Genomic DNA, 229,358 nt, shown 5'->3' with positions numbered 1-229,358 from the left:
GTGTAAAGTCAGAGTCATTTCACTGAAATCACAGGGAATGACTGTTTTTACATTAGTATAACAGAAATTTGGTCCTACACCTTAACTTCTGGGTTCGTAGAGTATTTCTGTGACCACTTAACGAAGCTGCAGAACCCGTACTTACTTTTCACTGACTTGTTAGATGGGAGCATCCGTGCTAATAGCTTCCAAGGACAAGAAGACTGCATTTAACTATAAATGTATTACTTTGGACTCTTAAATGATTACGCACAATTTCGGAGAGACACTGTTAAGCAGTTAAAATACTCCTGTGTGGTTGATCTTAAAACGTACTCTGAAAGATTTCTACTATTGATCCGAAGTAACATGAGGCTAGACTTTCCACTGTCTTATAGCCTGTGTAATTAATTACACATTGCAAAGCGAGTGCAGAATTCTACCACATGGGACCAGTAGCATTTAGGACTCACCTCATGAACCCATAGTTGCTTGCACAAGTCAGGCTGTCTATGTTTTAAGCTTATGTCTTTCTGCCCTGGCTTTGCAAAAACGGTGACAAAATCTGAGTCTGATTCTTCACCACCTTGCAGTTAACATAATCACCTACGCCTCAGAAGAGTATGTTCATAATTCTTCCATTGTGGTTTACTGGTGCTGCATCCATTACCCTCAGGACTGTCCTCTTCGCTGGTATAAGCTGACGTTGCTCCATTGAAGCCAATGGATGTACTTTGGTTTATGTCAGTTACAAATCTGGCCTTTGATTTGCTTAGTTGTAACTGGCTGCACCAGACAAAAGGCAAAGGAGACTCAGGCCCTGCATTTTCAAGCCTGCACGTATCTTTTACAATAGAACTAGATGCTAGTGCGTTGAGCAAGGAGCAGGCACCTAGTAGAGGTTGGTTTCTGCTGCAGAGGCAATAGATGGGAGGAAGAACTCATTATTTGCTTTGCAAAATAGAAAGAGGGCGAATGTACACAGAAATTACACTATATATTGAAGCTTGAGAGCAATATAAATAATGGAGAGCAAATACCATGGGACTGTTTCTCTCTGGCATCAGTCCAGTTTTATTGCAGTGCAACTCCCTTGCTTGCAGCAGAATTACACAGTTGTAAAACTGGAGTAATGCAGTACAGACTGATACCATACAAATGCAATAACCCAATTGATGAGGTAGCTGCACGCCTGAAAAAAAATTGTTTAAACAAAATAATTATCTGAAGATGCTAATATTTGAATGTGCCGTTGGGGAGTTTTCCAGTGAGCATTGCTAAGGAACTCATAAAGGTGAAGTGTATATCCTGAAATCTCAATCCATTTCTACTATATAGTGCAATCTTAGTTGGTTTTGTATTTATTTATATTGTTCAGATCCAAGGGATCCCTTGTAAAATATATTTGGTGCAATCATGACTCTTTTTTTTCTTTCCTGTTGAAAGTATATAAATATAAATATATATAAAAAGGAAACTGTTAAGATACTAAATGAGGAAACCTTGAATGACATTTAAGATCAGGATAAGGTCTGCCATTAAACACTGACTGTCACCTGTCTCTGCTAAAACGTACCATTTTTAAAGGATATTTGTTGTCCTTTTAAGTGGTCCTTTTTTTACCAAGATAATTTAAAGATTTATGAGGACTGTATGTAAATCTTTCTATCTTTCAGGAAGGCATGACCAAGGAAAGTGCTAACTGAATAAGTCACACAAAGAATGTAAATTTTGTACAGTACTAGACTGTGTAAATGAAGCTTGCTTGTAGGGGGGGAAACTTTAAATAAAACTTTATGTACTAATTCAACTGTCTGCCATATTCCTACTTATAAAGTGTATGTATAAATAATATCTACATTAAATTCTTTGGAACTTTTTTTATCATGTAGATGCGTAAACTTTTATTTTGTGGCTGTACGTTAACAGCCTCCTTGTTCCCCAAGTGTCATTACTCAGTGCTTGTAAATGCAGCGCCACAGTAAATCGTAGTGAGTCAGAGCCTTCCCTGGGCACAGGTGCCTGACCTGTGCTCCCAGCAGGGAAAGCCCCACCTGAGTGCCCACAGGCAGGGACCAACCTCATGAAGCCTAGGGATGCCATCGGATGCCTGTGAAATGCCTCTGCCTTGTGCTGCTCTGCCCGTTCCTCTGCTCTATGGTAAGGTAAGCGACAAGGACACCGCTCTGTTAAATGCAGTCGTGTTTGGGGGAATTTGCTGCTAGTTGTGGCAATTTCTTCCCTCTTCAAAAAGGGTGATACTGACCCTTCTAACTAGGGGTATCTCCGTTCTCGGGGCGGGGCATATGCTGGCACGGGTGAGCAGTAGAGGAGTTGGGACAAGAGGTATTGCCAGGCTGAGAAGACAAAGTAAAGGCAGGGCTTTTACCAGTAAGCAGAATCGTTATCAATACCAGTTCCTGTACTACATGAATTATTTTTTCATGCCTACCAACCTTTGTCATGGATCAGAACCTTCCTATGCAAACCAAGCGGGTGCACTGAGCAAACAAAAAGGCAGTCCCTGACCTCTGCGCTTATAGCAAGCATGAGCTGTACTGGGGGGTGGCTGAGGGTGCAATGAAAGAGTCTGGTCTAACAAGAGGGGATCAGTCCTATTCAAATCTTTTATGAGGAAGGGAAAGGCGAGACAGCAGCAACTGCGGTAAGATGGCACAATGAATAGGACTGTTTCATTAATGAGTTTTATTTCAGAAGAGGAAGGGAGATTTATGCGTATTTTTTTTGAAGTAATGTGGGAGAAGATGGAAGGGGAGAAGCTGGAAGCAGTAGGCAGAGATACGATTTAGAAAGGAAGGGAATAAAGTGAAAAAGAAGAGGTAAAAATGAAAGGAAAAAACAGAAAATGAGAGTCTGTGAGAGGAGAAAGTGGAAAGTTCTTGTGGATCCAGAGCACAGAGAAAGGGTGGGCTGGAGTAATGAGGAAGGCAAAGAAGGTTTCTGAGAAGCACATGTCAGAGCAAGCCTGGAAAGAAATGACAGGAGAGGTGATCCAAAGAGCAGAAGAGAAACACAAGAAAATGCAATAAAAGAGGACATGAAATAAACATGAAACTAAATAAGCACTTGGTGATGGTACCGCTTCTGTTTTCTTCAGCTAATCATTTACAGTGGTCTAGCTGTCAAGCAGAAGGATCAAATCAGCGGAGTACTTAGGTGTTGCAGTGTTCAAGCTTCCAATGCACGGACTTCAGCACAACAAAAGTCATGAGAGAGGTGCCTAACAGCACCTCTCTGCAGCACCTGGGCTGCAGCAAGGACCCAACCACAGCCAGCACCTGCAGCAAGGGAGGAGAGGTACTGCTGGTGGCAAGAACAGGAAGAGCAGATGTGTCACAAGGGCTGGAGGGAAGCGTCCTTTCCATTTCCAATTGTCTTGGATGGGTCGTCTTTGGGAATTGGACACCTGGAGTGTTCCTCCATTCTTCTCTGCTGTCCTTCCTGTCAAATAGTTTATCTTCTTTACCTCCTCAGCATGACAAACTTGCCCAAGTACTTCAGTGGAGCTGGGCCTGCGAAACAGCAGACCAGTGAATGGAGCTACTTCCCTGTCCCTGAGCTGTGGTCCCATCTGCTGCCCAAGGAGTGCGACAAGGCTGGGTCGCTGCTGACTTGCAACCCATGTGCGTGCCCTTAAGGAGAGCAAAGATGGTGGTTTAGAAATACACTGTATTCAAAGGTACTGTGCACCCACCTCCCAAAAGCCGGCATTGCTTTCCTTCACGTGCTTGTCCCCCTTCCTGCTTTTAATCTAATGATGTACTGTGCTAGCTGCATCTATGAGCCAACTTCCGAGAAAAATCCGTGCCAAACCTCATTATATATACCACTTTATATTTTATTATAATCACTCACCAATGTCGTACTCTAGTTCTCTTGCTTTTAAGGGACAGACCGTGTTTCAGCTTTCAATTTAAAAGGACCTTTCCGGGTACAGACAAAGGAGACAGAAATCCCAAACAGTGCTAAAGAGGGCAAGACAGTAATTGCTAACATAACACGCTCCTGAGCAGTTTTAAGGTACACGTTCTCGTTTCTGTTGTTGGTGCAGCAGCAGAAAAGGGTCACTGTTTCAGCCTCTCAGGTCCAGACCCAGGAAGCGGCGATGGCAGCGCTGGAGGTCAGAGTGGTTAGCGGGAAGGGAAAGTATGCTAATGAATTCTGGAGGTCTTGTAATGCCATAAAAGATTCAGTTAATCTGCAGCATAGATGTTGATCAGCAAAACTGAACCTAACTCTCTGGACCTTGTCGGATGTATTCTGTGCGTGTCAGTGTTCCACACCAATTACAGATTTTAGAAGATGCTCTCATGCAAAACTATGTGCCCTAATATATAAGCCAGCTCAGATGTAACTAAAATTAAAATCTGACTGTGGCAAATCTCTGTGATCCTGATATATGAAAATCCAAATAAATGATTTGTTCCCAGAAATGAAAAATAACTTCAGCAGGAAATTTCAAAATTACTTATGCAGGATTAATCCAGTTCAATGAATGCATCTTGCGTTGATTAATAAAGCGTTCCTGAATTGCAAAGTAAAACGAGAGAGACTTCTGGTGCTGATATATTGGTGTATTTCTGAAGCTAGAGAGAAATGCGCGCTTGCAAGAGATGTGGTCAACCAGTGTAAACAGAGATTGAACACAAATAGTGATTTTCTAATTGTCTGTTTTCTCCCTGCAGCAGAAAACTACCTTAGTGTCATTGATCCTCTCTTGAAGAACACAGGTACTGTGTTACCTGCCACAATATCGAATGAGAACAGGGCATCTAACAAGATTGTACAGCGACTCCAATTAGCATCCAGACGACATCTGCAGTCTTATCTGGCAAAGAAAAGCAAAACTTGAGCTACTTTCTGCTGATTTTCTTGCCACACAGAGTAGTAATGTTGGTCAAGTAGCATTAGCTTTTGCGATCTGCTTCCCTTGAATTTAATTGGGCTTAGAGGTGAACACATGCAGGGAACTTATTTAGATAGTGAAAACAAGGGAAGGAGATTTAAACAAATGTAGCAGTTTCCCAAATTTTTCTTCAGCATCCACACACACAAAAAAAAAACAATTGAATTTATTTAAAGAGGTCTCATCACTTCATCTGAAAACCTGTTCTTCAGTTTGGGGAACTACCTTCAATCATTGCAGTGTTTTCAAAAGGAGCATTTACTAATGGTTGAGGTGTTTTGCAAAATACCTTTAAAATCCTTATGGTTTTATCTTTAAGAAATGGTTCCTCATATCACCCTTAAACATCTTCCAGAAAACAACACTGGAAGGATCATGTTTGTGAAGCATGCTTTGTATCTCGGCATCTTGTGTGGTATTCAGTTCCTGATTTTTGCAAACTCATTTCCATTTTTGTTTGCCTTTGTGCAAAACAATTCTGTTTTCAAAAACAGATTTAGCTGATCAACAATATTTTGTATGAATGGAGTGAGTGAACTTTAAACATACCTCACTGTGAACAGTGAACACCCAAACTGATGATCCATTGCATAAACAGTAACCAAAAAATTGCTGCTTTCTGTCCATTTAGGGATTTTGAGAAAGGTGTATAAATATACAGGCACACATTTGCACCTGAAAAATGTCAAGTTCATAGGCCACAGCAAGGACTGCTGTGCCGTTGTTTTTGCTAAAACCGTAAACTCGGTAACAGCACTGAAACTTGGATGTTTTCCTTTAAAAACCAGCTCTTTAACTGCAAAGATGCCATTAGTCACAGCAGGGAGCATAACCAGAAGGAGGATGTCTGTAACTATAGCAAGAGAGCACATTAAACTGTAGGTCAAAATCACGACTGACTGATTACCTTCAGGGTGAAAGTAAATCTCCAGACTTGCTGGAGTGATAGGGAACAGGACTGGCTGGGGCTTGTCGAGGTCACCTCCTGCCTCCCCCACGCCACGGCGGGGTCGGCGATGCCCAGTGCGCTCCCAGCAGACGTTTGCTGACTCGCCTAACCTTCCTAGCGATGTGTGACGGGATGTAGTCATCGTCATCATTAGAAAATGCTTCCTAATGTCTAGCTTAAATGTCTCATTAGTTTAAAGAGATGATTCCAGGAAGAACCTAAAAGAGAAAACAAATATTTTCCAAACAATTGAAATCCACAATTAAATCATCTAAAACTTTCACAAGTGACACCACCTTCAAAGCTGCTTTTCCTTCTGCTCTCAGTGGATGAGAACTGTTTATTCCACTCTCTTTGCAGCAGTTTTTTTTTTTGCAAACCTGAAGACTAACAGTCATTACTTTTCTCCAGCCCTGTGACTCAGTCTCTCCTTCCTGACTGTGGATTTTCCATCTATCAGCAGTCTGATTTCTCCCTGTTTAGCTGATCTCCAGCGGGCTCACATCTTCAGCTGCGCATTGACCAATGCAGAGACGACCAGAAGGTTTCTGTCTTAACTCGCAGTAACGCAGTCCAGGGTTGCAATGGACTGGAGCTTTGCAATGAGATCTTCACTTCCCTAGTAAGCCTCCCTGTGACTTGCTCGAATCAGAGCTGATCAGACTGATATTTGGGCAATATTCAAGACAAAACATCCTCTTCTTAACAGCACTTCCACTGAAGATGAGGATGAAAGCCATAATCTGGCTGTGCAGGATTCAGGTTCAGAGTCCGATCTGATAAGCTTTAGTGAGTGGTGTTTACATACAGGAAGGCATAAAGATTAATTAACCTCCTGGGGGAAAGTATGAAACTTTTATCAGTGGCTGGGCACTCATTTAAAAATACTGTTGTCTTTTAAACTCTTTTGCTTCTTTTAGCGGAATAAAATGAAGACATTTGAGAAGAATTGTGTCTAGCACACCACTACCTCTTGTGAATTATTCTCCAAGCATTTGCTTTTGCCGTGATATATTCCACTGATTTCAAGAGCTACGGAGCACTGCCAGTGCCTGAAATGAAAAGAGACAACATTTCTCCAGCAGTGGTCTATTCTGACTAACACAAGGGTGTCATGCTCTTGATTCCCTCCTCTTGTCTTTAGATGGTGGCTCAAGGCAGAACAATTTTTGTAGCTATATGGATTCATGCTTCTGATCACAAAAACACCAGCTCTCCTGTTTGTCCTGTGAAAAATGTAATGGGACATCAACTTCAGTTGAGCCCAGCATGGTTACTTGTTCTGAGGGCATTTACCATCTCTGTGTCCATCCCAGCTTCATCTCATGAAATGTGAAATACTATTGTTTGAAGGAAAGAGTGCCTGGTGTAATCAGAGCCTCCACCACAGTCCCTGACAAAACCTGCATTGCTCTCCCTTCCCTTTGAGGAAAGGCAGCCTGCCCCTGCCTTCTCCAGAGGGATGTGCCGCTGGGCATTGTGGGGTGGGCTAGACCCACTTCAAATCAACCCAAGTCCAGCTCTGCCCTGCCTTCTCACAGTCAGCTGTAGGCTTCGATACGAGCTGGGTCAGACCTATTTGAGTTGCTGAGTTACTGTACTAGAGAAAAATCGGAGTTGTGTCTAACTGAAATGCTGAATCACACTTTACTCTTACTAGTATCTCATTCCGACTGAGGTTTTTTTGCCTGTTCTTCCCTCTCTGTTCCTCCCTTTTTTTCACACAGGTGAACATCTCGACCTGGAAGTAGCAAGACCATATACGTCTGGCTAATTGCATGTCTCATGTTGGCAAATGTCGTGCACTGGCCCTGTCATTCAGAGTTTAATCAGAAAACTTTTTGTTGCAATCCTTATCCATACTGGATATGGTTACTGAACCTTTGCCTTCGGGGTTGTGATTCCTCTTAGAATGGGAAAAATAAATAAAAGGTCATAGCCTTGGCCTGCAAAGTCAATTGTGCATTAGACTCCATGTCTAGTCCAGCCTGAAGCAGTGGTGAATGAAGCCTCAGATGAGCCTACACCCCGGTCACTATAAATCTCACATTTCTACGCTAGCCCATTGGGCAGGCCACAGGCTATGTGGCTTCGCTCTCTCCTCTCTCCCCCATTCCCTGGGAATGCGTGAGGTCTCATCCAAACCCTCCCCGGGATGCCCCCCTCGGCACAAGGTGTTCCCCGGACTAGGCCCAGTCCTTGCCTTCCCGAGCGCCCATTGCTTAGGGCCGGGCAGTGGCACTGGCATCGGCCACGCAGCCGGGACGGTCGCTGTGCCCTCACCCTGGTCCTGTTTCAGATGAAGTGATGGAACTATGCTGTTTCAGGGAATCAACTGTGCAAACATTTTAGGACCCAGCTGCAGAACAGCATCCTCGTACCTCACCAGAGGACACTTATTTATAGCTATGGAGAGGACTCACAAAATCATTTTGTAGACATAGAACACCACCTAATAGATGAGAAAAAGAGTCTTCATTCAGTTCTCATTGGTTCCAATTAGAGGATGAACTGTCCCCTGTTTTCCAAAGCATGGTAAATTTTGAATGGATTTCTCATGGAGGGTGGGCTACCATAGGCAAGTCTCATTTTGACAAGTACTAATTATGGACAACGCAGCAGCAGACTGTAATCTCTGTCATGAGAGCTATCAACAGGGATGCAGCGAAGGCTTTAACAGTGGGTGGCAGTACTCTGGGTCAAATTAATCACCGCCATAATGACAATGAAATCAGTAGAGCTTTGGGATGTTAAGTTTGATAAAAGAAGGCATTCTGTTCTCTGGCTATTTACATTGCAGCCCGTCCTCAGCCCCAGCTAATCCTTTGTCACGGTGTTCAGGGCTGGCTTTTTTGGGCACAGGGGAGAGAGAACAAAGAGCAGCCCCCCTTGCAGAAGCAATGTTTTCACATCTAGATCTGAGTTGCTGCAAGTGAATCACCTAAGTGTGAAGCAGACAGCCCCAGATTTGCACAGGCTGCTGTTTTGAGGCACATGAAAGGACTCAAAAATGTAACTGGAATTTTTGGGGGATGCAACCTCGGAAGTCATGATGTGCATGAAGTCAGCTCCGTTTGGCTTTGGCTTTTGTCAAAGAGCTTTAAGAAGGTCCGTTCTGCCTCCTTTGCCTCCTTTTGCCAAGGCCACAGGGCTCGAGCTCTGAACGAGTATCCTGATAGAGCATGACTTAGGCAAATGCCAGACAAAGAGACACTCAGCGAGTGCAGATGCAGCTAAAAAAAAAGAAACATTTATAGGAATAATCAGGTGAGCAGATTCTGCATGTAATGATGCTACACTAAACTGTGTCAAATTTTAGCCCAAAACAGCCTTGCCCTACGGCTATGGGCTTGCTCACCGAGAGTGCTTCATACTGCTTTCTTCTGCCTTTGACAAACGTTTCATGCTCCACTGCTAATGGCTGTTTCTATAATTCTGAGCCTTGGAACGTTTCTCAGCACCTGTGCATTCTCCCTCTGGGCCCCCAGAAAGGATTTGTGCAGGGGCTGGACAGGAGCCGCCTCCCTCCCTAACAGCTCTTCAGGCTGGGGGAAGCAGAGCCTGAGGCATCATCCAGCACATCCCAACAGGTTGATGTGAACACAGACACAGCTAGTGTACTGGTGTGGCTCAAATACAAAACCCATTTTGCCACGCAGGCCTACCCCATTCACTCCCCTACCCTACTCGGGGTTATCTTCTCATGTCCTCTGCATCTTCTGACAAGATATCAAATATTGCTTTGATGAGGAGGTTGTAGCCCAGCTTTTTGTCTGGGGCTACAAGGGAGAATTTCCATTCTGCATCCACACTCCCATACAATAGGAAGAATTAAATGTAAACCAATGTCTTTCCATTCAATGTCTTGTCATTCCACTTGCTATTTAGTATCAGACTGGTCACAAAAATATATAACTACCCTAAAATCCAGATAAACTGCCAACCATCTGCTTTGAATCCATTTTGTAACTATGCAGAATAATCTATTCTTTTATTAGAGCGGTTAAAGGAGATTTAGAGGGAGGAAAGAGCATGGTGACTTCCAAGGAAAGAGTGAGTGATTCAGTGCAAAAAGGGTAAATTTCATCTGCACATTCTTAACTGCGAGGACATTCTGCACATCTCAGGAGTGCACTAAGTGGTGCAGTAAACCAGTAAATTAGAAGAATGTAAATTCTTTAGGAGGAATTGCACGCAAGGGAAAAATGCTTCCTCATGCTCATATTTGTTTTCATGAAAATAATGCACACTCTTCCTAAAATCATACTGGTACAGAGCTGAGTAAGACATCAAAACCAGTAATAGATATTACACTGGACTAAGAAATGGCAATGACACAATTATCTTCCGTGTTTCTGATGATCACTGTGATAAAACAAGGAGCTGGCGTATTTAGAGCCTGGCACCGAGTAGGGAGCCTTGTAGCTTCCTTTCCCTCTCACTCTGTCTGTCTTATTTATCTCTCATTAAACTAAATTGTATTCTTATTGGCTGACTGACCTCTGATATTGTTATTAATTGATTTATATAGTGCCTTTTGCAAGCCTCAAGGCACTTCAGAGAATTGCAAATATATATGGGGATCACTTCACCAACCATCTAAGCTCAGCCACCTTTGGGCTGGAAACCAGTGGCCATTGCAGTAGCACTGCAAATATTTTGGGTCTAGAAAAGAAGGCAGGCTCATGGAGCCAGCATTTCTAGCAGTCTTACTGCCCAGGAGCTGCCTCGAAATCAGACTGGGAAGGTCAGAAATCTTTCAGAAAAATGACCAGTTGTGGCAAACGATGAGCCAACAGAGACTGTTCAAAAACAGGCGTGAGGCAGAGTACTTTGATGATGAATTCAGCATCTGAGGAAGTCATGGTAAGACCTGTATTCTTCCCTGACGACCATGGAACTTGCCCCATGTTTAGCCGAGGACCCAAAGTACCGCAGACAGTCAGTGATGGCTGCTGGCACCGTCTACGCGTTTCCTTGATGTCTATGCCGTTACGAGCCATGAAGGGAAAAAGGTTGCAACAGGCTAACATGCACATAGTCGGTGGCCACTGAGAAAGGAAGGAATCGCACACACTGAAAAATGGCAGAAATCTTCTCCGCAAGAAGGGCACCTGGTCCCCCCTTCCTTACCCTCAGTGGTCACTCCCAGCACCACGGCAGGACTGCATCTGTGGTCCCTGTGAGCATCGATGCTGACTTCTCAAATGTGAGGAGACTGCAGTTTTTCAGTATAAGAGCTTGAGCATTCACAATAAACATTTTTAATACTTTCCCATCAATTATAGATGAGAGGGTTTTGTGTTTTTTCAGAATATTATAGTTTTGTCTTAATTTGAAACATCTGAATGCCTCTAATTAAAAAAAAAAAAAAAGAAGAAGCCTTTCCAAAGGTGCAAACATAGCAGAGACTATCAGAAATATCTTTTGTTATGTTAGGTCATTAAAACTACTTAGACCTGAGTGAAATGCATCGTATAGATCTGAAGGTTTCGAACCCTTCCCCATTAAAACGAACCCTGAATATGAAAAAGTGCACCCCTTTCCAAAGCGGAATTAATTTCACTGGCTCCATTAACAAGCAGGTCTGCTCTCGTCTTATCTTTCAAGAATTCTATGCCTGATTGCATTTATGTTCTCATTTAGCATCTCAAAATGGGCACTTTCTTTCAAGAAGGGTTAGTGCATGACTCACCCGCTTAGTTAATCTGACTAATTAGCATACTGTTGCCCATTAACAGCATTAGAACAACAACTGTAGCTCTCAGTACCTTGCTGTCTGGAAAACAGACCTCTTCTAGTTTGCAAGGACATTGGTTCCTCCCCGTCTTTTGGTAAGTGTGGGGGTATTTATCGCACCAGCACAGGATTTGCAGATAGCTCTGGAAGGGGCGATATAATTCTTAATATCCTGCAAAAACCCTCAGCCCATAATCTTTCCTGGTGACTTATTGGAAATTATTCTAAAATTAAGTCCTTAGCTCTGCGAGAAACCTCTCAGGCATCCGAGCTGCTCTCATGCACCTCTTCCAACTTCATTGAAAGAAACTGATGGTGGAAATTAAAGAAGTTTTTCTTACATATGATAAGTCACAATAAGTGTATCAATATTAAAATCTTTTGTACTTTGACCAGTCACAGCGGTCTTGGACTTATTTCCCAGAGCTATTCTAGGTGTATCAAGCCATGCTAGACAGAGGTAAGATTTGTGGATCCTTAGAAGAGTAATTTTCCGGGAAGCACGCTTTGCAAACCAGGAACATTTTTATTCATGGAGGTGATGCTGGGAACAGCAGGTTAAAAGACTGAACTAGGGAGGCCAAGCCAGCGACTGCCAGAGCTCCTTACAACTGCAGAGCGCCCAAGGCGCTCAAGGAGATTTACACACCTAATTTCAGCCTGCCCCAAATAGGCTGAAAAGCTGTAGGACCCAGATAGCTGTGAATTTCTATTATTTATCTCAAAGGGCTGTTCACGAGAAGCCTAATTATGGTCACTTAAATGCCAACACAGTTAATCATTTCACTGCTGCTCACCGTACCAGAAATACCTACAATCTAACGGGCTTCCTCCGTGTCACCAGCATGCAGGTGAAACCCGTCGCTGCCACACACCTTCACACCACACTCCCAAGGATTAAACCTGCACCTATGGAGGCCAGCACTGCCTGCACAGCCCTTGGACGGTCCTCAAAGCACGACGGGAAGTGCTTCATATCCGGTGCTGTTGGCACTGGTGTTTGGCTGAGTTATTCAAGTGATTCTGGCTTCCTTCACAAGAAGGACATGGACCTGTTGGAGCGGGTCCAGAGGAGGGCCACAATGATGATCCGAGGGCTGGGGCACCTCTCCCACAAAGACAGCCTGAGAGCTGGAGCTGTTCAGCCTGGAGAAGAGAAGGTTCCAGGGACACTTTCTAGCAGCCTTTCAATATCTAAAGGTGGCCTACAGGAAAGCTGGAGAGGGACTTTTTACAAGGACGTGTAGTGATAGGACAAGGGGCAATGGCTTTAAACTGAAAGAGGGGAGATTTTGATTAGATGTAAGAAAGAAATTCTTGACTCTGAGTGTGGTGAGGCACTGGGACAGATTGTCCAGAGGAGTTGTGGGTGCCCCATCTTTGGAAGTGTTCAAGGCCAGGTTGGATGAGGTTTTGAGCAACCTGATCTAGTGGCAGGTGTCCCTGTCTGTGGCAGAGGGGTTGAAACTAGATGATATTTAACATCTGTTTATGTTTTCACTGAAAATGAAACATTATGTTTTCAACATAATATCACAAGCTTTAGAAATCTGAAATATTTAGTGGACCTGCAGATTTTACCTGATGGGAATGTCACTGTTTGATGGCAACAAACCTGTTCGCTAGGGAGGCTCACATTGGACAATGCTGGAGCTCACGCTGAGTGAAGTTTCTGTATGCTTTGAGTAAAAGCTGAACAGCAGATCCCCTGACAAAAAATCCCTTGCAGAGAAGAACTCTGGTCCCCGCAGGAGGTGAGGCTGCTCGTACACCCCTCCTGCTGCGCAGTCACACCGCCGCCGCTCATAACGGCTGTCTCTGCTGCAGCTGAGGCTGAAAAGTGAGAGCTCCCAGCACAGATGGAACACCACCAACACGTCTCAGGAATCTGAGTCTTGGTTTCAAAGTGCCCCTGATGGTACCGACAATGATTTTGTCCAACTCACATTAGCAGCTAAACTAGTTTCAGGACCAGTGGAGGGCAATATTGCTTTGGCTTCCTAGAACAAAGGAAGCTGGGCACCCGTAAAGGCGCTGAGCTGGTGTGTACAAGGCAAAGCCCTTACTCTGGGCACAGGATTAGTCTGTTTTGCTCCACAAAAAACAGTCCCCTAAGGCGTACGGCCGCTGGAGCACCAACACCCGCTTGTGAAACACCTCACTCCTTGGACATCAGCTTGCTGTAGAAATCGATGCTTTTGTACAGGCACCACAACCCCAGAGCAGTGCACAGGGAAAGACAGAGGTGGAAGCAGCTCCAGGGTGAAACAGAGTCTCTGTATACACCAGCTGCATCATGCCCCATACAGCCACACCACAAAACAGCACTTCTACATCTTCTTTACCACATACTCCCAGTCTTTACCGTAAATGTTTTTACTGCAAAGGAACCATAGAAAGGACTCTTCCTCTTATGACTCTTGTTATTTTCCTCATTATGAGCTTGACTCAGCATTTAAAGATTTCCCAGTTCCGCATTTAGTAAAAGTTCAAGTCAAACTAAATATATAAAGGGGGTCAAAAAAGAGGTACTTAGGCCATTTTTTGTGGAAATACAGGCTAGTTAATGCAGGCCCTGAAGGATCTCTGGACTTGAGCAAACTGTTCAGCAGGTGAAGTCACCAAGCCTGAAAAAGTAGCAGGTGATTTAAAACCTTTTCCCTTTTTTTAAATATTTCCTTAGACTCCCTTCATAATATCAAATCCTTTATTTTAACATTAAGAAGCAATGTTCCTATTTTGCATTGCCTCTCCTAGCACTTCTGACCCAATCTTGCAGTGATATCATCTATTTTGCTATAATTTCTCTATCCTGTTTGAGAATTTGATTCATTAAGCGTTTCTCTGGAAGAGCTTTGAATTTGTGCTCAGTGAAGAGCTGTTGGTGTTCCTCCTTTTTCACCTTTTGGTGTCTGTGGCAAGCGATGGCTGTTAATGGCTACCCGTGGAGCAGGTGGCTTCTGTGTGACCACTGCCGGGGTGGTGATTAGGCTTGTCATAATAATAGAATGATAGAATCATAGAATGGTTTGAGTTGGAAGGGACCTCAAAGTTCATCTAGTTCCAACCCCCCTGCCATGGGCAGGGACACCTTCCACTACATCGGGTTGCTCAAAGCCTCATTCAACCTGGCCTTGAACACTTCCAGGGATGAGGTATCCACAACTTCTCTGGACAACCTGTTCCAGCACCTCACCACCCTCAGAGTGAAGAAGTTTTTCCTCATATCTAATCTAAATCTACTCTCTTCCAGTTTAAAGCCGTTGCCCCTTGTCCTATCACTACACACCCTTGTAAAAAGTCCCTCTCCAGCTTTCTTGCAGGCCTCCTTTAGGTACTGGAAGGCTACTGGAAGATCTCCCTGGAACCTGCTCTTCTTCAGGCTGAACAACCTCAACTCTCTCAGCCTGTGTTTGTGGTAGAGGTGCTCCAGTCTTTGGATCATCATTGTGGCCCTCCTCTGGACCAGCTCCAACAGGTCCATGTCCTTCTGATGTTGGGGACCCCAGAGCTGATCACAGTACTTCAGGTGGAGTCTCATGAGAGCAGAGTAGAGCAGGAGAATCACCTTCGTTGACCTGCTGGCCACACTTCTTTGGATGCATCCCAGGATAGGGTTGGCTTTCTGGGCTGCCAGTGTACATTGCCAGCACATTTTGAGCTTCTCATCCACCAACACTCCCAATTCCTTCTCTTCAGGGCTGGTCTCAATGCATTCTCTGCCCAGCCTGTATTTGTTCTTGGGATTACCCCAACCCATGTGCAGGACCTTGCACATGGCCTTGTTGAACATCATGAGTTCATGAACTTCACTGGACTGCCACAACTTCTCTAATATGATGGATAGCTGTTGCTCACCAGCCTGGGCTGCGGCACCAAGGACGCTGTTGCATCTTCCACAGCCAGGAGGAAATGGCCTGCCTCTTGTAGGCAGGGTTGGTACCTTGAGTTGATTAGTTAATTAGTTTCATTACATTCAACTCAGTCCAGCTGGGTAATAATGATTGGTTGCCATAATTCCCCCTTTTTGTTTTACCATTTTTTGTTTTCATGAAGGCTTTATGGTGAGCAGAGATCCAGTCCATTCATCCAACTCCAGCACGCTTCCCTCCCACAAATACCACATCAGGGCTTGCAGCTTTACCTTCTTCTCCGAAGGACTCTCACTCAGGCTCCCAGCTCCGGCTACAGCTCTTTTGGCTCAGGCGAGGGAGTTGGGGCTTCCCAGGGTCTCATGGATGTATCACGTCAGGGTCACCAGTTGTTGCTCACCAGCCTGGGCTGCACCACCAAGAACACTGTTGCATCTTCCACAGCCAGGAGGCAATAGCCTGCCTCTTGTAGGCAGGGTCGGTACCTTGAGTTGATTAGTTAATTAGTTTCATTACATTCAACTCAGTCCAGCTGGGTAATAATGATTGGTTGCCATAGATAGCAGCTTAGCAACTTCATCTGCCAGTTCCCTCAGGACCCACAGATGCATTTCATTAGGTCCCATGGACTTGTGCACCTTCAGGTTTCTTAGATGATCTCTAACCTGATCTTCTCCTACAGTGGGCGGTTCTTCATTCTCCCACTACCTGTCTTTGCCTTCTGCGACTTGGGTGGTGCAGCTAGAGCACTTGTCAGTGAAGACTGAGGCAAAAATTTGTTGAGTATCTCAGTCTTCTCCATATCCTGGGTAATCAATTCTCCTGTTTCCTTCTGGAGAGGGCTCACATTTTCCCTAGTCCTCCTTTTATCACCGGTGTACCTATAGAAGCTTTTCTTGTTGCCCTTGATGGCCCTGGCCAGATTGAATTCTGTAAGGGCTTTAGTTTTCCTATCCTGATCCCTGGTTGCTCGGAAAATTCCTCTGTATTCCTCCCAAGCTACCTGTCCTTGCTTCCACCCTCTGCAGGCCTTCTTTTTGTGTCTGAGTTGGTCCAGGAGTTCCTTGTTCATCCATGCAGGCCTCCTGGTGTTTTTGCCTTACTTCCTCTTTGTTGAGATGCACTGCTTCCGAGATTGGAGGAGGTGATCCTTGAATATTAGCCAGCTGTGTTGTCCCTACAACAGTTATTGAGGTGGCTGAAGTCCCTCATGAGGACCAGGGCTTGTGAATGTGAGTTTGCTTCCAGAAAGATGGAAGAAGAGCAACGGGGCTGAAGGCTGGACAGATGTCGTGGGTTAGGCTGAACCCCCACACACAGCCGGTCGCTCCCCCTCCCCCACCCCCAGGAATGAGGGAGAGAATTAAAGGAGAAACGGGAAACCCGTGGGTTGAGATAAGAACAATTTAACACAGATGATTTAATACACAGTGTAGATGCTCACCACCCCCTCGTATGCGAAGCCCGTCTCGTCCCGAAGCTGCAATCCCGGACGAACACGAGGCCCCGAAATAGAGAGGGGCAGAAAGAGAGAGAGAGAGAGTACTCCGAGAGTGGGAGTACTGGGAGAGAGAGAAAAAGAAAGAAAAACAATAGAGCAAAAGCGCAGCAAGCGCAAAAGAGCAAAAGCGGCGAAAGAGCCAAAGCGCAAAAGCCCTTCTGTCCGGCTGACCCTCACTTTTATACTGGGCATGACGCTGCATGATATGGAATACTAATTGGCCAGTTTGGCCCTCAATCTTAAGTTCCACCACAAATCACAAGGGGAATCGTGTCCGCCTTGTCCTGGCTATGCTCCCCCCTTATCCCGCCGTGCTTCTGCACTCTGGCACGCTGAAAAGTCCTTGGAGTCTCAAACATCAACTTGCTATCAGCATTCTTCTCAGAGTGAGCCTCTGAGTAAAACCAAAACACGGAGCTCTTCTAGCTGCTAAAAAGAAGAGCTAACTCTTGTCCCAGCTAAAACCAGGACAACAGATAAAGCTGACAGGGATGTTGTCCAAACTAGGAGCAAATCTGGGGTGCCTGAGAGCTGAGAGGAAATTAAAGCCCGATGGGGGCTGTAGGGTAGAGATGGGTTTTGTGGGGGCCAACGGTGAGGTTTTTCCCCTTCTCTCCCCACTCACCTCCTGCTGCCACCTCCCTGTCCTGTCACGCTCCCACCATGTCCAGGAATACCGCAGTCCCCACGGAAGTCCCCACAGCAGATGTTGGCACAGCCTCTGCACACACCACCAGCAAGCACTGACGAGTCCTGCATGACTGGTGAGAGATGACATCTTTGGTTAGACTCACTGATTTGGCTGTAAAAACACAGACAAGCTTTCTAGCTTTTTCTGTCTGCAGAGAAGTTTGTGCCTGAACACTTGGCTATTTTTCCAGCTATATCAGTTGCTCCAAGAAAGAAAAAAGTCTGTAATTTCTTCCTGCAGTCTGTGTCTGTCATATCTATAGACCATCACAGCTACAACACAATGAGGAATTTAGCACATGCCATTTAGTGTGGGCTGCAGATCTGTGCCTGCTGGAATGCTGTTCAAGAGCCAGAAGTGTGCACCTCGGACCATTTTTTAATTGAGACCTGTATGTGTTCAACCTTGCCTTTGCAGAGACCCAAATTTATTTACACAGCACAGAAGATGGTAGAAAGATTGGAACTGAAGCCTGGAGAGCCTTAACATGCTATTGGGGTTCCTTTTTGCATGAAAGAAGCACCTATATTATTTATAAGTAATTATTAATGATAGGATAGCAGCAAAGATAAGTGACTCAGTGGAGGCTAAGTAATTTCTCAAAAGCCATGGATTGACAGAAAATATCTCCACTTCATCTTTAACATGTGACTGCAAAGAACAGGTTGGCAATGCAAAAATCATTCCTCTTATTGATCCATTATACATCCATCTTTCTGAGAGAGTTTTGATGTTAGAATTATTATCGAAAGCTTCAGTGAAGACCTGAAATCTTTAATCACCAAACAGGTCCTTCAAAAACCTAAAATCAATTCAGGCTTTGAACTTTTTGTCTTGTGATTCCACCAGGAGCCCAGTGGAACCACAAAGGTTCAGCTGCTTTTTTTATCCCTCGCTGTAATACTTCTGTCCCAAAGAGTCCCATACTATTGCATTACATGTACCATGTTTCTGGCTCCAGAAGACAGGAGGGAACTCTGCTAAAAAGCCTCTACTTGTAATGAAAAGAGGTGCTCAGTGATCCTAGACTTCAAGAAAGAAGTTTACTGTACTCACAAAGACCTCTGCATACCCGCCACTCTGATCAAAATGAGGGAATGCAAAGGGACTGTACAGTTATATGACTGTTGGCACATCATGTGGCACAAGAATGTGTTGGGTTTACTGTACTGATACCAGATGATGCCTCTTGTAAAACCATGCCTGTCCATCTGCTTAAATTCACCTACTTGCCCACAGCCCTGCTGAAGTCAGGCTAAGCACCCAGGCAGGAGTTCGCAGGGTCAGTCTAACTCGTCAGTGGAAAGCTCAGAAAGAAGACATTCTTCTCTGCTATTACATTTAGTGTTACATTACCAAAAATATTGAATTAGAACGTTATGTAGATAGAATTATTAATTGTTGCATGGGTCTTTAGCTCATTATATCAGTGCATCCAATTTTCTTCAATTCACAATCGAGTTGGCTTATAACACATGATCACAAGGAAGGACTTTATACATCCTTAAACTCTCTTCTGAGATGTATGTATTCCCCAGACAAAGGTGACTTTACTGAAAGAACTGCTAAAATTGTAGCTGTTGAGAAAGTCACAGAATGAAAGTTTATTGGGAATGGTATCTCCCTGTTCTGCAAAGCTGGCACAGATTTCTCAACAAGGTGAGCAACATACAAGCATATTTCTACTCCTGCCTTGGGCAAAGTAAAAGGAAAGAAAAGGACAGTACTGGATTGGAGCCAAGGTGTTGATATACCCCCTTCTTCCAGAGGATAGAGATTATGCTCCTGACAAGGGTCCGTCACCCCACCATGAGCTTGGTTTATCTACCTTGCCCTCCCCAGCCTGGCTTTCTGGGCTCTGGGGTAAGCAGCACATGGAGCAGGACAGTGCTGTTTTCCTGGGCTCAGTGATCTGATATTTTAGCCAGATGCCTACGCTGCCTATGCCAAGGGCCAGTTCCTGCTCTACTTCACCAAGGACAGGAAAAGTACAACACTGATGTTCTGAAATACTATTATCACATCCAGTGGCTAAAGACTGTTTTGAGTTTTACTATGCTGATATTTAATCCAACACATACATAGAGTCATTATAAACAGGGAAGGACTGGGAAAGATCATCTATCCACTCACCAGCTATTCCTAATCTTTCCAGAGCAATGTTCACGAACCAGATCCTAACCCTAACAATGAAGATGCCAGCATCTGCCTAGGTAACCCACAACAGTGCCTCATTTTTGTTGCTCTCAGACATTTCCTAATATCTAAACTAAATCTCTCCTGATGCAATGTAGACTCCTTACCGCTCATTGACAGGTCATTGTTGTCCTCTTCGACATTATTCCTGCCCTATTTTCCATTTATGTTTTTGAAAATGGTTAATCTGTCTGCTTTAGTTTCTCTCTTCTTTAGATCAAATAAGCCCAGTTCCTTTAATCTTGCCATAGAATTTAGAAGAGATAATGGTCAGATCCACCTTACTTCATGTGTATCTTTCTTTAAGTGCTCAAAGTGTTCAAAACTGGACGTTGTTCTCCAGCTAAACATTGCTCCTGCACTGAGCAGAGGAAGAAAACTTCACGTGCACGGCAGACAAAGTGCCTTTTTTTTTTATACAGCCCAGTACAATGTTTACCTTTCTGCCATATCATTAACTCATATTCACTATAACTTCCAGATTTTCTCCATGACTTTTATGTTGCTTCAGCTATTCCCAGTTTTGTGGGTTTTGGAGTACAGATTTTCCTTGCTGAATGTAGGGTTTTTCCTTATGAACTTGCACAGTAGTTTGTTCTCATCACCTTCTCCAAGACACCAAGTAGAGTCTGGATCCTAATTCTGCCTTTCAAAGTGTTTGCAGCTCTCTCAGCTTGGTGTCTTCTGCAAATTTAACAAATACGCTCTTTATTTCATCAGCAATGTTGTTACTGAAATTTACTCTGAATGAATATTCCACACTCAGTATTACTAGGTCCATGACAGACCCCTGGGACATTCCTCCTCAAAACATGCTCCGGTGTGACAGCGATCTACTAATTACTCCCTTTAGTTTTCAAAATGGTTTTGGACTGACTTATCCAGACTGTATTTCCCTTACTTGCTCGTGGAGATTGCACATGTAGCCATGACAAAAGTCTCCCCAAAGTCACCATTTACAGACTCTATTCCTTCTTCTTTAATCCACAAGGCATGTTATCCTGTCATAGAAGGAAATCAGGCTGGTTTAATACAATTTGTACTTGACAAATCCAATTTGCCCTTGCAGCTCATTTGATTATTTGTTCCGTAAGTCTCCAGCTCTTCCTTTCCCTGCTTTCTCACGATAAGCCTTAGGTTTATCATTTTCCAGGCTTATCCCATGTAACTTATCTGCCACGCATTTCATTACCTGTTTTGGTCTCTAGCTTCTTCTGAAGGTGAGATTTGGTCAACCTGACTGGTCATCAAGCAGCACTCTTCTAAGCTGACACACTCCAATGTGCTTTGTAATGGCTCCAGAAGAGCTCTGGAGCACTCCCTCGGTGCTAACTATCCTTATTTCAGAGAAAATATCAATGATCACACTTGTGGATAAACTACCACCACAGTTGCCTCAGTCTTTGCAACCACAGCACAACCGTTGACTTGTCAGCTCTGCTTTAGTTAGCCACAGCCTGCAGTAATTTTGTTTCTCAACCTTAACAACCACGAACTCCAAATTTCAAACAAAGTCGTCTTTGAGGCAGGTCACTTCTCAGATTTTGATTTAGTTTAAGAAAAGCCATGCCCCCAGTATAGCACAAACAATCATAGCCTGTAAAGGACATGAGTCAAGTTTCACAGCTTGCCTCAATTTTCTAACAGCTCAGAAGCCCTCGTGCTCCCCATCTTGGCTTCTCTCACCTCTTTGGTTCTCCCATTACACCAGGTCCTACCTACGCCTCATGAAGTACAATGTGGGAGAGATAAGCAAGGTGGAAACCACAGGAAGGGTGTAGGATATGATGGATGAAGCAGCTGTGAAAACAGGATAAGAAGAGTTGCACAAAGTAGCATACGGGGAAAATGGGACTTGTGCGTATGTGACTGGGCAGTGCACCATCATCTTCCTCAGCTATACTCTTTTAAAAAGTCCTAGTAGTGAGTTCAAAATGTCAGGTGTACAAATAATGAGAGAAGGTTCACAAAAATAATATTGAGCAGAATGGTGTTGGATTGTTCTGTGGCAATATTAAAAGTTCCCAGACAAATTGCAGATGGACATATTTTAGAAATGCAAAATTAATTATTTGTTCTCTGTTGGAAGAAGAAGCAAGTTTGACATGCAAGTGTACAACTTGTGTGTCCTGTTGCAGGAGTCTGTTTCACTTAAGACACATGAGCTTTTCTCAACTTTTTTTTTACCATATCTCCAAATGATATTCAATTGCTTGATCAATATTTCAAATGATGTGCCCAACTGCTCTTTCACCTTTGTATGTACTTGGATGGAAATTTGATTTGGTTTAACTGTAAATCAAAGAAAATGTTCTTGATTTAAAACAGAGCTTTTACTTAAGGGAGGCACATCTTCAAGAGGATTAGCTTGAGTTAGAACTGAGCATTGATCATTTCATACCTTTGTGGCACAAACGCATCCTCTGTTACATCTCTTTTCAATGGGTACTAAACATTCATGTTCCCATAGCTTCCTTCTCTTCCACCTCTCCCCCAAGATTTTTTTACTGTTTTTTAGAAGGGAAGATATCATTATTGTTGCTTAATGTCTATCCAGAAGTTGTAGAGGCCAAAAGACTATTTTATTCCTGCTTGTTCTACAGTTACTGTTCTAACATCTCATCAGAAGGTGTGAGCAACTGCCACGCACCAGAAGAAGACTTCAGGCTGCAGCTCTAAAGCAGGTTGTCACTTCTCCCACAGCCAGGAAGAAATGGCCCACCTTTTGTAGGAAGGGCCTTAACTTCAAGGTAATTGATTAGAAATTCCTAGCAGCCACAATTCCTAGCAGCTGGATCAGCTGAATCCACAAGTGACTTAATTACATTTCACCTTCACAAAGTGTTTTATTTCAAAGAACAGCATAAGAATGTTAATCCCCAAAGTAAGGCTAACTGGCTTGTGAATCAATGATGTCACTAAAAAATAAAACATGGGATAAACCATTAAATTTTCTCAGGTATCTTCTACCCTAAAAGCACATTTCAGGCACTCTTACTCCGGATTCCCAAGGAGAGGTAACCAAACTGATGGCATGGACAAGGTGCTTCGTGTCAATGGGTGCCGGAGGTGATGAGATGATAGAAGGAACAAACCATCATGTTTCATAGACGCACAGTTTCATTTATGTAAAAAACCAAGTTTGTCCCACAGATAATCCCCCCAGATCACTCAGGAAAGGGCCATGGCAGTCTGCCAGCGCTGATGGCCAGGGCTCAGCTGTGCTCCTGTCTCTGGTGCCCAGCCCATTCGTGCAAGCCTCCCTAGCTCATGTTGAACATCTTAACCTCTATCCAAATTATCTTGGAAAAACAATCAAAATGAAAATGTTTTCTGTGGATGCATGTGGACAAAATTATCTCCTTTCACCAGGGCAAGATGGAAGCTCCAGCAACAACTCATCTACAGCTGCATAAGTGACAGCAAGCAGAAAAGATGTCGTGATCACAGTGACCCTCTCAGCACTTACTGGAGCACCATATGGGCTCAGCAGTCTGTGACTGGATCCAGGCCCCAAAGTCTTTGATCCTGATAGACATTCCAAATGCAAGGAAACCCCCTACACTACACTTGTGTTCCTCACTTGAGGCAATATGTGGCTATCCAACATACAGAAAGCTACAGTACAATTTTTTAAACTCTCAGCATATTTAAATTACTTTTAAAAATTTGTAACCTTAAGTTAGATCATAAATTAAAAAAAAAAAACCTAAGGCAATACCTTAACATTTTGAATTTATTATTAAACATTTTACAATTTTGAAAAGCTTGAATATTGCGATTTACAGAATAGTTTTCTCTGTTTTCAAAGGTAGCCTTAAATAAAAGCTACATAAGAACTGAATAATAACTTAAAAATCACTAATGTCTCCCTGACAAATACTTATGACTCAAAGCTGTTTCAGTGGAAATATTATTATATTAGAAATAAATAGATTGCATTTGTTCGTACTAACAAGGCATTGTCTCAGAAACACTAGTTGTCCAAATGGTGTAGGCAATGACAACAGGAAAAAGATAACTTCCAACAGTCAGACTAAGTCACAGGAAGCTAGAAAGGAAGGGAGGCAATAGTAGAAATAAAAAGTAGATAAAGAGATGAGGAATGAAATACATCCCATAAAAATCCTGTGTTTCAAGGGCTGAAGTCCTCACATCTACAATCTCTGCCTTCAGACCAGTGAGGAACGATTGAGGGATATAACTGGGGGCTTGCAAGCAGAGTTAATTTCTGTCTTTCTAGCAGATTATAATTTCATTTCTACAGAACTCTCAGGTTCTTAAACTTTTTCTGTGTTGATAAAATAGATTTCTGTTTAGCTGAATCATGCAGTACAATCCAAATATGTCTTCTTCCCAGGGCTGCTTTCTGCAGCCAGTGCTTTTACGGGACTTAGATGAGATTTTGGTGATTCATAGTACTTAAACTACTCAAGAGCACTTTTTCAATTGGAAAATTCACTTGAAGTAAATGCATCATCAGCATGATTGTCCATGCATGAAAGAACTACAAGCAAAACAATGAGCACCATTTTTTAAAACCTACACTTAAGCCAAGAAAAACTGTTATCATGAACCATTAAAAGACCTTATTTTTCAGTTTCCACGAATCTCTCATGGAAAACATGGGTTATCCTTGTCTCTGCATCTCTTGTTCTGAGAATTCCAAATTGCAAATTAAAAAAATATAATGTGCACATTGTTTTAGAGCCGTTAACATGATACATAGCAACATAAATTATATAATCTACAACAGATTAAGCTACTACTGATTTAGCTTTATTCTTGTAGCAGTCTTTTCTAGAAAGAAGCCTATAAGATCTAGGCATTGAACGTTCTTACTGTTCTCTTTTGTGCTTTCAGATGCTAAATATAAATAACCTGCTATTTAAATCTTTGAAGAATTAATGGAAGATGCTCTGATACCCACCAAGCACCGTGCGGATTTGAAGATCAGGATAGATGAGGCTTTGGGCAACCTGGTATAGTGGAGGGAGGGTGGAACTAGATGGTTTTTAAGGTTCCTTCCAACCCTAACCATTCTATGATTCTATGTCTGCATTTTTGACATTTATCCAAAGGAAAAAAATTTGTCTGTGGGTATTGTGTATTCATGTGCCTATATGACATTTTCACAGATGATTTGATAGCGGTACTTCCAAAATATTCCTACTCCTCATAGAATCAACGCAATCTTTCACTCTTACTCCATTGTGGCAGTGTTTATTTATTTATTCACTTAAATAGATTTATATGATGCATGAAAAAGGTCTATCCACACAACTCTGCGTGCTTTTGATATGTAGGAGAATGTAGTCAGACTGATGAAAACAAGTATAAAACCAGCAACCTCCATTAAATCAGAAAATAGTCTCTGAAAAATAAATTTAAAAATATTCCCTGCTCCGGACAAGTCATTCAGATAACCTGCACTAGCCAAGACCACGAGGTCAATTTGAGAAGGTGACTTCAAATCAACAGAGCCTTTATAAAAGGGGCCCGTCAGCCCCCAGCTCTGAGTGTACCCAGCCCAGTACCAGCCTTATGGCCCATGACCGGCGGGGACTGGAGATGCGTTCAGCAGATCTGAAGGCCAGAGGAACCAGGCGATTTCGCAGTGGAATGGTACAGTCCAAACGTGAGGGTCCCTCACCATGGCCTCCCTGTCAGCATCACTTGCTTCTGATGAAAAAGGAGAGGATGCGTGCTAATGTTGCCCGTTGGTAGGGTTGGAAAGGTAGGTTCCAGTCCTGCCCTGGAAAGTTGACCCTTCTGAGGAGTTGCCAGCTGCTGTACAGTTTGCTAATCAAGAATCATAGAAAATCATTCCAATAAACTGTGCCTGCAGGCCCCTGAGATGATGAATTCAGTCCTTCACCTCTACATCTGCTCTAATTTTCTACTCCCTCTCCCTCTGATTTGGAGATCAATCAGCCCCTCCGTCTACACTGCTCCTGACATTACAGATGCTAAGAAAAATCAGAATAAGCACATATAGATTTTTTAGATTTCATAGATTTCTAGGTTGGAAAAGACCTTATAGATCATCGAGTCCAACCATCCCTAATCCCCATTAAACCATATCCTCAAGTAGATCATCCACCCTATTCTTAAACACATCCAGGGATGGGGACTCAACCACCTCCCTGGGCAGCCTATTCCAGTGGCTGACAACCCAATATACTTAGTGTCCTCCTCCTAGTTCTTATGTTTTGATGATAATGCATCTTTCCACCTTTTCTTCCTATTCCAAGGTTCTTTTTGTGATATCAAGATGCTTCCCCATTTTATTATTTTTCTAAATAATATAGATTCCTGTGGCAAAGTCCCCTGCAGACCTGTTTTCCATAGGAAAAGAACAGAGCAGGCAATTAGGTGGCTGCTGTTTCCAGATGCCTAAGTAAGGGCACTTTCAGATTTTGCTTCTCATGGATAATGTTACCTGCAAGTCAGATATACAACACTTGGCTGAAAAAGTGGGAAGTAAACAGTAGGATACGCAGGGATGCTCTTTACCAGGATACCTTTTGTATTGGGTTTGCGTAGCAAGGCTTTGGTAGCGGGGGTCTACAGGGGTGGCTTCTGTGAGAAGCTGCTAGAAGCTTCCCCCTATGTCCAACAGAGCCAATGCCAGCCAGCTCCAAGACAGACCCACCACTGGCCAAGGCCACACCCATCAGCGATGGTAGTAGTGCCTCTGGGATAATGTAGTTAAAAAAGGGGAAGAAAACCTGCTGTACAACATTCTATTTTGTAAAGTTTTGCAGCAGTGCTTCTGCTAGGAATATAGTGCCTGATCTTTCCCTTCCCTAGTTTTGAGCTGGAGAGAGGAGTGAGAATATGTGAGAGATACAACTCTGCAGGCACCAAGGTCAGTGAAGAAGGAGGGGCAGGAGGTGCTCCAGGTGCTGGAGCAGAGATTCTCCTGCAGCCCCTGGTGCAGACCATGGTGGGGCAGGCTGTGCCCCTGCAGCCCATGGAGGTCCATGGTGGAGCAGAGATCTACCTGCAGTCCGCGAAGGACCCCATGCTGGACAACTTCCTAGTTGTCTTTGCAACTAAAATATTTCTCTCTGCTTCCACTGCCTCTCACTCTGATTACAAAAATCCTCCTGTCTTTCACTCACTCATCTTACTTCTCTTCAGTCAGCTGAAATGACCTGTCACTGTGACCACCGCGCTGCCTCTTTCAAAAGGAGTCCTTACTTCTGGGGAGCCCTGCTCCCCTGAGCTCTCCTCTCCCCAGCATCCCTCCGCTGCTGCGTGCTCTTCCGCACGTGGGGTGGGCGTACACACAGCAGGGTGGTGTCTCCCGTACACCACGGCCACACATCTCTGGTTCTCAGCCCGTCGACTAGCTAAATCTCGAGAAGTGTTTGTTTACTTTTTTCTTGTTGAGCTGAGCACATTCTCGGCACGAAGGAAATAATATCAATGCGCGCTGCATGCCTTTTGCAGAGCCAGCCTGAATTCCCTGTGTTTAACTGTTTTGTCTACTCAGGTTCATTTGCCTTTGAAATAAATTCTATTTTGTAAAGTTTTGCAGCAGTGCTTCTGCTAGGAATATAGTGCCCGATCTTTCCCTTCCCTAGTTTTGAGCCAATATGATTTATTTAACCATCTAATAAAACCAGTATAATAGAGTAAAGAATCAGGACTATGATACTGCCACACATGTTCTGTTAAGACCTTCATCCCTTTTTTATCAATTTATCATGGTAACACAGTTTTATCAATACTAGTTAAACAATTATCTTTCATTTTTCTCTTATAGTAGTTTCCTTATTTGGATAATAATTTTCCAGATGAATATAATCCTGGAAATACACAAAAAACCCTGCATCAAAAAAATCATTTTAGCACTTTCCTCTGAAAAGACGTTTTCTCCCACCAAACTAACACTACTCAAGTGGTTGTTAAGGTCTGGTTGTTCCAAATGAATCTTATAGCGAAATATTTCAAGTTCTGTTGCAGCGTCACAAAATGCTTATTCTGTGATTCATAACAAGACTTAATTTTTATTAAATTTAGAGAAGAGACTGCAGGCCATAGGAAGGACAACCTGACCAACTTCTTGGAAATCTAGAAAAACTAGAAGCTGCTAAATCGCATCCTGCAGACGGGTAAAGCATATAGCTAAAAAAAGGCTAAGAGTGAAATTGTGAAATTGTAGACAAGCAGCCCAAAGTCAACACCCAAAAAGACTGGGATAAATATTTTTTTAGTAAACACGCAGAGGTGAAAACCTAGTCTTGATGCGTCATATCAAATCTAATCTCCTTTTCTCCCAGAGTAACTGTCCCCTTGGACAGGAGCCACTTTAGACTATGCTCTCATCATTTTTTTGGTTTTATGTGCATTCTGATGGCTTTTGAATGGCAAAAAATGCAAATATAATATAAATAAGAGGTACATGTAGTTCTTGGACACCTGAAACACTTCTGAGCGGTGCGGAAACTCCCAAGCGTGCAGCTGGAGGTGTTCACCAGGGCTGCAGGAGCTCACTCCCCATGGTCAATGACCGCCTGCCCAAAGACATCTCATCGGTCCCCTCCGCATGGACAACTATTGGCAACTTAGCACATAGAATATTTCAAACGTTTCTATCTGATAAAAACACATTAGAGTAATCTTTATGAAATATCTGGAGGGTAAATGCATCTGTTAAAGAATTAGCTTCTACTATCTTATTTTCTAAAGCTGTATGTAGGCAACGAAATTAACTACTAAACTTCTGAGGGTCCAGCAGTTTCCATTCAGCATTCATGCAGCTAGATAACTTTTTTAAGTTCCTATGTATTAATTCAGCAACATAACACTGAATAACAATTTTGAAAACCTTGACTGGGTAATTAAGCAGTGACCCAAAGAAAACACATTGTTGAGTAACAGGGAAGCCAAAGTGTCACTGGGAAGAGTGTACGTATTTAACGGGTGTGTATTTAAAGCCCATGCTTCTGAGGCTGTTCAGTAAGCAAGGCTGACAGTGAGTGATTGGCAGCAGTAGATCACTCAGATACTAGAACTGGTCAAGAGCTTGGCTTTCCAGAAATTTCAGTTGTCACTTACAGCATACTGGTATTTCAGTAATAGAGATGAGGCAGGCCCAAGCTAAGGGAAAAAATAACATTTGTGACCCTGCCATAAATGTTGTGAATTTTTCTGAGCAAACTTCAGGTATAATCAGGATTTTTTATTAACTATACAGATGGCAGTCAGTATGGTCTCTTAAAACTCCTATTCTTTCTGCTGTAACTTAATCAGAAAAAAAGCATACATTGCAAAAGCAGCTGCAGAAGAAAGACTACCTTTTCCAATAGACAAAGTCTAATATTTTTGATTTAAAAAGGTGCTCTTAAAGTTGCTGAGTAACAACTTTATTAACAAATTAATAAATATTCATAGCTAACAACTTCTGTGGGTCCAAGAGCAATAATGTTGAGGCAGGGCCGAGGGTGAAACTCACTTAGCCTCCTTGTTGGTCTCAATTCTAAGTTTTTGAAGGGGTCAGGACCCCTGATGTAAGGCTTGGATTACTTCAGTTTGTTCTGCTAATATTTGTCTTCCTTATCGGTAGGTCAGAAATGTGATTTTGAATCCGGAGGTATCAAGGGATACTCTAACTGAAGATAATAAGCTAACCCAGTAAGTAATGCTGACTTCTATTATTAAGGAAAATAAAATTAAAAGCCCCTACAACTCCAAACCAGGTCATGAGCAGTATTAAACAGTGAGCACCTCATCACAATCACTTTTCAACAGAGTTTTAATCAGTAACCTCACATTTGAGTACTTCTGAATCGGAGTGGTGCCTGTTCTCTGATGAAACCTTAAAAATTATATTCCAGTTTAACAGTGAATCCTGTCTTTTAAATAACTGAAATACTTTACGGTTGGCCCAGAAATTTCATTTAAGGATTAGTGAACCCTGTTTTGCCTATCATGAGTAATCTACCTCACTTTCGTCCACCCAGAAGTGGTTTTATCTTAACACTAATGGAAGCAAAGAGTTTCACTTTGGCCACTTAACAGAATCTATTCAGTGAGTAATCTCGACACGAGCAGTGACTTAGTACTGAGGATTTTAAATCCAAATTAAACCTTGCTCTTTCCTCTCATTACCATTTTTAGCTTATACCTTCAGATCAGGAAAACGTGCATTAATATGCTGCTAATATTTGTAATTGCATTAGTATTCTAATATTCAAAAAAAAAAAAACCTTCAAATGGAAATACATTGAACCTCTTTGCAACATTTTGTAAGCTTTGTTTCATTAAGGAGGCTGTGGCGCCTGTAACAGTACCATCGCGTTTCAGAAACAGAGCTGTACTCGAACACTGCTGTTTTTTCATCCTTGGTTTTTAGTTACGTTTGTCTCTTTAACTGATTTTTTTTTTTTAATAATGGTTGCTTGCAAGAATGTCCAAAGCAGGCTCAGACTATACTAGATGTTTTGCATGAAATATGCTGCAGAAGAATCTCTCTGGTTCCTTCCTGCATTCAGAGCAATTTACAGAACTTTCTGTAACTACAGTGAAGAGTTAGGCTGTTTGGCTACATGAAAAACCAGCTGCTGTAAGAATTCATTGACTCATCAGGAGAGACTGGGTTAATACACCACACTAAAGCAAACTAAGTGAATCCCAAAACTTGTGTCAGCATTTTGAGGATTAAAAAAAAATGGCGTTATCTTCTTTGCCCAAAGTCTTCCAGTACTCTGAGAGTAAACTGAGCAGTTATTCCTGAACTGCATATTTCAGATAAGAAGCAAAAAATGTAAGTATCATACCTAAAAAAGTAACCCTAGCCATTTATAAGTATTCAATGAGAATGAATGCGATGTTGTAATAACCCAAAAATCTATAAAATTAAATTCTATTAATTATAGTTATTTTTCGGTATGAAAACGAAAAGCTGTCCCACCAAAATGCTGTTAAAAGCTATGTCGTTATTATTACTATTTATCACATTACTGGAAAGAACGTGAATCAAAGAAATGGAAGTAAGCAGTCAATAAAGCTAAATGAGAGACAGAGGCATCCTTTTCCAAGGATATCTCAATGAACATCATGGAAACTTTGTTTTGTGCTTTGCAGTGATTGTCTTGTAGCCACACAGTCATTTTTTTCAAGACATTAGCTTAATTAAACTAACTTTACTTATGATTAGCTCTATAAATACAGTAATATCATATAGTTTACAAAGATCCGGAACATTTTTATAAAGCATGAAACACGTATTTTAAAGAAAAATTAAATTTTATTCATTGAATGGTAGCTTTTCAAGAAGCTAACTTTTAAATGGTTTCAGTCGGTGGTAAGAGATGGAAAGACTGTCCTCTTGTGGACAGGACTATGAGGAAAGCGATACTGTAACTCACTGGCAGCAGCAGTAACCCTGGGCATTTGGAGAGTCCTAAAGAAATGAGCTAAAATCCCGCCTTGCACATTGCTCATAAATCAACACTCTAATCTACAAAATACTATGGAGAGCCTTGTAATTTAAATTGGTTGGCCTGACAGACAACGGAGGGGTAAAGATTGAGCTAATGTAGCATCATTGCTCACATCACCAGTCCAGGCTACCACCTAAATCTAACTGCTGTAGGCAGCTGCTGTGTTGCCGTCATTTGAAGAAAGTTATTTTGTCACGACAGCTTCAGAGTGGAGAACAGGAGAAGGCTCCGCAACAAAGACAGTCTTGTGATATATCTACAGGCCAACGTGCTGCCCACATGCATACGTCTGCCAAATCCATGCTACATCCACACCCATCCACAGGGTGGGGCACCAGCCTCGTCCTCACTCCTGCAGCTGCACTGATGGAGGGACCAGAGCAGGATTGATGCACAGCTGGCTGGAGACATCAGTCCCTTGCTGCAAATGTTAGATTAACCATCAGTGTTACATATTTCTCATACACATTGTCATTTCTATCCATGAGAACTAACAGAAGATGTTAGCACCCTGTCATCGTTTAGTTTTGGGATAATCAATGTTAGCTTCCAATTTCTGCATGAGGAAGCAGAAGTTCACAGGGCTGCTGAGATAGCAGGGGATGTTTCTCATAGGAAGTGTTCTGCTTTATGAACTCCGGTCCTTCCCTATTGCAGGCGATTACAGCCTCCCTAAGAAATTCATCTTGTTCAGCCTTCATTAAGATTTTCTGCCGATTACCTCAATTGCAAGAATTTTCTGAAATATCACTAGAATCCTTGCAATTTTTAGCTTGGCCATATTCGTGGTTGGTGTATATCTGTTCACTCTATTATCCTTTTCTTTAAGCAGCTTTTTTCACCTCCTTGTAATTTAATCCCTGATAGACAGTGATCATATTCCCTCACAGGCTTTGTTAAGTAAGCAAGCCACAGGCTTGCATCTTTATTGTACAGGAAGGGCTCCCCAAATGCCCTCATAAGATGATTGTGTCAGCTGAAAGTGTCCTGTAGGATTTTAACTTTTCCCACCAACCATCATTCAAGAATGTATTCAGTCTTATCAATACACAGCATTTCTCTGTCCCCAGTGGAGACACTTTGTCTGATGCCTTCTTTGGCAAAATTGGGTTTTTTACAGCCACATCTCAGAGATCCCTGCTAAAAAGGCCAGCTAACTCAGTAGCTGTTTTTATCAGCCATTTCTTAGGGATTATTTCCCAACTTGTAGCAGAAATTCTCATTCTTCCAACAATGAAGGAAACTGCGCTGATGAGAAACAAGTTGCTGCCACCTTTTGAAGACCTCCTACCACAAAGCCCTAAAGGTTTGTGGCTAACCAGCCAGCTTGATACTGGCAAGTTGAGGTGCAGGTTGGTGTGTGGGGTGATGAGGAAATAAGCCTGAAAGAAAACCTGGCCTTTGATAAGGGAATGTTTGAAATTGTGCTAGGTAGAACTCGCCAAATCATAAACTCTCCTCCACAGAAAATGAATTTCTTACATTTACTGCTCTGTGATACATGAATTGATCAAGGAGTTGCTTGAAGGGTTGAAGATGAAAATGTCAAAAGCCGTGGGGAGTCATCACAGACCTAGACTGACACAAATACTTGTGAATGTCCATTAACACTTTAAAAGTGTATCCCATTCCTAAATCTCTGACACCAGACGAGTTCAGTGCACACATCCACAAACAGCCAACGGCTTCGTAACTTGGACAATATGGGATTCTGGCAAAAACATCCAGACATACATGTAGTTGGTTTTTTTTTTTTTTTGTGTATACTACAGGTCACTTTGACTGTCAGATGACAGCAAATCAAAAGTGAAAAAGAGGAAATTCTTAAAACCTGTTTCCTCTGTCTCTTGTCTTTAAAGCCAGAACATAACGAGAAACCAGACTCTTTATTTCTGTCCTTCAGAGGGGAAGTGTTACGGGGGTGGGGGGTTGCGAAAGTTTCCCCTTTAGTCCCCGGTGATGAAACTTCATGAAAAAAAAAACATTATCTTTGCATAATTCCATAATCCTAATTCAGGGCAGCGGCTGAAGCGCGGCAGGCAGTAGCCCTCACAGGGTCGGTACGAGCCCTAACGCGGCCCCGCCGCACGTCTCAGCGCCCGGACCGACCGTCACCCCACCGCGGCCGGTGGCCACATCCAATCCGAGGGAAAAAAAAAAAAAACAGGCGGATAAATGCTTTATTCTTCAAAACCGGCGTAAAAACCCGACTCGGGTCCCACGCAGCCCCGCGCCGCCCAGCACGCCCCAGCAGCACCCGGGGCACCGTGCGGCCCGCCCCACCTGTGCGGGGCGGGGCCGGCCCCCCCGGCGGCGGCCGCTCCGGGCCCAGCCACCGGGCCCCCCGGCACGGCGGGCGGGGGCGGCGCCCGCTCCCTTGCAGCGGGGCGGCCCGCGGTGCTGCGGCCCCCGCTCCGCCCCTCCCCTCCCCGCCCCGGCCTTGCCTGGCCCGGCCCGGCCCGGCCCGGCCGGCACTCGGCGCCCGCCATGGCGGGGCCGGGGCAGGGCGGTGCGGGGAAGCCGCCGCTGCTGGTGAAAATCGTGATGGCCGGGGAGTCCTGCGTGGGGAAGACCTCCATCCTGCGGAGGTACACGGAGCCCAGCGCGCCGTCCGCCGCGGCTCCCGCCTCCTACTTGGCCACGATCGGTGAGTGACCGCGGGTCGGGGCCGGCCCCCCGGGCAGCCGGCCCCGCCGGCGCTCTCCCGCCGCCCCCGGCTGGCACCTGCCCGTGTGCCCCGGACGCACCCGCCGGCCTGTCGCCCCTCAGCGCCCCGTGCCCCCGGTGCCCACCATCCCGCCGCACGGCCCTCGCAGCCCTCCTCGAAGCGGGGCCCCGCCGGCGGGTGCCGAGCGGCTGCGAGGGCACGGCCGCGCTCGCCGCACAACCCGAGGGACCGGCGTGTGTCCCGGCGGACCGGGCGCCCGCTTCGCTCCCGCTCCTCGCCCTTTTCTCCGCGGGCGCTGCTGTCAGGCACAGCCCGCCGGGCACTGCCTGCCTTGGAGCTGCCAAGTCTTCCTGCCTACAAACAGCAGGAACTCCAGATCTCTTGAGCTGTAGGTAGCCACGTGCGTGGTTATTGAAGCAGAGCCATCGCTGCGATGGCAGCAGTTCGTCCTGCCAGACACCGAGGAGGCAGTTTTGCCCCGCACCGCCGTGCTGCCTTCCCCGCCGCTCTGCGGGTGCGGGGCGGTGGGGAGCTCCCCGCCGCCGCCGTGCGCCAGCCCCGCGGTGCCACCGGGAACGGCGGGCTGACTGTCCGCCTGCGGAAAACCGGGACGTCGTCGCGAAGGCGTGTGATGTGGGTGCGGTGGTTGGTTTTGGCTGTGGAGGTTTTCCCGATTTCTGATTGGGGAATTTTCGTCTTTAAAACTTTGAGTGTAAGAATTTTTCCTTTTTCATTTTCTGTGCTCTTTGAAGGGAAAGTTAGAGTATGCACAAGAAATTGGGTGTTCTGCCTTTGGAATATGCATGGCTCTTTCATGCATTTTTCAGTGTGGGAGGAGTTGGCTTAACTGAATAAATAACATGTAGTAACTGTGGCAGCAGTTGGTCCAGGGAATGCTTAATGTACGTGAGATGACTTGACCTTCCCACATGAGGACGGCTGAACTTAAACCACTTTTTATTTTTGTTCCCATTCTGGCAAAGCAGCATCTGAAAACGATATGAACAAAGAGGGAAGAACACAACTAGCAGTAAAGTTGTGAACTTAATCCGTCTAACAGGCAACTTGTTACCAGGCTTAGCAAGGAGTCCCAAAGAACGATGGTGAAAATAAACATCAGCGTTGTTGGTGCATTTTATATCAGAGCATAGATTCCTGACCGTGAGGTTATTATTTTGAGACACAATTTCTTTTACTCTTAATTCAGTCCACTGCGGAGTCAAAAACTCTGGTGTGGTGATGATACTAAGAATGTATTTTCCAGGTTGTGGGTTGAAACAGTTTAAGGAGTAGTTAAGGTAAAAGAGTTTTGTGGCAGTTTATGGACTGAGATGAACTGTATTAGTTTTATTACTGTTTCTGAAACCTGTTCTTGAGAGATTTAAAAACATCTTAAACAAATGTTTACATTTCAGGTAAATGTAAATGAGTCATCCAAATGTGGTATTTGTTACCTGAATGTGATTTTAAATGTTATTTCTGAAATACCGTGTTCCATTTAATTCCATCTTAGGAGGTGTTTTACAGCTTAGACTTAAAATGAATGAGGTGGTGAATGGTGGCTTCAGAAAGAGTAATGCTGGGAGTGGAAGTTTCTTTTTCATGAAGACAGCTACAACCAAGAGCATGGCCTATAGGTCGTGGCCCATTAACAGTGTAGAGAAAGAAGACAGAATGCAATGTTTTTTCTGCTTGTGATGTTTTCTCCCTCTTTGTTGACACCATCAAAACAAATAACTGTTTTCATCTGGATGCCTGTTTCATACAAGCTCAGACAAATGAGCCCTAACTGTCATGCAGCCTATTGAATGCTCATTTGGTGTTAATTGATTTTTTACCCTTCCTGTGCAGCTGGTGTGGTGATTCAAGTAGAAGGAAGATAATCCAGGCTGTGCAGTCTCTCAGCCATCCAAGTTCCCTGACAAAATCATGTGCCACCACCTTAGTGGCAAAAGGTCATAGGCACAGAAGCTAAAAAGTTGTTAAAAGTCTCATTTCTGTGTCATCATGAGTCACAGGTTTGCGTTACTAGGAAAAATCCTAGTGTTATTGCAGGGGTGAAAAAAAAAAAAACCCAAACATTTTGTATTAGGCTCCAGTAGCAGTGAATTTTTCTAAAATTATGTATTTTATGAAAAAAAAAAAAAGCCAACATTCACAGTAAATTTTCATTGAAAGCTTTTTATGCAGCACTTAAACACTCAAGGCTGGGTGCCCTTCCTCCTCTTCAATTAACGCAGTTTGAGTAAATTATAAGCAGTTATAGTTTTCTAATTAAACTTATACGCATCATAAGGCAGATGCATTGTATTATGAATAGACTATGAAGAGTAAATGTTTTTGTTTAAACAATGGCATTGCATATAAAGCCATAGAGGAAGTTGATGGACAAAAAAAAACCCTGTGTATACAAGTGAACAGGACTGATCTCACAGGCTGTGAGGTTATTTTGCTGTGTTACGGTGACTGTGGTCCCACAGCACACGTTTTCTGTGAGAAACATTTCCGTAGAGGTGTGAATCCTCCCAAATCTGTCATAGTTGAATGTGGTGCAACTCCCATTTTAGGATTAAAAAAAAAGAGATCATTTTATTACGGCTTTTTCCTCAAAAGGAAACTTTTACTTTTTAATGTGTATGTTTTAAAAAAGAGAAAGATTTATTGGGTGAAGTTGCAAATTCAAGTGATTTATGCATGTGTTTCTAATGTGCAATGAATAAGACAACCAGCTCTGAAGTGTTTGTAAATTCCCTTATACTTGCTTTCGAAGGAAATAAACTAGTTAATCAAGAAAATTAGCTATATTGAAGGTAGATAAGTCCTGTGTTAACAACACTAGTAGTAATCCTCATCTTAATTGTTTGGTTTTTTTTAAACAAGGCTAGATTTTTTTATCACTCTTACTTTCCTAACAAACCCTCTTATCCCATGGGTCTTTTTTCTTAGCAAAGCAGTAATTATCAGTACTTGTGACCACTGAGCTACCACTCCGCTTCAGATATTCCTTGACATGTACAGGGAAAGAATCTGATTCGAGTAATGAACCAACAGCTAGTAAGGGTTAAGTATGGGAAGGAATAACACAGTGGAAACTCAATCCACATCTCACTGGGCGCTTGCCTGGCTTGGGCACAGAAGTTGATACCAACTGCTTGCCTGTTTCCAGAGTTGAAGACGGTGTATGACAGTAAGTGGGCTAGGGAGAACCTGTGCCTGGGCATGAACCACCCTCTGTCCGTGCTACCACTCTTGCATCGCGCTAAGCTGCTTGAACTCGCGTTTTCTCTGGATAGACATATTTATTTGAGCCTTTTATGTCAGGAACTTGCCCGCTGTATTGGGGTGAAAAGTGGATTGTAATTTTCTAGGCCTCTTTGAAAAGGACTTTTGCAGATGGCCAAAGACTATTTTATACTTATATACTTTATATATTGAGGGAAAAGAGGGGCAGTTCGCAGCTGAATTCCTCTGTGGCTGACTGTTTTGATGCTTTTTAGCCCTAATTATCTTTAAGGTGCCTCAGTCCTAATGTGGACATACTTATTATTTGGAATATAAAGAAAAGAAGTTAATCCCATGGCTATAAAACCTGGGAAAAACAACTAGAATTTGAACTAGTACCCAGCATACCCCTTCGTGGTTTTATCTGACAGCTTAAAAGAAGCAAGTACAAGCTGTTGCATTCAAACAACATTTATCTCAAGAGCAGTAATCAATGCTTGCTTTGTTATGTTGATCATGTTGTATAATACATGGGCCTAAAAGCATCTGAAATCTGTGAGCTGTCTTTGGCATTGTATTTCTCATTTTTCTTTCCTGTCTTTTGAATTTGCTAAGTTCGCTGGAAATTTCATATAAAGACATGAACAGTTCATGCATGCAGAACATATTGACTTCTGTTTTCCACTAACATTCATTGACCTTTTAGGTCAATAAATTTTGAAGTTGACTTAAGAAGTCAATAAGCCTTATTTTAATTTAGATTAAGTTTTAGTCTGATTCAGCACTCTGCTTCCCTTTTTATAAATAAAAAAAAAAAAGCTTATAGGAATTTATTATTAAAATGTATGTCAACTAAGAACTGTTTCCTGTAGGTCTGGGAATCCCTGGCTGGATTTTAACTTCTTTGCTGTATTCCCAGCGCACCATTTGAAAGTGACATTCCAGCCTCTCAGTCCCTGCTAACTGCTCTAACATCAATTGTAGAAAGTGATACAGATAATTAAACAAAACCATGTGAATTTCAGGAGCAAATGTTTTCCATCATGGAATTTCACCTTACATGAGCAAATTTGACTTAAATTACATTTCCATCTGACATTATTAATTCCATCAAGGAAGCTTTGTGTAATATTAATTAAAGATACCAATTATATTATTTCATCTTTCCTTTCCATTGGAGCTTCAATAAAAATTCATCAAGTGAAGGACATGATTATCATAATAATTTTTAAAATCCACCTAAACTCTTTCACGACATACACAGGAAAATGTTAATAGCATTGGAATCATGCATGGGAGAGTGTGCTTGTCAAAGTTTTGTGCACAATACATCTGTCAGTGAAAAGGAAGGGACCATTTTCCTTACTGCTTTGTTGGTTTACTGCCATGGATGCTTTCCTTTGATAAAGTAATTTGACAGGCAGGATCTTACAGAGATCAGCGCAATGGTATTAACTTGGAATTTTTGTGCTTTTTCAATCTGTTTAGTTCTTTCAAATGACATTACTAGTGGTGAAAAGCCTGTCTGAAGTCATGTAAAGTAGCCATATTGTGACCTTACGGAATTTTGACCATGCAATATGGCCAGCTATCGCAATGTCACCTTAACTTCACTTAATATAATGGGCAAAAATAGCCTTATTGTTTTTCAGTGGGGAAAAAAAAAAAACAAACCACAACACCCCAAAAAAAAACCCAACAAACGAGCAGAGAAATAATCAAACAGTATTTCAAATTTCAGGAATAAGTAATTGAAAAAAAAAAAATGGTTGACTGTGAGGAAATGTGTCACTCTTAAGATAGGAGCTATAGCTGGCAGATTCTAATACTAAGATTGGAGCTTCCACAGCCTGTAAATCCACATATCACCTACCACATTTGGAGTACTAATTTGATAGTATAATACAGGAAAACATTATAAATTATAAGGAAAGTATCCATGAGGAAAGATCTATTGTGTATGTAGAGACAACATTCTGCACTGATTTCAAGTTCTAATGCTTGATTTTAGCATTAGCACTCTGGATCTGGGATACACAGTGATTAAGGCTGTAGAGACAGTCCTCTTCATTTGGAATGAAATCCAGTGTATGTTTGTCTTTGCATCTAACTGGTACAGCTAATTCCTGTTCCTGTGCATGTAGCCCTATTCATGCACCTGTAACGCCTTTGTAAGTGTTTCTGCCTTGGCATTCATAGCTGTTGTGATAAAACTGGAAACAACTGAAATCACCCGGATATTTGCCAAGTACTATTGTGCATAGACCATGAAACTGCTGTCATGTCACTTGCCTACTCATGGAAATACCTACATGTAATTTCAGAGTATCTGCACCTTTGCTTTGACCTGCCCCTCCATCGCTTTGTATTGGCATTGCTTTGTGTTGTATTTCTGTAATGTATTGGCACGTAGTTCTTTTCACCATTGATTATTTTCCTTTTACAGCTTCCATTTTGAATGTGCATGGTTGGCTAGTTATTCTTTGTTTGATACAGTTCCTTTTCACTTCCTGTTCAAAATTGCATGATAACTAGAGCTAAAAAATAATTTTCAAAGAGAATCCACGTCATTATGAGAGATGTTACAGGTTTTCTTCTTTCTTCTAGGCATTGATTTTAAAGTAAAACCAGTAATGTTTAACGACACAAGAGTGAAACTTCAAATATGGTAAGTTTTAATTTATATCCCAAATGAGAGCCAACTAAATTACATTACAGCATGAAAAACCTCATCTGCTTCTAATTGTGTGTCTTCCTAGAGTGCAATTGTTCCTACTAGGTCATTTTAAAATTTGAATTTGGCCTAGGGGGACATATTTTTTGCAGCAACCAATGTAAGTTAGAAAGAAGGTTGTCACTAGGTTGCTTTAACAATAAAACCTGTAGCATGGAAACAGTGCAGATCTACAATCCATATTAAGTGTATTTAATTGTACAGGAACATTAAGGGAAGTGACAAAGCAAGAAAATTTTACATTTCATTACCGATCAAACGCATGTTCAAAATGGTCACTGAGAGAAGGCTAGTAAGGTGAATCTTTGGGAACCTACACTCTATTTTTTGGTTTTTTAAGTTTTTCTAAAGGCTATATAGGGCTACTGACAGCCATCTCTCCAGGCATCCAATACTGAAGGTTATCTATATTTGCCAGTATTTAACTTCTCAAGGAGTAACTTTGTACATGACTTACCTGAAAAGTATTGGATCTGCAGTTATTCCATCACAGGTTTTAATACAAAAGTCTTGTAGGCTTGTTTACAGCTTTCTTAAGGCATGATTATGTATATAATATTATGAATATCTGCATCTCTGTATTTTATGGCTTTTTCCCAAAACCTACCTTCCATCTTAACCAGCTTACTGTCTGTGTCACAGTTTACAAAGGGCTTATCAGAATATGGGATGTCATCTGACTCCTGCAGTGCTTGTACTCCGGATTTTTTTTATAATCTGAGTCGTACTGATCTTAATGATTATGTATATAAAGAAGCGATGGTGGGCTTGAAGTTACACTCGGACTTCAACCGCTGGTTTAGCTTCCCTAGTAGAGTTGTATTATTCAGAATAAATTTCCAGTGTATTTTTTTCACTGCTGTACCTAGCACCCAGATGTTATTTCATACTTAACCATTTCTTGTTCCTTTCATGTTAGAGTACACCATTCAAAATTTGGACAGCACTGCTTAAAATAAAGTGGTTTTTCTTGGGATTTCTGCAGTTTGATCACCTTTTTTTTTTTGTTTGTGTGTGTGTGATTTCTTACATTTCTTTCAGGGACACTGCTGGCCAGGAACGATTCCATACACTTAGTACTAGCTATTTTCGTGGTGCACAAGGCTTTGTTCTTGTATATGACATCACAAATCTGGATAGTTTTCAAAGTATAACAAACTGGATGAAAGACATACATGAGGTAAATATATCTAATGGTGGTTGATCTCTTAATGTAGTTAATGAGTTACTGCAGTTAATGTTTTAAATGACTGCATGAGATTTATTCTTGTTTCTTGAGCTCTATGTTTCTAACCAGAATTTCTTACATTTAACTCAGTACACAGTATGAACTTAGTAGGATTACTGTTACCTGAAACTGGAATACAGTGTAGCTTGTCCAGGACAAGCCTGTGGTGATGCAGGAGTGTTTTCTGAAGTACTTTTAAAACAGCTCCCAGTCTGGTTTTGTGCATGCTGAGTTCTGGTGCTTTTGTCGCTAGTGTGGCTATGCACGAGCCAATCTCCATGAGCTCATCCCAGGATTTTAATTGACCTCCGTGTCAAAATTCAATATCACAGCCGATGATTTCCCTTTCCTGATTTCATTACTTTGGTGTAGTTACTTCATCCCAGGAATCAAAAGAAACGAATTTAAATATCCTCTTTGTCGTTGCTGGATATTCCCTTTGAAAGGGTGCTTTCAGGAAGGAGGAACTGGGAGAGAAAAAGGAGATTCCCTTTTTGGTGGCAGTGAGCTGTTTGGTTAGCTCAGCTGCTTGTGGTACTGCAGTGAGAAACACATGCTTTCATGTGACATAGGAAGTGATTCAACAGCGCATCGCTGCCAGATGGGGAATGTGTCCCACCTCCCTTCCTGCTCCTGAACTTTGGCCCCCACTGTGCTGCTTCTGGAGCTTGTCAGAGAACTCTGAGGTTCACTCCGACTTTCTAATGTAGTAGAAAACTAACACAGCAAAACCAGTTGGATAGTGTTCTGCTCCATCAGTGAGTTTAAGGGGTTCACAGAAAGGTCTGACAGTTATTGGAGTTGGTGCAAGGTAGACAGGTTGGAGTGGGAAGGCCAGGAGAAGAATGAGTGGGAACAATGTGAGGGAGGAACCAAGGAGGGAGTAGCGGGCAAGCCCTTAGACATCAGGTCATTCAGCCGCCTGTAAGCCGGTACCCTGAGTCTTTATTGCTAGGTCTCTCTTGGTGTGCTTTCTGTTAGGTAGAGGCAGGTCAGTTTTAGAATGGAATAGTTCAGCTGGAAGGGACCTACAACGATCATCTACTCCAGCTGCCTGATCATTTCAGGGCTGACCAAAAGTTAAAGCTTGTTATTAAGGGCATTGTCCAAATGCCTCTCAAACACTGACAGGCTTGGAGCACTGACCACCTCTCTAGGAAGCCTGTTCCAGTGTTTGACCACACTCTCGGTAAGGAGATGTTTCCTAATGTCCAGTCTGAACCTCCCCTGGCACAGCTTTGAATGGAACTAGATGATCTTCAAGGTCCCTTCTAAACCAAACCATTCTATGATTCCCATGTGTCCTTTCACTGGGTACCAAGGAGAAGACATCAGCACCTCTTTCTCCATTTCCCCACCTCAAGAAGCTGTAGGGAGCAATGAGATTGCCCCAAGCAGTAGCATGGATGTTTGTAGTTAGCATGCTTACATAAGTTAGTACATGTGTGTAAGAATCCAAGCAAGATACTGCTCTTTGTTGTTTAAAATCAAGTAAACATTCAGGCAGTTCTTGCAGTACTCTGTGAATTGCTATGAATATGACATGATGGATGAGAGAGTTCATCTTGGGAAAGTGGACTCGAAATAAAACCATCAAAGGCATCCTTTTCTCTCTTCGCAGCTTCAGTATACGGATGAATTCATGAACTGCACATGTTCATATATCCAATAATATATACATAGGATATCTTATACTCCTGGTGAAACATTACGTTTACATTACTTCGGAATTAAAAACATTGCTGTGGTGACCTAGGATGTCTTTATCCTTGACCTTAAATCTTAGAAGTCTTAGTGGCAATAGAGCCTGACTTCAGTAACGTGTTACAAAGGAGATTTGATGATAACGATGTTTTCACTGGCTTGTTTGCATACTTTTCAAAGTAGCACTCGTGTTTTATTGCTTCGTTAGGGAAAGTGTGTACCCTTCTCCTGTTAGGCAAACCAGCAAGAGCCGCAGCTAGATTTGCCACCGGTGGTACATTTTCATGATGAGCTAAGATTTAACTCGGCACACAGTATGACAGTAGGTTTACTGTTGCCTAAAGCAGAAAATGTAGATTTAGATTATCCATATATATCCATTTATATATATATATATATATCTATATATGCACATATCTGTCTATCTGCGTGTATAACTTTATACATGAAATACGGATCTGTCTTCAAACTTCCTTCAAAGGGGTAATTTTGTCCTATCATCCTTAATTAGATCAAAAGGATGGTTGATCAGTGGGCTGCAATGCACAGCCATAAACACAAAGTATCTAGACTATATGGCTAGGGTGGAGGGAAGGGTGGGACTAGCTCTTGTAGCCACCGTGCAGGCTTAGATCTGCTTAAGTCTATCACAGAATCACACCTGCACAAGCCTACTTTAAAGCTTTCATGTAAACATACTCAAGCTATCAATATTTAGATTGTTTAATCTTAACCCCTGAAGGTGCATTGTTAGTTTGTAATTTCAAAAATGGAAAAATACTCAATTTAAAACAATTTCTGGGAATGTAAATCGCATGATTGATTGTACCAATCTCAAAACTAGCAATTAGTGAGTGTAGTAATAGAGCTAGATAATAATGAAAAATTTAATTTAGCCCTAGTGGGATATCAATTTCTGAAGTGTCTTGGTGAAAATATATGGGGCTATTCATTGCAAAAGAAGTGTTTTTAAGCAATAACTGTTAAAACACAGGGCATTTCATGAAAATTAATTACTTACTGGAGGTTTGTTACACTCCCTGCCTTTGCTTTGGTCTGTGAATGCAAACCAGTATTGAATTCCCCACAAATGCCCAGTGTCAAAGTGGCTGTTGCTACAGCACCCTTTAAAATATCCAAGCATAGAAAAATTAAACAAAATTTTAAAAGGGAAATTGATACAGGTTTCATTAAACACCAGACTAATATGTAATGTTAAGCTTACACCTGAACCAATCAAACAGGATTTTTTGAGACAATTCAGTTATTACATTACGCTCTCATTTTTTAAATCTTTGTACACAGAGATTTTAAACAAAGTTTTAAAAAAGTCTGTTCAGCCATTTTTACAACAGTTGAAAATAACAGTCTAAGCAATTTAGCGTTCCTAAAAACTCCATTGATTTTATAAAAACGGGCCAGTGGGTGCTATTACAATCAGATTACCAGTAATGTTCTCATTGTATTTTGATTATTTTAAGTGTGGAATACAGCAACTTTCCTCTTAAAAATGAATTATTTTTGGAGACACAAATATGCTGCCCTATCTATATTGCTGTAAAATTTTTATTCAGAACTAGAGGAAACTAAGTAACATGACTGAATACAAAAAGCTTATGAGAAAAATACACTCACAGATTAATATCTTAGGACATTATTGGCAAATCCAATACAGATATATTGGATTTGTAATGCACTCATTAAGAGCATGATAATTGCAGGAAAATTACTTTAGAACGTGAAACCATTCCTTATTTGTAGGATTGCGGATCATATCCATTTTATTAAGGTATTCCTATTGTCTGCTGACGTGGCTTTTAGCTATTGTACACAGCTGCTCTGAAAGGCTGATTCTGTTCGGCCTTTAAAAATTAAATACAAGTAACCATGTACCAAATCTATTTGCAGAAAACACTTCTTTCCAGGATGATTTGAACAAGATTCTAACTAACATACTGGCAAAAAGTTCCTCACAATAGGGTGGACAAATGCTCAAATAGGTGCCTGGAGAGGATCTGGAGATACTTAAAGCCTTTGAAGTTGGCCCGTCTTTGAGCAGGGGATTAGACCAGATGACTTGCAGAAGTCCTTGCCAACCTAAATCACTCCATGATTCATGCATGGCATGTGGGTCTCCAGAAACTTTTGATGTAGATGGTGGATCTTAGTTTTCTTTTAAATACATCGGACTGATTTTCATTGTGCTGTTCTCCTGGTGTAGCCATGAAGATGGCGTTACGAGTTTTTAACAATTATCTCCATGCTGGAAATTCTCTGCTAGCACAGAATTTTCAGCATGGGGAAGATAAATTCATTTTCTCATGCAGTAGCAAGTTTAGTGACATAATTTAGCATTCTTGGAATACATTAGCTTTCTATTTGGACTACCTGAAGAAGTGACCTGTCAACCAGGATATGAAATGTGTGAGTGTGCGGGGTTACTGCAGTTTTTGCATAGTGCCTTTTTCCAGTTCTGTTTGTTTGATGCGTGTGAGAGTTGGGGTACTGGACTGTCTTTCAGTGTTTCTGCATCATACTTAGAATCATAGAATCATAGAATGGTTTGACTTGGAAGGGACCTTAAACAGCATCTAGTTTCAACTCTCCTGCCATGGGCAGGGACACCTTCAACTAGACCAGATTGCTCAAAGCCCCATCCAGCCTGGCCTTGAACACTTCCAGGGATGGGGCAAATACTTAATATACTGAACTGTAAGTATATTAAGTACACTTAATATACTTAAATAAAAGCAGCAGAGCAAACTGCTTTACAAATGTAAATTAATTTGACTTCAAACTCTTCTGAGTTTTTGTTCCTCAAATGGGAAAGCTTGATGTCAAAAGGATCGTGTTGTTCCAGTTCGTAGATGGATTTGCTGTTATGACTCTGATTAGAACTGAAAGTTCTTGTTCTTGTCACTTTGCTAAATTGGTTTATCTCTAATCCCAGATTGGTTTCAAGATGAATTGATTTATATCTAGTTGTGTCTAAGTTTGCTAATAGATGAATTTTATCATTTGTTTATTTCCACTGAGGTCCTGGAAACTAGGCATTTGTAACTGAGGTCATAAGGTGGCACTTAGAAATATATGTGGAAAGAGACGTGTATGGGTATCATGATATGAACACTGCCCACGTGATGCCATCAAAGAGACTCTGGGGACAATGTATTCCTAAAAAATTGCTCTTCATTAATACAAAGGGTAAGTTTCTAGTGTCTTTGTCTAATGAGTAGGAAGAAGAAACTTCCCAGCTGCCTTCATCGTGCTACATAAACATGTGTACCCTCTTCAGATCTAAACAATTATATTAATTCTACATTTCTTCCTCAAATACAAACTAATTAACTGTTACTATAGTGTACTTGTCAGGTATAGGTTCTTGAGTTCACTGTTTGGACGTACAAACAATCCTCTGTTCCCATTTCCAGCTGTAAACAATGAGGATCAAAATCATGCAGCCTGCACAGCTACGCCCTAGAAAAAATGGTGGAGGGACACAGTGGTGATTCTTTAAGATCTATCACTGGATAGATAGCTTTATACAACACAGAGTCTGGATGAGCTGGTAATCATGGTCAGTTTGCTGCAGGGGAGGTTAAGATTGAGGCCAGCTGTTCATGGTGGGGTCTGTGCTCACCATTTAAAAAGTGAAAGGATGGTTTATTCCAATAACCTGTAAGTAGAAAAGTTGTGGATGCCCGATCCCTGGAAGTGTTCAAGGCCAGGTTGGATGAGGCTTTGAGCAACCTGGCCTAGTGGAATGTGTCCCTGCCCATGGCAGGGAGGTTGGAACTAGATGATCTTTGAGGTCTCTCCCAACCCAAACCATTCTATGATTCTATGAAATGTGACGTAGTTCTCTTTCAATAAAGGTGTCTGCTGGTTTTGATACTCACATGAATTCACAGCACTTCTGTGAAATGATTTCCCTGCAAAATGAGAACAACTGCAGAAAAAAAGACCTAACATTTGGGGGAAAAAAAAATAAAAACCCCAAACCAAGTGACATACAAAAGGCATGAGCAAGATATTTTCCGTTTTGCAGTTTTGATTTCTGTTAATAGTCATATAGTCAAGCAGCGAGTTGAGTATTTACCTGGTTCGGCGCACAGGCTGGGTGAAAGTTGAGGAGTAGAGTAATTAGTGAAGGGCGTGGGTGGATGGCTCCTATCAGAGAGGATGCTAAAACACGCCAGGGTGCTGTGGTGCAAGAGTCCAGTGTCCTGAGTCTGGTCCGTGGCACTGCTCTTTGAGGGTTTGACGCTGCTCCCTCCTGTGGCCACCGACCGCAGCAGCCTGGCTCCCACCACCGTGGGATCCAGCTGCTGGGGAATCCAGCCCGGTAAAGACCCTTTTACCAAAACCTGATGACTCCAAGCTCTGCCAAATGCTTCAATAAACTTGGTCAGTCACAATAAATCTCTCAACTTCAGCTGTCTGAGATAAATATAGTGCTAATATTTCCTGTCTGGATGTTTTTTTTAAAAAAAGGTTTTCTCCAAGTTCAGGTTATTTTTGTTTTAAGTTTCAGTAAAATGTGAACTTTGAAATGTTAAAACTGGAAAAAAAACTGAAGAGAGTGAATCAAAAATCTGGATGTATTTTTTTTTGCCTTGATGAAATTTTTAGTAGTATTTTTCCATGACACGGGAAAAAAATATTTCCTGACTCTATTAGCTTAGTCAGTGCTGACTTGCATAATAGCATCTTAACAACTGTAAAATAACCATCCCCTTTTTAGCTATAGATTTTGCATTTGCACTATAAATAGAAGAGGATGAAAATACACAGTGAGCTTTGGAAGCACTGAAGAGCCATATTTTTAGCCAATTCAGATCAGTGTACCTCTGCAGTTTTTATGCCAACTGAGCACATGGTCAAACTTCTGCCTAGTCATATTGATATAATTTTTTGAGGCTTCATCTACATAATCAGTTTTCAGAATTTAAAATGGATGTCACTTTAGTGCTTAGTCTTTAGTTTTCTAAAAGCAAGAAACTGCAAGATACCATCTTTAAAAAAGGAGTACTTTCAGTGCTTTAGTGGAGGATCCAGTCAAAGTGAAAATACATTATTACCTTATATTGACGTAGAAATAATAGTTACTTGCTGAAATAAATGCTAGTAATTGGTAATACTGATAAATACTTATTGAAAGGCCTGGTGCCTCTAACCTTTAAATTTTATTATTATTTGAAACTGTTTAGAAAGATATTCCTACTGCAAAAATTTGTGCTGTTTGTACAGAAATAAAGTTACAGGATGAATTTCATGGTTTTGTACATACCGTATGCAAGTATTTCCCTTTGACCTTTTACTTCAGAGTAAAGTCAGATGTTGCTTGTAAAACCTTCAGCTACATACCATGTTCTTCCAAATGAAAAGTTGATTATATGATGAGATTAAATTGTCTGTTTACCCTATTTTAGGGACTGGTGTATGTGATTTTATGTAGAAGAGCCATTGACCTTAACGAATAAATCTCCAATGCATTCTAAAACAGCCAACATTTTGGTCTATTAATCCAGGTTAGACTGATTCATTATTTTAGGCCTGTACTCTCGTGTTGAGCTTGCTTTATTTTAATACTGCATTATCTTCAACATCAGATGTGGGTATGAAATGAGATTAGCTGACTCTAAAATGAGAGTGGATTAAAAAAAAATGGAAGAGTGTTCCTTAATAATAAGTTGTGCCTACTGCTGTGCTCTTCAAATGAGGCAACTTAGTTGTAAAAGTGCAAATAGACTAAAAATGATGATTCTCTTATCCTTTAATGAATAGAGGTTTTTCTTTGCATTCCCCTGAAGGGAGGGATATGTGTCCAGTGCATGTGTGTGAGCTCTGGGGAAGAGAATTGTGCTTGATTTTTGTCCTACGCAGAGTTATAAAAATTAAGACTTTAATAGAGATGAGAGATTTCATCAACGTCCTTGTAGAGAGATCTGCAGCCTGAGACCAGGCTTTTTGAGTCATTGGACAAGCTGTGTGAGCATGTACTTTCACAATGTAAGTCATGGGATCAGACCACATTAGCTTTAATTGTCTCTAAATTGAGACCTTCAGCTTCTTCCGTTTAAGCACCAGAAGTGGTTTTAAATATTATGATTTTCACAACAAATGTCAGTTTTCAAATGCCACATGTTGTCGCAGAACAGTTCCCTTTCCTTGTCATTATTCCAGTCATGTATAGTTACAGTGTCTTATCTTAAAATAACACTGATGTAAAGCACCCAGTGTGTTTCACAGTCATCATATACATAACTGAATTAGTGGAACGAAGGATGGAGGCAAGGTCAAAAAGCTAGATTTTTCTTCCTTTTGAAATCAATGAGGTTTTTAAATTTTACTTTATTAAAAATCTATTGCCTTCTTCCGAGTGTCTTGGAATAATCAAACTTTTATGTTGAGTTTGAACACTTCGAATGTAATTTTACTGGCTGTCTGCAAAAGTGAAGCACAAAGAGGTGCTCTTTCAGGTGCAGCAAATTCCTTCCTTTTTACTTGTGCGCGCTGGATGTAGACCTGACTCTCATGCTAATCCATGAACCCATTACTTTAGGGAGGGCAGTGTCTGTGAATTCAGGGCATTTCCAATGAGTTTAAAGCCTCAAGATGGAGCATTCATCAGAAGATGGTGCCCATGCATCATATACTTTATACCTTATGAAAGGCATTAGAAAGTATGCCCTGCACTTGTAAGTGGCTTTTTTCTGCTCTTCGCAATCTTGCTATCTTCCTCCAAATCCCAGTAACTGGTGGAAAATATTTCCACATATGAAAAGCCAGGACAGAATTTAACTTTTGCTTTTAAGGAAGTAAAGTGTTCAAGGTTAGTGTGAGCCAAAGGTGAAGGGCTTTTGTTGTTTGCTTTTTTCTTACTTGACACTAATGCTCGTTCTCTTTTAGAAAGCAGGTGATGAAGTGGACGTAATACTGTTGGGCAACAAGTGTGATAAGGAGTCAGAACGTGTGGTTCCAAGACAGAAAGGAGAAAAGGTATCACTGATACTTTCTTTGGATTCTCCTGAGTATCTTAGTGTGTGACTGTAAGCTGTTACACTGAAAATGATAAAAAGCTCCTGTATTTCAAAAATTCTATTAGGAATTGCTCCAGAAGAACAGTTGTGGAGTTCTGGAGTGTTGAGGGTTTTTTAACATACAAGCAGAAATACATTAAGTAACTTCTAACTGATTTCTTTAGAATACTAATTTTTATTTTAAAGGTTAAAATACACTTTAAGAGTTTTAGATGTTATAATAGAAATCTTATGTTTTGAATTGAAATCAAAAACATTTTAGAGGCTTCATTTTCAGAGTACTGTTTTAATGTGGAATACTAAAATGTAATGCATAATACACTGCATAATTTTTGTGGTACCACCCATCAATGATTTTTTTGCTACACCCTGACTATAAAGAACTATTCTGGCAGCCTGTGCACAGTGATCTGCATTGTCTGTGAATAGCCCTAAATAATACTGGACAGATACATTTAGGGAACATCCAGCTCCCCTCGATCTAGCTGTGTATGTGTCATACAGCTGAGACTACAGTATAGTTTATACCTGCTGACCATGTGTAGGGGAAGAACTGGTGTTAAGTGGGGAATGCCATTTTAAAGGCAATGGCAAATTACTCTCACTAAGAACCAATGAGGAAATCCAGCAGCAATGCTATGGCAGAAGAAATTGTGATAATGACTAAATGTGGCAGGAGAGCGTGTCCTATATACCAGTAAATTTTGCAACTGCAAACTGTGTGCATCTGCTGTCTGGAACTTGGAATGAGCCCTTCTATTATGCTTTCAGGCATGGTGAGTCAGGCAGGATGTCTTGTGTTTAAAGAAAAGAACACTGATAATTTCTTGCCAGTTATATAATCCCAGATTAGGGAACTTTAAATAATAGCATCACCTTTTCAACAGCATTACAGATAGAAGCTTTTGAAAGTTCGTTGTTCATATGCAAGACGCTTTCAATGTTAATGTACTATATCTGTGTACAAGGAATAAGGTTGCTGAGAAATGCATGTATACTCTCACTCGGAGAATGCAGTGTCAGAAATCTAGAGAGTCACTGGGTGCATGTGCACAAGAGGGCAGTAGCAGGATTTTGCATATAGTATTAACCGTGACATTTTCTGACTTCTGTGTACTTAACCATGCAATCAGAATTTCTCTTAATGTAGTATTTTTTTCAGAAACAAATCATTACTTCCTCAACAATGAGTCTGCTTTCTAGATTTCTCATGTGCTTTGAGGCAAGGCGACTCTCCAGTTGTACTATTTCTTCTTTTAATGTGATTTACAAACGCTAAAGAATCTGACTGAACCAACTAGAAAAAGATTCCATTAGCAGAGCTGAAAATTGTCCTCTCCAAAGAAAGTATCCTTACTAAGAGGGAAAAATAGATTGATACTAACTCTGCCACATAATAATTCATACTTTCTAATTTCATTCTGCCCTGTGACTATGAGCTGTAGGTATTGTTCTGTTCAGAGTCCTGCAGAGAAGACCCCCAGATTCTCTGGGAATCCTGTCATCTATGTTGACAATTCTGTAACAATCTCTTATAACTGGCCATCGTATGCCACTTTATAGACTAATTTAATGCTGAGAAATTATTAATTTTTTTGTTTTCTTTTGTAATTATATAATTTTGTTCACTCAGAATTGGATAGATTAATTTTAACACTATGAAGTATTTTCTTGTATTAATAGCTTCATATTCACTTCTTAGCTTCTTGAGATCCTCCATTCCCCTCTATAATAACATTATCTTTTTCTCTGAAAAATAAATAAAAATGTTGAGGGTTATATGACTTGGTAGAATGTGGCCATTTTTCTCCTATCAAATCTTTCTAACAGAAAGAGCAAAGTAAAATATTCTTCCTTTTTTCCTTTTTCTGTCTTCATGTGCCTGACTTCAAAGCTGATTTTACAGGTACAATACAAATGAAAAAAATAAACATCCGGCACAGTTCTAGGAATATTTCAGACATATCTCACTGATTAAACACTAATAATAGCACACTTTGCTAGGAAGTAGTATATTTTGAGTTAAAAGAACAATTGGAATTAAATTTCACCTTCGAAGAGATATTAGCATTACTTCTTTTGTTATTGTAAGTAAGATATGAGGTTATTTCACTCGAGATCTCCAAATGGTTTTCAAGGATAATATAAAATAACATTTCCCAGTAGCATAATTCCCATAGATTTGTAAATGTATTTAGATATTTTATGTATGGACCTGTTCAAGATGCTCCCAAAGGAAAAAAAAAGGTAGTTCTTTGGTTGTGCCTTTCCAATTTCTGTATGAAATGGAGTAGCAAAAGCTGTGTTCATACTTCCAACAGCTTTGACACTGGGCTGTTGGTTTTTTTTTCCATCTAGCTACATTTTAGAGGACTTGCTTCCCACAGTACTTACAGTATGCGAGGTGAATTGGAATAATCATAGAATCATAGAATGGTTAGGGCTGGAAGGGACCTTCAAAGGTCATCTAGTCCAACCCCTCTGCAAAGAACAGGGATATCTCCAACTAGATCAGGTTGCTCAGGGCCTCATCCAACCTGGCCTTCAACATCTCCAGGGATGGAGCATCCACCACCTCTCTGGGCAACCTGTTCCAGTGTTCTACAACTCTCATGGTAAAAAATTTTTTCCTAATATCCAATCTGAATCTACCTCCCTCTATTTTAAAACCATTACCCCTTGTCCTATCACAACAGGCCCTCCTGAACAGCCTCTGCCCATCTTTCCTGTAGGCCCCCTTGAGGTACTGGAAGACCGCTATAAGGTCACCCCGGAGCCTCCTCTTCTCCAGGCTGAACAGCCCCAACTCTTTCAGCCTGTCCTCATAGGAAAGGTGCTCCAGCCCTCTTACCATCTTCGTGGCCCTCCTCTGGACCCTCTCCAACTGGTCCATGTCCTTCTTATGTTGGGGGCTCCAGAACTGGACGCAGTACTCCAGGTGAGGTCTCACGAGGGCAGAGTAGAGGGGAAGAATCACCTCTCTCGACCTGCTGGCCACGCTCCTCTTGATGCAGCCCAGGACGCGGTTGGCCTTCTGGGCTGCAAGAGCACATTGCCGGCTCATATTGAGCTTCTCGTCCACCAGTACTCCCAAGTCCTTCTCCTCAGGGCTGCTCTCGATCCATTCTCCGCCCAGTCTGTATTCGTGCCTGGGATTGCCACGACCCAGATGTAGGACCTTGCATTTGGCCTGGTTGAACTTCATGAGGTTGACACGGGCCCACCTCTCCAGCCTGTCGAGGTCCCTCTGGATGGCATCCCTCCCTTCCAGCGTGTCGACAGCACCACACAGCTTGGTGTCATCGGCGAACTTGCTGAGGGTGCACTCCATGCCACTGTCCACGTCACCGACAAAGATGTTGAAGAGGGCCGGGCCCAACACGGACCCCTGAGGGACACCACTCGTGACCGGTCTCCACTTGGACATCGAGCTGTTGACCACTACTCTCTGAGTGCGGCTGATCCAGCAACTAAAACTCACACAGTCTCTCCTTCTCCAGTAAAGTAGAGAGGAGAGAAAAAAAAAACCAAAGGGACTGAGGGTTGAGACAAGAACAGAGGGAGCACCCACCAACCATGGTCCTGGGCAAAACATACAGGGCTTTTCTCAAAGCAAAACAGTTTATTAATGATTACTTAGAAGGACAAAGGGAAACAAAAACCGATTACTTGAGAGGACAGAAAGAAACAAAACCAGATCTTAAAACCGACACCTTCCCCCCCCCACCTTCCTTTTCCTCCCGGCTCTACCTCCTCCCCCCAGCAGCACAGGGGGCAGGGACTGGGGGAGTGCAGGTCAGTTCATTCCGTGCTGTTACTGCTGCTTCTTTCTTAAAGGAGAAGGAGTCCTTACACCCTTTTCCGCTGCTCCAATGGATCCCCTACCCACGAGGAAAAATCCACAAACTTCTCCAGCGTGAGTCCAGCCCACTGGAAACAATCCTTCCCCACAGATTGCTCCGGTGTGGGCTTTACCACAGTCTCGGGTACTTAGGGAGCTGTAGCCACTCGCTCCGGCGTGGGTCGTCACGCAGACTCCAGATGCCTCTCTGCCTTGTCGTGCACCCCAACACGACCATCCTCAGGCTCAGGCATCTTCTCCCCACGGGCTGCGAGTGGGTCTCTGCTCCACCGAGGCCGTCCTGGTTGCAGAGGGGCCGCCTGCTATCTCACCATCAGCCGCAGGGGAAACTCGGCTCCGGCACACCTCCTCCCGCTCCATCCTCACTGACCTGCTGTCGATGCGGCTGTTTCTCTCAGATCTCAGTCCTCTCCAGGTGAACGCAGCCCAGTGGGCACCCCGGGAGTGGGGTGCCCCCGAGTTCCCCAGCTGGCTCCGCTGCCGCCATTCTCCGTGGGTGGTGCCGGCCCGACGCAGGCAGCTGCCCGGCCGGGAGCCAGGGAGCAGGGGCAGTGCCCTCCTCCCTTCTCTCCTCAATCCTGGGCAAAGCACCTTTTCCGGTTCCTTTGTCCTGACTTAAACAGGGCAATTCGCAGAGGCGCCCTATTGGCTCAATCCCGAGGGGGATGGCAATCTGATCTGGTGGCCGGAACCAAACCTAACCCGGTTCCAAAACCGGGGAGGTTGCAGGGAGCAAAACCCCTCTCCTGCCACCAGAACCACCGCCCCCTCCACATCAAACCATGACAGGCCATTGAGCCAATTCCTTATCCACCGAGTGGTCCATCCATCAAAGCCATGCCTCTCTAGTTTAGAGAGAAGAATGTCGTGCGGGACAGTGTCAAAAGCTTTGCACAAGTCCAGGTAGATGATATCCATTGGTCGACCCTTGTCCACCGATGCTGTCACCCCATCATAAAAGGCCACCAAGTTGGTCAGGCACGATCTGCCTTTGGTGAAGCCATGTTGGCTGTCACCCATCACCTCCTTGCTCTCCATGTGCCTTAGCATGGTTCCCAGGAGAATCTGCTCCATGACCTTGCCAGGCACAGAGGTGAGGCTGACCGGCCTGTAATTGCCCGGGCAATTACATATATTAATCTTCTTTGACCAATATTATGCACATACAGAGAAAACAGGGTGCATTGTAGGTGTAGTAGGCAATGTAGTAACATTGTATAGAGAGGATTGGGATTGTTCAGCCTGGAGAAGGCTCCATGGAGACTTTATAGGAGCCTTCCAGTGCTTAAAAAGGGAGCTGCAAGAAAGCTGGAGAGGGACTTTTTGCAAGGGCATGTAGTGATAGGACAAGGGGCAATGGCTTTAAACTGAAAGAGGGCAGATTTAGATTAGATACAAGGAAGAACTTCTTCACTCTGAGGGTGGTGAGACACTGGAACAGGTTGCCCAGAGGAGCTGCGGCTGCCCCATCCCTGGAAGTGTTCAAGGCCAGGCTGGATGAGGTTTTGAGCAACCTGATCTAGTGGAAGGTGTCCCTGCCTATTGCAGTGAGGTTGGAACTATATGATCTTTAAGGTCTCTTCCAACTCAAACCATTCCATGATTTATGACTCTAGGGCTGAAGTACTCAAGGTTTTTTATTTTATTTTATGTTATTTTTCTTTTGCATTGGTCTCCACAGGTGGAGCTTGCTCCCAGACCTCTGCATGCAGTGGCATGATTTGGGAAGGAGCAGGTCAGCCAGCACTGGGAAAGCATTGGATCAGAAACTACTTAGGAAAGTTGGATGCATCCACAGGCATGATGAAGTTCATCCAATTGTGCTGAAAAAGCTGGTCAGTGTGATTTGGGCCACTGTCAGTCAACTCTGAAAAATCGTGGTGGTTGTGAGAGATCCCTGTTGACCAGAAAGATGCTAGCATGACAACTGTCTTTAAAAAGGCAAGGAAGAAGGTTCAGGGAACTATAGTCAGTCAGCCTTGCTTCAATCTGTGGAAGGATCATGGAGCATGTTGTCATCAAATCCTTTTCCCAGGGCATAAAGGACACAAAGATGATCTGGAATAGTCAACAGAGAGGGTAAATTGTGCTTCGCTACCCTAGTTGCCTTCTCTGAATCCAGGAAGTAACTTTGTGGATGAGGGAATAGTGGTGGTTGTGATATATCTTGAGTTTAGTAAGGCTTTTGTCACCCTCTCCTTGTGGCATCCTCAGCTGGAAGCTGGACAAGTGGACCATTAGGTGGACTGAAAATGGGCTGGACTACCAGAGGCATGGCTCACTGCCCTGCTGCAAAGGACCGTCAGGTTACAATGAACACTAGCTTGGCTATAAGTCAACAGTGTTCTCTCATTGCTTCAAAGCATGCTGGGGTACATTAGAAAGATAATGGATGGTAGATGTGAGGAGATTAGTACCCCTCCTACGTAGTGCTAGCAAGGCCACATGGAATATTGTGTCCAGTTTTGGCTCTCCCATTTCAAGTAGGGTGTTGAGAAACTGCAGAGGTTTTTTTCATGCCTATTTTTCTACAGTTTTTGTCATATTTTTATCTGTACTTTTCTGTAGGCACTCCATTCATTTCCTCTAAATAATTGCCTAGGGGACAGTTCATTTTCCAAATAAATCAAAACATTGAGAACAGACCCACTAGAGTTTATTGCTCTTACTTAAAAGTAAAGATAGGTTCAAAAAGATTTTTTGAAAATGCAAAAATTTAAGCAGAGTGTTTTAAGAGTTACCTGAAATTTACAAACTGAGGATGAATATAGAGTGCTTTACTGAGCTGACATTTACTTTAACGGTGTTTATATAACATGTTAGAAGCTGTCAGAACACTTCCATCTTGCTATTAGTATTAGGAGGTTTTTTTCCTGAAGATTGTTCATCCCATTGCCTACATTTGTTTTTCAGCTTGCCTGGGAACACGGAATACCCTTTTTTGAAACCAGTGCTAAAGATAACGTGAACATTGAGGATGCATTCTCAGTCTTGACTAATGAAATTCTGGAAAAGGTAAGCTGCTTTTCTGGGTAGAAAGAAAATGGAAGATATTTCTTGACAGATTGGTTAAATGTAAATGCAGAAGGCTTAGAAAAGCACAGCTAGTGCTGTTTTTGCGTTATGGAGTAAATATTTTGGGAAGATGCTGTAGCTGTAGACATACAGAGGTGGAATGTGGGGGAGAAGAATTGTGGGACAAGAGAACAACAGAGAGGGGAGCAGTTCAGAGAGAAAGTGAAAATTCAAGAAAACTGCATTCGTGGCTTTCCTTCCCACACTTGTTTTCAAGGGAGAGGTTAACGGCTCTAGAGTAGTTCCACTTCTGTGGCAGGAAGATTCCTTTTTCCTATAGGTTTCTGCTGCGTGCTGGTGGAATGGGTGAACCTTTTATGTTCAGCAATCAAATATTTATCCAAAGTTTGTAGCTGTTTGTTGATGATTTACACTAGTGCTTTTGAAGTTTTTAGGACCTGAAGATTTGAGTTAACTAGTGGTAGAATCAATATTGAAGCTGTCAGAGTCGGCATCTCTAACTACCTTGAGTGTGTTGGCTTAGAGGTCCTTACTCCTCGGAGTTACAATACTTTTGCAGGACTGGATTATTGTTAATTAGCTCTGAAAATGTTTTGCATTGCATTTTATTTTTAGACAGTAGAATATTATTTTAGACATTAATGGATGTTCTTCATGCAATGCATTATCATTGCCATTCATCACCAATATTAGTTATACAAAACTAACCTTCCATTCCGAATAGCCTTGAAGTCATAATAAAGATAAATGAGCAAAATTACTGACAAAGTCACAAGTTGCAGTGTTTTGATTAAGTAGCCATAGAGGATGGTCGGAGTAAGAGCTCAGGGTTGGACTGCTTCTAAATGCTGTTGTATTACGCAGTAACACAAGCTGTAGTTGGTTATTTTGGGGGAGAACAGAAAAGAAGAAAAAAAGCTTTTGGTTCCTTTAGCATGAAAATGAAGCTCAGCAACTCAGTGGTCAAATATTGTTTAGAACAGGAGGATAATGGCAGGTCCTTGAATAGTTGACAAAAAGTCTCAAGTAAGATAACTGTTTTCTTGTAAATGAAAAAGACATGAATAGAGAGAATATATTTGTTAGTATGAAGCAGGAAAACTATAAAACAATAGCTATGATCATAACTGCTGCAAAGACAAATATGTTTGTGAAGTGAACATTTCTGCACAGTGTGTTTGGGTAAGATCTGAGAGAATTCTGTGCAGTATGCAGAAATGATGTTTGAGTATTTCTCACATTAAGATTGGCTGCACATATTTTACCTTAAGTGGAACTTTAGTATTCCTACTCATCTTCATGAAAATTCATGGGTTTTATAGGGTGGACATGCAAACAAATACAGACCACATTGAAAATGTTATACTGCAGCATGGCTTTAATTAGAACTGCTTGAGAATGCAGTTGTACACTCCATGTGCACGTATGTGTGTTTGGAAAATACATCCATGAGAATTTGTCAACTTTGTCTGTAGTAACATTTCACCTTATCTAGAAATGTTTACAGTCCCTGGTGGAGCATCACGTACCATTACTTTGGTGTATAATTTGCCATTTTTTGTGAAATGCATTTGTTGATTTAAACAAGGACTCCTTTAGCCCAATTGTTTTTTCCACTGGCCTGATAAGATCAAGTTCACAGTAGAAAAAATAACTCTACCATACAGTTCCATTATGGTTTTCAGGTTCAACACAATAATTTGTTTGTTCACAAAACTGTGAAATCTGAACGTAGTACTTGAATTTTAACTCCCTCTAACTCATGAAATTTTGGAGAAGGGAAAGTGCAGTAGGAAGTGTGACTGGTAGCTGTGAAAAACGACACGATACATGCCAGTCCGAAATAACACTTCAGTCGTATATTCGTTCTGTAGTGGTAAAATATGTACTTGGTGATTGTAAAGGAGAGACAGCTTTGCCCAGTGTTTTGGCCCAAGACACCTATGTCTGAGGTAGCGGAACATAGGGCCTTGCTTACTTCCGCAGTAGGACCACCTGTCCCAGACTGGTGAGATGCTCAGTGGAAGCATGTCATGGCCTTACTGGTCCCATAGAGGAAATTAGTGTTAAGGAACTCCCTAGAAAAGTCCATTATGGCCATGCTTTTGGTAAGTATGTTGAGGTTGTTCAGAAGATAGATAGGCAGGGCAGGCTGGCAGGCAGCAGACCATTTTCAGATGCATTGCAGTAGGCTGTATTAATCTGAGGAAATCCAGGATTCTTTATATACACTCCTTTTCAGCTTCTACTACACGCATTTCTTGATTAACTAAATCTACAGAAAACGCTCCTGTAGATGGGGAAGATCAATGTCTGAAGTTACAGAGCTCATACAGAAGTAACGAGCTGTTTGATTCTTTTGAAATTTAAAACAAATTGTATTGCCATTATTGTCATTATTTTGTGCTGCATGTTCCTATCTCTTCTTTTGTGGTTTTACTTGTAGTGGGCTTCAGGAAGGGAGAAGACTTCTGTATCCCAGTGGTTCAGATAACTAAAGCACTGCTTAACCTTTCACATATTTATAATCTCTGCCACTTTATGCTGAGTCTCAACCCTACAGCTCTAATTTACACAGGTAGTCTCATTAAAACAATCAGATGTTATTTGACAGCTTACATTGGTAACAGCTAAGGAGTCATGTCATATTTTTGACAACTCACGATTTTCAAACCAATCAGTTAATAATAACTGATTTGATTGTATTCAAACGGCTGCAGTGGAAATTAATGTTAATGACACAGCTTATTCCAGAGGTTTGCTTAGACGTGTTGACAAATAACAACAGTATTTTATTTATTCACAATTCTTATGAGTCTCGGATATGCCTAAACCTGTTCATTAATAGATGGCAGCTGTTCCTTAACAGTGCTTCTGGTTACCAGTGAACTATTTGTACTTGTGAGTCAGTCCTCACTAAACAACCAAAACCAAAAAAATACCACCCAGAATGCAGTTAGTGTTTGCACTGTTGTGTTGTTTGGTTTCATGGCTGACGATCAGTACTCTTCTGAACTAGCTTTTAAAAAAAATGTTACAAGCCTTTGTGTTTGTGCCTTTGTGGGTGTGGTGGTTGGTATTTTTCTAAACTAGGAGCAGAAGGAGGGAAACCGTATTGGAAAAAAAGAAAAAAATTGAAGTTTTTGCTCTTTTCTGGACTGCTATAAAACTAACCAAAACTTATGTTCTGCTGACTTCCCAAGAGTGATTGACTACAAAGATTATTTTAATATAATATTAAACAAACATATATCTGCTGAGCAGCAAACAGTCAAAATCCATTTAAGATCTTGTTCAGTGCTGTTGAGAGTAACTTTTAATGTTTAACAGCTGGATGTCACTTGAGATGAACATTCAGAAGCAGCAGGCCTCAATTCTGTCCTTCTTTCATCTCTTTACCTTCCTTTCCTATGGCAACAAGATTTTTGAGACTACACTGTGTCCCCCATTCCTAAAGTACCTTTGGAACTTGCTAGCTGATTTTAAACAAATTTGACAGGTCAAACGGAAAGATAATTACATTCTTGAGGAGTTCTGTGAAAATAAGGTGCTGGTTGGAGGAGAGGCAGAGTACTCTGCAGAAGGAAAGTCTGGAGCATTAGTTCATACAGTGTTAGAGATGACAACACAGAGAGATTGAAAAATGCTTCAACCAGCCACTCCAACTGGAGCTTGCATCACAGATATCAAATTTAATTCACCACAAGACCCAAATCCATAGGAAATTGGATTTCATTATTGCCAAGGCTCATGGAATTGTTAGTTTGTCCAAAAGATCCCTGTGTCTCCAGCAGTGCACATTCAGCATTTCTTTATTATCCTCAGTCATGCATGGAGCCCCAGGCTTTATTTGCCCTTTATTTATCTTGTACTGACCACAGAATATTAATTTCTTTGTGAGGTTTTTCATAATGCTTGTAATGCTATATTTTAGATCTATTTCAGATTTTTATCTTTATAATCTTAGTAGCATTAGGTAGTATATTCAGCATTGTGCACATGGGAACCAAGGTACAGAGAATAAATCAAAGAGATAAATGGTGCCAACTCAGTGCTAGTGCAATGTAGGGCATAATTTTACTATACTATCTTGTTTAATTAAAAAAAAAAATAAATCTGTTCTGGACATTGAATGAGCCAGATATTCTTCTGGAAACAGTAGCATGTAATTAGGTCGTGTAAATCAAAACTTAATCACGACGTTTGAGTATAGAGGATGAAATTCATCTTAGTATGCAACCATAGCCAGCTAAAATTTACATGACTGGTCTGGTGTGGTTGTCTGGAATCGTCTCTCTTCAACAGAAAGAAATGCATCTTTTTAGGATAAAATTGTGTTCTGGAGGTGCCTTTCTCTCTCCATTGATTATAGAGGACTCCATATCTCAGCCTATATGGTTTCATATGATTAAAGTTAAAGAGATTAAACTCCAGGAGACCAAAAGAATGTTGCACACTAGACTTACTTCTAGCATTTGCTGCTTCTGTAAGATCTTGACTTTGAAGCCAGATTGCTCTCTTAAATAGGATTTTTGAGGTACAACTATCTTAATCCTTACATAGATGATCTGTAGGGTTGAGGAACCTTAGAGTAACACCACAGCTGTCTTCTCAAGTTTGTGAAATAACTAATTGCAGTACAAGATTGTTACAGTCTACATGGTATTAACAGAAGAGGGAGATAGAGACACACACTTTGCCAGTGGGATAGATGGTTTAGACATTGTGGAATACCAGGCTTTGGGAGCAAGAACTTCATCCTCATTTCTTGAGAAAAGTGTTCTCCAGCAGTTAGATCCTGCTGTGCCTGACCCCATACCCTTTCCTTGTCCTCTCCCTGTTCCCCCACTGATGGCTTTCCCTGCTAATATATCGCTAGCTCTTGCTTGATACTGCTTGTGCCCTCTCCTGCCCATTCCTGTTGCGAGAGGACTGACTTACATTTTGAACAAGGAATTTGAATTACAGAATACAGGGGGAAATACACATCAGGAGAATGGCAGAACTAATGTTAATAACTGAGCTCTTTCTACTGGCAGTTAGGCACAGAAGTCACGTGAACTTGGTTGAATGAAGTTCTCTGCCATGCTTTGCCAGTCTTTGTCAACTATCACAGATAAATATAAATAAAATTATTGTGGTGATTAAGTATGATCATTTTGTCATTAGAGTGAATAAAAATTCCCTGAATTTAAAGAAGTTGTAAATAAATTCACTTACAGTCCCTTCTGGTTGTTTCTCTAAAGCTGTTAGTTTTCCAGCAAACACTCCAGGTCTGACTTTGACTGGGGACATTGAAACGGATAGAGTAAAATCCTGTCATTCTTTCAAGCCCATAGTGAACCTCACCTCCAAAATAACTAAAACAGTATTAAAATATCAAGAAGTAGTGCTGGAGGAAGTGAATCCACCTTGTTATGACACTGCTAATCTGAGCAGTTTTTCAACAAGGAACGGGCAGCTGATCTTAATGAAGTTTTATAAATCTACTCCATTAGAAGCCTTTCAAAGAGCTTTTATTTTTTGATGCTATTTTCCTTTATATACCAGCTTAGCTTTCTTTCCCTGATGGAAATTTTTTTTAAAAAAAAAAGCCAAAACCATTTGAGATCTCAGCCATCTCATCACAATTCCTGTGTCTAGAAGTGAGGTATCTATTGCATGCCAGTGATATAAATTCTGCTTAGAGCTGGGAAAGAATGACAGCCAGGAGGGGAGACAGCAGGAAGCTCAAAACTGGCTTGAACAGATGCCTGCCTGTTAGGTGAGACATGTCTGCTGTGCTATTTAACAGGTAAAACTAGTGTTTGATAGCAGGAAGTTTCAACATCATAGTAGAATCACTGCAGGGTAGAGCGGCATCTGTGTCTGTGGCGGTATTTTCAAACCCCCACTTTGCCCAAGATGCTGAAGTGGAAATCTGAGCTTCTAGGTACCATTTTGGTGCTTCTCGCCTTTTCACAGTTTTCTGCTGTTTGTTGGCTGGCTTGTCGGGGAGTGAGTTACAACAGGCTGCGCTGAAATGTGAGCTGGAAGTGTTAGTGTTCAGGGAGCCCTGAAGAAGGAATGCTGCCCGCCTTGTTCTCGCAAGTGGGAGAGATTTGCATACCTCCCTGCTGTAATTTCTGGAGAGGAGAGTGCCCCACCTATTCCAAGGCTGGGCTGAAGTTGAGCACTTCGTGGGATTGCTTGATCCTTTGTTCCTTAGTGCCTTATGCAGGACTCGTCGTATCTCTTCAGGTTATGAATGCGCACTTTTTAAATGTGTGTATAGCACATTTGCCTAAATGAATACCAGGCCCTTATTTGCTTGATGAAGATCCTGTAAGGAATAGTCTTTATCAAACTGAAGTGATTCTTAAAGTCTTCAGCTTTTAAATGGCTTTTAAAACAAACTGTTACCTCTTCTTTATGCGGAGAGGTAGTTCTTGTCTTTCTGTCCTGGCAAATTTGTGGATGAACTACTGTCATGTAATGGTTTTACAGATTATACAAACCATTTCAATGTCAAATACGTTTCACTGTTATTAATCACCTATAGTACTGAACATCCTTTTTAAGGATACATGAACAGCTTACTCGCCACCCAAAAGTATATCTAGTAGTAAAATATTTGCAAATAAGCATCTTCAGTGTTTAAGGAACATGCCAGTTTCTTCCCTTTAACTGAAAGCATGAGGCTAGAAATAACCTGCAACACGTTTAAATTATCTGTTTCCTCTAAAGTAAAGTAAGTGAAACCTGAATTCTAAAATTTTTCAAACAGGGATTTTTCTACAACTCTTTTACTACTTAAACTTTTTTTTTTCTTCTGAGGAAAAAGCAAAGGTGAAACAAAACCTATTTAGTTTATGTCCACGATGATGAACACTCAGTGTTATTTCTTGACCTCAACAGAGTGAATTTAAATTTCTTACTGTACCATTATCTTCTAAAGCTTTTTTTTTTTTTTTTCTCCTTCTTGGCTCTAAACCAGAATGGTAACATGTTCCTTGAGATGACAAGGTTATGGTTTTGTACTTTTGATTCTGCCTTGCTCCCTCTTTCAGAAAGGTCTGCCTACTTTACGTTTACTATCTACACTTGAAGACTATCAGATACTGTCTACACCTAGCACAAATCATCATGGCTAACGCCTGTACTCAGGCACCTTACACAACCATGTAAAAAATTAAAACAAATCAGAAGTTAGGAAGCTGCATGTTGGAATTTGTGTGAACTTTCAAGGGTAATAAAAATGTTCTGTCTGTTGGTACTTGTCACTCCCACAAAAAAAAAAGTAAAAGTGCATATGCTGTATTTCTTCATACATGATTTATATGTGAGTCATGACAACCAATTCCTAAATCAGTAAGTCACAGTCTTCCAGTACCCTAGAGTCAGAATAGCAAGTGTTAATAATTTTATTGATGACAGCTTCGGCACCCATCCTGAGGTACCTTTCCTGTCCTCTGCTCCTGCCTCTACCCATCATTTCTGATCCCTTCCCAGCTGTTTCATCTTCTCCCCCAGCAACATGTACTGTGGAAGCCTCCCTGGGTCCCTGCAGCTCCAGGGAGGAAGAGGCTCGGCTGCTCTCCTTGTGGAGATGGCCCTGGCACAGGGCAGCCAGCACGCTGGAAGAGCTGAAGCTATTGCTGCAGAAGGGAGAAGGAAATTAATTTCATGCTGCTTCTCCAGAATTTTAGGTAGCGTTAAATATTCCCTGCCAAAGAGGCATAAGGCTTATTGTAACGTGGGGGAACTTTTTATTTTCCCCTCGTTTTGATTCAGCTGAGTAATTTTCAGTGAACTTTTCTGGATGTAGTCAATGTTCAACTATCCTGTGATATTGTATGTGTACGTTCTCAAGTCTGATTTATGATTAGCATTTTACTATATGGTGCCTTTTTTCCCTCTTCCTTTTTTTTCCTGTGCTTTGAATGTCATGAATTCCAACTTAGATAGCTGTCCTCTCTGGAAGCTTCTCTTTGTTGTCAGAAATGGTTGGTTGTGGCTGTTGAGTTTGGGTTGAGAGAGGAATGTGTAGATGAATCCAGTGGTTGCATTTACTTCTCTGTGTATCACTACATGCTTGGTAAACCTGCCAAGAAGCAGATAGGAGAATGGCAAGTAGAGAAGTGAGGACATTTTTTTTCCTAGGCATGTGACAATATTCTTTATGTCTTTGTGCCTGATTTCAGGGATCAGTGTTGGTAGTTTTAAAGTACAAGATTGCAACGTGTACTCGTACTGTATTGCCCAAATGGGTTTGATTGTTTCTCTGGTCAGTGCTAACTATATAGTTGAGTTTATTGCTGAAAGAGGGTCTTGATTTTGCTGGGTTTTATTTTTTTTCTCAATCTGCTTTTGCAGTCAGTACATAAATGTTTTACAAGGGTGGAGTACTATTTTGATAATTATCTTGATAAAGACCAATTTTTTTCCCTTTGAGGGTATTTCTGGTTGTTAAACAGAGGCAAGAAAATTGAGAATTTTAGTGAATTTCACAAAACAAGTAACAATCCTTTATAACAATTAATAGCCTGTGCCTTATTTTAATGGGTACTGATGTTCTGTATTTTTCTATTGCTTTCAACTGGACTTTTGCATCCCATGCTCAATGCTTCAAAGATTAGTGTACTTAATTGGAAATTCATGAAAATCAGTGTAGTCAAAAGAAGAACCTGTACATCTAGAACAATTCATGTAAAGATTTACAGAATCAGTTTATATGGCTTGTAGTGTCTCCTCAAAAGATAGTTTCTATCATCTGTCACCTTCAGAGTTAGGAGAGATGTTTGAGGCAGCTAAAGAATGTAAATATACCAAGCTGGGACTTGCATGGGCATCAGTCTCCATCTAATTTATTAGAAAACTACAGTCTTTTAATTAAATATTCAAAGGAAAAATATATCCAGTGATCCCGTCAAATCTTTTACATATTAATATATGTGAAAATTCAAGCTTTTCAACTGTTGTGTTCTAGTTATCTTACTTCAGAGTTTGCTTTTGTTTCTTTTACAGAAATCCTGTGAAGTATATGACTTAGATGTTGTGGCTCTAAGTGTAAGTAAGAAGAGAACCTGCTGTGCATTCTGAAATAATGTTTCTTATTGCGTTTTCTCTTCAGAAAATACTAACTATTGCAAAGGAACATGAAAGATTTAAGTGAACCTGTAATCCCAAAACACAGTTCGTAGGCATCCTTTGTATTACACAAACTTTGTTGCCAAATGTTTTGATATTTTTATATTATATGTTCATATTTTTAATGTGAAGTTAAAACAATTTTCTGATTTTGGAATTATTAGATGCATCACAGGGTGACCGCATTTGCACACAAATGTTTGCAGAAATGTAATCTTAAGTGTACTTATTTTCTCTTATTAAAAAAAAAAAACCTAGACTTTTTTTTTCTGTGTTTTTTATATCAGATTTGTAATTTAATGAACATTGACATCATCAGACAGGCAGCCTTCTGATACATGAAATCATTTATACTGTCCCCCAGATAACATGTCTTCCAGTAGCTGATATTTACTGCAGTCCCGTAAGATAATTTTCTGGGAATTGTTGGCATTTTTTCTTTTATATCCATTTCAGAAACATATGTGTTAACTTAAATGCCCTTGAACAGGAAGGCTGCAAAGATAATGGCTGAGAGAAAAGAATAAGCCACATACAAGATTAGTATTTTGCTGAAATTTCCTCAGAAGGCAGAAAACATGGAACAACAGAATACATCCAGTTATAACTATCTTGCTAATATAAACTTTTATTGCTCTATAAAATAATTCACGCAGGTGTTAGCAGCATACCTGCATTTTCAAATGTTCCTTTTGTTGTAAATGGTCACAATATTAAAATGGTATGCAGTGCTTGTTTGATATTGTGAGATATTTTCTTAAAGCATAAATACATCGAGTATCTGATTCTGCTCATTCTTCCACCTCAGTGGAAGGTGTCCCTGCCTGTGGCAGGGGTGCTGGAACTAGATGATGTTTAAGGTCTCTTTAAACTCAAACCATTCTATGATTCTATGATCTTTAATTTCAGTGGAGGAGATCAGATTTTATTTAAATTTAAATGAGGGCAGAATCAGGATACCAGTTTCTTTAATTACAACTAAAGAGAACACAAATCAAACCTGCGGGACGCGCGCAAAGCAAACACAAGTTGGGAACTCTGAAGAATTGAGGTGATGATACTGTCTTTTTTTTTTTTTCCTGGGAGATGTGGTTCTTGCTGATTATTAAATTTAATTGTTTTATCACCTTTTGTCAATGAATAATACTACTCTGCAAAATTGTGTTGTGAGCTATCCCAGCACATCCAGAATAACTAACTCCACTGGTTTATTGTTCCGGAGTGTCACTACCCTCCTGAAGTATGCCTGTGTCTTTTTTGAGGACTGTTTGCAGATTGCCACAATATCAAATTATTATTAAACTTATTGAGACAGTGAGCTCAACTGGAAAATGCTTTCTGAAGAACATGGGACCTCATGTGCCTGAGGATACTGCCAGGTTACTGTGCCACCAGGCTATTTAGTATGCTTGGAGAAGGTGTGTGAAAAGATGGGCAGGGCTATGTATTGACAGCTGCTCCTGACTGCTCATCATGGCCAGTCACTTAAGGTAGCGTTTAGAGCAGAATCTGAGAACAAGGAACAAAGTATGACTCCTGCCTTAGTTACAACCACTACAGAGGAAGAAAATAGTGGTGGAAGGGATTTTGAGAGGCTGTCTAGGTCCTCATCTTAGCCTCAGATGAGCTGTATCTGCTGTACTGCAAGATGTTTAGAGACCTGCAGTGATGGAGGTTTGACGAGCAGGAAGTTTCCTCATACCTAACCTAACAGGTACACAGGAAAAGCAGGTTCTCCCTTTCCTGTTGATGTAGGTGAACACCTCTGCCTACCTTCTCTCTTCTCTTTAGGCCAGAGAACTCTTATGCTCTCTGCCTTCCCTTGTAGTTTGGGTTTTCAGAATCATTTGCCATTTTTGTCTCTCTCCTCTCGATATTTGGTTCTCGACTATCCTGGAGTGTAGACCTGAAAACTGAGCAGACTACTCCAGTTTAAATAATAACGGCTGGATAGATTAAAATGATTTTTTCATTATCTTATTTGTGATACTCCTATTATGCATTCCAGCATCAGCATAGTGCAAGATGTAGCACTGCTTGTGATCTGTAATCTCTTTTCATCCTGGTACATACTTGTGCAGTTGCTTATTCCTTTGTATGTGTAGAACCTTCTGTTTCTCCCTATTTGGTGGCATTTCAGTTTCTCCAATCTGCTGAGATCCTTCTGAATTGTCATGCTGTGCTCCAGCATAGTTGGAGCCTCTTCCTGTACATAACAGTCTCGAAATGTGAGTAAATGTACTCTGTTCAGTCGTCAAAGATGTTCATGAAACTGAAAGAGGGTAGATTCAGATTAGATATAAGGAAGAAATTCGTCACTGAGGGTGGTGAGGCACTGGAACCGGTTGCCCAGAGAAGCTGTGGATGCCCCATCCCTGGAAGTGTTCAAGGCCAGGTTGAATGAGGCTTTGAGCAACCTGATCTAGTGGAGGGTGTCCCTGCCCATGGCAGGGGGTTTGGAACTAGATCATCTTTAAGGTCCCTTCCAAGCCAAACCATTCTATGATTTTCCAGTCTGTTTCTTCATTTTTCTAGCCTAAGGTCTTAGACTTTTGTCAGTGGTCTTAGTAGTGAAATCACATCTGCCTTCTTAAATTGAAGACTGAGGTTAGAAAAAGTCATTAAGGATACTGGCATCTCAGCATCACCACTCATTAGGTGATGATTAAATAGATTTTCTCCTCCATGGAGTAACAGACCAGTTTTTTCCTTGGTCTTCTTATTATGCATCTTTCCAACATCCTTGCTGACTTTTAAATCAAATTTTGGGACCTGTCTTTCTGGTTTGTCCATACATAGTCTATACATTTATTCATAATTTAGTAATTTGACCTGCTTTCTGCTTTCTTTCAAGTCACTGGAGATCTTACGATTCAGCCAAGTTAGTCTTTATTTCACTTCCTCTCCTTCCTCTGTGTAGATCAAATTCTGCCTTCAGCAGTCGAACTCTGATGAACTTTAAGCTGTCCTGAACTTGCAGAGGTTTAGCTACTAGTTCTCTGCATTTAAGTCTCCATTTAGTTGTTTCTCCTCTTCATAACAATGAAAATAGATAAAAGAGGGTCATATTTATTCATAATTTTAATTTCTTCTCTGTATAGCTAATCAGAATTTCAAATACAGGAATTTCTTTTAGATGTTCTTCCTTCTTGCCGTGTTTTCTACTACTTGTGGCTTAGGTATGATCCAGTCACTGGCCCACCTTGGGGAGATGCAAATACTTTGGTTCCCACGCAGTGTTTGCAGGCTGCCTCGCCCCTGCTAGCTGATGCAGGGTGCTTCACCTAACACTCCAGGTAGCATGAGTGCTCTCCTCTTTGCATCTTTTGCTCTCCTAGAGCAAAACAACTGCCTTTTTCTAAGCATATGCATTGTGGACTACATTCACAGGAGTGTGTCACTGGGAAAAAAACGCCACTGTCACTAAAAATGACAAAAAAAACTCCCATCAATCTGGAGCACTCTGTGTTTGGAGGCGTTTTCCCAACTAGAAAATAGGGTGTAAGTTTAGAGCATAATCTTCGTCTAGTTCTTTCCAAAGCTGGCTGGATGATAGTATCATACAAATTCCCACAGATGGAATTTTTATAATAAATAAAGCTTAAATAAGGGATTTGACTGGAAAAAGGAGGACACCTCTTACAGTGAAACAGAAGAAAAAAGGTGAATGTTCACACAGATCTCTTTAGAATACCTTGCACAAGAAAATACTTTAAATACTGACTATGATAGCTTCACATGAAACTCAGTGTATAAGGCTCTGAGTTTTATTTGGTGTATGCATACTACAGTGTAAAGCATGTTACCAGATTCATACTAAAATCAATTTGTTGTGAACAGCTCCACTTCAAACGTTAGCATAGATATGAACCGATGATGATCTAAAATGCTTTAAAAAACATTTTATTGGCAACGGAATAAATATATACTAGAGATTTTAAAGCCTGCTGCATAAATGTGTTGTGAACATCAACATGAAAGTCAGTCTATTCAAAATACAGTTAAGAGTAATTTCAGGACTTACTCTGAGTTACCCTGCCACCGCTTATGTTTTATGGTGACAATTTGCTGTTGATAGATAAAGACTGTCTCTGAATGCTGCCTGAAAGGCACATACACAAAACCCAAGGTGTTGTGTGACTGAGGCCCTGGTCCCAAGGTGGATCTGCTCACAGCGGTTCCTCTTGAGATCTGATGGCTTCTTTCGCATTTTGCACCAGTAGGAGACTCTGGTCAGAGATCACACAAAGGGACTGAGGCATTTCTAGACATCAGAGAAATTGTTATATCTAAAGTGTTAATTATACATAAAGTGCAGTTAAAACAAGAAATCGTCTGAGATTCTTATGTGCCGGTGATTTGAGGACTGTGTATGTCATATTAGAATATATTTCAAGGAGGTTGAGCTATAGTAGAATCATAGAATGGTTAGGGTTGGAAGGGACCTCAAAGATCATCTAGTTCCAACCCCCCTGCCATGGGCAGGGAAACCCTCCACTACACCAGGTTGCTCAAAGCCTCATCCAACCTGGCCTTGAACACTTCCAGGGATGGGGCATGCACAACTTCTCTGGGCAACCTGTTCCAGTGCCTCACCACCCTCAGAGTGAAGAATTTCTTCCTAATTTCTTCCTAATATCTAATCTAAATCTACCCTGTACAGTTAGGACACATAGCAAAGTCACTCTAAGAGCTCCAGCGAGACATTTTAATACTAGTAAGCTGTATGATGTCTCTTTGCCTGGAAATAACTGAATTAATTTTAGATAGTATCTAGAAGTTACATTTTAAAAAAATGCTTCTTGTTCCAGTAGGAGTGGGTTGGGTTTCCACCGGTTGGAGAGAACGCAAACACGGTTACATGGAGACAGACTTAAAAGCCATAGGACATCTAAAACCATCTGAAGAGTGTAAAAATCAGCAGTACTATTTCTGTGTGAAAGACGCGTTTCTTCCCAGACAGCAGAAGTGCATGATGTCTGAGAGAAGCATATGCTGTGAGACGGTATCTGTCATGAAATTAATGCTAACTATGACTGGGTTTAAAAACAATTCTTGACAGACTAGTGCTTCAAGTCCTAGTGAATCCCAGTCTGACCTGATCTGCTTTGCCTTATACACTGCACCCAATAACCTCGTCAAACCTGAACAAGTTACAACCGTGCTTTTGCTTTCCGTATTTCAGCAGTAATGCTCTTAGTTATTATATTACTTTGCACTTCAGCAGCTTAATTCCTTCAAGTTGTTCAAAGCATTTGATGAACTTTGTAAAAGGGTAGCTACTTTGAAAAAAAAAAAATCTAGTGTCATGTTTTTAAAGCTAACTATTCTGGTAGGTAGGATCTAACAGCAGCACAACTTGAGTGTAGAGAATGAAGGTTTTCCATAGTGCTGGGAAATCCCAGTGCCAGACGGTGTAGCCGAAGCGTGGACCCACGTCAGGATGAGGTTCAAACAAACCCAGATCCATTTAAAGCAAGATAACTTGGGTTTTCTGTAATCCTCTGTGCCAACTGGCTTCCACGGTCTTTGTTTCATCTTGGAGAGCACGGATAAAGCCCCAGTCTCTGTTTGCAGCAGAGCAGAACAAGAGCGTGTCTGTCTCAGCCCTCCTCGTGCTGGCGGTGCTGCTGGCACCAGCCCGTACAAAGGCACGCAGCAGCGGCTGGCCCGTCACCAGGCGCGCAAGGAAGGGCCAGCGGCAGGAGAGCTCTTGGTGCAACAGCTCTTCCCCGAGCTTGGCCATCCCCAGCAGTCCCAAAGATGGATCCGGTGGAAGATGGAGCCCAGAGAGGGATGTTAGCGTTGTGAATGTTTTCAGTTGTTTTACAAATCGCTGAAAGGCACCTCTATGTTTCTAGTCAACAGTGCAGCCCTAAATGTAGCCAAGCTTACTGCAATAAAATAAACACAGTTTCGACACAAAAGCGAATAAAATAGACTTAAGCACAGTACAATGTAACCACCCAGGGGTTTAGTTTTTCTGGTTTAATTTTCTGGAGTTTCTGCAGTCTAGCAGTCCGAAGATAAAAATGCATAAAAAAATGCTGACATTGAATAAAATATCTCATGAAGATCATATAAGAGTTCATGACATAAGTCACTTTGAAAAGAGAACTAGTCATTGATTTTAAATTTCCCAGTGGCCTGAAGACCCTGGAATACACAATGTATGTAATACTTGCATGTGCAGTAACGACGATAGAAGTAATTCAAAGATTTTCCTCTAACTTCCATGCGCTACTCTTGATACTTTATATACACATCCATGTTTCACAGTTGAAAACTGAAGTAATAGATAATCAAAGTTGCCATCTAATTGGATTTTTTTAAGGTAGGCTGAATTTCACAGGCAGAGTTCCTATGCTAAATTAAATAGGGAGAAGATGCAAGGCAACCCGCTAGCTCAAAATCGTTTTTGATAAATGAAGTGACACAACGTAAACGTGCACGCAGACGGGTCCCCCGCCCCCTTTTGCAGGGATCCAGCACACGTGAACCCACCCATGCGCTCCGAGAGCCGCCGGAGCCTCCAGCTGCGCACCGACCGGGCGCCCTGCGGGCCGTCGAACCCCGCACCCTGCCCCGCCGGCTGTGCTGCTAGGCTCTCCCCGCGCTTTTCCCAGCCCCAGCGGCTTGGGAGGAGAGGGCGGACACCTGCGGGGCCCTGCGCGGCGGCGGCGGGCGGGCTGCACGTCGGGCGAGCGGTCGGAGGGTGGAGTGAGAGGGACAGGCTCGGCGGCGGCGTTCCCCGCCGGGCGGGCGGGCAGCCCGGCACTTTCCTTTTCGGCGCGGGGAGGAGCGGCAGCTGCGCAGGCGTTGCTCGCACCCTGTTGATTAGTCAGTGCTGGGATGGCGCTTCCTGGGCCAGGCGCGGCGGCGGCGGCGGGCGGCCCCAGCCGGTCCCGGGGGGCGGCGGGAGCAGCAGCAGCCGCAGCACCAGCAGCCGCCCGGCGGGCCTCCCCTTCTGCCTAGCCCAGCATGTCCCGCGGCGGCCGGCGCTGAGCGAAACGGGCTCCCTCCTTCCCTCCCTTCCTCCCTCCGTTCACCTCCCCTCCCCGCTGGCTGCAGCCCCGCCGGGTGGGAGCACCCCGCCGGCGCTGCCTGTCTGGCTCCCCTCCTTCCCCTCCCCGGGCCGGGAAGATGGACCCCGGCCCGCCGCTGGGCTGCAGCCTCAAGGACGTGAAGTGGAGCGCGGTGGCCGTCCCCCTGGACCTGCTCGTCAGCACCTACCGGCTCCCCCAGATCGCCCGGCTGGACAGCGGTGCGTGAGGCGGCGGGCGGCCGGCTCTGCCCGGCGGCCGGCGGGGAGCGGGGCCGGGCGGGCGCCGGGCTGCGGGGCGGGCGGCGGGGGCCGCTCCTGGGGCGGGCCGTCAGACCCCCGGGGGCACCCCCTTTCCTCCCGCGGCTGGAGGGAGCCGGAGAGCCCTGCGGCTCCCCCGAGCGCCTTCCGCGCGGTCCGTGCACCGGCAGCTGCCGTTACCGGGTGTCGGTGCAAGGCTGCGACTCGCACGGGAGTCCGTGCGTTGCTTTGCATCACAATTTCTGGGTAGCACCTCTCCCCCCAGCCCCCGTCAGCGTGTGCGTCTGGGGGAGCTCGGTGAAGCCCGTTTGCTGTCAGGTGCCTGCCCCGGAGAGGTCCTCGCAGTCTCAGGTTAAAGCGTAGAAGGGCAGTCTTCGGTACTGGAGACCCAGTACTGAGAAGAAGTGATGCTACGCCAAGGCCAAGTAAGAAGGGACATTAAATAGCCAAGTGGGCTAAATCCCAAATCTTACACTTCACTAAAAAAGCCACAGACCTGTAAAAAGAGGGGTAACGCGAGGAGCCTTTACAGCCTCCAGATAACTTTTTATTACTGTTTGCTTGGGTGCTCACCTGCAGTTTCCAAGTCTACAGCTTTCTGTTTACTCCAGGAAATAAACGAGTCTGACAGAATAGCTATGACAGCAGCGTTTTACCTTTCCTAGATATGTGTCTTAGAAAGTAATGTGTCAGCATGGAGAAATATGGAGAATTCTGTACAACGGCTCAGGCAGCTGCTTTATAATAAATAGTGTGTATGTGCGTTGCATGGTAGCTCCACGAAAACTGCCTAACTCTCCCATTTCTAAGGGAATGCAGAAGATAACTCACAAATCACGAGAATTTTCCAGGCTTTTAAACTCATTAGCTTATGAAGTCACCTTGTACTTACATGATGTAATAGAACGGTTCTCTTGGAAAGTTTTGTACAGATTTGAAAAGTTAAAAATGAGGTCAGGCATCATCCTCTCTTACTCCTTGGTGTGCAGGTCAAGACCAGGATTGGTTTATTACTTAACTCCAGTTTCCATAATCCAGTGATGATTCAAACTGGCACTTTTTTGACTTTGTCTCTTCATTACGTAGTAGTGTTCCTACCCCTTGTAGTGTCTCCTCAGACAGAGCTGGTGCTCAGGAGCAGGTTAAAAAAAAAAAAAAAAGCTTCTTTGCTTTTTTAACTGCAGGTGTCTGGTTTTCATACTGTCAAATGTATGTTGTCCTGTGAGAATGGCATAGCTGATGTGTTAAGGAGTTCCTCACAATAATACCTTCCATCACTAGAAGCAGCTAAGATGGCCTCTGGTCACTGCACTTAAGGCTGTCAATTGCTGGAGATTCCTGGCAGTGATTCAGGCTTTAACAGGATATATATATTGATGACTTACTAATTTCCCTCTCTGTGTGTTACGCTTCCCAATCTCCCCTCTCCTTTTGTCTTATTTCATTGGGAGGGGCCTGACGGAGCTTCATGGGTAGAGAAAGTTTATGGGTTTTTTGAGGCAAGTAATTTTTTTTTGGTCTTGTGTCAGACCTGGTGATGGGAATATCCCATAATTGTTGGGGAGACAAAGATGATGTGGATTTGGTGCAAAGGTTTTTTTGTCCCATGTGCCACACTTAAAGCGTATGCACGGGCAAGTGAATGTAAACAGATCTGAGCTCTTTTGCCCGTGCCCTGAGATGGCCAGACATGAGGCAGCTGTTGGTGCGAGTGTCCTGCAAGCCATGGTTTAGCCCCGCACTAAGCCCTGCTGGGAGGCAGGCTCAGGTACAGCGCTGTGCTGAGCGCTTTGGGCTGGAGCTGGTGGAGGTCTGGCCAGTTCAGAGTGCAGACAGAAGCTCTCGAGTCTGCTTTTACCTACTCATACAGGCATACCTTTTAACTTCTGGGACTACAGATGGCAGACGAATCAATATTTTATAAAGGACATAGACGCCACGTTCTCAGTAGTATGAAGAGAACATGTTTTCTACTTCCAAAGGAGGCTGTCTTGCAATGAGAGAAAGCAACCGTGAATCAGCGCATAGCCTCCTGAAGGAGGAAAGTTGGGAACGTGCAATGTTTGTGGAGATGGCTGGAGTGCCTACTGTCCTGGGATGGTTGCTCTGCACCTCTGTCCTTGTCTTGCAAAGCTGACAAGTGGAGCTCTGTCTGTGAATTTCTTGATGCAATACTGAAAAAAAAAAATAAAATACAAAGTCCAATCCAAACGTGTGTCCTCCCACGCTCAGAAAGTTGAAGGCTACCTCTGTTAACAAAGTAGCATCTTGTGCCAGTTTCGAGGATACAGCTCTTGTTTTCCTTCACTCCACTGCCGATCTTCATCCACATGTCAGGGTTCTGTTGCACAGAAACGGCCTCGTCTCTTCTTTAGGTGCTGAATTCCTCTCCAGCATGTGTTTCGTGCTGTTGGAAATCAAACCACCTGTAGATGTCTGTCTTTGGTCACCTTTTGATTTTGTGGTTGGCTCCTCTATCTGTAGCAACGGATTGTTTCTAGGCTGGTTGTTTCAGTCATCATGAGGTTTTGCGAAAGCCAGAATTTGTCTCCTCTGGAGGACCAAGGTGTAAAAGAGGACTGAAAAGCTGGAGATGTATTTTCTTCAGAAGATGCCAGCCTTGCTTTGTTGTTTCTGCATTTCTTAATGGAGTTCAGCATTTACCAGATAGTGTTCTTAGATGATACCCTCAGAAGATCTCTAGTTTTTCACTGTTGCTTCACCTTCAGGCCTTTTGGTTCGAAGGGGGAGAATGGTTATGATGAATGCAGTTTTATTCTTTGAGCTTGGACGTGCGGCTCCTGGAAGAATGCCCTTAAGTAGTTCAGTTTGATTTCTCGACAAGATGAAGTTATGAAATATTTATGCACGCTAAATTTGATCCTCTACTGAGAAGGGAGGGATTTTCTTGATGATTTGGGGTAAAGAAGGAATGGGGGGAAGTGGTCTGTCGTTACAACAAGATGTAGTTGGGAGTAGTTGGAAACAGTACCTACCTTGTCCATCTAGTAATGATAAATATGTCAACTTCTGTTTTTTTTCAGATGAAATTTTAAGACTGTTTAAGTTGCATTCCAGGTTATGTTTTTGGATGCTGTTAAGTCATAAGTCAAGTTTTGTTTGTTTTAACCTGTTCATGTGTTTCAATATTTTGCTGGTGAATATTGTTGCATTAATTGAGCAAATAGCCTGAAAAAAAAAAAAAAAAAAAAGAAAAAGCTGTCAGTCTTCAGAAGAGGCAAGTGATTTTTCTATGGGTTTTTTTCCCAATGTATATAATGGCCTAAATATTTCTAGAGGATAACTCAAATACAAAACCGCTAAAAGAGCACTAAACACCGTACCAAAGGAAATGAATGGACTTTATCTCACGCTGTGGAATTCACTGAGTGGGCTGTCTCAGAAGAAAAGAAGCAAGACTGGAAGAGCAAGAGAGGAGCGAGCTTTGTGCTTTGTTTTTCCTGTCCTCGTTCCCCCGCCGTCCCGGTCTGCGTTGTCGCAGCTGAATCCCACCCCGGTGACACTGAGCGGCTTGAGGGTGGGTGCAGCGGGGAAAAGATTTCGCTCTGGGAACCGGCAGCAGAAAGAGATCTTATCAGAGTGTGGTTGTTGCAACAGGGCAAAAGGTGAGCATCGCTGGTCTCTGAGAAAACAGGGATGTGCGTGAGGTTTGGCTTGGCTGTCGTCAGATCGTTGGGAGAAAAGGCTACCAGTGAAGCCGTGGCTGTATCTCGTTGCTAATGCTGAAACGATGTTGTGCGTGATTATCTCGGGGCTTTAAGTTTCTGGTAGATTATTTTTCTAAGGATAATTTTGGAAGGTAAAAAAGAAATGCTATCACGGTTAAGATCTGGAAAATATTGCTTTGCATAGTGCTGACCTTCAGGCTGAGCTTTTCTTCATAAGCTCACTGCTCCCTTCGGACTCCAAGAGCCTGTCATTATTTTTCTTAGCGGAACTACCTTTTCCCCAGTTGCTGTATTTCCACAAGTGAAGAGCAGCCCTTGCTAGTAGACAATTTTCACTCACAGATTGGCTGTGAACAGGAAGAGTTCACAGAAATTCACAGCATGTGTACAAAGACTAAAGTTTCTGGGATTAAAAGGGCATGTGGTCCTCTGATTTTATTAGTTTTTTTCACAAGGGATAGACATATTTATACATCCTCTAAAAAAAAAAAAAAATGTTATGGAAACCGATGCTCTTGGGATCAAATGTGGTGGCACTTGTCCTCAACTCAGAAATGATTCCCTACTGCACATGGTGGGGAAACCACACTGAACTTTTCTGCAAAGGAGACCATGGATTGCAGTGAGCCACTGAGACTCCAAAGGAAATTCTTCCATATGGCATTGTAAATGGGTGGTTGTTCTAAGACAAAATGATGTAATTAGTGGCTATAAAGAAAGAAAAAAAAAATCTATAAAATAGGTAACGAATGTGTTTTTTAAAAGTTAATTTCTTTTTTCCTACACCTGAGTGAACTCCTGTGACTATCAGCTCTGGGTGAGTAGTGAGTTCGTGCTGCTATTGCTCCTGGGGATAGAGAGACATTTTATTTACTGCAGGTATTCAGGTTCCTTTTTTCTTTCCCATTTCAAAACTGTTCATGGTGATGTCCGTCCACCCCAGTTGCATTCTGGAGACTATTGTTCCCTGCCGCACGTTACTGTGGGGCTTATTTCAGTTCCAAATATCTGGAAACTGAGCACCCTCGCAGCTTATCAAAGCGCGTCGTACTCAATAGAACAGCGTGGCTGTGTGCATAATGAAAATTTCATATTGCGTCACTCTACAAATGTGGGTTATCTGTGCAGCTGAACAATACTTTGAAACTACAAAGAGACTTATTCTTTTAAGGTCCGAGCGCTGCTATCTGTACTTTAATTGTCTTGAATGACCTCCTTCTTTTGAGAAGCTAGTGCAGGGTGTCTCAGTAGTCTGCTATTGAATAAATAAAAGGAATCATGGGGGTAGGGCAAAGCTTTTGAGTGGACCAAGAAAGAGGTTTTTGGAGATGCTCAGACCCTGGGCAATAGCTGTGGTCTGATTTTCCACTCCAGGTGCAGCCGTCTGTTGTGTACTGTGGTGGTAGATGACAGTTCTCATACACTGCGCAGACAGACAAGTGTCTTTTGATTCAAAGGCAAAAATCCTCAAGATATGCTGTATCCACATAACTTGATTTCTTCCTTACATCCTGAGCAGCTTTGAAACTCCAACTGCTTATACTGTGCGTTCTGACATTGAAGTATCATCTCAGAAGCATCTCCTCCTTGTGTTCTCTTCTTTTCTCCTTCACCTTATGGTCTGCTGTTTCCATCAAGACAATTGAATAAAAAAAGAGTTGACAGGTTGCCACTAACCGCAGCTCCTGGGTTTTTGTTTTGGTTGTGTGGTTTGTTTTTTTTCTTTTCCTCTGCTGGCAGAGATGTGTTCCAGAAACATTTTAGTGAAAAAGCTTTTAATTCATTTAAAATCTGCAGCTACCAAATAGTGTCTGTGAAGATTATAGTGTCCTCCTGGAGATGGAGGCCAGTAACTTGGCAACACCTATTCCCAGGAGTAGCACAGCCTTCCAATGAGGCAGATAGAGTTCAGCAGCATACCTGTTTTACACCTAAGAATCCATGATTTCTTTGAGCTGCTTTCATGTTTGGCAATGATTTAATGTACAACAGTGTGTACTGCTTGTTCTTTAACCAGTATGCTGTTTGCACTATGCTGGAGCTTTGGTAGTGTAGTAGGGCTGGTAAGATGCAAAATAGGTGCTTTGCTCTTATTTCTTACATACTTAATAAACATTCATATTCTTTTCTGCCATACAAGGCATCAAACTTACAGCTCTTTGTTTCGAGTTCTAAACTTTCAATTCTGTTAGTTGAAGCCTTTGTGTACATACCTGGACAAACTTTTCCTGGATAATTCTGTAGTTCAGGTATTGGAAGGTGAAATACCATTAGTCTTTTCTTAACTGAAATTAAAGTGCTGTAACTTTAAATCCATGAGTAAACTCCTAGAGGAAGCTTAGTGCCTTGGCTTTTTTTTTTCTTTTATTGTTTTTTTTTTTTTACCCTCGTCCATTTGAATTACATATAACTTTCAGATAAGGCACAAGATATATGTAAAATCAAAGGAATTAAGGTGTCTTAAACAGTTAGTAAAACCCTTAATCTTAAAACAAATGTGGTGTGATGAATCATATGCTGCTGTTGCAAGAGATGGTAGTAAGGAATGGTACAAGTCTAGCACAGGAAAGAAGGCTTTTGTTGTTTTATGTGTTGTCTGTAAATGCTGTTCTGGGACCAGGTGTTCCTGGCTTCGGTGATTACGTGAATTGGCACTCCCTGTAATAGCCCAGCAAAGGCAACTCCGGGGAGTATGCCAAGACGGAGTGCTGGAGGACATTGGACAGCATGGTCTGGTACTCCAGGATTCAGTGGAGGTTGTGGGAAGAGCTACAGCGTGTTCCAGTCATTCCGGCGGTGGTTTGTCAGTAGTGAAGGGCATGGGTGTTGCTGTGTTTCCTCTTGGCATTAGGAGTAACAAGTTGGTTGCGTTAGGAAAGCTGAAGTCTCTCCCCTATAGGAAAATATTCATCATCTTAATGCGGATTGCATATGACTCAAAACCAACCTTCATAAAACCCAGTCAGCCGACGTTTCAAGTCTGAAATTTTTGCTTATAATGGTGCTTCCCTTTGGAACCAGTTCTACATAGCATTTGTGGTCTGCGATTTTCATACCATTTATAGTGTAAAAAGCTTGCTGGGCTGACTTCCCTAGACCTTCACCCGTAAGGTGAAGAATTAGCCGAATCTGCTAATCTGAAGACATAAGCAGACTGAAGAGCATGCCTTTGCCGAGGATGGGGGCCGCGTCTGTGTCGCAGTCTCTGCGGTGGCGTCACCATAAAACTGCTAAAATCACAGCTTTGCCGAAGCACCGGCACACGCAGCTGAGGCGGTGCACCAGCAAGAAGAGCTGTTCTGTCCCGATAGCTCCTGTACTGCTGCCTCATGGTGCATCGCCCCGTCGGGCTTGTTGCTGCGTGCTGGGGGGCTTGAGGTGTCTTCCTGGGGCAGTAAGGAGGGTTTGGAACCCAGCCTCCTCGTCCGTAGTTTGGTTTGGTTCTCACTTTGTGCAAAGGAGTGATCGGAAACTTGGCCTTCGGAAAGAGGTCAGTGGAGCGTCTGTCGGGGTGGTGGGGAGAAGGAGGTGACCGTATTTAGCTTGTACAAGGCATTAACTCCAACAGCTACTGCAATGGCTAACCGTGAGTGGGAGAAACAAGCAAAGAGATGTTACGGAGGTTAGTGATGGGGAGCAAGAGTTGCCAAATCCTACAAACGTTTGCAGGCCAAGTCTGTTGTGCATAGGGAGATGCTTCTGAGCCCGCGAAATGCATACCAAGTGTCTGGACCAAGCTGCGCTGCAGACCCAAAGTGATCAGCAAGAGCTGCCGGACCTGTGGGTTCTGGGGTCCTGGGAGACCTGTGCTGGGGGCTGCAGCGTACACGTGCTCAGGCAAGGGCTGGTGCGCTCTCAGCAGAGGAGTGGGTACTGATTTTACCAGAAGGAATGGTAGGGAAGGTACCCCAATGCTAGTGTGGGGTCACTTGGACCTTCCTGGAGTTGCAAACCTTCAGAAAATGTAAAATTGTTTGATAATACTTTTTTTGTTTGTCTTCAGATATTGTATCTGGTCCAAGTTGTCATCGTGGAGAACTTGAACTCGTGTGTTTCCTTGGCCTGAGAGGATGGACTCCTAAAGAGAACCGAGGATAAAGATTTAAATACTGTCTTGGGGGCTGGAAGATGCTTGAAAGCTTAACTTGATTAAGTTGATACTGGAATTGCCTCATGCCAGGGCTGAGCCTTAGTGACTCAGATGTAAATATTATGTAAAACGCATCATGCTGCAATAGTATTTGTGAAGCGAGCAGGGGAAACTGTACTGGCAAAGCGGCAGCGGTGAGGAAGTCGGGGAGTTTCTCCTCCCCGAGTCAGAGCTGGGGGAGCAGGAAGAAAAGCTGAGCGAGGGACTAAAAGCCCCCTTAAAAGCTCTTCTTGCTGCCTCTGCGAACTCTGTGGCGAAACATGTCCGTGGCGCGGGTGAGGACATGGCTGGGTGGGTGGCAGGTTTCCGGAGCAGGGCTGGGGGCTGCAGGCACTGGTGGGGGAGCAGCAGCTGCCAGCACCCCGGGCACAGCACAGGGGTGTCTGTCGTTAGTAGGCAAGGTGCAGGGTGTGAGGCCACACGGGGATGGGCTTCCTGTCTGCAAGAAGGATACGGGCTAGTTGGAGGGATCTAGAAGTTAACCTCCCTGAACTGCTTATTCACTCTGTCCTGAAGAGAGAGAGCATGTGCCTCAGACCAACCCGAGAGTATGAGTGAGGAAGAGGAAGGTCCCTGTGTGTACCTTCAGCTGTCCTGTCAAAGCTGTGCTTGCTGGCCTTATCTGGGCATCCCCCACCTTGTTCTGCTGCCACGCGGAAACAGCACGCTCGCCTTGCAGCTGGGGCTGTGAGAGGCACACTACCCAAATACTCCGTTACTAAATTACTTCCAGGAACTACTTTAAAGTAATCCACAAGGGCTCCGATACCCTCTCCCTTGTGTTTGGTTTTCTGCTTGCAGCGTTTGTTGTTTTTTTTTTTCCTGTTGTTCCATCTGGCTGTTTTACTGATTTGCCCCACTAAAAGCAAGCACTGACTCTTCTTGTTACTCCTGGGTAACTGCATCATTCAGTCCATCCCCCAGCCTACTGTCGTGCACTTGTGGGCTTCAAGTAGGTGTTGCAAGTTATCTTTAATTGTTTCCAAGGTTGCTGTAAGATAAAACACACAGTACTGTATAGCAGTAGCAGAATGGAGCAGTGCAAGGAGCTTCTTCCATTTTTCCGATATCCTTTCTTCCTTTCAGATAGGATAGTCCTCACTCGCCCCTTCTGGCATTACTGGCACATTGCTGTTGTGTTCCTTTCCTACCCTCCAGCTTCTTACAGCTCCTGTGCAAACTCTGCTTCTCCATCCCTCTGTGCCCTCATCTCTTCATAGAATCACAGAATGGTTTGGGTTGGAAGGGACCTTAAAGATTATCTAGTTCCAACTCCCCTGCCACAGGCAGGGACACCTTCCCCTAGATCAGATAGCTCAAAGCCTTATCTGACCCAGCCTTGAACACCTCCAGGGATGGGGCATCCACAACTTCTTTGGGCAACCTTTTCCAATGCCTCACCATCCTCAGTGAAGAATTTCTTCCTTAGATCTAATCTAAATCTACCCTCTTTCAGTTTAAAGCCATTAACCTTTGTCTTATTGCTCCATGCCCTTGTAAAAAGTTCCTCTCCAGCTTTCTTGTAGGCCCCCTTTAGATACGGGAAGGCTGCTAGAAGGTATCCCTGGAGCTTTCTCTTCTCCAGGCTGAAAAACCTCAACTCTTTCGGCTCTCTCAGCCTGTCTTCATAGCAGAGGTGCTCCAGCCCTCTGATCATCATTGTGGCCCTCTTCTGGACCCTCTCCAACAGCTCCATGTCCTTCTTGTGTTGGAGGTCTCAGAGCTGAACGCAGTACTGCAGGTAGGGTCTCACGAGAGCAAAGTAGAGGGGCAGAATCACTTCCATACCGCCTTCTTTTCCCTCAACTTGGAGGAAATCAGTGTTTCTTGGACCACACAACAGCATGATGTTTGGCTGTGCCTGTACCAGGAGTGATAGCTGTGCATGTGCTACCAGAGGTGAGAAAGGAGCAGGAAAAGTTATTTCAGACAATTACAGAGACTTGAAAGTTTCTAGTTGCTGAGACCAGACATCGGAACTGCAACTCACTGCTATTGGGAGGATACAGGTGTCCTGGGTTTTGCTGCTGAGAGGTGGTTTATATCAGTGCAGATAACATGAGATGTCCTTCTGTGGAGTCTTACACTCTGCTGTTGGCGCACTGTTGGGTTTAACTTCAGTAAAAGGAGTTTTGCTGGCAGGACTCAAAAGTGAATTGGTAGGCTTTGCATGTAATGCTGCCTCTTGTCAGCCAGCACTGACTGCTTGCTTGACTTGCAGAAAGTGAGTGGAAATGCTGTGTGTTTGTAAGAATAATAATAATCCTTGTCCATTTGTTATATGATGTGACTAGCTGGAAGGAGAATCTTATGTGTATAGCCTTGTTGGAAGGCTGGTTTCCAAAACATTCAGTTATTCCTTCGTCTTTCTTAACAGTTTTGTTCAGGCTTCTATTTATTAAAAGGTCAAAATGCCTCTTCTCCTCTTTGAGGCGGTCCGTAACCCCACACGTTGAGTAATATCAAAGGTCTTATCTGAGTTGCATTTATGTAACTTCATTATGGTCATACTTATTTTTTCTGTCTTTGTCTCCGAATGCAAATCTGCGTTATAGCAGGAAAATACAGAAGGCATCGGTACGTATGTGACTCAGAGAGATGATAGGGTTCCGTATGAAAATACAAAACATGACTAGTTAGACGTGCATGTTATTGCAGTCAGCGAATCCAGGATTGTGGCTGTAGACAACCAGCAAAGCTGCAACACCACTGCAGCTGAGTGCAGGGCGAGCTGGGCGGAAGGATCACTTCTGTTGCGTGTTTTATGGGTTGTGTTGTCAAACGTCGTTTGGGTTCCTGTCAACATATAACAAAATATCTTAAGACCGAATGGCCTGTGGGCAAAGATAAACGTGCCCTCAAGGGGAAGGTGAGGCATGATGGGCTTTTCTTCGCACTCTGTTCTGTGTGCTTCTCACGAAAAGTAGAAGCTTTCCTCTTCACAGGAGGGTTTTTTTGTTTGGTTTGGGTTTTTTTTTTGTCGTCTTAAGATGATAAAAATATTATCAAAGAGGTGTTATTCGCTTATCCCTCATGTTTTATTAAAAACAAAGCCATTCTTTTTATACCTTACAATTTAAATGTAGATTTCTCTGAAACAATGGAAATGCATTCAGGATTAGGACTGTTCGTGATCAGAAAAGAATTAGGGGCAGCTTTCATTGCATTTCTCTTGTTAGTATTCCCATATTGCTCAGATACTCTTACTGTACCGGGATGTAACCAAACCAAACAGGTGCCCAATTACAGTTTAACATCCAAAATTTCTGTGCGTGTACGCGGTCAGCCTGTGTTTGAAGAGGCGTTACCCTCTTCTTAGTGATATTTGAATTTTTCCAGGTTGAGCAGAAGGGGTAGGATGGACATAGCTAAAATGCAAAGGCAACGGCAGCCCCGACAAGCGGGTGCTGTGTGTGCACTATCAATTAGTGCCTGCGCGGTCTCCGAGGGCACGGGGACATGGGCCAGGCCACTGGGCAAGCAGCCAGGTGGCAACCTGACTTCAGAGCAGTCGAACTTTTGCTCGCTTCCAGCTGTTTTTATTCCATCCTTAACCCAGGCTGAAAAAAAAAAAAAAAAAAATCAGAGGCAAATTTAAGTGTCCTGACGAGTTCTTTCAAAGCCAAAGAAAACTACGCTTGAGCAGCTCCTGCATTTTGGCTACTTCATTTTTAATTGGGAGCTTGTCCAAGATGCCCCAAGTTCAAACAGGGATCACTACTGTGCAACACAAAGCAGCATAGTGTCTCTTTAGGACTTGGGATATATAATGAGAGGACTGAGCATGTTTACTTGGATACTATTTTAACATATCATCCAATTATAAATAACTGGCAATGAGAGCTCCCCAGCTCTCATACTGTGCCCAGGAAAAGTCTGAATGAATAGGCTACTCTTCTGTCTGCCAGGGCAACCTAGAATCCAGTTCTGGGTCTTAAATCCATGAGGTTAGTAGGGTTAAAATTTTTTTCATCAGTGTCCTGAATCTGGGGAGCTTTAGCCAGGCTTCCCTGACCAGACTCCTAACCATCATACGTGGGGAGAGATGACTTCTGCAGCAGCTAAGGTACACAGCTGCCCTCAGTTTTATCGATTAAAGCAGCTGTTCTGGAGCTGTGCTTGGAAGTAAATAGGAAGCCAGTAAAAACATGTAGCACAATGCTAAATGCTGACCTCCTACCTCTAAGTATTAAACTTCTCCAACTAGGCACCTGATGCTAAACTGGCACTTGGAAGTGTGTCCTCCAGTGGACCTCACAATATTTATAGATGCATCCGAGCGGGAGCTTTCTAGCATGAGGAATGCTTGCCTGTAATGAAAGAAAACCTCGTCTCTCTCTTAATGAAGTATTTAAAGGAGCTGGTTCGGATGGCAGCAGGCTGCTCAGAAATCTCGTTACTGCTGTGTTGTTCTTTTGGTCAGGTAGCACTGTCATTCTCTTAATCCGTACCTGTCAGACTGCTTGAGAAAGCTGCTCTTTGGATTCCTCATTCCAAACCTGGTGCCTTGATTGCCAAGGACAATTAAATATTTTAAATCTGGTGTTTTTTTTTTCCTCTGACTTTGACTATGAGAATTCAAAACGGAAAATAAACTAAACATGAGAGCAACATAAAAATGCCTTTCTCTCCCTCTCTATGGTAACACTAAACTCGGCTGGAACCTCTCTTGCATGCAATGAGAAGTTACTTAGCTTTCTCCTTCTCAATATTTCTTACCTGTGATTGTTTTAAGTGTAGTTAAACTTGACATTCTTTGCTCTTATTCTTAGCTTCAGTATTGTGATCTTAGGTGACTTCAAAACCAGAAAGCTTTCTTCTGTAAGAATCTAGTTTTCAATTAATTGAGTGATTCTAAGATTTTTTTTTTCCTTCAAATATAAGATACCATGATAAATAGTTGACACTATTCAACATGTTGTAGGGTATTGGAGTAGTTTAAAGAATTGCTGAGACTTTCTAGACTGGTTTGTAAGTAACCATGGTGATTGACTGTTCTGTTGGTTTAATCTTACAGCTAAATCTGTCCTGAGGATATAGCAAATCTGCAGCTACATCTGATGATACTCAGCATTAATAAGAAGAGTAATTATGATAGCAGCAGAAAGTTACTGTGTTTTGGAATGCAAATGTTAAGATGTTGTTGTACAGAGTGGGTTTTTTCCCCTGTGTGGGAGTGGAGAGCAGTCTGTGTTGAAAGATGTGTTTTGGCTTGTTTGGCTTGAGTTCATAAAAAAGTAAGGTTTCTCATTCTGGGATGTTTATTCTGAAGGCTTGAAACAAACACAAACAAAGCTCAATGAAATCTGTGTTGTTACTCTTCTTCCACACACACCCCCCACACTTTTCTTACAAACACAAAGAAAACAAGATGCCAAGGTTCAGACTGTGAGATTGCTAAAGTCAGCAGCAGACCATTTACCATCAGTGGCAGTGGCACCAGAATTCCACTTAGTGTTTATTTAAAATATTTGTGCTCTTCTTCCCTGCAGTAGGTCAAACAGGTTTTTTTTTGAAGGCTCACTGAGATGCTGTCTCTGTGTGTTCGCAGCTAGAGAAAAGCTTGTCTTGGAACAAACTGGATTTTTCAGTGGATTAATCTGTCCCATAGCCTTGTAACAAGATTATGGTTTATGCTGATTTGTTGCAACAGTACTGGTATATCCAGTCATTCCAATAGCAAAATGCTAATCCTAAAGAAATAAATCTGTCTTCTTGCTGGCAGGCATAAAAGAATAGGGGATGGGAGTCTCTGCTCTCTCGTTAGGTATTAGCGGGTGATAGCTTGAGTTCAGCATCAGTTGGATTGAAGCAATTTGATTGTATCAGGCTTTTGCAGAGGGATTGGAAATTGCAGAAGTAAAGCCTTATCTCCTTTCTCTTGATTGTGAAATACTTAATGGTCACCCAGAGCAAAGTTTGATCACAGTGCTGTGAGGCTGATGGATTACATTGATGCACAAAGTACCACGAGTAGGGATGTTGGGCAGTCTGAGGATGATGCTGTCCTCACCCCTTCCTTGCTAAGCAGGTGGGGTCAGTGAAGCAAACTGGGTGCCTTGTTGCTCAGGCATGACTGCAGGTTGTTGCAGCATGGCCAACAGTAGCCAACAACAGTTGTGTTTCATCCCAGGAAAAAGATGTACAGTGGGGAGAGGCTTAATCTCGGACAAACTATTTCTTGAGTAGCTGCATCTTGCCCAGCTCGTCCTGAAGCTGCGAGAAGGTTCAGTGTCTCTCTCTCTGTCACCCAAAGCTGAGACAGGTGTAGCTGCTGGTAACGGGCCTTGCTGCAGACGAGCAGTTTTGGGCAGCTGAGTGCCTCAGTCTGGGCAGGACGGGTCGGATGATTCTCCTGGGTGTTTCCTACATGGCCTCTGCAGCGAAGCACCAAAGAGGCAGTCAGAAACTCTTGGTGAGTTTGTGAGGCACAACCTGAGCTGGCTTCGATGCCCGAGCTCTCCTGTGGCTCGAACAAAAATATTTGTTTTTTTAAATAAAAAACACAACTTTTTTTTAAAAACTCTTTTGTAATGTAGAAAGCAACTCTGAAGACCAACTAGTTGAATCTTAATTTGAGAGACAGCACGCAGGATTTTGAACTAATTTTGCCTGATGTTCCCAGCTTTGGTTGAGAATTTTTCTCTTTTCTTGCTTTTGGCAAAGGAAGGAAGAATGTAAGCTGTTTTAAAATGAGTTTGAATCCTTACGCTGTCAGGGAAGTCTTTCATCCACTGGAAGCTGTGGAGTCTATGCAGTTGATGGAAGGTCAAGTCAGTATTACTTTGGATTTCTTTGGGGAGAGGGGTGTTTGATTGCAGTTTGAATCGTGACTAAAATACTAGTTGATCCAGGTAATAGGAACCAGCATGAACAAATGTGCTGGAGGAATGGAACAATTAAATGGAAGCACGTATTTAAAAGTGTACGGGAAATTGTTTGAGAAAGAAGGGAAACTGGAAAGTGAGATTGGCTATCAACAGTCCTAGATATAACTGCGATTTTTATTCTAGTTCTTTGTGTTGCAAGCTCAAAAGGTTGTGTAGCTGGGGACAGAGCCTTCTGTGTTCATCTTTTCCACTATGTTCAGACACTGACAGTCAGATGAGACCACTGTCGGGCTTTCCTAATGAATCTGCCCACTTAAAATTAAAAATTTAGTACACTACATTTTCTAGCAGTGAGATGTTTAAATTTTAACGTGGGTTGGGTTTGTTTTGGTTGGGTTTTTTTCCCATCTCACTCCTAGAAACTACAATATTTGCTCCTAGAAATTACAATAGTTACCTTTTTAACTCTCTGCCAGTCTGTGTTTAGACTTTGCACACTCCCATGCAAGTTGTTTTGCTTTTCTTTGAACAAAGAAGTTTGTCTGATCAGCTAGATAATTTTTTTTTTAATAAACTTTTTTGTGTCTGTATGGAATGACAAAGTGAGACCGTTAACATGGAAAGGCTTTCAAAGCAGATTTTTTTTCGGTAGTAGTAATGTTTTCTACAATTACATGCTCTTTTTACTTCTTTCCCATTAGGCATTTTATGCAAGAGTAACTCTTCCAAGCATCTGTTCAGTCATAGTAACAAAAAAACCCATAAAATTTTCAATGCTTGTAAATCCAATGGTCGTTAATGTTGCTACAAGTGGGGTTCTTCATGTAACAAAATATTTCTGGGGTTTTCTTTCCTTCCTTTATTAAGGAACATTACAAAGATGTGAATTTTTTTCCATACAAATTCCTGTTGCTGCTTCAAACCAGATAATTCGAACAATGTTCTCATCCTAATGAACTTTTTCCTCCTGCATCATAGACCAGCACAAGTTTTATTTTTGCGGAAGAAATAGCACTGGCAGCTGAACAGCTTATTGAGATTTGACTCAGTAACCAAGTACGGTGCCAAAGCTTAAGCAAGGAAACCACCTTAATGTAATATTTATTAGTCTTTGACATTCATTGAGGTATGTCTCCATAGATAAATACCCAGCAGATACTCTGGGGTATGATGTAGCATGCAGAAAACAAAAGGTTTTACTTCTTGTCTTCACCCTCCTTCAGAGTTCAGATAGGAGTTATTTGTTCATGAGGAGAGGTTGCATGACCTGCTAAATAATAGGACAATTAATTTTAGTTTAGTTTATTATTTTGAATATTCAGGCTTAACAAGAACTTTGTGTTTCTTCCCCCAAAATTTAAAATCCAGACTCAGCATTATAAAAGAAGAAAGCTTTAAGTATTAGTGAAATGATCTGCGGGAGAAGAGGCACCTCTTCTGCCAGCAAGATGTTGCTGCGGTGATACGACTGAGTGCTGGAGGTGAAGGATCGTATAGTGATAGTGTTGTGGTGGGTGGGAGCTGTCTCGTGCACTGGCACCGTTTCAGTCTGCCTGAAACAGCAAAACCCCTCCAACTTTAGATGAAGTCCGTGCTTCTAAGGGAAAAAGGGAATTTACTCGCTTGTTTCTTTCCTCCCCGTGATGACAGCTGCCATCAGATGGCCATGTGTGACAGCACTGCGGGTATTTGATTAACAAATAGAATATAGTAGGTGGTTCTTCTACTGAATAGTCACATACTCGTTTCTTTTCTTTCTCTTCCACTGCATGTATTAAACCCAGAGAAGGTTATTTAGCAGTGCAGTCTTGTCCCCTAAGTGAAAGAATTTGTACTGGTCTTTGAATTCAGACTCCAATAAAAATAGATGCTAAGCTTCAAAGACATTGGAAAATTGACTGCTTGGAGTTCTCTTCCAGAAGCGTGTTGCCCATGCTAATGGTTTTGGGGTTTTTTTTGTATATGTTTTTCAAAGAACCTGTACTCTAACACAAAAACAACATACTCGATGCAGCGCTTCTTGAGCGGTAGCAATGCTTCCATGTGTCTCTGCGTCAAATGAGACCAAATTGAGGTTAACAGTGAAGAATCTTTGTGATGCAGCCTGACATATACCTTGATCTTTTTTGGCTTACTTGTTTTGTATGGAACACGGAGTTGCTCTCTGCCGTTTTTTATGGACAGTTACACCTTGGTTCTTGTTGTCTTGTATTTCAAGAGATCAGAAGCCCGGACAACCAACTGTCTGAACAAGAAGCAAGGCATTGGGAGCTGTTCGAAGATTGTGTAAAGGATGAGCCGATCAATGAAAGAAAGCACAGATTCTCAGATGAGAATGGTCCTGAGTTATGATTGACTTTAAATTACTTTTTTTTTTTTGAAGGCAAAAGGATGCTGTGGTACCCAGCCTGGTTTTAACACCTGGTGATTTCGGAAAGCCTGAAGGTACCTGTGATGCTCACAGACCCTGATTGCCAAGAAGGCTGGAGTTGGTGTGCGCGATGCCCGCAGTTGTTAGTAGGTGCTCACTGTGCACAGCTGGGTGTTCCTGACCTGTGCCCTGTCTCTTCAGGTGTGCTGTCTCATCAGTGCTAGGCCCTGGGATCCCCACTTTTAGAACAGGGACCCTTGAGCTTTTGTGCTGAGAGGAAGCCTTGGCTTCAGCTCTTACATGCTGTGATTCTTCCAATAAGACAAAGAAATTGAATTCATCTCAAGGTGTTACTTCTCTGGGAGCTACGTGACTAGCAAATGTTTGCAGAAAGATAAGTTGGTCTTTCCAAAAACCAGACAGTTTTTATTAGTTGACTGGTGTACAGTGTTGTAGATTCCTTCTTTTGGAGTGGAAAAGCAGCGCTGGCATTTGTATTTGTGCCAGCAGTGTGACCTCCCTCTGACCTGAAACATCTCTCTGCACAGAACCATGAAGTCCATAATGCTGTCGTCTTTTTTTTTTTTAACGATAGATTATAACTTCATTTCCTACTGGCTGGCGATGTGCTTTGTTTTTTGTGATGCGGTAGGATAATGTTAAGGTGTATCTTAATGCATGGCTTGTTTGATCCTCAGCCAAGTCCAGTGAAGCTGCATGCCCAGTGAAGCAGATACCGTGTAAGTAAGGCTCCTCAGTGTGATGACAGCATGATAAATAAGAGCCTCACTTCTTTCTTTTTTTCTGGCTTTTAATCATTCTGCTTTCCTTAGCTTCCAGTTGTTGCAAAATAAACCTTGGTTTCCAGTCTTCCCTTGTAACACTAACCCCATGCTGACAGTCCTTTGCAGTTGTTTCACAGCAGACGTGCTCACCTGACCAGACAGACGCTTCTTTTTGCTGTTCCACAAATTAACCCTTCATTCCTAGCAAATATTAGTGCAAGCTCAAGTGGGGATAAAGTTGAAGTGACTCAGTAGTGTGGTTTTGTAGGTACCTGGCCAAGCATCCACTGAATGATTTTTAATGTTGCTGCGATTTTCCCGTGTAATGGTATGTTATGTGATTCTGGAACATTAGATGGAATAATTAAACTCGCCACCTACTTAACTGACCAAGGCAGGCTGGATGATGCACTTAATTGTACAGCATCTGTTACCTTGCATGCAGATGGTGTTCAGGCTTCATGAAAATACGTGGCCCAAAGCCTTGATGAGTTTTGCCAGGCGTTTCACAGGCATCTTCTTCACCAGCTATTTCACAAAAGCCAACTTAAGTTTCTCATGAGCTCCTAGCTTTTTCCTGTAAGCCTTTTTGTTCCAGGAAGAGCAAATTCTGCATGCTTGAACTGATGTGCAAGGGACAGCATTAAGCTCACTTTACAGTCATCTGTGATGAATGAGATGAGAGGAATGTCTCCGTAACCATCTCCCTGGCAGGAGAAGATGGTATCTAGTTCATCTGGTGTGTGCGAATGGTATCTGTTACGTTGCTGGAACCTTGCATATGACTTCTCTTTCTCTGAATTGCTCGTTACCTACTATTTTAATGTCTCCAGACGCAAAGCTTATACTTTAAGGCAGTGATGCAGACTCTTAGCCAAGATGACAAAGTGTGTGGCATTATAAAGGGTTTATATTCCTGTAGATTGCTGCTTATTTTTAGCAGTGTAGTTTCTGTGAGTGAATGAGTCATGTTGGTCTGCATATTTTGCAGACTTGAATGTTTGTTTCTCAATACTAGAAGAACCTTAAAAGTTTTTTCTGTTTGTTTTGTGTTTTTTTTTTTTTCCCATTTGTTTCATGATTTTTCTTTAGTGGTTGGTGTTGAAAAGTCATTGCTGTCTTTGGCAAACCAGAATATGTGGAACCTGCATGAATTTTCTTTTATGGACTGTAATGGACCAAACTGTAATTGTTGATCCAGAAGGAAGCAAAGAGGAGGTGGGAGTGCTCAGACCCTTCAAAACGGGAGTGGTCTTCATTTCTACTCCTGAGACTTTACCCCAGACATTTGGAAATTGTGAAATGCTAAACTAAATAAAAGTGTGCGTCTTTGGAAAGTAAGTGGTGCCAACAACCTGCAGGGAGGTCAGTGCTTGCTTCAGAAGAAATAAGCCTCCTTCTGTGCTGCAGCATTGCCGTATATAAACTCAGACCTTGCACGTAGCCAACCACTGTTTTCTCGCCTCATTCTTAAAAACTGCAGGAGAAATCAGAAATTCATCTCTGAACTTGCAGATTGAGGTAGCCTGCTCTGAGTCTTGCTACACTTGTTAACTGTTAATTTGAGATTGGAGTATTTACAATGACAGAGCCAAGATTTGCCAAATGTGGACAACCTAGTTTTAGAACTGGATAGAATTATTAAATAAGTATCGGCATTTAATGTAGGTGGTATTACATAAGTATGGGACTCTTCATTAAGCAATTACCTTTTTTTACCTTTTTGTGTCAACATGTGAACGATTTTCCTTTCATGGTCGGCGTTCCCTTGGAAATTGCCTTTCAACAAGGGTGGGCTTTGCAATGCCTGTAGTTTTTAGGAATTGTATGGAAATTCGTCGTGTCATTAAAATATGATTATACGTCTTATTTGCAAGGAAGACGTGAACAGCTGTTGCAGTGCTGCTTCAGTGATGCATGATGAAGTAGCCCAAATACTGGTCGTGGTCAGCGTGCTTATAGGAGGACAACTTGTGTAGGAGCATACCGGCCAACTTTTCAGCTCAGAGGTGCGAGGCTTTTATTGTCAGGCAAGGATGGGTGTTGACACTTTGTTTAGGGTTTAGGCACTGTTAGCAAATCATGGGTTTCTTAGTCTCAGGCATTATTATGAATAAACTTGACTCATGTTTTGGAAAGAGGTAGGCGACTTGGGGAAGGCTGGGGAATTGCGTGTGGTAGTTCGTTACTTCTCTGACTCTTATTTGGGGAAAAAAATCAATGCAAGTATTTGCCTGTAGATTCTTTGTAGTGGTTTAATTATATTGCAGGCATGTGGGGCGGGGAGGAGAGGATGAGAAGATAGAGCTAATCCATATTTGATCATAAGAGACAAAACTGTTACTAAAGATGAGTGGCCTGTGTTCTCTGTTTTCTCATGGCGTCTGATTTTTGTGTAAGCAGCAGTGTAGGAGTATGTTGAATAGGTGAGAACCAAGTTGCGTAGTTGGTGGATGTGAGGACTGCTGAGTTCTCTCCCACATAGTTAAAATGTGATTAATGAAAGGCTTGCGTAACTTGTGTTACCAAGGCAGGGGAAAAAAGTCAGATTGGGTATGTGTGGCTGTTTTGCAAGGTGCGGTTGGCGGAGAAAAGTGTAAAGGGCTGTGTCTGGGCTGGGTTGAGTAGCTAGGGTCAGAGGTGTCTCCTGCCTGAAAGGTCCTCCTCTCCAGGAGGAGACCACCTTAACAAGAGCAAGTCTTACAGAGCGAGACAGATGAGAAGAAAATGGAAGAAAGAAGAGAGCGTGTATTGCCACGTTCTGTTGTCCTCAGTCACATTTGACTCTTCCTTGTGTTTCCTCCTGTAGCATGGAGGCCATCATTAGCCAGGTGCTTGTGCGAGTCCTTTAATCTCTTTGGTGACAAGGAGCCTCTTCCTATAAAGCAACCCCAGGAATTCGGCTCACCCACGGTTAGCAAAGATCAGGGCTTGGTAAGGACAGACTAGCCTGTTGTGAGGGAGCAGGAAAGACTGTGAAATCCCCACTGCATCCTCTCCACCTTCCCTCCTCAGTTCAAATTCCCGTGGCAAAGCATGAAATTCGTTTCCAATGTAATCGGTTGGATCAAATAATTGATGTAACAAGAATGATGGTTTCCAAGGTTCTGTTTTAAAAAAATAAAGCTACTTCCAGCTGCAGACTTAATTACATAGTCACTCTTGGGCCTGCCTTAGTAATCTCTTTTTACACTCACCTGTCCCACCCAGTTTTAGCGGAGTAACCACTTAAACAGATCATGGCATGCGAGCCGTGACTGGAAGCACATTTTCATAATGGGTGTCTTTATTTTCCTGAGAATATCTATCTTAGACTCGTCAAGGATGACCCATACTCTAATTATTTCCCCGCAGTCCTGGATGCGGAATCCTGTCTTCCTTTAGGTGCCATTCTGAAATTATACCTACGGATTGTAAAGCAGAGAAAAAGCATACCACAAATGTTTTATATTTTCTTCAAAATTTGTTTACCGCTGTCAAGGAAACTAGTAAAATACTAGTTCTTCCTTTAGGTGTCATTGGTTTTATTTTGTTGTGGGATGGAATAATTACTTGTTGCCATGGATTAGAGAACGCAGGAGTGTAACTCTCTGAACTGAAACATGAGTTTCAAATAACACTATTATTATTGTTATTATTGTTGTTACTATTATTATTATTTCCTCCAAAATTGTATGCCTCTGTTGCAGCAAGCTGAAGATAATTTTTATACATATTAGAGGTTGCCCTATGAGCATAGAACACAAGATGCTCAAGGTCAGATGATTTAGTAAAATTTAGCGGGTACGTGACTCCTCTAGCAAATATATCTGAATTTCTTTCAAGATATGGATGGGCCCAAATTGTTCTCTGGTCCCGCATGGCAGTTCTATCACTCTTCCCTAGGCTTTCCGAGGTCCATTCTCCCAGTGCACCGAAGGTGGAAGGGTGGTGCTTCCCAGGGAGTAGGAGCTGGTGTTAAGCAGCCTGTCTGCCTGGCTGGACTGCCAAGGGACATTGCCTAAGGAGCACTTGGAAACCAGTTCTTGATATGTCCTGCTTACCTGGAAGCTACTTTCTGTGCTGTGAAAAAGAAGGAAACCTGGCAATGGTACCTTCATAGGAGCAAGAATAACTGGTACTAAGGAGCTCTGCATACCTTTTGATGTTTTTTGTTTGTTTGTTTGCCCTCTACACCCTGATAACAGCAGTTTATCCACAGTTAGAAGTTAAAGCTCCAAATGTGCAAACCAGGAACTTTTTTTAAGGTTTAACAGGCTGTGGGACAGCAGACCCAGGGAAGTCCATCTCTTGGGCTCTGGGTTGGGATGGGTCTCTCCCTTATTTAGGCAAATCCAAGTTTCTGGAGGAAACAGGCAGAATCCTGGGACCAGAGAGTGTTGGGGCAGATGGTCGTAATGGTCTGTTCTGATTTAAAACCTAACAATTCTCTCACACACCAGTTGCTGCATTTTGAATCGTGTAGGAGGGTGCTTTCTGATAGAATGGGAGCATGAAATCAGGCAGGAATGGGGTGTGTAGTAACCGTTGCCTACGGTGGAAAAGATTGCATGGTGTGGGCCAAAAAAAAAGGCTCAATGGGAAGTATCTCTCCTCTGCAGATTGAACAGGGGAAATGTCTGCTGCCCCAGGCTGAGGAAAGTCTCATTCTTCCCTTGACTCTTAAGAAAATCAGAGGACAGGGAAGAGAAAGTGCAGTTTGTTGTAGCAGCTGAAGGGGATGGGTTTTGTCCAAACTTGATTCCAGGGCTAAACTGCTTGCTTTATTTTTGTCTGTAACTGCAGAGGGCTGGTGGGAGAGAAGGAAAATGAAATTTAAAGCTTCGTTATTCTTGGCACGTGTTTAGTGTCTACTAAGTGTTCCTGGAAGTTCACGTGGCTGCTTTACAGACACCTTGAGAAAGGCTTTTTTTCTGTGTGTTTCACGTAGAAGCATACTGAGCAGGACTGCGGGTATGTAAGAGCAGTCTGCCACGATATGCCTTGCTGTATGAAAACTTTGTTCATGTATCGTGCTTGGGATGTGTAGCTGGCACTTCGAGTAGTCTGTCTGGTGTGGCTCTTGCAAAGGCTGGAAAGCCAAGCAAAGCACTCTTGTCCTGATCAGGCCCTGCAGCTGGTGGAGAAGGGGAGGGTACGGGGTGGAAATGCAGAGGACTTGGTTGGTACAGAGGAAGAAAGGAGACCCGGATCTCTGGCTGTATTTGGAGTGGATTTGGCAGGCACCACAGTGCAGCAGAGGGCATTGCAAAGATGAGACGGATGGATCTGGAGAGGCTTCTGGTTGAATTTATCTCCGAGAGAGGACTTTGGTGTGTGTTAACATCTTTTTTGTTTTGTTTTCTCCTTAAGTGGCAGGATTAAGTTTACAGATACAGAAATAGCTAATTAAGCAGTAACTTGCAAAGGGATAGAATGGCAAAGCTGAAATCTCTGTATCTGCAAGTGTGATACCCAGTTACTTCATAGCGATGAACATTTGGCTTCAGGTGATTGTAGGGTAGTGTCATGCTGATCTTTCAACATATGAAAATGTACTTTTTTATCTTTATTTAAAATTAAAAGAGCTCTCAAGTATTTGCATTAAGTGAGATAGGCAGACATAAATAGAGATACGAAAAGTCTGTTCATGCAAAAAAGTTGAAAAAGGAGCCCCAGAGCCACTGCTGAGTAATCTGGATTACATCTCTGTAGTATTGTTTTCAGGCACTGAGTTGTTTTGGTTTACATTTGTTTTCTGTAAGGTAAAGTGCTTACATTGCAAAATGAATACTGTTTAGCATTGAAAATTGCCTAAGTGGGTTTTTAAATATCAAAATGTCTGAAAAAAGATAAACAGTAGTAAGAATAAAATGCTTATTATGAATTTTTCATGCAGTAAGTGTGATTTTTTTTTTTTTTTTTTTAAAAAAAAAACCTACATCTGTTTTGCAGGAGAAACTGTAGAAGGCCTTCGAGAGAGCGATTATCTTCTGATTCATTCATGTCGGCAGTGGACAACAATTACAGCTCACAGTCTGGAGGAGGGTCACTACGTCATAGGGCCGAAGATAGAAATCCCTGTACATTATGCAGGTAAAGCTATTGTTGACCTGAAACAAATTCAAAGAGAATTAATTGCCTACCACTTACACTGGTCACTTCATTTGACAGAGTGAAGCTCAGGCTCTGATGTCAGTGACTGTGATTTAACTTTTATTAATGTTACAGAGTGCAAGTGATACTGACTTACTCCCAGGGCTGCTAAACAGGTGTGTTTCATTGGGCAGCACATTGATGGAACATGTTGCTATGTACAAGAATCGGTTTCAATTTGAGTGTAATGAATTGCTAGCGTTTCTCATCTGTGAATGTGGTGAAGAAAGTGTGAAAGTTTGAAAATGCCTTGAAACGTTCGGTCAAAGATGGAATGGGCTTTACACATCATTGCCTACCCAAGCTGGAGGGGATTTTTTTTTAATATTTCCATGTTAAAAGCTAGGGACCGTTCATAATAGTACAGCAGTTTTACACTGTTTCTTGGTAGTTGTCACTGTCTGCCTTTTTGGATGGTGCAGTAGTAACTTTGTTCCAAGTAGATATGATGCAACAAATGAATATTTCTTTTATTTTTTCAAATTAGTTTTACTGTTCTAAAAAATTACGTTTAGTACTGTTTCCTACTGCCTAATATCCCTATTCACAAGCCTAAGTAGAACAATACTATACAAGTTGGATGCACTTAATGCAGTTGATACAAAAATTCAAAAAGCTGGAAAGTGTGAACTGAAAGAGCTATGGATGTGAAATAAAGACCTAGGCTTAGTGTTTTACTTGGTGTTCTGTATAGCCAGTTGTCCACTGAGTAATCTATTCAGCTCTCTTACAGTCTTGTTTAAAACATTGGTGCAGTGAGGGTGTGCTGAGTTTTACAAGAGCTGACTGAAATATTTTGTTTCAGTTGCACCAGTGATGCACTCTATTTAGTGATGAAACTTACATCAGTTGCCTTCTTACTTACTGTTTTTCCTTGAAGTTCACTTCTGGAAGGTTAATTCTTTTAAGATGTGTTTAAAAGCTTTGGCATGATGGCATATGGTGTCATAATATTCATGGCTTTAAAACTCTGAATTAGAAATTTCTTAGTATAAAGCATTTCTAGTGCTTGTGCTTAGTAACACCATTTTTATTTATTTATTTGTTTGTTTGTTTATTTTAACACCTCCTGGCTGCATAAGCTTCGGTGCTATGGCCAAATAAACACTTCACTTCCTTCAGACTGAATAGCGTGTTTTTAAAATCTTCACTGTGATTCCTGGAAGAAAAAGAACAGAAAATATAAACTGGTTATTGGCATGAAAGAAGACTGGATCTTAAGGGGTTTACTAAAGCTTCATTCTTAATTTGTAAAGAAATTAACAAAGATCTGCTGAGCATGATTTCCTGGCTCTTCATACTTCCATTCGTTCGTAGTTTAAATTTACAGATACTAGCAAAATCAAAATCTGTCCCCTAAGATATTGCAAGGGTGTCAATGTGATTTTTTTCCTCCTGGCTTGTGTTAATGCAGGAAAAGAGTGTATGTTTAGCTGGCAGAGTGCATTTTGCTGTCAAACAATCTCCAGAAAGTTCTTTGCCATAAACCCCCTGTTAATGAGATGGAAATACAGGATATTTCAGAAACTGCCATGTAGTGAGGACACTTACTGAATATGTGACGGGCTCCGATGCTGCCAAAGGAACCTCACAAAGAGGGTCAGTGCTAACTGGCAGTACCAGAGCATATCTGATGGTCTTGCCTGCAAGAAAGGAGAGATGTGTCTAAGCAGGTGAAGGTTTAGGTAGCAAAGCACTGCAATCTGGTGCTTGGGTGGTAGCATCTAAATGCATTTAGAAATGTCTTCCATGCCTGAAAGATAAATTTATGCTGCTGTGGAGTACCATGCAGAAATCTATAAGGAAGTGTGGAGCGCACTTTTAGTGACACACTGTGCAGTTCCTCATGGCGTCACTGCTTTTGGGATCCAGAACCCCGCACTGAAGAGGTGAGGTTTAACATAGCTGCCTGAGAAGATTTGCTGGGCTGGGTGCTCCCCTGACACAGTGATGCTGCTGGCTCTGTAGCTAGCTGGGGCATCTGCTCTGCAGTCAGCCCTGGGAAGGCTGAGAGGTGGGAGTGCCCCAGAATCGTTACCTTTCTGAGGAGGTTGTGCTGCAACCCAAAGGTGGTGCCGTCAGGTGATGACTGACGTGTGAGCTGGCTGGCACAGCCCTCCTTTGCACATGAGAACTTTCTGTCTTTGCAGAAAGCACAACTAGAACAGTTGGCAGAATGTTTGTATGGGGATCAGACCTTAGTTTTTGTTTTTAGAGGAGGGATTTTATGTCCTCATAGGCAAATGTTTGTAAATTCTATTGCTGTATAAATTTTGGCTTATAGGACTGATTTTTGGCGTGCTTTAAACTTCTGTCAAGTAGGACATGTATTATGAACACACAGCTGATGTTACTGCCTACTAGAGTGACCCTTAGACTTTGAACAAAACTGCTCTTTAAAGTGACTTTGCAGGTTTGCTTCTGCTTTAATGGAATAACTTCTTCAGTTATAAAGAACTGTTGAACTTCAACAGTTGAGCAGAAAGGGAAGTTGAAACTGATTTTACTCTGCTGAGATTGTAGGCTTAAATGCCACAAAGTCATCACTCGCATATATAAATACGAGTATAAAGTAAATCTTATTTTGCTACTTGCTAAATCAGGTTTTGATACACTTATTAAACCTAAATACAATAAAGCCTTATTGAAGAAGGAAAATGCTGTATTTACATTTAAGTGAAATCTCATTAACAGAACCTTAGTTCTGCAGTCGTGCCAAGGGTCCTTTCCCTCCTAAGAAGCTGCTACTCTGGTTGTTACTGTTGGGGATGGCTGACATGGTTAATTTCTGCTGTTGCTGTCAAAGAAGAGTCATATATGGCAGTTCATAGTCTAAATGTTCCTCTTGAATACTCTTTCCAGTCTGCTGGAAAGTAAAAGTTAAAGTTAATGTAGCATTGAGTTCAATTTTCATGTAATTAAAACCAAATGGCTAATGTTTTTGTGGATCCTAAATCAAGAGAGGTCTTCACGTGCATATAGCGTGGAGAGCACATCAAAACTGCTATCCTGATAGTGCCCTGTCTTGGCGTGAGAGAGCAGAACTCACAAGAGTCCAAGGCAAACCATCACAACAGATAGACATTGCTTTGGTGTACTTTGCTTTCCTCAGGTACGTAACTCCCACTTGATACTTATAGGAAGGTCTTACCAACTTTTGGACTGAATTAGTTTTACATTGTTCCTGGTACTATGATATCCTTAATGCTACATTTCTACTCTAAAAGCGAGTGTGTATCATCCATACCCTCCAGCTGATGTCAAATGTTAGTGCTTGTTTTGGCTTAGGCAGCACTGTAATCTTTACCTCAGTAAAGTCTCTCTTAATAGTCTTTGGAAAACACTGTTTTATGATCTGAATTTGGAAGATACAGGGCATGTTGGTATCTTGCAGAATTAGGCTTCACTGCGCTGCTGCTCATTGAGAGAAATGCTTCTATTCTTCTGCAGAGGTACCTGCATGGGAACGTGTCCCAGGAGTGCTGATGACCATGTCTCAAACACAGAATCATAGAATGGTTTGGGTTGGAAGGGACCTTAAAGATCATCTAGTTCCAACGCCTCTGCCATGGGCAGGGACACCTTCCCCTAGATCAGGTTGCTCAACTCTATCCAACCTGGCCTCGAACACTTCTAGGTGTAGGACATCCACAACTTCTCTGGGCAACCTGTTAAACATCTTCTGTGATAACTGAAAGGCACTGAAGACACTGTCTGTGTTGTCTGACCCTTCTTGTGTTACCTTCCAGAGCTGTATAGCTCATAACTATCAAAAGCATTTTTGAGGATTCATCAGCTTAAGCTGCCGAGGTCTTCTGCTCTGACTCTGGACGCCCAGGTTCAGTCTGATGTAAATGCCTGTGCTACGTGGCCACAATTCCTCATGTGTGCGGATTACTGATTTGAAAGCTGTTGGAGTTGGATGCGGTTGCTTAAAACTTGCTGTGCAGAAGAAGCAGCACAGAGGGCTGTGGACTGACCCATGTGTGTACCCCCACCTACACAGCATAGTCTTTTCTTCCAAAGGCCGTGCCAGTACTGGTGATTGTATGCAATGAAAGAAAAAGTACTTTGCAATGGGTCGGCAGCATCTGGGTTATTTAGTCCCAAATACACACTCCCACGTTTAATCAAGTCATAACAGGACCTTTACTGTTGGTTTTTAGGGCCTTATCTCTGTTGTTGCAACTGATGGTTCGTTTGCTCTCCTGTCTGTTTGTGGGTTTTTTCCATTCACAGAGCAAAGCTGTTCCTTTGAGATCGTGGTTTTTTTTAAAAAAAAAAAATAAATCCACACTGCTATCTTTTCCTTTTCTTCAGGCTTCTACTGAGCTTTGCCCAGGTGTCCTGGTTTCAGCTGGGATAGAGTTAATTTTCTTCCTAGTAGCTGGTGTAGTGCTGTGTTTTGGATCTAGGATGAGAACAGTGTTGATAACACGCTGATGTTTTAGTGGTTGCTGAGCTGTGCTTACTCTAAGTCAAGGACTTTTCAGCTTCTCATACTGCCCTGCCAGTGAGGAGGCTGGGGGTGCACAAGAACCTGGGAGGGGACATGGCCAGGACAGCTGAACGAAACTGGCCCAAGGGATATTCCATACTGTATTATGTCATGCTGAAGAGTAACACTGGGGGATGGAGTTGGCCAGGGGGTGGTGGCCACTGCTGAGGGTCTGGCTGGGCACTGGTCAGCGAGTGGTGAGCGATTGCACTGTGCATCACTTGTTTTGTATATTCTTTTATCATTATTATTATTATTGTTTTCCCTTTCTGTTCTGTCCTATTAAACTACCTTTATCTCAACCCACGAGTTTTACCTTTTTTCCAATTCTCTCCCCCATCCTGTTGGTGTTTAGCTGCCTGCTTAGATTAAACCACAACACTCAGAGTTGGGAGGGAATACCTCTTGCGTCACTGCTGCCGCCTCTGTGCTCATAGGAGGCAACTAAGAAAGAAAATACTTTTATGAAGACATTAGAAAGTAACACCCTATTCCAGGGTGTGCCATGCCGTAACACATCCGGGGTGTTGGAAATACTCTTCCTATGAACTCACACCTCCCCACCACAAAGTGAAGGTGTGCAATTGCTAATAAAGAGTAATCGCTGGTGCCCTGTCCGGTTGCTTACCTAAGCGTGCTGATAGCTTTCTTAATGTCTTTTAAATGAGGAAACATAAAACCTTGTCATGTGAACCTTCCCCAGGTGGGGTGCCGGGTGGGAATGAGTCAGAAGTCCCTTCTCTGGTGTTAGAACTGGTGTACAACGAACGTCCTACTGAAACCTGTTTCTACTGGTTTGATTCGTTAATCATGGAGCAGTGCCTGATAGGCCTGTTCCTCGTCGCGTCCGGCTAACACGGAGCAAGATGTTCTTTGCAGGTCTTTTCAAGAGTGAACTTGCCTTGGCAGCAGTGGAGCAGGAGAGCTTCCTGAGATTTTGCAACATGCAGCTGCAGAAGTTTCTCTCTTGTGTCCAAAAGCATGCCTGCCTCTCAGACACAGTTTTGCAGTTCTAGCAGGCTTACTGCTGCCCGCTCTGGGATAGTCAGACCTTGGATGCTGAGGGAGGAGAGCACTGAATTATGGTGTGAGTTGGGCATCTCCTAGTCGTCTTCAGATGGTGACAGCAGCTGCTGTTGCTCAGTACCCAGCCTGAACCTGAGGTATCCAAGATCTGGAAGAGCTTGGATTTTTACTTTGGTGGTGTTAAGCACTCTTAGATCTTTATAGTACGTTGAGTCTTCTGCAAGTGTGCTGTACAGTTCTCTTCATGGCCTGGGAAAGAAGAGCAAACGTTAGACTGGCCAACATCCTTTGCTTGATGCCTTTATGGTATCTGCTGCCAACTTGCATTACTTTGGGGGCAGAGAGGATGCTTCCTTGTCTTGCGTCCAGTTTAGACTCCTCACTCCCTCAAGTGCAATTTAATGCTGTCTGCTGGTCAAGGAAGGTGGTGTCAGACAAAGAGCCCTTTGTCTGGGGCATTTCATCCCTGGGAACAGCGGGTGGTGTCAGGGAGAGCTACGCCAGTTCTTCTTTGTAAGCGGAGCAGTACAGCTCTGATGGGGTAATTTTTAAGTTCAAAGAGGTGGGTGAGATCTTAGACAGGGAGGGGCACCGCTCTGGAGTAGGGAACTTATTTAGATGAGTCCTTTCCAACCAACAGGTACACCACTCCCTGATACGAAATGCATTTTGCATTTTAATTTGTGTTTTGCTTTGAACTTAACCTGGCACCCGACTATCACATAGTTCTCCTGGGGCTTTTGTGCTGTACAACTGAATATAACTTCTAGAGAACAGGGCCTGAATACACTTCTGAGACAGGCAGGCTGCCATGTATCTATGGGCTGGTAAATGATTAATGAATGTATGTTCTCAGAAGAAAACCAAGGAAAAAACCAACCCACACATTTAATCCCCTGGTACCCAAGTTTTGTTTTGGTTTTGGTTTTTTTTCTTGAGAAAGGTTGTGTGATCTGAAAAGCAGTCGAAGATTTGAAAGCTTTTCTTCACAGGTACTGCTAATAAAAGCATTGCCACCAGCATATGGTCTTCATGCTCTTAAAAGAGAAATGTGACTTCTGTAGCTCTGAATACTTGACCGTGTGAAGTTTCCTGAGAATTGTAACCCTCTGCTCCCTGTAAGCGAATAGAAGAAAGTCGATTTGGTGTTCATTTAAAAGCCTGATTGTAGAGTAGTGCCTGAATGTTGCAGAGGGAGAGGGCACTCATTTTCATGAGCAGTGGGTTCTTCTTCATCTGTAAATCTGAGATCAGTAATGTCTGAAACACTTGTAATTGCCCATATAGCATCATTCCATGCTTTTCTGTTAGGGAAATGATTATGCCTTAAAATATATTTATCTACTTGTTTTTAGTTTAATTGCTACCTCTTTTTTCCCCACCAAAGACGGAGTCTTTCTATTCTAGGCAATCACAGCTTTGTAGTCTGGAAATTGTCTTCATATTCCTGGATTTTTCAAACCTGTCACCTTGAAATAGTGGATGAACTGTTCTTCCATATATGAGCAAATACCTATATTCTTCATTATTATTTTTTTTATTTATTTTTTTTTTCAGACAGTTACCTTCAACAAGTTTAGTTGCTGTCAGACTTCCCCATGGTCCTATCTGTTTGATATTCCATTTTTCTGTGCCTATTGACATTTTGGCAAATCCGTCTCCATTGATCTATAGTGCAATATCAAATCATAGAATCAAAACACAGGCAATGCAGTTGCTGGCAAAAATTACTTATTTCTTTCGTATCTGTGGGTGCATGTGTTCTTTGTGTTCCTTCATCTCCCCCCATTAGCCAGTCTGGTGAAGTAGCAGCTTTTTACTTAAGTTTAATGAAATATTCCCCTTTTGTCTGACCACCTGTATTAGAGAATCCTTTCTACTTTGCTTTTTTTTTTTTTTGTAACTATTAAGAAATGTATACATATGTTTTCCCATTTTTTCATTTGTTTGCTTTCTTGCTTACTTGATTTTTGATTGAGCAGCTTATCCTGAACCCAAGGAGTTTGTTCTGAGTGTATGCAGTACTTGCTTTCTAGTATTGTGTGCCAGCAGCTTCCCAGAATGCAAGCTGTGGATCAAAAATACCTTTTCAGTGTGGGGAGATGGTTCAAATTTAGCTTCTAGTGAAACGGCGGTGTGCAATTCTTCATCAGATTGCACTGCTGAGAGTCTTTCAACTTCATCTCTCTGGAGTCAGCCAGACTTTTTTGCAGTGTCTAGTTTCCTTAAAGTTGTTATCCTGAGAAATTATAATTGACGGACTGTGAGACTGCTTCTGTCTTTGTATATATACAGTCTTATGTCTATGAGACATTTCTGGAGTCACCTACAGAATTTGTAGAATTTACTTGACATTCAGTTTGGTGGCTGGGTATGTCAAAGTTTGTATTCAGTCTTCTGGTAAAACTCCATTCAACTCTGGTTTAGTTCTCATCCACCTTCCAGTTTTGCTGCCTGGCCCATCTGAAATATCTGAAACTGCTGTAGAGCGTGCAGTTCTCAGAGGCTGCTGCTGCTCTTTGTAATGAGAACAGCAGGGTTAGTTCACAGGGTGGTGGTATTCCAGGTAATGGAGGAAGAGTCTGATTATGTCCCAGAAGCTCATGGAAAGAAAATACCTGCATTTTTTTTCTCTTGCTTTCCAACCTGGAATTAAGAGAGTGTGGTTTGTAGACACCAGTTTGTACTATAACATACATTTGGTTTCATGAGATTTGAATGGTGTCTTAAAGGAAACAAAAGCTTGTGATGTTAGTGATATTTATGTCAGTGCTATCTCAGTGAGGTACTAGGTGGAAAGGGGCATATGCTTTCGGATACAGCTGTCTTACTCTCTCCTACTTTGACTTCAGCACAAGTATGATCTTACCCTTTCTTAAAAATCCTAAGATTTGCCTCAGCATTGAACTTTCTGTGTTTTACTTGTGAGAGGGGAAAGGGAGTAGGAGGAGAGAGGGAAAACTCACAGCTTTTACAACTGGTGAGTTGAAGTATCACAGGTTCCTTTCAGAGCTCCACAGTTCTCAGCTGTTACTCTAAGTCTCCAAACTTGCAACTTGCTGAAATTCAGCCCTGACCTTATAAACATTCAGAGTAAGGTGTGGGTTTGCTTTGTTTTGTTTTGTTTGCTTGTTTCATTCGGATCTCTGTAGGCAGCAAAGCTGATCAGAGTTGCATCAACTAGGAAAGAACTCCAGAGGCTTGCACAGAAGGCCTGGGCAGGATGGCTTTTTGAAAGATTGCACTTGAGGGAAAGGTAGAATAGCAGCCAGGAAACTGGCTTCCAGCAGTCTGCGAGATGGGCTAAATCACACAGGATTTGCTTGGCATTGCTCGAATTACTTTGCCTTAGCTCTTGGCTGGTACGATGGAGTGCTGGGCTCATTTGCATGATGCTAGAAAGACTTAAGTGCTCAGGAGAAAGATCTTAAAAGCTGCTTGTCTCAGCCGCTAGGAAGCTGAGAGGAAAAGGCCGATCCCCACTGGGAATCTGAGGTGTATTTAGGGCTGCACTGGAGGTTCCAGTCCGATCCCATGTTTCCGACCACTTGAGGCTGCCCTAAGTAGTAGCTACAAGGAAATTGAGAATGTGGCTCCTGACTTCCCAAGAGGAAGCTGTTCTCTTTCATGAGGTATAACTTAAGGATTTAAAAGGAAGGAGATCCATGAACACTAAAGCCAGTTGGTAAGGTCCTGCCAGTGACACTGGGATAGGGATGAGTTGCCCATTCCTAGGCACTGAACAAGGCATGAATTAAGCATGAAGCTGCTTCACCCTTTCCTACCCTGGAGAAGACGTTCAGACACATAAAAAAACATACGGTTAAAAAATGTTAAGAATAATTAGAATCTTAAAAGAGGGTCTATTAGCCTGTAGTCTGTAATTGCAAGTCTGGAACTTCACACCTGTTTTCCTAAAGTAGGAATTTTACAGATTTAATGCCACCCATCTGGCCTCGAATTGACCCTTGATGGGAGAAGAGAATAAAGAGAAGGCATGGTCACTGTTTAATCAGTTAAAAAATACATACCTTCTCTTCTGTGCAAACCTTGAGGAAGAATTTATATAAAAATCTGTTTGAGCTGGGAAGTGGTATGTTTTGAGTTGATAGTTCATATGGATAATGATGCCTTTTGTTAATCTCTTACTTAACTGTGGTGCATGAAGTTGGAGTTTGTGTTTTCATATGAACAGAGTGTGTTTTCATATGAACAGAGTAGCAGGTGCAGAAGAAAGCAAGCGCATGTCACTGCTCTGAAATTTTTACAAAGAATGATGCAGTCACCAATGCAACTATCCCATGACTCTTACCTGGATTGTAGTGCATGCTAGTAGCAGATAAAGACTGTTGCAGAGAAGTACAATCCTTAATGCTTGGGGGATGTGGGTATGGCTTACTGCATACTTTTCTTTTTTAACTTTATTTGGCAGTCTCTTCTGCCTTTGGTTTCACTTTGTCTCAAATTCGTCCTCTCTTTTTCCTTTGCTGATATTCTGGCTTGTTACATGATCTAAATCTGTATGGGAATTCGGGAGGGAAGAAGTTGCCATAAGCTTCCTATGATTAGTCTAAGAAATCTCTTTTGGACTGACTGTTCATTTTGCTTCTTGGGGCTGGAGGGGGAACTGTTACAACTGAGCTAACATGGCAAACAAGCAAGGCAAAAGTTATGAATGTCTTTCCCTTCTGTAAATACAGAGCCCAGCTGGCAGGAATGTAGAGCAGTGCTTTTGATAGGTCGTGTGTGTTTGGGGAGGGAGCTGCAGAGAAATTTGTCGCATAGGATGATGTCAGCTTGTGAATTTTTGGATACCCAAACACACTTTTTTTTTTTCCCTGGAGTCAGTGTTTGCAGCTCAAAACAACTGATAGGAAGGGCGGTAGGAATTCTTCGGTCAGCATCCTCCCCATGGAAACCAGCACACTTCACGTCTGGGAACGAGAGCTGGTCACGTCAGTGCTGCCTATTAAAGCAACTGACATCACGGGTGTCTTAAGCTTCAACTGAACTACTGTACCAATTGGTGCCAATAGGAAAATAAACTCGTGCTATTTAAGCCATGTATAACTCTGTTTATATGGAGAATGTAATTTGTGTGTTTAATTTAGCCTGTGATCCAAGACAGTCATTCTGCTGTGTCAGGAAAAGGCACTTCTGTGAGCTTTGAAACTTCAAGGAGTGGAAGGAACTGGCTTTTTTCTCTGTTGTGCAGAGATTTTTCTCTTCTCAGTTGGCAGAGATTAACTTGTTTCAGTGTGTGTGTGTAGGGGGGAAGCTGTTAACACTAATAGCAAAGGTGACCATTATTAACTGGATAGGAGAAACATGGGTATTTAACTTCTCATTCTGAAGGACTTAAGCATTAGAGGGAAGCTGAAGCCTGTACTCATTTCCCCTCAAAGCTTTATGTACAGACGTGAAGCTCCATTTCTTCTGCTTATTCCCTTCACAGCAGGTGAGACTCAACTCTTTTTTTTTTTTGAACCAGAGTGTGCAGTTTGATCCCAAAGGCGGGCAGAGCAGGGGTGAAAAAGGAAATACAGTGTACATATGTGTACTGTACGGGGGCTTTCATGAGTGTCCTCAAACTAGGAACTCCTGGCTGGTGAGCCACCTGTCACAAAATTCACAACACTGACATGCTACTGTCATCTTGGATAGTTGGTAGCCTATGTAGAGTAAGATAGACGTTTTAAATCTAAATACTAAGAAGGTTATATTTTTCAGGGGAGTCACCTTCACAGTGCGCTCTTTAAATATTTGTCAGTGGTTCAACCTTTTCCGGTTCATCTCACATGTATTCTGTATTGCAGTAGATGGGAATAGCCAGCCAAGGCTGGCTGGCTGCATTTGGGTAGCTGAAATAATTCAAGCTGGCTGTCTGTTCCTTGTTGCCTTGTTTCATGGTGCTCACCTGATCCCTCTTTTAGGGTGTTTGTGTGGATCAGCTCATCATGTGAAAGGTCATGTTTTTGTCACATCTGCATGCATGCATGAAAAAGAAGAAGGATATATTATAGCAGCCCTGAGGAGAAGAACTTGGGGATGTTGGTGGATGAGAAGCTCAACATGAGCCAGCAATATGTGCTTGCAGCCCGGAAAATCAACCGTATCTTGGGCTGCATCCAAAGAATTGTGGCCAGCAGGTCGAGGGAGGTGATTCTGCCCCTCTACTCTGCTCTTGTGAGACCCCACCTGCAGTACTGCGTTCAGCTCTGGGGCTCCTAACATAAGGGGGACATGGAGCTGTTGGAGTGAGTCCAGAGGAGGGCCACAAAGATGATCCGAGGGCTGAAGCACCTCTCCCATGAAGACCGACTGAGAAAGTTGAGGTTGTTCAGCCTGGATAAAAGAAGGCTCCAGGGAGACCACCTAGGAGTCTTCCAGTACCTACAGGGGGCCTACAAGAAAGCTAGAGAGGACTTTTTACAAGGGCATGTAGTGATAGGAGATGGGGCAATGGCTTTCAAGTGAATGAGAGTAGATTTAGATTAGATCTGAGGAAGAAATTCTTGACTCTGAGGGTGGTGAGGTACTGGAACAGGTTGCCCAGAGGAGTTGTGGCTGCCCCATCCCTGGAAGTGTTCAAGGTCAGGTTGGATGAGGCTTTGAGCAATCTGGTGTAGTGGAGGGTGTCCTTGTCCATGGCAGGGGGGTTGGAACTAGATGATCTTTAAGGTCTCTTTCAACCCAAACCATTCTGTGATTGTATGTGACCAGGATGCACAATCCCATCTGAAGGTTTCTGAAGGTCTTAATCAAAATGATGGGAAGTGCATTTGTTGTCGTCCTCTGCCAGAAGAATAGGTTTGGGGGTTTTGGTTGGGGTTTTTTTTTGGTTTGTGTATTTTACCATTAATAACCTTTTGAACATAGGCAAGTGTGAGATGTGTACCTATGGAGCAGAAAGTGTGTTCAACAGGAAGTACTGATTGGGGAAAGCGCTCTCTGATAAAATGCTGCATGGGACTCTGCATTTCCAAACTCAAAAAATAAAGGCTGTGTAGGCCAAGTGGGCCTTCTGTGAAGCTTGACGAGAAAAGTGAAACCTTGGTGAGGTGAATGACAGGGTGGTTTGCATAAATCCAGTTCTTCAGTTACTGTGTCTCTGCTAATTTACTTACTAGGGTTCAAAGTGTGTGGAGGGAGTTAAGGCATTTGCTACATAAATGGCATTGACAAAAAAAAAAAAGAAGAAAAACAAAGTAGTGCTGTGTTTAAGATTCGTGGGTCTTGAGTTGAGAGGTTCGTATCTGTGTGACTTGGAAACCCAGAACCAGTTGCTGAGAAGAGCGCGTCCCTTAAAATCAATGTAGGGGAAGAGCTATAGCACATCCTGGGGTGCGGGATGATAAATACTCTGAGTAGGAATGAGATTTGCAGTGTGATAGTAAATCAGCTTTAGCCTTCTCTAGATGTTGTTGGACTCGTGGATGGGGGAAATGGTCATTACGTGTAACTGTTCACGGTACAGTTTTTTCTATGAAGTGCTTTTGGATCCTCCAGGAGGACAGTTGCTATAGAAACATGACACGTGAATTCAGACAATTAGCTAAAATCTAGCTAGCTAAAATTAATGGAGAACCTGAGTTGGCTTCAGACTGATAGTGTCTTAAAACAGTATGTAAATGGAAGAGAGACTGGCATTTATAATAACATCTAGTATGCATATGTTTCTATCTGAAAAGCTGCTTTATCCGATTCTAAAAAAGACGCTGAGAGATGTAGTTGAAATCCTAAGGGGGTTGGGTTTTGTTGGTTGGTTGATGGTTTTCCTTTTTGTCAATTCGATTCTTGCTGACTGACCACTACCCCATTGCAAGAAGCCTATGGATACCTGTGGATTACGTATGTTTGTCTAATGGTTTGGTAGTACCCATACTGTTAAAGATACACAGCATGGACCCAAAGGTCTGCAAAAACTGTTCGAGATAGATGGTTGGGAGCAGATGTGCTTGTGCTCCCTTCCCAAGTTGAGAGCACGGTGAACATACTGCTCAATGACAGTATGACAGGATGACTCGGCATCCTGATCGGTGCGGGAATGAAGGGGGGAAATGTTATGGCAGTAGTAGGGAGGGTGAGGAATGAGAGGGAGATGGTGGTGGAGGCAGGAGACAACGGCAGCCTGGGTGGTGTTGGAGGGCAGGAGCAGGAAGAGGTGGTGGGACTGAGGCTTCCCTACCGGAGGCTGGGAAATGCTAGCCTTGCAAGGATGAGGGGCTCTGCCGATCCCACTTTGGGATCAGGGCTGTCGTTTCTAACTGCTAACTTGCTCTGAGCACTGAGTGTTTTTCAATATTCTGATGCCTAGGAAAATTTCTGGTACTGTTTTAACAAAAAGTTGCTTTGCTAATCTGCGTTTCTGGTTAAAACTCCGATGACTAGAAATAGTCTGTCTAGAAGAAAGAGACATATGGCAAGCAAATGGCCCTTTTTAATGAGCCTCCCACTCAGCAGTTGGCTGCTCATCCAGTTTGTGTGTGGCACAGTCTTAGAGCAGCATCTTGTTGCCAGAAAAAAAAAAAAAAAATCCTGCAACCTTTTGGTGGGTTTTCTTGCAGGGAGAGGGGGAGCAGATCATAATGTAAGTATTGGAGAAAGATAAAGCCTCACATTGGCTTCTTCAACAATTTGTTATCAAGACTATAAAAAATGTTCCAGAATCTAGTTTAGAAAGCTGGAAACCACCCAGTTATTTACCTCTCAATGGTAGTTGGGTACCATATGTACCTTTTTACAGCATGTGGGGTTTTCTATTGATAAGTAAAATAAGTAATGTAAAGCCTGACTTTTGAAAGTCACAGTCGTCTAAAAGGCTGAAGTAAGTGATTGCAGCTGGTCTATAAAATCCTGTTAAAATTATTCCATTAAATATTTGATGGAAAATACTGTATTTGGTAGCCAGTAGTGGGTCTGGAGGATTGATAGAACCATTGTTCCTAAACTGTAGGTGCCACCAGTATGGGAGCATAAAATTTATGATGACCAGTCTCTGCTGTTAGTAACAGCTGTGTGGACTGATCTAAGAGAAATCCCTTGCCCAGGTGTAGCTGTGTACGGAATCATGCAAGTAGAAACATACTTATTTATGCCCAACTTCCTCATTCAGCCTTATGACTTCAGATGAACTTGCAGCAAGGTCGGGCTATTCTTCAACTCTTAACCTTGCCTGCTGAAGAATATTCTGTGCTATGGCAATGACTTTTAATATTGGATCTGACCTTGATGTTTGTTCTCATACTGGAGTTAGTGTTTAGCAAATGGAGAACACCTCGTTCTCAGTCACCGTGCAGCTGACCCCCTCTGAAACTTTGCCTTGTCTGATGTGCAGTAGTGCCACTTTTCCTTCTCGCTGTGATTTCTAACACTCCTCCTGGCCGCTCAGTGATTGCTTCGAAAGGGCAAAGTACTTTCCCACCCTCTGCGTGCAGCCGGGACTACCCAACCCATGGCTGGAGAGAGAGGGCTGCTTGGGCAGACTTGGGCTTTGAGCGCTGCCACCACACGGTGGTTTAGCTGGATCCTTTGTCACTGTAAGAAAGAGGCTGGTTACGTATTTCTACAAGAAAGAGAGATGTGGTTCAAAACTGCATCAGCGGGACTGCGGTCAAGAAGAGTGGGAGGTACTGGGTTCACTGGGGTGGTTGCTGCAGCAGAGTGCACCTAACCCTTCCCCTGGTACTACTCGCTCTGTCTTTAGTTGCCATGAATAAAATTCTTGTTGCTCTTTCAGAAAAGGGAGGGAAGCTATTAGCAGCAACGATTGTGCGCATCCAGCTCTCTTGATAAGATATGAACTAGTAATTGCAACTTAAAATAACTTCTCCCAGTGCATCCTGTTAGCCACGCAGTTGTTATCTGAGCAGCCTGGAATCGGAGCTGTGCCGCTAGTCTCGGACCCTGCCAGGTCTAGCGTCTGACAAACTGGTTCGAAATCTGGGGACGAGCTTTTCAGCTGGCCAACACAGTCTGGGTGGGTTTTTTTTGTAGACTGTTAATCTGCAGTCGCGCAGGCTTTCTTCCAACTGTGTGCGTCTAGCGGCGAGTCTTGTGAAGAAGTTCTCCTTCACCAGACCTTGACTGGACGCACACCAGCTGAGCGCACACGTACCAGCCTTTTCTATGTCAAATTGCTGGTGACCAGTTATATCAGTACAATATGGAAGGCAGGAGGGGGAAGGCATTTGACTCCCTGTATTTGCCAAGTCATATTATCGTCGCAAGGTGTGAGTAATAGTCTCGCTTGCGCTTGCTCGCTCTCCCTGCCCCCCCCGCCCGCTTTCTCCCCCCACACAAATGCCAGATCTCGCTTTGATTCAATTTCCAAGGTATCTGTATGCCAAAAAGCAGACTGCTTCCAGATACCTTTTCTTTGTGTGCAAGTAGTAAAAACCATTCAGTGTGAGTGGGATGAACATTTTTTTGGAAAAATGTAAATATATTTTAAGGAAGTTATGCTCTGATGGGCAAGTAACTAAAAAATCAATGCAACAAAATTGTCTAATTTTACCAGTGTGGCTGAGCTAAACAGTGTTCTTTGTCGTTGGGATGCACTTTTATAGCATGGTGAATTAAACAGGATTGATCAGAAGCTGGTAGGTCCTGCAGACTGTACAGTAAGTGGTAGACAGTTTTCGCAGTGACTGATCCTTTCCTGTCTAGGAATACACTAAGAAGGCATCTAGTTTATTTCCATCGTCTTAAATTGATCTGAAAAAGGATAGGGTAAATTTAATACAGCTCAAAAGCAGGTGTTTGAATTTTCCATATCTCTGGTTACTCAAAAAATAGCCAGTAGAATTCTCTTTTGTACGCAGTTTTCAGCAAAACTGCGGTGCTTTAGCTATTTGGAGCTAAATGAAATACTGAAGTACATTAATGTTACAAATTCTAAGAACATAGAATGAAGTTAACTAGTGGGCTTGAGGGAGATGGGGAAAGAAGTCTGGGATGCTGTACAGTTCCTGTATGACAAATTGCCACAGCTTGTATATATCTGAGTGGGTGTGCAAGGAAGCTGGCGTTTCCATTAGAAAGTTTCTGCAGAAGAAAGTTACAGCCAGCCTTTTCCATTTTGAAAAATCTCTAAAGGGAGTGGGGAGGTGGGTTGAGTCCTAGAATCAGAAACCTAAAAAGCGTTTAAGGCCTATGAAAATCAAATTTCTCTTCCTCAAGTTTTGAAAACAAAACCACTCTATGAGTGCTTCTGAGAGGATTGCTCTGCCCAAGTCAGTAGCGTGAAGTACCTTGTTCAGTAGAAGGCTACTTTTTTGGGGTAAGGACGTTCTCAGCTTTCAACGCCGGTTGTGCTCGTAAGCTGCTATGATGGATAGGAGCTGTACTGCGTATAAATAGGGACCCTCACTTTGAGGGGCCTGCGTCATAGGAACCATATGTGTGCTTTCTGTGCGTGTTTCTAATGTTTGCTGTTGTGTGTGGTGACGATGGGTATTGATTGTTTTTTTCATAGTTACTGGTCTAGTCACAGTGATCTTTAGATGCATTTATAAAAATTAAGCGGAGGAGAAAATAAGCATTACTGCCTAGGGCCTCGCCTTGTGGGACAGTAAGTCTTGGTCTTCCAAATCAAAAGTTTCAACTGTTGCATTTTGAAAGGTGGCGCTTCAGTAATACTTGATCATGTTCATAGTGTAATTGGATCAGTTTAAAACAAACTCTCTTTTTAAAGGCTGACTTAGTTGTTTGTAAAGCTCAAAACCTTGTGTGGATAGCTATTTGGAAAACTAAAATGCGGGACCTGGCTGGTTAGTGTTTGCCCTAGGCTTCAGTATCATTGACTTCAAAAGAAATCAACAATAGAAACGACTTGGGGTGGTTTTGGCAGATGATGCTTTTTGTTTCTTGCATGCCTTAGTTGGAGGGATGATCTTAGGAAGGGAGACAGAATACTTTGACTAGCATTGCTATAAATATTAGTCTTCCCCTGCAGGAATTCTTCATACTAAACAAATAAACAAACAAAACTGTTTTTTAAAAAAATGTCCTTTTATGTGAGGAACCACTAAAACAAATACAAACACCCTCTTACCTAGGTCCTCAAGCTGTTTCTCTGAAATGGATTTAAAAATAACTTTGCGTATTGCTTTCTTAGGTTTGGGGTCTTTTTGTGGTGTGCATCCACAACTTCGTGTTGTTGCATGCTAGAGCATGTCATATCATGGCCTCTTAGGCCAGATGAGTTTCACAAGTTAATTATGCTTAAACTTAACAAATGCTATGACTCAGAAACTTGTCTTGAATGATCGGTTTTTGTAGTTCCAGGGCTTCGTAAGCCTCATCAGGTAATTCTTCACCAAGTATAGTCTTCATTTGAAAAGCTCATTAGTTGTTCATCTTGGAAGTTCCTCACTGGAGGAAGAAATTCTTTTTTCCTCTGATACTGTAGGAGGAGAGTGGTTATGGCATGTGGGCAATGTCAGAACTTTTGGGTAACATTTGCAGTAAGTGAAAAAACAAACAGCATCAAGGAGGGATTTGATGAAGCTCTTCTTAACTGGCTTCTCAGGTCAGAAGAAAACTCTCTACTCTCTCTGTTATAAGTAATTTTGCAGAAGTACATAACACTTCCTGAGTTGAGCTATGGATTTATTTTATTATTTTTTTTCAAGAGAGTAATGGAAGTCCCACTAATTTCAATGGGAGCAGAGCTAGATTACTGATAAGGGCTCTTGAGAAGAGCTTACTTCTGAGTATTTGAAAATACTTGTATTCTCTGGTATTCTGCTGATCTCACCATGGTTTGAAAAGTGAGAAATATAAGGAAGCAATGTGGATGACTTTGTTATTTGAACACAATGCCCTGGATCTAGGGGCTCACTTGCATGAAAAGAGACAGAGGCTACATATGGCAAGGTTTTCAAATCTTATTCAGAAATAACTAAGATCCAAAACCAGATTGCCTTTAAACTTTGAAGCTTAGTTGAGCAGCTATAAAAGAATGTCCGTCTATATCCATATAGAAATAAATTATAGCAAAATCAGTTTAATGCTCAAGGGTGGATGGAGCTAATGTGAATATGAAGGTGCTTATATTTGTTTGGCTGATTCCATATTAAATGTAGTTCAGGTGTAACGGCAGCAACAACAACAAAAATGTGTACTTACAAACTCAGAGAATGTGAGTACAGTTAATAATTTTAAATGCACTGAATTAGTTACTCCCAGGCACTCCACAGCAATGGATTTATGGGTGTTGTGGTTTGGATCACCAAATCTAGGTTCCTTACTCTTAGCTGCTATGGCTCAGAAACATTGTAAGAGTGAAGAACAGTATAAATGGTTTCGTCTGAAAAGACCAGGTGCAAGACCATATACAGAGGACTTGTATTATTTAATAAGAGCGCCTCTTCTTGAGGGGCTTGGGCTGCAGACTGTTTGAACCATACCCAATCAAATATTTGGAAACAGATGCACTCGACTGTTGTTTCTCCTCTGTTCCCTTCAGGTAGATACAATGGTACATATTAAATCTAGCTGATAAAGATTAATTCTGTGCAATAACTTTTTAGTTAAAAAAAAAAACACCAAAACACACAAAACAGCAAAAAGAAACCATACCCCAACTGTTGCTTTCTGTAAGTAGTCAAATCTACTTGTTTTCATGGCCATGTAAATTTGTAGAGTTTTTCATTGGGAATGGAACATATACAGTGCAGAAGTCAATAACACAGTAAACATAAAATCCCAGGGTACGGTTTCCTTGCATGTCTTTCAGTCTGGTGGTAGATGTTTTGGTGGAGTTTTTTGGTTTATCTTTTCAATTTCTTTTACAAATTTTTCTACATGGGAGTTATCACTTAGAATTTGTGGAGACCTAATAACTACAATGTTTGACTATTCCAGAACATCTGACTAATAGAGATGACAAAATTTTGTCTGCAAACAGTTACAGATGCAAAAGTTCAAACCAGCATGGAAATCAAACTTTGGGTGTTGACACCAGTATTCTTTTAAATAGCATAAACAACCAGACAGATTATTCTTAGCAATGATTTACAAACTCACCAGGGATTTGATTGCATCCAGATTATAATGCAACATTTCCCTCTGAGCTGCAAAGTCAGAGTTATTTTGTCAGTAGAGGTTGTTAGGTTGCTGCTATTTTGTGTTGGGGTTTTTTTCTGAGCCTGTGTGTGGTATCACCTTCATGTTTTTGACTGCTCAACAATCTCATGTTAACTAACACAAAGTAAACATGGGAAGAACAGCTAAGAGATTGCTAAACGTCTATAGAGATTTGGTAAATTCCCCCAAAAGAAAGCAAGCAAGCATTTCTTCTGTGCTTGGCAAATGCTTTTATTGGATTTTTTTTCCCCCCTTATGCTATCAGACTGATTTATCTATTTATTTATTTATTTACTTCATTTTTTTTTCCCTGCAGATGCATTGGCTTCAGGCATTGGCGACTGACCCGAGTTATATTTGTGGAGTTGATGTCTGTATTGTATTGATTGTGCTGTTCCTAAATATAGCAAAGTCACTTTTAGACTGTTCTCTCCCTCTTGTTTTGCAATCGTTCAGACATGCATGTTCTTCTGTGAGCTGTTAGGCACCACTGTCCTGCAAGTTCAATACTTTAGGTTTTGAGTAAAAGCTTTCTGATCTTAAGAACTGTGAAAAGTAGTAGTTTAAAAAATATCTTTATGCTGTAATTAACTAGCAGAAATTTTTAGTGATGTTTTTGAGTAGCTCTTAACTGTGAGAGTAATTTTTAGGGCATTTTAAAAAACTAAACACTTCCCTCTTTCATTGTTTAATTAACAAAACCTATATGTTATTTCACAAAAGGTCATTATTACTTTTCTAAAAAGTTACTGGTATATGATCTCAAAGGCTGCTTTGTGTTAGAATAAATCTTTCTCAGGTCCAAAGTGTTTTCAATAGGTTTTCTATGCTTTGTTAAGTTCTGTAAAGCTTTCCATTAAGAGAATATCTGTTGTTGCGGTCTTGCAAGGACAAGGCAGTGGGCTATCCTGGTTGTTCTTTGCGAGATGAATTGCTTTCCTGGCTATGAATGGGCTATTGGAGGTTTTGTTCTGGATGTGCCTCAGCCATTAGGCCCAGGCAGGAGAAGAAGGAGAACTCCCCTGGCGAAGCAGGAAGGTGAATGAGATTGAAGCTCCTCAGGCTGGACACATAGCAAGACAGAGTCATAACCCATGTCTAGGTAAGCTGGTCCTCTAAAATGAGAGACTCTATATTTTCGTATACCAGGTAGTGCAGGCTGAGATGACAGAAGATGAGGAGGAAGTCCTGACTCTAAGCTGAAGTATTCATGTGGGCTCGTGCTTGTGAATTAAGGACAGTAACTAAACTAGCCTGATCTTAAACATAGACCAGCTTTGAAAGTACTTGGTATCTGGCTAGAGAGGAATATTTGTGAGAACAGTTGTAATTTGGCACTGAGTTGCAGTGTATTCCTGAACACGGATGCAAAACTAGAAGAGCATCATGTAGCTGCAATGGAAAATGTCTGTCCAACCACCAACATCTAAAAAGCAGCAGCTTTTGGTTACATGGCACCAGCGTCTGAGTCTGAGCTCCGTTCACGTGCCTCAGCTGTGCCTCTTCTCTGTAGCTGTCCTGTGGGCTGGAGCATCGGCTCTGCGGAGGTGCCCGCTGCTGGCACGTGGCCTGCGGTGGCCGATTGGGGGACTGCTGCTGCAGAGCAAAGTGGGACACCTGCTACCAACTCCTTGCATACTATTTCTGTTTGTTAAACGGAATGTAAAGCACTAGAGGAAGCAGTAAAGACAATAATTTATAATCTTAAATTCATGATGTAATCAGAACGCTTACAAGAGGGATTTTGTAACCGTCTTTCCTGTTTTATTAGTATTATCTTATATTGCAAAACTCTTCCTATTACCGGATCTGTTTGTAGGTGTGTTTATTCTTAGGGGTTGGGACTTTTCTTTCATCCACAAATTGAACTGTTAATGTCTGGTGTATTTATGTTACACCCATTTTGCCATTTTTGAGTTCTTGAAAGATTCCAGTCTGCAGTTTAACGTTCTTCACTGACCATATAGTATCAGAACTGATTTGAGTTCTATTTATGGCCACCTTGTTTCACAATAACAACCAACCTGAATAGTCCATTTCCTCTAAAAATGCTTAATTCTGCGCCCTTTTCTAGTCCTTTCTTCATCCTACTGAAGCTAACTGGTAAAACTCCTTTCATTTGGTCTGCATGTTGGCTGCTTGCACATAAACGTGGATTTGACAAAGCAGTTAGTTGTGGCCTGTTTCGCGTCTGACGTATTGACAAAGGTTTTAAGCAGGACTGAAGTCTACCGAACAGGGGCTTAAACCATACAGCTAACGGATATGAACGCAAATTTGTCAAGCGTTGCAGCCATAATATCTAAATGGTCCTTTAAAAAAAAATCAGTTGCTGATTCGCTGCCAAGATTTTCTCAGGGAGTGTTTTGTTTCTGTTTCTTTAACAGAGGTGGGAAAGGTGCTTGGGCTGCATTATTTTCCCTCATCATGGAACATAATATACCCAGAAGTACGAAAGTGTAATTCCAGCAACCTGTCTTCAAAAATATAGTGTTGAAAAACATTCTGACCTTGTTCTGCAGAACGTTATAGACACCCAGAAAAAACGGTTATGTCAAGTTCAGAAACCTCTTACTTGAAGTGAACTGCAGCTGGTCTTAAGCTGTGTTTAGTGGCTACTTCCAAATTAATACTTGCACAAGCTGGGCAGAACATGGATCTATGAAACCATTTTTTATTATGTACCTAGTTTATGCATGGCTGACATGATTGCAAGAAACGTGCTTCCACGTGTTCATATGTGCGTGTTTGCACACAGTGGCATCGGTGACCAGTCAGCAGACTACAGCTCGTTTTCTTATGTCTAATGCTTTTTAAAGAAAACTGGCTATCTGTACCACGTGTTTCATTTCAAACTCGATTTTACTTGTTAGGGGGCTTGACAATCCTTTGTTATTTGTCTTTGTAGAGCAGCTGTAATATCTTAAGCACCATTCAGGTACGTAAGTAAATAGTCCTTGCAGTGGGAAACTTTCATGCTACTAAAGGCAAGCAGCAGAGAGGGGAGGGGAAGGGGAGGTGGCAGCAGAGTATATTCATGTAGGGCTCTCTTTAGAGCTGCGTGGATCTTATTCAAATGTCTGTACAGGATTTTTTTCCTTCTTTTTTTTTAGATTTTTTTTTTTTTTAAAGCTGGCAACCTCTTCTGCAACTGAGTGATGCTTCCTGCCTCCCTTTCTTGGTAAGGAGCCTGTGTGTTCTGCCAAAAAGCAGCTGTCACTTGACACAATCTGTTCTGTGCTCCAGCGTAGGCTGACTGCTCAAAGGGGAGCTCTGTTGATTCTTACACATTAGGAGATTAGAGAGTGACTTCAACCTCCCTTGGTTATTAGGGCTTAAAGACCAGCTGCAGAATGAAATATTTGGAGCCTGTTTCACAAGCTTTCCACAGTGAAGTGGGTCAGGGTTATGTGTTGAAGGAGGGAGGAGTACGCTAGTCTGACATCTACAGATGCTTTTAAGTGTGTCGTGGTAGATTCAGAGAGGGGTGAATTGGGGTGAAAATTTTTTTTAAGAGCTTGTGAAGTGGGATTTTTGATTTTGTTTGTTTCTTTGAAGGGATTGAAAGGTAAGGTCCATGTTTTTAAAATTTGTATGTATATATGTATTTTATGTACATGTATGTATATAAAACATACATGTTTTTGTTTAATCCATATATGTATTTTATATACATATATGCTTATGTAAAACATATACATCTCTCTCTATGAAACTACGATTAGTAATTACTGCCACCTCTTTTAGTGACTCTTAGCAATTCAGAGTTGTATGACGCTGCTGTTGAAGGCCAATTTCTTGTTACGGAGAACAGAAAAATAATGGGGTAGTAATACCAAGCTTCCTTAACAGTAACAAATGAAGGAAAAAAAATATTCCCACAGAACAATTAAGCCTGTTTGGAAGGTAATGAGCACCAGAATTACATGCCAAGGCCTAGTTGCAAGGAGTTTCTAAGTTACAAGAGGCACTTGTATGTCAGCTTAATTCTCTAAAATAAGCCTTAATAAATGACAGTACAGTCAATTTTGCCATCTATTAAGTCATCTAAAAGTCTCATCTAAAATGTTTCCTCAGGACAACTTTGAGAGATCCAGTAGGGCTTACCCTATTTGTGTGTAATTATTTTCCTTAATGTTCTATTTCAGTGATTACAGACAGTCTGATATGAAAGTAACACCTTTTCGGGTATATTAATTAAATTTAACTGAAAGGCAGCATAGCTGAAGGATGTAAGAACAACTGATTACCCTTTGGCATTTTTTCTGTTCCTAAAGCTGAATTAAGAAAGATTATATTTGTTTAATCCTAAGGCATTTGTCGTGTATATGGTCTTAGATTTAGGAGAATTAGTGATAAAGACATCTTTTTTTATGCTTAACATTTATATTTTTGTGCAGAGAGGGCACAGTTTAAGCCTACTTGTTAAACTCTAGTGATTTGAGCAGGTAATGTGAAAAATCAAACTAAAGTTTCTATTTAGAGTTCTTCAGTGATCTTACGGGAAAGGTGATTGTATGGAATTTGATCCGTTTATTCTATGAGAAACCTATTATAAACAATGTGTGAATGACTCCATCTTGGAAAAAGGTGGAAAATTTGTCAAAGAATACAAATGACTCAACACAAAACAAGTTGTTTAATTACAGCCTCGTGTTTAACTGACGAACTCTGGCACTTTCTTGGTTTCTTAAAGAAGTGGTCTTCATCTCCTTCAAGTTGCGAAATTGAAGTTTGTCGCATAATTCAGAAAATTCATGAGTTCCACAGACATTGTCTGTGATCGTTTCAGCTGTTCAACTTTTGTTAGAGATCATGAGACCAAATCCTTCTCGCCTCTCTCCCACCCCCTTCCCTCTCTTCTGTCTGTAAAGACTGTTTTGTTTGTGTAGTTTCTTGGAACAAAATCCACTGACAACAGTCTGTGCAGTAAATTTATTGAGCAAATACAGTAGCTCCTTCTGTAGCTTCTTTTCCTGTATCATGCCTATGACCCTTGGAGTTTTTCCAAGATAGTGTCAGTCTTATGCATGGTAGTTGGATACATTAATTATGCTTATGTGGAACCGCGCGTCTTCGACTTCATTCATTCATTGCTACTCTTCACAAATCTTGCCAAGTTAACTAGCTGTTAGAGGTGTTTGGTTCCAAAGTAGGTGGTTTTTACCTACTTTGGTAGGGACCACTTCTTAGTTGTTCTGTGCAGATCTAGCAGGGTCATGACACTGTGCTGTGCCTTGTTTCCAACTTTTACCTAACAGTTGAAAGTTAAAAATCTGGACTACTCCAGAGACTGTCTCAGTACAGCAGACTTGTTATGTTGGTGGACAGACTTGTAGTTGGAGATGGTCATTGTAACTTCACTGGAGTGATTGGACCTTATCTGTTGTTGAAGTTGAACAGGGTTCTCCTTTTAATGTTATGTCTTTGACCCATATGAATTTATTTTTTTTTTCACTCCAGGTCCTGATACTTCTATGGCCAGTGTAAGCCTAATAACAAAAAAATACCCTGCTTCTCACAATTGCATTAAATGTAGTCGATGGACCATTAAAAGTCATTACTGCAGAGGGAACAAACTTGGAAAATCCTCCTTTTCCCTCAAAACTCTCTTGTGTACTGAACTGTGTGTACTCTTAACATATCTTCTCTAAGCCCCTGCAGGAAAATATAAGGCAATTAGTAGAAAATGAAATGCAAAGCAAAAATTAAGGGTCACACCTCACTGATTAAACATACTTAAGACAAGTACTTTCTCTTTAAGTGATATGATGATCATCAACCCATCCTTAAGCCAATTAAAAGACGCAGGTGTGGTACTTCTCACTCTCTTCTGCTGTCATAGATGTGAGCTGCTTGGTGCTAGATAGTCCTGAAAATCTTCCCCAGAGGTGTCCATTGGGTACGTTTTCACTTAGATGCTGTATGGAAGTAAGAACTGAAATGAAAATAGGGTTGAAATAGTGACAGAGATGGAGCAAACCTGGCAATACTAAATGTTGACACCTTTATCGTGATGGTGAGAATAGGAAGCATGGCAGAGTAGGAGGGCTTCTAGAACCATGTTTCAGTTACTAAATATGTTGATCGCTGTCAGTTCTCTGCTACGCTGATTCTTCCCTAGTGAGTGAGTACGATGTACGGGATTCGCACTTCTTCAAGCTATTTTATATATAAAAATTGTAGCTGTTGTGCAGGCTGAAGTGTGCTTACATCAAGCAAATGACTACACTGGTCGAACTTAGATGATGAAACTTCTGTTTATGAGGATTCTTGATTGCGTATTGACTCAGTTATGCCTAGCTGATTGAGATGACACTGTACTGAATTAAAGTGCATTAATTTGCATATTGCTTCCGGACTAATCAAGCATAGCTGTAACTACCAAGTACTTGATTTTGTCATGTCATTACTCTGAAGCACAAACTTTCTGTAGTGTGATTGTTACCTTTTACTTAAGAAGAATGGAGAAGGGTATGTTTCTAAGCTCAGTTTTTCAGGAAACTTGATTTGAATGGAGTTTTTGCTTAAAGTGGTATTTGAGGCTAATGGATTTGCTTCATGATTTTAAAAGTAGTAGATGACAAATCAGAGTCTGTGGTGGATGTTGACAGCTACCAGTAAAAGGAATTGTTGGGGGCCTGCCAAAACATTCAGTTATCTAGCTTTTTCCAGGTGTGTTTTTGTTTGTGAATTCTCTTACGTTACTAAATGCTTCCTAAGGGCTTTCCTGGAGATTCAGATGCCGTCTGTAATATTATAAATCAGTTTATAAACACGTTTAATTAAAATCTGTATCAAGGCCTACGATTTGTGGGTGATGATGACTGTCCTGCAGCGAAAAAGAAAGATGCCTGACAATATCACAAGTGGATAAACGTAAGTAGACTTGTTAAAGCATCTAAAAGAAGCTTAAACTCACTGCTTGTCCTCTGTCTGAATTGAAACTAGAAGCTCACGGCTTACGTGTATTGCATCAGTTCACCTTCTGAGACTGGAAATCCTGCACGGATGAGCCAGACTGAGGAATACGTCTCACAGTGTACACTAACAGCAAAACTAGCTTTCGATGGGTGGCCACCACCTCCTTGGATGAGATGAGACATCTTTGATCTTCTGCGATCACAGCAGAAACTCTAGCCCTCAGCAGAGGGCTGAGGCTGCCAGATGAGAGCTGAGGAGAGAGTTCAGGGTGAATGCCATATTGGAGTGAATCTTGCCTGGTCACAGCGGCGGAGACCGTACTCAGGGCTGTCCAGCTGCCCCTTCCGAAGGGCAATGCAGGGTTTGTGCCAACAAGAGGTGTGTGTGGCCCGACGCGACACCAGCCCGGCTCTGCAGGAAGGGCGCTCTCCTCTCTGGGAAGTGAAAGGATTGCTTGGGAGAAGATGACAGCCTTCGCTTTTAAACTCTGGGTGCATAAACCTGAGCTACTTTCCTGCTGAGACCATTGGAGAGCTATGTCCCCCACTTGTGTCTGTGGAAAGCAGAAGTTGGTAATGCTTTCCAATTAGATGAGCCCTTCTGTAGGAGAATCACTTTGGTCTTTTATGAACTGTGGGGTAGTCATCCTTTGCTGGTCACAAAAGGGCCAGTGCAAAATCCTGTGGTGCCTGTGTCCAAAACGGGACAATCAGTGGGGGCTGGTTATCCTGGAAATCTCAGTGTACTACAGAGCTGTTACTATGACAGTCTGTGGTTGATCAAAAACTCGAACTTGATGGCATGGGTGACTTTTTCCATTCTATGTTTCTGTGGACAATACCTCTACCTGATGTCAAAACACCAGTGGATGTTTGAGGTATCAGAGGGCCTCTGGCACTCTGAGCAGGTTCAGTCCTTTCTCTTTAAATTGATAAATGACAGCTTTTTTGCATAGCAGTCTGAGCCCTGACTTGAAATCTTAGCTAAAGATTTAAAACCCAGATACCCTGGAATGGTTTATTTCTTCTTTCTCTGTGGAAAAAGTGAGGAAGAAGGAAAAACACAGGCAGACAGGGACGGTAGCTGTAGTGTTTGTAGGTATGTTGTTTCACTGTGACAACAAGTTATATAGGGAGACATAATATTTTTGTTAGACCAGCTGGAATCTCGTAAGTTCCAGTTGGAAAAGGCAGGCAGACTTTGGGCACATGGTCCTCAGGGGGAAACAGCTATTTTCGCACTGCACGGGAGGGATGAGACGCATGGAGTCCTTGGTGGGAGGGAAAAAATGGAGGACGTGAGTGTTGAAGTAGGAGGGCAAAACACAGCTTGATGTACGGCAGAAAATGATCTCAGCCTTTGCAGGGTGAGGCTTTACGCGTTGTTTTCTGTGTGACCAGGCATTGTTGTTACTCGCCGGATAGCAGTGTGGAAAGAGCCCCGCTCAGTGCTCCGTGAGCATCACGTTGGGTTTTGGAGTGGTGCGTTCAGCTAAGACCTCTTCCGATTCTTTGTGCTTCAATGCCTGGGAAATTTGTCTTCTGTGAGAAGGAGCAAGTGAGGAGAGGAGGCTTTCTCGTTATACAAGGAGGACAAAAAGCCATGTTAGAGACCTTCTTACCGAGTAGCCAGCAGTGCTTACCTGAACACAAGTCATCTCCGCTTCGGTCCCTGGTACAGCAGGCTGGAAAGCTGGACCTCTGGTGTTGAAGAGACTGCCTATTGTTTGAGGCATGCAAGAGAGATGCTGCCTGTAGTCCCAAATCTGAGAAGCGAACTAGGAGGAAGGATGTTGTGGGATCTGAAACCTAGTGATTGTAGTGGAAAAAAGCCAGTGAAGATTTCTTAGAAATAACCGTTATTTTTTGGTTTATATGGTTAAAATAGAGATTATTTTTTTAAAATTCTAATAGTATTTTTAAAAAAACAACACACAAAACCACTAATGTATCTCTGTGCTGTAATATGTCACTGTCTAACTGAGTGTACCTTCCTAACCTCTAATCTCAGCCAGTTTTTTAGAAAATTGAAGGTGGTTGTTTACTATGTAATTTTACACTTACCTGATTGAGAATGGGTTAAAGGGGACTTTTGTTCTGCAAGTCCTTCTCAAAAGGACGCATTTACTAGATACCAATAGAAGAAGGGTTCAGAGAGTGAGCTAGGTGCATGATTTCATACTTCATGTGTTCACCATCTGTGATTAATCTGGATTAAAAAGGCCACACGTGCAAGAATTTAATTTAGGCACTTTAACGATGTTAAAGCCCCTATTGGTGTCTTCTAATAGATCTGAACTCAAAGCTATTATAAGAAATTTTTTATTCTCTAAATAACATCCTAGCACTGGTTTACTTCTGATGTAATTCAGATCCTAAACATTATAGTCACTGTAAGTGTTAAGTGGGTGGCAATAAAGGCATATATGGTATACTGAGCATGTAGTAGAAGATCAGGGTGTAAAGATGCCTTTTATGCATATAGAGTTGCTTAATATGTCTATATAGTGAAAAGTACGACAATGTAAGAAAGCAAGTGGCTGACCTTTCTAGATTTCTTTCATTAGTCTTTATTGAGAGTAGTAGGTTTAGTAGTATTTAAGCTTAGGCAGCATCCTGAAAAATCAAATGAGCCAAGAAGTTCTTAAAGATTCTGCTTGTTGATGATGGTTAAGGGGTGGAGGGGGCAAATCACTTGATTTAAAAGAATACTGGCTGGTCATCTAGAAGTGTTTCTAGAACTCGGAACGCTTTCATACGCTGTTACCAGACAAGACTGCTGTTGGAATGTATATAGTGTTTATCTTCATATACTTAGTAAAATAGCATTGCTTCCACAAATGACTTTGAAATCTTGGCTAAAGTTAGGTCGCTTTTATCCTACAGCAGAGAATAGGAGCACACCAGGCACACTGGAAAACTATGTTTGTAGTACAAAATACTGTTTAGTAAAATGTAGAAAAATACATTTGAAGGAAAGGATAAACTATGTTCATTGACAGAAAATGCAATTCATGTCCATTAATCTCATGTAAGACAGTAGCCTCTTTCATTATGAATGAGGGTGATATGGCATTTACTACAGTTTAAAAGTACTTCCCTCCCTTGTCAGATTTGAATGTTGCTATAAAATGCAGTATTTGGCGATATCCAATAGAATCTACCTTAGAAATCAGCCAGGCAGAACTATTTCTTAAATGATGTGCCTTTCTGGAATCCGGAGGACTAACACTATGTAACTGCTAATACTTGAAAGCAGCTTTCAGGCTGGTTTTAGGATGTCCTCTGCACTCAGTGTACAAAGTACAAGAGTTGGCTCACGTAAACTCCTTCATGCTACTCTAGTTTATGGCTTTTAAAAGAGAAATCCAGGGATTTTTTATTTCTTTCCGGAAAGAAGGCTCTAGCCTGGCATATAGCAACTTCCAGAAGTTGTACAGATATATGAGGCAAGGAAAATATTAATCATTACTTGAGAGGCATCATCGACATGTCGCATTTTGTAGTTCTTAATTTTATGGCTCATTTCTGCCTTTTATGGAATTACTTCACTGTTTATTTCTCTAAACTCTTACATATTCTTAAAGCTTCTCCTGACTTCTTTCCTTAGGAGGGGAAAAAAAACCTGTTTGCCTGACACCTTTCAGAAAGAGGATATTCAACAGAAACTTCTTTGTTTTCTTAGTTTCTTGGACTAACTTACTTTGAGGAATTCAACGCCCACATCAGAACTTTTAAGCAAATCGTAGGAAGTGACAAGTAAAGACATAAATTTAATTGCTTCAAGCAACAGATTGTTTCATTCGTTACCAGTTTGTGTGTCCAGTGGCATTTAGAAAAAATAGGAATCTTTTTTTATTAAAACTAAGACTTACACAGTTGTTTTGTAGTGTTCGTTCATCTCTGTTCATTAGGAACTATTGGAACTTAAGACATTCGCGCTTATATATGCATAATATTGTTCCTACCTATTTCTTCACATATTTAAAATGCTTTTTTTGACTCAACTCACTGCCCGTCTTGCACTGGTCTCGCTGCTGTTGTACATCAGCATCTCATTTGGAAAACTACTGCAGTGATATTCAATACTAACATCATCTATTCTATCAAATGTTCTAACTCAGTACAGTTTTGGAGTGAATATTATTTACAAGTATTTCTAAAACCTTGTGAGTGTATGTATGATGAAAACAATTTGGTTTATATATAAGAAACAGAAGTTGTCTAAACTCAGGAATGTTTTAGAGGGTTGTAGCTTGAGTGCTTCCTTGCTGGGTTTTTGTAGTCTATTTCTGTATTGTTACAAAGACAGAAATACCTGTGTGCAGTTGAACACTTTGCTTGTTTATGTTCATGATTGTTGCAGGTGCCTCTCTTTCCTAATTGTGATCCAGTTCTCTAAGATGTTCTACCTCACTGAAACTTTGAAGAATAGGGCAAGTGGAGAACATGTTTCTTTTCCTGTTCCATGTGACACTTGAGTTTGTTTTTTAAAATATTGTATTTGTCATCAGTAGCTCTTTTTCACTGTTCTTTGATTGTAGTGGATTTTTTTAGATTAGATTTTTTTTAAAATAGATTTTCTTTTTCCTGAAGAAATAGCAAAGATATTGTCCATGCTGAGTTGGTATGTTGGAGGGTGATAGGAGGTAACCAAAATGAAAGCATCCCCTTTCACCTATACAGAGAATTGAGATTCAAACAAGTAGTATTTATGGCCTGCATCTACCATTCTGCTATGCTTGTATTTATTTATTAAGAAAGTGGCCTTCTGATATGTCTGAAAAACAATGACACAAACTACTGATGGTTGCAGTTTGAAAACTGTTGACAGCTGAAAGGGAATCTGCTTTAGAATGAGAGCATGAAAAAAGGTTAAAAGGCAGGCGTCAGGCATGTTGCTGGCAACAGACATCAAAGACTTTATTTTCAGCTGGATATTTAGATATGGAAAACAAATTTAGTAATAGTTTACTTCTGTTTATAAATCCGACCATGAGTCAACAGTGTCACGATGTTGCCTCAAGGAAAGGGAGGAGTGAAGTGTCTGAGACGAAACTTCTAGTTTGTAGGATGGTACGATTCTGCTCTCTTGGCTGTTGGTAAGGCATCAGCTGAGCAGCGTGTTCATATTCCACACTGAACTTCAAGAAAAACAATTGAAAATCCAGGTTACAAAAGCAAAAATAGTCAAGATCTAGAAAACACAACCTCTGAAGGAAATTATTCTAGCAAGGGAGATTTAAATGAGTTATTCCAAGTGTCCCAAAAAACTTTTCTGAATGTGAGGTTGCTATGTATTGGCATGAATTGCCTAGACCGTTTGAGAAATCTCTCATGTTGGAAGGTTTTAAGAAAAGATTAGATATTTACCAGAATTGGTTTAGAGACAATAAATTCTGCACTGGAAGCGAGAGAAGAGAGGGTAAGAGGGAACCTTTGGATGTCTGCTTTTATCTTCTGTGAATTAAGAACTGAGGTTGTATAAAACTGCATTCATATCCGTTCTTTTTCATCTATGTGTTTTTAGTATTTTTATTGGCGAATTAAAAGGCTGGGAAAGAGAAGGTCAGACCTTAATAAATGCAACGAGGTTACTGGTTTAATGTAGATCAACAGGTATTTATTTCAGTTGAGAGAGATATAAAAATTATATATGTAGGAGCAAAGGAATATAAGTTACATTTACAGGATAGCAGAACACTATTTTAAGAAGCACCGTTTCTGAAAAGGGCTTGGTTATCCACTACAAGGTTTTTTCTGACTTCTGTGGTAAATGGGCCTAATGTAATCAATGGGTATAGAAAACAGAGGCGTATACAAATCTCCTTCTCTCTTTGGGACTGATGTGACTGCAGTTGGGATACAACTTATGGCTGATTTTCACAGCGAAAGAGATACTGGGAGAAAAGCAGAGTTCCTAGAAGAGGCATAAACAACATGATGGGCTGGAAAATAATATTGCTTGCAAGCTCTGGAGGTTTGGAAGGGAAGATAGTTTTATTGGTCTGTAGTCTCCAAGAGCTTTCCCTTATCGAAGTGGTGAAATCGAGCTGTGTACTGTTCAAGCTGAAAGAGCCTGCCCCAGGCCAAGTCACAGCAGAACTGGAATCGAAAGTAAACAAAATGGTAGCAATAAGCATGAGGAAAAAAGTGAATTTGAGGGTAGAACTTCCTTCCCTGGAAACATTTCCATCAAGATTGACATAGGAATTTTTTTCTCACCATTTGAAAAAGCAAAAACCCATAAGCCTTAACCCAAAAGAAATAATTCATTGCAATCCTCTGGTTTGTGCTATCGGAGAGATAAGACTTAGATGATTACATTGGCTCCTTCTGGCTTCATAATTTATTTTGCAAAATGGTGAGGGGTTAAATGAAAGATTAGCAGTTCTCATGGGAGTGGAAGGAGGGTTTTCCCATGACTGGCATTTTGTAATCTCTCTCTGAAAGTGTCTTTTTCAGACTTTATGCCTATTCTTTGTAGGTCATTAGTATTTCTATGAATTTTTATGTCAGAGGAGCATCTTTTAGCTTTTTTTTTCTTCTCATAGCAGAGAGGGGAGTGTTCAGTTACTGTCAAGGAAAATCGTCTCAACTCTTGTTGTTTGTTTTTTTTTTACTTCAATAATTGTTTCATTTGTTATTTTGCCTAACACTGCAGTTTCTGGAGTCACATAATTACTGACACAAGTTTCATTCTTAGCAAAGAAAAGCTAGAAAATACTATACAAATGTATCCTGAAAGCTGCAAAATCTGAGGAAAAGTGGAACCAAGCAGTTGGCGGTGTGGATATTTTTCATGTTAAATATATCATGAATTTATTTTGGGGTAGAGGAGGCTTGGCTTACATTTCCAGTATTTATTAACCCTTTATAGATAGAATTATGAACCTGTACATAACTTCATGTTGAGGGAAATGGCAACAGTGTGCTATGTAAAGGGAAGTAGATGATGTCGAAGAAGGAAGATTGCTGACTTCAAAATTATCTTGCTGTCAAGCTTATTTAGCCATGAAGAGCCCTTTGCAAATTTTATTGTATCTGGAATTAGTAATCAACAGCAAAAAGTCACTGGAATAGTTGAGGGCTGTAGCACATGGTATGTGAGGAAAGCTGGAGGAAGTCAGGCCGATTCAGCCTGAAGAAGAGAAACATGGGGGCAGTTTTCCACCAGTCGGAGGGGATTTGTAGGGAAGACAAGTCAAACTCTTCTGAGGTGCACAGTGAAAGGGCAATGTATGCAATGTCCAATAGGGAAAATTCCACCTGGATGCAAGGAAAAGCCTTGTCACTGTGATTGTGGTTAAAGTTTGGAAGGGATTGCCTTCCAAATGCATGGCACCATGCAGAGGTGCCATGGAGTCTCCGTCTTTGGACACCTTTGGACTTTGACGGAACAGGGTGATGGGATCCACTTTCCAGGTAAGTCTAGCTTTGAGCAGGAGTTTAGACTTCCTGACCTCCAGAGGTCCCTCTCAAATTAAATTGTATGATTCATTAAGGACATTACAGATTTGTCCCATAAGGATAGAAACTCTGTCCCTTCATTTCCTGCTTATTACTAAAAGCTGAATCTGTAGTACTGAAACCTTAATTTAAAATGGACAATTTCATTCTGACATTCTTCTCATTTCATGAGATGCTGTTGAGAGTTGGGCAGCAAGATAAGGAAAGGTCTTTATCACCTGCAGTACACTGGTGACATTTCTTTTCTTTCCCTTGGAAAGGAAGCTCTATGGGATACTACAAGGTGTAGTGGTAAGGGTTATAGCCATCTAGTTTCTCATGTTTTTCTGGTTCCCTACCTTCTGAACTATAATACGAAAATTTGGAGCTAGTGTTCAGATTCACTTTTTTCTCCCTTTCTGCTGGGAGCTGGGGATGTGTGTGGGCGGGTTTTTTTCCCTCCCCTTCCCTTTTCTTTCTTGTATCTCTCCAAAATAGTTCTTTATAAACTTTACAAATACTGCCAGGAGAAAATTTGGCATATGCATATAATGTAACTGTTCATTTATTCCTAATTGAGGAGAATAAGCCTTCAAAAATACTAAGAATATTCTCATTTTGCAGTTTGTTGTAAGGTTTATTTTGTATCTAATTTGTGACTAATTGGCTGTAGCATATGGTAACGCTGTTTTGAAATAAGACGCCTCAATTTTTTAAATTTTTGTTCATTTAAAGGAATTTTTCTGCTTAGCTGTTGGTGTTTTCTGGACACTTCTATTAATGTTTGAGCCTAGTAAGGGCAGGTCTTGAGTTCACAGCTGAGGTTCACTTAACAGATGGCCTTCCTTGGCTAACTTGCTGGTTCTCCTCCCCCTCTCTTCCCTTCTCTTGAGAGAGAAGGGCTCAGTACTCATGGCTGTTAGGTTGTGAAAGCTGGATCCTGCTGGTTTTAAGTCCTTATGCATCCAAGTTGGGAATACTCAGGCTCATCTTAGCGTTTATCCTAATGCACAGAATTTTCTTCCTTCAACCTCCTTGTTTTCTTCCTTCCAGAAAATTTCCCCCACCCCTCCAGGTTGCCTCTTGGGCTGGTCAAACATCCGTGTGGTTTTTCAAGAGGTGACCAGGTAGGAACAGAAATCAAGCTCTGCAGTTTAGGATTTTATGGGTTTTTTTGAGAATAAATGGCTGTTTTCCTGTTTTTCTTATCACCTCCCCAAAATTATCTGTGCACTCAAACTTTCTTGCCATCAGATGTAATGACCCTGATTTACTTAAACTTCACTGTTTCCTTTTCTGTATATGCAGTTTCAGATTTCCCTTAAACCAGGTCATAATATAGTTCCTTGGAAGCTCTTCTTTGCGGTCTAGTGGATTGGGACTTCAGACAGGGATGGAAGCACAGGGCTTAGTGGCTCTCCAGGATAGATGCCAAATAACTTCCTCTGAATCCTCACCTCTCTTTTCCCCCTGTTCCTTGGGGTACAATAGATATGCTGCCACTGTGCTAAATAGAGTTTGCTTTTTGTAGCAGAAGGACCATGATTGCTAAGCTTCATAATTTTGTAATTTTATGTGAATGTAGTTCCTTGCTAGATATAACCATTAATATCACCAATATTTATTTATTTGTTTTTCCCCTTTTCCATCTTCCACAATTTCTTTGTTACAGTGCTGGTAATGACACTTGCCAAAAAATACTTGTAAAAGATAAAATGCCTCTCAGTGCAGAATTTCCCATAAGAGTGAATCCTGAAGTCCTGACCCATGTCTCATCGCTCAGCATAGGTATCCTTAAAAGGTAGGTTAGTCATACGTTCTCCTCGGGGGCGAGCACATGAAGTGCCGATACTGTGCTCGGGCATGTTCTGGTTCAGAAACCTAAAGCTGACAACTACCACTTTAAAATGACAAACTACTTCAGTGAAACCTTAGCATTCTGGAGGAGTTTGCAGGATGTGCTTGCTTTAGCATGCTTGAACAACTTTCTGCTGCATCACACCTGCTTCTCACACCAACGTCCAGCTTTGCAGCACATGGCAAAAATCTGACATCCTGGACTTTCTTATTGAGCAATAAATTCCGTCCTGTTTAATGAAGTATGAACAGAGATCTCCTGCTGATCATGGTTTTCTTTGCTTGAAAGTAAGGGTGTTTTCCTGTTTATTGTACAATACTTGAAAGCATTTTTATTTTAGCGAGCCAACAATCTAACTACTTTATCTTTTACCAGCCTGAAGTGCTCTGAACTACTTAATTAACCGAACCATTTTATGAAAAGTGCTATCTCAAAACAAATTCAAATATAGCCTTACCCAGGAAAGCCATGGAAACCCATTTATTTTTCTGTTCTTCAGCTGGAAACAAATGTTCTGTTCTCATACCATGTGAAACTGGAATAGATTCAGGTCAGGCAATGGATATTCATTCCTTGAGACTCTTTGACAGTTAACTACAGTCACTTCCCTCTCCAGCCCACTCCTTTCACTTGTAACTATGAGAATGGGAATTCTTTTGTCTTTTGGGAATTGCGATTGCATTTCTCTGAGCCTTGATGGATAAAAATCTGTTAAAACTTTATCTAAGTGGAACACATTTAGCATGTGAATTGTATTCTTGGGTGTTGCGATATGAAAATATCAGCAGTCACCAAAAATGGCTTTCGGTGGGAATTTTTTTTATTCGGGGTTATCGTTTTATACTTCTTTCTGTACTACTGAATTTGTTATGGGAAATATTAATCCATGTGAGTCATGGTAGATCAGCAAGCCTTTCTTGGCTGTGATCTAAAATATCACTGATAAAGCTTAAAACCTTTTCCTTAGACAAACGCAGCTAGCCACTAGTCTGCAGTGGATGCTAATTAGTCATGTGCAAGCAGATACTTAATGCCTTCCTCTCCAACCTTCACTGAATATCTGATTGGAAATCTGTTCAGTACGTTAGCAACCGTCTCTTTCCCTGGAAAGCCAAAAAGTGCCCATAGAGTGTGTTTGCATAAACTACCAGGCGTGGAAAATACTATGTGAAAGTTTTTACCAGCCCTTAGTCGGGATGCGGCATTACACCCAAAGGAGACTAAAATCAATTATTCATTTCAAAATTGTCCTTCTCTCGCCTGTGTACGATTTGAGGGTTCAAGTGGCATTGTAAGAGTTGAGAAGGCTGTATTGTGCTGAACAAAGTGAGGGCTGTTCTCCAAAACCCTGTTCCTTGCTACACAGGGTCCATCTATACTGAAGGAAAAAGAATAAGTAACAACAGATTAGTTGTGCGAGGGACCACAAAACACATTGCCTGTATGGAGGACTTGGACATCTTCTCAACATTGAATTCATCTACTGCTGAAAAGGTGTCCCCTCCCCCTCAGTGCTGTGTGAACCAACACCTTTTTTTTTTTTTTTTTCCCCTTTATAACGTCTGTTAACAGAGGTTTAATGTACTGGAGGTGGCTGCATATTTTTCTCATTAAAATTTATGGTTTGGATAGTTACCAGGTCAGCAAACCAGCTAAACAAAAAGGAGGAGGATTTAGCAGACTCTGAGCCAGCCATTTACAAATAAATCTCTTGGGGTCTCTAATCACTAGTGAATCTAGCCATCGCTTTGATTTGAAGAGAGATTAAGGATTACAAATCCTTTATAAATCTATTTTTAACTTCAATGCCGTTATATGAAAGTGAAGGATTCAGTGCTACGTTTTCACCCTTTCTTACCTCCTGCAGCAATCTGGAATTATTTAGTTGGACAGACTGAAAAACATTAAGTGTTTCTACTCTGTCCATACCCAGTGCATGAAAAAGCTGTCAGTGGTGTGGCCAGTAATGCATTGGTACAGAAGTACAGAAATTTTGGTATCACAGAATGGGGCTATGGAAAGAGGGTTTGCCTGGTAAACTTTTAATTCATACAAATCATGGATGGATATTTTCAGCTTTCATGGCTCTTTGTCTGAGTACTTGTGCCCTGATTCCCACTGAGGAGAGAGTGGCCTCCATGGAATACTGCAAGTCCTTAACTCATCACTCCTGGCTTGCTGGTATCTGGTAGGGAAACATCCCTTGCTGTGGTTTGCCATCATCCTTCTAGGCACAGGGGTTTCAAATGATGATAGAAGTTGCCAGGATCAGTCTATGTAGGAAGAATTAATTGTTTGTATACAAGGTGATGGACCTGCCTTCTCCTGCTGTATGAGTGTTTTGCCTCTTCCAACACTGTGGATAGCCTGTTCCTGGCAGTAACTTGGCAAGACCTCTGTGAAACTCTGTCACAGAAAAGCCCTGTGGGAGCACAAGCAGCATCCTTTAATTCCCCAGCACGTTACACCTCTTCCTCTGTTCTCCTCTTTGTCACCTGCACCAGTTGCTCAAACCGTTTTGCTCTGCCAGGTAAATTTAATTCAGTCCCAAAGCAAAGTCAGGGGAGGGGGGAAGGATGACTCATTTCTCTGAAACCTTCATAATTTGGTGCTTTTTAAATATTTGAAATAAAATCCTGAAATAATATGTAAATGGTAATGAAACTTAGCTGGGCTAAAGGTGTTGAGGTTTGCCTACAAATGCCATCTGGATATCTGTCAGCGCAATGTTTGTTCTTTGTATTATTCTTTCAACCTGCTGTAAACAATTTCAATGGCCTCTGGATTTCCCCTTGATATACAAATAAGTAGTTGGTGCTGATCCTCCCTTTGATCCTCTGTATCAGTTCTGACGCCAAATGAAAACAAAACTCCCTTCTGTACAATAGCTTAACTGCATCTCCGCTCCTGAGGGACCAGTCCTGGCAAGGGAAGGAAACGCAGCCCCAACCCTCTTTCTGCCACCAGCCTTCAGGAGAGAGTGTTGTCACGTCAGAAGAGTGCGGAGGGTCAAGACGGAGACCTGATCCTCGAAACCTGTCTCCAAGGCATCAGCTCTGGTACCCCGAGCAAGGAGAAAAAGCGGGGCAGAGGATGAATTGCAGCTTGCCCCTTCCACTGCTTTGTGTAAAGCCTTTGAACCCTTGCCCTAAGGGGAGCCAGGGTGCCCCGGCAAACGGGGGGCTTCTAACAATGCACCCCTTGTGCTGGCTGGCTTCTCCGAATGCTGCAGCATCTTGGATTATCCTGTAAATGGCCTGGCAAGAAGGAAGCCCCTTCTGGTGTAAGAAAGATTTCCTACTCTTGGTGATGGATGAAGCTGAAATAAAGCAGTTTGATTTTTAGAAAACCGTCGACCCTGAAAGGATTGAGCTATTATTTTAATTACTGTAATGAGCAAACACTACTTGGAAATCATTAAACGAACGTATACACAGTTCTGGATCCTGCTGTCTGACGTGTATGGATGAAACTTTTCTTAAACTAGAGGCATGCAGGTTAATTTTTTTCTGTTAAATTGAGGGCAGCGTGGGCAAGACATTTTCTTGTTGCTTGTATTGCATTTCCGTCACCAGGAAATTTGTAGTCAAATACAGTGTGGGTGAATGTTTTGAGCGAACGTTCCTAATGATCTCTTCGCAGTGGTTTGAAATTAGAGTTGGCAGAATTAATTTTCAGCTATACCATTTTTCCTTGGGAATGCTGACCTGATCTGAAGTTTGTTGGGTTTTTTTTTTTATAGAAAGACTTCTTGGATCTACAGTGAAAATAGAAAAGAAAATGGTACCGTACAATGACTGGCAATTTAAAGCTTTAGCATGTAACATATAAGAGGCATATGCTCATGCATTCCTGCCCTGCTGGGTTTGAAGCAGTGGCTTGAAATTTGCTTCCCACATTCACAGTTCCCTGACTATTAAATAAGGGTATATAATCAGCTGCTCTACCCCAAGGATTATTTTGAGCTGTTCACTTTTTTAATGTGTATATGATTCTGACTGTGGCAGGAAGATTGATTCTGTAGCTGAGATGTGGGAGACTGGATTCAAATTGCTAGCTCAAATGAAACAGAAGAGAGGTAGAGTCAACTCAAGTTGCTCACCAAGATGTAGGGTTGCCCAACCCTGGTTAGGGGCACTGAGTGAACGTGGACACAAGCATTCCTTCTGTGGGCATCAAAGCACTGAGAAAGTTATCTCAGAATAGTATCTCAGAATAGTTCTGCTTCATAAGAGGAAGAAATAACTCTAAAACTTCAGATCTGTATGAGGGGTGGAAAAGTTTAACCAAGTTTCTGAATACAGGCCTGTTCTGTACGCTTAGTGAAATAAAGCTTTCATCAAAAATTTAAGATCCTTTGGAAGGACACTGCTGAAAAAATGGGCAAGCAAATTGCCAGCAAAAGGTAAAATACAGATGGGATATGCAGGCTTGTGTTCTTCCTTCTGAAAAATACTTTTTATTGGTGTAACAACTTTGTAAAAATAACACTTACAGCAAGCATGTTTTGGGTTAAATCCTTACTCATGTGGTTCTCCTTAATAAAGATGTTGTTCAGCTGACAGGAACTGGACTACTGTGCGTTGCCCAGATCCTCATGATGGGCAGGTTTCTAAAGCTCACTGTGCTTCATGATGTTCAGTGACAGCAGGTGGCAGGTGATGAAGATGGCAGATGAGCTGATCCAGCAGATGCATTGTTGTAATTTTGTTGTCTTTACGTTTGCACATGCAGTCCTTCTACATGGCTTTCTCGAGGAGACAGGAAAAAACTAGTGAGAGAGCACAGAGGAATTGTTTAATGAGGGCTGAGACCCTAACTAATTGTGGACGTGAAGGAAGAAAATGAAGAAAATTTAGGATATATTTTTTTGGGGAAAAAAAATCTGATTATTCTTGCATTGCCCTATTGCCTTCACCTGTAAAGAAAGAATTGTTGTATTCTAATATTTTTGGTATGTAGAGGTTGAACTCTGCAGTAGGGTTGTCAGATGACCCAACACTTGCTCTTTTTCCCCTCACTTCTTTCCATCAATGCTGCTTGAGTTTGGCCATGGAGGTGGAATCAGATTTCATAAGGGAAACTAAAATCTCGTTTTCAGACAGATGTTGGATATCAAAAGCAGAAACATGTCAGAAAGCTTGATCTGATGAGCTATACATATGTTTTAATTTTTCAGTAGAAAATGTAATTAAATTGTCTGTCCTTCCTAGATTAGCCTGTAGTGCTTTCTGCTATAATCTTGCACTAAGATCTTAAGTGTGTGGTTTTGATATTTCTGGTGTATGTAAGCTGGTAATATTGTAGCTTTTCTGTTGTGAAGGATTAGTGTCTGGCTCAATTTCTTTAGTAATTAACCTTGCTTTTTTCACTGATCGTTAGAGCAGTGTGGTATGTGGTCATAGATAAACTCATTCTCTGTTATTACTCTGGGGAGAATGCTAAAAAAACTGTCACGTCTCTCAATATTAATACTAACTCTAAAGCTTTTTTTTAATGGTGGAAGAAAAAAAAATAATTTTGAGTAGCATCGATTTCTTTACTGTACGTTTCATGAATTACAGAGAAAGTTGGGTCATACTGATTCCTGGCTATATTGCTTCCTATAGGAGAATCACAGAAGATGTTTTTAACATCTTCGTTTTCTTGCTTTTCCTTTTCTTCAGAGGGATATAATTGTGAGCAAGGGAGAAGGGGAGCAGGGAGGAATTGGCACACATGATGTTTGCCAGGGAAGAAATGAGTGAGTGAAACACAAAGGTCCATGCTAAACCTTCAGCTCCGCACGAAGATATGTGCAGGCTTCGCAGATCAGCTGTCCAACATGGCCTTAGACTTTCCCCTGGAAACTCTGGAATTGAGGCACGTAGGGTCTGCCCACACAGCACAAGGGACATGTAAGGTCACAGCGTGTCCTCGCTTGCCTGCTGAACAATAGTGGGGAGGCAACAGCAGCCCAGCATGTGGTGGCAACCAAGGTCTGTGTCCCGGGAGTCCCTGGAAGACGTCCTGTGCTGCCGAGGATGAAACCCAGCGCTGCCGTATCTGCCTTACTGCTGTCAGGCGTGCTGGTTCAAGGAAGCAGATGTGTGTGATAGCGTACGTGACACTTGTGTGCCTCCATTCTGCTTAGATATGCCACTCGTCTTCTCTACTGCGGAAGAGGAAGGATCGCTGCCTTTTTATCGTGTTGTAGGCGTTTGTCACTTCGTGGTGTTTGGCTCGTTTAATGTGAATCAGATGGAAAGTGTGCAGAGTGGTTTTCTGATTCCTGTCCAAGAAAAATCTTGGGTCAGCTGGCATACAGCTTTCTGAGAGCTGGCTCAGCTGAGTCTTCTTGGAGCTGGCATTTGAGCTGCCCGATCAGCCATGAGGAGCCTGTAGCAGGCAGGAGCACAGTGCTGGGGTTTGGTGAAGAACAACCTGTAGGTGAGATGTTAAGTAACTTTTATAGGCGTTTAGGCTTCCAGCCACTTGGGCAATTAAGACCAAAGAGCGGCTGGAGAGGCCTGCACACTATGCCCAAAGCAAGCAGAGTGATTGCAGGGAAGGACGGTGAGGAGCCTGGAGTTGCCCATTTTGACATCCCTCAGTCAGAGCCCCCAGCAGATAAGATGACACAGATTGTAAAGCAGACTGTATCTGGCTTGGCTTAGCTTAGGTTGCAGTCTTTCCAGTGATTTAACTAAACGTGTTTTATACTAATTTAGTTAATGCACAGCTTCATTGTCTGCTTATCCTGGTAGCTGTGGGGCCATGTGTCCATTCAGAGTAAGCCATGCCTGTGGCTACTTTCTGTGAACTCAGCACTTAACTGTGGCCAAGCCTACTGGTGGTAAAGACCGTCACTTTCAATGGCAGGGCTTTGGCAGGATGGACACTTGGTCCCCTCAAGGCAACTCAGCATGGTGGAAGGAGGTAGCAGACTGAAGGGATCAGAGAAATATTGGGGTGCTTCCTTGGAGCAGGTAACCCTTCTCCAAGTGATCTGCTGCAGCATGGTAATGACTGTGCCACTGTACGTCTGTGGAGGGCTTGGTATGTGCGAGGCCATGTATGATGTTGGGTAGTACTCTTGCTGGGTATGCAGTAGTGCAGTTGAAAAAGGAAGGGAAGGACTTTTTTAGGAAATTGCTGCTTCAATTCATGCCATTTGAAAGGCAGGGTTTCTGACTGCATCTTCACAGTTCTGCTCCCTATGTTCAGAAATCTCATCTGAAATAATTGTTTTGCTGAAAGGACCACTAAGCTGTAGGGAAAACTTTTTCAGTGCTCTTTGATAACACTAGCAAAGACTGAGCTTTTTGTGATTTTGGGTTTTGAGTTGCTCTTCGCTTGACGTGTCCCAGCTTTTCTGGTCTCTAAGCATCATCTGTCTCAGTATCTACAATAACCAATTCTAAGTGTCTGAAACCCTCATATCCTTTTATTCTATCCATGGCATCTTCATGACCTTAAATCTGTGTGCTAGCAGAAACTGCCCAGTATTGATTTAGTTTCATTATTCAAGGTAAAAAAAAAAAAAAGTTTTTCCAAAAACATTCATAGTATTTCTCTTAATCCCAGAGGTAGACTTAAAATCACCTGGTTTTAAAACTAAAGTTCTTTTGCAGAAATTTAAAGCACAGAATTTCTCTGGAGCATTTGCAGCTGCTAATGCTAGCTTGTGTACTTAGAAATCAGTATGTAATAACATATCTCATGATCATCTAGCAGCTGGGGAAGTCCATACGCATTCAAAGACAAATAGGCGGCCAGCCACTCTGATAATTACCACTTCACAGCCCTTTCTGTGAAAGGCTACAGAATGGAATTGGTGCAAAAATGGCTTGCAACCAGAGATGCCCCAAACCAGTATTAGCAAGAAGGTTTGACTAGAAACACATGTAGGATGAAATATTCAATAGCATTTCAGAAAGCATTAGCAAGGCATAGTACAACTCTTTAAAACATGAATTATCATTTACGTGGAGAAAACAAAATCCCTTAAGTGGTCTTCTAAAAACGCTTTTGAAATTAAACCACCCCATGTGTAGTCTGTAGCATTTATTTTCTGTCAAGCTGTTTTAGGCTAGGCTGCATCTACTAACTGGTTTCATTTGGCTCTCAGCAAGCTGGCAGGCGTCTTACAAGAGGGAAAAATTGGCTGGGTATCCTGTTTCTTTGTACCTTTTGGATTCAGCTATGATCATTTGAACTGATGGAGAGGGCTTAAGATGGTACCCACCTTATTGAACCAGGTAATGAAAATGTGCGTGATGGAATGTGTTCAAAAGAACCGAGGCAGATGCGTATCTTGCTTAGATCTGAATTTTAGATTTATCATCTTTGTTGCCTTTTAGAGTAGCAATGAAAATTAAATGAAGTGGCAGTGCTGAAGCAGCATGCTCTCACCTACCATCTCTATTCACCCACCTTTTCAGCTCCTCTCCTCTTTTCCTTTTTTTTTTTGATGACACTTCAGCACATGCTGTGAACATATGCCAAAATGTTCATTCTTACAAACTGCCTTCATTCATCTTGAGCTGTTATCGAGAGCTTTGTCTGCTTCGTAGATAAATTGCACAACGTTGAATCAATGTCCTCTTGTATTGGAAACCAGACAAACAATTCTGACAAACTCTGTTGCATTCATACAGAATGAGTGAAGAGATGGCTTACTTCATGCAGAATACGGGTTCAAAACACCACCTGCTTCTCAACTGAGGCGATGATATAAACGTGGCTGCTGATGCTAAACCAAAAAAATTAGAAATATTTGCTTGCTGCAAGTCACTTTGCATGCTCGATAGATATTCCAATCTTATGGATGACAGGTGGGGTTTTTTTGAGCATGAGCTACTATGTTTTTTTCGTTAAGGTGATTTTCAGATTATGTGTTACTTTGGCTCCACACTTGTTTTAAATTCTCTTTAACGTAGTTTTAGCTGTAGCATAAATGTACTTAATGCTGAATACTCCCCTTGACAGAAGATTTTAGCTGAATAAACCAGATCTATTGTGTAATTAAGGAGTTTCTTTGGAATTTGGCTTCCTTTCAGTTTTAAATATGTTGTGTAATTTGTTCCAGAAGTAAAGTGAACTTGTTTTTCAGAACTTGCTCATGATTACTGATGGTCAGAGCTATAATAAATTGAATTCCTTCCTAATTGAAACACTTTGTAAATACGTAAGCTAACTACAGTCTGTGCCAAGCGTTGACAATACAAACTGATAGTACCTTTCCTAAGAAAATTGTCTCTTTAATCACATAGAACAACAGCAACTTCTCCTTTCCATTGCTGATACACAAATGTTGGGAACTATTTGAGCAACAGGTTCTCCAGTAATTTGAGTGCAATACTTAAGTAGATTTAAGTTGAGGGAGAGAAGAGAAGAGAAGAGAAAAAAATACAGACTCTGCTAAAGATTGTAAACCACATGTATATTTAGCAAGCAAACGAGATACGAGCTTTGAAACAATAAGCTGCTCTGTAATGCACAGACAGTTTCAGGCTACCAAGCCCAAGCTCTGAAGTCTCTCTACACATTGATAGAAATGTCTAACTCTGAATGAAGTACGTTTATTCTGTCTCATGTAAAGCCCTGTAAGCTACTAAGAACTGTCTGAGCTGCTGACTCAGGCATTGTTCCTGGTTTTTACAACTCCTCCCATTCAGTTAATTAAAAAACCTGTTCCTGAACAGGAAACAAAAGCACTTTTTATACAGAATTGATCTATGTACATTTTCAAGATTTCTGCTCCGTGAATGCGCTTTTTCTTTAGCTTTGTTTATTGCAGCATAAGTGCAGTACTGTTGACATGACATGACTGTCCTCCTCGGGCGGAATATTTCACTACACACCGTCCTACACTCGCGCCACGGCCCGTTGAGCATGGGACGGGGTCAGAACCTGAAAGGCACAAAAGGCTGCTCAGCGAGCAAGAAAGCAATGAATGACGCTAAAGTCAGGCCGTCGAAACGGGGAGACTCACGTGGGAGTAGCAGGAGGAAAAGGATCTGTCAGCAAAAAAGCAGAAAGCGTAAAAGGGCAGTGGGTTTGCAGTTGAAAAAAGTGTCTTTGCACTGTGGCACAAACACTAAGAGCTTGAGTTTTGGTGAGTGTTGACTTCAAAGCTTTTGCAAAATAAATAAATAAAAGCTGTTACTCAGTAAGGCGAAGTTAAAGATTAAGCTGAGCAGTTGCTGCTGTTATTTTAGCAAAAGCTTCAACTTGCCAAGAACTAGAAGAATGTGTATGAAGTTTTTTGGAAAAGCTACTTGCATTCTGTCAAGTTTATTTTTTTAAGAGATGGCTACCAAATCCAAAAAGTTGTGTCTGGTGTAAATCCACGAGTCACTCATGGTTAGAATGTCTGCAGTCCATGTTATGACCAAAAATATGCTTCTGCACATCTTAACTTCCTCCCTATAATTGCATCTCTCACCAGTTTCTTAACCAACACAGTGAAGTAATACAATTCAGAGAAGGCCTGATGCAGGGTTTGGGACCTGGTAGTTTCTAAATTGTAAGTTTGCTTTCTTCAATGGAATCAAATTTTCGTACCCTGAAATGTTTAACCCTCTTTCCAAACTCAGTTGTTCCTCTGAGAGTGAAGCCTCTTTTATCTGTCAGTGTAAGATTTCTCTGTTGGGTGGGATTTCCTTTTTGAATGCTGCATAGTTTTCATCTCAACCTCAAATAAATATCGTCATTTACTTGTGTCCTCTGGTAACGAGATAAATTAAACTGCTCCGTGTAAGTCCAGTCTGTGTTTAAAATACTTTAACTTTCCATCAGGGACAAATTCCTCTTTACCTTTTTGAACAAATTTAGACACCAAAAGTGGAAGAATTCTGTTCAGCTACAGCTGCACAGATCTCAGATCCTGAAATATTGCTGCCCTTAGAAAATACTCCAGTTTCTTTCATTGACATGTCAGTTACACAAGAAACTGGAGTTCACTCTTCAGGAACCAAACTGGGGAGAGTGAAAGGGAAGAAACGTTTCTTCCCATGTGGATTTCCCATGAGGAGGCATCCTCTGAAGTGGGGGAAGGAGGGAGCTAGGTTTCTGTACTCATTTGGTACATGGAGTCACGCAGATGATGCACTACAGCAGCACCGTTGCTGGTAGGGGCATCAGCCCAAACGGGAAAAAAATTGTTAGTGTGTTTTCCTCACAGTAATGATCACAAATTTTGTTTTAATAAAAATGGGATTTTGCTCCTTCTGTATTAAAGAGGAAATCTGATGTTCTCACACATTCATGATTTCTACTGAAATGGGATGGTTGGACTCGATGATCTCTAAGGTCTTTTCCAACCTAGAAATCTGTGAATCTATGAAAAATGAGTTGGGGGAATCTATGGTGTAAAGGCAGAATTTTTTGACGCAACTATGATATAAAATCCCAGCATACTTGGCTAACCTTTAACAGGTATCCTAACATGGCCTGTTTGAACCTGCTTGAAACTAGTAATATCAATTTCAAATGTTAACTACGAGTTTATTCTGTTACTCTGATCTTAACTTTCTTCTGTGCTTTAATTAAATGTTAATGTATTATAGACACCCATGTTCTTTTGATGAGTATCTTGGGACAAGTGTATACTGATGATTTGGGAGGAGATCACCTAAGAAGTAGGTACAAAGGCAGATTAAGCCTGTGCTGCCTCTTAAATTAAAATGTTATTTAATCTCTTTCTCTAAAATGGGAAAATCTACTTAGGTAGAACAACGTAAGATGCTGTTAAGGGACTTGTCTGCTATTCAGTGCAAGGTGTGATCTTCAACTTGCATTGACGTATCTCCACTCCTTAGCACAGATTTTTAGCCCTGAATCAGTGTTAATGCATAAATGCAAGCAACATATTTGCTTAGTCAGACAAGTGATTCAAAGTGCAATAAGAGCTGTTACCATATAAGTTTTCTTCTTTGGTTCTACATCATTTGCTTTTCCAGCTGTTCATATAGATGACAGCAGGTTTTGGGAGAGGTTTCTGTTAAGGGAGGGATAAACTGGCTTTATCTTCTTACCAAACTTTCCTCTCAGGTGACAGGCAATTCCAGCAGATGTTTGCATAAGGGTCCTGTATGCTGCTGTAGTAGACCATAGCTGTGAATTTTTAGCGACTCTTCCCATTTTCATAACAGGTCTAAGTGGGCCTCCACTTTGGTACCAAGGCAACAGTGCTAGTAGTCACATAAGAAAAGCTGTTGTCGTCGGGCAGCTGCTGTTAAGCATAGTCATAGTCATCTCAACACTGTTTCATGCAAGCCCTGGGTTGATTTACTTGGGCTTTCTGTAACTTTTCTCTCTCTTGATGCCTTTTGTCCTGTGATCTGGATAAGCTCAGTTGTTCACCGGGAGAGCATGCCATCTTCATCTGCGTGTCTTTATACTCTCACTGTTCAACAGGAAAGTAGCAACAGCTTTTGTTATCAGTTGGTGTGATAGTCATCACAGTCTTCTGCATGGTCACTTCAGCGTGTGAACTAACACGCTGCCTATGGAATATTCTTGATGTTTCTTGGCAGCACATGGGAAAGGAATAAATGGTGTTAAGTTAGACCGATGATAACCCAGTAAGTAAGTTAAGTCTAGTTAACTTACAGTCCAGACACTCAAACATGTGACCCCATAAAATAGAACGTTTCGTTATGGTAATCTGGTATTTGTGATGATAATAACTTATGAAACAAAGGTTAGAGGTTAGGCTTGTTTTCCCTGTCTGTCTTTTTACATCATCTGTAGCCTAAAATTCCCTCTCATGCAATATCTGAGAGTTGAATCTGCTTTAAGCTATCATCAGTCACCATTTGAACTGATTTTTCTTTGTTATGCTGCCAACAGAATCCATTTTTTCTGTTGTTATGCTGCCTAAGAGTCATAAAAGTAAGATAAGAGAAAAGAGAATGCTAGGCTGTACCATCCCCTTCACTTTGCCAGCACAGGATTAGAGGTTTTGATTAGCAAGCATTACGTTCCTGTGTGGGAAACGTGGTTGAATTGCCTTCCTTGATCTCTCCAACGGTGTGTATTTATACGCACGGGTGATGTGTCAGTGTGCTGATGCTCCACTTCAACGTGTCTCACCAGGTTGTGATGCCTGACTCATTCTCTCTTGGTTGAATGGGTATTTGTACTACAGACATAACACAGAGACGAATAAAGGCGTTTAAGGCTTCAAAATCTTCGTAATACTTCCGAGAAGTAAAACTATTCATTCTGAAGGGCTCCTTCCCCATGAAATGTTGCACAATCTCTACTGACTGAATGTGCCTTTGTGCCTTGCCCTCTGCTTTGCAGTGCCATAAGTTTAGCTCCAGTACACTCGATGAATTCTAATTGTATTGTGTTTACTTAGATATGTCTCTAGTTCATGTTTCATCGGGGTTGTTTAATACATTCCCAAAATTTCTGCAAGATTGGGTACAGATGGGGACGCAGGAGGTCCTCTGCTTCCCCTCCTCTCCCTCCTCTCAAGAAAAAGTACTGACAGGCAGCTCTTAAAAAACAGAACCAGTATTTCAAAGTCTGTTTAATAGCTATTTCATGGTGATTATAATGTAAGAATTAATTGTCGCTTTTCTAGTTTGTGGTCCAGTCGTTATCGTTTGGAAGCCCTGTACCTATATGACTCTTTTCCTGCTGTATTCTCTACCCTTTTATAGTTCTTGTATATTTTCAGCAGACTGCAATAGAAAATAAACAAATAAATTCTTATGAATAACTCAGAAAAACTTCCCTCTCTGTCCCCTGCACCTTTCTCTCTCTCTCTCTTTTTCTCTCTTATTTTTTTTTTTCACATAGCTCATGGAAGTTATCAGCATAGCAGATAACGATGAACCTGTACCTTTAGGTTGTTGTGTTCTTTCTTTGATGAACTTACCCCATAGTGTTGCATCCATGTTAGTGTGCTGCCAGGTCTCAACCTGAGATAAAGTCAGTAGCTCCTTCAATGGGGAACCTAGTGGTGATGGAGCAGTCATTCGCTCTCCTGTCCTCTCCATGGGCAGTAGGGCTGTGAGCCTCTCTGCACTAGCTCGTTTGCAGACTACTGTCTGCTCCCATTGTTGAAAACAGCATTCTGTAATTCCATTCATACTTGCAGTTTCATTCGATAAGGAGTTTTTTCGCCCTTTGCACTGTCCCCTCTGCAGTGGGGACCCCGGAGCTCTGCTGCTCCAAAGCACCTGAGCACATGGGCATTCCCCTCTCCTCTGGAGTGCTGTGAACAAATGCTGGGTTTCAAGCAACTGGAAGATGACAAAAGTGAAGCAAAGCATTTATTTCCTGCTCGTCGTTACTTCTGCATGTCTACCAAACCTTTTCACGTTTACTTCGTGATAGATCCCCAAAAAGGGTTGCAATGTTAACTTTACACCTTGGTTCCAGTTACTCACCTTATAGTTGTATCAGAGATTGTGATGGATTCTTTTTGTTCTCCCTTTTTTCAAGTCTAGGCACCTACAACCACTGCCATGACAACACTTCTTGCAACAACAAAATGTCACATGTGGGTTCTATGCAGACACATTTTTGCTAATAATTTAAAAAAAAAAAAAAAAAAGATTTTTTTTTTAAAATTACATGTAGACTGGAATGTTAGTATTATGTCTTATGCTCACTCTTGACTGGCTGCCTTGTCTAAGGGTTAGGTAGGGACAAAATAGCTCTACCATACGATCTCATTGATGGGGTGACAAGTGAGGACATAAATTGAGACTTCCTTCCATCACCCCCACTGAGACAAATTTAATTCTGCATCAGACATTGGGAGCAGTTGTGTACCCTGCCAGCTGAAGACTCTACAGGTCCATTTAAGAACTGATCATGCTGATGTGTACTTTTCCATGCATGCAGCTGCATTCTCCCTGATATCTAACAAGCCACCTCTGTACTCTTCTTTATTATGTCTTATTTATGCTTTAGGTTTATGGTCTTCAGCTCTACTCAGTTATATCAAGGATCATCTTCTTGGGGAAGAAAACAAAGTTATTTCCTATCAGCTTGATGCACAGGAATGCTGAAAAATGTAGACAAAGATAGCCTTTTTCTAAAATGGTGATATTCTGGCAGGTAGAGAGCCTTTTCTTTTTGAGTTAGCTCTGCTGGTCTTTGAAATACTGAAATGCAGTCAGCAGTCAACAAATAATATGTAACATAAACTTCTGCAGTACTTTTGCTACCCTGCTGTGCTGTCTGCACATTCTTGAGAAGCGCTGGGCTTTGCATACAGTCTCACATAGAGAGATGTGAGACTTACTAAATAATCAAAGCTGCTGAAAGACAATACAGCTCCTGCCTCCTTGGAGAAACATTTAACAGCTAACGCAATTGAGCAGATGTGTCAGTGACCTTCCATGCTTCCTACTGATGACATGCAACTTCTTTTTTATTTTCTTCTTTTTTTTTTTACAAAATTTCTTTTTTCAGATTTTCTTTTTGGTATATGAGCATATACATACTCTCATCCTTTTATATTCTTGAAAACTTGACTGTTTGTTCCATTTGTGAACCCTTGCCATAGACGAGGACTCCCTTGATCTAGGCACAGTACAGACAAAATGAACATTTCTGTCTTGGAAAAATTCTGGACTTTTAGAAATGACTGGACTATTTGGAGGTGAGGAGTAAGTTTCTGTGAAAACCAGGAGACCTTATACTACAGAAATGACCTGTATGAGGTGGGTTAGAGTTGTGAAGGTATGTAAGCCTGTAAGAGCTGAAGCAGTGGAAGCAGGAGAAGCAACCCGAAGGCTGGGACAGGAAGACTGGTTAATGGCCCTGCTCACTGCTGTTTCAGGGCCAGCTTCTGGCAAGAAGGAAGATGATCTTCCTGCTCCTACTGGGTTTTAATCAATGCTTCCATAAACTGGAGGATAAGCCCTGGTTTAGGTCTTTCCCTGCCTTTTTATCTTTCTGGACTCATTTCCAGCAGTAGTGGATTTACTGTCTTTGCTGTAAGTACCTTCACAGGGAAATAAGAATTCATAATCTGCAGAGATAATATATACTAGAATGAAACTGTTCCAATACTGTGCCTGCCAGAGGCCAGACTGAAATATAAAGCTTGCAGTTGTCGTTCATTATTCCCTTACATTTGGCTGCAAAGAAGTAACCACACCTGCTCGGTGGACCATGGAGGTATTACAGATCTTTGATCTTTCTGAACCTGCACTGATTTACTAGAGAACCATTTCATTATTCTTTTTGTGCTAGTAAGAGAGAATGGGGATACTTCTATTATAGTATAGGTTTAGCTTTAGATTTTCTTTAATTTTTTTGTTAAATTCATAATTAACACGCAGTTAAATTGCCTTGTGATTTGTGTAAGATTGCTGTCAGATTTGTAAAGTCTCCCGATGAAATCTTGCCTCTTGCGAAGTGTAATAAAATTCCGCTTTAACTTGCAGTCAAGCCAGACTTACGTCCATTTAACTTGTATTTCAACCACGCTGTCTTTTTTATGGCAGCTTGAGTAGAAACCAGGGAGAAACATAGTAAGAAATTGTCTCCTTCCTCCCTGTTAGTTACTTCACATCTGGCTCAAATGTGTATTTCAGACCTCTCTTCAGCCCTTCTCTCTCTCCTTCCAATAAAAGAAAAGTCTGCTTTTTCAATGAGGAAATAAATTTAAAAAAAAACTGTCTATAGAAAATGTCAAGTTCTAAACCATCTTTTCCAAAGGAGAAGCTTTTTAACATCCAGCCCTGACAGCTTCCATGCACAGCATACTTCTTGATTTCGTAACGGGGAGATTAATGCTGCCCTTCTATTATATGCTTTGGGATCTGCATGTACTCCTCTGTAGCCAACCTCCTCGTGAACTGCTGCTTTTTAGCAGAGAAGGCACAGACGGCTTTGTGTTTGCACAGCTCAGCTGAAGGAAGGGGAGGATGGCACAGATAGCAACGTAGATGGTTCTGGGCATCTCTTTGTACCAAAGCAAAGCTCCAGCTGATTATTATATTTGTTTTTTGTCATAAGAACATGTGTAATTCTGCAATAGATAGCAGACCCTGATCACAGTTGCTCACAGCCTAAAGCATTTGTTCTGTGCTGAGGAATTTGGGATTATTATTTTTGTAAAAGTTCGGATTGCAATGAGTAACTGCTCTTTTCTTGCCACCAGACTATCTATTGTTAAACACGTCACAGTCAGAATAAAATAGTAGTATTATGCTTTCAATCAGAGTAACTAGAGAACATAGAGTTAAAGACCACTGTCTCATCCAAAGTGCTGAAAGTATTCATATAATGTATTATTATTCAGTATGTTATTTTCCTTCCTCGTTCATGTGAATTCATGCCTGGTTACTCTGCCCAACTCAGTTCCGACTCTGAAGTGAGAGTTCTCAAATTCTTTCTGAGCTAGCAAAATTTAACAGTTTCAAAAAGCTATGTAGCTTCCATGCAGTATCATATTCAACTATGTTCTGTAGGTAAGGGGCAAGTGTTAAATCAGAAGTAACTCTGCTGGATTTATATCTGTCTGAGGTGACGAAAACTTGTTCTGATTTTGTTGGGTTTTTTTCTTCAAAGAACTTAAAGTATTATAGATTGTAATCACAGCTTGCCTCGAATAGTAACCTCAGCTGGAAATCCTGCAAATCAGACCCCTGGATCCCAAAGTGGGCAATCAGTTAGGGTTGCAGGCAGGTGGCTGTGTCGGTAGTCAAAGAAGACAGCAACCCTCCCTGAGGAGCAATTCAGAAGTAAGCAGGAGAGAGCAACAGCCTCAGGTCAGCCCAGGGAGAACAAACTCTATGTGATGAGTTCTGTAAAATTTAAGAACATCTTGCCCTTAGTGACTCTCTGTGAAATACAGTCGTTGGCTCTGCACTCTGGAGTAGTAGTTTTTATGTGCTGTCAGGTGCTCCCTGGTGCAACTCATAGTTCCTGCTGCCGCCTGATGACCTGGCACGTCCTGACTCCACATAGAAGGAGATCTGACTTCACTCAGCTCCCCCCTATTCCTGATTTTTCCTTTGCAGGAAAGCGGGGTGCCTGCAGCAGCGAGGACCTGCAGAGCTGGGAAAGGCATCTTCCTCTTGGTTAGGCTGTAGCTAACAGGAAAATCCTGAAATGAGGACTTACATGGTCTGTGTGGCAGGTTGGGGATTAAAAAGCACAGTTGTCCTCTCTTCAGCTCTTCCTGTCTGTGGTTTGGACATCAGTTACAACACACTTTCCAGTTTCAGTCAACTGACCATCTTCCTGCTTATTGTCTGGATTCCCTGAGCCCAGAGGTGCTGGCAGGCTGACCTCTCTTGCTTCGCACTGAAAGGGACTCGGAGCAGGCAGGTTGAGGAATTCAGCTTCAGGACATTAGCACGTTTCTACTGAGCGTGTGAAGTGTTTTTCCAAATGCTTGTCCACTGTCAGGTTTCCTATGGCTACCTGTAGTGTCTGCCAGATGTAACTTTGTCCCTCCTAAAATTTCTGCTTTCAGTCCTGGAGGCAATTGCAGAGCCTGTAGGAGAAGAGGTTGCCAGAATTTTTCAAGATAGAAGATATGTCTGCAGTGAAAGTTTTAGGTACCTTAAACAGTTAAACACATTTACAGGGAAGAAAACCTCTGGAGCTACTAAGCCCAAAGATACCTCTTCCCTGTTCTGGGCACCCTTGAGCCATGAGCTCCTCATGGAGGTATGGAGGAGATTCTGAGGGGTATTGCTAATGGCGCTTGTAGTCCTCCTTGCACAGCTGTCATTGACTTCTGTTTAACACAGAATTCTGCTCGAGGCAGACCTTTGGTCTGACCTGCTGAAGCCATTCCTGTAGTGTATTACGACAATGTAGTTGACTACAGGAATGGCTTCAGCAGGTCAGACTAAAGGTCCTACTGCTTCCTACTTGGAAGTACAGGAATTGTCTTGACTGAACTTCAAATAATAGCGTGTCCTGAAGCAGACATGAAGTTAGGAAAATTCTACAGCAACTGATTTTTAAAGTGTGATGAAAGTTATTAAACAATTGCAAAATACAGTCTCGAGGTGGGAAGTACCAGCATCTTTAGCTACCCTGCTGATAATACTTCAATATGGTGTCTTTAGAAAGACAAAATGTATGGAAGGGAATAAAAGGATGTCTTCTGTCTCGTAAGCTGCTGTTCAGGCTTACAACCACAGTACTTGAGCAAACTGATTAAAAGAGTGCCTCTGTCAGCGGAGTGCTGGGGCTGGGTGGAAGAGCTGAGTGTCTCAGTCTCATACCGCTCTTGGTGTGCACATGTGTGTGCACACCTGGCTCGGTGGTGGGACAGGTCATTCTTACAGGCAGTCAGGACTTGCTGAGCTTGCATTCGTTCCCTCCTCTGCTGCTAGGTGGCCTGAAATGGTTCAGTGTGGGTGAATTCTCCGAACATGTCACAAAAGTCTGAAGTCTGATGGGATGTATAGAGGCAGCAGGGCATCATGCGCAAAAATGGTGGAGGAGTGGGAAAATTTTTCTGTAGGTGGCTGACATCCTGATGTTTTGGATGTATTTTGATGAAGTTGCGCACTGTTTGGGAACAATAACCCAGTGGCTGCGTGCATTGCTAATTTTAAAATATTATTTAGAGGAGGTGCAGGAGAACCACTGATTTTACTCAGGCTTTTTCTTGTTTTCTGGAGTTGTTTCTTACATGGAGTCTTGCTGTGCTATTCTCATGCTGAGACCACCCTTTAACTTAGTAGTAGTTAATGTTTCTAAATTTGGGAAGACCGCTGCACTGATTTTAAGTAATAAAGGTAGCAAATGGGTCTGTCTAAGCTTTTGTTACTGCTGTATTTATAAAAGAAAGCTTTTAAACTCTGTGTTCGTAGTGCACAGGAGTGACTGAAGTGCCTGGCTGTCCTGGCAGGTCTGCCTGGGGCAGCTGCCTCCATGTTAGTTCTTGCCTTTTACAAGACTTAGAAAATAGCCAAAGTTTTCATGCTGGGAGGAAGTAAAGTCGGGAAGAAACACTTCTTTCTAATGCTCCTCTGAGGGTGACCACCTTCAAAAGGGTGTTAAATGTGAATGGTTACATTGCTTATGTTAGCTAAAGTTCTCAAAGGGCTTAGTATACGATTAAGGAAAGTTAGGTGCTATTCCACTCTTAGGGAAGCCTAGAGGGAAAAGGGTTTTAGCCTAGCGTTTTTTAATAGCTGTGTGATGATGCTAAAACCAAAAGCAAACCCCTTATGTTTATTGTTTTGGGATTTTATAGTAACGGGTGTGTTTTCTTTCTGTAAAACTTTGAATATTAAGGGCCAAAAAATGCTATCCGTATGGATGCTGTTACACCGAATTAACTACACAAACACCTCCATAGTTATTTACTGTTTGTAGAGAGTGTGTGATAAAAGGATCTTTTTTAATTTCACTTCGGCTCCCACACATTCTTTTCATCCCGACCTGGCGAAACTGCTTGTCTTTCACAGCAGGTTCAGGAGACTCTCTGCAATCTTTCGTCTTCTTGTTTGGCTGCTAATAACCGGAAAAATTGACTGAGCGAAATGGTGAAGAAGTTGAGCCAGCAGTTGCCACAGTGACAGTTGTCCAATATAAATATCTTACAACTCTTCTGTTTATCATCTGTTTTCAGGGCAGTTTAAGCTGCTGGAACAAGACCGAGATATTAAGGAGCCAGTGCAGTATTTTAACAGTGTGGAGGAGGTGGCTAAAGCATTTCCTGAACGAGTTTACGTCATGGAGGAAATAACATTCAACGTTAAGGTAGTCCCTGAATAAATATTTATCCCTGTCTAAATGATTAACTGTTGCAACCTTTATATACATGGCAAGTGAGCAACGGCGCTGTGTGGGAAGTGTAATTTTTGAGACAAACGAGCCTTTAGTGTCCTGCATTCAGTGATGGTGCTTTTGGGGATCGTTTCTGCAGTCTAAAATCGACACGTCCTCTAAGGGCTCTCCTGTCCTATGGCACTTTGGGGAGCAGTCCTGACGATCCATCCAATAATTCATCTAATTAGGATGCTCCTGCCAAATTTTAAACAAATGTTGTTTGTTGCCCCCTTTGTCCTCCCCCTCCAGCAGTCTGAGTTTTATTCTCTGCTAAGCAGCAGCTGCTCAAATCTCTGTCCAGAAAGCCTTATTCTCAGAGAGCACGCAGGGTGAAATGATGGGGTTGCTTGTCTCAAAATTACTGCAGCCAAACAGCATTGTGAATAAAACAAAACGGGGGAGGGGGAGACACGCTTGTTCTCTGTGTGCGTGTCTGTTTGCATGTGCACGCCCCTTGGGCTCATCAAAGGGTCAGCAATCCCATAAGTATAAAAAAGCTTGCTGTCACCAAATACACTGCAGTGCGGTGGCATGAGGCAATTAAAACAGAACTTTTCCTTCCTTGTCCTACCTATGCGTGTGACGCTACACAAAGTAGGTCAGCTCTGCCAACGGACCGGAGTGGTCTTTGGGCTCATCTGGTTTGCTTCGGTTGATACACCACCTAGGACTGGTAGAAGAGTGTCCTAGAGCTGGGATGCGATGGCACAGATCTGCATCGTGTATCCTACAGGGGAAACTGGTGGATACTGCTGGTGCTAAAGCAATACAGAGTTTCCTGGTCCCGTGTGTAGTGAGGTGGCGTTTGTATAACAAGCTTGTAATGGCTTTTTCTCTTTCTTGCACTGCTAGAGTTGGGGGACACCAGCTAGTCTGCAATTTTTATAGGCATGAAACAAGATTGCTGAAGACTGCTGCAAGTGTGAGAGCTCATCAGTTAATTCATTTAGAGACTCAGATTCATGCCTTTCAAGACAGTAGGTTGTTTTTGTTTATGCTCTCCGTTAACCTGAACCCATAAAACAGATCCTTTCAGGAATGAAGGCTATATGAGAAAGTTGGAACATGTTTTTTTGTGTTTAGGATGTAGTTGGGCAAATCAAGGCAACAAGAAAATTTCATTTCTACCCAGGAAAATCAGTCTTATCTGTGCACTGCTAGCCTTATCCAGTGCTGTGCCGTTATTTCTTGGTTGATCAACGACCAAATCAAGAGAGTGGCACAGTGAAATATGCAGCTTTGATTTTATAGGGAGAAAAGTATTCGTCTGCGGGCTTGTGTAAATGTAAAATGTTGTATCTTGTGTTTAATGTGAGTGTTCTTAAAACTCTGTCGTGTTTAGCAAACTGAGAAATAAGCATAGCTTACTGTTAGATATCCAATCCATTTTTAAGAGGTATTATAGTGATACTGCTTAATGTAAATAACAGTAATAATAATCCAGGTTTAACCTAGTTACACAGTAACTTGGCAGTATTTCTCTTGGCAGTTTTTCCAGTTTCATAGAAGTCTATTCCAAGGTTATCATCTTCCAAAAAATAAATGAACTTAACACGATTTATTTAAGTGTTTAATAACTCTTTACATGCCAGAGAATTATGTACGCTAAAATTTTAATATAGAGGAGATCCTGTCAAACTGATTAGAGCAAAGGGAAGAATACTAAGTAGGGTTGAGATCTGTCCAAAGCAGTGCGCCTGTTTAAATTCAGAAGAGAATGTCAGAAGGTAGTTAATCTGATATAAAACCAAAAAAAAAAAAAAAATCTGATTAAGCATTTAAGATGAGGAGGAACTTTGAATTCTAGGAATTCTTTCTTGTTCCAAACACTCAAGTCTTTAATGGATAATTTTTGAAGAGAGAGCCTGTAGTGTTACAAGGTTTCACCAGACGGTTAGTATATGGTTTTGTCTGTGCTCTTAGAGGCCTGCCTGCATGTGCCAATGTGCCATTGTTACGGTTCAACTTGGTGCAAACCTTGCTCCTCTGTGTAAATCCTTTGCTGCTTCAACAGGATTTTACAGCTAGAGCTGTAATTTAGAGAACTGCCTTCTTGCTGTGACGAGCTGTGGGATCTTCTCATGTATTAGTTGTTAAAGGGAAAATTAAGCCACCTTATCCTGGGGGAGGCAGGGGGAGATGGGTCTCCTTTCCTCAACGTGAGCAGGCAATGTGTGCTTGCAGCCCAGAAAGCCAACTGTATCCTGGGCTGCATCCAAAGAAGTGTGGCCAGCAGGTAGAGGGAGGCGATTCTGCCCCTCTACTCTGCTCTCATGAGACTCCACCTGCAGTACTGCATTCAGCTCTGGGATCCTCAATACAAGAAGGACATGAAGCTACTGGAGCAAGTCCAGAGGAGGGCCACGAAGATGATCTGAGGGCTGGAGCACCTCTGCTATGAAGACAGGCTGAGAGAGTTGGGGTTGTTCAGCCTGGAGAAGAGAAGGCTCTGGGGAGATCTTCTGACAGCCTTCCAGTACTTAAAGGGGGCCTAAAGGAAAGCTGGAGAGGAACTTTTTACAAGGGCATGTAGTGATAGGACAAGGGGCGGTGACTTTAAACTGAAAGAGGGGAGATGTAGATTAGATCTGAGGAAGAACTTCTTCACTCTGAGGGTGGTGAGGCACCAGAGAAGCTGTGGCTGCCCCATCCCTGGAAGTGTTCAAGGCCAGGTTGGATGAGGCTTTGAGCAACCTGGTGTAGTGGAAGGTGTTTTGAACTGATGATCTTTAAGGTCCCTTCCAACCCAAACCATTCTCTCATTCCTTCCTTCCCCACTGTTTTGAAACTAGGCAGGCTTTCTGAGCAGTGCACTGAGACAGGGGCTTTGGCCCCTGCTGAATATTTGAAGGAGGGATGTAACACATGCCATCAAGCAGAGCTGGGAGTGGAATGTGGAGTCACTTTTCACAGAATAGCAAACAATTTTAGATTAAACCAAACTTTTTTAATGGCTAAAACTACTTCTAGTAATTTCTTTGGATGTACATACCTATCAGTACTGCGCTTGTATACCCAGACCGTTGCCTCAGGTACCCAATGGCCAGCAGCATCTACAGGCACAGCAATTTAGAGTATTCTGGGGATAAGCTAATTTCACTCAGTCAATAGGTATTTAATCTGTTCTTAATTTAAAATTCGAGGCATTCTGTCTTTTCTTCACTGACCAGATAGTTAATAACAGTTTTTGTATTAATATTCAGTGCATAATTGCAGAGGATTTTGTTTAGGTAACAGCATTACACTACAAAGCTGAGGATTTTTTTTTATTATTCTCTATGCTAGAAGGAAAAAATATTAAGAAAGTTGAGCTACCTCACTAGCTTTGGGTGAACCAACAGCAGTAGGTTTTTGCAGTCACATGCTCTGGTCCCATGCAGATGACAGTCCGTACAAATACCCAGGAAGCTGTTTGCAGAAAGATTTAAAAACAAAACCAGGAGCAGAAACCTCACATCATACTGAGGGCAATTCACAGAAAGTTCTCTTGAAAAACAATATTGTCTGATAGATTGAATGTTAGACAAGCCATGAATTCCTCCACTCTAAAAACCAGCCCAATTAGTGTTGTAGGACTATTCGAATCTTCTGGGATATCATTTTTGTCCTGATGTTATCACTTGGTCTCCCAGGAGAGGTTGTGGAGTTGTTTGCAGAGCGTTTCCAGGATGGAGAGGAGAGGTAAGTTAGGTAACCAGCCCTGTAATGATTCTTTTTTTTTTTTTTCCTATCAAAGACATTGTTTGGCTGATATGAACTTTTGATACCCGATTTGGTTATCTTTTTAATGTAATTCTCTTTTCACAGTGGTGTAACTGTGTTAGCCCATACAGTATGAACTTTGTCAGAAGTACCTAAATAGTGAAAACTGTGCACTTTTTTCTTTTTCTTTTTTTTTTTGACAAATGTTAATGCAGCACAGGGAAGCAAAATTGATCTCCTGACTTGACTGCAGTGGTGTTGGCTCTGATAAAGTTGTCTTGTGTTTCCAAAAAGCACATATTTAGAACATTGTAACCTCTGCTGGCATTTTTAAGTGCTGCAATAGTGACTTTCTTGAAATGAGTCTGTGTGCGGATTTTAACTCCAAATATACAGGCAATTCATGGTACTTCAACTTGAGAATTAATGCTTCAGTCCCCTCATCACCTTATGGCTAGATACCAGCCTTATCAATGACCGCCATTGCCTCGCAGTGACTTCGTGTGCTGGTCTTCCTGACGTCCCACGTGAAGAGCCGCTTCGTGTTAGAGCTCTGTGGTATTACCTGTCACATTTAGGGTCACTTTTTGAACACTTTGGTTTATTTGAGACATCCTTAAACAAAACTGAAGCCAGCTTTTAATGTAGTAATCAGGGCAAAGTACCTCTCAGCTGAGAGGAAACACACGTATACCAACTGAAGGGTTGTACTTGCTGGTTCTCTGTCTCGGGAGACAGATATTTATAAAATAAAAATGGAATGCTCTCTCACTGAATTTAGTCAACTTTGAAAAAGTTTCTTATTTTTTCTGCTAATAGCCCTTCTGAAGACTGTTTTATGTTAAAATAATCTTTATTAATTTTTTGAGACCTTTAAAAACTAAAATAATTTTTTCGGTCTCTTGACTTCAATAGTAAAAACTGTATGTGGTAACTAGGAATCAGAGACCTCACAGTTAAAAAGAGCTCTACCAAAAGAATACTAACTGTGATTTTTTACTGTGAATGCAATACTTGCATTACTCTCATAAGATCTAGCAGATATAACAAGCGATAATGAAGCCACAAATCATTTTTATAAGGAGTTCATAAGTGTCCAAGTGATTAAAGACTTCTACTTCAAAGTATAACAAATTAGAACTGTTGGAGTCCAAGACAGGATATTGACTCAGGTGTTATCAAAATCTATTTTTCTGAGTTAACCTTTCCTTAAGGAAAAGAAACTATATACTTGAGCTTTCCCAGAAGAACATGTTTCCTAAATAATCATTAATCACTCTCCTGATGCCTGTCTTCTGCAGTAGATGTAATTGACTTCTGAATTGTTACTGAATTGCAGGAGTCTTAAAACGTAAAACATTATAGTGACTTAACCCACTGCTGTTTTGCAATGTGTTGGATAAGATGTCTGTAAGCCAGTAACCTTTCTGGTCAGCGTCCAGGCATCAATAGTGAATGGTTAGTATGGATCAACATTAGGCAGTAGGGAGGTGGAGGGTATGTACAGCATGGAGTAGATTCTGGTTCTGTGTATCCTCTGCTTTAGGAGTTGTTCAATTTTAGTATCTACTAGTGATTTCTAGATGGCTTTGGAGTATAGTGTGACAAAGCACTGCCTCTTCCACAGAGCTGGAAGCACTGATTATTCTCACCTATTAACAGAAAGTGCAAACTGGCTGGGAAGGGCAAAAGAGAGGCAAGGGGGATGTAAAACTGCAGGAGTCACCATTATAATGCCTAAAGCATCATTGTTATAATGTGTAAAACAGAGGAACCACGAAATAAAACGTGTTTGGGGAAGGAGTTATTTTGGAACACTCCCAAGGCTAGTAGTTTAATAACTGGAGGAGACTCTGTTTATCAGGTAATGACAGTAACTGGAGGTATGATGGTTACTGCTGCATGTTGTTGCACTTGGATTGTCCAATGAAGAATTAGTGGTTTAAATGGAAGATGCGAGGAGGGGCCACACAGAAAAAAAAAAAAAAAACCCACAACATGAGGGCACAATCCCACTGTGGAGATGTTTGAGGAAAATGTATTGTCCTACCCTCCTTCCCACCATTCCTTCAGCTGGTCTCGGCTTCCTACTAACCGCCTGAAGGTTCAAAACCAAACCTGGCAGAAGTCCCAAGGGAGGCAAGAGGATTGCTCGAGTGTGGGCAAAGCAGGAAGAGGGAAGCAAGCTGAAAGCGTGGAACAGAGTGAACCCGCACTTAGGCTGGAGTCAGCCCTCCGGGTATGTTATGCAGCAGAATGAAAGCTTCTTAGGTGCTTTCTGCCTTCTGTAGCATTACCTGTTCTCCAGAATTATGAGAAGATTCTAACAGTTTGCCATCAAAATAAATTGTCATTTCTGCATCAGTCTGTGTTCTGGACTACCTTACCTCTGCCGCTCTGAGATGGCGTGCCGCTGTCTTCTCTCCACCATATACCAGTGATATGCCACGTCACACATGTGGGCTGGGACGTGCCACTAGCCAGCCCGAGCGTCTGAAATCGCGTAGGGCTCTGCTACACCCTGCCAGTGATTTCGTAGCAGGAAGCAGAGGGTGGACGGGGCATGCTCTCAGCAGGGGCATGAAGGAGTGTAGGGGTGCTTGAAGGTGCAAATCCTGTTGGGTCAGTGTCGGAAGCTCAGAGGGTAGAGGGAGTCGAGTTTGGTGTGATGTTGCCCATTCTGCCTTTTAGGAATAATTTATGATACTCACTTTCTCCCAGATCATGTTGTCTGTAAGCGTACTATTTGGCATGAGTCAAATTGACTGATTCCTGGGCTGATGGGGGGGCCCTGTGAAGTTCACCAAAGCACCTGGGATGCCATAAGCCCAGCACCAGACCGACGGGTAGAAAGTGTTTTCTAAAAAAGTCTGAGAGGCACCTGGTAGACAATAGTGGTGGTGTGGCAAAAGTGGCCAACAGCATATTGGGCTGTATAAGGGAGAGTGTAGCCAACAAGGTGAGGATGGAGATTATTCCCCATCATTCAGCACTTGTGATGCTACAGCTGGAGTATTGCATCCAGTTTTGGAAATGGCTTTTTTCCAGTAACCTACTAATACCAGGAAGATGTTGACATGTGGGAGAGAATCCAATATACCAGGATGGTTAGGGGGCTGAAGGAAATTACATATTAGGAGAAACAGAAAGAACTGGGATTGCTCAGCCTTGAGAGGGCTGAGGGGAGATCTCTCTGCTGTGCATACCTGCCTAATGGGAGGGTATAAAGACACAGACAGACTGCTCTGAGGTGCCCAGTGGGAGGACAAGAGGCAACAGGCACAAGTTGGAACGTGAGAATTCTGCTCCAATATATGAAAAAAAAAAAATAACACAAGGGTAGTTGAACAAAGAAAGAGATGGCCCAGAGAAAATGTGGATTGTCCGTCTTTGGAGAAACTAAAAATTTAACTGGACATGGTCCTGAGCAACTTGCCATAACTACACCTGCTTTGAGAAGTAGGTTGGACTAGATGGCTCTGAGGGTTCTGCCCAACCTGGAGGATTCTACAAGCCTCACCTGATGTCCTGTGCTAAAGTCCACAGCCCTATTTGTTGGTGTTTTTGTAAATTTCATGGCCATTGATAAAGTGAAATGTTTGAGTGAACAAGACGGAGGAAGTTTGCTTTTCATAGGTCATTGCTACAAGGACAAAATAAAGAACATTTAGCTATGTAATCTGAGAAACAAAAACGTAGAGATATCTGTGCATGAATTTCTAGATTATTTTAAAGTGCTATGTATGGTATGATACATATTGAGATACATATATGATATGATATATATGATATGTATGGTAAATATTTGTTACTAATGTCCTGAAACATACGTTTACCTACCATGTATGCTTCACACGTTAACTACCTTGTGGTAATGAATGAATTAACTTGACACAAGAAGAGAGGAGTTAGCTTTCTTGATTTTGAGAACTTAAATTTTAAAATATAATCAGCCTGCTGAGGTGTACGTCACCATACTGAGTATGACTTCACCATACTAAGGTCTGGTTTGTAGGAATAAAGTTGTGCAGTCTTAGACTTTTCATTTCACTTCTTCAATTTTTTTATTACAGTTTTGGACAGCAGCTGATATCTTATGTTTTTGTTCAGAAGGAAGAGTGCAGAACAGTATTTTTCTCACAGTGCCAAACTAGAACTATGGCATGATTTTTCTTTTGTTCCAGCTCAGTAAAATTCAGCCTTATTTCACCTATTATTATCCTGCGACTATTATTATTATTATTTTATCTCAAAAAAAAAAATATTTTCTGAATTTTTGAATTGAGAATAATTCTGTCTTTAAACATGCCTGTTGAGTCTAAAAATCCATTTGCTAATTAACTGGTTCAAATGGATGCCATTAATAAGCAGCTGCTTTGTGAGACCTTTGTTGTGAAGTTCGACCACCTCTGTGTTTTCACGTCTGACCCACTGTTTCCTTCTACAGTGGCTTGTTTGTTTGTGAATCACCAGGGAACTGCGAGTTGTCCAAGCAGGAGCTCCCACAGCCGTAGGTTGTGACACCTCCCTCACTCCAGCCAGTGTCCTGCAGGAAGTGAGAAAAAGCTGTAACCATACTGTCTCGAGTTAAAATTTCTGACAGTGTAGCTTGCATTGTCCAAAGAAGTCATGTGTGGAGACTCGTTGATGCTAGAAACCGATGTTCTTACAGAACGTGCCCTCTCAGAAAGAGAAGGATGGGATTGAACGTTACCTGCACAGAGCTCTGTGTGTCCTCAGCCCTTATCAGCTCCACCGAAGACAGGGCTACATGGCTGCAGCTCCAAAGCAGCGCTCTGTGGTGGTTTTGAGGTGAAACCAGTGATGAACGTCACGCTGGTGTTATCAGCAAAAAAACCCAAGTGTTTCCTTTCGTGTCGCGGTGTTTCAAAATACTGCCTGGACAGCAATGTGAGCTGTGAATGAGTATTGCGTACCATAAATCCTAGTAGTTTCCTGGAATAGACCAATTAGTATTTGTTTAGATAATTCAGGGCTTGAACGACTTCCTCTCCGGAAGCCCTGAGACTGAAGTGCTCGAGCGGCACTCCTCGGCTCCGCTGCCTGTGCCTTTGTTCTGAAGGGCTCGCGGGAGACAACCACAGCTTTACAAACACGGGTGAGTTGCGCATCACGGCTTATGAGAGGAAGCGTTATTCGCAGCACTTCTCGGCACTTAACTGATTGGAATTACAGCCTTGATTTCGTGTGATGGCTATTCTGTGGCCATACCCGAGTTTGAAGCCTGGAATTTGAACTTCATGCAGCTCCATGAGGTCTTTAGGGGCTGCAGAGGTGAGGAAGGGATATACCATTTCAGCATATGTTTTCATTTGCAATTTTTTTAGTACGTTCAATATTTCCAAATCAAATGGTCTACTGTAACAGGCCAGTAGTGTTTATCTGATACACCTTCCTTTATGAGTAGGTATCTGCTGCTGCTGAGGAAAAGCTGGGTGGGTTCTGTTAGGTCCCTGAAAAGGGCTTTTCACATTAAACCACTCGAATACGAAGCAGAGCAATCTTGTCTATAAAGAGTCATTCCACTCTTAAGGAAATAACTTCAGGAACAAATGAGCCTTGGACATCTGGTTTGCCTTTTTTTTTTAATTTCCAGTACAATTTCCATAGTAGAAAAGCACACACATGGCTGTGCATATGTTGTTTAATCTCTTAAATTGCAATTATGATCAAAAAATGAGGAAGGAAGTCTTTGACTAGAGGAGCAAGGCAGAGGGGGAGTTAGGCATATGGGATAGACCAATATTCTTGGTCTATTCTCCTTCAGGGAATAGATGTCATCTGTCATTCCCCCTAGCCTGGTACTGATTATATCAAAGGGATATGCCTCATCCATAATGATGAGATCACCTTTTGTGCTACTCAGGGAGCTGACGATGGTGGAAGAGTCACAGAATCATAGAATGGTTTGGGTTGGAAGGGATCTTAAAGATCATCTAGTTCCAACGCCCCTGCCATGGTTACACATGGAGGGTTCCAACCCTCCGCTACACCAGGTTGCCCAAAGTCTCGTCCAACCTGGCCTTGAAGAAGGTTTACCTCCCACAAGAGCCTGGCAAATAAGTTCTAGCAAACAGCAAAAACAAGGGAGTGGGCAAAAGATGCCCAAGGGAAGTTAGACATGTTCTGTCAGAGCTGCACAACACAAGAGGCTATTTGATTTGCTGGGATACGTGGATATGTCCTTTCTTTAAAAACTGGTTATGTTTGTTCTCATGCTCCTTTTGGCAGTCTCAGGTGGCTATTTCCCCTCAGGTAAGATGCAGGAATGTGCAGAACAATTAGAAAAGGTTACTTGGCTGAGCTTCAGGTTGAAGACCTTGCACTTGACTAGCTAGCTATTCAAATGAAGTTAGTTTAGTTTCTCCCAACATGTATTCTTGTAAGTCCAATCTCAATAGATTTGATATGATTTGAAGCATTATCTTCAGTGGGGGAAAACCAAGTTTTTATTATTATTTGCAGGTGGCTTCAGGTGAATGCAACGAAGATACTGAGGTTTACAACATTACCCTTAGTACCGGGGATGAACTCACTTTAATGGGGCAAGCAGAAATCCTTTATGCAAAATCGTCTAAGGAGAAGTCACGACTCAACACTATCTTCAAAAAAATCGGGAAACTTAATTCAATTAGTAAGCTAGGCAGAGGCAAAATGCCCTGCCTCATCTGCATGAACCACAGGACCAACGAAAGCATCAGTCTCCCTTTCCAGTGTAAGGGCAAGTTTAGCACCCGCAGCCCGTTGGAGGTGCAGATGCAAGAAGGTGAGCACACGATTCGCAATATAGTAGAAAAAACCAGGCTGCCCGTTAATGTGACCGTGCCGAGTCCTACACCAAGAAACCCTTATGACCTGCATTTTATCCGTGAAGGGCACAGGTACAAGTTTGTCAACATTCAAACCAAGACTGTGGTGGTTTGTTGTGTGCTTCGCGGCAACAAAATTATTCCCATGCATTTTCCCTTGCACTTGGCGCTTCCGAAATTTACCCTACCCGACAGTCTGGTGAAGGGGGAGCTGTGGCACGAATCCCTCATCCAGCACTGGTTTAATATATGCCAGGAACAGTTTGACATAGATGAGTATTCCCGTGCCGTGCGAGATGTGAAAACTGACTGGAACGAAGACTGCAAGAGCCCCAAGAAGAGCCGCTGCACGGGGCACAGCCACGTGCCGAACTCCCTCAGCTACGCGCGGGACGAGCTGACGCAGTCCTTCCATCGGCTTTCGGTGTGCGTCTATGGAAGCAACTTGCACGGGAATAGTGAAGTGAACCTCCACGGCTGCAGGGACTTGTGTAACGAGTGGGCCCTGTTTTCTCACGATGGTCTTCAGTACCAGGAGTCCGGTGACAGTAGCAGTGATTACCTTTTTCCTGAAGTTAGCGAAGAATCGATGTTTCTGCCTACAAAACCAGAACTTCCTTACGAAGAGCTCTGGTTGGACCAAGGGTCTGGAAAGGCTGGCGAGCAGCCTCTCACTCGCTCACTAAGTGAGAAGAACAAATGTGACAACTACAGAGGGTCTTTCCGATCAAAGTGTGGTACCGCATCTCTTCCTGTGCCTGCGACTGTTGGTGCAACCACAAAGTCTTCGGATGTTTCCCTACCTCCACCTCCAGTGCCTCCCAAATCAGAAGCAGTAAGTCAGGGTTATTTATGTTGTTTTTTTTTCTTTTTTTAGCTGGTGAAGAGTTTGCTTGGTGTTTTTTTAGGGAAGACTTGGAGGGGGGGACACATGGAGGGTGAGGAAATTGTGAGACTTTGTGTGCAACTTCAACTAGTTTCCTATCAAGTCATGTCTTAAAAATCACCAGAGTATATTTAATATAACTGATCGAGTAGCTTAATCCTCATACTTTCAGGTGATATTTATTGGGTTTTTTTTCCTCACACAAACAAGAACTAAGAATTGCTGGGTCACTTCCTTCCCTTGCTTTCTACATTATCTCTCCACGCGGCCTCTGTGTTTTCTCATATTTTCTGTGGTCCAAGTGCGTGGGGCATGACCCCACTTGGAATTGCCTTGGATCACCTTAATGTGTGCATCTTCAGTTAACGGGCTCTGATAATGAGGACAGCTAGAATTTTTGTGGGTTTGAAGTGTTTGTTAATGAGAGATTGTCTTCTCTGTTACGAGTCTGTGGCAGATTTTAAAGCATATTAGGTGTCGTTGACATCAAGGCAACTTTATCAAACTAGAGACCTGAACTAATTGCTCTGTACTGCTTATTGAAAGAAAACATGTTTAAATAGGAACTCTGAAGAGTTAATAAATGAGCCTTCTAGAGGACTTAATTTTAAACAGAACATGTTTCCTGTCCTAGGGTTTCTAATGAAAACTCATGGGAGAAATCACTTCTCCAAACCTGAAATGACGTGGAGACTTCAGAGGCAAATACACAAATATGTTTTATCAACAAGAGCTTATGTGAACTGGGTGGAAAATCCAACCATTATGTGGTCTCTTGACATAGTCCTAAACATTATTTTTTAAAAGACAGGAAGGTAAAAAGGAAGCTTCCTCAGGACAGAGTATCTAGGAATCTTTAGCAAAATTTAAGTGATACATACTTACATCACATGAATCTTGACAGTTATGATTTAACAAATCAGTTTTGCAGGGGTTTTGCTGGAATTTAAATAATGAAAATATTGTTCCACTTGCAAGTCCAATGATATTTTCAAGAGCATGGCTGCACGGTAAGATGAGACTAATCTAAGACCAAACTGCAGCAAACCATGGTGAGCCCGTCCCTTTCCTATTCCCCTCCTACAGCCAGCCGTAGCCTTTCCCTCATGGGCCAGGCCACAGTCTGGCTGAAAGCGAACTTGTATTTATTTGTGCTGGGTTAGCCTGCGGTGGATCGCTGCGGGGGGACCCCTGGCCAGGCTGCGCAGCCGCTGGGGACGTGCGGCGAGGAGAGGGGAGGAGAACGCCAGCGCAGGCATGGAACCCACAACTGCAGCCCTTTGACCCTGCCGCCAAAACTTCCCCAAAAAGCAACCGCAGCAGCTTCGGCAAAGACAGGGAAGTCAAGACATTACGTCTTCTTAGCAAAGAGTGTTTACGAGTAATGTCTGAGTGCAGGAAGCCAAGAGCACTTCCTCGCCTCTGAGGTCAGGTATGCACTGACGCTTGGTCCGGACTCTTTTGGACAAGAGCCCAGCAGCGTCATATCGGGATGAGGTTCCCTGGCAGCCTATGCTGATGTAACTGGCGTGGGGCTCATCCCACCCTCCTCCTCCTCCTCCTCTTCCTCCTTCTCCTTTCCCAGCCACATGGTCCTGGCTCCTCTTTTGTGCTGGCTCTGGCACTCCTGCGCCTGGGCAGGCAGCCAGGTCTGGATCTGGAAAATGATTAGTTTCCTGCTGATTTCTGTGAGCTGAACTGCCTCAGCGCAGGGTCAAAGGAGTGCCGGAGCCAGCGCTGGGGAGCAGGAGGGAGGGCGAGGGGGTGGTGGGGGCGGAAGGCTGCCCTCCTGGCAGGGGGGTGCCAGCTCCCCGCGTCGTGCCCGAGGTGTGGGCGATGGGGTGCTGGGGGAGCTGTGGAGCACCTGCGCAGCATCCGTGTGGGCTCTCACGCTTGGGGAGACCTCGTGGCATAGCAACTCCCTTCTGAGGGCAGCAGAGTGGCCTTTGGGGTAGAGACGTGTGTTGCTTTTTAAAGACGTTTTTAATAAAAAGCGTGCGATTTTGTCAGGTGTGTCTTATGTTACCGAGGTAACATGTGAGTGCTGGCAGCAATTTTGGTATTGCTTTCTAGCCGTGTAGGAGAAATAATTTCTGCTAAAGATATTAGCTTGCATTTAGAGGTGGGCAAGGGGTGTAATCCCATTTAAAAAACCAAAAAACAAAACAAAACAAAAAAACCTACATCTCCATAGACGATAATAATTTAGACTTGGCTTTGTGGCTTCCTGGAACAGCTTTGGAATGAGTATCAGTGACCTACTGAATTCATCAGTGGGCTGGGGCCGAGGAGATGTTTGCATGGTTTCCATGTAGGGTATTTATAGAATAAGTAGATCTCAGGAGCTGCAGATGAACATGCGGTTTAGTCATCACTCTCTCTAGAATGATATTCCATTGCATTTCTGTATAAAGGTTGGCTGGCAATTGTATTTTTACATGCACTAAATTTAAAATGTGTGTGCAGGAGCTGGTTGCAGGAGAGAAAAGGACATCGCGATATTTCAGAAGCTGCTCTGGTTTTCTTCTCTCCGACAGGATGAAGCATTCTGACATAGCATGTGTATTTTCTAAATACCTTTCAGAAAATCAGAGTAGCATGAAGGCAGAAGCGGGGTGGAAGAAAGGACCTCTGAATTAAGGCCCGTAAATCAGAAATTGCTTCAGTCCCCAAACACTAATTTGCATAAAATTGGAGCCTGTTTTCCTGATTGATTTAAAGCACGTCCCTGATGGAGTGTGCCGGAAGTTCAGGCTCCCATCAGCAAGGGTTTTATCCAGGCGGCCTCGGAAGGGGTCACTGCGATGGGCACCTGCGATTCCCAGATTGAGGAGTGACACCCCAGGGCCCAGTGGGTGCTGGCGGGGCTCGGGCTGGCACCAAGGGAGAGGAGCAGAGGTCTTAAAATCCACCTCACGCTGTCAGGAAAGGGTCACCATCCCCAGGTCACAGGAAGGAGCACTGGGGCACGGGAGGGCTCAGACGGTGACGGAAACAAGTCCCGGGACGTGCAGTGCAAATGCGCTGCCTCTGTGTCTGGCAGCCACACGGCATTGAGTGCTTCTGGACAAAATAGTAGTTCCTACCAACAGCAGCAGCCATTGAGGTGATCCTCATGTTGCGCCACAACTGTTCCCTTCCTCTCCCATGTATTTTTAATTGCTGTTCACTTGGACCTAGCAAGGGCAGCTTCCTCTGAAGTTTCCCCTTGCTTTCGTCAGTCTAATCTGAAAAACCTCTCCTTTTTATTCCCCTGCTGGGTTTCCTGAGGGCTGTGTCTGGCAGCTCTAATCGCGGTCTTGTGACAGGGACCAACTGGGACTGCAAACCGGTATTATTTACGGCCTCGTTCTGATCTGCAATCTAGGTCAGCGAAGGAGCTTGGCATAGTTTGTTATACCAGCACCTTTGAATGGCAGCAGTCTTCCCAGGAAAGAATCCCTTTAACCCCTTGACCATCTGCTGTGCTCCAAGAGCTCCCCTGAATGGTCTCTCTAACTCCATGGGTGTATATTCAATAGCATGCAGCATTAACTTTGCCTAGTCTGACTTGGGAGAAAAAGAAAAAAAAAAATAAAAATGAAGTCCTTAAGCATCCTTGGGGCACAGCACTAAAATGGTTGAAGAGTTTTATGCCCAAATTCAATAACAAACATGAATAAAATTGATTCTTTTTTTTTTTCCTTGAAAGAGCAAATAAGAACCCTTAGAGCAAGATTTATTTCAGTGTTCTATGCTGTCGGGCATTTCCTGTAATTTTGACTTGTTTTGAATTAGGGAAAAAATGTACTACAATGTCCCAGACCCCAATTTTCCATTTCACAAAAGTACTATACTAAATGAGTTGTTGCATTTTGAAAGCACTGAAGTGGATTGCAAAAGGTTCTACATTTATTTTGTTTTTAAATAAATTAAATCACTTTAATTGCTAATTATGTGTTGCAGAATTGCTAAGATAACTTTTAGTTCTGCAGTGTTGTTAAATTTAAAAATAAGCTATAACTTTCAAACACAAAGAGAATTTCTCTTTTTTGGTGCATCTAAGATTGTTTCAAACAAGGACAACATAGAGGTCTCCTCCTGCCAGGGGAAGGTAGTGAGTCCTTAAAAATCTTGCCTGGCAGCCTAATTCTCAGTAACCTTGCTCACCTCTAGCCCTACTAAGTAAAGATGCTCTCCCAAATATGTACTGATGAGATTAAGGTCTTAATTCCATCATTTTTTCTATGAGGATGGATCCTGGTCCTGGTGTATTGCTCCTACCTAGGCAGACCAAACTAAATTTCAGAGCAGCAGTGTGTTTTAAGCCATGTATTTTAAGCTGCAAAGTTGGCTGACTGCAAAAAGTAGAGCTATTGGCAGGGTGCGTTACTTGAGCAGGCTCTTCTGCCCACATCTTTCAACTTGTACTTTTGTAATTGACCTTATCCTGGACTGCTTTGGCAGCTACAGAAGGAACGAAGCTCCAGGTTTGAATACCAGCATCTGGTAAATAAGAGAGACATGTACTATTCCTGGGGGAGGAAGGCTGGGAATTATCCTGGAGTTGGGTGGCTGACTGTCACTGGTGGAGTCAGTCAGGAAACATCAAAGTCTACTGAGATCCATTCATTATATAAGCTTGGTTTATTACATAGAAATAAACAACACTAATGAAGTTTAAGCCTAAGGAATTGCTCCTTACAAAATGTGTAACTTATCTGGAACAGTCTGTCTGATTTTGTATGTTACTGGAAGGTTCTTTTACATCGTTTCATTGCTGCTACTTTTAAATGAGTGGATATTGAACCACTGAAAAGCACCCTAAAAAAGATGGCTAGTAGCTGTACTGGTAGTAAGGCATTTTTATAGACTTCAGTATGACAGCCACATACTGTTGCAAATGTATATACTTAGCATAATTTTTCTCTTCCCCTCCCTTTTTAATTATTTCCTTTCATAGAATAAGGCAGAAGCAGATGTGTTTCATCTGGTTGAGAGTGCTGGTGCCCAGATTTTCTTGCTGCTTACTTACATGTTGTTCTTTTGTACAGGTAAAAGAGGAATGCAGGCTCCTGAATGCTCCCCCCGTCCCACCACGGAGTTCTAAGCCGTCCTCCACCAGTCCTTCCATCCCTCCTCGCACAGTCAAACCTGCACGACAGCAGACCCGCTCTCCTAGCCCTACTCTGTCCTACTATTCTTCAGGACTGCACAACATGTATGTATTTGAGCTGTGAGACTCCCATGCTAGCACTTTTGGGGAAATTTAAATTTAGCTGTATTCTTTTTGAAGGCACTTGCTTATAAAGGCATGGTACTATGTCATAGTTGCTGACTTTTTGTGAAATGAGCTAACCTGTCAAGTTATTTTTAAAGATTCAAGAGGAAACCAAGCTCCCGCAGAAACTATAGAATCATAGAATGGTTTGGGTTGGAAGGGACCTTAAAGATCATCCAGTTCAAAACGCCCTGCCACAGGCAGGGACACCTTCCACTACACCAGGTTGCTCAAAGCTACATTCAGCCTGGCCTTGAACACCTCCAGGGATGGGACATCCACAAAATCCTCTGGGCAACCTCTTCCAGTGACTCACCACCCTCAGAGTGAACAAGTTCTTCCTCAGATCTAATCTAAATCTTCCCTCTTTCAGTTTAAATCCATTGCCCCTTGTCCTATCACTACACGCCCTTGTAAAAAGTCCCTCTCCAGCTTTCTTGTGGGCCCCCTTTAGGTACTGGAAGACTGCTAGAAGGTCTCCCTGGAGCCTTCTGTTCTCCAGGCTGGACAACTCCAACTCTCTCAGCCTGTCTTCATAGGAGAGGTGCTCCAGCCCTCGGATCATCTTCGTGGCCCTCCTCCAGACTCACTCCAACAGCTCCATGTCCATCTTATGTTGGAGGCCCCAGAGCTGAACGTAGTACACTCCAGGTGGGGTCTCACAAGAGCAGAGTAGAGGGGCAGAATCGCCTCCCTCAATCTGCTGAGGGAATCATCTCCCTCCCTCTGCATCCATTATTCTTTGGATGCAGCTATCTATTTTTTACTAGCTAGCATAGCAAATTATGTTAAATACCTGCAGGTATTGCTATAAGTGATCTCACTGTGACATGACACAGGCTGTCAAATGGAAAATCCTGTGCAGTTCTGTATAATTCTTGAAAGGCTTGAATCTTCAAACCAGAGCATCTCAAATCTAGTTTTCAAGTGGGATTTCAGTGCTGCATGCATGCAGTGCAGCCAGCTCTGATAAGTGGGGATACAAAAGGGATGTGGTAGTACGTAAGTGTGTTGTGCCAACTATATGGGACCTCTAGGGTGGGTGTGATGGAGAACAGATTGGCCAGCAGACACTGCTGAGTACAAAGTGAGGTGAAGCGGCAGAGGGTCAGACAGCTTCCAGATCAAACCCACTTCAGCACAAGCCTAACCCACAAACTGGGAAATCCACTCAGGCTAGTCAAAAGTTGGCAGTAAATTTTGAATTATGTGGCTGCATACCTTTTCCTAGCAATGCAGTGTTCTTCCTTTGGCTTTAGAAAGTGTATACACCTTTTGAAGTCTCACCTCATTTTTGCCTTGAATATCTTGTTGCTGTTACTTTGGTATCTCTTCAATGACAAGTTACTACCTGTCTGAATGTTACAAATTGATCTGAAACACCACCGAAATCATTTCAGGCTAAGTGCAATTGGTGTAACAACTTATACTGGAGTTGCCTTTCTAAGCCATTGCAGCTTAGTGTTGTGTATCTGGCAATGATCACTCTAGATCAAGGCTGCTCATTTGTTTTTATGAAAGTCTGTTGGGTAGTTCTGTCAAGGTCTACTCCACAGGAGGCTGAGCACAAGACCTCCCAGCATTTAGGGCCTGTCAAATGCTGCTTTCTCTCTTTGTGGTGAAGAATACATCTGCCTTCCAAGAAACCAGGAAAACAGTGAGAAGTGAAGTTTCACAGGAATGCAGGTGGTATTATTTGCCTTGACTTTGACAATATTTTCTTGAAATTCATCTCCAGCTTGGATTCAGACCAGATATCTCCATTTTGGTACAATTGACCTAGCACTGCAGAGGAAACTGCTATAAAATTGACAATGTATGGAGTAATCAGGTTGCTGGTGAAGTTGCTTTTAAGTCTTGCCATTTTTCTCAATGAGCTTATTTTCTGGATCGCGAAGGGTTGCAGCCAGTGTTTTAGACACAAACAAAACCAGTATGATTTGTCCTTCTCTGCCTATAAAAATACCTGATGCCTGACTTCAGCTGTATTTGAGATTTCCCTTGCATCCTTTGGCACTGAGTCCCAGTAAGTTACTTTTGGTGGAGAACGAATAAGGAAGTCCTTTGAAAATGTTACTTTATCAGTTTTCAGTAGTTCTGTTAGTGTTTTAAATCACTAAATGTTCCCATTTCTAATGTTGAATTAGAGAACAGAAGCAGGATCAATCAGTTTAATTCGTCTGTATAGTTAGTTGTTTACAACGCCCCACTGACTGTCTTCTTTGAATTGTGCAGCCCAGTGGCTTGGTTTGTGAAAAAGGCTTTGCATTGTGTACATTACACCAGTTGGCCTTTAAGCAGCCAGAAATGACCAGTTGACAGTGTGTCCTTGTCAAGGGGGGAGTGGGGAAAACCCACCTCTGCTATTGTAAACATCCAACTGCTTTAACTGGCAAGCTTATATTAGTGACATAAAGAGGAAAAAACAAAAGTTGGAGGGCATGGAGTGGAGACTAAGGGATGGTTAGATAGAGGGAAACTGTGTGTGTTGTGGCTGAGTTTTAGAACTTATTTTCCAGTGATACAGATTAGAGCTGCTTTTACGCATCTGTGCTTTGTGTTTGAACTGGGCAAGTCCAGGTTGGCTTCCCCTCTGACTCACTGTAAACGCACAGGGAACTAATTTTGTGCCAATCCGCTCAAAACTATGCTGGTATTTTGAAAGCTGCTTCCCTCCTCAAGCAGTTTTCACTGAGCTGTGCAGAATGACTACCAAGTTTCTTTCTTGAGTAATTAGTTTTCAGGAGAGAGAGGTGAGTAATTGAAACAATTTTTTCAACTGTTGGTTTCCATATGTTGTGTTAAGGATTTTATAAATCTGCTAATTGTTTTTCCAGTGTTCTGGCTTAATTGGCCAGAATTCCAAAGATCAACCCAGTCCTTCAGACATTATTTTAGAAAGTAACATAAAAGCGGCAAACATTTGCTTTTGATAACAGACTACATGCTTTTGTTGGCATCTCTGTCTCTCGGGAACACCTGGGTATAAATCATCAGTTCCTTCAGACAGGCCGAGCTTAGTTTACCACCTGGAAGCAGGTCAGGGTAACTTTCTTTAGGTGGCTTTGAAAAGCAAAAGTGTTTCTTGTCATAGCTTTTTAAGGATATGGACAGACAAATAAGTTACTGTGGAGTAAGCTTAAAGCCTGATACTTCAACACATGCAGCTACATCTGCTTATGCTTCCAGGTGAAACTCTTCCTTTGGCAGTAAACATTAACTTGTTCAGTGTTATCGTACTGTGAACCGGTGCAGTTTTTGCACCGGTGACCAGTGGGGAAGGACCCTGTGCGCATGCAAGTGCCATAACAAATGAAACCGTGGGCTCTGAAAGGGCTTTTGGTCATCTCTTACGTCAGTCAAGCTCGGGTCTGTTGCAATGGTGACCTGCCCTTATTACGAGCTTTTGCATATCATGACGCATCTGTGGTATATAAATACAAAATACAGGATTAGAACATCTTCTAGTATGTGTGAGGCTGTTCCTTTTCCCTGGTGGTGCCCCTCAGGAATTCAACAGTGGAAAAACTGAGTATTCGGGAGATGACACAGAACTGAATTGAGACATCTACTTTTTTATGAGCTTGAAAAACCAAGATGTGAGGCTTTTGGATACATCAGCATCTTGTCAGGCTTGTAGAAGGAGTAAAAGAACTGTCATTGCATTATTCAAACATGTTGTTAATTCAAATCTGAAAAGTTCTGCCGGAGGAAAGAAGATTCTTTCCTTGTGACAGCCACCCTCTGACTCTGTCATATGATTTATGAATTTATTCAAATGCCACATTTTTTTGTACTAACGACATCATTTCTGCTTTGTTTCTTAAGCAACGTCACAGACAGTGACAGCACCAACCCAACTGAGAGCACACCTGTTTCCTGCTACCCTTGTAACATGATGAAAACTGAATCCAAAGAGCCTGAAAGCACGATGCCTTTGGGAAGCCCCTCAACTGAAGCTCTGCCTTCAAGGTTATCTTGGCCAAACCATTTTTCAGGAACTGCTGAAGGCCTGAATAGGAGTGATTTCCTGCTTGATCCAAGCAGGAGCTACAGTTATCCCAGACAGAAGACTCCAGGTACGCCAAAGAGAAACTGCCCAGCACCTTTGACTTTTGACTTTAATGGATGTGAGCTCCCGGCGGGATACTCCCCGCTGACCCCAGCAGAGTTCACGAACACCATCTCTAGCTGTCCAAAGTCGGCAAGTTACTCTCTAGACTGCACTGACGAGAAAACTCTGGGAGGCAGCAACGCAAAGCAGAGCCACTCGTGTCCTGCCTTACCTCCTCGGGCACCGAAGTCGAGTGAAGAGAAAACGGTTACGGACATGTGTCCCTTGCCACTGAAAATAGATGGTGCCGAGGAGGAGTCGAAAACCGGTTCTCCAGACCTCTTGGAAGATCAATATCTGGTGAAAAAGGGCATGCAGGACACATTCTCTGTGTCTTATCCCTTCTCGTCCCCCCTCCACCTCCAGTTAGCACCAAGATCTTGTGGGGACGGCTCTCCCTGGCAGCCACCCACGGACCTGTCTGGACTCTCGATAGAGGAAGTGTCTAAATCTCTGAGGTTTATTGGTCTGTCAGAAGATGTCATAGCGTTTTTTGTTACAGAGAAGATTGATGGCAATTTACTGGTTCAGCTCACAGAAGAAATCCTGTCGGAAGACTTTAAGCTAAGCAAATTGCAGGTTAAGAAAATACTACAGTTCATTAATGGCTGGCGGCCCAAGATGTGATGCTGACTAGTTATTAGTGAAACTGTATGAGATGTGCTCGATGCACTTCAGCTAATACATCACTTCCTGTTTTTTGCACTAAAAGCCCTTCTTGTAAATAGTAGTAGAAAAATTCTTACTATGCAGATAAACGTTTTTGAGTGGTGAATGGATTTTTTTTTTTTTTTGTATGTCAGTAATAGAGAATCTGCAGAGGTGTGCCTTGTGCATCCCTGAACGTTCAACAGCTGCTACAAACTGGACACTAAGGGAACTTTTACTCCGTAGTCTGTTAAGACTTAGTCGTATTTATTACTGAACAATTTCATGCTGAAAGACACACACCGATCCAGTTTACAGTTTTGTGTTAACTGCAAAAAAAAAAAAAGTATTTCTTACGGGATTATTTCTGTTCAAATAATATTTGGCAACATGCCATGACTTTCTTCCGTTTCTGTTAACAAAAAGCATGTTCAGATATAAAAAACCCATCATTTTGACACTACATCTGAAAATGTTAAGAATTGCTGTGAAGTGCCACTAATACACTATACTTGCAGCATATTTTTATTAACAGTATGTTCCTGACCACCTGTGACATGGATACGTTTCCCATATTACTTTGAGCAAAAAAGAGTTAAATGTTTTTAAAACAAGAGCCTTGCTTTAGCTCATTGCCCAGAGGGGAGGGAGAAGGGGGATTTTCCTACTGAGCCACTCTGCCCTGGCCAATTAAAAGTTTATGACCTGTAGATTTCAAAAGTTGCTTTTGTAGTCGGGCGGCTGGAGTAAGTAGCATGACTTCTGGTCGTGCAGCTTTCTCATGGGAAAGGCAGTTCAGTGCACGGACTCTTCTCTTGGCAGCTCCCGCCTGCCGCAGCAGCCTGCTAGCACAGCCCTCGCCATAGCCTTGCTCCAGCGAAACACAGCCCCTGGTGTTTCCTCCGCTGCTGTTAGGATCATCTGAAAACGCGCTCGAGGTGCTATGCTATTCCTGCGGTCGGATCTGTGTGGGAAGGTGATAGTACTCCTGTAGGATGCCTTTGAAATAAAGCATTAGCGAGGTGGGAGGGAACAGAAACAGCACATGGCGCGCTGGTAAGAAGGGGTCGAGTGAGGTTTTTGGGCCATGGCACAGGAAATGCTTGTGGCGGTTTAAGCTCACCTGCCTTGTTTGCGGTGGGCTAGGAGGACGTGGGTGTCAAAGAAGGAGGGACTGTAGCACCATGAGATGTGCTAATTCAGTCACCCAGCTGCAAAAAAACCTCACTGCAATAGATGTCACACGAAGTAGCAGCCAGAAAGGAGCACAGAGATGGGAAGGGGGCATTAGTCTGACCCTGGAGACCTTTCAAATTTAACCGCTCTGAAGGATAGAAATAGGATTAACTTTTGATAGTCCATTGATTTCTTGTAACTGACAGAGCTCTCAGAAATGTGTCTAAATAACCCCAGGCCCCCCTGCCTTTGTAGTACTGAATGCAAGGATTTGTGGTGGTCCTTGGGAAGCAGTCTGTGGTGTCCATCCTCAACAAGTGTGCATGCCCAGGACCCTCAGGTGGTGACAGCCAGAAATGCTGGAGCAGCTTCACTGTCACCTGCTGCTGAGCAGAGCCCTGGCCAGGGTGACACCATCACCTGCCTTTCTTACCTTTTTGAAGTACAGAAAATCTCTTTCTCCGTTGTAGGGCACGTAGTGGGAGCATCAAGGGAAAATACAGAGTAGGAAAAAAAAAATGGAAGACTGATTTTGCCTGTTTTCTCAACCATATTGACTCATTAAAAAGAATGTATTTGCAAATAGAGTTTTCTCTTGCCTGGGCGAATTTCATGTCATGTCTCCATGCCAAAGCCCAGATGCATCATTTGTCTTGCAATAATGCAAACCACCAGTTCCCGATCAGAGAGCAAAGCCCAATTGATGTGGGTGCGAGAAAGCAGTGAGCCAAAAAATATCCCAGTAGAAAAACCCCAAGAGTTCATAATCCTACTCTTAATGTATTGACTTTTAGCAACAGATCAATAGCTTTCTCCGGATGCTTTTTAATTAGCGTCCTAAGATATTTTAGCTTCAAGTAAGACTAAATCAAATTCAAGTGCTGTTCAGACATGTGTGCTTGTTGGTAGGCACCTGCAAGTTGGAGTCAATTGCATTTTAACCCTCGCTATGTCAGATGAGCGTTCAAATTTGAAAGGGCCAAATTTTGAACTTCAGGTACTTCTCTTTGTTTTACTTGGCTTGTTGATTCCATGTAAAAAAAAGTAAAATATCTTTCTCTCTCTCAGAAGGAAAAAAAAAAAGAAAAAAGAAAAGAGAGGAGATTGCAGTCTTGGTAATGCTAACACGAAATATTACTAATGCCCCCAGAATATTAACATTCCCAAGAGAAGTGTTCTTTGCCTACAGAGGGATACCTATTCTGTTATCTCTGCTTACCTGCTTGGAATGGTTTTTCTTGCAAGCAGCCTGGTGGAATTTGCATTCATGAGCGTGCTGCGTTAACAGCATGTATGCATAGACCAAAACACGACTGGCCTGTTGAAAGGCCCAGACACGTGCAGTGATTTCCAAAGCAGAGCCCGCGTGCAAAAGTACAGCTAAAACCTCTAACTGCAAACTTGCTGTTGATGTCCTTCCAGTTGTCGTCTTCTGACTTGGCACTGCCTGCTTGTTTTATGCGTAATATGTTAGCATTTGACCTCTTCTTTTGCCCTTAGCTGCTCATGACCTTAATTCTCCAAGCCTTTTTCAGCGATTTAGGTGTTCTCAACCTTTGTGTTGTGTGACTTGCATGACTGCGGTGTTGAGCCACCTGCTGTGATGCCCAAGCTGGACTGAAGCGTCTGCTCTGGTGAAATCAGGAGAGTGATGAGCAAACCAGGCAGAGTGATGGAGTGTGGTGGCTTGACCTTTTCACCACTGTGTAGGTCACCAGGCTATGGCAGCACTGATGCCCATGGGTTCTGATTTATTTGCTTTCCTCTTGAGCTTCACTGCCGTGGTGTTAGGGGGTCAGGACCATCCTTGACGCTGAGCAGGGCAGACTGATGTGGATGCATTGGTCTCATGGGAATGAAGGGATGGTGGCACCTTTGAAACGGGGCAGGAGCAGAAGAGAGCTTCAGGCCTTAGCAGAGAACGACACAGTCTCTTTAGAAGAAGACTTAAATCTGTAAAAGGTTTGAAATGCTGCACTGCTTATGGTGCTTTGAGATGGAGGGTTACTTTAATATTTCCACTGTGATTAGGAGGTGTTTGAAAGCTCTGGGGAATATTCCTGTGATACAGACTTTTTACCAGCTCATGTGAACAGGAGGGGACGGTACTCAGCGTTTGATAGGGCTTGCAAACCGTACTAGCAAATGGAGCAGCGCTGGGGCACAGACACTCTCGTGGGAGTCCCTTGCTGGTGAACTGTTGATGTGGGCTCTTGCCTGGTTTGGTGCAACCCAGTCACCTGTGCAATGGGTGATCCCAGACAGCTCCCACACACAGGTGGGAGGTTAGCAATGGGGGAAACCAGCCTGGTTTGGGAGGGTAATGGTGTTCAGCCGTGTTGATGCAAGCTGTGTTGGTTGCCCTTGAGGCCTGAGAGCAGGCTCTGGCCCCTTTGCCTACTCACAGAGATGTAGCCGTTGAGTTCAGACAACATGTGTCATGCCAAAGTGGGTCTATAATCTCTTACTTTTTGGAGGCAGTCTACTAAAATAGGCAGTCCTAACCTTGGATTTCTTTCCTCAAGTTAAATAAATGCAAGGTCTTTGGTGCTTATTTAGTTATTGTGTCTGAAGTGTTATCCTTGGAATTTTTGTTTATCTGGGGGTTTTGGTAGCAAAAAATCTTGTGTGTCCTTCTGTACAGAGCTGTCTCTTTGTCCTGCACCAGGAAACACATCCTTTCTATGCAATGGTTGCATGGCGGCACAAGGACTGATGCTGCCTTCAGCAGCAAAAGCTAGATTCTGGCATGGAGGCTTTGCTGGAGGTGGACATGGAATTCACTAGGGGACGGATGGGGAGGAAACTTGAGGGGGAAATGCTGGTTTCCTTTGAATGCTCATTGTGCGTAGGATTAAGATGTTTTGTATTGCTGCCTGGCTGGCTAACCAAAGCTGTATTGAAATCAACTCAAGTTGCATATTTGGGTTCTTATTCTTGCCGTATTATAAAAATTGCCTACAGCTAGAAACTTAGAGACAGAAAACATTTGGTCCATCCAAAATTAGAAGGAAAACTTACTTTGAAGTGTTCTTTGCAGCTAGAAGCAAGGGCTTGAAGTAACTGTGTATTACGTGTGATTTTTTTTCCAATACAACAGTTTTACTTGCCACTTTAATGGACTTTATTCCACAACAAGAGCTTCGAGAGAAACAGCGTAAATAGCGATGCTGTCTCAAACGCAACGTGTTTCAAACCTGTCTATAAATACTTGAACTGTTTTCTCCTCTGTTTTCTTCTTGAATCAACTCCTTGATTGTCTCCCTCCTAAATGAAGTGCACTGGCACCAGCTACATGCGTGCTGCCCAGAGGGGTGCCTGCCCACAACGCAGGTCAGCAAAGTCCTGCCTGCGGGCCAGGCAGAGGGTACGCCACGCTACTTAAAAGCCGAACACCAGCCGTATGCGAAAGGACAAGGGCTCAGCCCAGCTCTCCTGGCTCCTCTTTTTGATGATCTGAAATTGCAGCATTCCCACATACGAGCTAGAAGGTACGAGTGAAATCTTAATCGAGGTGAGGGATTGTCCTTTTTATTCGCGGTATTAGGGATGGCAGGGCAGTAGGGAAATACAGGCTGCTTGTTGAGACCTAGCAATAAATGACTCTTCATTTGTCATGTCTTATACTCCTGATAGTCTGGGAGTTGTTCTGACTTTACCATTTCTGTGCGTAATAACCAAATTTTCAGCGTGAAAATCTGCAGAGTGATTCTCTTGACTTGGACAATCTTCTGAATTGTAATAAAAATATCTGTTAGTTCTTAGCTGTTTAGATTCACTTTGGGTAGGTCAAAAAAGTAACACTTAGGAAAAAAAGAGAAAGTCCCAAAACTTTGGCTTAGTACATTTCCGTTATAAAACGAAGCATGTTTTTTGTGGAATTCTGTGCTGTTTTGGGCTTTTGTGTAAAAGGCTGAAGGCAGATTATTATTTAAACCAGGTGCAAATAAATATCCCTGTGATGTATATGAACAAATTTAAACCGTGTATTGTAAGTATATAAACTGTATATTAAAGACACTATTTTCATGATATTTCAAACGTGTCCGGAATTTGTTGTACTAAATAGGTTGGGTTGCATGTACAATATAAAATGGTTGGTTTTCATTCAGTAATTTCACTGACTTATCCTCTTGCTCATCTCGGTATAATTCGGAAATAAGCACTTCTCAAACAGTGAATTCAGAAAGTAAAATTGGGATAATTGAGAGGAGCAATCAGGCTTTTGCATTTAACCTCTCAAGACACATTACTTTTCCTTGCCTTGTAATTTCACTTGATCCCCTTCAGCAAGAGTATTGAGCTGCATGTTCCCCAAAGAATTTGTTGCCAGACAGCTTTCCTGTCTCCAGCAGACATTCACCTAAAATGTTATTTTCCTGAGCCCTCAGCCTATTATCTTTGTTTTAGAGAAATGTATTCAATTATAATTTGGATATGCTTTTAAGCGCAAGGCCATGCGCAAGTATTTCTGCTTTGCAAAAACTCTCTGAAGCATTTATTGAACGGGGAGAAAATTAGAGACAAAACAACATTGTGCTCCAGGTTGCCTGTCCACATTTCCTCCGATGTTGGCAGCAGGGGGGGAATCATCAGCTCCCATGAGCTGACCCTAACCATCCACGTCGTGCAGATAAGTTCCTGTTGTGCCAAATTCCCCTTGGGCTGAAGCTTCGTTCGCTGATTCTAGGCCAAAAGAACGTTTACTCCAGCACAACAGTAGTTGTGGAGGGTTTTATGGACGGACTCATTAATATATGCTCGTGGGAAATAAAGCAGGACAGAGTCTGCCACAGTGGTTGCTACTGGATTTGAGACAGATGAGGTTTACTTGCCTCCAACCCCCGCATCTGGGAGAGGGGAGAAGCATGTCTGGAGGCAGGATGTGCATCGTGTTGAGGGGGAACAGAGAGAAGCAGAATTGCTTCCACAAGTTAAGAAAAATCTCATTCAGCATAAGCAGGGCTGTCTAAGACACATCTCTGCTCCGCTCTCCAAAGAGAGGAAAGGGAAATACTAAATTTTTCTAATGCTCCAGTCAGGTGGCTCCAGGCTGGGTGAAAGGGTCTGCAGGAGAGCATTTGATGCATGAAGGGAAGGGCTATAGCCCAAGTAGTCAAAACGTGGTCATCTCCCTATCAGGAAAGTGCTGTTCTAAGGCAGCGTTTGCTATTTGCGTGTATTAGAGTAGTCATCGAGCCTGACATAAATCTCCTGTCTGACTCTGGTCACCATGGCTACCTATAAATGCAAATAAGAAATACAGGCAGAGAAGGAACCTGAAAATGCAACTCTCCTCTCTTTGGAAAGTGCAAGCTTAACTCTCGTGAATGTGCTGCTCCTCTTGGTGTGATACATTCACTAATTAGAGCTCCTCTAGATCTGTGAGGAGTGTATGTACCCTGTTCTCCCTCTTGCTGGGGCTCCTGTCTTTGAGTCGAGTTGCTATGGGATTCAGGATATTGAGAGGACCTGATGTCCTGTCTCATGACGCCCGTGACTAATCACTGAAGTCCTTAGTTGCAGTAGACTCTGCTAGCTGAGGTCATCGCTAGCTTGGGGCACTCTATACCACGCTCTGTTGCCCAGGTATAAACATGCTTTATGTCGCCAGATACTCACATCGTATGCAGCCTCTTTCTTCTGTGCGCAGGGTGACCAAAAGCTACAAACCTGGGCGAAGCTCTCCTGTTCTCCCTTTGTTCCTTGCCGTGAGCAGATGATGGGATTTGTTTGCTGTTGCAGAATGAACAGGAAATCTAGGCTACTTGAGCAGTTGCCCTAGATGATTTTACCGAAGCCCTTGTTGCTGCTGGACCATCTCCCTAGCAGCCTTACTCCCCTGGCAGCATGATTTTTGGGGGTTCCCTTGGGGCCCCTTGCTGACCACTGCCTCTGCCCCTGTGGGCAGCTATTGGAATGGCAGCTCTGGTGGTTGCACACAAACTCAAAATTAATTATATTCTGTATATAGATTTATTTTCTTTCTTCTCTTGTCCATGGTTGTCACGCTCAGTGAGGATCAATTTTTGTTGAAAGTTGACAATATTTATATTTTCATTCAGTTGCCTGGATCCAGCATTTCTCCTTTCCCAGGATAAAGCATTGCTGTTCATTTTCACTCGGCACAATGAAGAGCTGACGTGAAGGGTGGCTTTGAGAAGGAGATGTCTTCTCCCCATTCTCACCATCAGATTCCAAAGGTGGAAAGCTCAAGAAGGGTAACCAGACCACCACAACGTGAATGTAGAAATATGACCCAAATCTTTACTTATTGCTCAATGAGACCTCAAAATGCCCTTGATTCCTGGGCGGGACAAAAGGAATCTGGTGCCAAACACGCTTGGATTAAATGAAAACCATTCCTCTCAAGGAGTCTAGGGTAAGAGGAAGAAGAATAAAAGGAAAGAAAACAGGGAGGAAGGAGAAAACATATTTAAGGTGCCAAGTCTAAGGAGCTGGCAATGAAATGGAGGGACGCGTCCTCTTGCTTTGCATGGCGGTGGCTGCTGTAGTACTTGTACATGCCACACAGTGTCAGGCTGGCACACAGCCACAAAAGATGAAACCAGCTGTAGGGGTTGCAGAGGGTGATAGATGGGCTCAGGGAACTCATTAGGACTCTCAGCCAATCCCATAAAAGCTCTTCCACAAGAAGGAGCTGTTTTAATTGTGCAGTTGCTATTCCATTATACAGGAACAACAATTATTCTTAATGAATATGGGGGTCAGTGAGGCAGGTCTCCAGGGCTGAGTTTCCAGTGGATTAGTGCAAACAGAAAGCAGGAGGAAACTCTAATGGGTCGACACTGTAAGAGCTGGCAGAAGGTCTGGCAGAGCCCTGAAGAACTGCATGTCGTGGCTCATCTTATTTATTTAACGGCAGCTCCGCAGGTGGGAGAAATGTATGACACCTAGAAACTATCCTAAATGCTAGTCCTATATAGCCTTTGCTCCTAAGAATGAAGCACAGGCCATCCTGGTAACCAGCCCCTCAGTTTCCTCCTAAAGACAAGGGGTATTTTTATCCTTGAAAAAGACTGGAAAATCATAATGGATTAGATAGAATGGTTTGGGTTGGAAGGGACCTTAAAGGCCATGTAGTCCAACCCCTGTGCCATGGGCACCATGGGCAAGGACACTTTCCACTAGATTACGTTGCTCAAAGCCCCATCCAACTTGGCCATGAACACTTCCAGTGATAGGACATCCACAACTTTGCTGGGCAACCTGTTCAGTGCCTCACCACCCTCATTGTGAAAGATTTCTTCCTTATATCCAATCTACATCTAACCTCTTTCAGTTTAAATCCATTGTCCCTTGTCCTATCACTACAATCCTTGGTAAAAAGCCTCTCTCCATCTTTCTTACAAGCCCTCTTTTACACATTGAAAAGATGCAAGAAGGTCTCCCCGGAGCCTTCTCTTCTCCAGGCTGTACAACCCCAACTCTCTCAGCCTTTCTTCACAGGAGAGGTGCTCCAGCCCTCTGGCCATTTTCATGGTGGTGAAGTTTCTCCTTTTACTAACAAATCAGTGAAACTGCAGTAGAGATAGGCACGGCCCTCTGTCTACATCTGTCCCACATAGGTCTGTGGTTGCTCTCGCATTACTACTGATTTCTCAAACGTTTTTGTCTTCCACTTCCTGTAATGAAAGGCAATGGTAGTTAAACAGTTTTCTCTCACTTATCCAGTAAGCTTTCCAATAACCCTTCCTTCCTGACTTTAAAAAAAAAAAAAGGGCACATATTTTTTCTTCTTTTGATTCTTCTCTGCTACAGCTGGTTTACTGAAAAAAGAATGTGTCATTTCACAGGGTCTCTAGTGTTCATTTTTTGCTTTATAGAATTCCATCTGAACTTCTTGTGCAATGCTAAAAACTAGGACTTGGAAACTGAGCCTCCAGCGGGAGTGCGGCAGACCAAGGATAAAAAAGCCCACTAATTGAAACAGCAACAAACAGTACAAATCAAAGTTTTCCAACTTGACCTACAAACCCAACCCAGCATATCCTTTCATTTTGTTACCCTCCTCTGTTACCCTTTGGCCTCCAGAGACCCATTGGGTGCCTCCAACCGGGGAGTGATTGCAGGGGGTGGGTGCCTGCCTCTGATCCCACGCAGATCCCACACAGAGCCCTAACTGGCATGTCCAAACAAAACAGCCCATCCTTTTGCTGCCCTGCTCCTGCTTTCTGCATCCCTCTGGCTCCGAGAGCTTTAACCTCTGAGCTTCCGTTGCAGATAAACTTGGTTTTGGCTTCCACCATGCCTGCAGACCCTGAAAGAATCAGGTAGGGTGATATCCGCATATAAAAGCAGATAACTAATGTTTATAACATACCCCACTGCTGTTGAGCAGTAAGAACTGTTTTGAGGACCACAAAACTTCCAGTTGATGGAGTTTCTTTCATTCTTCCCTGGTTTTTCACATGTAAAATGAACCCATCCCCAAGGCCAATGTATGGCATGTTATTTCTGCTTCTACTGCCCTGAAAGTGGCTTGGTTATTTCCCCGCTCTGGGGATTACAGAGGCACCTTCAGCTACGGTCTAGTTGTACAGAGTTCCGTTTCCTAAACATGTATAATGTCACTGTCATTTGATAGCTAGTGATTTTGTAGCTTATCCAAATGGCTTGTGCTCGTATTTCCTTAACCCAGTGTTTCTACAAGAAAACTGAACTATCTACCTAAAGTAAAATTGTATAGCGTTCATGAAAATTGGTATTATCCTATTCTTATTGATGGCTTTAAACAGAAAAAACAGAGAAGGGCAAAGCACAAGTAAAAGGAGTTCTATTTAGGCTGCAGGTTCTTAATCTTAAACTCGGGATCTCAGGGCTGATCATGAATGTGCCTGGAGCCATGAATTTGCATATACAATATGCAGCTTTGAAATCTTTTTTAAAGTCTTACATTTGAACTGTGGCAAACCAGAGATGAGAAAGCAGTTTCTATAGGACAGAGGAGACGTCTCTCTGGCGCACTGCGCCTTTCATCTCCAAACACAAAGGGCCAACATACACAAAAAGAGCAAGTGTAAGCCGAGCCACAGCGGCTCAGCCCGAGGTTGCAGCCCGGTGTCACCGACCTTGCAGCAGCCTTGAGTGAAGATCATGGCAAGGGAATGGGAACAGGATGTACTGGGATATTTCTTGGGAGTGCGTTCCCCATCTTCAATGATTTACATCTCAGGGACTTTCAGAGGCAGAGTGGTATTTTGTATTTAAAAGTCACTGTCTTCACTAATGAGTTTTGAAGTTTCATGCTAAAATGCAAATTTTTACATGCAACTTGTGTTGGATTTTATTTAGAAGCGCTAAGCAAAAATCAGCATTTTAGGAGCAGATGCATTTGAAGACTCCAGTGACTCCACTAAAACAGTATCAGCATGTTGTGTTTGTAAACAATACGTGACTGCCTCTGCTATTTTCGTTCTTGCATGCTTTTCCAAGGTGTTAAAACTTTCTGTTGGTATTCACAGAGCTTGAGATTCATGCAATAACCTGTGGTGCACCTTGAATTAGGAGATGCTTGTTTCTGACTGGGTAAAACACAAAACCCCTCTCAATTCTCAAGGGATGCATTTTGCACCCACTCATTCAGAGGGAAATGTGCCTAAATACCGAAGAACAAAGTAAATGTTGTTTTGGACCTCAAACCTCAGCATTTCTCAAGTTCTGTGTGAAACCAACCTTACTGCATTAGTTTCTGCATTTATTTCTTAGACAAAATTCGCCTTGAAATGAAATAGGATTTTTAGAAGCCAGAGGGGATTCCAGCCAAGAAGCCAAGATAATGTTCATCAGCAAAATTTGACCCAAGGCATTATTGAGCCTCTTAGGCCTGTGTTATATATCAGAAAAATTCTTCCCAGAGAGCCATTCTCCGTAACAGCCACTGCCTATTGCTCTGCATTTTGCCATAAGCCAAGTTCATAAATGCATTTTTAATTGATGTAATGGAAGGCTTTGAATTTTTTGGGACAAAAAGGACTATAATTCCTTCAATTCTGCTGAAATATTTGAGATAATTTTTTAAATGTGTCTTCTAGAAGCCTTTGCTGTTTCTTCATTTTTAATACATACCACAAGCTATTTCAGATGGGAGCTCTTTAAAAGTCAGAGAATCAGTAAAATGTTGTTGAAAGCAGGCTAGATTTTGGTTAGCTTGGTTTTTTGCGAAGGCTGTGTTATATTGCTGAACGCAGGTGTGTGTATGCACCTGTGTGTCTGTGTATATATGCATGTAACTAACAAAAAAAGCATGAATAAAAAGTCATCTGCTACTTGTCTGCTGCTTACTCTACAGCTTAAGTGCTTCTGCAATACCAAAAACACAAGATTTTCTAGCATGTGAGAACAAGCAAGTGAACTTGCTTGACAGACAGGAAGCAAAATCTGTTTGTGAAGACAGACTGACAGTTCCAGTGTAAGGAAATGGGAAAAGGGTAATCCAGGCTCCCTTTTAAGTTTGCTTAATAATAAGGTTTTCTCCTCTTCTGAGAAAATTAAAGATTACATTCACACAGGTAAAGGGCTTTTTAATTTGATTGTTTTAACTGGGTTTCTTTATGCAATTTTCCATTTGATTTAATTCTGTTTAGTATGATAAACGCTGCTTAATCTGAATTTTTTTTTTTTTTCCATGTCTGGAAAACAGAGATGAAAGATTAGCTTCTAGTGACCTGCATCAAAATACAATTTGGCTGGAAATGAAATGAATTTGGATTTAGTTGTATCTCCTGGATGGTTTTACTGCAACAACAAATCTTCATAAAGTTAAGCTGCCTCTGCTCAGGGAGTGGAAGAGGAGTGTTCAGCTGAGCTGTGCGAAGCTCCCTGCGGTCTCTGCCCTGCTTGTGTGTGTCTGACTGGAGTCAATGCCATCAGATCCTTAAAATGTAAAGGAATTTAGGATTTTAAAGTAAGATTACTGCAGCAGCTTTTCACGGTTTAATTATTTTATATTGGAGGCTGCTGAATGATGCGTTCGGTGAGCTGATTGCTTTTCAGAGAGCATTAAAAGATTTAGTTGCTCCCTGTTTCAGACGTTTGGAAATTTTCGTGCTGGGATTGAAAGGAGCCGTGGAGCGAATCGTGTCTCTCCCCGGGCGCTGGTGGCTTGCTTCCTTGGTAGCTTGGGCTGTGTGGAAGGAATTGTGACAAAATGTAATTATTTTGGATTTAAGCTTTGTTGTAACTTGGTCTGTGTTTTGTCTCTCAGATGTATAAAGGCAACAGGCGGTGGTTGTTGCATTTTCTTAATCAGTAAGTATTAATGGCAAGGATTAATACAGTCTGTTCCCCCTGCTCTGCCTGTGCCACCAGTCCTGCTGGGCACTCGCCACCGGGGCTGAGCTGGTCCCGGGCGCGCGACTGTGGTGGGAGCCGGAGCCCCCCCGTCGGTGCAGAGTGGGCATCTCTGGGTGGATGTCTCTTCAGATCTGGGTGTTCTTACCTACCTCAGGGCATGAGCTGCAGCTCAGGGTGCCGCAGGCACTGCAACACTTGTAGAGGCAACGTATGTGCCACTGCACATGCCCTTCCTCGCCGTACCGTTGTGTGACCGTAGCTGCTGGAGTTGCCATCTGTCCTCCTCCTCAGTGGGGAAATAGCCAAATACCACCTATCGCAAGAACAAACGGTTCTGCTGACGATGTTACAAATATCACCTGAAAGGTGTTTACGGAAAGATTAATTTCTCTTGCATAGTGCGCAGGAGGAACAAGCGGTCACAAAAATCTCCTTGCATCAGAAGTACCTTTGACTGACATCCCCTCCTCATGACGCTGCTGGCTGACCCGGCACTGGGCATGGCAGCAAAGGAGGCATGCATGCTCTCTCCTTCCTTCAAAGGTAGCCCTAACACCAGAGCACCTTCTTTGACAGGATGTCACACCATAGTGCTCCACACCATACAGACATCCCACCCGTTCCTATCGCAGGGTAAGGGAGAAATTAAATCCCCGGCACTACAAAGCTGTATGACATAGTTCTAGTTCTTTTGAATTCTGATGCTAAAACTTCACTGAATCCTCTTTTTGTGTGGATCTCACTCACTAAGATATAATAAAATGGGTAAATCTAATAATTTCTCTGAATTTGATTCCACTTGCACTTTTTCTCTCCTAAGCAGCTATTTTTTTGTTGTGAAAACCATGGTCCAGTATGTATTTAATAGTTCATCTCTTTAACAGTTAATCTCATGACATTTCTCTGCATCTGGAGGAAAATACCCGGGATAATGCTGGCTAATAATATCAAACTGATGAGCAAAGAAATAGCACCCACGTTCTCAGCCAGTGATGTGGCAAAGATCAAGAAATTCTGCAAAGCTCAAACTAAAGTAAGTTATAAATTGCACTAATACTGGCTAATGGATAATGAGATTCCAGTCTAATGTTGGTAATGTGCAATGTAAGTGTTTGCTGTTTCTTAAATAGGATATCTTTGACCATTTAAGCAAGTCTTTAGCACCAAACGTTCATGGCCATGAGTATATTAAAAAAGCCATTTTGTGTATGCTACTGCGGGGTAATGAGAAAGTTCTCAACAATGGGACACGCATTAAAGGAGGCATCAATATCTTATTATTAGGTAAGAGCATGTAGAGTTAATAGTGCATTGATAAGTTATTTTATTATCCCCCCTCCTCATCATGCCAGTGTAGTTCTGTTATGCAATATTAGCAAGAAAATAAAAGCCAACCCAGTACAAAGACTCATTTTGTCTTATACAAGAATGTTTGTTAGTGTCTTAGGATCAATTTATTTTATCCTTGGGCACATTTTTACAATTATTTCTGTTTTGTCCCACACTTCCCTATTTACTTGACATCCGTTCTATGTTTCTAACTAGTGCTGGCATGATGTGCAATCGAGTCTAATCCTGCACTGCTCATTCAGGCGAGACACCCACTGATTTCACGAATGGGGTTCAGTTTATCGCTCAAGTTGATGGAACTATTCTACTTCTGTCACTTGTAGGCACGGGTGGCTGTTCAGTTGTGACTTCATTGCTAAATGCTTTGTTTTCAGTACCCATAATTAGGTTACATTAGCCTGACAATGTTAACCTGCTGCATAACAGCTCCTGGTGGAGGTGTCAGCTTCCTTAAGTACATCAAGGTCTTTATTTCTCTACAGAGCGTCAATCAAATATTTGATAACTCGCTTTAAAAATAGATTAACCTAAAGCAGTAATCCTTTTCAAATCTTTCTGTTTGAGTATGTCTTTTCTCTCCTGAAGAGGGCAACTTGCACACTTACTTATTGGCAGTACTGAAACAACACTTCATCCACACCGCAATACTATGGCATTTTAACCACATCAGTACAGGTGGGATCTGCTATCCAACAAGCCCTTGTCAAAAGCACTTGCCCAGCACCTGGATTACCTTGCTGTGCATGTGGAGCCATGAAAACGCAAAGCAGTTGTATAATGCTACTCAATGACAGGCTAAAAGATTTGCTGCGCTTTGCAATCCAAAGGATGGTCTATTAAAGCTTTAATAAAGACAAAAGTTGGTCCCTTAATAAAATGCAAAGCTAGTTTGGACATAGACATACTTCTTTGAAATTTGGAATGAGATATTAAATTAAAAAAAAATAAAAAATATTTATTCTGGGAAGATTCTAAAGAACTCTAATACAGAAAGTATAGTTTGAGCATTTCTAGCTGGTTTATTGAAACAGCAGGATTTCTGAGGGTGTCTTTAGTACCTACCTGTGTTGCAGTAATGTCTAGAAGGGTGTTAGTTATGTAATAATAGTGTAGTAATATAAACCTTTCCTTAAGAAAACAGTTATGGTTCCTTTATATATATTTCTATATGTATGTATAGAAATTTACACTCCTGACCTTAGGAAGGCTAGCTTCTCTTTCTTTTCTTTCCAGTTTGAGATTGAAATGAACAATTGCAATCCTTCTTATACACCAATACTTTTGGTGTAACCTTACATCTAGCTAAAGGAATTTAGAACCTAATCAGTGGTGCAAGATTTCCAAGTTTGTTAAGACTCGGGAGAATTCTTCAGAGGAAATATTGTAAAAAACAAACTAAAATTCCATAATGCAGAGGATTTCTTACCAGAGCCCTTCAACTTTGGGAACTTTAAGTTGAACGTTACACCTCATGCTATTTATATGGAAGCTGTGTTTTTGAATAACATATTAAATAAAAGGCTGCAAGCTTAGAAAAAAAATGTATTAATGATGCTTCAAGGTACTTAAAAGGTTAGAGTGAATGTTTTAAACTTTGGAAGTTTTGATCTTCATTACTTGAAAAGAGGAAAAACTTTGACACTTCTCGATACCCATCTCAACTACTCACAACGTACTTACAACACTGTCAGAGATGTCTTCCTGCTTTTACAGGGAAGAAGCTTAGAAAACACTGAATAAAAAATACTTATTATGAAGATCAAGTGGTAGCTTGTAAAAGCTGGCTGTCACTGCCCTTCAGCTGCCTGGCAGACTGGTTTTTGAGACCGCAGCCTGAGGCTCCCCTGCAGTTTGCAATATCAGGGTTAGCATCCCTTGACCCATCAGCAGGGACTCTTGGCTCTCGCACTCCCACCACCTTCATCCAGCTATTGAAGTCTGTCTGCATACAGCCACAAAGACGACAGCTGTCGGGTTTTGGGGACAGAGGGGGAAGAAGTGTCTCGGTGACGATTGTGGCCATGGCAGGACATCACTGCCAGAGGTCCTGAGTTTGCTCCCACCAAGTGCTGTGTCCCTGCTTGTGACTGCTGGACTAAACGGCACCATTGGGGCAGCAAAACATCAGACTGACAAACAGGTACTGGTGAGCTGCCTTTTCTCAGTCTGATTTGACAGTGATTTACTCCGTGCTCTTACTTGAGCCTCCTAATAGTCCTGATTTAACTGTCTTTCCAATAAATTGAGGAAACTGATTTCCCGTTTCCCAGGAGTATTTGGGCAATTAATTGTAAAAATACTTTGTAAGTGCAAAAACATTCATCTCATTCAAGTTCATTCCTGCCAGAGCTTGAAAGCACCAAGACTCAAGTTTACTGGAGCAATTAGCCCCTGACATCACCAGCAAATATTTAATGACTATGCCTAATGCCCAGCTCAGAGGTTTGGGCCTGCGTCTTGCAGTCTCTGGGTCTGAAGGGGGTGACCATGGTGCTCCTCCTGCCCTCATTGGCACATCTGTGGAGAGGAGCCAGGGCTGTGGCTGCTGGGACTCACAACATTTCCCTTTCCATTAAAGTTTTGTACTGCGCACTTATGTATTTACACGGGGTTGTCGTATTTGACAGAACTGTTAAGTTGTTAAACATAACTGAAGTCTGAGTTTTAATGACAAATAAGCCCTGCTGCAGCTGGGAAAAGACCTTTGGCAAGGGTAATCCTGCTAATGTGTGGCTACATCTGAGATAATCCAGACCCTCAGGAGTGCGCGGCTACCTCTTACGCAGTGACTCTTGGGAGGGATGTGCAAAAAATATTCTGACTTCACCAGTAGCTACTTGAACTTCAAATACTTTTAGCACCCCTTGTGACAAAAAATACAAAAGTGATGGGGAAGGAGAGGATGTTTACTGCACTCCTGTTTAATAAACTAAGGGAAGTCAAGCACTCACAGATACTGTACAAGCACAAATTCACATATATGCTGAATAAAATGGTGATAAGAAAGGTCAGGATTTCTCTACTGTTTATTAGGCTTTTTATTTTTTTCCCAGTGCTCTAAAACCAGTCCCCGAAAGGCTTTGGCCCTACAGCTGAAAGATGGCAAAGTGCTCTGCTTTCCCCTTTAAGAGATGGTCTTTGTATTGCAAAATATTCCCTAAACCACTTCCACCATCAGCAGGGGGTTGCCAGGAAGGCAGTTGACAGCAGCTGTAACTGCTGATTAAGAAACTGATGTTCAGCCTTGCATTTCCAAAGATATCAAACTTTCCGTCTTTTGAGCTCTAAAACCCTCCTGTCGTGCAACGGGCCCCGTGCACCCAGCTGTGCACCCGACCTCCTGCGCCCCTGTCTGGGTGAGTTTGTGGTAACAAAGCCTGGAAATGGTCTTGATGCCACCTAATAAGAACTGGGAAAGTGTTTTATAGCTAAAGAATATTTGCAGAAAAACAAAATAAAATCATTTTTAGCCCAGCCACTCCTAGTCCACCAGATCATTGAGATGCTGTGGGAAACAAGTGAGAAGGCGAATATGCAAGTAAGCCCAACCACCGCCAATCTGAGAGTGATCTGACATGCCTGCAAACTGGTTTGTGCAATATGGGTATAAATCAAGGCAAGTGGAAGCCAAGCTAACTTGCTCTTAGGAAAGCAAGCGGCACCACCTAATCTAGGCGCTCAGGCATGATTTTGGCTAAATGAAAGCGTTTCTATGACTTTGCTAGCACAAAGGGCGGAGCGGCTTGCTCGTTTGAACCCCAGGGGAAAAAAGGTAAATAAATCTCGGGGGGAAAAAAGGGAAAATAAACCTCTATTCTGCCCTTCCCCACATTTCATTTCAGCAATACCTCTGAGGTTGCTGAGACCACATTCAAAATTTAGGTGTCTGTCACTATCTGTAAAGCTCAGAAATTGAAACTTCTCCCAAAGCTCAAAGTTCACTCTTGGGAGAAGGCAATTGCCAACCAGTGCTCTGCAGGTCTTTCACGGACAGGGGTGTAGCCAGTGGGGAGATTTAACATCAACCAAATGGCTGCGCAGTCACTCCCACTGTGTGACTGCATGAGGACCTGGCCAGGAAAGCCAGTGTGGGGCAGGAAAGCCAGTGTGGGGCAGAGTGCTGGCACAGGGCAGCCCCGGCTCTTCTTGGCAAGGGCGATCAGGTGCAGGATGGGGATTTCCCTCCCAAGGGAGGAGGACAAAAATGTGTATCTGGTCTTCAGCGGCTCTGTGAAACAGAGCATTGGTCTCCACCAGTTCCTCCAGCAAATCCTCCAAGGCAAGAACAACTCTTGTTTATTGCCCTCAGCAGCAGCTTATGCAGGGACGAGCTCTCCGTAGAGACAGCAGAGCTGACACCATGGGGTACCACTACTGGCCTTGTCTCCAGCAGAGGCCATGGAAGGGATTACATTTCCAAGTCTTTCTTCAGTCTTCTAGCAACGAAGTACGGTTTGTGTAATCCTTGTGCCAGCACAGCCTTCGCATCGCCCTAGCTGCCAGTTTCCCAGACCTCTCCAAGGGAGAGAGCTGCCCAAAGAGGCTCTGCAGTGCTGTGGTCAGGGCAGCTGGAACTCTCATGGTGCTTGTGAGAGGTGCGCTTTGCTAATGGAAATAGGTTTAAAAGCGACATGAGTAGGGGCGATATCCTGCTGTGAGCTGGGAAGCTATGAAAAGCAGAGCAAACGGGTGGGCAGCTGAGCAGGAGGAATTGTTCAAGCTTCATCTTCCAAAGGAGCATCTCCTTGGGTGACGTAGCCAGTAGGCTACCATGCAGTGGCCCATAGTGGATATTTTCTTTTTCCATTTCTTCCAATCACACACTAATGCTTATGCATGATCGTTATTCTTTTGGCCAAGGCAAACTTGCAGTTTTCCTGAATGCCTGCAGAGGTTGTTCCTTAACCAGATGAGATGACATATACGTTCGTTTTCTGTCCCTCTCCTTACCCTCAAGTTACCCTGGCAAATCTTTTCTGGTGACAAAGGCGTGACAGTAGCAGCCAGAACAAAACCTAAACTCTAAGCGATAACATAGGCTCCTACCACAATTACCAAGCTAAAGTTTATTAAACAACTGAATAGCTACTAAACTTAATAAACTAATAGCTTACTTACTGAACAAACTAAACTGAAGTTGCAATGTTATTTTACACAACTCATAATGCTCTGTTCTGAATGACCAATCGTCATTTACAGGAGTAAAGCTGCCTCCAAACCCAAGTGTTCACAACATGATGACAAAAATGAAAAAAAAAGCAGCATTCACAGATGAAGAGGGAGACATGTTGCTGACAAGATTTGATCTGGCTTTTTGTAGTATAGACTGCATGGATCCAGATGGTGTTTAAAAAAAACAACAACAAACAAACCCAAGGGCAAATGCACATACACAGCACTCTAGCAGAAAAATATGGCTGGTTCTAGTCACATATTAGTAAAAGCTAATCAGAAATTTTGTCATTAAGAAATTAATCAAAATGTTCTATCAAATTGTTTAGAGATAAAATTCAAATCTTATAAAGAGAACACAATCTTTTTCTCCCATGAATATTGCACTGGAAGAGCAATCATGTTTATATATTGGATGATTAAGCATTGCAACCTTGGGAAACAATGAAGTTTGATTTTGTTCTTTTAAGTTCCAGACATTCAAGTTAAACTTCTTTGATGCTATTTTGTTTTCACAGTAAGTGAAGTCAAAGGCAAAGATCAAGCATGGACTGTTTCATCTCAAGTAGAAGGAATTTGTGAGCAAATGAAAACAAAAACTGGACTGGAAACCTGTCTGCAAGTTTTATGATACCAGTTATAGTGTACATGTTGTAAGTAATGAACTTTGACTGAAGGGAAAATAAAATATTCCATGAAAGAAATAAGGGGAAAAATACGAAAAGGTGGCACTTCTGATGGTTTTGAAGCAGTTTAATACAAAAGAGACTGATCCATATGAACTCCCGCAAATTATTAATTCGAGTGTAGGAGGAGTGATCAGTCTGAATTGCTGTCGTCTTTGGTTTTTTTTCCCAGTTCATTCTGTTGATCAGAAAGGCGAGAGGACAAGGAGAGCAGCCATGTAGAATCTGTCTGCTGCAAAAAATTCATAAACTTCTTGCACAAAATAAATCATTAAAACTTGATTTTAGAGCTCTCTTTTGTAATAAACTAGAATATATGAAAGAAGTGGGAAAACGAGAGCACTGTATATTTAAATAGATCACAATTTCACAGCACAATCTGAGCAAAATACAGATATTTTGCCATTACTGGATCAAATACTACAAAAGTCTCTAAGCAATAACTCCAGATTTGAGAAACAGCTATTGACTGCATAACTGTTCAGCAAAGGCAGTTTATTTGGTGGTTATCTTCTCCTTTCGAGACATGAATCTCTGTACTATCGGCATTGAAGATAGCTTGAAAATGCAGTCCAAGTAGAAGGGAAAATTACAATCCCATTTATGAGAATCAAAAGTACTTTAACTGACATGTGGCATCTGCGTTTTAGCAAAAGCCCCTGAGTTCAAGTAACAGCAAAAAAAGGAGAGCTGTGAAAACAAAATGGAGAAATACCACTTCTCTGCTCTGCTCTGCACCTAAAATAAATGACAACTCGTGATCTTGCCCTTCATCCTGGAGCCGTGTCTACCTGGCGTGGGTGGTACGAGACACCTGACATGCTTAGCTGAAATAAGAGAGCTAATGTCTAGGATCAGTCCCTTTTTTGCATTTAGACAAAGCAGTGCCAGCCAGTCTATTAGCCATTATGACTCGGTTATTTGCTACTTGTGCAAAAGCCAGACTGAGGGAGCTGATCTGTGTGATGCAAATAGCAATGAAATTGGTCTGGTTTGCCTGTATCAGGAACATGAGGCTGTGTAAACTGTTTAGCATAGATATTAGGTGGCATGCCTAAAAGATTTTCTGCGATGCTGAGATTCTTGAAGAAAGACCAACAAGTAGCTAGACCAACAACCTACCTTTTTTTTTAACTCCAAACCTGAGCCACTGGCTTGAATGTTGGAGGTTTTTATTTTATCTTTAAGCCCATGCTGTGTCTCCTGATAGACTCAGCAGTGGGGAATGAGTCATGCACACAGCTCTAAATACAATGTGCACATACTCCGCTGCGTCCAGCTGTACAGCTAGTCCGGAGCCCAGAAGAGGAGGAGCAGAGAAGACATTCGCTCAAGCCCGGGTCTTTGCTAGAAGGGCAGCCAGTGGGTACCAGCAGAGACCTGCACTGGAATGAAGGACGGGAGCCGGGCAATCAACCTGAGAAGTCAACATTCACAGCCCAAGGCCTTGTTCTGCATGTTGTGGGAACCAAATTATAGGCTTTTTACACTAGTCCTGATCTGTAGAGATTGGAGTGTGTCTGTCTTGCATGGCTCCAGGAATGCAGGCAGGGCAAATCCTTGTTGCAAATTATAACCTGGATCACCACAATGTGAGAAGGACGGGAAAGAGAAGTGGAACATTGTGCAGGGTTTACACCGGTGGGTTTTGCTTTCATATTAGTATCTCAGTGATTTCATATGGAGAACCTTACATTAAAGATCTTTAGTAAAACTTTTTCTGTGAATAAATCTGCTTTAGGAAAGTAAACTAAACACCCAGAATTTCTGTGAAGGGCTGTGACCTCATGTATCACTCTCTGACTCATCAATGCAGTATATGATCCATGACGAATAGTGATATTATCTGTGAATGTGTCAAACGCATGTCTCCAAAATTAAGCTGTTTCATTAAAAGTAATAGACACAGTCTTAACAACCATATAAAAAAAGTCTTTGTAAAGCAGAGAAGATTCACCTGGGCTCGTGAATCTTCCTTGTTGTTTTCACAAGAAGTGACCATTACTGAGACATTGCAACTTCAACCAGTTAAATTACAAATCCAAGTAAAGCATGTACTCATAAAGAAGAAAACTCCAGTTGACATGCTTCATTTCCTAAACCACATATGCACTTTTAATCTCTGACTCCCTTTCTTCACAGAAGAACATTGCTGTAAGACAGTTATGGCACAGCTCTGTAAGAAAAATGTATTTGTTCAGGAACATGAGCTAGTAGTATATGTTTTGTTATATACAATAAAGTGCAATATTGAATCAGATGTTGGGCTTCCTGAGTAATTCTTCTGCATTGAAAATTGAAAAAAAAAGTATTTTCCTCTTGAGTATTTTTAGGTCAGTTAATGACATTAATAAAATCTCCGTCGCTTTTGACTCTGTGGAACTTGCAAACCACTGAAAAGTGAGTTGTTCTTACTCACTGACTGGGAGATTCAGTTTTAAATTGTGCCCCTCACTGATTCCTGTTTGAAATGAATAAGCAGAAGCTTAAGGGCTTTTTCCCATGGAAGTTTTACCATTTCAGGATATATCCTATGGAATTTGTATCTTGCGTAATATATTGTCGTATATTGCTCTACGTATTAAGCTTTCTTCTAGTTAAAGCACAAAAGAGTTTACAATTCAGACAGTATTTCTGCCATTTCATGTAATCTGGTTTTCAAAAAATATAAATGATCTCTGCAGTCACAAATCTGGTAGTTCACACTTGAAATTATGAAATGCTCACTGTTTATAATGTTAAGTATTTTAGCCAGGGTTGAATTTATGAACAGTCTCATTTGTGTCTTCCTAACTCCATGTAAATCTATGTGCATATCTTAATTGAAGGCGCATTTGGAAGATTATTTGCATGAAAACTGCTGATAAAGACATGTCAAAATAGGAAAGCTATTTTAAGACAGCTATAGTAGTGTATCTTCCTATCCAGGATATTTGTTAGCTCTGACAAATCTTTGTTAATTTTGTCTGGCTGTTTTCATGAATCTTTGGGTTCCAACAAAAGCTAACAAAACCAGCTATGAATGCTTTAAATATAACTACATTTCAGAGAATATTAATCAGAGGAGGACTACATATGTAATGTCGGTACAGAGCCATAGACATTTGTTGCTTTGTGCTGTGCAATAACATTCAGAGGAAGACTAGTTCCCTCATCAGACTTCCATTTGAACTGCTCTTGCCCAGAGTTAGGGTAAATTACACGACAAATGTTATGATCATCAACATCCATTCCAGGGACTCAAAGTAGCTGCTGACCTTTAAATGTGAACATATTCACATACCAGTCTACCAACCATCTGGTGTGACCTGACATTTCTATTACTGGCACTCCTGTCTCTTGCAGCCCCCCCTCCAAAACACTGCAAATGTGATGATCTGTGTCCATGGTGACTGCCATCTTCCTCTGCAAAGTGTCCTCAGGGAAGTACACTTTGCTTCCTCTAGCTTTTCTCCAATTTCCTTGCCTACTCTGGTCTCCAAATCCCACTGAATTGTAGTCTTACTTGTCAAGGGTATTAAGGAGACACCAAATCCAGCAGACCCGGTATCCATTCTCCCCAGCCAATGTGGCCAGCGAGGAACTGCCCCCAGGTGATCTCTCGATTCCAGTCCCAGGGATGCAGCTGCTGCTTTTCCTGTCTGCAGGTCTGGCCTGTAGCAAGGTTGACTATGTATCCAAGAGACATACGTGTACACACGGAGAGGATCCTTATGCGGCGGGCTGCACAGGCTGCTGCACACCCACAGAGCAGCGCGGGTAGCAGCACCCACCTATAATGCTACCCAAACTCATTCAAGTGCAGACAGTCTCTCCAGCTGATCAGAATGGAGGTTCCCTGGTGAAAACATTATGTCCCCTCATTCTCCACATCCATAAACACCTCCACATTCACAGCCTCCTTGAATATTAGCACGGCCTCTAAAGCTGTTGAATATCCATGCCTGGACCTGGAGTCCTTTAACTGGTATGCAGGTCACCTCCTACTCGTCAGATAGAGCAATGTGATGCTTGCTGGTGAAACAGAGGCATACGATCACACACTCATTGCACAAGCACTCCCACAATCACAGGTCCCTTAAATATCAGCACAGGCTCTCAGTTTGCCTAATATCCATGCCTGGACCCTGGGCTCCCTTACTCCAACCACTGGCTCAGACAGAGTCCTCCAGATATGGAAATGTTTCCTCCAACTCATCAGCTAGTCCAGCTTGAAGTTTGTTAGTGAATTATACATTCACATACAGAGGATTTAATTCACTGAAGCAATATAAACACACCCAGGTCTCTCCAGTTGCCAGCACTTGGACCTCTTACACACCCACATACAACCCAATCTCCCCAGTTGCTGCCACCAAGACCTACAGCCCTGGTGCCCATGACCTCTTCTCTAGTTGCTGGCACTTGGACCTTTCAACACATGTACAACACACACATCCCCAGGCCCTCCAGTCACTGGTGTTTAGACCTACAAGCCCTGCAGCCCACAGTTCCCCCAGTTACCAGCGCACAGACTCTTTCATGCCAGTTTCTCCGTGTGCTAGACCCACAAGCCCTAAGACCTGTGGTCTCCTCTGGGTATTGGCACACAGATCTCTCCTGCAGTCCAGTCTCTCCGGTTGCTGGTGTCATTTTCCCACACTGACTCCTCTCTGATCCACTGTGATCCTTCCCCTTTTCTTTGAATCCTTTGGCCCTTCCCCGAAACATCCCATAGTCATTTTAATGTAAGTCCACAAGCCTCTTCTGATAGCCCATATGCCAAGCAGCCTCAAGTATCCCACAATACTCATGTTAGTCATGTTTCCTCCTTCCTGTCAGTTAAAAATTGTGTTCAGGTTGACATTCTTAAAGGCTCTGCCTGAGTAATTCCTTTAATGCATCAATCAGTGGCTGAAGCTTTCTGGGTCCTCATTATTGTCTCTGTTGTGACTTCCTCATTAATGTTCGTGTGTCCGTGTGATTAATTTATCACTTTCTTCGTTATTCGTTATTTCTTTTATAGTGAGTAGATCACAACCAAATAATGAACCAGACACTCCCACATTCCACATACATACCCTCACTCTACTGACTGACAGCTGTTGCAGGACTTAGAACTGCTGGGTATCTCATGATTACAGGGTCCAGCTCCCTTTCATTATAGACATCTGTATCACACTAAGATAGCAGACATTGACTTCACTGTGTTGATTGAATGTTGGGATGCAGTTTTATGTTTTCTTCATGTTCAGGTAGACTTAAAGCACAGGGCAAGCATGCCTTATCACCTATTTCCATCTTTCTCCGTTGCATGGCAATACACAACACTGTCAGATAGTTCACTGACTTTAGCACAATATTTTATCCAGATGACGAATTATTTTCCAGACTTCACAAACCTTTATCATAATGGCTCAGATAAAAGTAATAGAAAAAGAACAATGACGTAGTTGTGGTTTTCCAGTGATGTTCATCTCGTGTCTTTGATGCTTGTTTGCTTTATCTTCAGAAGGATGTTTTCTTCTACATGGAAAAAAAAAAAAAAACCAAAACAAAACAAAACAAAAAACACATCTCAAAAGTGTGTAGGGAAGGGAAATATGTCTGTAATGTAATAGTGTTACTTACAAAGTAACTAAAATAATTTACTAGAAAGTCATAAGGTAACAGTGTCAAGTATCTGGCATTGCACAAAGGTACTGCACTTCAACAGGACATCGCATAAAGAATACTAGGACAAAATTCAAAATGGAAGTCTGCTCTCTGGAAGGCCATTCCTCGTCAGTTTGCTTACAAAATTTATCCCGTGCTTTGTGAGTCCCTCTAGGCTATGTCATTCTTATTATTTCCAACACTAAATCTCTGTTTGAGAGACCAGATCCCTGGGACTTTATGAAACTTTCTATTGAAACCTGCCCAAATATCTTCTACTCACTACGTGGCCTTTCTGATCCAGTCATTCAGATAGTTTTCACCTGCTGTTTTCTTTTAATTCTCCTTAAGTGACCATTTTCATAGGTGCTATGTTCCTTGCATAAAAAATGACCATTGAACAGGTAAACTGATTTTTAAATTTGCTTTTTGTTTTGAGATTTTGGGTTGAGTTTTTAGCACCATGGTGTTTTGAGGGAAGATTTTTAGTAGAAAATGCAGTAATAGATGAAATACAAGTCTACCAAGCAGAAGATATTGTTTAGTCACAAATTGAAAATTAGTCCCTTTGTTCACACTCTCCCACTTAACGTAGGCTGTCATCAGGGCAGTAAGAGTGGTGCAGGTGGAGGAGGAGAACAGTTTTGAATGAAACGGCTTTTTGGTGCTTGATAAATTAGTGGCACGTAACAGAGCTCTTTAATTCCTAAACTGGAGTCTTATGACTTCAAAAATGTGACATCTTGCAATTTACTTCTTACTGAATTTGATTGTCTGCTTTTTAGTAAATATGTAGAGAGAGAGAGATGTGTGTATATACATACATATATATTTGTTGAAAGAGGCAAAATACTTACCACTTCTAGAGTCAGGCTCTCCTCATTTTTCTTTGCTTGGCTGTATTTCTTTTTAAGGCACACTGCAGTTGTGATAGTGACAATAAGCATTACAACAAATACAGCTATGGCTGAAGCAGCAGCTATTATAGTATTTTCTTGAGTTGAGCCTTTCTTTTCACACTTTTCTCCCATGTACCACCAGTTGTCACCTGCTGGACATCTAGAAAGTAAAAGAACAAATGTGAGGTATTATCTAAAGATTAAAGGCATGAAAAGGGCTACTTAAGAAAAACGACATCTCTGATGCACTGTTTCTATATCCCAAAGCATAATGAAGTTATCTTAAGATGGACTTCTATTTTAAAGTTGTCTTGAGCGGCCTGCTCTCCTTACACATCTGGATGTGAGTCTTTGTGATGGGTTTACGTGATGGGGTTTTGGTAGCAGGGAAGAGGCTGCAGAAATGGCCCCTATAAGTAGCTGCGAGAAGCTTTCCCAGCTCCAAAACAGGTTGGACCAGTGTCTGGCCAGGTCGGACCCCCCTCCCCTCAGGTCAGGGCTGAGCCAATCGGTGCCTCTGCAAACGCCCTATTTAAGATGGGGTCAAAGGACCCTGAACTGGGCTGGACCTATGCTGAGGAGAGGGGTGAGACAGAGTGTTGCCCCCTGGCCTCCTGGGCAGATGGCTGCCTGTGCTGGGCCGCTGCCACCTGACTGGAGATGGCCACAGCAGCGCAGCTTGGAGAGCTCCAAAGCGTCCCACTCCCGGGGTGCCTATCCTGCTGGGTGGAGTTCATCCTGCTGGGACTGATGAGGTTCATTGAGCCCATCATGGTTGCAGCGGAGAGAGGACTGAGGCCCGAGAGAAATGACTACACAGACACCATGGTCAGTGAGGATGAAGCGGGAGGAGGTGTGCTCAAGCTGGGATTCCCCTGCAGCCCGCGGTGAGACAGCAGCGGCCCCTCTGCCACCCATGGAAATTAACGGTGGAGTCAAGATCCACCCACAGCCCGTGGAGAACTCCATACTGGAGCAGAGACGCCTGTGTCTGAAGGAGGTCATAGAGAATGGTGTCCGTGAGCTGCTGGAGACTGATGACGAGGTGGAGAGGCATCTGAAGCTCATGGAGAACCCCACACCAGAGCAGGTGACAGCTGCCTAAGAAACTGTGACTCTGCAGGGAAGGAGCCCGTGCTGGAGCAATCTGATGGGTAAGGAATGCATCCTGCGGGAAGGACTCATGCTGGAGAAGTCTGTGGACTGTCTCGTGAGGAGAGGATCCATTGGAGCAGAGGAAAAGAGCATAAGGAGTCCTCCTCCTTTAGGAAAGGAGTTGCAGAAACAACTTGCGATGAACTCACCTGCAACCCCCCCATTCCCCATCCCCCTGCACTGCTGAGGGAGGAGGTAGAGCCCAGAAGAAGGGACCGGTGGGGAGAAGGTGTTTTTGCAATCTCGCTTTGTTTCTTGTTATCCTCTCTGAAAGAACTGTTAACAAATTAAATTCATTTGTCCCCAAGCTGAGGCTGTTTTGCCTGGGGTCATGGTTGGTGGGAGATTCCTCTGTGTTCTTGTCTCGACTCTCAGAGCTTTTGTTACATTTTTCTCCTCTCCACCTCATCGAAGGGGAGGAGTGAGTGAGTGGCCGCGTGGCTGAACCATGAGAGTCTTTCAGCTTCTCACTGTTTTATAGGTCATGTCTTCAGAGATAGCCTTTGCCAGAAAACCCAAGCACCATCCCCATCCTTTTGACTGCTCAAGGCTTGGCCGCAGATGAACTATAGAGCTGCTGCTACAGAACAGTCGTCTTTTACAATCAATAGAACGGCCCTCTGGATCACTCCATTCACTTATCTGCTTCCTTTTCCTTGAAGCACTTCTGTTGATAGAAAACTCACTTTCTCCTTCATGAAGCTGATACCTGTCACTAGGACCACGGTCATATAATACTTGCTTCCACTCTTGTATCCTGATGCAGTTCTGCCTTTTGTCATGCTCAGCTTTTACACAAAGCCCTTCTATCTTCTTCACTCAGTCAATTCAAAAAAAGCCTTTATAGGAAGAAGTTGAATAAGCTACTAGAGCAACTGGTCCAGAAGCTTTCCACTGTCTTTTCTATCCAATCAAGACACATTTACCACCCTCCAGAAAACTTCCACCTGTTTCCTCACGTGTTCTTTGAGTTTTTTCACTTCTCAGCTCACCTTAGGCAGCAGTTTGAACCCATGAGACAAATGAGGTGGAGAGCACAGGCTGGACTCTCAAGGCGTCACTGACCAGATAGCAGTTGAACCAAAACTTAGGTGCATGAATTCCCCACTTCTAGGACTGAGCAAGCCAAAGATGTTCCCACCACATTCCCCTTTCCCTGCTCAGTACTTCTTCACTAGTAGATGTGATACGTTCTGATCAGACCTTGTCATTGCCAGAAGGAGCTTATTTTCAAATTTAAACAATTTGTACAAGCTGCCTCTGCTCTCCCCCAAGAAGAAGGTAAGAAAAGAAATTAACATCCTAGTAGTTGTCTGATTTTAGAATTAAAAACAACCACCAGGCCTTGATTCCTTCACCTTATCCAGCAAAACTATCAGCATTAGCTCCAAAATATTTTATAGTGAGCATGTGAGGTTCTCGATGGTAACTGAAAAAAATGCATGCGCAGTACTGCTGAGTGCACACCTGCCCCTGCCTTTCTAAGTCTGGCTGTTCCTTATGTATTGTTTTTCTAGTTCCTGTCTAAATCATTTATTCAGAACTATACATTCAACCCTGAAAATGAGTCTGTTCACAGTGTGCTGTAAGGATACTGACTGTTGGGTGACTTCATGTGATCTGGCTTAAAAAGAGTTATGTATCACATCCCACCTTGTTTCCCAATAAAAAATAGGAGCGGAAATTGACTGCTAGTCACACACTTCTCTAGAATGGAAAGTAGGTCACACAGGCACTAGAGCTTCAAATAGTCCAGAGATGTCAGAGAATAAATGTTTTCTTTCCATAATTTGGAAATCAGGCATAACATTCAGCATAAGGGGTTTTTTTGTCTTCTTGGAACAACTTCTTGACATTTACTCATATTTGTGACCTGCTTCTGGTGGGTTGTACAAGAATCGTTTTTTAAAAGGTTTCTAAATGGGGAGATATAACACTTAATGAGTCATCCTGACTCTCGTTGCTCTTGGCTTTTAGATGTTTGCCTCACAGTACTCCCCAAGTCTACCTGCCCTGGCACAACATCACATAAGGTTACTATCTTCAGCCTTAGAGTTGGTTTGAGAGCTGGAACAATTCTGACCATCCAGGTGAGTTACATAAACATATCCACAGAGAATTAAGTAGAAGTTGATATCAATTTTCTTGCAGGCAAACAATCTTTTCAGTCCTCAGCCTTCATCTCTGGTTCCAAAGGCAAGCAACTACACTTTGGTAATTCATGTTCATAATTAACACTGCACAATATTTCTGAATCAAATTCTAAAATAATGTCTATGAGGCTTCCTCCCTGAGAAGTATTAAACAACTTTTCTATTTATATAAATGTTCTTTTGTTTCAATTGCATTTATATTTAACTCTTCTAAACTTTGCTTTAGAGACTTCTATGAAGATGCACAGTCGATTTTATAACATTGGACTAATACATTACTGAAAATGATAAACATGTTTAAAATATAATTTACAGGGAAGTCAAGCAGAGTATTTCAAAATGGTCAAATGCTGAAGTTAGGGGCTTTGCTGCCCAAACTGGTCATAAAAGTTTAGTCTTGCAATAGCAGTTGGAAATATTTGCCTTAATCAGTCATAGTCTGTCTTTCCTTTCATTAGGAACAAAGATTTATTCTACTAGAGACTTTCATTACTCATCCTAAAATTGCATTTGAGAGTGAATAAAGGCAGTTACCTGCACACTTGTTCTCCATCTAGAATAACACAGACACCATCATTTTCACAAGGGTTGTCTGAGCACAAATCAGGAACCTCTGTCTCTGGCTCTTCAGTCAGGGTGACAGAGGCTGTTGTGATGGTGGTTGTGGTGGTGGTAGACCTCGTCGTAGGTTGGGTGGTGATGGTGGGCTTAGTGGTGGCAGTGACGCTAGAGGTAGGTCCGATGGTATTGGCACTGGATGTATTCGTAACAAAGGTGGGTGAAACACTTGGCTCAGTTGATAGTAGATCTGATATATCTGCATGATAAAAACACAAAAAATAAGGTCTTTACTTCATGTTATTTTTCCTCTTATACTGATGATAAGTTCTAATAGTAAAGAGCAAAGAGCCTGTCCACAGGCATAATGGAGAAATAGTCTTTTTACCTTTGAGGAGAATGATTATTTCGGAAATATCCTCTAGATTTTTTCAGAAACAGATGATTTTATTCAAAGTACTCTATTCAAAATAATTTTCATAGGATTAACATCATTTTATGCAACTTCTTATGAGATAGAAGAATTATATAGTGCATGTACCTATCCACAAATTTATTCAAACATATGATTTGACATTAGATACATGCATAGTTCCAAAACTGCTCATTTGCAAAGTACGTCGTGTATTTATATCTACAGCACTAGCGACTTAGTAAGTATGTGACTCTCTGTATTTACTGTATTATAAAGAATATCTGCTATCATCAATGTTTACATACCTTCCATTGTTAAAAGAATATAAACACTGTCTTCTTTAATAAAGTCGCGGCTTCTAAGTCTCTGATGAGTTAAGAATGCACTCGTTCCACTTCCCGGACCTCTCATGAATGTAGTTCCGTTGGGAAAAGTTGCTGTGGATCCCACTTTATCTGGCCTATCCCAAAAATAAGTTGAGGAATCTGGAAAAAAAAATTAACTGAATGTGAGCATGGCACCATTCTGGATTTCTTTCCTAATAGGGTCCCCTTCTCAAACAATCTTTGCTGCGAAGTAGTACTGAGGCTTCTCTCAACAACCAAGACATCCTGCATCCTACTTTGCCTGCTTCTGCTTAGTTGCTCATGGATATCATGAAAATGGAAAAGACAAATTACCTGTAACTCAAGGAGTATGAGCAATGTTGAACCTGCCTACAATATCTGCAGATCTTTTACCTGGGACTCCACACTGATGAGATGCACAAGGCAACGGAGATCTTCAATGGCTTGGTTTAGCCTAAGGTGTTGAGATAAGAGCCTGCTGGAGATGAGGTTATTGGAGAGCTAGTTGAAAACCTGTTATATTTATTTTTAGTTCTTTTAAACTGTAGAGGACAAGAAGATGAGTAGCACATGAATCGTCTGTAAAATGAATTAATTCAGTGCTTCTCAAAAAAGATCGTCTCTTGATGTGGATGTAGGACAAAGGGTACTTAAACAACATGAATATAAATGATAAATTTTTTAAATAATACTGTGATTTAGACATTTTTTGCCTTTCTTCACTAATGTTACCATCTGAAAGCTCAGGAAACTAATTCAGTGCTGGACGTGGTTTCTTTTGGCAAAACCATTATATCAATGCAGAAAGTCATTTTAGCTTAAATCCAATCTTCAACCAATAATGAATTGGTTAAAGATTGATGATGGTTTTTCTCTTTATAAAGATTCCTACCATTTCTCAGTTACATCTTTACCTCAATTGCCTCCTTTCTAAGTTATTGTGGATAACTGCTCCTTATCTTCTCATACCTTGAACCTTCATATGTAATATGAATCAGTACTTTGTCCATCTGGAGTTTTGCGCTGACACCACTGTACCTTTTACAAGGAGGGAGGGGATTTGTTTCATAGCTGCACTTTCATCTTGTATGAACTCTGTGCATTGTTAATTCAGTGTTTTTCTTTTCAAGCCTTCTGGAAAACTTACATTGTCATTAAAGCAGATATAAATGCATTTTAACAGAGCACATGAAAGAAATTTTGGGAGTGGATCATCCACCTGTTCCTTATGCAAATCAACCTTGAAATCCAGTGTCCCAGCTTAACCTACTTGTACGTTCATTTTTTACTTGTCTGTGGATCAGTTATACTGTTGCTGCAAGCAAAGGAAACATTCCAGAAGCTGCATGAATTTACACAAAGAGAAAATTTGACTCCTTGTCTTTTGACTCTGTATTGAACGCACTGGATAGCACGTCTGATTTTTAACTAACCTAATAATTGCTGGGGGTCGGTTGTTACACTTCTTTGGTTTGACATCCGTCGGCGAACATCAGGATGCTGGTCGAGCAGAATCACGGTACCTTGTTGCCACGCACAGGGCCACTCCAACTGATCATCATTTGCTCCAGAAATCAAGTACAAGTACATTGCTAAATAAAATGGGTTATCGGCAGTACCATTTACATACAAGCTGATCTGAAAAGCATATCCTGTACTAGAGTAAAAAGGTGGACTGTATATTCTTCCTCCTGTCCCTGCTGGGCTTGTGTCAAGGAGATATGTGAAATTTCTGATATGCCAGACGTGGTGGGGACACTGAGTTTCTGACAAGTTGATGTCGTCAATAGAGAGGCCTCCATTTGATAAGCCGCTTCCTCTCACACCTTGAAACACAACTCGGAATTTACTCGTGACATTCAAAGAAACATGATGGAGCTGCCAGTAACTCGCAGGTGAACCTGAAAAACAAGGGTAGGGATTTCTGAGTAAGCAGTACAGTCGAACACTACACGGGTCCATGGACCGTAAACCAACACTGCGTAAGAATTTCTCAGTTCCACTGGCACTGACGTGATGTTACTTTTCTGTGTAAGATCATATTTTCTCAATTCAGTTTTTCAACAGATTTAATATGCATAGCAACTCTTTAATTTGAGTGAAAACAGTGTTAATGGTTTTTAAGACTACTTTTTCTTCTATATTTTTACAGAAAATGGCATTAAATTAGTCCAAATGTTGCGATAATTAAATGCACAAAGATGGCTGACACCTGTATTATTAAAAAGAAAAAAAATCAGAGCAAGTTATGTTCAAATAACTGAATAGCAACATGTCTCAACCTAAAATGCTACAGAGGATTCTGGGAGCCTAGAACTAACAAGATTGGTTCATTCAATTCTTTTTGTACATTTAAATGGCTCATCGAAAGTTTGCCTATGCAGAAGTGCTATCCACCCATCGAATGATTAATGGTACTAAGTTCAAACAAAAGCCAGTCATTTGCAAAATCCACTTCACATGATAAAACCTCAGTGCGAGTCTGATGTTGCACCTGAAAGTGCCTGCACCAGCAAATTCCACTTGACTCCAAGAGCAGCGTGTGCAAAAGCAAAGACCTCTGCACATGGGCCTTGTAAGGCAAGTGAAAGTAGGACATCCTTTGTTAGCTGTACGTGAAGCAAAACAGTTTCTTTTGCTGTCTGGTTTATGTTCACCTGCACAGAAGACCAGACTTTCAGCTGCATTTATGGAATAAAGAGTGCCAATCCCAGGTGCAGAACTCATGCTTCACTCTCCTCAGCATTCTAAGCACAGCACAATGGATCTCAGATACGAGTCTTAATTTTTTGCCATTTTTCATTACCATTATAATTAAGAGGGGAAAAAATAAACCCAGAAACAAGAACAAAAGCACTCCACTGTTTTCCATTAAATTGCCTTCTGCATTAACTAAAGATTTTTTGAACTGCACAGATTATATGCAAGACTGGGGTTTCTGGCTCATGTTCTATGAGTGGACCAGCTACTGTGCTGTAAAATGTCCCACTTCCACCACCTCCCCTGCTCCCTGCTGAAGGTAGCCACAGATGCTGCAGACCAGCAGAAAAGGTTCAGGGCTTGTCCCTCAGCCTCTCAAGTGTGGTGGTTCAGTGCAAACCCATGAGCAGCTCAGTCAAGTTGTCAGATCATGGCTGGAAAGGACTGTAGTGTCATTTCTTCCAGTCTGTGTTGGTGAGGGTAACTTCTCACGTGAGAGAAGTGAGATAGCTTAGGGGGAAAAAAATGATCTTAAACCATTCCTGAAAGTTTTACCAGAGATTGTTTGTCAACGTAGTGTGTCATTTGGACACACATATCAGATAAGAGAATTAAAAGGAAATTTGGACATGAGAAAGAGGCAATGCAAGATGGGACCTAATATGCATGAAAGACTATTTGTGAAGAAGGCTGAAGTGTGGAGAAATTAATCCTGGCTTCAAAGTAGGGTTTGAAAGAGTTTGGAGGCTCAGACTGATCTGAAATTTATGTCTGCCTTAGCAGCCTCGACACTTATATTCACTTATATGATTCCTGATTGCACACAGGGATGATGGAAGCATCAGGGCGAAGAAAAGAGTGTAAAAAAGAAAAACAGGCATGAGCAGTAGCTGAGCCTAAAGGGACAAAATGAGGCAGAAGAAGCAGACTTGATACCTATTTTGTAAAAGAACTTTCTCAGACTTTTATGTAACCAGAAGATTGGACTAGTTGCAGCTGTAATGGAGACCAAGTAATAGTCACATATTTGAGAAAGTAATTTAATCATAAGGGGACTTTGGCAATTCTAGCTTAAAGAGCTCTTTTTGTTAAACTGAACTCAGATGCTCATCCTGTAGGCCACAGGCTCTTAAAACCACAAGAACTTTATTTTCTTCAAACTACAACTCAAACCATGATCTGCTGCCCACATATTTTAGTTAAGTATCTTCAAAATTTGTTTAAAAAGAAAGTTAAAATTTATTTATCTTTTTTAAATGGGTACGTTAGGTATTACAGGACACTTATGTTTTCTATTTCTTTATTATTACTTTCTTATTCATTGTAATTTACTCTAATAGCCAACTTCATCTGTTGCTATTGATACCAGAAATTCTGTAACAGTCAAAATGACTGTTCATGGAATTTCAGCTATTTTGGTGAGAAAACTATGTTGATAATGCAAGACTTTGTAATTAGTGGTAATTGATTACATTATAGGAAAATGACTGACTGAGGATCCATCAAGTATAATTTCACCAGCAGAGAACCAAATACTTAGTTAGAGACAAAGCCAAAGAATAACTCTAGGAGATGAGTCACTTCACTACAATATTTTCCCCCAGTGCTTTGAAAAGGATATTGAGTATAGATTAAACCAAAATGCAATTTTATTCCATACCTTTTATCTCTTCAATGAGTCTCAAAGTACCATTCGAATCGTCTGAAGTGTACTCCTTGACCCAGACGTACAGCTGGTCGCTTTCATTACCGCTGTTATAGAAATAGAATTGCAAGCACTGAAAGCCCCTTTTGGGATACAGAATTCGGCTCTCTAGCATAGCTGTGCTTCCCTCTGCTCCAGAGCTGGTGTTGAAATGCATGAAGTAGCCAGAATCTGTCAGAAGTCAATGAGAAATGAACGGTAGATAAGAGAGAAAACAACATTTTCGTGGTGCACCTGTATTCTTAACACTGTACTGTAATACCGCTAGAAGACATGGTCAAGTCAGGATCAGGGTAAGCTAGATCCTGTGCAAATCTTCAGACAGAGGACTGTTGCCTGTTCACATTCCCCAGAGGTGGAACTGTTCTTCTTTCAATTTTTTTCCTCATTTGGGTGTCTAGCAATTTGTACTCAAAAGCATAGGCTTTTACTCTTTAACCAGTGCCAGTCTTAACCAGACTTTAACCAGACTTTCTCTCTGGAGGATTGGTTTAAGCATCTGAACTCATGAAGTTTTCTCTGACAGGTTCAGAAACAACTATATTCTCAACGAACTATTCACCTTAGCCCTGATAATGTATATAACTTTTAAATCCCAATCCTTTCCAAAGACTTCTTGAGCAATTATTCAGAAAAGCAGTAGTCTTTCTGGTGTGTCTTTACCATCAGTTAAAACATGTTATATAGCTCTCATGTCACGATGTGACACTAAGACTAGAAAACAGATCAAAAGAGATAAAAACATTCCATCTTCTCAAACAAGCAGGAAATCAAACCTATCACATGATGTCCCTAAGTATGTAGACTTATGTTACTTAGTTAAAAAATAAACTGTAATTTGTTAACAAATAAACAGATAACAAGGCCAAGATCGAAGTCAGTTCACATGCCTCTGCAGATAATACTTCCCAGAGAGATAAGAACAGTCTTTTCTCATACCTTCGCATTCTCCCATATTAGTATGATCAGTATTTGGCCCAGCAGGAACCTGAGACAAACGCTGCCAATCACTGTTATCATCTGAACTTTGAATCATGCCACATATATTTTCAAGTTCAAAACTGCACGTGTCCATGAAACTCAGGGAGGAGGCTACAAGATTAAAACAAAACAAAAAAAAAGTTGTGAATCTCTGTTACACAGCATACATTTTAATTCTTAATGTCCAAAGCCGAGAGTAGAGAAAGACTGAAAAGTGAAAAAAAAAAAATCAGTGGCTTCAAATACCATCAACATACATAGGTACAATGTTTAGGAACTGAAAGCATTTGGCGATTTACATTGACATTAATAAGATGTCATCAGGACCACTCTGAGCACTTAGCAGGCACAGGAGGGTGCCAGCTAACTATCATATCACATCTTTTATTTACAAAAGAAAAGTTAATACCAGCCTTGACCCACCAACCCTCACACAGCCAAAAGTCTGAGACTTCCCCTTCATTCCTCTGCTTTCTTTAGGCCAGTCCACATATGGCCACAGATTTTGATAAAAGTTCACTAATTCATCAACTGGAGTGCTTATTTTGTCATATAGTAGGGCAGAAGTTATTTCACTGCAATGGGCAAACCTTGGTTTTCAAAATGCTGAATGGAAAAAACCATTTAGCGAAGCTACATTTGAGACCAGCAGATATTTCGTCATACAAATTTTTAAGATGTCCTTCATACAAAAATTGTGAAGGAAAAATTAAGTGAAGGAAGACTTTGCAGTTGAATAGGAAAGGGAAAATGCTGTATGAAATGTGGTCTTTGGCTAAAGCAAACCCTGGATGGATGGGGGAAGACATAGTCCAGGTTTATCCCTATTCTTAGGTTTGTTTCTCACCGTGCCATGTCTGAGCTCTGTGTAACACTGGCCAATATTCAAAAACAACAAAGTTAAAAAATGCTTCATGATAATTGCTTTTCAAACTATGTATAAAATATTGTGGCATGTTTAAAGGTTTCATTGCAACACAAAAAGGACCTTGAGTGTCAGAAAGATCAACCTCAATGGCACGCCAAATGCTTCACTTAGGCCATAGCTCAGGGAAGCACTTAGGTATGAACTGCTGTCAAATCAGTTGTACTGCTGAGATGTTTTGTGCTGTCCACATAGAAAGCTAACAATCCTCTAGAGGTTGCAAGACTATCAGAAGCGTTGTATGACTGATACCTTTAAAGATACAGTATTGGTATGATGTTACAGAAACCAAGAAAATATTTTCATAGTAAATGTTATACTGATTGCAGGAGAAAGAAAAAAAAACAGCTAGGGTGTCAAAGAGAAAGTAAGCAAAAATGGAAGCTTATTAGATAAAAGTACTCTTTGAAATAAAAAAAAAAAAAAAATAAAATAAAAAATCAATTTGCCCAAACAGGGAAGCAGCGGCCTAATCTAACTACCTTAATTAGAAAGTGATGGTTAGCATGGTGTGATGACCTGAACAACAGGAATAGAGGAAAGCAAGACCAAACAGCTTACAATGTATCTCTTAGATTAATTAATGAGATAGGGGAAGGGGACAATATTTGAGGAGGATTTTGAACTCCTGCACCAAAAGCCAGACACTTTGTTGGTATGTAAGGACAGGCTGGACTTGGACGAAAATACATGAGAGATGAATGCTGAGTCTTAGCATCCAGTCGCTGAGGGAAACCTCGTGGTCAGTTCTATTAAGTAATAGGCTAGAAGGGAAAAGCAGACTAAAATCTACCATTATCATTATGTCCCGACGAACAGCACTAAAGTATCAGTCAGGATTTCTTATGCTGTGGGTTATTTCTTTTCAACTTAAAAACCAAGTTTTCATTTTAAATGTAATTTCCTAACCACACAGGCCTTTAGCAGAAATTCAGCTTAAACTTTTCCTTAAGTTCTGTTCCGCAGCAGAAGTAATCTTTTGATTCCTCTAGGAGAACATCTGCCATTCCAGCCATGTCTGACATTCTCCATCTTCTGTCTAACCTGAAAGAATCAGTCTATCAGCTGGGTGGGCAAGGGCTTGGACCTGTGGAGTACCCGTCCTCCCCGGCACAGCGGTCACTTAGGCAAACGGTAGGTGATGTGAAGGCCACTCATGGCTCTGCGAATATTGTGCTGTCATGGGTTAGGCTGATCTGGCAACTAAACTCCACGCAATGACATGTGCACATTGTACAAATCCCAAGGACAGACTGGGGAGAAGGGCAGATCCTGATTGCACTGAAGGTGGTGGCAGTTTTGTCACTGATTTCAACATAGTTGGGACTTACTTCACTCAGGGAATGTGCCTGTGGGTTAAGAACAAAGTTTAAATGTCATGAAATATTTATCTAATGGAAGAGAATGAAGGAAAGTATATAAGATTAATGAAGGGGAGGAAGGACCTCATCCACTGTTAAAGACATCCTTTGCTTTAAGCGCTTCTGTAAGACCTAATTGACTGTGTGCCAAGTGCTGGAAGCCAAGGTCACATGTAAGTGTGTGTTCAGGTTAGACCTATGTGAACAGTAATATTTTCATCAGAATCATATGCTCATAAAAATGCACTGGTTTAATAAAACAGTCTAATTATTATCTAAGGTATCTGTAGAATGAGATTTAAAATACAAATGCAAACCAGTACGCGCTACCTGGGCTGCAGAGGAAGTGAAGGAAGAGTTTTCATCTGAGTGCCAGGGTGCGTTTGATGCAATCACAATTACAGAACTATATTACACTTTGGTAATAGAATTATCTATATTTCTCTGTCTCTTACTTTCACACAACTTTCTAAAATAAATCATGGGTGAACAAAATAACTCTTTTGACTGCTTTTGTAAGAGATTGGGTTTGAAATTAAAAAATAAAAATGTAAAAAGCTTGCATTTTCATCTTAACAGCAAATGTACCCTATTTGCACGAACACACACTCTGCATCACAGATTGCACGAGAGTGGGATAGATGCGATAGCCATAGCAAAGATACTAATTTCTTTATAGTGTCTGAGCAACAGCCGTGGAATAATGGGGGGGAAAAACCAAAAAAGCTTTGTGCAGAAGCACACATTTTAAACAGCCACCCAAGGGATGAACAAAAATCAGCTGCTGAGTGAAGCTGTTTTTTAACTAAAGGTCAGATAAAATTGCACCGAAAACTCTGCTACACAGCAGTGTTTGTGCAGGAGAGTTATGCTATTTCTAGCTGTACCGTTACTTCTGGTGGTTTTAATACAATTCACTTCTCCAAATATATTAGCACCTCTTCCACTTGGGCCTTGTTGAGTCCAGCGTGTATGTATCACCCTCATTTCTCTGAAATACCAGACATAAAATGTTTAAAAGATATTGAGAGACTTACAGCAGTTGTACAGTCGATTCAGTTTCTGGAGATCGTAATCACTGAAATCCATTCGCTGTCCTATTATGTTCATGAAATCTGGTATGTTAGTGACAATGGTGGGTTCAGTTCCATTCCTGAATGCAGTTTGGCTATAGTGCATCACGGAGGTATAGTCATAGGGAACATTCAGGGAGTCAGATGTTTCATCATCATATTTTACAAAATTATTCTCCCTACCTAAATGGGAAAAATAAAATGAAAGATTGTTTGTTGCCCAAGACGACCAAGTTTTGACATATAGGCTTGAAGTGACAGAGAATCCATCAGATCCCCAAGTATTTTTTTTTGTAGTCATTTGCTTGTATTTACTCTGTAAAACTATTTGATTTCTAGTCTAGAGTTATTTACCTTTCTCCTTCAACCACTGGAACATAACATGATGACTTCTGCGGAATGAAGAAAAGATTTTTGCTACCAGAAATCTTTTCCCCATGAAACTACCCGTAAACTTTGATGGGCTTGTGATACCCAAAAGTGGAAATACTGTTCCAGTATTCAAATTAATGCAATTTGCAACTGTATTGCCTCCCAGTTTCTAATCTGTATTCTCTGATGTTTAATTACTGGTCATTTTAGCTTGCAATTAACAAGTTAGAGTTGTCATCAGGTAAGCCTCCAGAATTTAACTTAACTGTTTTCTGGAGAAAAAAAACATTACAAACTACCTAATGGAAGGCAAAGTTTTAAATGTTTTAAGTTAATCAAAATACAGTAACTATATTCTGGTCAGAGTGAAAAAGCTGCAGAGGCTTCCAATGGCTAACAATAGCGCAACTTGTCATTAAAGAGTCAGCAAAATATAAGGGAAATCAAATAACAGAGTCTAAGTCATTTTCTGTAATATATACTTGCATATGCACCTGACTATTGATCACAACTAAATAAGAATGCATTAGATTTAATCATTATCTGCTTTTTCAGTCTTCTGTGTGTACCTGTGTCAGGAAAGCATCATGTTTGTGTATATAACTTTTTGAACTGCCTGAAAGTCACAGAGGACGACGGCAAGCTGAAGAGGCAGACACCGAGCAGAGTCCCGAGGAACTCTGTGCCAGCTCTCGGAATCATGCCAAATACACCAACACTTACATCCACAAGCTGCATCGCTGAAGTAAATACTCGTGCGATGCAGACTCTGAAGAGGTCCCTCTTGTCTGCACACCCTCTCCGCACTCTCTGCTGCCTCAGCTCTGTTACCTGCACCAGGGGAATCCACCAGTGTTTTCACCGGAGATTTTCTACTGGCTTTGGTCACACCGGGTTTTTCAGAGTGGGACTTTTTTTTCAATTACTTTTGCTTTGTTGAGGGCTCCCCGAGTAACAATGCTTTTAGAGTACTCCTTTAAACAAACTAAATTATTCTCTTCTGTTGCTGTGCTGTACAAGATGTAACATAACAGGGTTCAGACCTCTAGTGAGGTCTCTGGGAACTGCCGTGGCACGAGGAATAACCACAGCAATGACAAATGAGGCTTTCTGTCCCAAATAGATGTCACATGATATTTAATTTATTGATGTGCTGGCTTTGAAAGCTAAGTCCAGGTGAAAGAATAGTGTGGCCACCAAAGGATGGTTGGAAAATATATTCCCTTTTAAGTCCCCTAACACCAGAGTCTGAAAGGAAAAGCAGGGGAATGACTGACCAGTCAGAATCCTGTCCCACATGATGGTCACGTAGTCATCCCGGTCGGACCGTGACTGCTCGTGCCAGAATCCCAGGGCATGCAGGAACTCGTGCTCGATCGTTGCGATCCTGTCACAGCTGGTTCCGATGGAGAGCTGCTGCAACCCCACTTGGCGATTTCCCACATAGGACCAGCAGCTAACATTGAAATAAAATGAGAGAGGGCTCTATGACATACGTACCATTCCCATGCCACGCAAACTCCAGAATCGGTCTGTTCAACAGGTACAGTTTTAACTTGAGAGCTGAAGTTTCATTTTGCTACTGTGAGCACTTTTTCATTGATCTGTTCCTTACCAAATCCTTTCATCTCACATTTAGTTCTGTTTCGATGAACAAGCAGTTCCCTTGCTTTGCCTCTACTGTTTCTAATGGGTTTTCTTTAGCAGAAAAATGTTGAGCTATTTGTGACAGAAGAAAACTGATCATGATTTCATCAGTACCCTGGTAAACATCGAAGGCTATGGACACATGATTTAGAGCAACTAAGTTACTGTGACTTAGCAATTTTTAGCTGGACCGCCGTATGTGACTGTGACTGCGCTTTGAGCCTGTCCCTATCGTAAGGTAAACCAGGTTTACCTTCTGAAAGGTTGGCACATTTGGCAGTGCTCTTCACAAGCTCTTTTCTTTCTAGTTATTTGTGAGTTGCTGCACATTTGTGAGTGCTCTAGCACTTGCTGCTCACACATGCTTACAAGGAAGAGCAAAACCACAGCTGTGCTGGAAGTTTTTACTAAAGAATAAAAAAATTCAGTGAGCTATCTGCACAAACCAATAAAATGGCACCCCATGTCCACAAACTAGCAAGCACAGAGAGTTACATTTAAACTGATATTTTATGCAGCAAATAAATCAACACTTACCCAATGAAGTTCATAAAATTAATCGGGCGCAAAATATGCCATAGGATTTGCAGTTCTATCACTCCAGAAATTTAAAAAAACAAGCACACCATGTGCTTTCGAACCCTGTAACTTATTAGTGCAACATATTCCCCAGTACTTCTCTTTCCACAAAGCAGACCATGCCTTGGCTATTGATTACTCATTAAAATCACAGCATGAGACCTGGGAAGGAGCACATGTGGCATCCATAATTTCACAAGCTTCCCTTGAACAAGGCCTCATATCAATGATGCAGCTTTCTCTGGTTGTGCAGAAGTCTAAGAAGTCCATTGCAGTTCTGGGTCTGCCTCACACCAAAGAAGCTGCCTCTGGCTTCATAGCTGCTGTGCAGAGCACAGCAGGCCACAGGCAGATCCAGGACACTTGGCAAAATTAGCACCCAAACAACAACACTATCGTTCTGCAGCCACAGAGGGAGTAAATGCTTGGAATAAAACTAGGTGAGTGGGACAGGGCATTCCAGAGCAACGGGCACCTGGAAGCCCATGTTAGCAGTGTCTTTAGCAGGGGAGAAAATGGGGGGGAAATCCCAGCTTCCCCAGGGGTGTAAGAGTCATATTTCCTCCGATTCGGTGCTTTCTGCATTGCTAGTTGCTCTACCAGAGGCTAGAGGAACAGGGAAGTATCTGCTCTGACTAATCCCACCAGCCTTTTTTTTGGAAGATGGGCTGTAAGTAGACACATGCCATCAGTAGCAATGATGTCCTTTAGAAATCCCATTCTCTAACAGCCAGCACTTATTTCACGAACATTTTTATACTAATGTCCTGCTAGCAAACTTCCCATAGTATCACAGATCACCAGTATCAGTGCACAGACACTTGACTTACCAGCACCAAGCTGGTTAACCAGGAGTCTGTATCAATCCACTTCTGCATGGGTACCCTTTGCCGTGTGCCGCAGTGGCAAAGAGCTGAGGTGAGCTCCCAGGAGAGCTCCATGAAAGACTGATTTCCCATGTGGAAATACTAGAGATGGAGTTGATTCCCCCTGGTCTGCCAATGATTTGACTCTATCACACCACGCTAATTTTCCTGCTGAATAAGTCCTGCTCTCCCTGAGAAGAGTAGGGAGAAATAGTACATCCATTGCAGATTCCCAGACTGATCTGTGAGCTTTGCAGGCACCTGTCACGTCCGATGTTCCTGCATTTCTGTAATTCACCAGCATCCCTCATGTATTTTGCTTGGCATACAAGCTGGAGTCAAGAAAAGGTCTTTAAATAGATCCAGTCTAACCTCTGCTGCAGATGAGTAGACCTGAAGAGAAGGTGAGGTGAAAGGCCGTGTGCTAGAAAACCTTGCATGTACCTCTACTCAGTGTTACAAATATATACCTGTTAACATAGTGCAGAGTCTAGCAAAGGCTTGGCAAATGGTAGATAAAGAACGTGGACAGGGAGAGGGCTCTTTGCATGGCGGTTGATGACACTGTGTGTATATATATCAGAGACTACAAATTTATTTTTACACTGGGCAGTCAACACAACAAAATAGCAGCCAGCTTCTTTCGTGGCTGACTTCATTAGAATTCAAAAGGATCGTCTAGATGAGTACGACCTACTACAAATCCTTTTGACACAAAGCTCCACCACCTCCCTCTGTCTGTTTTATTGATGCAAGCCGAGATTGGAAAGACAAAGATGATTTATCAACTTTTTCTTGGTACAATAAAACTTTATGAATCCAGCTGGTGTTGTCAGGAACTTTGTGCTCCCGCCTGCACTCTACCCTCTGGACTGAGGGCTTTAGTCTGCAGCTAGAGGAGTCCTAGCTGATTAAAAAAAAAAAAAAAAAAAAAAATTGGGAATGGCAGAATGGAAATGGGTTGGTTTATCCACTTTTCACCTTGCTCTGTTATATTGGAAGAGAGGAATGGAGTGAAACAAAAGGCCGTTAATGCAGGGTCAGTCCCAATAATTTCTTTGTATAGCCCCAAGCTAGCTCACTGAAACTGGACAGCTGTTTTCAGGAGACTGCACCATTTAGCTCCAATCTTTTCAGAAGTGCTGCTGAACGTTGATTGTTTTACAGTTGTGTCAGATGAGGTGACAGAAACATTCCAGGGCAAGCAACACACCAGGAAGTGAGGGCAAGATATGTTATCTAACTAGAGTGACTTGTCTTCATCATCACCATGACTCATCTATTTTTAATAGACACATAAATGAAACATTGTGCAGAGGCCTCTTACTTGTCAGAGGCTAAATATTGCAAAGGGGTTTCAGGTACAATTATTAACAAATTCAATGCATACTTTATGTGATGGAGGACTAAAAAATTTAGCTACATGAGTTTTCCATTTGGCTCAAAAACCAAAAAAGTCATTAACACAAGAAAACACACTGCTCTCTAGGTCTCCACTTATACAACTTTAAGGGTTGGGTTTCAATGTCATGTGCACAGCATGAAGAATAGAAAATACAGAGCCAGAGACCGAAAAAATTGTGAAACAATTATCTGCTACACATATCTCAGAACAAGTCAAAGGGAAAGGGAAACATTTCTATTATCAGAAAATCTTTCTCATTTATGAATGCATTCTCATATCAGGAAATGATTTTTTGAAAGCAAATTTCCTCACCAGGCTATCAAGCTTTCCCTGATCTCCTTTTCTAACAGAGAAATGGTTCAGCATAGAGTAGAGAATACATTTGTTCTTACTGCACTGTTTTGACAGAGACTGTCTTAGAAAGGAAAGTAGCTGGGGTAATTTTGATTTCTTTACTGGAGTCTTATTTTGCAAAAGTTAATGTGGAATGGCATAACTATTCATCAAAAGAGGTAAATAAAGTGAAACCTCTGTAAAATATCTCAGGGCTGTGCAGCATTTAAAATATCGTTGTTATATCTGAATGCTGATGTGACATTGTTCGAATGCAATTTCATCTGTTATAGTCAAACAAAACCATTGTCCCACAGATAGAACGACCATATTTCCACTGGGATTTTTTTTTCTAAAATCTAAGGTATACTAAGAATGACCATTTGAAAGTGACACTCCATATATCCAAAGATCAGTCAAGAAAATAATTGACTTGTTTCTGATACCTTTTGCCATGCCCAGAAAATTACCTCTTAGAGAACTTGATTACCTCTTATATTTAAGAATAAGTATCAGCAATAAATTGTTCATTACTACCAAGGTAATAGCTGTTTTGGAAACTACTACAATTTCCAGTTAAAATCAGACTGGAAAAACAGACACAACAAAAAGAGAAAATTACAATCAGATATATGAGTTTTAGAGTCAATACTGGCCATGAAAACAGCCCGTAGCCAGACAGGATAAGAGTTATTTTCCATTACTCCTCTTACCCACTTCCTTTGAACACAGATATGTAATTCTCCTCCCCTTCCCAAGGTTTGAAGTCAATACAGGTTTTCAGTCGATACTGTTCAAATGCCTTGAGGATGACTCCCTTAGCATTCATTTCTGCAAAGCAAACAGTGTTCTTGTCAATACTGAGCCAATAGGTTTGTACTATTATCCCTATGGAGCAAGTCCTAAGGGTGAGTCTTGCTCCAGCAATTTTTGATTAAAATAAACAGGCTTTTTGCTGGATTAAGACCTGGGTAGGAACCTAAAACCCATAAATTAGGCTGTTTTAACATTTTCTTGTCCTCCTGTTTTGTTTCCATGCAATTTTTCTTTGGTATTTGTGTATAAAATATGACATAGAATCATAGAATGATTTGGGTTGGAAGGGACATTAAAAATCATCTAGTTCCAACACCCTGCTATAGGCAGGGACACCTTCCACTAGACCAGGTTGCTCAAAGACTTATCCAACCTGGCCTTGAAGACACGATTATATAATACACGATCGGACGTAGTTCTTAATTTTGTAAATTTTCATTTACTTTGCTGAGATTTGTGTTAGCAAGTATTAAATAAACAGAGAACAAAGACATTATATTTCACCTAGTGCAGACTGCAGGCTACAAATATCTCACAGAATCTCTCCAGGACTTGAACTGCTAACTTTTTATCTGAGTTGTCTCCTTTAAGCGACTTGCATGTTTTCAACCCCTTCAGAGGTTTAGATCTGAATCTAAATGGGAGGTGAGTGATATTTTTTTCCCCCACATTGTGTAGTGAGAGTACAATTTCCCCATGTGCTATACAGGAAGAACTCAAACTCATCTCGCTGCTTGTCTCTGCCATGCAGAGCCACAGCCAGGTGAAATCAAAGGGATGGAGACAAGCTATGATGAAAGGAGGCTGTAGTGAGGTGGACGTCGGTCTTTTCTCCCAAGTAACAAGCAATAGGGCAAGAGGAAATGGCCTCAAGTTACGCCATGGGAGGTTTAGATTGGACATTAGGAAAAATTTCTTCACTGAAAGTGTTGTCAAGCATTGGACGTGGTTTAGGGTGGATACGGAACTGTTAGGTTTACAGTTTGATTCAATGATCTTAAAGGTCTTTTCCAACCTAAATGATTCTATGATTCCATGTGTCCCTGGCCTGCAACAGGGGACTCAGTGATGTGCCACTGCAAACTGCATTGCCTGTCAGAATGCCAATTTGCCATCAGTGCCCTAGATGATGTAAACGGCCAGGTAAGTTTCCTGGCTTAAAAATGATATTCAGTGTCTTGTTTTTTTCTTCTGCTTAGTAGAGTTTCATGTCTCAGACATACACTTCTCAAACCAAATTAACCTGCTAGGCCATAGGAAAGGAGGTGAGACCCAGCACCAATGCCAAGACGATATGCCCTGCTTGTGCTTATCCAGGCCCAAACTTGCTGTGGGAAATGGCCTGCTCTAGACTTTCAAGAGGAAAGGATGCCACAGTGTCTTTACCAACCTGTATTTAACATTTCAATCAACATGACATACAGACATTGTCAAGGGCAAATACTGTACCCAGACTATCATCAAGGACGTAAGGAACAACATGGGGCCACCGATAGTTGTCACCAATGATAGAGTTTCGTTCCTGCATTTGAGAAAGAAAGTAAATATTCAGTCCTCTATAAAAAGTGATTTAGGATCAGGGACTACGATAGCGCTAAAGCAAAGCATGTCTCCTACAAGTCCATATAAGACAAATAAGAAATCAAAGACCTCAAAAGATCTGGAAGATCACTCAGAGGTCTAAGGCTTGGGTCTGAAATCCCTTCGCTCCCTTCTACCAGTATCTTCAACTTCTGCAGCATTTTCTCCATACAAACTACCTGATATTTCAATGCATGTGTGAGGAGAGTCTCAGCTCCTGTGGGAAGCATTAAAGTCTAAAGTCCTGAAAACTGTACAGAGATTAACAACTCTGTAATTTTTCATAATGTTTGACCCTGTGCCCTTAGCAAGTGCTGTCCTTGTTTCCACTGATATGCTGAGGCCAAAGCAGTTCAGCAAAAGGGACAGTAAAACACTATTGACTTATAGGGGTTCAAGACACTTTTGGGGTTTCTACTAGGTCTTTTTGGGATGTAACTTATTACGTAAATTATTATTTTTTTTTATGAACCAGATAGGAATACTGGACAGATGCTTTACAATATGGTATTACAGATCCAATTTCCCATTTGTTTTAGTGAATCTACTTACACGATGAAGGATTCACAGCACTGGTCTGTACATTTAATTGGCTCATAATAAATATTAGGCAGACAAATTAAGAATCTTTTATATAAACCTGTCTGGATGCGATCAGTGTTGCTGAATCTCTTAAAAGTACAAATATAAAAACCACAATAAAGGAAACAAGAAACTAATAATATTGATCTAATAGCTAGACTAACCTTATTCAGGATAAAGTTTCTGCAAATGCACTTGACTCCTTCATTGTCTATGACATTTTGTAGAAATCTAACCCCAAACATTTTCTGTTTATCGCTACATAAACAGCATTTATTGTTAGGAGAAGCAGGATACCTCAAGCATTTCTATGTCAGCAATACTTTACATTGCATAAGTCAATGACACATTTCTGGGTTTATGTTTTATATTTGAACTCACCCTGTGAATTTTGATGTCTCCCTCAAAAAGGTCTAGTCCTAAAGCTAAAGGGAAGAGGAGATTAACATTCAGTTACTGTATTGATCTGTAGCTACCATAATGAAAATCACACACACACATAAAAATTAAAATAGAAACTGAATTTCAAAAAACCTTCATTGAGGTCAAAGATGTCTTGATCAATTCCTCCATCTACATCTATTTCTGAAAAAGAAAAAGACAAGTGAGGTAGGACATTAGCCCTTGCTGTTATCTTTATGAAGTGTGAAAATTAATGCAATAACAATAACAGTAATTATAAATCTGTGTCTGTCTTAGCAATGTTTATGAGCAGCTGTTTTTGTTGACTGCCTCCCATGCATACAAATAGATCTCTAAACAGAACTCACCAGTTGTCTCTGGAGCAGGCTGGGAAGGGGGAAGAAAAAAAGATATTATTAGAAAGGTACATAATGAAATGCAGCTTCCCTTACTCTCTCAACATTATTACAGATGCGATTTAAGCTCAACTGACAGCATTTAGCACATAGATTTGTGTTGGGTTGACTGGATCCACTGCCTCCTCATTTGACTGGAAACGTTTATTTGCTCATGTGCTGGTTTTGTGTCCTTCCCACTTCAGGCTGCCCAACAATTAAGTCACTCAGTACTGCTTCTGTGAAGTTTTCACAACTGTTTTTCTCTCACAACTCAGGCAGTGCCTAATAGTCTTTCACAAATGGGAAAAATGAGCCTACTATTTCTATTAAATAAACTATTGCCACTAGTCAGGCTCTGTACAGAACCTGTGGAAGCTGTCCTGAACTTTCCATTGTAAAGCTGAAGATGAAGGAATAGAATGAGTGGTCTGGTGTCACGCATCAAGTCGTTGAAGGACCAGGTACGGAGTCCAAGTCACCTCAGCGCAGTTCAGTGCCTTAACTGGGCTCTGCTTGCCTCAGCAATAATACCAATTCAAAGGCTCTTTGTTTCTGCAATATGTAAAATCCAATATGTAAAATTTCATATTGGAGCAGACCGTAATGAGATATGCATAGTACACTTTTCCTTGCCATAACCTGCCTGCAGAATAAAATCTATTTTCTTTTATTGGACTAGGCACTTCATTTTGGACTGGCTTGGACATACTTCACATTACACAGCTAATTCTCAGGCATTGAGTAAAATCATGAACAGTCTTTCTAAGCAATTGTTGCTGGGTGGGTTTTCCTGTTTTTCATCATAAATCTGGTATTTGTATGTTTGAAAAGAAGTTCACAAAATGAAGGTAAAAAATGTCCTTTAATATTAAGCTCTGACAATATAGATTACAGCTACAGAAAATGTTAAGATGTAACAGCACTTTTGCAAATCAGGGTGGGATTTTTACTTGTATTTTTACTATAATTCCCCCCGCAACTGTTTTTGGGGTTTTTTTTCTTCATATAAATAATTTGTTCTCTTTCGTACATGCAGTTTTGTAGGATTTATTTTTCCAGTTTGATAAGCATCTGCAACCTCCATTAGAAGCAATGAACAGTACATGATCAGAATGTTGAAAAATGGCAAAAAATCAAGTCCATGTAGTCCACAAGAATATTAATTGTCGTAATTTCTACCATCTGTATAATGGATAAGAAAATAGCATGGCCAGAATATTCAAGAGAGATTCAAATGCACATGTTCTTCTAGATCTGACTTTTGACATATAATGATGAGAACAATTTTGAGGGCAAACATAACTAACAAACATAACTGTGGGCCCCAGTTTTAACTAATGGCATTCATATAACAACTTTAACAAAATGCAGAAAAAAAAACACTTCAATGAGATTTCTTAATTTGGAAGAGATTCAGAAAGAAAGCTTTGAAATCGTCAGAATGTCCTATTTTAGCTTTTTAATGAAAGATTCATTTTCAATCTGAAATGACTGTCTTGTGACAACTTCAGGAAATGGCAGAAAAAAATATTGTAAATAAAAAAGCCTAAAATCTCATTTTATTGTTTTGATTAATCTGAAAAGAAATACATTCAAACTGTTTCTTCACACTTTTTGTCAGATTTTGATCATTTATTCCGATTGCCTAAGAGGGGAAAACCATTTTCGCCTAACCAAGTAGAGGCTAGAATTTATAAGTTTAAGAGAGGTAATACCTAATTGGTATCAGCTGGCATACTTAAATGCTTCATATATAAATGTTATATAAACAGGCAAAGTTTTTAATCAACTTCTTCCGCTTCTTAGTTTTCTTAATGAAAATTACCAGCCATATATGTCCTTGCCCAGTCTAAAGGCAGGATTTTGACCTTGAAGCGTCGGTTTAACGAATCTATTGAGTAGAATCCATTTCCGAGCCCAATTTCTCCTGAAACAGTCCTGTTCTAGCACATCAAAGTTTTGGGTTGTTTCAAAATCTGGTAGATTTTAAGATAACCAACTCTTAAAAATCCACTGTCACTGTGGAAAAGTGATCAAGTCCATTGAATAACTGTTTCCAGAGTTGTGCAGATATAGATGCTGAAGGATTGATTTTGATCTCACATTTCACTAAGTTAACTGGTATTGTTTTGAGTTTACATTGATACATGAGAAATAAGGGTAGGGACTTCAGAAAAAAGAATAAGCATACAATTGTGCACAGATACATCTTTACAACCCAAAATATCTTTTCCAGGCATATCATCCATAAATCTGAAATGCCAATAGACTCTTCTTGCATTCTGAAGTTTTATTGCACATATCTACTCTCATTACATTTCATTATCACTGGATATGCATAAGACAGTATCTAGTGCACGTATTCAAGCTTCAAAATGAAAGTGCAGCTTGTAAAACAAGCTGAAAGTACACTGACAAAGTGCATAACACACATTTTGAAGACTTCATTTGCTTTTAAACTCTCACCCTCACACAGATTTCTACCTAATACGGAGGAAAAATATGACAAATAATGTTTGCAATATTAAAAAATTAAAATCACATTATTGTCTTTTCTGTTAAAAATTGTTGATGGAGCAGAAGAATCATATCCATATATGTTGAAACCCCTTATAACCATTAATGGAGTGTAAAATATTTCTACAGTTTCAATAATTATAAATGGCAATGTACCCATATCTACTGATCAGAAAGCATAAATGTGTCAAAGGTGAAAACTGGCTAGTTCATAGAAAAGTTCCTCTATTAGCAGCAAAAGCTCACAAACTGAAACCAATGTAGCTAGGTCCAGCAGTACTTTTGGTGCACAAATCGAAATGTGAGTCCATGACTGAAGAACACGAAATTCAGCAATAGACTGAAATCCCGCTGGTCCTCAGCGTCTGAAAACTGTCATTGATGTTTTATGTTGAAGCAATCCTTTCCATCACTCCTTTCCACTTACGTCTCAACAAAACTAGGTCTCTCTAGTTCTGTGAATCTCAACAGCAACATACTTGGTTTCAAAACCAGTATCTCTGTGTACAAGTATTACTCATTTGAGTAGCAACAACTTCAGTCTCAATACCAGTCTGACAACTGAGACCTGTATGATGCACTTCTAGTCTCTGAAAGTTTTGTAAATAAACAATAGATTAATAGTTCATAGTCACAAATAGAGGAAGGCTGTAGTACCTGAGGTGTACTAAAGAGGACTCTAATTTAGTCTAATTGATTTTACTTTTAAATCTACACACACACAAAAAAATCTGAATATTTATTAGTCCCTAACTTTGGCAAACAACATGATTTATGTGAATTAAGTTATAGTAAAGGTTGGTCAAACCATGGCTTGTGAGCACATTTAACTGGCAAATAATTCAAGTGCATCTTGAACAGGTGGCAAACATCTCATCTATTGCAGTCATGTAAAAACTAGGTAAGTAGACTCACTCAGTAATCAGTGGAGAAACAAATGGGTTATTCAATTAAAAGATCTTTGGCACCACCATGATGCCGTGGCATCTCCAGAAGATGATCCACCTCACCTAGCTTGGACATCTATTCAAGGATGTGATAAATCATCCGATGCAAATTTCCCTGTCTCACCATGGACTTCCGACGGAGTATAGTCAACCAGTTTGGATGACACACCCTAATTTACCAGTGTTTTCTCCAGACTATACAACTTTTGTATCCAGAAATACAAAAGAAGCTCTTCCTGGCCATAAGGCACATGGAAATGAATTAGCCCTGTTGATCAGAAGCCCCTGTCTCACACAGGAGCTGATTATTGGAAGTCAGTTTGATGTGTGATAGCTTGTAGATGTAACACCCTGCATTACCTACTACAGGCTTTACTGAAGCCTGTAGAGGAATCTAAATAAGGTTGACACTTGAGTTTCTAAAGGTTGGCAACAGAGGGACAGGTAGTCATGATGGACAGTGGAAATACAAGGGAAGTGTGAGGTTGGGGCACTGGGGATACAGGAGGACTATGGGAAAGTTGGGGACACGATGGTGAGCTCTTGACTTAGGGAGATGTGTGAGTGTGTGTTAGTGGAGAGGAAGAGAATACGACTGACACAGTGAGATACTGGAGCTAGATTCACAGAATCACAGTTAAGTTGTATAACGTAAAACAGATAAAGTCATTCCACTCAAGTAATGTCACAATAATACTTTATTCTGCAGATTACCCTGAAGCTATGAACAGCTGAAATGAACTTTCAACAACCTACTAGTTTTTGTTGTCCAAACCAATTATATTGTGTCTCACCAAAATTCCTGGCCTCTACAATATATTATCACAAGATGAGCGAAATGCTACATTTCACTACAAAAGACAGGAAATATAAAACCTCAACTGTTACTTTTTGGCATTAAATAGCTCAGCTGGATTGGAGGAACAGAGAACAGTCATTTCCAAGTATATCCAGTGTCTAAAAAAGGCACCAATTTCAATATCAAATATATTGCACTATAGCAAAAATTTCTTTCAAATACGGAGTAGCAAAATAAATTTTAATACTTGTCTTAGTTCTAACCCCAGACTTGCTCTTCTGGTAACGATACTTTGAACACTAGTGGACATTTGCTTAGATGGGTAATGCAAGACAAGCTCTTCCCATGTATAGCCAGGCCCATTAAAAATACCAGCACTAAGACTCCAAGGAAACAGAAATCTTTCTGTCTCTTCCATGAAGATGACAACAGAATTCTTACTTTGCAAAAGCAACATACTTAAGGTTTTTCCCCTCAAACTCATTTTAAGCTGCATTACTTACTTGATCGTATAAAGAATATGCATTCTTTGTTTTCTTACCTGACTCCAGACCACCTGAAGAAGAAGCCAAGTTAGGAGTGCAGGCACAGAAAACCAGCCCATGTTGTTCTCCAGTCAGCGGTTGCATGGACAGAATTTCAGACCAACTTGGTATATAAGACAGTAAACACCATAAATCAAAACCTTTGTCCTTTCACCAATGATTAACTTACCTACCTTTTTCTTGTGCAGTAGGTAGAGTAGTCCATCATTACATATTACATAAACTTGAACTATTTTTAAGCACTGCTGTAAGAAAAAGTATTGGACACAAATTGACATACAGGATGCAATGGACACGAGAAAATAGAAATACAGAGGAAATGGGCACACTGAAATACAGGAAATTCAATTTAAATATGAGAATTATTTTTTTTTATTCTGAGAGTTTTTAAGCTCTGGAACAAGTTGCCCAGAGAAGTCATGGAGTCTCCATCCCTGGAGACAGTCAAAACCCAACCAGACACAGTCCTGAGGAACCTGCTGTAGGTGACTCTGCTGCGAGCAGGGAGGTTGGACTACATCACCTCCAGAGGTGCCTTCCCACCTCAACCATTCTGTGATTCAGTGAATAAAGCCGGCACTGAAACCTTTTGAACAACTGAAAGCTGGCAAGACTCTTGACAGGTAAGATATTAATATATTAATAAATACATCTTTTTTGAGAGAAAACGAAAACGAGAAATGTGTGCACATAAAAAAAATCTGTCAGCAACATAA

The 229,358-nt window shown here is 41.8% G+C and overlaps 3 protein-coding genes across 3 annotated transcripts; 2 read left to right on the top strand and 1 right to left on the bottom strand.

The window, feature by feature from the left end:
* Nucleotides 1–33,797: 33,797 nt before the first annotated feature.
* On the top strand, nt 33,798–65,888 carry LOC147529010 (ras-related protein Rab-10-like). Its single transcript, XM_086609253.1, has 6 exons — nt 33,798–33,957; nt 39,808–39,868; nt 40,976–41,114; nt 49,779–49,868; nt 56,685–56,786; nt 65,814–65,888. The coding sequence occupies exons 1-6, from the start codon at nt 33,798–33,800 to the stop codon at nt 65,886–65,888; spliced, it is 627 nt and encodes a 208-aa protein (XP_086465379.1).
* A 7,191-nt stretch (nt 65,889–73,079) lies between these two features.
* On the top strand, nt 73,080–175,329 carry GAREM1 (GRB2 associated regulator of MAPK1 subtype 1). Its single transcript, XM_086609252.1, has 6 exons — nt 73,080–73,200; nt 96,999–97,139; nt 153,608–153,738; nt 163,996–165,174; nt 170,259–170,425; nt 174,314–175,329. The coding sequence occupies exons 1-6, from the start codon at nt 73,080–73,082 to the stop codon at nt 175,224–175,226; spliced, it is 2,652 nt and encodes an 883-aa protein (XP_086465378.1). The 3' UTR covers nt 175,227–175,329.
* A 23,119-nt stretch (nt 175,330–198,448) lies between these two features.
* Nucleotides 198,449–228,701, bottom strand: MEP1B (meprin A subunit beta). Its single transcript, XM_086609309.1, has 15 exons — nt 228,639–228,701; nt 223,805–223,823; nt 223,569–223,619; nt 223,416–223,459; nt 222,321–222,393; nt 220,769–220,886; nt 216,503–216,681; nt 214,818–215,036; nt 211,453–211,605; nt 210,469–210,684; nt 207,542–208,009; nt 206,067–206,246; nt 205,323–205,605; nt 201,439–201,640; nt 198,449–198,616 (listed from the first exon to the last, which is right to left on the bottom strand). Exons 1-15 carry the CDS (start codon nt 228,699–228,701, stop codon nt 198,449–198,451), a joined length of 2,436 nt encoding a protein of 811 aa, XP_086465435.1.
* Between the last annotated feature and the right edge of the window lie 657 nt (nt 228,702–229,358).

The sequence above is a fragment of the Tauraco erythrolophus genome, chromosome 3 (genome assembly GCF_009769465.1).
Source record: "Tauraco erythrolophus isolate bTauEry1 chromosome 3, bTauEry1.pri, whole genome shotgun sequence".
NCBI classification, from domain to species: domain Eukaryota; kingdom Metazoa; phylum Chordata; class Aves; order Musophagiformes; family Musophagidae; genus Tauraco; species Tauraco erythrolophus.
The sequence above is the reverse complement of the archived record's forward strand: the minus strand, read 5'-3'. Positions and strand labels throughout refer to the sequence as shown.

Bases quoted from the DNA above. Each gene is read 5' to 3' on its own strand.
- LOC147529010 (XM_086609253.1), top strand. From the start codon at position 33,798: ATGGCGGGGCCGGGGCAGGGCGGTGCGGGGAAGCCGCCGCTGCTGGTG. The intron at 41,115-49,778 runs GTAAATATATCT...GTTCTCTTTTAG, and splicing joins GGATGAAAGACATACATGAG to AAAGCAGGTGATGAAGTGGA. The intron at 56,787-65,813 runs GTAAGCTGCTTT...TTTCTTTTACAG, and splicing joins CTAATGAAATTCTGGAAAAG to AAATCCTGTGAAGTATATGA.
- GAREM1 (XM_086609252.1), top strand. From the start codon at position 73,080: ATGGACCCCGGCCCGCCGCTGGGCTGCAGCCTCAAGGACGTGAAGTGG. The intron at 73,201-96,998 runs GTGCGTGAGGCG...TCTGTTTTGCAG, and splicing joins GATCGCCCGGCTGGACAGCG to GAGAAACTGTAGAAGGCCTT. The intron at 153,739-163,995 runs GTAGTCCCTGAA...TATTATTTGCAG, and splicing joins AAATAACATTCAACGTTAAG to GTGGCTTCAGGTGAATGCAA.
- MEP1B (XM_086609309.1), bottom strand. From the start codon at position 228,701: ATGGGCTGGTTTTCTGTGCCTGCACTCCTAACTTGGCTTCTTCTTCAG. The intron at 222,394-223,415 runs GTGAGTTCAAAT...TCTCAAATGCAG, and splicing joins GAGACATCAAAATTCACAGG to GAACGAAACTCTATCATTGG. The intron at 201,641-205,322 runs GTAACTGCCTTT...TTTACTTTCTAG, and splicing joins GATGGAGAACAAGTGTGCAG to ATGTCCAGCAGGTGACAACT.